The 244,486-nt window shown below is 35.6% G+C and overlaps 2 protein-coding genes across 9 annotated transcripts; one reads left to right on the top strand and one right to left on the bottom strand.

Moving 5' to 3' along the window:
* The first annotated feature begins 36,626 nt into the window (after nucleotides 1–36,626).
* LOC129243587 (putative fatty acyl-CoA reductase CG5065) lies at nucleotides 36,627–209,113 on the top strand. 8 transcript variants are annotated; one of them, XM_054880709.1, is made up of 12 exons: nucleotides 36,627–36,911; nucleotides 115,157–115,253; nucleotides 184,176–185,983; nucleotides 200,581–200,697; nucleotides 201,156–201,260; nucleotides 202,573–202,716; nucleotides 202,977–203,111; nucleotides 203,330–203,450; nucleotides 203,558–203,857; nucleotides 206,916–207,048; nucleotides 207,189–207,446; nucleotides 207,548–209,113. In XM_054880709.1, the coding sequence occupies exons 3-12, from the start codon at nucleotides 185,750–185,752 to the stop codon at nucleotides 207,693–207,695; spliced, it is 1,695 nt and encodes a 564-aa protein (XP_054736684.1). In that variant the 5' UTR covers nucleotides 36,627–36,911; nucleotides 115,157–115,253; nucleotides 184,176–185,749; the 3' UTR covers nucleotides 207,696–209,113. The 8 variants fall into 8 exon arrangements, with proteins under 8 accessions (XP_054736684.1, XP_054736685.1, XP_054736686.1 ...); XM_054880710.1 differs by lacking the exons at nucleotides 36,627–36,911; nucleotides 115,157–115,253 and adding exons at nucleotides 130,039–130,158; nucleotides 130,895–131,135; XM_054880711.1 differs by lacking the exons at nucleotides 36,627–36,911; nucleotides 115,157–115,253 and adding exons at nucleotides 130,048–130,158; nucleotides 130,246–131,135.
* An 8,700-nt stretch (nucleotides 209,114–217,813) lies between these two features.
* On the bottom strand, nucleotides 217,814–220,992 carry LOC129245375 (F-box/LRR-repeat protein 2-like). Its single transcript, XM_054883493.1, has 6 exons — nucleotides 220,839–220,992; nucleotides 220,661–220,752; nucleotides 220,454–220,596; nucleotides 219,714–220,354; nucleotides 218,946–219,655; nucleotides 217,814–218,891 (listed from the first exon to the last, which is right to left on the bottom strand). The coding sequence occupies exons 1-6, from the start codon at nucleotides 220,852–220,854 to the stop codon at nucleotides 218,829–218,831; spliced, it is 1,665 nt and encodes a 554-aa protein (XP_054739468.1). The 5' UTR covers nucleotides 220,855–220,992; the 3' UTR covers nucleotides 217,814–218,828.
* Between the last annotated feature and the right edge of the window lie 23,494 nt (nucleotides 220,993–244,486).

Here is a 244,486-nt window from a genome sequence, read left to right as displayed (position 1 = left end):
AAAAGTAACGCAATTTGCTGACTTACTTCTGCAATTTTCTGACCTGATCAGGTTACACCTTATCTAACGTTACCTAACCTTGCCGTAAACCTCAATCGAATCTAGCCTAGCACTTTTACTGGCCTGACCTAAGTTAACCTGATTTTACCCAAACCAAACTAATCTTACTTAACCTGTCATATTCTATGTGTATATTAGTTTAATTTAAATAAGATTCGGTTAGGTTAGGTTAGATGCACTTATGCTAAGTTTTAATAGGTCTTGATCATTCAAGAGTGATGATGCATGCAAGCTTCGGTTGGTCAGTTTGGATTAGGTAAGCTTGGGTTATAATGAGTTTTGATATGTTAGATGATTCATAGTTATAAAACTTGTTGCTGTCTTTCAAAATTAGCCACAATGAGCAGTAAAGCACTATCGGTCATGCGGTATTCTCTCGCAGTCTCGGTTCAGCTGGATTTTTAAAAATGTGGAAAAAAAATTTTTTTTTTTTAATTCGTAAGTTTTACAGTTTTCAATGTATGAAAATGAAAAATAGCTTATTTCGAGCACATTTTATTGGAGTTTAAAAATATGTATATATTTGTGGTGCCTGTTGGAGAATAGTGGCCAAAAAATTGCATCACATTGAAAAAAAACGTGGAAAAATTGCACAAATCAAAGCTTGTTATTGAAAATTTCTTTTGAACGTCAATCGTTCAATCTTAGAATTATTTACCATATTGAAATAAAAAATCGGCTGAAAAATGGGTTAGTTATGTATTTTTACTTCATCAAAACCACCATAAATCGGTTTTTTAACAATAAATAAAGAATTTGAGGTAGTTTTGAATTTTCTATACTCAGTTTTGTGTTGTACTGGTCTTGATTTTTTTTATTTTATAGCACCGTGTTATCTTTCTTTACATTAACCTTACCTAACTTTTTCTGTTTGTTTACAAATCTTCGTTGTTTTGACATTCTCTTCTCAAGTTCTCTCACACACCTCATCTAGAATTTCGTTACGGGAAAATTACGCTCTTTTTTCCACTTCAATCTGCGCAATATTTTATTTCATCAATCTTAGCCGTAACATGAATTCGAACCACTGTGCTCTGTTGGCATCAGCAGCAGTTAAGCTGTCACTTTTGTCTCTTTGGCTATACGAGAGTGCTTTTGTCTCTATCATTACACGCACTGTTTACCGCTTTGACAGTACTCAAGCGGCAGGTATTGTGCAGCTGTGGAGGTATATACGAGTATACATATGCCTATGTGCGAGTGTGTATTTGGGTGTACAAATGTAGGGGGATGATTGGTTGTCAAACGTCATCATTATCATCATTACTACAATTGCTCTTGCACTCCATTTCAATGATGCCATTAACGATTTTAAAAAATAGTCAATTGTTGCACCTTCGAAGTAAATGCATGCAATGTATGTATATATGAGTGCGTTTAGCAAATATTCATGTGCAAATATATATTTTATTACATATTAATTAATGAGAATCTTATCACTCACTACAAGTAAATTATAACTAAATAGATTCGAGTACAAACTAATGCCTATGGAAGTTAGATAAAAATTTATTTTGAAAACTTAATAAAAACCGCCTACTGGTTATTATTATTGTACACACTCATAAATATACTTAAGTAGCATACTTCAGAATCAATAGTTGAGAGTTCTTATGTTAAGTGGCAGATAATATTTCAACATTAACTTCCTATATATGTTAGTATTTACGAACAAATACTTGGGTTAAATATTCGCCGAGTCATATCGAAATTAGCCAATGTGTGATCAGAAGGCACAGAGACGTAGACCACTATTTAACCCAAATATTGAGCGGCCACGGATGTTCCTTGGAGTTACACCATCGTTTTCCCATGGAGGGCACTCCGTTCCGTCCAAACTGCAACAATGTAATAGAAAGCGCAGAACGAGTATTCTTCTCTGTGATCGCTTCAACGCAGAACACCGAACGCTTTAGTTAGTCTTGGGTGAACAGCTAAGCCCAGACAGCTTAATCAATAACATGTGTGCCTCAAACGACTGTTGGAACGCAGTTAAACGTTTGGAAAGAGGATTATGCTGCACCTGCCACGCGCGTAGTGGCAGCACAAAACGCAGAGAAAAAGAAATCAGCCCTCGATAGGAGGTGGACTGTCTACGAACTGACGGCAAATCACAGACACTCGAGTCATGTGCTGCAGATGCAAACGAAACTTTGATAGGTATTACATCCATACGCCCTTGTGAGCGGAACCTGGGTGTATGTCACACATAGCACTGACGTGACGGCACAGAGCCATAAGAAGACGAGCCTATAGCATGCAGCTGGCTACAAATATAGTGGACCCAGACGTGAGTGAATAGCATTGTTCCATTTAATATACACCCTTTTAGGTCGGCCCGAAGTAATGCAAAGTAGTTCCAGGAAGGGAGTTTCCCCAGAAGATGAGGAGGAATTTTTTTAGTGGCTGCATCATTCGACGCAGTTGACGACGTTCGCTGTAAGTGTGAAGCCGTTTTGAACCCTACCTCACCCACCACCAAAAAAAAAAACAAAAACAAAAAATCATATCGGTGAACGATGAAAGATATCAGTTTGAAGCATTTGCTCCCTCTCACTGTTCTAAAGCTCTCAAGTCGATTGATTTTACAGGCAGGTAGGTAGGTAGGTTAGATGGCAAGAGTACCCCAAGGCACTCTTCGAGTAGCACTTACGTGCCGTTTTGATGCCATACCTGTGAAAAAAAAAATTTTAGAAAGAGAAACCCGTCTACAGCCATCCAGTGCTATTGATGTAGCGGAGGAGAGAAAAGGGATCTAAGCTGGATAACTTCTTCAAGTCATCCCCAAAGCGCACGCTAAGGAATCTCAAACGCCTAGCCGCCAGAGCCGGACATTTGCAAAGAAAGTGTTCAACATTCTCTTTCTCTGCAGAATCCCTACAGCTTCTGCAATAGAGGTTGTGCGGAATCCCAAGTTTCTCCGCATGATTACCGATCACCTAGTGAGCAGTGAACAACGCAATGAGTTTGGAAATTGAATGGCGGGCAGGGCAAATAAAATATTGATCTTACACAATTGAAACTTGGTCATATTTCACTGAGACGGTAGCTAGGTGAAATGGTTCAAGTGCCAGTCTGGCACTCCTTAAGTAGCACTAAAGCGCCGTTTTGATGCCATTATGAGACCTCCAATAGGCAGATATCTACAACCAACCAGAGTTTTAGATATAATGGAGTAGACTGATGATTGGCGCACTGCCCCAGGCTGTCGAAGAAAGGAACACCCAGTGACCTAATTCGTCTAGCTACCAAACCCGGACATTTACAGAGAAAGTGCCCAGTCTCAGTCTTCAGTCTGCTTTTCTGAAAGGTCCTCACAGCTTCTGCAATGGGAGTTAAATGATAACCATAGCCTTTCCGGTCGTCCAGTGACTGATAAACACAGCTACGAGTTTGTAAATTGAATGGCGCGAATATTTAATACAAAACATATTCATAGACAAAATTTAGAAAATCACTATTCGAGGCCTTTTTGGTCCTTTTAGCGGTAGTCATTTTATGTAGCTCAGCAACCAAGCTCAGCGCCCATCCAAAGTACTACGAGTTTCCTGCTCCAAGACAAATCGACTCTGTGACTTGTTTGCACCTCGTAATGCAAAAATATTGTAGATCTTTGAGAGCTGGCTAGTATAGGAACTGATTTTATATCAACTCTGCCCAGTATATATCTTATCTTCATATCTCAGCATGTATCTTTATCTTCAAGCAAGCTCTGGATCAGTTTGGTCTACATCGCGCAGTCCAACAATAGAAGGATCACGAATGTTCGCTTGATAGATAACTATATAGGTCTAGTCTAGAATGAATGACAACAAAAATGGGTCCGTCATTAATTTCGACGGTCATTCCATTATTTATTTATTATTTACTTATTTATTTTATTTATTTCCCTCTAATGACTTCTATCGCAGCTAAAATGGTGGCGTGCTTTTAATTACGCAACGGGGTGTATATAAGCATAAGAAGAAATCGGTGGGGTATGGGGCTAAGGCAAGTATACTTACATGGACTCATTTATAAGTACATGCATAGGCGTGTGTATGTATTAGTATGTATGTTTGTTACACAAATTTCATTGCATTTTTAGCAAATAAATTGCGAGTCACCATAAGAACCAAATATGTTTCATAAGAAAAATGTGTCAAGGTCACTTTATTGTTTCCAACTCTGAATACAGCACTTTTATAGCTTATCTCAAAACCACAACAACAAACGACCAATTTGTTTTTTACTATATCGACACTTAATGACTTGGCTACTCCTATCAGTATCAGAACATAACTTCATTATTTCGAAGCGAACGACAAAGTGGCATAATGAGAAAAGTTAAGGAGAAATGAGAAAAACAAAACAGCAAAACAGCAGCAACAAAATCGATAACTAATTTTGTTTATTTATATGTTGCACTTGTTTGTTGTAAGCGGCAGCGACCTCGACCCACTACAACATGCATTGTATTCACAATACCCCCCGCCCCTACAGCATTCTATACGTTGCGCCACACACCTCCTTACAATACAATTTGTTCGTATTGGCTAATGCAACGGCAGCACAGCGACATTTTACCTGCAGCTGCTGTTCTAATTTTATACTTTGATTTTTTGTGTTTTGTCATTTTCTTGTTATCAACTTTTCGGAAATGCATATTTCACATTTCGTTTTGTCCCATACTGCGATAGGCTGAGTGTTGCTTGCAACACAACAACAACGCTGCCTTCTATGATCAGTGGATATCGTTGGCTGGCTGGCTGGCTGGCTGCCGGCAGTTGTCTGTCTATCAGCTGATGAAATTACTTAGTTGCCTTGCTGACTGAGTAACTACCTGACTGACTCACTAACTACCTGACTGACTGCCTAACTGAATCGGTATTTTTTAGTAAGTAGGTATAGCTTTGTCACGCGCCGCCTGTCGCTGTGCTATCTTTATCTGCTTGTGCGAGATTGCGTGCCGTTCGGGCGGGCACATCTTCAGCGAAACAACGCAAGCAGCCTGGAACTAATTGCGTTACACTTTTATCAAGACTTGACATTTCTTCAGTGTTTTGTTGTTTGTTTTTAGTTTGTCGCTCTGCGCTTTGCTGCTGGAAAATTCAATTTAAATGTCGATAAAGTGTTTTGATTTTATTGTATGCACTTAAAGATAATTTATTGCTCTTTGCACTCAATACCTTAGTACTAAATAAGTAAGTCAAGTATACATAGAGGCAGATACCAGTGCGCACATGCATACACACACATACATGCATATATTTGTTTTTCAGTACCAACTTTTATTGTGCTATAATTAGCAGTCATATTTTTTCTTTGTCAATCAATTAAGTTGCAAATGCATTCACTACACATAGAAATAAATTATATGTATGTAATAGAGAAGAATATCATTTTAAAAGTTACCGAGGGGCTCATACAGTACACGTAGATATTTAAGAAAAAAAAATTTTAAATTTTTAAATCAAATTTTATAATAAAATAATAATTAAAAAAAAATTTAATTTTTAAAATTAAATTTTAAAATAAAATAAAATAAAAACTAAAAAAAAATTTTAAATTTTGAATGAAATTTAAAAATAAAATAACAGTACATGTAGAAAAAATTTAATTTTTAAATTAAAATTTAAAATAAAATAAAATAAAAATTAAAAAAATTTAAAAATATTTAAAATTTAATTTAAATTAAATCAAATTAAATTTTAAAATAAAATCAAAATTAAAATTTTTTTTTTAATTTTTAAAATTTAATTTAAAACTAAATTTAAATTTTTTTAGAGATATCTATTGAAAAACGAGAGTGTCGCACAGTGGAGAGTTTTTAGCAAATTTTTTTCATGGCTGTAGGATCAAATTTTTGACCGGTTTCAATAATTCTTATCTCCAAATGCTCGTAAATCATTTTAGAAGAGTTCGTCTAGACCCGAGTTTCAAATTTTGTGTTTTATTATATGAAAGCACACCCCTAAATAGGGGGACACTTTACCTTTGTGAAAAATTCCGAAAAACTTAAAAAAAAAAATTATAGGTATTAAAATTCAGTTTCGCATTTTTATTGTGGTGGCCCATCGATGCAAACAAATGATAATCGGAGGGCGGCAAGTTTGGTGAGTAAGCCGCATGCATCAGCGGTTCCCAATCGTACGTCTTCACCAATTCCCGGGTCGGTCTTGTTCGATGTGGCGGTGCATTGTCACATTGTCAGCTCATGTGGCACCCATCTTCCGACCTTTAAAATCATGCCCATGTCTTTCAAACGTTTGGAAATGGTTTTTTGGGTCACTCCCAACTGCTCTGCCATCATTTCTTGCGTTTAACCATCATCTTCATCCAACAATGATTGCAATTCGGCATCCTCAAACTTTTTCGGTGGCCGGCCACGGTCCTCATTCTCCACGCTAAAATCACCATTTCGGAATTTTTCAAACCACCTTAAGCACTGTGCTCTACTTAGAGCATGTCCACTATAAGCTTCTATAAGCATTTAATGAGCTTGAGAAGCGTTTTTCTTCAATTGATAACAGAAAATCAACGATGTCCGCAAATCGTAGTTTGAAGGTACGAAATTCGACATTTTTAAGAGCGACAAAAATGCATTGTTGTATGAAATGTAACGACCAATGAACAAAATATTGTTGACAGATGACAGACGAAAAAAACAAGACATTTGGGAAGGTTTCAAAATACTCCTAGCGACATCTATGGACTAATAGCTGAAAGTCTCATTTCATAGGTATTTACCTGACAAGTACGCGAATTTCCAGCCCACTTAAGAGAAGAAATCATCTTCGAGGAGAAATCAACTTACTTATTTATTTAGCTGGCAACTACAGCCGATGGTCGTTCTTGACTGCTACCAAAATGTTGCGCCAATCGCTTCTGCCTTGCGCTCGTTGACGCCAGTTAGAAACGTCAAGGACGGTCAGGTCGTCGTCGACTTGGTCTTTCCAACGTGGATGAAGACGTCCTTTTTTGGGAGTTACCCCAGTGCATTTCGAAAAGAGCACCTTCTTTGCACGTGCCCTAGCCAGCGCAGCCGCTGAATTTCAATGCGCTTTAGTAAGTCGATGTCGGCGTACAGCTTGTTTTTTCATTCTATTCGATATGCACCATTTACTCCTAATAACCGTCCATCGGTGTTGATCAATGTCCATGACTTAGCGGCATATAGTAAGACCGGGAGGATAAGTGATTGGTAGAGCTTTTTTTCGTGTATTGAGAGAGCAAAGTAGCAACTGTTGGCCAGAGTTATTTTTCGCTGGATCTCTTGGCTGATGTTCTTGTTGGTGTTAATACTCGATCCTAGGTAGACGAAGTCCTTGATTCCGCCGAACTCGTAACTGTCAATCGCAACCTGTTGTCCAATACGCGTAGACTTTTGGTTATTGACACAAGGGATGTACCCCAACTACCAAAAAACTTAAAAACTAATTTTTTTATAAAAGACAAACGTAGAATACTCACCGGAAAAATTAAAAAGAAATTATGTATACGTTTTTGGTGTTAGGTTAGTTTAAATAACTGCCCTAGCTTGGAGTCCACTTGGACAAATCTTCAAAATTCGTCCGTTGTGATGCCATACAGGGGGAAGGAGAAAGGAGAAGGGAAGGAAGAAGGAGCCTTGGGATTAGAGGAAGATGACTATGCACTTGCGACGACGCCGACAATGCTGGTTTACGTTCGTAATTAGCCGGATGAACCATATCCAGGGTTGCCAATATTCGACGAACACATATGGCAACCCTGTATCTTTTGACAGAGACGTCAGATCGCTTAATGACATACCGCGTTGGAAGCGTCAGTTCAAGCAAATTTTTACCATGGAACAGTACATGCCACGCGAGCGCTCCCAAATTGTTGAAATTTACATTCAACAAAAGAGGTCAATTGTGAAAACTCAACGTGCGTATAAAAAATTAAATAATGTAAAAAGTGCGCCTTCTAAGAACACCCTTAAACGTTTGTACGAAAGGTTTTCGACTGGTGATGCTCTTTCTAATCCAAATCAAAACCAACCAAGGAGTCGCCATGGTCATCCCAAAATCGCCGTTCTCAGCAGTTGGGCATTGCTCGGACCACTTTACAACGAATTATCCGCATTGATTTGCATTTATTCCCGTATAAAATTCAATTGACGCAAAGATTGTCGCCTGCGGATAAGCCTCGTCGATTGGAATGGGCCCAAAGAGTCATCAAAATCCGTCGGGTCCGTCGAATATGGGCAACCCTGTATATCGCACCCCAACAGCCTAAACCTAATTCTAGAAAACGCCATCTACACCCTTCAATTCATTCGATCAGCGGACGGCGATTTCTTCTAAGACAGTGACATTTTCTAAAGAGTATTTGTTGGGGTGGGCAAGCCGTATTGACACGTAATATGTGACCTGCCCATCTCAGTCTGTTGATGATCATTATTGTGGTTATTACAGACGGGTTCACGTGCAGTTTTCCGTGGAGATTAATATTTTATCATAAATAGGTTTTTTTAATAAAACTCAATAGAATTAATTTTACTAAATGTAAATTTACTAAGGAAATGAACTCAGAGAAATACTCGGAATGCATGAAGGGGTATAATCGATATTTTAGGTTGTTGTTGTTGTTTTAACAGTAATAGAATCCCTGTTAGTGTAGGATATATTACCGGTCGTCTTCGTCTTTCTCATCTAAAGGTAGGCCCAGGAAACATGCTGTTTCGACGGTTTGGGTCCAGAGGGAGAGGGGTGTTAGATGAGTAGGTTTTAGAGGGCATGTGAAAAGGTGGTTAGTGTCGTGTGGGGTGCCTTCACATGCTGGGCAAATGTTTAGTATGTCGGGGTCGCTTCTGGAGAAGTAGGAGTTTAACCTGCTACAATATCCAGAACATAACTGCGCCAGTACTACGCGTGGCTCACGGGGAAGTTGGAGCTCTTCATCTGCAATAGGTGGGGGTTGGACTCCGATTACGGCATTCACAGGACGGGAGCTTAAGAAGGTGGTGGCGGTCTCCCGGTGAATCTCGCTTATTGACTGTCTAAACACTGTCTGGTCCAGTAGATTTCTGTCAGTTTTGTCCTGGATCTCGTCGGCATAGTTTAAAAGGTGTCTCCTGACGTGCCTAGGAGGCGACTCAGGCTCAAGCAGGTGTCTGCAAGGGTGAAACCTACGGTAGCACCCTAGCAGGAACTGCTTGCTGAGCAGTTTAGTGTGCTACATTACAGGGAGCATGTGTGTCTCATTGTGAGGGTGTATAGGGGGCATCAGGAGGCAACCGGTCGATGTCCGAATGGCAACACTTTGGCATGTATGTAGCTCTATCCACTGCGTGTCACTAGTTCCAGGCGACCAGACAGGCGTAGCATAGTTTAGAACCGGCCGACCAATTGCCTTAAATGTCGACATCAAGAGTTCTTTGTCTTTGCCCCAAGTGATGTCGGCAGGCGATTTGAGGACCTTGTTGCGATTTTGGACCTTAGTGGCAATTGCGGTTGTGTGCGCTGAGCAGGAGAGCAAACTGTCGAAGGTTACACCCAAAATTTTGGGATTGTTTACCGTCGGAATTGGTGTGTCATCGACTTTTACTTTGAGCGACAGTTTGACCTCCTTTGTCCAGGTGGTAAAAAAGGTCGCCGTGGATTTAGCAGGGGAAAGTTGAAGATTCCTCGCAGTGAAACAGCGAGAAAGGGCCTTGAGAAAAATCACTGACGAGTGACGAGCGCTCAGGTAGTTTGCGGACCACCTCTTCAGCCCTGGCGGGAGTGTCGACTGATAAATATCATCTAGTAGCGTGGAATGACTGACTGTGTCGAAAGCTTTCTTCAGGTCCAACGCTACTCGGACAGTCCTCTCGCAGGGGCGGTTTTGGCTAAGCCCACGGTTTATCTGGGCGTTTATGGCGGTGAGTGCAGTAGTGGTGCTATGCACTCGTCGGAAACCATGCTGATGAGGGGCTGGGGCCAGGTGTTTCGTTAAGAGTGGGAGTAGGAGGACTCCAAGGGTATTCACTACTGGGGAAAGGAGAGTTATCGGCCGTTAAGATTCCCCTTGGTTGGCGGGTTTCCCAGGTTTCAGTAGTGATTTTAGGTCGCAGTGCCAAGTTCCCTCATCCTGCATGATACATATTGGAAAGCCATCGAGGTAATTATGTTCAACAAGCCTGGCAAACCAGCAAACGACGTTTCACTATGTCGCCTAATATCTCTTCTTCCAACGATTTCAAAGCTGTGTTAATGGAACAGCTTCTAATAAATCGCCTTCTTCATATCATCGAAAAGAGAAAATTAATACGAACGCATGAGCTCGGTAAAGCAATGGCAAACCTCCGAGTGCCTTTCTGCCATGAAAAGTGCTTCTCATAAAAAATATCTGCCGTTCGGAGTCGAGGTAAAACCGTAAGTCCATTTATGGAACAACATCAAGACGCACGCCACAAATAAGAGAAGGAGCTCGGCCAAACACCCAAAAGGAGCGTACGCGCCAATAATATATACTTATGAACTCGACTTTGGAGTGAATTCGCAACAATAGACTAACTACATAGGATAACCCGAACTATTTAAAATGCACTCGGCGATCCACTAAATAAAGTTAAAGCACTGCTGCCCGAACAACCCAAGACCTTTACGTAAAATTTTCGCGTAGTCGAAGGGCACAGGCCAGTAAGTTGAGAACGACAACGAATCGATATTTCGACGTCTTCTTCAGCACTTCGCTTTATGAAGTTTACGAACAGATTTTCTTTTTTTTTTTTTATCAAAGTACTACTGTGGTAAGTAATGTGAATTTGGTTGTAAAATGAAAAATCTTTATTTATTGTTGTAAATCAATTTCATCGCCTTCAAAATAATCCTCCACTTACAGCTTTTAACTCCTCAATCGACTCGAAACGCGTTCCCCGGAGTGGTCTCTTGAGTTTTGGGAATAGCCAGAAGTCACACGGAGACAAATCAGACGAATACGGTGGTTGCGGAACGATATGCGTGGAATTTTTGGCGAAATGGTCACGAAGAACGAGTGCAGTGTGGGACGGTGCATTATCGTGATGCAAAAACCAAGAGTTGTTGGCCCATAATTCTGGTATTTTTAGACGAATTGCTTCACGTAAACGACGCATAACGCTCAAATAATATTCCTTATTAACAGTTTGGCCAGGTGGAAGGAATTCATAGTGCACCACACCACGAAAATCGAAAAAAACTGTCATCATGAGCTTTATTTTTGAACGACTTTGACGTGCTCTTTTCGGTCTGACCTCGCCTTTAGCACGATATTCGCTTGATTGGTCGGTTGTTTCAGGGTCGTAAGCATAAATCCAAGTCTCATCTCCCGTAATGATGCATTTGAGCTTGCCCTGATAGTTTGAAAGCATTGTTTCACACACATCAACGCGACGACTTTTTTCCAAGAAATTGAGAGTTTTCGGTACCAAACGAGATTTGACTTTCCGCAGGCCCAAATGGTCTTTCAAAATGGTTTTCACAGATCCTTCTGATATTCCGATCATATCAGTAAGGTCTTTAACAGTCAACCGACGATTTTTGAGCACTAACTCCTTCACTTTATTGACGTGTTGGTCATCTGTTGACGTCGATGGTTGTCCGGAGCGCTCCAAGTCATCAACACGTTCTCGACCTTCTTTGAAGTCTTTGTACCACTTATAAACATTTTTCTGCGACTTGGGCGAATCACCAAATGCCTTCTGCCACATGCTAAACGTTTCCGCAGCCGAAATTTCATTCCGCAAACAAAATTTGATGGCACTTCTCTGCTTAATCAAATCAGACATTGTAAAAATCGAAAAATGCATTCTTGGTCGTTTGGTAAACACAAGCGTAAATATATTACTGATAATGACATTCACATGAAAGTTGGCCCAGATGTTATTAACAGTGCTGCCAACTCATGAAAAAAATAACTAGAGCGAAATTTTAATCCCGCGAAGTTTGACAAATAAATTCACCTTACTTTTTCACCACAGTAGTAAATTTCCACAATTGGAAAGAGTTGTGCTGGCGTTTAACGATTCATGTTGACTCGCAAATGACTTACTGAACAGAAATGTCAACACAGTTGCCATTCTTAGCTATCAAATTACAGTTATCGATACCGAAAAAGCTCATGCAGCTAAAATAAACACCCTATATTTCGTTTATTTCAACTTTATCGAATGCGGTTGAAATTCTAAAAGCTTTTATAGAGTTAAAATGTTAAATGAGCCGCAAACTAATTTCAGTGCCTCTCAAAAAGTTATTTTATCTTCAGAAAAATTACTAAGTCGCAATTTGTTTTTAATAAAAATAATAATACTTACTTTGCGCATCATTTTTTAATTCAAAATTTCAAAACTTTATTTCGTTTGTTCGCGCAGTTTTCGCAACACTTTCCTTTAACTGAACAAGCAAAACTGATACAATAAAAAATTTGCCAGCACGTGCCGATAAACTGGCTTTGACTGAGCGCTCTCAAGCGGTATTTTATGTTTCACAAAAACAAATTGCATTTGTCGTTGTTTTGGAATATTTCTAACCTGATAATAGCAACAAAAAAAATGTAATGGCATTTTCGAAATTTGATTCTCGCAAAACTGTACAGGTAATTTAGACAAGTGCGTAGGTTTATAAATCTCGTTTTCGTTCGAATTTTTATAACACTTTAAGGGGGCAGCTCCTCCAGCACTTTTGAATTATTTATGTTGTTTTTTTTGCTTTAAAAATTTATTTTTAAGCTTAATAGAACGTCTAAAACGCCACCATAAGGGAGGAGCCTGCTTTAGAGGCTTCAAAAAATCGATTTTTTCGTGGATTTTTTTGGGAAGGAAAGAAATATTCGATTTAAACGAAACTTTCAGGTTTTATTCTCATTTATTTCAACAGTCTTCTCAAATCTTTTCATTAAAATATATGCCATATTATGCCTGGTACAAGCATTTTGCCGAGGCGCCTCGAGTGTGCATATGTCGTGAGGCGGGAAAGATGCAGGTCGCAATTTTCATCTGAAACCAAAAACCCCAAAAAAATTTTATTTTAGTATAAAATAGCTTCGAGTTAAACCAAGAAAATTAAACAAAAATAATTTTTCGCTAATTAAAAAAAAAATTCATTTTTTTGGAATAACAAATTCACTTTAGATTGTTTAAAAAGTTAGTTAATCATAACTTTCTTACGGTTTTTTAGGTTCAACTAGAAGATAATTTAATTCCGAATACAATCAATGTTACCTCGTTTCGATAGGACGTTTAACTTTTCCCCTATCTCTCCCGCCAATTAGGAAAAATCGTAAAAATAAAAAACCGAGAAATCGCGCGTCAAGGTTTTTGTGTAGAAAAAATCGTAATTTTCTTGAACTTACGGCAATAATATGCTAATCAACGATTCCTGGTCCATAGAGTTGCCCTTCAGACTCTTCAAAAAACTGGTTTTTGCCCTGATGTTCGAGTTTGCGGGCTGTTCTGGCCTCCTTACTTGACAATGATGTCAAGGTGACGCGCTCCTTGTCGACTTCCTTGGCGAAATTGTTGCATTGCTGTCCAATTTTTATATCGAGTAACTGCCTGGTTTTTAATACTACACTGTAGCCTTCATTGAATATTCCTCCAGTAAAGTGAGCAGCAATCTCGATGATTTTAAAGCCTGAGTTAAGGTGTTTCGGTGCGATACGCCACACAGTGGAATTGCACGACTCGTTCGCATTTTGTGTGTGTCCACCTAAACACCTCGTTAGCAGATCGTCCTTAGATAATTCCTCGTACACAGGATGAATGTGCTTCTCGACATGTTCGTCAATTAGACGTGATGGATGTTTAAAAGCACTCACACCAGCTTTCGACAGGAATATAGAGGGAAATGAAATTGCCGATGACCTTGCCAGGAAGGGGGCGGCAGAACCGAATCCAGCTGCCCTCTTCTCAGACATTGGTATCCCCTTGGCCGTCGTTAAAGGAAAACTACACAACTTCTTTCTAAGAAAAGCGCAAGACAGATGGAGGTCTGTCTCATCGTGTGCCATTTCAAAAGCACTATGGCCTCAATACGATATAAACAGAACGCTTGAGGTGATGGGAACCCCCCGCCATTCAATTTCCAAACTCATTGCGGTGATCACTGGCCACTGGGTGATCGGTACTCACGCGGAGAAGCTTGGAATTCCGTACAACCCCCATTGCAGAAGCTGTGGGGATCCTACAGAGAAAGAGACTGTGGAACACTTTCTCTGCAGATGTCCGGCTTTGGCGGCTAGGCGCTTGAGATTCCTCAGCGTCCCCTTTGGGGATGACTTGATGAAATTCTCCAGCCTAGATCCCTTTTCTCTCCTCCTCTACATCAATAGCACTGGATGGCTGTAGACGGTTTTATCTCCTCCCTTAATCCTTTCACAGGTAGTGGTCCACGTTATGGTATCAAAACGGCACGTAAATGCTACTTGTAGCGTACCTGGGGTACTCTTGCCATCTTACCTACCTACCTACACCAATAGCTCATTGCAGAGCTGTTCTCTCTATGTTCCACCTCTCGCATTTAAAGAAGGTGTGCTCCGCATCATCAGACTCAGTATCTCCACGCATGCAGTTTGGTAGGCTCACTTTCCCCATTCGCCACAAGTACTTGCGAAAGGACCTATGTCCGGACAAAAACTGTGTGAGGTAGTAGTTAAGCTCACCGTGCTTTCTTTCTACCCACTTTTTTAGATCGGGTATTAGTCTCGCTGTCCATCTACCGTACCGTTCAGAATTCATCTTGCCTGCCAAAGTGAGGGCGTTTGAATTCTAATATCGGAGAAGCGAGGTGCTGGGATTCCTGTGTTTTTTACCTCCTATCTTCTTTTGCGCTCTTGTGCTAGAATATCTATAGGGATGGTTCCGCTGATAACTAACACCGCTGCTTCAGATACTGTTCTATATGAAGAAGCCACTCTGAGAGCGCAGGTGCGTTGCACAGATTGCAGAGTTTTCGCCAGCATTGCACTTTTAGCGAATTTGCCCATATTTCGCATCCGTATAAGAGGATCGACCAGAGGTTCGGCCAAACACCTAACAGAAGTGTACGCGCCAATTATTTATTATTTTTTTTTATAAGAGGACCGAGTTCGTTGTGTCCATTAAAAGTTGTGGATTGTTCTGCGTTGGACCTCCAAGGTTTGCCATGAGTTTACTTAACATGCCACTTATTTTGGCAGCTCTTGTGGCAGCATGGTTCATATGCGCCCAGTAGGTTAGCCTTGGGTCTAATTGCAATCCTAGGTATTTGACCACTCTTTTTGTGGATTGTATTTTCATTCATTATTGCGCTCAAAATATCTATGAAAGGCAACTCTCTTGTAATGATACAGCAAAGAATAAGTTCCGAGTCTCCGTTCAGGCGAACAAGGCTTAGCCATCTAACGTAACGCCTTACCTATTAGAAAAATCGAATTTGGTTGATAACTGAATTTCGTTCGTAAGTTGCTTACTTTAGTATCTTCTCCACATATATTTTAAATTAGTCAACTTCAAATTTATTTACTGGCAAACGAACTCTGCTTCAGCCAAGGGCAACATTTTTTCGCAGATTCAGTTCATTGGACTTTCTTATCCAAACAGCAAAAGTTAACTTAGTTTGTGGCGTGTCAATTATTTATAGGCACTAATGATGTTTGGTAGCTTATTTACGACTTGGCGAAAAATTTCGCGCATTTCAATTAATTAATTTAAAGCACTTACACACACACATACATATATACATATGTATGTATGTATATAAATTCTTATATACACTCATTCTCACCAGCGAGGGGTGATCTTATGTCAATTTTGTTTTTTATAGATAAGTAAATACATGAATACTTATATCTATGCATACATGCACACATACACACATACATATTTGATGCACACAAGTATACATATACAAGTACAGCAGTTGCTTGCGTGAATAGTAGTGCGCACGCCGGTAGTCTTGCCTCCATTCAAATCAGTTTAAATACATAAATTTTGATACAGTTTTAACCAGCGCAAATAAAAGGCGGAGCAACGTTCGCCCTGGTATTAACCGACGTCTTCACATAATTGGCATCATAATTAAAATAGTTAATTACGTAGGCTGCATTCGGTTGGCAAGCGACTACATAGAAGATTGCATACACACACACGTATATGTATCTATATGTATGCAGCATATCAACACACACATATATACACATACATACCTACACAAACATACATATATACACATACATATCTACACATCCATATACACACATACATATCTACATACATATATTTCCCATTACTATTTGCAGCATCTAATCGCATCGGTTGTAGTTTATTATACCCAAGACAATTTCTATGCACTTCACTAACACACACATACACACTTATATATGTATATATATGCATAAGCCAAATTCATAGTTATTGACTTCACACTTGCCGCCGTAGCTATAAATAAATCTCAAATATCCAGCAGACCAACTCATAGCAATAAAACCGAAAAGTGTGAAGCACCGCTTAGAAATGCGAGTATCACTCCCGGGGACAAAATGTACAAACTAAATTTTAAATATGTATGCATGTATGTATGTATATTAGAGTGGGGCGAAATTTTTTATTTTTGTTTGGAAAATTAGCCACTAGTTTAGAACTTATGAGGAGAGTACTTTTGAACAAACAAAAAAGAAATACAAAAAAAATTAGTTTGGACCACCCTAAATACTGTCCGGAAGAATTTTTTCTCCTGTTGAAAAACTATCCACTATCTCAAAACTTATGTGGAGAGTATATTTCAACAAAAAAAAAACAAGAAACACAAATCAAAATTTTTTTGGACCACCCTAGAACTGCCAAGAAGAATTTTTTCTCATATACACCCCATTGCAAAATTTTGAAAAACTATCCACTATTTTAGAACTTGAGTGGAGTGTATGCTTAAAAAAAAATAAAGAAAAACACAGAGAAAAATTTTTTTAGACCACCCTAAAAACTGTCAGGAAGAATTTTTTCTCATATACTCCCCGTTGCAAACTTTTGAAAGCTATCCACTATTCCAGAACTTGAGTGGAGTGTATGCTTCAACAAAAACAAAGCAAAACACAAAACAAAATTTTTTTGGACCACCCTAAAAACTGCCAAGAAGAATTTTTTCTACCGATGAAAAATTTTGAAAAACTAACCACTATCTCAAAACTTATGTGGATAGTATAATAGGACTATGAATAAGTTCCTTGCGGTTTTACAACAGATGGCGTAACTTGATTATTATTCCATCGATCCACATTTCCAAACATTCATTGGAGAGCTACTGTCGTAAGGCACAAACGTCAGTATAAGTTTTTTATTTGAAGCGTAAACAACAATATTTTTACCACACTTGAAAATGTCGAATTTCGTGCCAAATAATGTGTTTTTGCGGGGAATTTTTTAATATGAAGAAAAAAGCAGCCGAAAGTCATCGTATCTTGGTGGAAGTTTATGGTGAGCATGCTCTAGCTGAGCGAACGTGCCAGAAGTGGTTTGCACGCTTTAAAAGTGGTGATTTTGGCTTGGAAGACGAAGAACGCGAGGGTGCGCCGCCAAAGTTCATGGATACCGAATTGGAGGAATTGCTCGATCAAGATCCGGCTCAAACGCAAGAAGAGGTTGCAAAAACTTTGGGAGTTGATCAATCAACCATTTCCAAACGTTTAAAAGCCATGGGAATGATCCGAAAGGTAGGCCATTGGGTGCCGTATGAATTGAAGCCAAGAGACGTTGAACGCCGTTTTATGGCATGCGAACAACTGCTTCAACGGCACAAAAGAAAGGGTTTTTTGCATCGAATTGTGACTGGCGATGAAAAGTGGGTCCATTACGACAATCCAAAACGTCGGGCAACGTATGGATACCCTGGGCATGCTTCAACATCGACGTCGGCGCAGAATATTCATGGCCTGAAGGTTATGCTGTGTATCTGGTGGGACCAGCTGGGTGTTGTGTATTATGAGCTACTGAAACCGAATGAAACGATTACGGGGGATGTCTTCCGACGACAATTGATGCGTTTGAGCCGAGCACTGCGAGAAAAACGGCCGCAATACGCCGATAGACACGACAAAGTTATTTTGCAACATGACAATGCTCGGCCACATGTTGCACAAGTCAAAACATACTTAGAAACGCTCAAATGGGATGTCCTACCCCACCCGCCGTATAGTCCAGACCTTGCGCCATCCGATTACTATCTCTTCCGATCGATGCAACATGGCCTGGCTGACCAGCACTTCCGTAATTACGATGAAGTCAAAAAATGGATCGATTCGGGGATTGCGGCAAAACCGACCGAATTTTTCACAAAGGGAATCCGTGAATTGCCAGAAAGATGGGAAAAAGTAGTAGTAAGCGATGGACAATACCTTGAATATTAAATTTGTAACCATTTTACGTCAATAAAGTTTCAAATTTCGAAAAAAAACCGCACGAACTTATTCATAGTCCTATTATTTGAACAAAAAAAAAAAGAAACACACAAAACAAAATTTTTTTGGATCACCCTAAAAACTGCCAAGAAGAATTTTTTCTCATATACACCCCATTGCAAAATTTTGAAAAACTATCCACTATTTCAAAACTTGAGTGGAGTGTATATTTCAACAAAAACAAAGGAAAACACAGAGCAAAATTTTTTTGGACCACCCTAAAAACTTTTAGGAAGATTTTTTTCTCTTATACTCCCCATTGCAAGATTTTGAAAAACTAACCACTATTTCAGAACTTGAGTGGAGTGTATATTTCAACAAAAACAAAACAAAAGACAAAACAAAATTTTTTTGGACCACCTCAAAAACTGCCAAGAAGAATTTTTTCTCATATACTCCCCGATGCAAAATTTTGAAAGCTATCCACTATTTCAAAACTTATGTGGAGAGTATATTTGACCAAAAAAAAAAGAAAAACACAAAACAAAAATTTTTTTGGACCACCCTAAAAACTGTCAGGAAAAATTTTTTCTCGCCTTGCAAAATATTGAAAAACTATCCACTATTTCAAAACTTGAGTGGAGACTATATTTGATTATACAAAAAGAAACACACTAAACAAAATTTTTTTTCGACCACCCTAAATAGAAAAATTGTTTTCTCTTCAACAATTTTTTTCTCATAATTTTTCTATTAATGCCGGACTGTTATAAACAATATATAATTGGAAAAGGCTCTCGAAATGTTACACTCAGAGTTGTGTATCCCTAATGCAGGTTTTTAATTAAAAGCTTTCAAAAATCCATGAAATTCTTGGCAAAGAAATCTTTAATCAAGTTTATAAACAATTAAAAGCCCTGCTCAAAGAATTTCTTCTCTTATATACCCCATTGCAAAGTTTTGAAAAATTAAAATTTGTGCGACGAGTATATTTGAATAAAAAAAAAATTTTTTTTGAACCAGCCTAAATAGAAAGATTTTTTTCTCAGCATTTTTTTATTTACTGCCGGATTGTTATATTCTTGGAAAGGGCTCGATATTTTTCATATTCATATTCATATTTTTCTAGAGAAATCTTACACCCAGAGTTATATCTCCTTAATAAGTCTTTTTGTTTTGATAGCAGCAGAGACACCACTCAGTGTGGTGTCTATAAAGTCGATGTTCTAAAATCCCTTACCACAAACCTTTCAAATTTCAATTGTACTAAAAATTCTTAACAGTAACATTTGCGCCTTTTCATTCCATTAACATTCTCTGATTCCATTAACATTCTCTGGAAATACGAGGAAAAAAGCTCATTTAACATTTCTCATCTCATTAACATTTTCTGCTGTTAGTACTCGAAAAAAGCTATTTAACATTTGCGCCTTGTCATTCCATTGAAATTCTCTGTTATTAGCGCAGACTTCACAGTGTGTTGGCAGAGAATGTTAATGGAATTAATGGAACACACTGTAAAGTGCTTATTTAAGCTGTGCGGAAGTATTTACGAAGTAGGCTAATTCTGGTTTTTTTAAGCAAATTACTGTAGGTTATGGTTATTTCTTTTTCGTGACTTTGGGCGAAGGGGGTTTTACTAAATAATTAAGCTGATTGTTTTAATATTAATAATAACACGGTGCTGCAGTGAATCAGAACTTTTGAAGTGGCATGATGATCACTGTAGATCTAGCCGAGAACGACGCGGAACCGTGTCCAAAACATTTTTAACACCCTCAAATTTTTTATTTATCGTTAAAAACCCGATTTTGGGTGTTTTCCGACACTTAAAAATTCGTAACTCGTCTGCATTTTATCCGATTTCCACTCTTGAAACAGTTTTGTTGAGGTAAATGTTAGTCCTTCTGACGTATGTCTTCAATTTTTCACGCTAAGCAAAAATAACTACTGATTTTTCAACACAAAACTTAAACTGTAGTAAATTTTTCCAATTTTTGCGAGTTTAACGAGATGTTGTCGATAATATTGAAATGAAAGGTTTATTTATTAATAGAAAGTCTTATAGCTGTGTCTATTCCGAATGTAAATAGCATTTAATTTCAAAAATCGATCAAAAAGTGTCGAAGTAACGGATTTTTTTGAAAAACAAAAAACAAAAAAAAAAAAACAGTAAACGGAAAGTTTTGTTCACTACTTTCATATTTGCAAATTTAATGCGGTTCTCCGTTATTATTCGCGAAATACGTATATAACTAAGTATATTTACGCATATCTGTGTCCATTCCGAATCTAGCAAGTATTATTTCATCAAAATTGATAAGAAATTTTCCAAGTGAAGGACGTTTTTGTAGAAATAAAATAAAAACAGAACATTCTCGAGTTGAACAGAGACCGTAGAAGAATATTATAACGTCAAAAAAAAAAATAATACAAAAAGTAACGCAATTTGCTGACTTACTTCTGCAATTTTCTGACTTACCTAACTAAACCTCACCTAACCTAATGTTATCGAAATCAATCCAACCGTACATAATGTGAGACAATCGAACCCATTGTGCTGCTTTTCTGCATTGCAAAATGAAGTCATTTTGATTAGTTTGCAATGCCAACCTATCCAAACTCGAAGTAACCTTGAATAACTTATCCTAATCTCCCTTCACTAAATATAACCCTACGTAACGCAATTGAACCGATTGCATTGTACTTATATGGTTACTCGATTCAAAACATCTACAAATAAACGTAACGTATCCTTTCCTAGTATAACACAAAATAACCTAACCAAACTTCATTAACCTGAACGAATCTAACGCAACCTGAGCTGAGTTTTTTCCATGTAATACAAGAGTGGCAAAGTTGAACATAAAATACTGTTAAAAAATTCTGATTTATGTTTACTTATTACACTTAGGTAGGGTTAGGCTAGGTTAGGTTAGATGCACTTAGATCTCCAGTTGATATTCACGCAAGAGAGCTTCGCCGCCTCTATAGCGAGCAAGGAGCTAAACCAACGGCAATAGAAAAAGCCATAGAACGAGAGCGATCTATGTATGAGTGGCAAAGAAGATGGGAAGAGTCACTTAAAGGGCGCTGGACGTACAAATTAGTATCACATCTCGAGCAGTGGGTAAAAAGAAAGCATGGTGAAACTGATTATTACCTTACGCAGATACTCACCGGTCAAGGCTGCTTTATGGAATATCGCCACCGCTTTCAGCTGGCAGAAAACCCATTCTGGCCAAGCTGTCCTAATGCAATCGAAAGCGCAGAACACGTGGCTTTTCATTGTGATCGCTTCACACGAGAACGTGCAATACTTGAAAGGGTTTTGGGACACTCAGCTAGTCCTAATGACATCGTAAAGGGCCTGTGCTCATCCAGTGCTAAATGGGTGGCGGTTCGAGCGTTTGCTGGAAAAATTATGCTACGACTCCAATTCATCGAATGGGAGCGCAAGACCCAGCAACAGCGGCTACAGTTGCAATTACGAAATGGAGATGAACGGTCTCCGGACAGAATGACGGCAAACACAGATACTTGAGTCAATCACTCACAATAATATCAGACAGAAGACAAGACGATAGTTCGTAAATACTGCGCTATCGCAAATTTTCCGATGTTCCATTTCCTCCAGAACCACGTATGAAAACAGTGAGGGGAGTGGACACCATCGCTGATGTAAGATCTCCATACGTCCACAAGAGAAGGACCTGGACGCAGGTACCTGGTTGTGTCAATAGACATAAACCCGGCTCCACCTTGATGAAATGTTTACAGCGGTCCCAGGGTGGAAATCAGCCGAGGAGGAGGAATGTTATAGTGTTAGTGGGAGCATGCCCCACATACCACTGGTGCGACGGCGCCTTTGATGATGTTAACATTCTCTGATAAAAGCGCGGTACGTTTGCTTGTGCGACTGCGTTGTGAACCAAGGTTTTGTGAAGTGGATAAATTTTAATAAGTTCTGAAAGAAATGCATAGCGTTTTTTCATTGCATACATAAATGAATGTACAAACTATGTATTTACTTAATGAACATACATATGTATATGGCATTATCAAATGGAATACATACATACGTATACCCTATGATCAAAAAGTACCGGGAATGTTTAAAACAAAACAGTGTTAAATTTCAGGCAAATTTATTTGAATTCCTTCAAAATATGACCCGTCTGTAGCAACACACATGCGCTAACGTTTAACCCAGTCCTCCATGTACCCCTGATAGGTCGACGAAGGGATGGCCTTCAGCTCCATCATCGCATTCGCTTTGATCTCCTCTATCCTTCCATATCAGGTGAAGACGGTACTTGCGCGATGGTATTTATAGGGTGAACGATATAAAGTGTTACCAACTTCACACTGTTTGTATCTGTAAAACAGCTTATGACATCAACGTCAAAATTATTCGAATGACAGTTCAATATATTGTTTATAAGCCATTAAAAGCATTTGCGTCTCAGTTTTGTTGAATTTTCTTTTCTGTGATGGAATTCAAACGTAATAGTGTGATTGCGTTATATTTGGCTGGAAAATCACAACAGCCATTGTTCGTGAGCTCAGTCACCTCAAAGCGAATAAAATGTTTGTGTATCGCACTATAAAATGTTACAATGATACTGGTGGCATTGCAAAACGCTATGGAGGTGGACCAAAAAAAACCGCAATAACGTCAGAAATGGTTCGGAAAGTGAAGGCTCGACTTGAACGAAATCCACGTCGAAGTGGAAGAAAAATGGCCAAAGAACTGAATATCTCGCAATACAGCATTCGACGCATATTAAGGTAGTAGTCTGGTAACTTACATGTTTTTTGAGGACATGTTTGGGACATTTTTTGGAAGGGAAAATAAAATTCAATCGGTTTGATTTTCTGATATGTTATTAAAGGTATCAGAAGGTGTACAAAAAAAATTTTATTTTTTGCTTATTAATCAGTCTGCTTGTCGTTCTGGCGGGTAGTAAGATCCAATGATTTTGACAAAAAATAACAAAATGGCGGACTTCGTAAGAAAATTGCCTTTTTTTAAAGAGGAAATCGGACTACAAAATGGAAACTTAGGGACGAAATAAATTAAATCTACTACCCGCCAGAACTATTGATGTGTAGAAAAACATATCTAAATTTCAGCTCAATCCGTTAGATAGAAAATTTGTTTTCACGACGGCCATCCGGAAAAACGTGGTTTTGAGAAAAACGCGCTTAAAGTTTTAGCAATGGAGCCGCGCAAGTACGAGCTGCTCTCATGTATATGCTATAATTTCGTCAATATTTCGAATTTCGGTCTAAAATTTGTACAGTATATTACCAATATATCGCACTTTCAAAATATGTAAAAACCCGAAATTCGAAATTTTCAAAATAAGTTACCAGACTACTACCTTAAAAAATGGGATCAAGGTCAAGGCTTATGGTACAAGTTCCAAAAAGTACACGATCTTTCACCCCAGCAAAAAAAAGTTCGGTGCGAAAGAGCAAAGGAGTTGTTGCGCTTGCACGAACGTGGCGAATTTCCTAGCATTGTGTTTTCTGATAAAAACAATTTCCCAATTGAGTAGTTCATAAACACTCAAAACGATCGAGTTTACTTGAGCGAACGCTCATACGAGAATTTGAGCCTACGTATGGCCACTCGCAGCAATTTCCCATCGCAAGTAATGGTTTGAGCCGCAGTGACCGCTGATGGACGCTCTCCAATCGTTTCTATCGAGACTGGTGTCCAAGTTGAATGCGACTTATTGTCGGGAAAATGCTTTAGAAGCTGCTTTAGAGCCGTGGACACGCAAAAATTTCGGTCGTAGATCATGGACATTCCAACAGCACTCGGCACCATCTCATAAAGCTCGTGTGAACCAAGAATGGTTAAAAAATCATGTTCCACACTTCATTTCTTCCACATAATGGCTTTCGAATTCGCCAGACGCAAATCCGATGGAATATTCCATCTGGTCCAATTTGGAGAGCAAGGTGAGGACTAAAAGATATGCCAGTATGGATGCGCTGAAAAAAGCGATTATACGAGAATGGGCCAAAATACCTCAAGATCACATTCGTGCAGCATGCAACTCATTTTTTGACCGTTGTATTCATTTTTGAACAATTTTGTCTTTGAAAACAATAAAAACTAATTTCACACAAAAAAGTTATTGTGTTTTGAACACTTCATATCGTTCACCCTGTACTTGGTGTTTGGTCAAATAATCCAGCACAATCTGGGATCGTTGCGATGACGCGTCATCATCATGCAAAATCCAAGCATTGTTTGCCCACATTTCCGGCCGTTTGCGACGTACAGCATCTCTCAAACACTGCAAAATGGATAAATAATATCCTTCATTGACTGTCTGCCCCGATGGAAGGTACTCACGGTGCACTACGCCTTGGCAATCGAAGAAAACAGTCAACACCACCTTCTCTGTACTTTTTGATCATAGGGAATACATATCGCATTTTTTCACTAACGGACAAGAAGACGGTCGCAGTTGTTGTTTTTTATACGCATACATTCTGCGTTCGATGAAAATTTGTATGCATATTTAATATACATATATATGTGTATGTGTGTATGCGCGTTTGGCTTTCTGGACGGATGTTAGAATGATATTTTCTCATCAATATATGTGGCTTAGACTTGATTAAAGAGATTAAATATATGCATGTTTATACGTACGTATTTCCTTTTGATTGATTTAAATAAAAATCAGGTCATATCCAGTATGAACTATTTTATACCAAAAAGCAATTTCTACTTATCAAATACAAAAAAACCCTAAAACACTATTTTAAAGCAATTATAATTTAAATAAACTCAAAAATTTTACCAAACTTTGCTAGTTTGAATTGTAAAAAAAATCGTGCAAGGAAAAACATATTATTTTTCAGGACTTAAATCCGAATTAAATACGTGCCATAAAAACCAAGCGAATAATTCCGCGGACTTAGCTTCTGCACCATAAATTAACTGCCTTCAAAGTTTTTTTAATGGCAAACTCATTGGCTTAGCTGTGAGCACGAAATACGACGAAAAAAGCTCATTTAACATTTCTCATCTCATTAACATTCTCTGCTGTTAGTACTCGAAAAAAGCTCATTTAACATTTGGGGCTTCTCATTCCATTAAAATTCTCTGTTATTGGCGCAGACTTCACAGTGTGTTGGCAGAGAATGTTAATTCCAAATCCAATTCCATTAACATTCTCTGGTGTTGGCTTTGTTGTATTTGATTTCTTATTTAAGCTGTGCGGAAGTATTCACGAAGTAGGCTAATTGTGGATTTTTTAGGCAAATTGCTGTAGGTTATGGATATTTCTTTTTCGTGACTTTTGGCGAAGGGGGTTTTACTAAATAATTAAGTTGATTGTAATAATATTCATAGTAATGATAAGTGATTATTATGCATTAAAATAAACAAAATTATAAAAAGGGTGGAACATTTAAATTGACCAGTTGAATCACTCCATCACAAGTCTTGTAAATGTTTTGAAGTGACTACAGTACCTGGCCATTGAATTATGACCGATGGCATTTTTTCTGAAAACTTCAAATATCAGGTAAAATTTTAAATCTAATTTGGGCTTTTTAAAATAAAAAAGGATTTTAAAGGGTTTTTAATCTGTTCTTAGATGTTTTTAAGAATTACCGGTCAATTGCCCTGCTCGAATAGAAAAGGATCAGTTTTTTTGCTTATAAGTGAAAAGTTAAGCATGCAAGTGCCAGTGCGAATTAATTCGATCTTGTGTGAAGAGCATAGAAAAACTAATTGAGATCGTCTGAAAAGTGAAAGAATTGAATAATGGATATGCATATATCTTTTATAACATATCTTTTGAATTTATCACGTAGATTATCCTTTTTTTCAATTGAACCTGTTTTTTTTTTAGAAAATGGGTCGAATGTTGGGACAAAAGCAACAAATTGCAGTTCTTTTGAAAGCCAAGAACCTGAGCTATGTAGACATAGCAAGAACCGTTGAAATATCCAAGCCGTCTGTGAGAAATGTTGCCAAAAAGTGGAAAAATACCAACAACGTTTTAGCGGTAACTTCAAACAAACGCGAAAATTGTCGCCGAGAACGCATCACCTCAACCAAGCAGGATAGCAAAATTCTCCAAACAGTTCTCTGGAACAGGAATGCTTCAAGTCGGATGATTTTAATAGAGGTTCAGGAATCTGGAGTAAATATTTCGGAAAGAACGTTACGATGACGCTTATACGAAAATGGACTTTTTTGCAGACGACCAGCAAGAAGCCAAAACTCACACCGTGTATGCGAAATCGGCGGAAACTTTGGGCACAACTTCACAGAGACTACTACGCGGAATATTGAAAAAAAAGTAAGTTTAAAAAACCATTTTTTTCTTTTGTCAAATAGGAGTATGAAGATGTGAATATTCACACTTTTTTGCGGTTTTGTTTTTCTTCATACGGATCATCTTCAGCGGCAGAGCCAGATAACGATATTTTGAAGATTGTGTGCTTCCAAGGGTCAAACACCCCCCAGTGTTATGGTTTGGGGCTGTATAACCTCAGAGGGACTAGGTCCGCTACATTTTGTTGAGGGAACAATGCGCTCTGTCCAGTACGTGGACGTGATGGTAAACGTTTTGCTGTCATATTTGAAACCCTGAAGTGTCCGAGAGACGAATACACCTTTATGCAAGATGGGGCTCCATGTCATACATCCAGAATGAGCATGAATCGTCTGAATTCCATGGAAATAATGGTTTTGCCATGGCCTGACAATTCACCGGACCTTAACCCTATCGAAAATTGTTGGGCATACCTCAAATCGGCAGTATAACAGCGGAATAATACCACAATACAACAGCTTGAGGAAAACATCGAAGATGTGTGCTATAGTAATGATCAAAATCTTAAGATGAAGATAACACAGTGCGTAGCCAGTATGCCTCAACGAATTGCGAATAGTTTAAAATAAATATCTTTAATGCAAAATGTCAAGAAGCATTTAATAAAACCAAATATGTAAACTTTTTTAAATGCTTTAAAACCGTTTGCTTTTTATTCGCTCTCAAAGCCATAAATATGTAATTTTTATCATCGGTCGTAATTCAATGGCCAGGTACTGTAGTTGAATCACGCGCAATCATTTTACAAATTATTTTTGTTTTTATTTTATTTAATACAGATTATTATCGAATGCTAATTTTTTTTATCTTTCAATACACATTTGTATGTACCTACATGAAGCAATAATTAAAGGTGATGTAAGTAGCCTAATTTTCACCCTGTGTTAGCCATCTTGAAGCTACTTAATAAATCCATGTTGTCCTCTTGGAAAAGCTACTTTTTATTTCAGAGCAAATTCTAAAGAAAAAGTACTCAAAAGCGTAGAAATTAAAATTTTTGCTGAAAAAGTTAGCAGGCAATATTGTTTTGCCTATTCCATTTTGCTTAGACTTTCGCATCTTTCAATTCTATTGAAAGTTCTGTGAAAATTACATTGGTAAATAGCTGCTACAATAGCTGCTACATTATCAATCTGATTTTTTGTTAATAACTGCTTAAAATTTATATACACAGGTGTGAAAAAATTTGTACACAACGCAAAATTAATACTTCGTTGCTCCACCTTTTTGCTTTTCAACAGCTTGTAGCCGGCTTGGCATCGATTCCACTAACTTTTTGCAAACATCAGGGCTTATTTTATTCCATTCTTCCAGAGCAATGTTCAAGAGTTGAATTGATGTACACTGCCTTTCCTGCATCCGGGGATCTAATTCATCCCACAAATGCTCAATGGCATTGAGGTCGGGACTTTGTGCAGGGGTTTTTATTACCTTTGGACAGTTATATAACAACCAGCTCTTGACGTCATATGAGGAATGTTTGGGATCGTTGTCCTGGTAGAATTGAAAACTACTTTCGATGCCTAGTTTTCTCACGCTTTCTTTCAAATTTTGTTTCAAAATTGTTAAATAAACGTGTTTATTCATTATTCCACCAATGAAATACAATTTTCCAACTCCTGACGCCGCCATGCATCCCCAAACCATTACAGATCCACCACCGTGTTTAACCGTTTTTCTTAAATTCTTGCCTTCCAGCTCCTTGTTCGGTTTGCGCCACACTTTACGCCTTCCATCACATCCAAATAAATTAAATTTACTTTCGTCAGTAAATAATACCTAAAGAATGAATATGAAAGTCATGAAATTGTTATTTTTTCCCCCACTTACAGTGCTCCAAAAATCGAAATCCTTAGCCATATATTGGCGAGCAAAAACAAGCCGGTCATTTTGGTTTTTCTTGCTTATTAGGGGGTTCTTCCGCGCAACTCGGCCGTGAAAAGCATTTTTTCGAAGAAGTCTTCTTATTGTTTCGGGATTTACCTCCACCCCAGATGCTTCTTTAACCATCGCAGTTAATTTTGGAGCAGAAATGAATGGATTTTTCTTCACTTCTCTTAGCACCATGCTCTCATCTTTGGAGGAAAGCTTCTTTGGACGGATTCCACGATGCTTATTTGCAATGAAACCATTTTCATTGTATCTAGCAATAATATCGTGCACTGTTGACTTGCTTTTTTTTATCAATTTCGATATTGCTCACTCAGATTTTCCGTCTAAGTGCTGTTGAATTACTATTTTGCGTTCCTCCAATGTAGACTGTTTACCATTACGCGGCATTTTGCAAAATACTTTTATAAACTCACCCAATGATTGACAAGGCAACAATGAACAATAACTTTTAATACAAGTATAGAAAATTTAGAAATAACGGTATGCATATTTGCAAAACATGGTTTGCCCGACTTTAAATGTGAGACAGAGAAGTGGCCTTTTTCAGTTTTTTATACATTATAAAGCAACTTGGAATATATTTTTTTTGTTGTTTTTAAATAAAACAATTTTTGTGCAAAAACAGAAAGAGGTAGAACGTGTTTTCTTTCATCAAAACATAGATATTATGTCTAGAAGTTTTCGTATGCACCTGCCCGACTTTGAATGTGAGTGACTGTATATAAATTTATATTTTTTAACACAGATTTTATACTTCTAACTTTGCAGGTAATCTCCTTAAAAAATCAAATGTATGATTAGCGGACGTGACGAAATAAAAGTGGTTTTTCCTCGTTAAGAGTTTCCACTATTCTCAAGTTATTTTATTTATTACTTCAGTGTAGGTTTGCAAATGGCACATATAGATTCCTATCCGATGCATGGTCTAAATACATACATATATGACACAAATCTATGGGAATAGTTAAGTTAAAAATATAAATAATTAAGTACCACTTATAAAATAACATAAAATTATTCTATGGCTTACAACGACCTTTTTCAATTTTTTACTAATATACTTTTTCAGAAAGGGGATAAACTTATGCCCTTTTTTCCCTTGCTTCCAAATTGCATCAATGGATTAAGTAGCATCCGAAATCAGTTGTCAAACTTTACTTAACCTTGTATAATTGAATCATGATGTACCTATATATTTTTGGCAGACTTCAATAACTTCAAAAATTTTTTAGCCATTTTTTATCAAGGCGTTCATCACAAATAAGTAAACAACTCTTCTCAGAATCATCTGTCATAGAAGATGCTTCTCGAGCTGTCCGTGGTACGATTCTTTTTTTTATTTTTCAATTTCTCGTCGCACTGGGAAGACAAGAAACTGATTGTTGGCGGGGAGAATTCGACTAAGTTGTTCTTGTCATGTTAATAATTATTAAAAGGCTCAGTTATCAATTGATTGATTTTCTGTTCAAGTGGGCAGCTATTTATCCTAACCTAATCTACCTGGAGAATTGTGTGATGAAGTGCTGTGCAAAATTTTAAAACCAGTAGAATACGAGTTATGACGTACAGGGTTTGATTGAAAAGTAATGAGCCTTATTTTTTTAAGGAGTTTTATTAAGCCTTTTGGCTTATGCAACTAATATTCTTCAAATTGAGCGTGAATACACCGCTGGTAGCGGTCCTTTCACTGCAGGAAACATTTTCTAAACTCATCCGCCGGAATCGCGTTCAATTTGGCTGTCACAGTTTTTTGGATCGCCTCGATGGAGTCGAAACGCCTCCTCTTCAGCTTTCTTTTCAGGCGCGGGAACAAGAAGAAGTCCGGAGGGGAGAGGTCAGGGCTGTAGGGAGGGTGGGGAAGCACCGGAACCCCCATCTTGGCCAATGCAGAGGTGCAGAGGAAGGCGGTGTGCGCCGGCGCATTGTCGTGATGAAGGGTCCAATTCTTGACGAGGTCGGGACGAGCCCGGGCGACGCCGTTTTTCAGCCGAAGGAGCACTTCTTTGTAAAATACCTCGTTTACAATGCTTCCTGGAGGTACAAACTGTTTAGCTGTATGCAAAATTTGATCGAGTAACGTTGCTCCAACGATCGTTGCATTTTCGCCACTGAAAACCCCTAACACACTTTTAAAACAGCTTGCACGCGATTTAAGTGTTTTGCCGTTATATTGCGATAAAAAAAACTAAAAACTGTTTTTTATTAAAATTTATTTATTTATTTTAATACAACAATCTACTCCAATGGAAGGGAGGAATCAGACTGGCTTTATGATTTTACTTCAGGTAAAATCAAAGCTTACAAATGTATATATATTTGCTTACTCGGTATATTACAATTTTATTTTCTTATTTGCTAATTACATTGGTTTATGAAAAATACTTATTAATATAATATTACATTTTCGTGTGAGAACGGAAATGCTGATTTGACAATAATTATTGTAGTGGACAGTAAAGTTAGTTAATTTTGGAACGGTTGCAATTCCTGGAATTGCGACCGAAAAATAATTTTGATTTGTGAATTTAATAACAATTTTTGCAAACAAAACGGAAGTTGGTTTAATATTACATTTTGTCTTTAGTTATACTTGCAATGAAATCATCTATGCTTGGTTTTATACATGTAATGCTTGGTTTTACATATGTAACTCGCGCGGAGCGAGGTTGACTGCACCGCTGTTGCCAGCGAACTGGGACCGGTTTCTAGTGAAAGGGGAAGGTCCAACGATCATTTTCCCCCACCAGCCGATTCGTGTGATCGCTTGGCAGACGCTCCGCGCAGGAAGGCTCATTACTTTTCAATGAAACCCTGTACACGGACTTCAAGGGTAACAAGTTGTAGAAAATCACTTTAAAGTAGTGCCGCTATAGAAACCCGCTCTGAAGAAACGGAATCTCGAATACCAGGTGGTGCAAAATTAATCATTCAATTTTGTTTTTGAATAACTTTTTTAGTAAATAAAAACCAATGATTTTCAGTGATGGAAATCTGTATTTTCACTTTTAGGCGCTTCATTGCTTGTCCGTTTAAAAAAAGTGTCAAATATGATTGCCGTACAACGCCATTGGCAAAAATTATGAAACTTTTGATAGGGTGATTAATTTTGCGCCATATTGTGCTCATACCCTCTTCTATTTTGCAACAGATTTTTTTATGAATTGCACTTTTTACATGAAAAAAAAAAAACAAAACGACGAGTCTTCTTGCAAAAGAAAACACCAAAAATTTAAAATCACCACAAGATCTTGGCACTTACAATTTACACTTGTTTTACTAAATCCCCAAGAGCCATGCCACTGCGTACCCATAAGTTTTCTGAAAATTCATTTTAAAAAGTTAAAAATTTAGCTGAAAGTTTGTTGAGTTTTTCAAATAATAATAATATTATTATATATATTATATAATATTATTATATAATTTATATTATATATATAATTTATATTATTATATACAATAATATTATTATTATTATTTAACTTTTAAACTATATGAAAAAATTTTGAAAAACTCAACAAACTTTCAGCTAAATTTTTATATAATATTATTATTATTATTTATAGGAAATACATATAATATAATATATAAAGGGTGGTTAAATTTTAAGGGCCGATGTTGAATGTGAACCACACCTAAACGTCAAGTTTTTCTGCATTTCATTTGACATTTTTCAACTTCAGATTAACTCAATTTGAACCATGGAAAGATACAGAATCAAGCAATGCGTTTAAGTTATTCAGGCTTATTATGAAAACGGGCGCTCAAATTAAAATGCATATCGCGCATATCGTGAAGAAAATCATCTTCAGTGATGAGGCACATTTTCACCTCAGTGGATTCGTCAATAAGCAGAATTGCCGCATTTAGGCGAATGATAATCCAAGAGTGATCGCCGAAAAACCAATGCACCCAAAAAGAGTGACTGTTTGGTGCGGTTTATGGGCCGGCGGCATCATTGGGCCGTATTTTTTCCAAAATGAGGCCGGTCAGGCAGTTACTGTGAATAGTGTTCGCTACCGTGAGATGATAACGAACTTTTTATAGCCCGAATTGGACGATATGGATGTGGACGATATGTGGTTTCAGGACGGTGCCACTTGTCACACAGCTAATGAAACAATGGCTCTTTTGCGCGCAAAATTTGATGGCCGAATAATCTCACGTCGCGGCGATGTCAATTGGCCGCCAAGATCATGTGATTTGACACCGTTTTACTTCTTTCTTTGAGGTTATTTGAAAGAAAAGGTATACGTCGATAAGCCAGCAACAATTCAAGAGCTAAGGGATGATAATTCGGCACATTAACGGCATAAAACCTCAATTATGCCTCATCGTCATCGAAAATTTGGACCATCGGATAGAGTTGATGGAGGCCGAGGCCATTTGACCGATATTTTGTTCCATACGTAATTGAGCCATACCAATATTATCACAATGAAGAGAAATGATAATAATTTCTTAAAAAAATTGTATTTTATTCAAAATCAACACCGGCTCTTGAAACTTAACCACCCATTAATTTCAACAAGACGGCGCTACGTGCCACACAAGCAACGAAACCATTGATCTGTTTCTGGAAAAGTTTCTGGACGGTGTTATCTCTCGAAGAGGTGATTACAATTGGCCAACGATATCTTGTGATTAAACGCCTTGTGGTTTTTTTCTTTGGGGCCATGTGAAAGAGAAGGTCTACACCAACAGCTCAGGGTCTATTCAAGACCTCAAAGATGGAATTCGTGACGCTATCGGGGACATAGGACAGCCACTTTGCAATTCGGTTATGGAAAATTTCATGAAAAGGATATTGTCATGTAAGCGTGGTCCTGGTGGTCATTTGCCTGATGTTATTTTCCACTATTAAAGGCATACCTTCCTCTTTATAATGAAAGTAACACCTCTTATTAAAAAAACATTTATTTCTCGTTTGCTTAAGATGGCAAGTGCTTACAACTCTAATTACAATATCCGTATGAACTTATCCTTCCTTACTTATTTACTGATGGTTGAAGAACGTTTGGCGCAGAAAATAGGCCACAAACCCCCCCAGATAGTTGCACCGGATGCTCCGAAACGTTCCAAATAAACTAACTTTTCTCCAGTAGTTAACGAAGTTTTCAGGTTCTTAATGAGGAAAATTGTTGGATGTATGAAATTCCATTTAGTAGAAGTACTTGGGTAGTTAGCAGAGTTTCGAATACGTTCATGCCCATACGCCCGCTCTTTTCAAAAACCCAGCTGTCTTAGACTCCGAGCATTCAGACAAACAAATTGTTCATATAACCAGGCTTATCGGTGTAATACGACAGATTACATCCACTGGATGTGATCTAATCGACTCAGTGATTGCAACGCCCTGCCTCGCTTTAACTGTTGTGGACTGTTCATTATTGTAGAGAAATTTAGAATTACGTCTAAACGCATTTGCAACAAAACAACGAACCGTACGAAATATCGGAGATATCAACGCCTTATTCATCCATGAAATGAGTTATGAGTATTTTTTTCTAAGTATTTTCTTAGAGGAGATGGACCATATTCAACCTTCAGTTTAACTCGGCATCATAATAGCACCAGACGATTGTGAAAGATACTGATAATTTAGAGAAGGTTGGTTGAGATTATGACTTTTTCCTCCCGTTCTAAGTGTAGCACGCAAAACTTTCCTCGATTGAATTTAGCTTGAAACGACTTCTCATAAAAATCAATCGTCCGCCTTTACTTTTATAGTAAACTTTTGAACGTTGAGCTTCCATTCGGAGATTCCTGTTTTTGCTAAGTCAATTGCTTGCGTATATTACGTAATTTTTACTACAATCTGGCAGCACATTTTAGGCGTGAAAGCGGCTAACAACGATGGCCGATGACAAACCGCATTGACATAAGTACATACATTCATACCTGTACATACAATATGTGGCAAACAAAGCATGCGTGAGACCAAGCAAATATTGGCGAATGAACGGACAAGTGAATGTGTGAGCGAATGAATACGAGGGTACTCTACCAGCAAGTCGCTCAAATTCTAACTCTACACACTAAACGATGAACCGCGTCCCTCCATAAACCAAAATTGGGGATAGCACACACTAGCGCTCACACACACGCACTCTCATGCATACCACACATCGCATGGCATGTAGCTGCCACGCCGGGTTGTGCCACCAGCAACGCTCTTCTCGCACAACGCATGCGCTTTATTGAGACGACCTTCCAACTCATTATCATTAATGCCTTCCATAGACACCGACGATTGCTGCTTTGACCTCGCCTACGGCTGGCTGGCTGACAGCGATGTCACCAAATCTGCACGCGACCGCTGCCTGTCTATCAACCAGCCGCAAATTTCTTACACGAAATCCAAAGCAATGACAATTGAATTGAGTAGTCGCACGCATAGGCGCTTGCTGCTGAGTCAGCGTTCTCGCCAGAGGAGCCCGGTCGGCGGCTATTCGTACCTACAATTATAAGTATTATGAAACCATTAGGGCGGGTGATGCATGCGGCAGCAACAACACGAATGCTATACGGGGCTACCAAGTTTGACATATGTAAATTCATGCGTGTGGACTGAAAGTGTGGCATGCAAGTGAAATGCTCAATGAGCACCAACAATGTGGACGCCCATTGGGTTAGGGGTGAAAAGAGACTTGTGCGTGTGTGTGTCATTACGGACAAGCCACAATTGTAAAGGGTGCAGAAGTGATAAAGGGCCGTGCCGATGGCAGCTTATTGACTAAATAGCGCTCAAGTAGTCTACAGTTGATGAGAGAGAGAGGCCGCACGCGAGAGCTAAAGTGTGAGTGACTTATGCTAAGTGAGCGAATTTCGGATATCTTCCTTGTGTGTACATATGCACACATATGCCTATGCTATCACATAAATGGGGGGAGGCGGCGGTGGTGGTGCTGGCGCTGGTGAAGATTGCCCAGCGCAGTGCGGTGGTGCTTTTGTAGTGACGTGTGTATGTTGTTCGTGTGAGTGTGCGTGCATTTGGTCGCAAGAATATTTGAAGAGTGAAAATTATAGGTTAGCAAGTGTCGGCTGTCACCCTTTACGATTCAGTATTGGCGTGTACTCGGCACATACGGAGCAGCAGCAGATTTTCACGGCGCAAGCGAACTGAAGAAAAAACTATATTGCATAGCGGACGGTCAGCGCTGTGTCTGTGAAAAATCAGCAGCAAAAAACACACAAAAAACCGTAAAATAACCTAAAATCAAGCAATGTAAATTTCGACTGCAGTGCGGTGGCCAAAAACTGCTGTTTGACAAAATCTGAGTTGATTGTGCGGAGTTGGTAGGAAGAAAAAGGTGTGAACAAAAATTTTTATTAACGGAATTTCAGTGGTGCTCGAGAAAGTGTGTTGCTGAGAAAAGTGTGTCTGTGTGCTGCTGAAAATTAGTTTTTTTATGATACAAAATTTTACAAAAAAGCTATAAGTATTGCCAGCTTCTGCGGTGAGAAAGCAGACTGAAAAAGTGTGAAAAGCGGCTGCAAAATCTTTAAGCAAAAGTGCGAAAGTGTGAGTGTAAAATGAGAAATAACTTTTCTTGCAAACCGAAGAATGTGTGAAAGTTAAAAAAAAGAGACTTCGCAGGAAGTAAGCGAAAATTGGTAGAGCGGAGCACGAATAGGAAACGACAAACTAGTGCAAGCAGGCATTGAGACGGTAAAACCGTAAAAGGCATATACTCGTAAAAGGCGAAAAAAGAGTTGGTAGCAAGTAGTAAAAAAAGGAGTAAAAGCCGTATAGGAAGAAGAAAAACAGGCAGAAGAATTGAAGGAATGAAAAGTGAACAGAAATTGAATGTGAAGTAAGAAAGCCAGCGCAGAAAGTAACCAAAAGAGGAAGCAGGCAATGAAGTTTACGGTACATAACACGAAAGTAATAAGAAGATAATACGAAAGTAGCAGACGCAGGAAAATAAGTTACTAAAAGAAAGAAGAAGAGCTAATAGGAAACCAGAAGAGAAATAAAGGAGTAGGCTTAAAAGAGTAGGTCAAAAGCAAAAAGAAAACCCCATATAGGACGCAAATATTTAGAGAAATAAGCTAACAATTTTATATACAGAAAATAGAACAGCAAAAACAAGAATAAAGAGGAATACCTCAATGCTGAAATTGCTGAAAAATTTACATGTTATTGACAGCCGCAATAGAAACAGCAGTAGAAACCGTAGTAGGAAATCGGAGTCAAATTGGAGTAGAACCTGAGTCGCAAGCAGCCACAACAGCATTGGCAAATAATGAGTAAGTACAACATGAGTGAATAACTGTGCTTCTGCTTCTTCTGTGAGTGTATAGGTGGGAGTGTTTGACAGCCGTTTGCCGCTTTGCCGTTACTACTCCTTATTTAATAGAAAGGAAAGACGATAAAAATTCGTATGAAAACCGTGACTTGACTGGCTTTATAGTAAATTTTCTGAGCCCCACGAAAAGTGGTGCAAGGCGTAAATGGAAATATAAAAATAAGAAAAATAAATAATGCCGAAATTTGTGAAAGTGATTTGTGAAAATTATGATTTTTAATTATCACAACTGACTTTTACGTTGCACTTACGTTTTTGTACGACAGCTAATATTTCCTCGATTGCAATGCCGCACGAAAGCGTATGACAGAGACCGTTTCACATTAGACCTCATCATGCGCTTTCGAATGAATATTAAATGTTGTTTTTGTGCGCTTTTAGACTAAGCTGATAGATATTAAAAAAAAAATTTTTTTTTGATACAATTTTCATAGCGCTATGACGATTTTTCGGTGCCAGTTTTGTTTTACAGGGTCATGCATGTGCATGTGGCATGTAAAAAGCAGTTATAAAATCCAAAATAAACCACAAAGGAAAACAGTGATCGCTCAGAAATCAATATATAAGTACATTACTTTCACTCTGCTTTCTAGCAGGAAAACCCCCTGCTTGGCTTTCGGTGAAGATTTTCGTCAAATCCGCCTGGCATTCAATGTGTCCGCAGTACATTTTTAATTGTTACGCTGCAATCTACTTTAGGCTCAACTTCTCCTAATATTTATATGCATACGTCGTGTTTTTACAACAAAAAGCAAGCAATAAGCAATTTTTAGCACCGTTTCCAACTTGCAACTCGTTTTAAGGAAGGCTGCACCAGAAATGCACTGGAAGGATTACAAACTACTTATGAGCGACGGGCAAAAATTGGGGTTTTCACTAAAAGTAAAGTTTTAATTTAGAGAGAGGCAACAAAAACAAAAAAAAAATACCATATCTAGATGAACATATTGCAAGAACAATTCATTTTTAGTACTAACTGCCCTATAGGTGTGATGAGTTAGGAAAAAAAGAGGAATATTTATCACTGGTAAAACTTTCCAGGCGGCTAATTCTTCCGCAGGAGCGTTAATTACTGGTGCACCAAGATGTCTCAGCCTCAGTCATGTGAAAAAATAACCATTGACAAGAAACAGCTGAGATGATTCCACTTCAAGAGCTTCTAGACAGCGACCATTAAGAAAAATTGGGAGCGGTACTACATTCTGCTTTAGAATATTCTTTTGTATAAAAATTCTGGAAAAATGCGAAATAAATTCTAAACAGCCCAAATACCTTTCCAAATACATATTCCCCTAATACGAGTATAACCTTCTGTAAAGTGTGCTGTTTTTCTCATTATACCTAACATACGGTTCTCAGCATTTGGCAATTTGGAGTGTTGCAACATATAGAATTTTGAAATACAGAATATGTCACAATACAAATTTTGTACCCAACCCAAAAAAATGTGCTGAAAAGAACATTTTTTAGGCGGCTTATAATTACTTTTGTTAGATTCATGGGATTTTGATAATGTGAGTACCCAATGTTTCAGTCTTAGCCTCACGAGATCAGAACCACTGATGAGACGATCCCACCTTCCTGTTAGGTAAGATTAGGTTAGCCTGGTAGGCAACAAGCCCCGCATAGACCTTTTGGTCCCTAGCGATACCAGATGGAGACCGACCTCTATGAATACCGAAAGTAGACATCATGTATGTAGGATGTTAGCGCTTTTGGCGAGTCTAAGTAGAGCTGGGAGCTCCGCTTTTGAGACATCCGCCAGACGCTCAAACAATGGGGCTCCCAGGCAGAAGGTGTTCTAAAGTTTCCTCAACATCCTCTCTGCATTTCCTGCATTTGTCCGCGTTAGCAATCCCTATCTTGCACGCCTTCCTGTTAACTGTGGCTCCATATTGATGTAATATGATATAATGTGCGTCGATTAGGTCGATGGTGCGGAGCTTTAGTTGGATTCTGGACGAATCACCACTTAAACCAACCAACCAATCAGGTCGATGTACACACATTTGAAATTTTACGGTTTTTAAAGTATAATTGGCTATTCTGAATTACAATTTACAGTTTATAAAGTACATTTTACAATTTCTGAAGCATATTTCACGATTTCTGAACTACAATTAACTATTCTGAAATACATTTTACTGTTTCCGAAGTACATTTGACAATTATGAAGTGCATTTTACGATTTCTGAATAATATTTTACAGTTTCTGAACTACTTTTTATGATTTCTGAAGTACAATTAATTATTATGAAATACATTTTACGCTTCCTGAAATACAATTAACTATTCTGAAATACAGTTTACCGTTTTTAAAATATAATTGGCAATTCTGAATTACATTTCACAGTTTTTAAAGTACATTTTACGATTTCTGAAGTATATTTCACGATTTCTGAATTACAATTAATTATTCTGAAATACATTTTACTGTTTCTGAAGTACATTTGACAATTATGAAGTGAATTTTACCATTTATGATTAACATTTTACAGTTTCTAAAGTACTTTTTATGATTTCGGAAGTGCAATTAACTATTATGAATTACATTTTACGATTCCTGAATTACAATTGGCTATTCTGAAGTACAATTTACAGTTTCGCAAATATATTTGATCCTATTAGAAATACTATTGGTAAAGGTGTAAGTGCTGAATTGTTACAGTTTTTTCGATATATGTGCATATGTATAAAAAAAAAACATATACGTATTTATAAACCAATTTCGAGTATTCTTTTATTTCATATTAATATTTTGCGTAACTTGTTTTGTTAAAATTTTTGGATCAAAAGCTTTTTTCTGTTTTTTTTTTTAAATTCTCTTTTATTAATTTAGTTCGAAATGAAAAAAAATAATAATAATATTCGCTGAGCGAATGAAATATGTTTTGAGGAATGAGCAAAAATTTAGAAAAAAATTGTCTATATAGCAGCTAATGACCGTGTACTGAAAACGAGTGTCACAGCTACCTGGCACGCTTCATATCATTAAACTAGGTCTTTGAAGCACACCATTTTTTTGTTTATTTTGTCGCGTGAGGAAAATAAAAATAAAAAATTCCAAAATTACATTTTACAATTACAAATGCTAAAATTACATTTTTTATCTTTATTTTTTCCCTCTCTTTTGCGTTTAAAACCTTAAATTACGCGACAAAATTAAAAGCGAAAACAATGGTGTACTTCCAAGACCTAGTTTAATGATATGAAATTTTCTTACTTAGTATAAAAAAGAATTTAATGGCTCTATAAGCGTTCTCTAAAAATATTTTAATGGTGTCAAATCTCAGCAATTGACATCCCCTTTTCTGCCGATTATTTAATTTTTGATATTCGAAACTCATTTTTAATATTTCCCAACTTCGTGCAAATGAAAAGCGATTCACTTAAATGTAAATGCATTACTTTAAATTTAATTTTAGACACACCGCTGATATTATTTTAGCTGGAAATCGATAAGTTTACACTCCAAAAAAATCGATAGTTTACACTCAAACGTCACATTGACCTGCATGTGTAAGCAACTCCGTTGAGGAAAGAAATTATTAGTAATTTGAGCCTCTAAATTTGGGGCCTGGCTCAGGCTGGGTTTCTGAATTTTAGATTCAGAATTTTGAACTCTGAATTTGAGCTCCAGAATTTAGGCTTCTGAACTTTGGTCTTTGAATACGAGTTTCAGAATTTGGAAATCCTAGTTTGAGCTTCTAAATTTTAGTATTTAAATTTGGGCCTCATAATCAAGAGCTTTCTTTTTCAGCTGCAGAATTCAGGTTTTATAATTTAGGCTTCTGAATTTTCGTTTTAAATTTGGGGTTCCTTAGTTGAGCTTCGGAATTTTCGCCTTTAAGTACGGGCATCAGAATTAAGGTGCTTGATTTTGAACTTCAGAACCCATTTTTCATAATTTAGGCTTCTGAATTTTGATTTATAAATTTGGGCCTCTGAATTAAGGTGCTTGATTTTGTGCTTCAGAATTTAGGGTTCATAATGTGGGTTGCTGAATTTTGGTCTTTAAATTCGGGCTTCAGAATTTGGGATTCCCAATTTGAGCATCAGAATTTAGGCTTCTGACTTTTGGTCTTTAAATTTCGGCTTCAGAATAAAAGCTTTTGAATTTCACCTTCCGAATTTAGGCTTGAGAATTTAGGCTTCTGAATTTTGGTCTTTAAATTCGGGCTTCAGAATTAGGGATCCCTAATATGAGCTTTAGAACTTAGACTTCAAAATTTATGCTTCTAAATTTTGGTTTTTAAATTCGGTCATCAGGACTCCTTATTTTAGCTTTAAAACTTAGGCTTCAGAATTTGGGGATACTCGGCTCGGAGACTAAAATCAAATGACAATAACTGATATAAAAACATTGGCGAAGCATACGAGGTGGTGCAAACCGAGGAAGTAAAACTGCATTCAGCTTCATAGTACAACAATGGACGGATTTTTTTTTCTAATTAAGCTGGCGGAGGTCCGTTATTGTCTGCTGAGCAGCGAGAATAACAAATAGGCCATTCATGTGAAAGAAGAACATATTCGTGTATGCATATATGGACATATACATACATATAAATAAGCACAATTGCATTTTCAGTATTATCGGCTAGGCAGTACTATTTTTATGCTAATGCTGCCAAACTTTTGCACGCTTGCAAAAGAAAAAATCAAAAAATTCGTAAAATCTAGAAAACATAATAAACTCAAAATATGTACATATGTATGTAGTTACCTCAGTACAAATACTCAACATACATACATACGCGAATATATGTATGTATACAAAATACGTGTACCACGCTAGAGATCTACAACAAAAAAGGTATTTTTAGCACAAGATTTCTATTCTACAGCTCGATTATAGCAGCAGCGTCACGTCACCTCATAAAGCATCGCACTTGAGGCGTTTAAATGCCTTTATGGTGATACAAAAAAGAATACGAAGGGGAGAAAAACGGCACGGCTGTTGGCGCATAAAAAAAAAACGAACACAAAAAACATAAGAAAACCAATCATTGCAGACGTAACATACAATACATACGTACATATGTGCGTATATTGAGGATTTAAGCAGATAGTTTTGTGTATACTAGGGATCCCAGGATTTCGGTCGCTTTTAAGTCCCAAAAATCCCGGAATTGTATACCAACAATTGCGAGATTTTCGGGATTTGCAATTTCATACGTCGCATAGGAAATGGATATAGAAACACCCGGTTTTATAGTAAAAAAGCAACATTGAAAAGCACTTTGGGCTTACAGCACTTTTGTGACAGCAATTAGCTGTTTTTTTGCATTCAAGGTTCAACTCCTCAAATGAGCGAAATATTAATCGTGTGGTATCAAATAATAGTAAAATAATATGAGTGCACGGCCATTCACTTTAGGCATGAACATATTTTTATATAAAGGGTGGTTAAATTTCAAGAGCCGATGTTGAATGTGAACCACACCTAAACGTCAACGACACCGTTGGATTTCTTTCTTACGGGTTATTATTACGGCAAATTTATTAGCAGAGAATCTTTGCAAAACCTTCTGTGCCAATGATGGATCTGAAGATATTGACATCTCGTCAAATTGGATTGAAAGCGATGTCAGCATTGAGCCAGTTAGTAACGAAGAAGGTATGAGCGAAATTTTCAAAATGAAAACGAAAAAAACGCCTGGTTTCGACCTCATAACGGCAGAAATTCTTCAGAGATTGCCCAATAATTGTGTTACTTGTCTGTCTCAATTGATTAATTTGTGTTTTTTGTTAAAATATGTTCCTATGTACTGGAACAGCAGAAGTAATTATGATTCTGAAAGCCGGAAAATCGCCAATTGATGTGTCTTCATACCGACCTATTTCTCTGCTACCAATCCTGTCCAAACTTTTTGAACGACTGTTACTGACTCGAATGTTGCCGATTATAGAAAACAAGAGAGTTATTCCAACGCACCAATTTGGCTTTCGAAGAAATCACTCCACTATCGACCAAGTTCACAGGGTTGTTAGAACCATAGAGTGTGCGATAGAGGAAAACCAAGTTTGCGTAGCGGTGTTCCTTGACGTCTCGCAGGCGTTTGACAAAGCTTGGCATACGGGCTTACTCCACAAACAAAAATGGATTTTGCCCAGGAATTATTGCGAAATCCTTTCTTCCTACCTTGATGGCAGATACTTTCGCGTCAGACTTGACAACGCCTATTCATCATTGCAAAAAGCACGCGCGGGGGTACCTCAAGGAAGCATCATAGGCCCTCTCTTGTACCTTTTGTATACGTATGACTTACCGGTTCACGAGCAACACGTTACCGCAACCTTTGCAGATGACACGGCTATCCTAGCAGTTGCAGAAGTGATAGAGACTACAACGACGAAATTGCAATCCACGGTGAGTTCTATTGCAACATGGGGCGTATGCAAAAAATGGCGTATCAAATTAAATATTTCCAAATCAGTTCACATTGTATCCCGCCTGAAAAAAACAATTTACAAGCCAGTCTACATAAGTAAAATATACCGTACGTCAACGAGCCAAAATATTATATCTTGGTATAACCCTTGATGCTAAACTGCGATGAAAGGCGCATGTCAAGAAAAAGCGTGAAGAGCTGGAATTAAAAACGAAAAACCTTTTTTATCTTATCGGCAGACACTCTATTTTGTCAACGAACAACAAGCTACTGCTATATAATCAAATACTCAAACCGGTCTGGACGTATGACATTCAGCTATGGGGATGCTCAAGCGAATCGTGCATGACTATTATCCAACGACTCCATACTATGTGAGAAATCTCAACCTCCATCGTGATCTTGGTATCTTACCCATCACTGACGTGGCGAAAAAGTACGCCATGGCTCACAGACAACGTTTAAGTACACATGTCAACGCTGAAGCATTGGCTTTGTTTCAGCCAAATACTTATCGTCGGCGGCTCAAGCGTAAAACAGTTTTAGACCAGATGGGCACCCAGTAGAAGCTGTACCTTATATATTTATACATTCATAATGAATTTATGAATATTGAGGCATCTTAGTTTTTTCCTTTTTTAATATATATGTTCAATAAAAATTGCTCGTTAGTATCTTTATTTCGTTGTACTAGTTGTAATTTCTAAACGTTATTCTGCTAGATGCGTTAATAAAAAATAAAAAAAAAAAAAAATTAACGGCAAAGAACCTCAATTATGCCTCAGCGTCATGGAAAATTTGGACCACCGGATGGAGGTGTGCCGTCGAGGCTATTTGGCTGATATTTTGTTACATACGTAATTGAGCCACACCAATATTATCATAATAAAGAGAAATGACAATAATTTCCTAAAAAAATTGTATTTGATTCAAAATCTACACCGGCCCTTGAAACTTAGCCACCCTTTAAATAGCAAAATGTAGCTCTGAAGTTCTAATTTCAAGTTTAAACTACCATATTACAAGTCCACTGCTTTCGTATAACACAAACTGGAGTCATAATACTGCGCTTCCGTTTCCTCCATTTTTGCAATGAGCTTTCTTGCACCTTTTTTAAGGGGGGGGTAGGGTCACAAAATCGAAATTTTTTTTCTTCACTCATCTTATAGTAAATCATTTCAAGAATGTTATGTCAAAATTTTAAGTGGATCGGAGCAGAACTCTCAAAGTTATAGCCTTTGTAGGCACTCTACCTAGAATGCGGAGCATCGATAATTTCTCAGAGTCATTTTTTCAAGCGCGTTTTTCCCGAAACGACTTCTTAAAAGTCGGTGCCAATCACAACTCCGAAACTATTCAACCGATTCTTTTCAAATTTGGCACACGTTTTCTAAATCAAAAATACCTCCCCACTACACTGTTTTTTTTTTATTTTTTGTTTTTTAAGGTTGTTTTTCACTTACAAATATGGCGAAATTTTTCGCCAAAAATACTCGTTTTACGTTTTTTTGCCACCAAAACTACAAAAATTAAAAAAAAAAATTTTTATTAATGTAGGGGGGAGCATTACGTCATACTTTAACTGAAAAATTCGACTTTTTTAGTTTCAGATGATTCTACGACGAATGCCGATTGGCACCGGAGAGCACCTCTCGAAAAACATATCTCCAAAAAAACTCTGTCATGGGCTTATTTGTCAATATTTTATTATTAATATTTTTTAAAAACTTATTGAAAAGATGTACAATAACATGTAACTGATTTTATTAAAGTATCTTAAGCCATATTTCTGTAAAAAATTCACAAAAGAAGTGTTTTTTTTTTAGCGCTAAACCCTACCTCCCCCTTAAGCTACTTTAGCAGAAAGGTACACGCAAAAGTATGATTAAATGCATATAAATGTACTTCTCGTCTTTTGTTTTGTTACTAATTTTAACTATACATAAAAGATTGCATACTTCTGTTTGTGCAATGTGGGGCCTGGCGTTGTCGTGAAGGAGTAGGGGTTGACCATGTCGATCAGGTATTTTCAGCCGAATAGTCTCATTCACGCAGTGTAGCTGGGCATTGTAGAGCTCCTCGTTGCCCGTGCCATTCTTTTCGAGTATTTTCCAGTGCACCATTCCCTCCCAGTCCCACCAAACACATGTCATGAACCTCTTTGAATGAAGATCCGGCTTGACTCTCTGTTTTGGCGCATCTCCTGGAGCCACCCACTCCTTTCTTTGATTGATGTATAGGCACATTTTCTCATCTCCCGTGACGATTCGGTACAAAAAGCGCTGTTTAAGACTGCGTGTTGTTGAACAACTACCTCACCGACCTTTTTCGCTTTTTCACTGTGAGGAATCTCCAACTTTCCCCCACTAAATCCACGGCGACCCTCTTCAGCACCTGGACAAAGGAGGTCAAACTGTCCCTCAAGGTAAAAGTCGATGACTGACCGACAGTAAACAACCTCAAAATTTTGGGTGTAACCTTTGGCAGTTTGCTCTCCTTCTCAGTGCACACAGCCGCAATGGCCACTAAAGTCCAAAACCGCAACAAGGTCCTCAAATTGCTACTGTAGCAGATTAAACTCCTACTTATCCAGAATCGACCCCGACATACCAAACACATGTCCAGCATGTGAAGGCACCCCGCACGACACTAACCACCTTTTCACATGCCCCCTAAAACCGACTTATCTAACACCCCTCTCCCTTTGGACCCATCCCATCGAAACAGTATGTTTCTTGGGCCTACCCCTAGATGAGCTATACGAAGATGACAGGTGATATACCCGACACTGGTGGGGCTACTATTACTGTTAACAAACAAACAAACTGCGTGTTACTCGGTGACGGGCGAGATGCTCAGAAGCAATTTGAGGACGATCTTCTTTGGTTTTCTGCGTTGAGCTTGTGAGGCACCCAGGCTCCCAATTTTTCGCAGTAAATTCCATTGAATGAAAGTGACTGAAAATCGTTTTATGATCGCAGTTCATTTTTCCCGTCAATTCATGACTTGTTTGGCGACCGTTCCTCCGCTCCTTCAAAAGAGATTTGAGACGTTTTTCGTCGAATTCAGAAAGCCTTCCGCTGCGGGACGTGTTACCGACGTCAAAGTCGCCGTTTTTGAACTTTGCAACCCATTTCCGCACTGTAGACACGCCTATGACACAAATGTCTCGGGCTGCTTCGGCAGTTTTTTGACCTCCATGAAATGCAAAGAAGCGCAGGTATCGAAAATGTTGATTTTTGCCTCCTTGGTATTCCATTTCTAAGCCTCAAAACTCATAAAAAGTTAACTAACTTAAAAATACATTTAAAATAGTTTTGTAAAGCAGCAAACATTTCTATCGAATGCATATTTACTCTTTGCCAAACAGCAAACAAATCGGTGTACAATAAAAGAAAATATAAAAACGCTATGAAGTTATTCCCCAACCCAATATTATATGGGAGAGCAATACATTCATATTCATTCTAAATCCCGCAACCAGTACGGAAATACCGGGATTCATTCCGGGATCCGGAGATTAATATAACTACATCCCGAGAATACCGGGACTCATTCCGGGATCCGGAGATTAATATAACTACATCCCGAGAATGCCGGGATCGGAAAATGAGAAAAAATGTCTTCCCCGAGTGCATACTTATGCACACACTCATGGGCATATATACATATGTATATATGTATGTATATGAGTGTACATATGTATGTAGAATAGCAATTGAAGCTATTGTCGCAATGCAATAAAAATTAGAGTACTAATTAAAAAAAACAGTACATCAAATCAAAACAAATAAATTTGCAAGCAGATTTTTTCTGCTGATTGCTCATTTTCCAGTTATAGGTATAATACGAGCTCGCACCAAACCTCGCAATTATTATGTCATTGCAATTGCCATTGAAAAGTGAAGAAAACAAGTAGCGACAAAACAAAATGCAAAATTATGAACACGAACAAGCACATTAATAATGTACAAAAGCAAAGAACCTCAACTGTTTTCCAACGGACAAACTCACCACTTCCGCTTTGAGTTCGCAACGAAAAATACATACCTACACACATCCACACATACTTTGCCAAACAAGCTGACAAGCTGCTAAGCTACATGAACGTATGGCTGCTATCGCCATTTCCATTGTGTGGTTTTCTGGGTTGCCGCAAATTCCTGCTTATGAAATTCTTGCACAATTCCTCGAATGCGGCGACATGTGCGATTGTACGAGCATCAATACAAATACGCACACTTTCAGAAATGATTGCATACATAAATACATATACATATTGTTTTTGTTTTATTCGCTCATTTCTTAAAATTTGTTCCTTTTTGTTTTGTGTTATTATTTATTTTACTAAGAATTTAATCAAAAATTAAATTTAAAAAAAATTTTGCGAATTGCTTTATTGTTGTTACTGTTATGCACTTGGAAGTGTACAGAGTACAAACATGTACTCATTTGTGCACCCCACTGTATATGTATAGGTGTATGTATGTACCTGCAAATCTTACGAGCATTCATAGAACCACATCATACTAGTCTATTCCATTTTCAACCACTTATGAGTACTTAATTCAGCACAGTTTCATTTTCAGTTTCGGTTACTAGCATTTTGTCGCCCCCACCAGTAACCAGGCACCTGACAATGTGGCATGCCACCATACATGGAGCAATTACATACACTTACATAACAGATGGGCTGAAAAGTCCCGGGCCTAACAAAGACATCACATTTTTTTTGTTCAAAATTTGCTTTATTCATCAACGTAATTTGCATCAGGAACAACGCAAACATTCCAGCGGCGCTCTAAACTTTCAATACAAATTTTGTAGAGAGATTTATCTTTTGTCTCAAAATAGGCCTCAGTTTCAGCGATAACCTCTTCATTCGAGCGAGATCTTTTACAGGCACTAGCATTTGTTTTAGGTCTGTGAAGGCGAATAGTCGCTGGGAGCCAAATCTGCCGTATAAGTTGAATGTGGGTGGTGACACGGTGCGTTGCCTTGATGAAACAAATTTGTTTTCATCTGCGGACGTTTCTTGGCAATTTCGGTCTACAAACGCTCCAATAACGCTATCCAGTGTTGATCGTATTTCCCTTCTCAAGATAGTCGACGCCTATTACACGATGCACATCCCAAAATACTGGGGCCATAACCTTTCCAGCCGATTGTTGTGCTTTATGGCGCTTTGGACGTTGAGGATGATTTTTATTCCAGAGTGAAGTGATGGACTTATATTTTATCATCATCAAAATCATCAACACTTGCTTGTCTTTAGTTAACAATGAGCAAACGCGGCACCCACTTCGAACAGAGCTTTCTCATAGGCAAATGCTCATGCAGTATAAAGCCAATATGTTCTCTTGATATCTTTACGATGTAAGCCAACACACGCAGCTTCACTTTTCGAACACTCAAAACGATTTTGTGGATTTGTTTTCTGGTGTTACCGCCTCATTTGGACGTCCACTACGTTGTGCATCAGCGGTGCCTCTACGACCACGTTTGAAGTCAGCAAACCATCGTTTTATTGTTGCTACTAATGGAGCGGAGTCCCCGTAACACTTTTCAAGCCATTGCTTTGCTTGAGCGATATTTTTCCCCATCAAGAAGCAGTGTAAAACTTAAACATGAAATTCTTTTTGATCCACTCTTTTGAAAATAACAAAAGTAGCGTCACTCTGAGCACAATAACGCACGAACTAATGGATAGAATATCATGAAATTTTAAGAACTGTTTAGTTCCATCTTAGTAAGTTAGGCCCGGCACTTTTCAGCCCATGTGTTACTTGTGTTTGTATGCATAAATACCAACCCCCTTAATCAGTGGTCGCCTTTGCTCTGCTGCACGCCTTGCCCCACATGTCGCTACCGCAACTTTATCGTTCATCCGCTCAACCATTTTTAGTTATATTTTTCAAAGCACACACATTGTCTTTCTGTGCTTTGCATTCTTTCGCAGGCTCGACTCGGTTCGTTTGTATTTTCCTCTATGCTGCTTTCTGTCCATCTGTAATGTGTGTGGCGATTTTTGTATGTATGTGCCAGTTCGTTGTTTGCTCGCCGCTCGCTCATTCATTCATTCTATGCCCTCAGTGCTGCAGCATCCAAGCTCACTGTTGTTGCCTCCAATTTTCAATCGGCTCTCTATAGTGTTTCAGTGTTGCTGATAGCTAACATTCTCACTCACAATTAGGTTGGTTAGTTCGGGTTGCTGTGTTACCTCGATGGTACTCGAATAGTTTTCAGAGTTGCATTTTTGGTAGAGATGAGTGATATTGTAGATTTACAAAACTCAGCTAAATTGTTGCATGGTTTACTTTGAAAAATGCAGCAATGAAATCTGCCTTGCCTTCTTCATTTCACTTCTTTCCCAGTCGCTCTGCTTTGCTTAAAAATTCCAATAAGTGTTCAGAATTTTTTTTAGCGAGACTTTACTTTGAAGCCGGTAGCAGAAAAATAATTCACTAGAGAGTCAAATAATACAAGAACCCTTTTTAAAAAAATTATTTCTGCCACTTTTGTCCATGAAAAAAACATACAAATTTTAAAAAATTAAATTTTGTTTGGAAGTAGCCCACCAAGTCTTCCATGGAGCTTAGGTCCCTGCTTATCGCTGTCCATTACAAAAGTGGTATCCTTTCGATTGGAAGAAACTCCTTTGTAGTGCACCAGTGAATTGATGCATTGCTCTGCTGGAAGTTTCAGAAACCTCCATGGAGGTTCCCAGCAAATTCCACTACTATATGGCTGCATTTGGCTTGGCTGTAATGAAGTGCAGCGTGCACTTTCTAGCAAAACCTGCCTAGTTAATTAGCGATCCGCCACCATGATTTCGTTTTTAGCAAGTTTTGCTGGTTTGCCGTACGTTATTAAAAATTTTCGTCAACAAATACCTAATGGGTGCTTATTTCTCTTTGTCGTGTCACGTGTCATACCAAGCTGATCCTCAAGGCTGTGGAGTTACTCAGTTAAGAGGAGAGGAATCTCAGCTCTCTCTCAATTAATTAATTAGCTTTAAATCTACCCAACCTCCGAAGAAATCTGAGTAGATCTTTTGGTGCCAAAGACCTCAAGCCTGAGCCGAGCGAAGGCCGGACAGACGCACAGAAAGTGGTCCGCCGTCTCACCTTCCTCTCCACATGCTGGGCACAGTGCACTGTCTGAGATGCCTACCTTTTCCATGTGTTTCGCCCATAGAAAGTGGCCCGCCATCAGTTTAGCCAGCTGTCTACAGTCCCTTCTGCTTAATAACAGGAGGATCTGCGACAGTCGGTCTTGCCCACTAAGCTTAGTAGCAGATTAGTTCGGACTAAATAAATATGGATTGGCAATACAAATTTGAAAGCCCTTTGCAACATGTAATCGGCTCAGGTCTACTAACATGGACCAGCTGTTTCATTCTTCAAGTTCCCAAATATGTATCGCAGAAGTTTTCAGCGAGATCACTCGGATGAACAGAACCGCGTGAGCGTTTTTCGAGTTTTGAGAGAAGAATTTGACTTAATATTTGCTTGGCTATCAGAGTAAACAAATATTGCGCCTGCTCTTCATTCGCTCTTTAGCATTTCCGCTGTTCTCATAGCTATGGTCAACAACTCCGCCTTGGAGACAGTGATTTTCACGCTAAGGTAGAATTAGAAAGAACTCTAAAAAAATCCAAATTCACCGAACAACATTGAAGGAAAAAACGAACCACTGCTGCTGGCAAGCCTTCCGAACCAACACTGCGTCGCTTTGATCGCTGAGGGATGGCCAATGAAACTGTTTTCTGAGTATTAACTCATAAGCTTTTGTGTAGATTGCTGTCTAGAGCTCTTCCACTATCCACCCTCACTTCGGCGCTGGGTGAACAACATGCTCTCCGAGTCTGATAAGATATTATTTTTAGTATTTAGTAGATTTATCAACGACGTAGAAAAATTTTGAATCACACTAATGACGTGGCCGACCAAGTCTCGACATATTTCAGCTGCATTCATTCAACGAATTTCTATATCGATTTCCTGTTAATCAGTGAATTCGAATCGAATAAAAATTTATTGCCTAAAAAATTATTTCGCAAATATTCCGTGCAATAAAAGTTTTAAGTAAACCAGAATATGCGAATGTAGATAACAGAAATCCTACTACTCGTACAAGGCAATATCTAATCTGCTCGAGGTGCTACCACTTGAGCGGTCATTTTATGGCTGTAGTTTATTTAAAAATTTTATTAATGTCAAAACTGTTCACATATTAATAATTACTCAATCTTACGTTCGTATATCTTTCATACCCATAATTTTATGTGGGGGTTTTCAATAAGGGTGTTGGTACAGAAATAAAAATGAACCAAAATGTTCAGATAGAGAGATGATTTTATATGATTTTTTCAATGAGATTACCGATCGTATTTATCCCTAGCGCTCACTAATTTTTGGTTCAATTTATATGTAAATAGAGAAGTATTTTGACAAGGTTTACTTCACCGCAGCCGAGTGGATTTGTGCGTGACTACTATTTGATAGATTCGAAACCATTTAAGGTTGTAATACATCAAATTATAGTATTTTATAGTAACTGCAGCATCTTTGGGCAAGCTAGGGCAAACTTTTGAATGTATCTGCCACCAAAAAGATTATCATAAAAAGCCATCTGTCATTCGCGGGCGACCTAAATTGTAAGCGCATCCATTTTAGGACAATATCAAGACGCACAATACAAATTTGAGGAGTAGGCCAAAAACCTAAGAGGGAATTTGCAGTTATAAAGATTAGAGGGGACTAACAAAATTTCGATAAATGAGTGATATTTTATGGGTTTTTGAAAAATCTAAAAGCGGTATTCGTTTTGTAAAAATCGTATGATGTTTCATTCTAAATATGAGGAAAATCGCTAAAAAAGGGGATGAGAATGCAGGGAATTACTGATGAAACGTTGGCAGAAACTTCGCTATCAACGAAGCGAGAAATTCATCATACGATCCCTTACTATGAAAAAGTCCTGTGGAAAATTTCAGTGGACCGCAAACTGCGCATAGAAATGTAGAACGAACACTGCATCTCTTAAGACCATTTGGAAGACGTTCCAACGACAGTCGGTTCTACGTTACCCCTCAATATTTCCTAGGTAGGTTCGAAAACGGAGAGTCTAACAACTTTCATATGAACGTAACATCCGAAAAAGCTTAGTTTTATAAATTTGAAGCGGAAACCAAACAGCAGTCAATGGCATGAAGCCCAGCTACTAAGGTCAGGCAATCAAAAAGTCAGCTATGAAAGTATTGATCTCGGCTTACTTCAACAGCGCAAAAACTATAGCTGTTAAGCCACTAGACAATTTCATCCGATAGCTGCCAAATAGTGTACGATATATACTGCTTACAAAAAGTGTGCGAAAATTTGGTAAGAAATAGAAAAAAAAGAGAAACTCGGCCGCTGCTTTTTACACCACCTTAGTGCGACTGCTCGCACTGCGAAATTAGAAATTTTATTTCACTTTTAGACATCGCAGAGATTTATACGTCGGCATCTCAATTGGATCTGGAACCATGCGATTTCGGGTTACTTCCAAATTAAGTTCCTCAAAAAAAAAGTTTAAGGGGAAAAATTTGAGGGCGAAAGTCTTCGGTGGTGATGCAGAGCTAATTACTGCGGTTAATGTAGAAGCTAATATAAGAAACTACAAAAATGTGATTTTGAGGACTATTTTTATGTTTCTGAGAACTGGATTAACAGATTAAAGCAATAAAGGGTGGTTAAATTTCGAGGGCCTATGTTGAATATGAACCACACCTAAACATCAACGACACCGTTGGACTTCTTTCTTATTTGAAAGAAAACATGTACGTTGATAAGCCAGCAACAATTCAAGAGCTAAAGGATGAGATAATTCGGTACATTAACGGCATAGAACCTCAATTATGCCTCAGCGTCATCGAAAATTTGGACCATCGGATGGAGGTGTGCCGCCGAGGCCGCGGCCGCCGTTTGGCCAATATTTTGTTTTATGCGGAATTGAGCCATACCAGTGTTATCATAATAAAGAGAAATCATAATAATTTCCTAAAAAAATTGTAGTTTATTCAAAATCAACACCGGCCCTTAAAACTTAACCACTCTTTATATTGAAATTAATGGGGATTATGTGGAAAACTGTTTTCATACTTTTGAGGACTGAATCTACAGATTAAAGAAATATATTCAAATTAATGCCGATTATGTAGGTAGGTAGGTATAGTGGCTGTCGGTTGACACACCTAGGCTTGCTGTAGGCCCATTGTGATATCACCAGGGCTGCTCCTCTCCTCACTCTACATTGTCCTCATTGAACCAAACTGTGGCCTTAATATATCTAACAAGTCTTGCTATTTTTATATTGGCTACTTCTGCCAAGTTATGCTGATTATGTGAGAACATATAAAATAATGAAGATTAAAAATAAAAAATAAAAACAATTTTTGTTTGTTTGTTTCCATACAACTAAGTGAACTTTGTTTAGGGCCCCAAAGGTGCCAAAATGTTAATACTTTGAGTCTGTACTCAATGAAATATTACTGAATGAGAGCCATAGTTTTGTAAAAATTACTCATGTTTGAATTATTAAAAAAAAAAAAAAATGTTTGCATATTTTTTTAAAAATCCTTCGGCTTTAAGTTATGAAAAAGAAAAAAAAAATTTTTTTTTATAAAAAGCTTGACAACCCCTATTGGAGAACCCGTTATCTTCTCCACTATCCGGCTTATTTGCGCACACGCATGACAAATACATTTATTTGCTAAGACTATCACTTTCGTTGATAAGCGCTTATCAGTCTGAATACTTACCAATGCTTATCGAAATTTACAACAGTAGGAGTCAAAGCCATAATTATTCATACAATTTCGGTCAAAGTAGAATAGAAGAAGTTCTTTTGTAAGCCACACATTCATACTCACCTACTCGAAGAATGTGTGAGTATGCATACATATATACACACACATGCGGCAGAAAAAGCCGGTTGCGTGCAAAACACACAACCGCTCAATTGCGGGCATGAGAAAATTACTAGTTGAGTGAAAATGTGCGAGCGAGCGAGCGAGCTACAGAGAGTGTTAGCACCTGAAAGTGTTATTGTTGTGGTGAGTGCTTGTTTCGAGTGATTGTAGTGCAGTGATTTGAGTGCATTCTTTCATACTCTCACCAAGAGCAACTTGCTGGCTAATGGAAGTGTGTGCACGGAGAGATTATACTCGTATGTATGCATAGGCATACTATGATAAATCAAAGAAAGGGTGGCAGCGTGTAGCGTTGTGCGCGGAAATAACCAAAAAAGTATAAAAATGAAAATGGCAGACAAGCTAAGAAATTTTAGCATTGATTTTCAAGGCAGTTGATGTCAAAAAGGCGGCCGCTACTGCAGCACGTCAGGCAGGTGCGCGCAAACGGGAGAGCAAAATATCGAAAAAATCCAAAAAAATAAAACAAAAAATATTTAACTGCTGAAGACAAACAGGCATATTTGAGAATAATTAAAATTTTACTTTGAAATCCATTTGAGTTGCTCGAAATGTGTTTGTAGAAAGACAGAAGAAAAAGGTGCAAATCTCGAATACCAACAACGAAAGGCAGCGCAGTAGACGCGGGTAATTGAGTGTAAGAGTTTTGGAAAAGTGAATGAATTTTTTTTTCGCCACAGCAAAATCAAGCCAACAAATGCCCAATGAAGTGATAAATAGATAAAGTAAAGCAGTGACATTGAGACAGTGCCGCTTACAGGCGCGTGTATGTAGTTGTCCATGGGCACATGCATGGGCATGCAAGTAAGTACATGTGTGTGTGTGTGTTAGTGTTACTTTCAGCATTAGAATACGCGACTTTGAAAAACGTGCTTTGAATAGTTAATGCTCAGTTTGGTATTGCTGCCAAATCGTATGAAAGCAGCAAACAATTGGAAAGAACAGCAACAACAAGAGAATTAACAACAAAATTGCACCGCATTCATATAGCGCCTCTTTGCATAAGTGTGCAATTGAAAGCAATTTTCGCCGAAATTTCTGTGCATTCTAAGCGCATCTTTATTGATTTATTTGCGCAGCGCGCTGACGAAAAGCAGTTTAACAAAATAACAAAAACCAAATCACGAAAAATGTGATAGTATTTAGAAATTTTATTATGAAAAAAAAAAAAAATTACGCAAAAAAACTACAAATACTTACCAGTATATAAGCATGCTTTTCCCCGAAAAAAAGTAATGCAAATCAAAGAAAATATTTGCCCCTACTCTACTCTCTTCTTCCCTCTTTCTCTCTCAAACATAGGTTTTACTGCGTTACGTATACGCCAGGTTGCACCTCAAAGTGTAATGAGCAAGTGCGGCACGCTGTGTCGTTGGCACACGCACAGCAGCCGAAATTTTCTGAACGCATTTACAATTTTTACATAAAAATTGCCAAAACAGCTGGCGGCTAATGATTTTGCACGCTGCCTCATTGCTTTAGTCAGCAGTTTGTAGCCATTTTTCGCTACGCGTTCTTTTTTCTTCTTCTAGATATTAGTAACTTATTCCCTATGAGGCGGCTGTTGTTGTTGTTGTTCGCGTTATCGATGCCGCCAACGCGTCGTCAAAAAGGCATTTTTGAACTCCTGCTGCTTGTGTATTGTGTGCTGTTGTCTGTTGATGTTTTGCCATAACTGTTGGCGGCTCATCGGTATGATTCATAACTGAATGTTAAAAGGCAGCAACAAAATACAATTGTTGTGTAAATGCAAAGGTGCGTCTGTGTGTGTACATATATTTATATAATAACTGTACATATGTGCTGGTGCATGGGGTGTTTGCAGGTGTATGCGCGCGAAATGGGCGAAGTATGAAGGCACCGAGAATGGATGACATGCGTTGAAGTTTTCCGAAAAAACAAAAAAATTTAAATACTAAAAAAAATATGATTAAGATAAAAAAACGTAACTCAACTATGTGAAGCGAAAATGAGGAGTGCAATTTCAGTAAACAGCAAATAAATGTTAAAGAAAATTATAAAGTGTCGGTCATTAATTCCTTTCCTCTATAAAAATGTAATAGCAACGAGTCTCATATTTTCAAAACAGTTTTGCTTTGCAAGAGAGACGCCATAATCGAGAGAGACGCCATAGTCAAGCATTCACTTGCCTCGTGGCCTAAGCTCACACTGCGCATGAAATATCGCACAATTGAAAAATATTTTCGAAAGTGGTCGTCTTTCAGCAGGCAATAAAAAACGACCTGAAGGCGGCATAAATAATGGAATTTTTGATATTATTTTTTACTTTTTTGGAATATAAAGGGTGGTTAAATTTCAAGGGTCGATGTGGAATGTGAATCACACCTAAATGTCAAGTTTTTTTCTGCATTTCGTTCGACATTTTTCAATTTCAGACTAATTCAATTTGAACCATGGAAAGATACATAATCGAGCAACGCGTTAAAGTTATTCAGGCTTATTATGAAAACGGGCGTTCAAATCAAAATGCATATCGCGCACTTCGTGAAGAAAATCATCCTCAGTGATGAGGCACATTTTCACCTCAGTGGATTCGTCAATAAGCAGAACTGCCGCATTTGGGCGAATGATAATCCAAGAGTGATTGCCGAAAAACCAATGCACCCACAAAGAGTAACTTTTTAGGGAGGTTTTTGGGCCGGCGGCATCATTGGGCCGTATTTTTTCCAAAATGAGGCCAGTCAGGCAGTTACTGTGAATAATGTTCGCTATCGTGAGATGATAACGAACTTTTTATGGCCCGAATACCGATTATTGGAAGATATGGATGTGGACGGTATGTGGTTTCAACAGGATGGTGCCACTTGTCACACAGCTAACGAAACAATGGCTATTTTGCGCGATAATTTTGATAGCCAAATAATCTCATGTCGCGGCGATGTCAATTGGCCGCCAAGATCATATTATTTGACACCGTTAGACTTCTTCAGAAGAACACCAACATTAACTGCAATCGCGGGCAATGCTAGCAGATGTTAAAAAAGTAAAGCTAAATCAAACTGAGTGAATTATTGAACTAATTTTTCAAAAATGTATATTTTACAAAATTGTAAAGTAACGGTACCACGATAGACGCTATCTTATTATTCTGGCCATCACTGCTATGACATTTTTGCACTAAAACTCATTAACGCATCCGCAGGAGAGAGCCGACTGGTCTCCACCTTTTCAGCGTGACATTTATTGGTTCCACTGACGGTTGAGCCGTTTTGTGCTAGTGGAGGGTAGATATCTACTCACCTGGGTGTCACAAAGCTCAATAAAATAATCCGTTCCACAACCTAAGTTACATTGCCGAGAAGTATCTACATACATATCTGTAGATAGCTACGAGTTTTATGAGTTCTATATTTCCCTCATTTTACAATAGGGATTTTGATGTCATTGACAGTAAAATTAAAAATAGACGCACCAGCTATAAAATTTTTTTAAATTAAAAACTCCAATTATTGCTGCATTGATTGAATGCTGATGGAATAAGGGAATCAATAAGGCTGTGGAAATTATTAAAAAAAGAGTTTTGCATTCCCGGGTAATGCTTTAATTGCGTGCAGGTGTCAAGCTCTATCATTTTTCATTATCATTTTGGACTTTGCAACTTTAGATAAAATTTCAGTCAGTATAATAAATAATGGTTCGATATAATAAATTAATATTAGTTCCTTCTTTCAAAAATCATTGCAAATTCTGATAACAGAAACCTATGACCGTAATTTGTATGCGATTTTAAGCACTTTCCCCCCCAAAAAAAATCAATCAATTTCAATTGCTTGCACCAAATAAACGATAATCAGTTAAGTTATCGGCTTAAGTGAATAACGGCAAAACGGGATTTTCAACGAACGCGAATTTCGCATAGTTTTTCTTCGAATTTCATAGCACTTTGACGGGCAGGGTAAGGTAAAAAACGGTTACTTAACTCAGCGCCATATCGCACATTGGCTTAATTTCAAGATAAAAATATGTACATTTTTTTCTTAAATATATTTACATACATATGTACGCATATACTTACAAATATATACATACATACATATATTGACATAAATTCTATCTATGCAGCACCTTAGAATTTTTTCGTATACGATTTCTCTTCAAACCAACTGATTACCGTAATCTTCCTCAACGTGGCACCACGCACTCACCGAAATGTGTGTGTTTACTGTGTTTGCTGTTTTTGTTGCTATGGTGTGTGGCATTTTATTTTCATCGCCGTCCACTCAACGCTGTCCTCTATCTGTCGCGGTTTATGTTATTGCTGTGCTTGTTCTTACATTTGCACATTTTATAGCAACCAACCCCCTTCCCTGAAGGAAGGAAGAACGAACAAACAAACAATGCGATTTGCTGCGCCTAACGCCCAATACCCAACGCCCAACTCAGCCGGCGTTAGCAGCAAAAATGCATTATGTCACTTTTTATTGACAACAATTATCATTGAGATTGTTGTTGTTGGCGTGCTGGTGCTGCTATTTTGTGTTTGTTTGCTTGCCTATTATCGTTCTGTTGACGTTGCTGGCCGTTGACGACGTCGGCTCTTTAGTCTAGTTGTCTGCTTTACATGTCACTGCCAGAAGGCCATACGATGCGGCACAGTGGAACGAATATGTAAGGAAAATGTTTAAAAATAATGTGACAAAAAGGAAGCGGTAGTTTATGCCTCCGACAAAGGCGGCAAATTCATTATTTGCAGCGATAGTAAATCTGTAATGGAGGCTCTATTGAACCGTTCTAGCGAAACACTACCGAAACAATCACTGAAATCCGAAATGATATCTTATCAAATAAAAATTGCATAAGCATCATGTAGGTTCCGGGCCATGTCGGAATACAAGGCAACGAGTGCGTTGATGCTAGAGCCAAAGAAGCGGCCCAAGAACCAAGTGAACATTTTACCATCAAAGATATTCGGAAAATTATACTAAAATCTTTTCTGGATATGTACAATGGTCAATGGATTAATTGCCAACACCACTACAAAAAGTACAATCTTGCTGGCATCTAGCCCATATATATCCTACACACAAGTCTTCTCAGAAACTCAAGATATTTACACGACTTCGAATCGGTCACACTAAAGCCACCCATGTTCACATCCTAAACGGCACAGCCAAATCAGACTGCCCTGTTTGCAACTCAGACGTCTACACAACACACCTCTTCGATACCTGCCCGGGATTGGAATACACTAGATATGCAAATAATCTTGAACTTTGGAATCTACGCAACAACACAGATGACAATAGCATTAACTTAATTTGTAAATTTACTAAACTAACTAAATTAAAACTTTAACTCTTTGCGAAAACTAGATATAAAATTATACTCCACTCAAACTCACACTACCCACTAATCTTCTAATACTTCCTCAACTACCCTCTCCCATTCTCTTGTATGGTTACTTATATCTATTATTACTCTGGTTTAAGATACCATAAGCCGAAGGCCCTGACAGCCAGTGCTTATTTCGTAAGTGGAATAGTTATTAATAACTGTTACTCTTTTAAATAAATAAATAAAAAAATAAAACTTTATAATAAATTAAATTAGACTATACATGCGCGGGGCTCAAGGCCATCAGCCCGCTACATTTAGAAGAGAAATGTTTAATCCTAAAATTGAGAGAGCGGCAGCGAAGCGTGGCCAGGTTTACTGGTAAAGTTATAAAAAAAGGATGAAAAGAAATCAGCCAAAAATTATAAGCAGCTGCATAAAAGTCTACCGGAGGGTCTGTCTTCCTTACATATTTATCATACATATAGGGTGTTTTTTAAGAGCTTAGCCACATAAAGTGATAATACAAAACAGAAATATTTTTTTTATTATAATTTGAAACTTTCGAAAAAGGCTAATTAGGAAAATGCTTTCAAGTATTTGCTGTATGTACTTCTAAGCGTCATTTAGTTCTTTGCTTTAATTTTCAGAAAGCTTTAGAAAAGACCTTGAAAATATTTGGAAAGAGTAATTTCTTACTTAAATAGCTTTCACTTTTTCCAAAAGCTCGAAAAATTTAGCATCTGAAAAAAATTGAGCTTAAATGAAAGCTTCAGAAAAAGCCTTGAAAAAGTTTGGAAAAAAAATTTCCTACTTAAATAGTTTTAATTTTAACCAACAGTTCGAAAAATTGATCATCCGAAAAAACTGAGCTTAAATAAAAGCTTAAAAAAAGTTTTGAAAAAGTTTTGAAAGAATAATTTCGCACTTAAATGGCTTTAATTTTTCCCAAAAGCTCGAAAAAATGATCATCCGAAGAAAAGTAGCTTACATCAAAGCTTGAGAAAAAATCTTGAACAAGTTTGAAAAAAAAATTTCCTACTTAAATAGTTTTAATTTTTCCCAAAAGCTCGAAAAATTGATCATCCGAAAAAATTGAACTTAAATGAAAGCTTCAGAAAAAGCCTTGAAAAAGTTTGGAACAAAAATTTCCTGCTTAAATAGTTTAAATTTTTTCTAAAAGCTCGAAAAAATTGAGCTTAAATGAAAGCTTCAGAAAAAGCCTCGAAAAAAGTGGGAAAGAAAAATTTCCAACTTATATAGCCTCAGTTTTTCCCAGAAGATAGAAAAAATGCTGATTCGAAAACAATTGAGCTTAAATGAAAGTTTCAAAAAAAAGCTTTGAAAAAATAATTTCCTACTTAAATTGCTTTAATTTGTCCCAACAGCGCAAAAAAATTGAGCTTAAATGAAACCTGCAGAAAAAGCCTTGAATAAGTTTGGAAACAAAAATTTTCCTATTTATCAGAAAATTGTACAGCTATTTGTGGTTAATTTTCTCCAAAAGTGGGCTCCAATAAGGGTAAGGAATTTGTTCGGTCTTAATAAAAGCTTTAGAAAGAGGCTGATTGGGGGAGTGTTTTCAAGTTAAATTATTCATGGGTTTTTTTCGTTTTTTTTTTTTAATCGGCAAAAAAGTTCCGCCTTATATGAATACTTCAGAAAAAATTTATTTGTTTTTACCCTAGCAAACGATGGAAAAAATTACAATCAGAAAAGGTTTAGTTTGGTTAAAGTAGCTTTTGAAGCTGTTTCTTACGAAAGCTCTCAAGTAAGCCCAATAAGCTTTTGACCATTAAACTCTATTCAAGGCGATTAAATTTAGATTAAATAACCAAATTAAGTTTCATTTCAGACAGCTGCAATTTCATTGACTCGAAATCTACAAACGAGCTTTTGTTATTTAATTACTACAAATTTTATTAAACATTTGGGAGATTAAATAATTTTAGAACACATTTTGTTTAACTCTTCAAAGCGGCTTCAAGTGTACGAGTATGTTTAGCTATTCATTGTCATTTTCTCTAATTTTAGTCATTCAAGTTTCACTGTCCACCGCAACTAACCAACGCTGAAATATATTTTCTGATTATGTTCGCTTTTATTGTGGCTTTTGATTTTCTGCTGTCCATTTCGTTATTTCGCTATTGTGCTATTGTTGCCATTTTTGTTGTTTTTATTAGTCCATTTTTTGTACATTTGTGAAATCCAAGAACGGAAATTTAATTTTGTGCACAAGTTGACAGCCAGAATTGTTGCTCAGCCGATCAGAAACCTATGAGTAGATGTGGTTATATAATTGCGCAAGGGGTTCGTGGAGATAAAATAAATTTGAAAACGTAAGCATATGGTACATTAGTCAAATTTTATCGACCGTTGAAAATTTATATAAAGCTTTTAAGCTCTTAATCGGGATTATTGTTTTCTGCTTCCACTGAGCTTAAGGCTTCTTTTCTTCTTCTTAAGGCTGAGGGGAGTGTAAGCTTAATAACGCAAACATTCTATGCGAATAGCTAAGAGTTGGAGCTAAATAAAATGTACAGATGTCAAATATTTATGTGTGCGTGTAGCAGTATTCTGAGGCAGTTAGAAACTAAGTTGTTGCCTTTCTGCTGGGCTCGACGTGCCTCAGTTCTTTTTTGCTCAATTGAGTCCATATTCTTAAGGGTTCCATGCCAATCGTCTTGAGATACCGACACTTATTGCACAACAAAAGCAGGCCTCTTCTTCTTTTAAAGTGATTCCTTAAACATTTTTATCTGGCGTCTTTTGATAGCAACTTTCATTGAGAGAACCTTGCAGATCTTCAGACTATTACTACTACTACACTACACAATTTTTTCAGTTGAGATTTAAGCAGGCGTCTTGCCGTCAAAGCTGGTAAGTATGAATGTCTCCTTTAGAGACAGTCAGGCTCCTTTACAGACACTAACGTTTCTCAAGTCCAGATCTCTTCAATCTTATTGAATGTACTTGAGATTTCAGGAGCCTTTCACGCCTTTGAAAGTATTGACAGTTTAGGCACAGTATGGCCGAGAAGTTTGATTGGAGTCGCCAAAAGATTTGGATGATCTGAGGACATGAAAGGACATGATTTATAAAAAAAGGTACTTATCGAACCTAAACAGACCAAACTTCATATATGAATAAACCTAAACAAGTCATTTATATGAAAATTAGGTTGTCTGATTTAAAAGTGGCGCATTACAGTTAGCACTAAAACAAAAAGAAAACAACAAAAAATATAGAATATATACTTTTTAGTATAAAATTTGTTAGCTTCTCCTCTGTTTCGATTGCTATAATTAGGGTAGTGATAAGAAATAAAATCGGAAAGCGAAATTAAATTCTATTTTGCCGTCTACCCGGCACATACCTTATGAAGACCCAGTTCTTCTAAGAAATCTAAGGTGACTCTCTTTTGGTCTGACCAGGCCGAGATGTTTATTCCTTGTTCTCGGCACATGCAAAGAATAAAATAAAATTTTTCTACTATTTCGCTTTATTTTGATTTAAAAATTTAAAGCACAATGCCTATTTAATTATTGCCCAATATATTTAGTTGTTTTCTATAAATATATAAAAATATTGCTTCAATTTAAATTTTTGATGTTGTGTCAATCTTTTGATATCTTTTCCGCGCTAAGCAAAGCAATTTTTCGAAATTCCTACTGTGGCTCAACTCTTTAACGATATGTTTCAATTCTTTTCATATAAAAAATCATTTAAGTCATTGATAAATCTGCAAAATTACATGACTCGTTATGTCCTCTAACCGAGTTTTTAAATTCAACTACAGGAAACTTTTTAAGGAAAATTATAAATAGAAAGAAAAAAAATAAGGTGGAAGGATTTTGAAATCGAGGTTGAGTAAAGTAACAAAATAAAATAAAAAAAAAAAATGTACTGCCTAGCGGGCATTTTGAATTCTCACCAAAAAAGTTTTCTTTTTTTTAACTTTAGTCCGCTTTTTATAGTCTAAAATAAATTTTAAAGTCTTACAACTAATTTAAACTTGAGTCAACTTAATTCCTACGGCTGAGCACTGTATTCCCGCTTCGTCGCTCTTCATCAGGCTGGCAAACGATTTTGCAATTTTATCAAGTAAAATAATTTTTTTATTTTATTTTTTTAAATGAATACACCTGCGAAACCGTATTTTCTGGTCTAAAATGACACAACGCGACCTTTAAATAATTAATAAAAACCTTTAAAAATAGTAAGCAGGTAGGTAGGTGAAATGGTTGAAGTGCCGGTCTCGCATTCGTCTAGTAGCACTAAAGCGCCGTTTTGATACCATTATGAGACCTCCAACAGGCAGATATCTACAGCCAACCAGAGCTGTTGATATAATGGAGAAGATTGATTGGATATAGGTTGGCGCACTGCCCCAGGCAGTCGAAGAAAGGAGCTCCCAGTGACCTTAGTCATCTAGCTGCCAAACCTGGATATTTAGAGAGAAAATGCTCTACAGTCTCCTTCTCTGAAAGGTCCCCACAGCTTCCGCAATGGCGGTTAAATGGTAACCCTAGCTTTTCCGCGTGAGTGCCGATCGTCTAGTGACCGGTAAACACAGCTACGAGCTTGGAAATTGAATGCCGAGGAGTCCAAAGAACTTTCTGAGTCCTTCGTATATCGTATTGGGGCCAAAGGGTTTTCGAAATAGCACATGAAGAAATGGAGCTGCATCTTGTGAGCGCTTTCCTGAGAAATAATTTGTGCAGTTCCCCTTTAACAACTGTCAAGTAAGTCCATAGTAAGTACTATAAGAAAAAAGAGTAAACGGTGGAAAATAGAAGAGTACGTGTTTTTTGCGAAAAATATGCTTTTTGAGTAAAAAATTAAAATCCAAAAATATATATAAAAAAAATATAAAAATTAAATAATTTTATTCTAATTACTGTTCGGTCATTGTATGCAGATACATATATTTTAATTGATTTCTTAAAAATAGCACTTAAACATAATTAAAAAAAAAATTATAAAAAGAGAAAGTAATATAAGAAAAAAAAATGTAAAAGAGGAAAAATAGAGAAGCTCAGGGTTTTTGTGAATAAAAATATGCCTTTTAAGTTAAATAAAAATAAAAATTATAAAAAGAATATTTTTTTGCTTTTAGTCTTTTTTGGGCCACTCCAGATATATTTTGATTGTTTTCTCACAAAAACTAAATTCTTTTATTCACAAAATTAATAAACCTGCAAAACCGTACTTTCTAAACCAAAGGGACTTATCGCGACTTTTAAGTAATTTTAGAAAAGTCTACAAAAATAGGAAACATTATAATAAAAATATTTAAAAGAGAGCAAATAGAGCAGTAAATTTTTTTATTGTGGATAAAAATATTTCTTTTTTTAGTTAAAAACTTTAATGGTTAATGGTTAATGGTTAATGGTTAATGGTAGTAAAGGGTTAAGGTATGGGTCTTTAGCACTGCGACCATATTGATCTATTGTGCACCCTATGCTGTCTATTGACTGTTAAGAATGCTTATGAATTGTACCAGCTCCTTCTGAGGGAGTGATTGTAGGTCTTCATCTATAAACATGAACTTGTTTAAAAACTTTTTCCTTCTATGCGTCAACCCCGGACATTCGATGATGAGATGTTCTATAGACTCCTCATCTTCGCAGCAAAATCTGCAGGTGCTGGCGTTAGTTATGCCTAATTTATGTAGGTGTTTGTTGGGGCCGAAGTGACCCATGAGGGCGCCTGTGAGAGTGCGAATGCTCTTTTTTTTTAACGTGAGAGCCATCTTAGTTCTTTTAGCATTCAAACTTAAGCACTTTTTGGAGTGTCTAAGACCCTCTACGTTGTTCCAATGCTGATTTATTAGAGTTTTGGCCCAGTATTTTACTTTTTGTTTTAGGCTGTTTTTTTTAAATTCAAACATGGGACTAAAGCTTTTAGAACTGATTGGCTGTCCGAGAGCATTCTAATCTTCACTCTCTTGTGGTTTCTACGTTGCATGATGTTTGCTGCTTCCATTATTGCGTATAATTCCACTTGGAAGATGGTGGTGACCCTGGTGAGAGTGAATGATTTGCGAATTCTGGGCCCCACTATTCCTGCTTCTACACCATAAGGTGCTTTTGATCCACCAGTGTACCTTTTTTGTGAATCATCATTCATCCATTTTGGTTTTTTTTTCCACTCGTTCCTCTCAGGAAAGGTAAATGTGTATCCTTTTGTGAAACAGAGGGTTGGGTCAATGTGGTCTGAGACTTGAGCCATGCTTATGGTGTTTTTGATTTTATTTAGGATACTTAGGTGACCGGTGAGGTTGCCTAATTTGAAATTTTCTTTCATGTGTAGCATGAGTGCTTGCGTTGCTTCCTCCTGGATTGCTATATGAAGTGGTGGGAGGTTAAGGAGTGCTTCCATGCCAGCTGTTGGGGTAGTTCTCATAGCCCCTGTGATGCATAGGCAAGCAAGCCTTTGTACTTTCCCCAGTTTGGTTACCGCTGTTTTTTTGTATAGATTTGTTCCACCATTTTTTTTTTGTTTGTCGGGACAACTAGCAAGTGCAGCAGACATTAATTGAGTCCATTGTACTACACTAGGATTCCCCCTTTTAATTGTCTTTAAATCTACCCGATCTCCGAAGTAATCTGAGTAGATCTTGTGGTGCCAAGGAGCCAAGATGGTCGCTTCTTAACACATCAGTGCCAAAGACCTCAAACCTGATTCGAGCGAAGGCGGGGCAGACACACAGGAAGTGGTCCGCCGTCTCATCCTCCTCTTCACAGGCTGGGCAGAGTACACTGTCTGAGATGCCCAACCTTTCCATGTGCTTTGCCCACAGAAAGTGGCCCGTCATCAGTCCAACCAGCCGTCTACACTCCCCTCTGCCTAATGACAGAAGGGTTTGCGACAGTCGATCGGACATGACAAGTACATCAAGTGACATCAGTTTTGCCCATCTGCAGCCTCTCTCAGCCTGCCAAGCTCGCTTGTGGGTGGTAGTTACCCATTTGCTAACCGTGGCCGTGATGGCCGCAGAGGGGAGTGGCAAAACGGGCTCTGGGCCACCATACTAGTATGATTGGTCTAAATATTTGGGTGTAAATCCAGAGGGCCATACTAGGGCTGAGGCCCCAGGATCTCCCTAGTAATTGTCTGGTTGTCCACAAAGATTTCGTGGCTTTTTTTGTTATATTATTTATATGTGACTCCCAAGTGAGTTTTTTATCTAAGGTTAAACTTAGATACTTGATCTCTTACTTTAGTTCTATCACTGTTTCATTTATTTTCAATATAGGTTAGGTTAGGTTAGCCTGGTTGGCAGTAAGCAACGCATAGACCTTTTGGTCCCTAGCGATACCAGATGGAGACCGACCTCAATATAGGAAACTCCAACTTTCTTTTTCTTGTGAAGGGGATAATTTTGGTTTTGTTAGGGTTGATCGACAGCTACTCCTTTTTACCATTCCCATGTTGCGTTCAAGGCATTTTGCATTAAGTCTGTTAGTGTCCTTTCATGATTGCCTTTTATTATAACAGATATGTCATCTGCATAACCAATGGTTATAAATCCCTTATTGTTTAGATGCTGCACCAAGTCATCAACTAGTAGGGACCATAGCAGTGGAGAAAGAACCCCACTCTACTGCTGTTACATTAAGTTCAGCTTGCCCTAACGAGACTTTAATAATCCTCTGATTAAGCATTTGGCTTATCCAATGTGTTAGTATATGTTTTGCACCTCTTTTCTCGAGTGTTGTTTCCATGGATTTATAATTTGCGTTGTCGAAGGCTCCCTCTATGTCCATAAAGGAACAGAGGGCTATTTCTTTTTGATTTAGAGCCTTTTCTGTATTCACAACGAGTGTGTGCAGTGCTGTGACTGTGGATTTACCTTTTTGGTAAGCAAATTGCAGCTTATGGAGAGGTTTTTGGAAAATTACTTCTTCTCTTAGATGGTATTCAAGTAGTTTTTCCATTGCCTTTAACATTAACGACGATAGACTGATTGGTCTGTAAGATTTTGGAGAATCAGTGGGTTTGTTACCTCCCTTAGGAATAAATATTACCTTCACTTTCCTCCATATCTTTGGAATATATTCCAATATTAGACTAGCTCTGAAGATTTTCACCATGACTCGGATCAGTTCCACAGTGCCTTTGGATAGAAGTGCTGGGAATATTCCATCCGGGCCTGGTGATTTAAAGGGTTTAAAGGAGTTAATTGCCCACTTCAGGTCACTTAGGCCACAGATATATGTATTTTAATTGATTTCCCAAAAAATCGAATATATTTTATTTAAAAAAAATTAATAAACCAGCAAAAGCATAGTTTCTGACTCATGACGACTTCTTAATAATAAAAAAAAATCTCTAAAAATATTAAGTATTATAAAACAAAAAATTAAAACAAAGGAAAAATAAAAATAGAAATCGAAAAAAGTAGTACTTTCTGTAAATCTCAAAAATATTAAAAATTAGTATCCTTTATCATTGGCTGCTTGTTTAAGTTTGCTTTACTCCCATTACATATCTCTAGTAAACCATCTGAAGAGCCAGCAAACAAATGCTAAATAAATAATAAAATTAATATGTAGGTAAATATGTTAATAACTGTCATTTAATATACCTACAAAGCTGCTTATGTAAATTCGTTATTATTTACCATGAATCAACGCCCGTTATGTACATAGTACATACCTATGCGTGTATGTGTTGGCCTCAGCACCATTCGTTTGCCATTGTTTTTGGTTATTATTATAATTTGTTTTTTTTTTTTTTGTTTTTATTAATTCATTACATTCAACACATTCCGTTGCATTCCCATACGCTCGCATGCTAGCCCACTTTTATTCACATTCAGTGGCATTCTTCTATTTTCATTTGTGTAGTTTATAATATTCATTCATTTAGTCTGCTCATTCATTAGGCTAATTATCCACTGTAGCAATGAGCACACGAACACTTAGGCAAAGAGACAAATGTGCGAGAGGAACAAAAAAAAATAACAGCGCACACCAATTCACTTACAAACAAGTATACAATGCTGGGGTAGATAGGTACACATCTACACCTACATACATACATATATGCATGAGGGGATGCATATTAATGCTTCAAGTGTTATCCGCTCCACAATCTCTACAAACACCATACACACTGACATTCATACTGGTATGAGGCTAGGAAGGAGAGAAGGTCTATATTTGCATATGCATATCCGGGTATGTGTAATTGCGATGAATTAATAAACTGGTGAGACCTTTTTTCTGCTCGAAACTAGCGGTATTTCAGTAAATCCCAACTAATCTGGAACTTACTAAATACCCATTAGTTGAATTGCTACCAAAATGAAGGTTTACGAGTATTAAAGGAAAATTAATATATTATCTTAAAATTAATGGGCATTTTCGTACTCTTTGCTCAATATCTTCCACGGCCAACGAGTGAGTTATTGAAAACTGCGTTCAGTTGACTAATTTGGCTCCTCGATTACACTTAAAAATTAAAGAATGCAAAAATAAAATGTAGTAAAAAAAAACTTCTAAAGAAATGTTTAGTTTATAATAAAAAACTTTTAGATTTAAAAATTTTAGATTTAAAATCTTTTTTATTCAAATGAATTAGACTAAAAATATTTAAGTGTAAAAAACAAACAAATTGTAATAAAAAATGAGATTTTAATTTAATATAAAAAAACTTGAACAAAATTCAAGAATTTAATATTTTATTAAAATGAAACAAATTTTAAGTTTTTATTATAAATAAAAAATTTGAGCTTGAAATATGTAAAAAAAGATTATTAAAAAACTCGTAATAAAAAAATCTCAGTTACAAAAAAATAGTTTGAAATAAAAAAAGTTTAATTTTAACTTTAAAAAAGGAAATTAAAAGTTTTAAAAATAATTTTTCATAAAAAAAATCAGTTTATCAATCAAAAAATTTCAGTTTTTAAATACAGAATTTTAATAAAAAAGCTTTAGGCCCAAATAAAAACGTTCTAAACGAAAAGAATTTTTATAAAAATATTTAAATTTATGTGAAATTAAAAAAAATTTAATAAAATTCAAGATTTTAGCTTACTAAAAAAATCGAAGCGCAAAAAACAAACAAATTTTAATAAAAAATAAAATTTGAATTTCATAAAAAAACTTAAACTAAATTCGAGAGTTTAATTTTTTTTTTTAATGAAATGTAGTTTTTCAATAACAAATTTTAATTTGAAATATGAAAAAACTTTTAGCTTGAAATATGTAAAAAATGATTATTAAAAAACTCCTACAAAAAAAATTTAAGCTACAAAAAAATTGTTTGAAATGAAAAAAAAGTTTAATTTTAAGTTTAAAAAAATGAATGCAAAATTTAAAGTTTTTATTTGATTTTTTTATTTTTTTATTCAGTTCATCAATAATATACAATTTTGTTTTTAAACACAGAAATTTATTGTAAAAAATTATTTTTAAGTAGAAATAAAAAAGTTCAAAATTAAAAGAATTTTTATAAAAAATTTTAATTTTTTGTGAAATTTAAATTAAAAAAAAAAAAACTTGAATAAAATTCAAGATTTTAGTTTACTAAAAAATCGAAGTGTAAAAAACAAAAAAAAATTTTAATAACAAATAAAATTTTAATTTCAAAAAAAAAAACTTGAACAAAATTCAAGTGTTTAATTTTTTTAAAATGAAATGTAGTTTTTAATAACAAATTTTAAGTTTTTATTGTAAATAATAAAGTTTAGGTTGAAATATGTAAAAAATGATTATTAAAAACTTCGTAGTAAAAAAATATAAGTTACAAAAAATAGTTTGAGATAAAAAAAATTTAATTTTAAGTTTAAAAAAATAAATGAAAAATTTTAACTTTTTATTTGAAAGAATTTTTCACAAAAAAATTTATATTATAAATAAAAAAAAAAGTTAGTTTTAAAACACAGAATTTTATTAATATAAAACATTTTTAGGTGCAAATAAAAAAGTACTAAATAAAAAGAATTTTTATAAAAAAAAATAGTTTTTATAAAAAAGCTTAATTTTATGTGAAATTTAATTTAAATTGCGAAATTTAAATTTCTTATAAAAAACTTGAATAAAATTCAAGCTTATTAAAATTAATTTTGAATAAAAAAATGCAGTTTTTCATTTAAAAATTTTTAAGTTTTTAAATAAATCTTTTAGCTTCAAATAAATAAAAAACAGATTATAAAAATTTTAGTAAAAAATTTAAGGTGCAAAAGCATAGCTTGAAATAAGGAAAATGGTTATTAAAAAATTGCATTAAAAATTTTAAGTTTAAAAAAAAAAATTGAAAAATATTATTTTTTTATTTGAAGGAACTGCTGATAGGAAATTTCAGTTTATAAATAAAAAAATTTTAGTTCTGAAACACAAAATTTTAATAAAAAATTTAATAAATATTACATTTAAATTTCTTATTTAATTTAAATTTCTTATTAAAAATAACTTTTTTATTAAAAATACAAAAAAATTGTTTCCAATAAAATTTATGTTCAAATAAAAAAGTTTTAAAAGAAAAGAATTTTGATAACAAAATTTTATTTAAAAAATTAAATAAATATTGCATTTAAATTTCTTATATAATTTAAATTTTTTATTAAAAATTACTTTTTCATTAAAAATACAAAAAAATTAGTTTTCACATATAATTTGATGTTCAAATAAAAACGTTTTAAATAAAAAGAATTTTAATAAAATAATTTTATTTAAAAAATTAAATAAATATTATATTTAAATATCTTATTTAATTTCAATTTCTTATTAAAAATAACTTTTTTATTAAAAAATAATAAATTTTAATTTTCAAATAAAATTCATGTTCAAATAAAAAAGTTTTAAATAAAAAGAATTTTAATAAAATAATTTTATTTAAAAAATTAATTAAATATTACATTTAAATATCTAATATAATTTAAATTTCTTATTAAAAATTACTTTTTTATTAAAAAATTAAAAATTTTAATTTTCAAATAAAATTGATGTTCAAATAAAAAAGTTTTAAATAATGTAAGGTTATTTTACCTTTATATAACACATCCGGGAACAAAAGAAACGCACGTTTAAACTGCTCGGTTGCTTTATTTCAACTAACTGTACATATTAAAACTAAGAATAACGGCTGAACCAAAATGTTCATGGCCAACTATGATTCTTACAAATCATGGCCTGCTATGATTCTTACAATCATTGTTTGCTGTAATTCTTATAATCATGGGTTGCTATGATTATTACAATTCTCCCTCTCAACCCAGTTATTTTATAAATTACATTTTTCAAAATTTTCCGTATTTTAATATTTTCATTACGACAAAACTGTAATAATAATATTGCTACTTTTGAGTACATTTTAATTACATTGTAAGCTTTAGCAATTTACATCCATTTTTATGTTTCAATTTCTTTAAAAATTTAGTCATTATATCTGCTGAATTTGCATCAGAATTTACAAAATGTACCTCGATTTCGCCCTTTTCAAACAACTCACGGACGTAATGAAATCTTAAATCTATGTGTTTACTGCGCTTGTGCACCATCGGGTTCTTCAGCAAAAATTGTGCAATTTGATTATCGCAATGCATGTTCGTAGGTTCATTTACGTATCCGTCATACCCCATTTCACGCAACAACCCTCGAAGAAAAACAACATCTTTTGCGCCTTGACATAGAGCTATATATTCTGCTTCCATTGTACTGAGGGCAACGATAGACTGCTTTTTTGACTCCCAAGAAACCAGACCATCAGACATGAATACTACGTAACCGCTGTATGACTTGCGATCAGATACGTCACCAGCCCAGTCGGAATCTGTGTAGCACACCAAATTTTCGCCTGTAGATGAATAAGTAATTTTCGCTGCTGAACTCTGCTTCAAATATCGTAACACGTGCTTCGCGGCTTTAAAATGTTCTTCATGTGGATGATTATTAAATTGTGATAATTTAGATACAACATGGGCGATATCTGGCCTAGATATTACCGCCAGGTACATCAACCCTCCGATTAAACTTTGGTACCGCATCGCGTCAATATCGTTACACTGCTTCTCACACTTCTTGAGCACCGTGCCATCAACCCAAGGTGTAGTTGCCGACTTGCATGAGTCCATTCCCCATGTTTTAAGAAGTTGATTCACATAATGTTCTTGATGTATTGATATTGTGCCAGTAGATGCATCTCTCTCTATTTCCATACCTAAATAAAACGATACCGGCCCTTTATCTACAGCTTCAACAAACTCATTTAGCTGCTTTAAAATAATTTTCGTCTGCCCCGCATTAGAGCAAGCTAACAGCATATCATCCACGTACAAACCAATAAGACACATGGAACCATACTCCCTCTTAAAATATACACAACTATCCGCTTGACATCTTTTGAAGCCCATAGTCGTGAGGATTTCGGAGATCTTTTTGTTCCACTCGCGGCCTGCCAGTTTAAGACCGTAGATGGGTTTAATTAATTTGCACACCTTGTTGGGGTATCTTGAACTTTCAAACGCTAATGGTTGTACCATGAAGATGTCTTCATTTAAATCACCATTTAAATAAGCTGATACTACATCGACATGATTAACCACCAGTTGGTACTTCGCTGCTAAAGCCAACAACAATCGAATGGTCGAATGTCGTACAACAGGTGCGTAAGTCTCGGTGTAATCAATGTTGCGCCTTTGGGAGCACCCCTGAGCTACCAATCTCGCTTTGTACTTTTCGATACGACCACATGGTTTTCGCTTCTTGGTGAACACCCACCTACAACCAATGACGTTTTTATGTTTTGGTCGGTCCACCAACACCCACGTATTATTTTTAATAAGCGAATCGAACTCTATTTGCATAGCTTCCTCCCAATATTCACGTTCTGGCGAAGACAAAGCTTCTTCTACAGTTTCAGGACTCTCAGCAATGTAATTTAAAACCTCTACCTCATTATACCGTCTTTTTGGTCTACCAACAGTACCTGTTCGTAATAATTTTGGTCTTCCTCGACCTCTTTTTCGCGTAACTACCGGGTCGTTTTCTTCATCTAAAGAATACCCCTCATCATCATCATCGCCATTGTCTTCGAGTTGCTCTTCAACAACACTTTCATTCTGAATTCCACCGCACTTGCCATCATCCGATGGAGATAACTTTTTTATTTCATGGTAGAAAGGTACTTCTTCACTAACGTCTTCTTGTATTAAAATTGGTTCAAAAGACGTTTCAAAAAATATACAATCACGAGCTATAACAATACTTCGCTTGTTTTGATTATAAAGTCTATAGCCTTTAGCACTTCCGGCATAGCCAACAAATTTTAGTTTAGCGCCTTTTGTATCGAATTTGCCACCCTTATATGGCCCTTTCTTTAAAGCCACCACGTCACAGCCAAACATTTTAAAATGTGACACCGAAGGTTTCCTGTTATGCCACACTTGATAAGGAGTTAAGTTTTTCAACACTTTAGTTATTTATTTATTATTTATTATTATTGAAAAAGGATAATATAATTATGCCTTAACAATCTAGAGAAAGCGTTAGCAACTAAGGCCATCAGCTTCTTAAAATTAATTTATTTCTACTATGTGTACAAATAAGACTTATGTATATATATATATCACACTTCAAAATAAATGTTTAGTTTAGTTATAAATCTTATAAATTCTTTTATGTTGGTGTGTGTTACATTTGAGAGCAATTCCCTTATATTGGGGTTGGCCATAGATTGGCGTATTGTTTCAAGCGCTAGGCATCCTTCGATTATATGTGGTATTGTTAAGTTCGCATCGTAGCAAAAATAGCAGAGTGGTGGTTGGACGTTTTGGAAGAGATGTTGTTGGGTTAGCCTGGTGTGTCCTAGACGGAAGCGGGTGTAAATAATCTGTTGCCTTCTTGTTATATTTGTTGGTAGTGTTGTTGGCTGACGAGTTGGGTTTATCTGCTTGTAGTAATGAGTATATTCAGACCATTGGGTAATTTCATTTCTTAGGCAGTTTTTGTAAGCCAGTTTTTTAATGTCCTTTTTGTTGATGGTATTGATGAGTTTAACTGGGGATTTCGTAGCTAATTTGGCAGCAGAGTCGGCAAGTGTATTGCCTTGTATTCCGATGTGGCCTGGAACCCATAATAGCTTGATTTTTTCGGTGTATTTAATAAGAATGTCTCTTATCTGTGATATTGTTGGGTCGGCAAAATTAGCATTTAAGATTGCTTCGATTGCTCCTAAGGAGTCGCTGCATATAAGGTATCGGTGTTTATGTTTTGCGGCATATCGGCAGGCAAAGAGAATTGCTGTTGCTTCTGCTGAAAAGACTGATGAGTACCATGGTAGTACTGCAGATAGAATTGTTGAGGTATCGTCCACTACGCTACACCCAATGATATTACTGTTTTTGGATCCGTCTGTATATAGGGCTCTCCAGTTTACATGTGAGTTGCGTATATTTAGAAAGGATTGTAAATATACTGATATAGGTGTAGTTTCTTTTTTGTATTTCGTTAGGTCGAGCATGATAGAGTTTTTTTCCAGGGTCCAAGGAGGTGCACGAAGTGGGAGTGTTGGTAATGGAGTAATTGATATATCTTCCTCTTTTACCAATTCTATAAGTTTCTGCAGAGTAGAAGTTCTCTTCGTATTACGTTTTCTTTTTAATCTTTTTTTCAAAATAGCTTGAACTGGGGATCCTTCGTTATATGCCAACTTAAAGATCATCCCTGTATTTTCCCTAACATCAAAAAGAAATTTATCAAAATTATCATCAATCTACCATACAGCAGCAAGACTGGCCATTGGAGCATTTCGTACCACCCCCATCATAAATATATTAACAGAAGCTGGACTCCCAACACTAAAGGGTCGGATAGTTTACCCGACCCTTTAGTGTTGGGAGTCCAGCTTCTGTTAATATATTTATGATGGGGGTGGTACGAAATGCTCCAATGGCCAGTCTTGCTGCTGTATGGTAGATTGATGATAATTTTGATAAATTTCTTTTTGATGTTAGGGAAAATATTGGAAGGCCGTAATCTATTTTAGCTAATATTGTCGCTTTTATAATTCGCACAAGTGTGTTGGAATTGCTCTCCAATTTTATATTGCTTAAAGATTTTATTACATTCAATCTGCTTTGAAGTGAGTTGTGCAGATATGTGATGTGACCATTCCAGGTGTACTTATTATTAAACACTAAGCCTAGTATTTTAAGACTATTTACATTAGTAATATTGTTATTATTTATACATATGTTTATTTCTTGACAATTTTGTTTGTAGCAAATGTGTAGATGTTTAGATTTATTAGCAGATATAATTGTTCCGCTGGCATTACACCAATTAGAAATTTTTTGGAGTAAAGTGTTTGTTTGGAATAAGAAATTATCGATATTCCGAACAGTAGCAAATACGTAAAGGTCATCCGCGTAAATAACGTGGTTGAAAAACTTGTGTTCTTTTATAAGACAGCTTAGTCGGTCGAATGCTATGAGAAATAGGACTACAGAAAGGGGTGACCCCTGGGGGATGCCATTTTCGATTGGCCACTGCTCAGATATCTTATTGCCGACTTTGACACAAATTTTTCGATTTTGTAAGTAGTGGCGTATATAGTTAATAATTTTTGGGCCGACTTTCCAGTTTATTAGCTGTTCTATTATTGTATGTAAGCCAACACGATCGAAGGCCTTTTCCATATCTAACGAAAGTATTGAAAAATGATTCTTGCAGGAGATGGAGTTAGATATCTGTTCGTCGAGTGCTAGTAAAGCATCTTTTGTGCCACATCCTGGTTTGAAGGCGGTTTGATGGTTTGAAAATAATTTTTTTGTTGTTGCAAACCACATTAGTCTTCGTGCTATCATTTTCTCCATGACTTTTGATAAACAAGGTATAAGTGATATGGGGCGGTATCCCTCAATGGTATTTTTTGGCTTGTTAGGCTTAGAGATTGGAATAATTAAACTGGTTTTCCATTGTTGAGGGATTATGCTCGTTATGAAAATTATATTGTAAAGGCTGCATAGTTTAGATTTTCCTATAAGCGGTAAGTTTTTGATGAGAGGGTAAGAGATGTTATCTAAGCCTGGGGTTTTGCCTTTAAGTGTCGAAATGCAAGCATTGAGTTCCAGTGGAGAAAAAGGGGCTTCTAATTGCATTGCTATCTTATCAGCTATATAGCCAGTGTTGACGGGGTTGGTATAAAGATTTTTTTTGTGGACAAATTCGTTGGAGAAAGTTCGGTTTTTAGAAAGTTCTGACCACGTTTTGACGAAGAAACGTCCGATTTCTTCATTAGAGGATGCGGAGGAGTTTTCGGATGTTTGTATGACATGTATTCTGTTCGAAGGGAAGTTACCGTGTAGGATATTAACCTTCTTCCAAAGAGTACTTGATGGGGTTTGGTGATTTATATCTCTGGTAAATTCTACGAAGCGTTCCCTTTTCGAAATTTTGGCTTCTCTTTTGAATTTGGCATTTGCCTTTTTGTATTCTAAAATATTTTCTTTTGTGGGGTTGCGCTTTGCAGTTTTCCAGAGATAAACTTTTTCGCGTCTGAGAGAGGATAAATTTTCATTCCACCAGTAAGTAACCCGACTGTGATGGTTTGGTGTACGAGTGGGAATTGATGCGTTCGCGGAAAGTTTAATTTTCCTTGTTAGGATTGCTGTTGATTGGTTGCTGTTGTTTCTGTTTAGTGTAAGATTGTCAAAGTGATAATCTATGAGGGTCTGGTAGGTGGTCCAATCTGCTAGCTCTAAGTTGTAGCGTTTGGTATTATCTGTGTGTGGCAGAGTGTTGTGATTAAATAAGTTCAGTGAAATTGGGTAGTGGTCGCTGCCGTAAGGCTCATCAAAGATTTTCCATGTAGCAGCGATGTTGAGGGGAGGATTGCAGATGCTAAGGTCTATGTGGGTGTGTGTGGATCTTGTTGAAAAATGTGTTGGAGATTTGTCGTTAAGTAAAATCAAATTACTGTTTTGAATGAAGTTAGTTATTATTCTGCCTTTTTTGTTAAAGTTCGGGGAGCCCCAAAGCGGACTCCAGGCGTTTAAATCGCCCAAAAGCAAGGATGGGGTATTTGAGTTTGGAAAAAGATGCTGTAAATCAATTTCTGTGAGGCTATCTGTAGGCGATATGTAAGTACTAATTACTGTGAAATGGATATTAGATTTAATTTTAACTGAGATCGATAAAATATTGGTGTTCGTGTTTATTACAGTGTGTTCTAATGTGTTATTTATAAGCAGAGCAACTCCTCTTTTTGCTACAGAGTTTGGTTCTATATCGTTGTTTGTGTAGATAGAGAACTTTTTCGGTATTCTGTTTGATGGTGGGTTTGAGTGAAGGTGGGTTTCTTGCAGAGCGATTATATCGTATTTATTTTCTTTTATGAGTAAAGTGAGCTCATTATAATTATTCAGATAACCATTAAGATTCCATTGCAGAATCTTAAGTACCATGATAAGCAAACTGAGTGAGGTTTAGAATCTCTACTAGCGAAAAACTGGTTTTCGGTAGTAAGAGTTCTTTTTATTGTTCCATGTCGGCAGGTGAATTAGAGCCATAGTGATTGGGAGTTAGAGAGGAATATGAGTAATTATTGGGAAGCGTTATGTTATCAGTATTGTGTAGTTGTGGCGTGCTATTAATTATTTGAGACAAAAATGTTTGTACATTGGGAATAGTGAGATTGTTGCTGTCTGATAAAGAGAGGTTCATAGAGTTGCTATTTATTGTTGAGTTTATTGTTTGTTGGCTTGTGGGTGAACTAAGCATGTGGTTTTGAGTAGTTAAATGGTTTTCTATAGTATTTGTGTAGTTTGAGTTGTTAGAGAGAGGAATAGTATTGTTGGGTAAAGGACAATGATTTGGTGAGTTATCTTGGTTAACTGTATTCTGTGTTTCTATTATAGAGTTTTCTTGTTGAGTAGTGGATGGATTAAAAGTGGCTCTTTGAGTGGTTTCTGTGCTTTCAGTAGTATGGGAGGGATTTGGTATGTTGGGTATAGTCGGCAGGTTATTGTTGTTGTTGTTTTGAGTATATGTTTTCTGTTCTTTTGGTTTTGTTACCTTTTTTTGAATTGCTTCTTCTAGATTTTCCCGTGGGGAAATATATTCTTTTTGATTATGATTAACTGCTTCAGTGGCTTCGCGAAAAGAGCACTTGTTTAATGTTTTGTAGGTAAGTATATCTTTCCTCTTTTGTAATGTTGGACATTTGATGTTGTTGGATCTATGCTGTTGCTTACAATTAATGCACTCAACTTTTGTACATGGTGAGGGGTCGTGAAATGTAGAGGAACACACGTTGCATTTATTTTCAGATTTACAATATTTTAATGTATGACCTAAAGTATAGCAATTTTTGCATTGCATTGGGGATGGGATATAGGGCTCCACCTTTACTTTCAGCCAAGCTACATTGACTTCGACAGGAAGTTCGTATGCGTTAAAAGTAATAATATGCAAGGGAGTGTTTATGACTTTACCGTCTTTAAATTTAGTAATTTTTTTGCATTCTGTGGCTCCTTGGTTTTGTAGACCTTCAACGATTTCATTTTCTGTTAAGGTGGATAGAAAAGTAGAGTAAATCACACCTTTTATAGTATTGAGTGTGGGGTGAAGGCTCACTGAAATATCACATAAATTTGATAATTTGGTAGCTTTAAGAAATTTTGTGGTTTGTTGATTATTTTTTGTTAATATGAGGAGATCTCCATCTCTAGTAAATGAAATTGAGTTTGGCTGCTCTGTAGTGATTGACTCTAGGGCCTTTTGTAGTAAAAATATATTAAATGTTTTTAGTGGTTTCGTGTTGTCTTTGTTTTTCACAATAATAAATTTTGGGCAAATTGTTGGGTTGACGTTTAATGGTTTGTTGTTTTTCTTGAGGTAAGGAAAGTCACGTGTATTGTTAAGGTTAAGGTTTTTACGTTTAGGGGGGGGGCTCTTCCCCGAGAATTGCAAAGTAATTATGATCCCTCCCTCCTCGCTCTGAGGACATGGTGGATACTTTTTTTATTCACACTGCGTTTACTTATATAGTTAAGTTTCACGTGTTGGGTGTAAAATTAAACGAATGAAAATTAGAATAGCACTATACAACAACACAAAATTTGATCGCTTTGCTAGTATAGAGACACAGTAAGAAGATGTGAACTGGTAGACAGTCAATTACTCACTGAACACTTTAGTTATTGTTCTATTTCTCAAGTACACCGATGTATTAATGGCTTCTCCCCACAAATATTGAGGCAATGTCGAACTTTCGAGTAAACAACGCGCCATTTCCACTAATGTTCTGTTCGCTCTCTCAGCCACGCCATTTTGTTGAGGCGAATAGCTAACTGAAGTTTGGTGAACAATACCCCTTTCACTAAAATACCGCTTAAAAATCATATTGGCAAACTCTTTACCATTATCACTTCTCACAGTTTTTATTTTTCGGCCTATTTGTGTTTCCGCAGTCACAGCAAAATGTTTAAATGCATCAAAAGCATCAGATTTATTTTTCAAAGAATACACTGTCATATAACGGGAGAAATCATCAATAAATGTAATGAAATATGACGCTCCCCCCAACGATTTAACCCGCATGGGACCACAAAGATCTGTATGAATCAAGTCCAGCACGTTTTCCGATAATACCCTACCATATGCATTGTAAGGCAAGCTACGAATTTTGCAAACAGCACAAGTTACACACTGATAATTATGAACGCCACTTATATTAAAACCTCGTACCAGATTTTTGTTTGACATAATTCGCAAATCGTTTATATTTACATGTCCGAATCTTTTATGCCACTTTTCTAACATTTTATTTTCAATTAAGGCACTTAACTTTTCAACCGGTTTTCTAATTGTCATTTTAACAACAAATACACCACCGACTAACTTTGCTTTTAACATGCTTTCTCCTTCTTTTGTTTCCATTAATGCGTAATTTTCCGAAAATTTTATTGAATGACCGTATTCTATGGCTTTGCCAATTGAGAAAAAATTTGACTTTAGTTCTGGAACATACCACACATTATGTAAAATTATGTTCATAAATTCCGTTTTTAAGCTCACCGTACCTATACCTTTCGCATAAATTGTTTTTCCCGTTGCAAGCACTATTTCTTGCCTTCTGGGCTCAATTGAGTTGAAAAAACTTTGTTTCATACACATGTGCGAACTAGCACCACTGTCTAAAATCCACGTGTCACTATCATTTTTTCGCTCTTCAAACAAACAACATGCCTTTTCATTTCTTTTTTCTTTAGGCATTGACACTTTACAATGGGCACGTATATGTCCCTTTTTGCCACATTTAAAACACACAATTTTTTGTCGACTTTTGGACTTGGCCAAAAACACCTTTTCATCAGGAGTTGAACACTTTCCATTTTGGCGTATTTCGCTTTCCAAAATTTTTGACACCAGCGCATCGAATTTCGGCAAGGTATCCCGGCTTTCAATAGCCACTACAAAACTTTCCATCTCATCAGGGAGACTACAGATAAGCAAAATTGAGATGAAATCGTCTGGCACCACAATTCCTATTTCTCTAAGATCCTCAACAATTGAACGAAACTCATTTACACGCGCTGCGAACTTGTCTTGCATGGAAATTTTGAAGTGTATTAACTTTTTAAATAGAGCAACCTTACGCGCGGCACTATCTGTGCAATAAATTGAATTTAGGACCCGCCACGCTTCCTTTGAAGTTGCACAACTTTTTACGTGTATTAATTCGCTAGATTTTACGCACAATGTAATTGTTGCCAATGCTTTCTGGTCACTTTTTACCCAGAGAGCCCTTGCAATCTCTTCGTCCGGCTTTTCGCCAACCACATATTCCCACAAATCTAATGTTACTAACAGGCTTTTTACCTGTACCGACCACGTCGCGTAATTGTCCTGGGAAAGTTTTTCAATATTTGCGATTGCACTCATTTTTCCGTATCAACGCGATACCCAAAAACGAAACAAAATCAATTGCCCACGTGATCTGGGCCCATAACCAATGTAAGGTTATTTTACCTTTATATAACACATCCGGGAACAAAAGAAACGCACGTTTAAACTGCTCGGTTGCTTTATTTCAACTAACTGTACATATTAAAACTAAGAATAACGGCTGAACCAAAATGTTCATGGCCAACTATGATTCTTACAAATCATGGCCTGCTATGATTCTTAAAATCATTGTTTGCTGTAATTCTTATAATCATGGGTTGCTATGATTATTACAAATAAAAAGAATTTTAATAAAATAATTTGATTTAAAAAAATATTAATAAAAAAATTAAAATAAAATAATTATAAAATTTAAGTCCTTTATTAAATATAATATTTTTATTAAGAAATAAAAAATTTTAGTTGTTTATGAAAAAATGTAAATTAATAACGAAAATGTTTAATGCAGGAAATTTCAGTTGTAATCTAAAATTTTTAATTTCATTTAAGTTTTATAAAAGACTTATTTATCAAATATTAGTTTTTAGTATATGGGCTTTTATACATTTTTACTAACTCACTATTACTTTTTATAGCTTGATTTTAAGTCAAAAAATATTCAAAAAATGCTCCCACAGCTGCCAACAGTCACCATAAGCAGTCTTAGTGGCTTCCTCTACTCTACTAGCGCATAAATTAACTCTAACGCTTTATGCGAAAAATTTTCGGCAGAACTACTTCAACTTACCGCAACTCTTTAATTTCTTATCGCCTTCAATTGCATAGCACATAACTTTCATTTTCCTTTGCCAAATTTATTTAATCAATTTGCTTACCCAAGTACTCCTCACCGGGTTTATTATTACGCAATACATTAAACGCTTATCAGGTTTCCCTGCGTTGCCCCGACGACAATTAATCATTATTGAGCACTTTTGCTCTATCATTACACCTTTCATGGCATCTCCACTGGTTAACAGTTTGCCATTATCTCCAGTAGCCTCGTTATAGCCATTGTTGGCAAAATAGCCGAGTAAGCTGGTATGTGTATGATATACATATGTATGTATGTGCGCACACATGAATTTAACTACATACAGACATAGGTGCATACGCCGTAAGTTATTCTTTTGCATATCACATTACAGCATTTTAATTAATTTACTCTGCTCCATCCTTCACTTTTTCTCTCTTCCATTTGTTGTGTGTATCAGCGCCTCGGTACAGCGTGAAGGGGTAGTGGGGAGTGACTCTTGGGCAGATGTCTCAATTCCCTACTTAATGTTTCATATTGCCTCCTCCATGCGCCCGTTGGGGCATAGCAGATGAGGATAAGTATGCATACATACATATATACACACATCCACACATACATATTTATGTATTATAATAAATGTATTGCTACATACATGCGCACGTAATTATTTATTTATTTAGTCAAACCTTCATGTGCCCTTTATGCTTGGTACTCGTATATCTCTTTTTCTCTCTCTCTCTCTCTCTTACTCTGCTGCACTACTGGGTGTGCTTGCTTGCCACTTTATGAGTACCCGCTGCCTCTTGGGCTTTTTCACTCCAAGGATTAATCCTTTTGCAAGTTCTTCGTTGTGCAGGGTAGGTCAACAGACTTTGTATGACAAGCAACAAAAACAAGTTGAAACGTTGCCTAAGTACAGCTAATGTTTATTGTTTAATGTTGTAATTATTGATTCGATCACTAACTCTTGAAGTGTTGCTGAGGTGATGGAAGGTTATGCCGCAGTAAATAATCTTACACACATATCTACACATACATATACAAGTACTGCCATTCTGCTTACATTCGTGGTGGCGACAAGCCCCTTTAAGATCAGCCGATATTCGTGTTACACAGAAATGTGTGCAGGGTAAGAAAAAGTTTTGCTTTTGGCTATTGCATTCATATCACTGAACTTTTTGATGGCATTAGGACGTCCTTATAGCTTAACGTGACCTCATTTAAGACGCTCGTCATTCTGTACCGCCAAAGGTCTGTTAATAAAAATAAACTTTACTTCTTCTTCAACCTAAGTAAGCACAACTCGAAATCAAGCATCTAGCAAGAGAATTTTTCGTATAAGTACTTAGGTATAATTACAACCAAGCTTTGGAGTCGGTCATTCATATAAAATTCTAAGCTTGCTCTGGCTTGTCGCTAATTTCTACAGAAGTTGCCTTAACAGAATTGACACCACATAGAGGCGATGAATGGCACAACAAAAAAGCAGATGAGCTGGCAAAACAAGCATAATCTGTTTGGAAAATCATACTCAGAAATGCCGCGCTCTTGCTGCAGAGAGAATTTATATGCACTTGTATGTACAGGCAATGAAATGCAGGTAGCTCTAAATAAGATTAAGCATTGGTTCGAATTGCATGGTCTTTCGGCGAATCCTATAAAAAGTACCTCCTAGGAAACGCAATATGGAAGGCCTGTTACTACCCACATTGAAAAGGGTAACATGCGAACTGTCTTCTGAGGTTAAATACTTAGGAGTCATCCCAGATAGTAGGTTTACCTGGAAGAAGACGTCGAGCAGAAGGTCTCTTAAACACTAAAAGTCTTCTGGCAGTGTAAGAGAACCTTTGGCAAGCCATGGGGTCTAGGACGGGCGATAGTACACTGATTGGTTGCACAGTACACTGGTTGGTTACATACGCCTCTGTAGTATGGTGGAAGGCTACATTGATTAATTCCAGAGTAAAGTCCCTAAACAGACTACAGAGAAGTGTGTGCTTGGGCATCACAGGTGGTATCAGTACGACATCTGGTGATGCCCTTAATGCCATTCTAAACTTGCAACCTCTAGATCTTAAATTTCGAAAGGAAGCGATGAAGACGGCGCACAGGCTCAAGTTAAACAGAGTCTGCGGAAATGAAGAAAACTCTGGCCACTGTCAGATATACCACCAGGAGCGGTGCACACTGTTCTCGATGCCAGTGGACAATCGGGTGCCTTTTGTTGGCTTCAGTAGGAAGTACGATGTTTCGATCCCAGGTAGAGATCAATGGTTAAGTCCAGAGAACCTATTAACGGGATATCAGCACACTTTCTACATCGACGGATCCAAAACCACTGATGGTAGCGGATCTCGATGGTACTTAGACGAAGACACTAAGTACTCCTATGCCACAGGATAGATGGCCACGGTATTCCTTACGGAAGTCTATGCCATCTTGAATGTGGCGTACTGGATAATTGAGAAAAAGTGGCGGGGTAGCAGTATTGAAATTTGTACTGACAGTCAAGCTGCACTGAAAGCCCGTGCTAACCCACGCTGCTCTTCGAAGTTATTCGGTGAATGTAAGACAAAACTAAACAGTGTTGTAAAATACAACAAAGTTAGTCTTATTTTCGGTGCCTGGACATTGTGGTATTACAGGGAACGAGTTAGCTGATAAACTGGCTAATGAAGGCTCTGCAAGTATGCCACTAGGCCCTGAACCCTTTCTAGGTGTCAATTCTGCATCGATTCAACTATGGATTGACGACTTCGTGGACTGAGTTGAGCTCCTGCAGAGTAGCTTACTTGCTTTGTGAAAGAACCAAACAGGAAAATAGCGACCTTTTCCTAAAACTCAGCAGAAAGGAACTGAGAGTACTAGTGGGTGCAATCGCTAGGCACAACGCCTGTGTGGTCAGCATATATTTATTTATTTTTTATTTTTTATTTATTTATTTATTGTCTTTGAATGGATACATTCTTACAGACTATATTAAGCTAATGTACAATAGTTTATTAATTACTAAGAAAAGAACGATTTAAGATGATTGACTAAGATGCCATACGGCCATGTAAAATCAGCACCAGAAGAATTGAAAAACATATTTAAATCTGCACATGCCCTAGGAATCGGAGCATTCATCCCATAGTTGGTTCTCGAGAAGCCAATTTTAAAGGTTTCGTACTGTTGGAGCCTCATATTGGGTATATTAAATTGAATTTTACTTAAAAGGGAAGGACAATCAATAGATCCAGAAATAATACGAATAATAAATGAGCACGATAGAATAGAGCGTCTGCTATCAAGTGGTTTTAAGTCAATTAATAAACATCGAGAGCGGTACGATGGTATAGGTTCAGAAAAGTTTAAAGATCGGAGCGCAAAACGAAGAAAGACTTTCTGAACTCTCTCAATCCGATTAGACAGACCTATTTGGTACGGTCTCCAAATAATAGCGGCATACTCTAATCTTGATCTAACAAAAGCACAATACAATGTTTTGAGAGTGTGTGGGTTGGTAAATGCAGAAGAATTTCGGCGAACGAATGCTAGCATCGCATATGATCGTCTTATGACGTGGTTAACATGGCTAGTGAAATTCAGCTTAGAGTCGAAAATAACGCCTAAGTCTTTAATTTCCTCAACGGATTGCAAAGGTAAGCCAGCAATATTATACGAAGTATGCAAAGTATTGTTTGATTTAGCATATTTTACGTGAAAGCATTTACTAATATTTAGTGACAGATGGTTTAAATAGCACCAGTTCCGGACATTGTGCAAGTCGGTTTGCAACTTTTCAGAGTCCCTAACACTGTTAATCACCGCAAATATTTTAAGATCATCAGCATACAACAAGTGTTCTGCAAACGAAAAGCAAGCACCAATATCGTTAATAAAGAGTATAAAGAGGAGGGGTCCTAGAATACTTCCCTGTGGGACACCGGAGGATGCAATAAATGCACGGGATGTCGTATTATCGACGGCTACAACGCAGTGTCTGTTGGACAAATATGATTTGATCCAAGACAAAAACGTGGAGTGTATACCCAATGATGCAAGCTTCGACAAGAGTATTCGGTGCGAAACTTTGTCAAACGCTTTAGAGAAGTCTGTATAAATTGCATCAACTTGAGATCTGTTCTGGAAGGCTGAGGGTCGTCGACAACCCAATATGCCTATCCTGTCTTGAGGATGACGACACTGTAGAGCATTTTCTCTGTAGCTGTCCGGCGTTTTCCAGAATTAGATTTAGGATATTGGGTTACGATGTACTGAGTATGCATAAGATTTATACTCTTCCTCTTCCGGATCTCTTAAGATTCATCAAACTATTTTTTCTGTCTAACCACCCACGTTTTATCTTTCCTATCTCTATTCTTTCTACTGAATTCTATCCAGGTGTAGCACAATGGTCTCCTGACTGAGCGCTTGGACTTGTCCAACCCCCCACAAATCGAATCTAATCTAGTCTAATGTATAGGCAAGTTAGTGTGAGATGTAATCAAAGTGGGACTTTTCGTGGCCGAAATTCGGTCGAAATCAATCCCCCTTCTTGATTGTCTGTGAAGTGAAGATATATCAACAGTCTTTTATGTATGTATGTATATGGGATCTGGTCGACCAAAATCAGTTGGCAAGTATTGACTTGAGTGGCCTGTAGAGACTTATCACAGTCACTGAATGGTGTAACAAGGAGGGCTATACATTTATTTTCGGCGTGCATTTGATGTTATTCACACTGCCAGCCACCGTAGCTTAATTACCTTCATCATCATCATCATCAGAATCATCGTTTCCGTTTTCTCGGTAGCGATCCCACATGGCTCACGTTGAGCCCGATCGTAGCGTGGCTCTATAGGCAGCATCTTTTCTTTCGGCGGCAAACATGACATTCCGCGTCGTACCAACTGTTTTTTCGGGCTCGCCAGGATCCGATTTCTTCTTCGGCGGCGGTACGTAGAGAACGAGAAATGTTGCTCCATTGCTCGTGCATGCTGGTTGGTTGGGCAGTGCTCTCTGAGAGCAGGAGTGAGAGTCGAGTGGCGAATCTTGTGGCTGTCTGTTCTGCTTGCAGCTTTTCGATGTCGAACATTCTTTGTGTAGTTAGCTGTACGCTTTTTACTGCACAGAGGCGTGTGCGTAGTTTGGCTGCAACAAGGTAATGATCCGAGTCGATGTTAGGTCCTCGGATCATACGTACATCTAAAACACTAGAAGCGTGTCTTCCATCTATCACAACATGATCGATTTGGTTTCGCGTGTTCCGATCAGGAGAACGCCACGTTGCTTGGTGTATTTTCTTATGCTGGAATCTGGTTCTGCAGACTAACATGTTTCGAGCCCCGGTGAAGTCGATCAGCCTCTGTCTGTTACCGGCTGTTTCATTGTGCAGGCTGAATTTTCCGACTGTGGGACCAAAAACTCCCTCCTTGCCCACCCTGTCGTTGAAGTCGCTAAGCACGATTTTTATGTCTTGGCGGAGGCAGCGCTCATAGAAGCGTTCCAAGCGCTCATAGAAGGAATCTTTGGTCCCATCGTCCTTCTCTTCCATCGGGGCGTGGACGCAAATGAGCGAGATGTTAAAAACGACATGACGAGTGAACGACAGTACTTGACAAAGTAGTCTCTCTCCCACAAGAAATCCGACACCGAGTAGAGGGTCTCAAACCCAGCGCGCAATCAGCTATCCTGTAATGTTTCGCCTTCTCACGTTACCTCACTCCCGAACGGGTGTTCGGAAGCTACCCAGAGGATACTTGGGCTAATCCCGGGAGTTGTGAGCTGCTTGAACCATATGCAGAAGAATGGTCCTGGCCACTCCCAAGTGAATGGCGATCAGTAACTTTCCCCACTTGCGTGGACTTCTACATATGGAACCATCCTCAATCATCTAAAAACTATTGCCCCGATTTTACACATTTGACACATTTCATTTCAACAGGGTGTTGCCAGATGTTTGTTTATGAGAAAGGAATTTTATACCAAATATACATAAGTAATGCAGCAGTCGGGTAGCGGAACGACAATTCCGTCGTCAACGATTGGGGTATCGGGATCTTCACTTTCTCGGTGACATGCGCAGCTGTCACTGTTCAATAGGTTCGAGAAGTGTTCCCTCCATAATTTAAGATTGCTCTGTACGTCAGTCACCAGTTCGCCGTCTTTGTTCTTACAGGAAAACGCCCCGGTCTTGAAACCTTCTGTAAGCCGCCGAACTTTCTGGTAGAATTTTCGGGCGTTGTTCCTGTTGGCCAGCATCTCAAGCTCTTCGCACTCACGTATTTCGGCCTCTCGTTTCTTCTTTCGGATAATACGTCTCTCTTCCTTTTTCAGCTCTCTGTAGCGATCCCACATGGCTCGCGTTGCGCCCGATCGCAGCGTGGCTCTATAGGCGGCATCCTTTCTTTCTGCGGCAGCATGACATTCCTCGTCGTACCAATTGTTTTTTCGGGCTCGCCGGAATCCAATTTCTTCTTCGGCGGCGGTACGTAGAGAACGAGAAATGTTGCTCCATTGTTCGTGGATGCCGGTTTGTTGGGCAGTGCTCTCCGAGAGCAGGAGTGAGAGTCGAGTGGCGAATCTTCGGGCTGTCTGTTGTGATTGCAGCTTTTCGATGTCGAACATTCTTTGCGTTGGTAGATGCACGTTTTTTGCTGCACAGAGGCGTGTGCGCAGTTTGGCTGCAACAAGGTAGTGATCCGAGTCAATGTTGGGTCCTCGGATCGTACGTACATCTAATACACTAGAAGCGTGTCTTCCATCTATCACAACATGATCGATCTGGTTGCGTGTTTTTCGATCAGGAGACAGCCAGGTGGCTTGGTGAATCTTCTTATGCTGGAATCTGGTGCTGCAGACTACCATGTTTCGGGCCCCGGCGAAGTCGATCAGCCTCTGTCCGTTACCGGATGTTTCGTTGTGCAGGCTGAATTTTCCGACTGTGGGACCAAAAATTCCCTCCTTGCCCACCCTGGCGTTGAAGTCGCCAAGCACGATAACCGGCGCCAGTTGGACACACCAAGTGAAGCCAAGTCCTTCTCCACCTGATCTTTCCAACGCAGTGGAGGCCGCCCTCTTCCTCTGCTACCACCAGCTGGTACCGCATCGAATACTTTCAAAGCCGGAGCGTTTGTATCCATTCCGATGACATGACCCAGCCAACGTAGCCGCTGGATCTTTATTCGCTGTGCTATGTCTATGTCGTCTTAAAGCTTATACAGCTCATCGTTCCATCGCCTGCGATATTCGCCATTGCCAACGTGCAAAGGTCCAAAAATCTTACGCAGAATCTTTCTCTCAAACACTCCAAGCGTCGCTTCATCGGATGTTGTCATTGTCCAAGCTTTTGCGCCATACCTTAGAACGGGCATGATGAGAGCCTTGTAGAGTGTTAGTTTTGATCGTCGAGAGAGGGGGCTTTACTGCTCTGTTGGCTACTTAGTCCAAAGTAGCATTTGTTGGCAAGATAGATTCTGCGTTGAATTTCAAGGCTGACATTGTTATCGGTGTTAATGCTGGTTCCTGAACACACAAAGTCTTTTACAACCTCGAAATTATAACTGTCAACAGTGACGTGGGTGCCGATACGCGAGTGCGCCGACTGTTTGTTTGAAGACAGGAGGTACTTCATTTTGTCCTCGTTCACCACCAGACCCATTCGCTTTGTCTCTTTATCAGGTTTGGAGAAGGTAGAACTAACAGCGCGGTTGTTAAGGCCGATGATGCCAATATAATTTTTTTATTTTAATCATTTAAAATGGCGGATGTACACTCAATTCTTCCAGGAAGGTCGCAGCGGGGCTTCTCAATCGGCGTCAGTGATCTGAATACAAAAAACCAAAATTAATGTCATAATTTCTATATGAATTAAACAAAAGTGGAAAAAAATTCGCGGAATAAAATGCTTAAAAAAAAATGAATTTTGATGCGAATTTTCCTAATATTTTTCCTTCGAAAAACTTATTTTTTTCGAAAAAATTTCGAGCAATTGTAAATTCAAATAGAAAGTAATATCAGAAAAAAGATGTGTGCAAAATTTCAGGGAGATCGGTCAATAACTTTTCGGGTTATCGTGTACGCCAATTCGAAAAATATAGTTTTAAGAAAAATGCGTCTTAAGTTTGAATACAACGCAACTATACCACTTCCAGCGCTCAAACACAAAGAATAGAGTCGTCACGTTTGACGATCTATAATATAAGAAATACTTAAATTTACGTTCTAAAATTGTTTGACATATTCTTAAAGGATTATATTATAATAATATTTTATGAAAAAAAAAATTTTTTTTTCGAAATTTTACAGGTATTTGTACCCTTAGTTATGAGTTGAATTTTAATTGGAGAGGAATGTGAAGCTCCTATTTGTGACGTGCGTCTTGGTGCTGTTCCACATATGGAAAGAGCTGCAGTTTTAAGCCGAGTGGTGTTTCATGCACGGAGACTCGAACGTACGCACGTCCGAATGGTAGTTCGGCTACGGCGGCCATATGTATGCTTAAGTGCTTTATTGATCGTCGTAATTTATGTAGTGAAATAAATTAATGGAGCGTATCTAAGAAAATTATCTGTATTATCTTCTTTAGTCCCATTCCAAGTTAAGCATAATTTAACTATTCCATTATTTTGTGTGCACTGCTGTATCAGTTATTAACTCATCTCATTTAAATATACTCACATACATAGATGTGTGTATGTGTTATTTTATTATTTCTGCTTTACTATTAAAATACGAATTTAAATTTGCTTGCGTCACAAATTTTATATCCCTCACAGTAATAAAATGCTACACATGACCATTTTTTGTTTTCGTATGTAAAGCAGCCGCTGTGAAGACTCTCTTCATGCGCATATGCATGAGTACATACAGTGGTCACACAATTTATTCGTACGCCCTGCGTAGTACAGAAAAAACTTTAGCTGTGCGCAAAATATTTGCTGTGACAATATTTTTTTTTTTTTTTTGGCTCAGTGTAATGTTACATTCCTGATGAATTGCCGCAAACAAAACTGCCATTATTTCAACTCACACTGAGAGATTCCAAGGAAAGCAGGCAGACGTTGCTAGTTAAATGCTGCAAAACATTTATTCGTACACTTTCAGTTCAATTTGTTGCTACAAAAGTAATAGTAAAAATCGTTTGTGATTTTACTAATAAAGGGTGATTTTTTAAGAGCTTTAGGAAATTTTTTCAAAAAAACACTAGTAAAATTCAGAAAAATGCATGCAATTTTTATTTAAATCGATAGCACAGTCCACATAATTTAATGTTTGAAGATTATTTCATGCAAATGTTGACCGCAACTGCATTTCAAATGGTCCATCCGCCATTGGTCCATCCAATTTTGGCATACTCTTTCCAATGTTTCGGCCGGTATCTCACATATAAATGCTTTAATGTTGTCTTCCAATGCGTTAATTGAAACAGGCTTGTCTGAATAGACATGAGCTTTAACATAGCCCCACAAAAAATAATCTAAAGGCGTTATATCGCACGATCTGGGTGGTCAATTGACAGGTCCCGAAAGTGAAATAAAATGTTCACCGAACTCGCCTCTCAACAAGTCCATTGTTACGTGTGCTGTGTGGCATGTGGCACCGTCTTGCTGAAACCACATGTCATGCAAGTCAGGCTCTTGCATTTTGGGCAAAAAAAGTTGAATATCATTTCACGGTAGCGCTCACCATTCACAGTTACGTTACGATTCGCAGCATCTTTGAAGAAGTACGGCCCAATGATACCTTCAACCCATAAACCGCACCAAACTGTGACCTTTTCTGGATACATTGGTAGCTCTTGCAATTCTTCTGGCTGATCTTCACTCCAAAATCGACAATTCTGATTATTTACGTACCCATTGATCCAAAAATGAAAAAATGAGCTTCGCCGCTGAACACAATTTTTCGATAAAAAAGTGGATCGATCTTAAACTTTCTTAACAGAACACGTATTTTGTAATAAAATTGAATGATTTGCAAGCGTTGTTCGTTTGTAAGACGATTCATGGTTAAATTATAGACCAAACTGAAGATGTTTGACAGTGAAACAAAACACGAAACGTGCGTCAGCTGTTTAAACCAACTGTTTAAAAAGTCAATAGCTAAAAAATCACCCGCTATTACTGCAATCAAAATAGTATAGTTTTTTTTTTAGTTTTTCTCGCTGATTCAGTTTCAGTTGGTGACAAAATCTGACGAAATGCATAAAATTGTTATGAAATTGTACTTGGAAAACAAGTCTCTGCGCGAAATCGACAAAAAAATTGGCAAATCGCATCATACAGTGCAAAATGTATTGCTAATTACGTTATATGTACCTGTATATATGTATATATATATTATATATATAGGGTTTTTCAGTAAGAGCGCTTCAACTTTTGAACTTTTTTGAATAAAACACAAACGGTTTGACTTTTTTAACTAATTTTTTTTTATTATCGAGTTTGAACATATACATTTAAGTATGAAATTCGATTTCTTTTGCATGAACCCAATTTTCGACCACTCTTTTGCATAAATCGGCCGAAATTCCAGCAATTTCGCGTTCAATATTGGTTCTGAGCTTACAAATCGCCGCCGGCTTGTTACTGTAGACCAATGACTTCACATAACCCCAAAACGGGACGGCTTGTTAAATGGACCGTAAAATGGCCGTAATGCTCTTAAAGTAGCAGCAACAGAACGATTATTTTCATAAAAAATTTGCACGATTTGCAATCGTTGCTCAATTGTGTAGCGTTCCATGATGAAATGTATACTAATGAAGTTTACAAATGACAAGCGAAAAATAAAAAATAATGCGTTGTTCGCCCTCTCTATCGGAAAAAAGTTGAAGCGCACCTATTGAAAAACCCTATACTTTACCTTATTTGGGTTTATGGCCGAGCTCCTCCTCCTATTTGTGGTGTGCGTCTTGATGTTGTTCCACAAATGGAGGGACCTACAGTTTTAAACCGACTCCGAACGGCAAATATTTTTATGAGGAGCTTTTTCGTGGCAGAAATACACTCGGAGGTTTGCCATTGCCGGCGACATTGGTGCGACCGCTATTAGAAAAATGGTTTCTTAATTTTGGTGTTTCACCCATATTCGAACCTACGTTCTCTCTGTGAATTCCGAATGATAGTCACGCACCAACCCATTCGGCTACGACGGCTGCTAATTACGTGAATACTGGTGAATTGGAAGCTAATCACCACCAAGCCGAAAGGCGAGAAATATTGACTTCACGTGCGGAACGCAACATAGTAGCATCAGTCGCGCAAAATCCCAAAATAACCTCCACGATATTATGCCGAAATATTCTAGAGTCTTTGCATAAAAAAGTCAGCCCATAAACAGTCCGTAATTATCGGCAAAGCGCTGGTTATCATAGCAGAGTGGCACGCCGCAAGCCCGACATTTCAGATATTAACACAAAGAAGAGATTGGAGTTCGCCAAATGCTATATAAATTATAAATATTCAGTGATAAGTCGAAATTTAATGTTTTCGGATCAGATGGGCCTCTAAAAGTTTGGCGAAAAGAAAATACAGAACGTAATGAAAAAAATCGTATTCCTATCATTAAAGGGTTATATACCTTGGAGCCCGAAAAAATGGACGTTTGTCATAATATTTTTGAAATATGTTTTAGAACTTTTATTCAAATGAGGCATATATCATACTGAAGGGTAACTCTCGAAGAATACATTTTGGTGTTTTTAGTTTAAAAAATGTTATTATTTATTGTTGATATCGCCCCTCCCCCGAAACGCCGTTTTTTAGAAGAGGCTTGCGGTGATCGCGGTAGAGAATGAGCGAGCAGCTCAACTGAAATCAAAAAAATTAAATGATTATTGTAGAAAAATGTTTTTTAGTGAATCTGAACGGTTTTTTTTACCCAAACAAAAATTTTTTTCGATATGAAAACCGCTTTGCACCAAACACACAATTTTTGAGGGGTTGAAAAATTAAAAAAAAATTAATTCCAGCGTACTATGCAAATATTTATAAAAAATGAACCGTTCGGAATAACGAGGTTGTAACTTTGAATAATTAAAAAAAAGAGTTTATGCAAATCGGTCAAATAATTTTTGATAAATAATGATCACCGCGACGGTAGTTTTCAAAAAACAAGACTTCGAGAAAATCGCGTCTAAAGTTTTGCGTGCACTTCATTTATGTATAAGGTCGTGCGCTTCCACGGTCTGTAACTTTCGTTCTAGTGCTCTGATCTTTATGATTTTTTGAATTAATATTTTTGAGATTATGTACTTTTAGAATATGCCATAAAAAGATGTTCGATTTTGTAGTCGAACACAAGGTATGTAACCCCTTAAGTATGACGGGGGAAATGCAATGGTTTGTGGTTGCATAGCTGCATCTGGAGTGTGAAAAAAGGTTTTTATTGGTGATAAAATGAACAAACATCTGTATTTAAACATTTTGAAGAATAATTTGCATGATAGTGCCGTTAAACTTGAACTGAATGCTAGAGGGTCTTCTTACAACAAGACAATGACCCACAACACTCATCGTATCTCATGTAAGAATGGCTTACTTACCACTGTAAGCAGCTTAAATATTCACCTCAATCCACGGATCTGAACCCAATTGAGCATGTCTAGGAGCTCTTAGAAAGGAGAATCACAAGGAGAGGAGAAAGGAGAAAGCACAAAATAACGTCATTATAGACGGCTTTAAGTGTTGAGTGGAAGAAAATTGCAGCTAATAAAACCAAGATATTGGTAAAAAATATGCAACGACGTTTAGAAGCAGTTATTAAAACTAAAAGCGGCACAACAAAGTACTAAATACTCGTTTTTTCATTATTTTTTTTAATAAAATATTCCTTATATGGCTATGTACGAATAATATTTTTGCATATAATCGTACCTTATTTCGTTATTGCCTTAAGTTATCTAATTCCAGAAATGAAATTGAAAGTTTTTGTTCCTTAAATATTGAACAAAAATGTTTTATTCTTAACGAATATATCAAAATTTTGTACGTTTGTATACATACATCGTGCTAAGTATCAGGTGTATCTGTTTATAAACGAGTGTACGAATAAATTGTGTGACCACTGTATACATACTTATATGTGCGTGTTTATATGAATGTGCGTGCGTATGGTGCCAGATTTGCTGTTGTTTCACGCTTCCACGCTTGCCATATTTGCCTATGCACCTTTTTTGCTCGCCTGAAATTGTGGGAATAAGTTGACGTAATTTGCTGAAGTTTATGCTGCTCTTATGTGAATAAGGCATATTTTTAGGCGCTAGGTTGAGCATACACTGAAAATTTAAAAATTGAAAATTTAAATGGAGGTACATTAAAGCGCATAAATGAGATTTTAATTATATAAATGAAGAAGCGCGCAGTTTGGCTTGCTGAGATATTTGCGTTTCTGTTTTCTATCAACTGTGATTCCTGTCGTACACATCCTCTGTCTTACAAACAGAAGGAGTTCTCGTATAGGTTTGGACAAACGTTTTTTATTCAACAATTCGCCAAATATTCGCCTTTTGTTTCTATACGCAATTTACTTTTCTTTCTTTTTGCAAGTGATCGAACAAGTTCTTCAGGGGGGAGCCCAGAGCTGTTTTGGAATTAGATAAAAAAGGTTGACAAAAAAGCTGTTTTTTTTCTAGTTTTCTGTTTTAATGTACAAATTCTGATGTTAATCCTCAAAAACCACTAGGCTATCTATTTTTAGCTCATGAAGCTTAGTTTCGTCTGTTTTACGTCGAAAAGGGGTTTAAAACGAGAACGGCAGTACAGCCCTAAGAAAATCACTAAAAATATTCAGTTGTGATCTCGTGATTGTGATTTTTTATTATTTTACAATTAGTAATAGAAGTAAGTATACACCGGACACATTTTCAATTTCAGATTTCAATTTGGGGGCACTTATTTTGGGGTTTGCCCTGATTTCCCGTGCGACTAAGCTTTTTTCTCTGGGACTTAAGAGCGGCGGTTGTGGGCGTGCGCTTCTTATTAGTGGTGCTTTCCGCACTTTTATATTTATTCACAATCTTTTGAACTGTATCAAAACTCCTATCTATCAAACGACCGATTTCTCGCAATGATTTATGCTCCTTGTGATATTTTATAATCAGTTTTTTTAACATCATCATTACTAAAAATGTCGCAAAAATTAATACAAAACGTACTTCCCTAAATTTTTATACTCACTTTAATTATTTCCTTTTAATAGCTTTAACTTTTTTAATCAATATGTAAAAATAAATGATATGCTAACTGATCAACCGTTTGCTGTATACTAACTTTTCTGACATAAATTTCGCTGGCATCAAAGACAAAGCAAAGCGTGGATAACGGTATCTAAAATTTACAACTAAATAAAGGCGCATATGAAAGCTTATCCCAGTACACAATTACCATGTGTAAACTATTTTGGTTACATATTAAGGAAAGCGTTAGCGTCAAACAATTCCATAAATCAGGCTCCTGTATACTTATTTATGTTACTAACTGTATGTTGTTCTGCTAATAATAATCATCACTGAAAAGAACCGCAATTTTTCGTAAGAATTCTAACAATTTCGAATTTCTAGGAAAAAATTGTTCTGGTTTCTGCAGAGGCTAACTTTGAACAAAACATCTATTCTTTTCTCTATTAGTAAAGTAAAAGAAACCAAAATTTGAAATTTAGAAGCCAGACTCAAAACTCGACCGGCTTAATCGTAATAAAGGGTGGTTAAATTTCAAGAGCCGGTGTTGATTTTGAATAAAATACAATTTTTTTTAAGAAATTATTGTCATTTCTCTTTATTATGATAATATTGGTATGGCTCAATTACGCATGGAACAAAATATCGGCCAAATAGCTGCCGCGGCCTCGGCGGCACACCTCCATCCGATGGTCCAAATTTTCGATGACGCTGAGGCATAATTGAGGTTCTATGCCGTTAATGTGCTGAATTATCTCATCCTTTAGCTCTTGAATTGTTGCTGGCTTATCGACGTACACCTTTTCTTTCAAATAACCCCACAGAAAGAAGTCCAACGGTGTCAAATCACATGATCTTGGCGGCCAATTGACATCGCCGCGACGTGAGATTATTCGGCCATCAAATTTTTCGCTCAAAAGAGCCATTCTTTCGTTAGCTGTGTGACAAGTGGCACCGTCCTGTGAAAACCACATATCGTCCACATCCATATCTTCCAATTCGAGCCATAAAAAATTCGTTATCATCTCACGTTAGCGAACACTATTCACAGTAACTGCCCGACCGGCCTCATTTAGGAAAAAATACGGCCCAATGATGCCGTCGGCCCATAAACCGAAAACAGTCACTCTTTGTGGGTGCATTGGTTTTTCGGCACTCACTCTTGGATTATCATTCGCCCAAATGCGGCGCGGCAATTTTGCTTATTGACGAATCCACTGAGGTGAAAATGTGCCTCATCACTGAAGATGAAGTGCGCGATATGCATTTTGGTTTGAACGCCCGTTTTCATAACTTTAACGCGTTGCTCGATTGGTTCAAATTCAGGAATTGAAAAATGTCAAATGAAATGTAGAAAAAAACTTGACGTTTAGGTGTGGTTCACATTCAACATCGGCCCTTGAAATTTAACCACCCTTTATAATGCCAAAGTCCTCACTGTCTTGATGACTTGATTGAGTGTCGTACTCATGAACCCAGTTTTCGTCTGCATTTGATGAATGTTGGGTCGAAAATCGGATACAGTCTTGGAAATTTTCAGCTTTTTTGCATGAAATTCTGGTGGTCATGTGGGACCAACTTTGCAGAAATATGTCTCAAACCCAAATCATTAATTTACCCATAATAATATGCATAACGGATTTATTCATCCTTTACAAGCTCTCTGATGTTTTATTTTCGGTTATTGATACCAGTGTTCTTTCGTTTTGTTGATGTTTCTATCAGTTTTCGATATTGGCGATCTGCCACAACGTTCTCATTCTCGAAGGACTTTGAAGCGTTCATGCCTCTCGTAAATGGCTGTTTACTTTAGAGTATCATTACCGTAACTGTTTTCCAACTTTTGTAAGGTTTCTGCATCATTAAATCCATTTTTAACGCAAAATTTAATATAAACTCGTTGTTGAAAAAAATTCGAGTCCAATTTTAAAACTGTAAAAACTGGAGTACTCATGCAAAGGTACTGTTAATCAGAGATGTGTCAACCTAAGGAACAAAAAAACAGAACTTAAATCAGTTGACTTAGAGCGTCACCTAGTGGTTGTTTCAGAAACTTTTTGATCAAGGTGGTACCCCACAAACAATTTTTTTTTTATTTTTTCGCTTTTGTTTTTTTTCGCCTCGCAGATTCACTCGCTGAATTTTCCATAGTTTTCAATGAAAATTTAGCAAAATGCTACTCAAATGTTGCATTATTATATCAAATTGTATCGCAACAAAAAAAAACTGTACTTAAAAACACGTTTTTTCCTATTAAATTTAGCTGCGATTAATACAAAAGCTCAGCAAGGATGATAGTTTTACCAGGTTTGCTCTTTAACTATGATAAAAAAGAAAATTGTAAAGGGAACTTCGGCTGCCACGTCATTTGAGAGTTTTAACCGAATCCTGCACGATCATTTTACATGTATTTACATTTACATTTTACAGTGTCATTGGTTGATTTTTTTCGTACGAGGCGTGTTTTTAAAGTAAGTACCGTTCTCAAATTACGCCGCCGCAGCGCTGCGGTCGCCGTTTAGCGCATGAGAGTCGTGTAGCTACATCTGTTGGGAAGCCACACGCGCCATTACGGAACCATCCGATCGAGTCTACATATGTTGGCGTGATTTGAAAATGCCTCCTCCTATTGAGAATCCCGCCGACTGTGAAGTGCGTGCTGTAAAACGGTTTCTCTGTGCTCAAGGCTTCAAATCAGTTGACATTCATCATCAAATCAGTGAAGTGTATGATGAAAACATTATGAGTGATGGAATGGTGCGGAAATGGGTTAGGGCCTTTAAAGATGGCCGCACAAACATTCATGATGAGAAACGAAGTGGGAGACCTTTAGTCATTACCGATGAACTGATCCAAAAAGTGGACTGCAAAGTGAAAGAGAACAGATCATATACGATTTCGTCCTTAGCTGAAAAGTTTCCTGTTGTCTCAAGAAGTGTTATTTAAGAAATTGTGTCCGAACGTTTAAATTATCCGGAATTGTGTTTACGCTGGGTGCCAAAAGTGTAAAGCAGTGGTTGTCTAAGCAGGCGGCAATCTTCTTTGACGATGGCATACAAAAGCTGATCCCACGATACGATAAATGCCTTAATAGTAATGGGAATTATGTAGAAAAGTAGAGTAAAGTGTGGCCTTTCAAGTGAATAAATTGTTTTTGCAAAAAATTTACTTTACTTTTTTTAATGTCAAAACGGTATTTACTTTAAAAACAAGCCTCGTATATCACCCACACAATCTCAGTGTTTTTGTAAACACATCCCAAGTAGCGTCTCTCTATCACCTGATTTCGTCAAATTCGCTCAGAGCCGAATAACTACTAAAGATCATACTTCTCAAAATCTTTTAACCATGAAAGCTCAGCTCTCTCTTTGAAACTCATTCCGCGGCCGCGGTACGAAACATACATACCAACAAAGATGACTCAATTCAGGTAGTAGTCTGGTCAAATACTCATTTTTTAGGAATATTTTTTGATTTTATAGTATGTTATTACTGACATCAAATAGTATACAAAAACTTTTTTTTTTACTTATTTTTTTGTAGTAGTGTGGCACCAAAATAAGCGTCAAAAAAAAGGATAGGTGGCTTGTCAACATGATTTTGCCTCTTCAGGACATCTGATTGTTTTGAAATTTTCATCAGTTATTCCACACATCAGTAGTTCTGGCAGGTGCGGCTTTCGTTTCTTTTCAGCCCTAACTTTCCATACTACAACCTAAAAAATATAACTTTTTTCAAAAGTCCGCCATTTTTGTTTTTTAATGTTCCCGCTGTCACACCTGCCAGAACGACAAGCCTTCTTCTTCTTAACTGGCGCGATAACCGCTTACACGATTTTGGCCGAGTTTAACAAAGCGCGCCAGTCCTTCTCCACCTGATCTTTCCAACGCAAAGCAGGCCTTCCTCTTCCTCTGCTACCACCAGCTGGTACCGCATCGAATACTTTCAGAGCCGGAACGTTTGTATGCATTCCGACAATATGACCCAGCCAACGTAGCCGCTGGAACTTTATTCGCTGTGCTATGTGTATGTCGTCGTAAAGCTCATACAGTTCATCGTTCCATCGTCTACGATATTTGCCGTTGCCAACGTGCAAAGGTCCAAAAATCTTACGCAGAATCTTCCTCTCAAACACTCCAAGCGTCGCTTCATCGGATGTTGTCATCGTCCACGCTTCTGCGCTATAGGTGAGGACGAACATGATGAGAGCCTTGTAGAGTTTTACTTTTCGTTCGTCGAGAGAGGACTTTACTACTCAATTGCCTACTTAGTCCAAAGTAGCACTTGTTGGCAAGAGAGATTCTACGCTGGATTTCCAGGCTGACACTGTTATCGGTGTTAATTCTGGTTACTAAATAAACGAAGTCTTTCACAACCTCGAGATCATAACTGTCAACAGTAACGCGGGTGCCGATACGCGAGTGCGCCGACTGCTTGTTTGATGACAGGAGATACTTCGTTTTGTCCTCGTTCACCACCAGACCCATTCGCTTTGCCTCTTTATCCAGTTTGGAGGGTTAGTTCTACCTAACAGCGCGGTTGTTAAAGCCGATGATGTCAATATCATCGGCATACGCCAACAATTGTACGCTCTTATAAAATATTGTGCCTGAGCGATTAAGTTCTGCGGCTCGTACGATGCTCTCCAACATCAGGTTAAAGAAATCACACGACAGCGAGTCACTCTGTCTGAAATCTCGTTTGGTATCGAAGAGGTCCTTTCCATTTCTGACGGCGCTGCTGGTGTTGGGCAAAGCCATCTTGCTTAGCCGTATTAGTTTTGTGGGGATACCAAATTCAGACATAGCGGCATACAGGTAACTCCTTTCCGTACTGTCGAATGCAGCTTTGAAATCAACGAAAAGATGGCGTGTGTGGATTCTCCTTTCATGGGGATTTCCCGTATTGTGAATATTTGGTCGATGCTAGACTTTCCAGGTCTAAAGCCACACTGATAAGGTCCAATCAGTTGGTTGACGGTGGGTTTCAGCCTTTCACACAATACGCTCGCGAGAACCTTATAGGCGATATTTAGAAGTCTAATCCCGCGGTAATTGGCACAGATTGCAGGATCGCCCTTCTTATGGATTGGGCAGAGCACACTTAAATTCCAATCGGCAGGCATGCTTTCATCCGACCATATTTTGCATAGGAGCTGATGCATGCACCTTACCAACTCCTCACCGCCATGTTTGTATAGCTCAGCCGGTAGTCCGTCGGCGCCCGCGGCTTTGTTGTTCTTTAGCCGCGTTATCACTATTTTCACTTCGTCATGGTCGGGTAGTGGAACGACAAGAATGGCTAGCCTACAGAATAATAATCAGTTTAAATTTTTCGTTCCAGATGTCCTAAAGAGCCAAAATCCTATTGACAAACGATCGCATTTTATTTTCTTAAAAAAAAACAAAGTTAAAGAATATCTATAAAAATGAGTATTTGACCAGACTAATTAATGAAATATGCACATTTAAGTATTATGCACGCATATATTAAAATATGGCAAGGCTGGACTACTAACATCGAATTCAAAAAATGTCGCGACTAGTTTTTTTTTTATAAAAAGTTTAGTTTTCTTTTTGGGGTAGGGGCTAGGCAACACTTTGAAAAGCCATGCACAAGTAACAAAGATGCGCTGTGTGAACTCAGCCTAAGCCTGCCAAGGTTGCAAATGGATTTTTATTATTAATGTTTTTCATTTTTATGTTTTTCATAGCTACAAAAAATAAAGAAGATATTCTTAATATTTTTCCTTGAATCGCAAAAAAAGGCTGTAACATTTTGCTGTGCCATTTTTGTACACTTCGCATATCCGCTTTAAAGTAAGCAATAATATTCATGTACGAGTACAGAAACAACAAACTACAATTTGTCAACAATTTGCACATATTTCTTTCTTCTTCATTGATATTTATGCATTTTGCAATGCTGTCAGCGTTCCAAAATATAATTTACTATTGTTTTCAGAGCAAATGTTGACAATAGCAAAAAATTGAGTGTTAAAACATGAGTGAAAATAATACAAAAACAAAAAAAAAAAACCAAAGAAACACTTGCTAAGGGCAACGATTAATAACAGAACCGGTGTCATTAGCATAAAAGGAAACAAAAAACGATTAACGTCAATGGTTTTTCTGAACGTCAGTCTGTAGTAAATAAAAATTGCATTAGCACACAAATATGGATACTCATAAAGTAAATAAATAAAATCACTAGACTGTATATATAGTAAAAAAGTACCTGTAGAATTTCCCATTTTAATAACGCAAAGCGAGATCTTCTTCATTCATTTGTTGTGGTGACAAAGCAACTAGTTTTTATACTGACACATAACGAAGTAGTTGCCCTTGGGTAGCTGACCACCAACTTTTGAAGTGTTCGAGTGAAAAATACCCTCGCAAAGGCAAAGGAATGCAGGATTCGGTCACATAGCTTTAGGGATACATATAGCAGAAAAATTCAATGCCAAGTGAACCAAGTTTTCTGTAAATTAGTTTTATGTATGCTTGAGTATAATATGAATTAAACTGAAGATATTAAAACAAAAAATAAAAATTATTTGGAGATTTATTCCATGTTGAAAATTTTGGTATGCACCTTTTGAAGTGAAATATTTTCACATTTTTATAAATTTTTATTTTGTTTTATTTCACAGGATAAAATAGCTTAGGTTAGGCTAGAATGGTTGCCCAAAGACTAGGACCACTTCGGACGAAGAAATGAAATTCATGCTTTATGATACCATTGTAAGGCAAATAGAGGGAGAGAGAGCAGCAAGTGGGGGGAGGAGGGTTGAATATTTGTGTATTAAGAACCATAACTGAGCTGTGAACGTGTTAACTGCTTTATGCTGCTGATGAAGTTCATCAGATTTTTGCTATCAAGGCCTGCTATATCAGCAGGCGTAGGTAAAAAGTGAGCGCCAAGTTGCTCAAATCTTAATCCTGCGTGAGCAGGGCCACTAAGGAGATGATTTCACCGCATCCTACATACAGCTGATGCAAACAGGTCTCGACGTAATTCCAACTCTTATGGCACATCTGCGAAAACAGCCACGAAATTTGAGAGCTGAGATTTTGTCATCCTCAACAGATCCCTCGAACGTCTCCGATCCACAAGTGGCCAGAAGCATTTCGCGATTTTACAAATTTAGGATAGAACGCAATAAGTTTTGAAACAAGTTTTTTAAAAAATTTTATTTGAGAAAGTGAGAAGTTTGTATATTTTTTATATACTAGTAAATTTAGCAATTTCGAGTTTTATTCTATTATTTTTTTGAAATCAAAAACTACATCTTCGGTCTTGTAACATTTTTATACATCACCTTTAAAAACAAATTTTTCTTGGGAAAAAATTTTGTTTTTTTTGTTTGATTTTTTTTTTGTAATTTGTGAAAAAACAGTCCTCCTCAGATTTTTTTCTTATTTATTTTTATTGATTTTTTTTTCATTTTCATTTGAGAATAAAAGTTTGTATATTTTTTATGTACTAAAAAAATTAGCAATTTTGAGATTTATTCTATTAAATTTTTTTTAAAATCAAATATTACATCTTTAGTATCCCTTAGATTTTTTTCATATTTATTTTTATTAATTTTTTTTTTTAATTTCATTTGAGAAAGATGGAGAGAGATGTAGCCATGGATAGAATAAAGTGGAGAAAAATTGTTGATGAAGCTATGGTCCACCACGGACTGTGAGGCTAAGAAGAAGAAGAAGAATTTGAGAAAGTGAGAAATTTGTATATTTTTTATGTACTAAAAAATTTAGCAATTTTGAAATTTATTTTATTACTTTTTCGAAATCAAAAACTACATCTTCAGTCTTGAAACATTTTTTTACATCACATTAAAAAAAAAATGTTTTCTTCGAAAAAAAATTTAATTTTTTTGTTTTTGTTTTTTGTGAAAAAACAGTCCCCCTCAGATTTTTTTCTTATTTGTTTTTATTAATGGCTGAGACTATGGTCAGTAATCTCAGAAATTTTCACAATGGCAATCCATTTACTTTTCGAGTTATATTCAAATACGTACAGAACAATTGGCGGTTTTCCATTGCTTGCCGAGTGGCAGCTGCTCTGAGAAACATTTTTTTTCTATCATTTTAAGTTTTAGGTGCCCACAGCGGGTTTCGAACCTTGGCGAATTGTGCGAACTTATACGGCTATAGTGGCTCAATTATTTACTTCATACTTACAAATATTGGTATAGGAAGCTTCTGGGAGGAACTCTCCATTTCCCAAACGAAGGTAGGTGCAATTAAAACATTCGATGGGCTGCTTACTAGCATAACAACCTTTAGGGAGATAAATTAGTATTTTTATATTCCGGAAGTGGGGCTACGCCCGGCGAAATCCTTACTGGGAGGGTACAACCAAAAGATGTTTAAACAACTCATAACCCTTCCCAAGGATAATCTGAGAATGCTCACGGGCATTCTCACAGGCCACCGCAGGCTGCAAAGTCATCTGCACATGATTGGGATTTGGTCTACGGACTCTTGTCGTTTAAGCGACCAATCCCAGGAGACTAGAATGCACCTTCTCCTGGAATGCAGCGCTATAGCGCGGAGAAGGTTGAGACATCTTGGCCAACTGCAGCCAGAGGAAAGGCACATAGGCTCAATACAACCCAGCTCTATATATATATATATATATATATATATATATAATTGGCGCGTACACCCTTTTTGGGTGTTTGGCCGAGCTCTTTCTCCTATTTGTGGTGTGTGTCTTGATGTTGTTCCACAAATGGAGGGACCTACAGTTTCAAGTCTACTCCGAACGGCAGATATTTTTTATGAGGAACTTTTTCATGGCAGAAATACACTCGGAGGTTTGCCATTGACTGCCGAGGCGTGAACGCTATTAGAAAAATGTTTTTCTTAATTTTGAAGTTTCACCGAGATTCGAACCAACGTTCCCTCTGTGAATTCCGAATGGTAGTCGCGCACCAACCCATTCGGCTACGGCGGCCCCAGCTCTATACTGAGTTTAATAAGGGAACTCGGCTTGGATGAGGTACAGTGATGAGTAGAGGGCACAAAAGACCATTAGGTGGAAGAGCAAACCTCATCCATTCCTTCATTATTCTGGAAGCCAAGCTGCACTCAAAGACTTAGTGCGCATTGATAGTGCGGTTAAAACAGTTCGAACTCATCTCATTCGGTCGCAGACAAATTCTTCGCTGTAAAGCTAATATAATGAATAATATATGGTGACAGGTAACGGTAATGCATCGCAGGAAACTATAACTATGTAGGCGATGAGCTGATAGGGCATGGCACCGCGATTTCTCCGTGCACAACGACAATGGATGTTCCTTTGGCTACTTTTGAACAGGCGGAGCTCAACTCAACTCGCCCAGCACTGAATGAAACATTAACTTGCAGAATTGAAGAGACTGCGGATTGAACTAAGTCCGCCGAGTGATCTTTTGGTGTTAACAAAGCCATATCTCTCGTCAATGGTGGAAATCCTAGCCGGATATGTGCTGTGCTAGGAGTTCATGCGATTAAACTCAACATAATTTCAAGCTCTTTGTGTGGGAGCTGTGCGGAATATTAGGCTGATATCAACTCAACAAGTACTTGTAAGCTGTACTGGTTCTAACTTTTTAAGCAAAGCTGAGGATGGTTCCATATGTAGAAGTCCACGCAAGTGGGGAAAGTTACTGATCGCCATTCACTTGGAAGTGGCCAGGACGATTCTTCTGCATATGGTTCAAGCAGCTCACAACGGCCGGGATTAGCCCACGTATCCTCTGGGTAGCTTCCGAACACCCGTTCGAGAGTGAGCTAACGTGAGAAAACGAAATATTCCAGGATAGCTGGTTGTGCGCTGGGTTTGGTTCCCGCCACTTAAAAATCCCCCCCAATGAAAAGATTAAAAAAGCCCCGGATGAGACCTCTCTATACTGATGACCGGCCAAAATCTCGTAAGCGGTAATAGCGCCAATTAAGAAGAAGAGGGGAGCTTGCAGTTTCAAATATCAGTTGCTATTCCCAACTAGTCACCGCTCCTCCACATGACTTTTCTATCATCTTTTCTAAACTTTAATTACTTAATGGCATCGCAATGCATGGTTCCTCTTGAACTGCCTAAGTGTGGCGCTCTGCCTTTCCCTTTGGGTCAGTTCTACAAGCTAACCTAATATATCCTATGGTTCAATGTGCAGTTTAGAGTCATCTTATAAACTTCTTGTACCACAAATTAGTGTCCCAGTCTATAGGGAACGCACAAATAAAACTAAGATTTATGTTAAAAAATTATTGTGCTGATACTTCCTAGAACATTGCCTTGTAGAGTTCACCGCGCATTTACCACAAAAATAGTGATTAGCTGAATAAAACAGAATTACTACTTTGCTTTTCAGTGAATTCAGTTATTGCGAATTCCCCACTTAAACGCATACAGGCTCGTTTAGATACTCAAAAAGACGTCTGAAGGACTTTTCACGCCAAACTAAGTGCAGCTGACATCATCGAAACGCATTTTATTGGCATTTTTTAATAATACAAAAATTGGCAAAACACTCGAGTAAAGTGGCAAATGACGCTAATGTGACAGCAGCGGTGAAAAAAAGTAGTCACTACTCACCGACATACATACACACATAGTTGCAGCAATTCATTTGAAAATTCCCATGTATGCACATCTACTGCCGGGGAGTAGTCACACGTACAAATGCAGTCGTAGAATCGACAGAAAATTTGTTCATTAAAAAAATATTTGCCATTGAACTCGCTGCATTAGCAGTGTACCACGAAGGCGAGTAAATAAGATGAGCTTCAATGAAACTAAGTAGCAAAAAAATGTTAAAGAAAATGCGCCAGCAATACAAATTCAAATAAAAAATTAAAACTATGAAGAAGTGCTGTGCAAAAAAAAAAAACAAAAACAAAACAAAAATAAAAAAAATTCCAAAGTATCGTTCCACTGCAATAAAATCTAAGCTCGTAAATATTGCATCATTTCTACATTATTTTTTCCTGCTTGATTATTTCACTAAGGCATTGTCGGTTGAGCAGGCTGCTTTTGCTTTTTCTTGCAGTTCATTCGCGAAGATGCTGCACTTTTCTCTGAGTCAGCGCACGTTCAACGCCCATTGATGGTAACCATGAATTGTTTTCGACGATTTTATGACAGTATCAAGGTTGCTGGGTTAAGAAAAAATGGAGACAAATAAAAAGAAATTCAGCGAAAAAATTGAAAAGACAAAAAAAACCACAAAAGTTGTAATTTTTTAAAGTAAGGTTACGTACTGTATTAATGTACAAGGGCTTCACATATTACAAAAAATTATTGAACAAATAAATACTGATATAAAGGGTGATCCTTAAAGAGCTATAGGAAAGTCTTTCAAAAAAACATACGTAAAATTCAGATAAATGCATGAAATTTTTATTTAAATCGATAGTACAGTCCATATATTGTAATTTCATGTTTGAAGACTATTTCATGCAAATGTTGACCGCGACTGCGTTTCAAATGGTCCATCTGCTTAGTCCAATTTTGACATACTCTTTCCAATGTTTCGGCCGGTATCTCACATATAAATGCTTTAATGTTGTCTTCCAATGCGCTAATTGAAGGAGGCTTGTCTGAATAGACATGAGCTTTAACATAGCCCCACAAAAAATAATCTAAAGGCGTTATATCGCACGATCTGGGTGGCCAATTGACAGGTCCCGAACGTGAAATAAAATGTTCACCGAATTCGCCTCTCAACAAATCCATTGTTACGCGTGCGGTGTGGCATGTGGCGCCGTCTTGCTGCAACCACATGTCATGCAAGTCAAGCTCTTGCATTTTGGGCAAAAAACAGTTGGATATCAGTTCACGGTAGCGCTCACCATTCACAGTTACTTTACGATTCGCAGCATCTTTGAAGAAGTACGGTTCAATGATTCCTTAAGCCCATAAACCGCACCAAACTGTGACCTTTTCTGCATACATTGGTAGCTCTTGCAATTCTTCTGGCTGATCTTCACTCCAAAATCGACAATTCTGCTCATTTACGTACCCATTGATCCAAAATGAGCTTCGTCGCTGAACACAATTTTTCGACTTTAAACTTTCTTAATAGAACACGCACTTTATAATAAAACTCAATGATTTGCAAGCGTTGTTCATTTTTAACACGATTCATGGTTAAATTATAGACCAAACTGAAGATGTTTGACAGTGAGACAAAACACGAAACGTGCGTCAGCTGTTTAAACCAACTGTTTAAAAAGATAATAGCTAAAAAATCACCCGTTACATATTTACGGTCGTACGTATGCATGTTTGTATGTATGAAGGTATGCGTGTATGTATGCATGTGTCTTCTTTAGACGACCATATTAACTGATTGAGAAATTGTTGGTACCGAGATTTCGGGATTTGGGGATCCCGGATAATTGGGACCGTCCCAAGATATGCATTTTTTAAATTAAAAAAATAATATTTTGCTTTTTGCTTAATAGTTTTATTTTCCACCATTAGCAGCGCCCATCACTTTCTTATCTGCGATTATCTTCATCATTACAATTTTAAAAGGTTAAGGGGTTAGGGGTAGTCAGAATTCTCAAAGAATTTGATTTTTTTTTACATTTTCTTAAAGTATAATATCTTAAAAATATTGTGTAAAAATTTGAAGTAAATCCGACAAATACTTTTCGAGTTATTCAACAATTAACAAAGGGAGCTCGGGCGGTCCGGAGCGTTCGAGAGCAAGTAGCAAAACTTTACATGCGTTTTTCTCATAACTTAAAAACCGCTTTATGGTTGGTTGGTTGGTTAGAGTGGTGATTCAGCCAGAATCCAACTAGCGCTACCGCACCATTTTGTTGCCACATCCTCGTTACCAACTTGTTTAACGGTTATTTACAGCGAGACTATATCCAGTCTGTGCGGTTTAGGAACCTTATTCGTTTTTTGACTAAGCCAGACGGTTGCTCGAGATTCTCGAACAGCCGTTTGCCCAGGGTTAACATTCTGTCCTTCCATAGGGTATTCACAGAGGAAATGGAAGATTTTTTTCCGGTTGTTTACAACTATGACAGTATGTGTTGTGAGGGATGCCCATTTTGGTTGCTTGTTCTCCCACAGACCAAAAGCCAGTTATGACTGCCGTTAGTCTCCAGGCATCCCGTCATTTCATGTTTATCAATGTCGAAGATTGTTTGAAATTGTAGGTGGGCCATAACGTTCTGCTGATTTTGCATTTCGTCTGGTCTCTCCATCTACAATCCGCGATTCGAAGGTATTTTAGGGAAATTTCAGTCTTGACCGCACCTAGTGCTGTGAATACCGGTACTGCAAGAACGCTATTCATGGCAGATCCCCCTCTTGCCACTTCATCGGCTTTTTCGTTACCTTCTATGTTCCGGTGTCCCGGGACCCGCTTTAAAGATTTCAATAAAATTTAAACTGCTTTTGAAAAACTTAAAAATCCCTTGCCTGATAGAAGGATTTTTTTCAAAAATTTCGATTTTTTTTAACTATTAATTTTCGGTTTTTTGCTCGAAAATCTGAAAAATATTTCCTAAGGCCGTCATATTGTTAATTTTCAAAAGCAAAAGAAGCTTCTATCAGGCACAAGATTATCTATTAAGGGGTTACATGGTTTTCGGTAAAAAAAGACCTATTTTCAATATTTTTTTTCTATGTAAAAAATTATTTATTTAATTCAAACTTTCTTCTGTCTTATAGATACATATTTAAAGAATAATTTCTGAAATTTTCAAAAAAAAAAATTAAAACTCCTCCATTGTGACGTCATTTCCGGTGAGCCCTCGAAAAAAAGGTGCGTCCGCGTTGTCAGCATAGCTCCGGACAGAATCATCAAAAATGAAAAAAAAATAAGTGTTTTAGTTAAGACCATAAACTCGTGCTTGAACGAAGGAAAGAAATAAAGTAAAATTTGGAGTTTTGGCAGACATTTTTCCAAAAAAATGAAAATTTCGGTCAAATTTGCTAGACATTTTTTTTTTAAATATATTAGTTGCAATTGAAAAAAAAAATCATTCGTTCAAGCACGAGTAAATTTTATCTCAAGCACCTGTGTAAAATTTCATCGAGATCAGTTGAGTAGTTTTCGAGAACATTTCACAACCGACTTTGAAAACTGGGTTCCGAGAAAAACGCGTTTTAAGTTTTGAGTAACAATAAAAGTGGCTTGGAGCACACACCTTCCAAAGGCTGTATGTCCGAAACTATTATTCGGATCGACTTTGAAAACTGGGTTCCGAGAAAAACGCGTTTTAAGTTTTGAGTAACAATAAAAGTAGCTTGGAGCGCACACCTTCCAAAGGCTGTATGTCCGAAACTATTATTCGGATCGACTTGAAAAATTAGGATAATATTCTTGAGATGTTGTAGAAATTAATAAGCCAAAAAAATCAATTTTTTGAACCCACGAAACCCATTTAACCCCTTAGTAAAACTAATTTCTCTTGTACGATTGATTTTAGTTGCATTTCTAAGGACTTATGAGGATCACCGCACAAACAGCGATAACTTTTACAATTATTCATTTTTTTTTTTTTGAAATTTCGCTAAAGTCAAGTCGAAACATTATGTATTAATGCTATGTTTTTATTTTTGTAAAATAAAGCAACTGACTAGCAACAAAAAAACAAATTGTTGAAAATCATAATTATTTCGGGCCTCTGCCTACCCCTAACCCTTTAAACAACTACACGCACTCTGCTTTCACAATTTTTAACAGAACCTAAAGAACGACCGCTGTTTACAGGGTGACATGAGAGTAAATAAAATTTCAAATTTCAAAGGATATGCGGGTGGTGTTTGCTTAGCAATATTTCTCAACCTACCCGAATTTCACAGGCGCTCAACCCATCGAAAGTGTAAGCACATTTGTCTATCATACTTAGGTAGCCAAATCATACCTGACGGCGACGCTAATACAGACTTTGAGCACAGAATAACGAAAGCCAGATAATCATTCGCAAGGCTTAAAAGCATAAGGTACTCGCAGCAGCTAACCACCAGAAAAAGCTAAGGATTTTCCATTCGAATGTGAAGCCTGTACCGCTGTACGACTGCGAAAAGTAGTCCGTAGCTGTTTTAACAACAAAAAAGTTTCAAACTTTTATAAATCGTTGTTTAACAGCTATACTGCGCATATGGAGGCCAGTTAACTGCATTTCTAATGACGAGCGCACAAAGTCCGGATGAGATTGAAATACATACGCAAACGAAAGTGGAAATGGATAAGCCATACAATCCGTAAACCTGCTACTGACATTAGCAGAATGTCACTAGACTGGAATACATAAGGCTATCGCCGAAGTGCACGGCCGAAAGGAACATGGAGACGAAGCCTGTATGAAGAATTCATGACATCTGAGGACTCGCTCGCTCGGCCGCATATAAAGTCAAACCTACAAATCGATCCCAATGGAATTTATTTCTATCGGCACTTTGGGCCCCCAGCAGCCACGATAGCAAATAATAATAATGCCCGAATTTTGTTGAATAACTTTTTACTAAAACAATAATTATTTTGAATGATGGAAATTTTTATTTTGACATTTACGCGCCCCAAAGGCGTGCCTGTTTGTATACTGCAGCTGTCTAGTTATAGCAGAAATACACTCGGTGGTTTGTCATTGCCTGCCGAGGGGCGTTCGCTGTTAGAAAAAGTTTTCCCGATAAAAAATGTTTGATGTTTCGTATGCAACGCCTCGAACCTGCGCACTTCCAGATGGTAGTCATGCACAAACTCATTCGGCTTCTGATAGGGTGAATAATTTTGCACCTCCTTGTATAAGGGTTATCAAATCAAATACCACAAATGAGGCCAGCCATTTACGCAGTCAGATTAAAGAATACTTAAATTAAATTTTGACAGTTAGTTGCTAAATTTGCTTACGTTTTGTGTTTTGCTTTTGTGGGTGAATAAAACTGCATATATCCATATATAATAAAGTGTATTATTTTATATTAAAGCAGTAACAAGAGGCTTCGGAATAATGGATGAATACACAGGAATACATGGTTTTGTAACTGAGCAACCAAAATGCATCCCAACGGTCATTTTTGTTATTCCGAATCCATAGTCCACTTTTCTCTAACTCTTCAGTTTTTCTGGAATTGAATAGCGATTTTTGGCAATTTTTGAATGTACAAAAATTTTAAAATTAAATCTAAAACTTCCGCGAAAATTTGTCTGTAGTTGCCATCTTTCAAGTTGCCAAGGAAGTTATAGAAGATGCTTCTGAAATAATCATTCATCTGAAGGGCTCATGCCGCCTTTTCTGTGGGTGTCGCATAAAGCTGTCATAAACCTCAAATTTCCTTATGTCTATGGGTTGGTGCGTGACTACCATTCGGAATTCACAGAGAAAACGTAGGTTCGAATCTCGGTGAAAGACCAAAATGAAGAAAAAGTTTTTTCTAATAGCGGTCGCCCCTCAGCAGGCAATGACAAACCTTCGAGTGTATGTCTGCCATGAAAAAGCTCCTCATAAAAAATATCTGCCGTTCGTAGTCAGTTTAATAAACTGTAGGTCCCTCCATTTTGTTGAACAACATAAAGACGCACGTCACAAATAGGAAGAGGAGTTCGGCCAAACACCCAAACAGGGTGTACGCACCAATGGCCCAACGAAAATATTGTCTTTTATTTTGGCGTAAGAAATCTTCGAAAACAAACTCGTTTAGTTCTGGTCGAACGCTTTTACGAAATTCTCTATGAGACCCAGTTTAATATTTAGTGGATGAAGTAACACGTTTTTCGAATCAGTCGGTGGCTTGTTAGAGACGCTTTGGCTACGTGGTGAATAATGGTCGCCAGCAGGCCATTTCTTTTTTGCGTAATGATCCGCTGTTGCGCCATTATCCGGCAGACGAAGAAAGCAACAGCATTTCGAGCAGCCGCTCAGCATGCCAATCAAAATGTCAATATGCAAAATCTGAAAAGTCTGGCTACGTGTTTGAATTCCGTGCGCAAAAATATGTACGTTAAGGAACCCAGTGGTCTAGAAATTTCAAAAAATCGATTTTTGTTTTTTCAATATTTCGAAAGTATAGGCTTTTAAGAATATACTGTGAAATTTTCATGCGGTAATTCCCAATATTATAGCTTCTGCAGCCCATTAACTAGGTAGAGAGTGGTCCGGGGGCTCCTGTAACTCAAACTTTAAACTCATTCATCTCGAAACGACTTTTTTCGGCCTGGTGTTTTGAAAAAAAAAAAAAAAATTCCAAAAACCATTCAATCGAATCGTCTGAAATTTTAATATGTTTTTCACAACATCAATAGCTATCGCCCGTACTAGAATCATATTATTATTTCAATTATTTCGTATTTTTTTATTAAAAAACTGAAAAAACCCCGATTCTTAGAGTGTGAAATTCAAAACAGCGCCATTTTGTCAAATTGAATTTTGTGTTTTATTCCAGTACGGGCCATAGCTACAGTTGTACCGATTAACATTTTTTTTTTAGTTTTTTGGTTTCAGATAAATACAAGAGCCAAAATGGATGGTATCGTCCGGGTCCAATTTTTCGGGAGGGCCAACTTTAGCGCCATTTTTTAAATTTTTTAAATAAAAAAAATATATATAATATAATATAATATATTTTTTTTAAATTATTAAGATTAAAAAATGTTTTTTTTAATATTTTTTTTTTAATTATTAAGATTAAAAAATGTTTTTTTTTGATAAAAAATTTTTTTTTTTTTAATTAAATGTTTGTAAAAGAAGTTAAACAAAAAGCCTAAAAAATTTAAATATCATTTTTAAATTATTTTATTGTAAAAACAAAATCCTTAAAATACCCTAAATTTTCGAGCTTTAGACTTAAGAAGTGCTCTCCTCTCCTACGTCACGAATTTGTAATGCTCTGATATTAATGACGTGACGAAAGAGAGGCAAGGAAACGAAGTAATTAATTTTATGGCAGAAAAAATGCGAAAAGTACTTAAGAAAAATGCTTACAAATTATTATACTGACTTATATTTTATTAAAATTATTTTTACTTACCTTGCTTTTCGGCGCTTTCGCATTAATATTTGCTTCCTTTCGACGATTATCCGCTTATGCTATTTACAACCGTGTGTCACTTTTGGCCGAATCCATTATAGTGCGTTAGCTGTTTCTCGCCTTCGCTTGCTTGTGCTATTTAGAAATCGCGAACGCCGACAAGTCCTACAGCACTTGGGACTTCCAATGAAGATGTGGACTTGGTGCCCCAAAATGGAAGACGGGAACCTTCACCTTTCTCGTCTTCCTTTCTGCGGCAACATGTCGCAGATGCGCCTTGCTGAAGCGTCTTCGTTCATTCACCGTGATATGGCCAAGCCGGCGTAGTCGCTTCATTATGTGTATAGAGATGTTCGAGCGAGTTGGCATCCACTTTTTCTCCCTTCCACAAGACTTGTTTGTTTAATTCATATCTGCGTTCAGCCACCAATTTGCCCATTCGGATGTTCATTAATAGATTTTAAAACATCAAATAAGCTAAGTAAAAAGTAACAACAGCATTTTTCACTCGGTTTTATAAAAAAATTCGAGCTCTCAATGCAGAAATTTATTTCACTGTAATTTTGCTCACTGCATACTCAATATCATTAAAATGGCATGTCCTTGTGACCCAGTTCGCGGCTATAAAAAAATAAAACAATTGCTTTTCATCACACTGTTCGGTGTAAATACTCGTATGCATGTAATTTATGTTTATTTATTTGTTTCAGGTTTATTTCTGCACTGACGAAATGCAAACGAAAGCTTTACGGAACCAAGTTTGTTTGGCTTTTTTAAGGGATTGACGGTTGGAAGTAGCCAAAAATGGTAAGTAATATCGCTTTTTTTAATATTAATTTACAGATTTACTTATTTGATTCCATTTGCTGATTTTTGCGTATTTCAGTTTTAGAAATTCTTCGCAAGTGACTTCAAATTATTTAAAGAACTCAGAAAAGAGTTTGTTAGTTATTTGGCCGAGCTCCTCGTCCAATTTGAAGTGTGGGTTGATGTTTAGTCATAGCAACGCACTAAAGATCGACCATGCAACAGTTTTAAGTCATTTGCGCAACAATTTTACGCAAAAATAATGGATTCCTTTTCGCCAAACTAGTATTTCTTCCATACTGAGGGAGGCGAATTAATTGTGAACGAATTTCAGGGATGCTCTTCCTTTGATCAAACTTTTCATTCTTCCTCTGTAATACATTTTCACTGACAGCTAGACGCCCCGAAAATTCCTCCAACGTTGTCTCTTACGAGATGGCTGAGTCATTTCTTCCAAATGTAACAAAGGTTTCTGACTTGACAACAAACCAAGGGAGTCTCCCTGAGCTCGTACGCCGACGACTGCACGATAATGACGTCGGGCAATGACATTGATGGCCTATGCTCCAAACGACTACCTCGCCTTCCTTTCTCGCTTCTTCACTGCGAGGAGTTTACAACTCTCCCCCACTAAATCCACGGTGACCCTTCTCACCACCTGGACAAAGGAGGTCAAGCTTCAACTCAAGGTGAAAGTTGATGATACACAAATTCCGACGGTTAACAACCCCAAAATATTGGGAGTCACCTTTGACAGCTTGCTCTCCTTCTCAGCGCATACAACCGCTATTGCAACTAAAGTACAGAATCGTGACAAGGTTCTCAAGTCGCTCGCCGGCAGCACTTGGGGCAAAAACAAGAAAATGTTGCTGTAGACTTTTAAAGCAATAGGCCGACCGGTTCTAAACTATGCTGTGCCTGTCTGGTCGCCTGGAATCAGTGATTCGCAGTGGACGAAGCTTCAGACCTGTCAAAACACTGCATTAAGGACAGCGACAGGATGTCTTCTGATGTCACCTATACAACACCTTCACAATGAGACCCTAATGCCGCCTATTAAGGAGCACAACAAAATGCTCGGCAAGCAGTTTCTGCTAGGGTGTTACCGCAGGCCTCACCCATGCAGACACCTGCTCGAGCTTCTGCCCCTCCCAGGCACATCAGGAACGCATCTCCTCAACTACGTGGACGAGATCTCAGACAAAACCAACAGACAGCTACTGGATCGGACAGTGTACAGACAGGCCATAAAAGATATTCATCGGAAGACTTTCATCACCTTCTTAAGCTCCTGACACCCCTCTCCCTCTGGACCCAGCCCGTCGAAGCTAGTTTCCTAGACCAAGACGGCCGGTGGTTACGCTACACTGACAGGGCAAAGGTACTGCTACAACAACAACAACCAAACTTTTTAACGAGGATATAGACACTGGTAAAGGTATATTCTTGCAAATATCCAAGTTACTTACTTTCAAGAAACTTTCTCTAAACCTTCCCAAATGTCTTGTTTTTTCGTCTGTCAACAATATTCAGTTCATTGTTTGTTACGTTTCATACAATAATGCATTTTTGTCGCTCTTAAAAATGTTGAATTTCGTGCCTTCAAACTACGATTTGCGGACATCGAAAAACCACTTGTGAAATGCTGCTCGCCCGGTTCAAAAGGAAATTTTTTTGCATCGAATCGTTACGGGTGATGAAAAATGGGTGTATTTCTCCAACCCCAAGCGTAAACGATCGTATGGTCCGTCCGGCCACAAGCCAAAAACAACGGCCAAACCAATTCGCTTCGGCCGCAAGGCAATGCTGTGTGTTTTCTGGGATCAGCGTAGTATAATTTGGTACGAGCTATTAAAACCAGGTGAAACAGTTGACGGTGCACGCTACCAACGACAATTGGCCGATTTGAACAGCGCTATACTCCGAAAATGCCCAGAATACCCCGATCGGCGTCACAAAGTAATTTTTCTTGATGACAATGCGCTGCCACATCGAACAAGAGCGAGCCGGGAATTGGTGGAGACGTACGATTGGGAGCCGCTGGTGCATGCGACTTACTCACCGGACGAGGCGCCTTCCGATTATCATTTGTTTGCATCGATGGGCCACGCACTTTCCGAGCAGCGCTTCAATTCTCACGAAGAAGCCAAAAAATGGCTCGATGGTTGGTTTGCGGCCAAAGACGGCCAATTTTTTTGGCGCGACATCCACAAATTGCCCAAGAGATGTAAAAATGTGTCGCTAGCGACGGCTTTTATTTTGAAGATTAAATTTGTAACCATTTTTTGTTAATAAACGTTTGAAATTGATAAAAGTCTCATTTCATAGGTATACACCGTAGCTTCACCACTTTCGGTAGGCAATTCTTTAATGAGTTGAAATATCTCAGCACTTGAAAACTATTATATTAGGTATTTTCTAAAGTGTTTGGTGTTTAGGTAGAGATCAGAACAGCCTCGCCATGCGAAATTGCAATGGAATATGAGACTCTGACAGCTGCTAAACAGTAACCTAAAATAATATTCTTCTTCTTGATTGATTTTTCAGCCAATTAAGCGATGTTAATGGAGTTAACTAAAGCATCGCATACGTTTCTCCCCTCACGAGCTAACAGGCTTCAATTATTTATAAGAGTAAATTCTATACATTTTTTTTTTGATCTTTCCAAGAAGAAAGCGTAAGATTTTCGGTCATGCTTCTGCACAAACGAAGAATATTGAGTTGTTGCCATACAATATTTTGCTCTCAAAATAATACGATCTGGAAGGCATTTAATTTTGTTATTATTCGGTGATATAGATTTCTTCAAATATCTATCTCTACTGGCTGCAAGAGTATCTGCAGTGATGTCACATTGACCATGAGCTATTTTTTGTACACTTATTTGAATCCATTGGCCAAAGCAAGCAGGCTAAAAAATTTTGCAAATCAGTTAACCAAATCGACAGATAATTGTAACTTTGGAGCTGAGCAGACTCAGTAGGCTACCAAAGTATTCTTTCGACGAAAGAAAATTACATTTAAGTCTCTCAGACTCTCTTCTTGTCCAATCGCATGAACTTCTTCTTCTTCTTGAGTGTACCCTTCATGCATTTGTTTTCATATGAGCGGAAAAGTTATCGAAAAATTGTGCTTCACATAGAAGGAACCTCGTGCGATTTCATGGTAGTCATATGCTCGCAGGGCATCGCATGGGCTCGCATCTAACGATTCAAACTCCAAAAATTTGTGCATTAAAATTTCCATTTTTTTTAATTATTAAAAATTAAATTTCTTTAGTATTTACATTTCTGTTGATTCAATTTATAATTTCTATTTTTTATTTATATTTATTTAAATACGACACATTTGTTCTTTCTGTTGGATATGGACATGCGCTAGTGCAGTGCCAATGAACTTCTAGTTCTAAGCCCACAAAGCCTTTAGCTATACTCGAATGCATATTCATAAAACACTTAGCAACCGTTGAACCAGCTGAGTTGCAAGCTGCCCGTCTGCCTGTCTCACAGCCGCGCACGAAGAACATAATGGAATAATGCAGCCGAATGCTAACTCAGAGGCATGAAAATGTGCTAAAGCATGCATTTTGTGTACCCTGCAGAGAAACGATTAAATATTGAAAAATATATCTGGTACAAAACTAATAAGATTTCGCCAAATTTGAAGCACTACCTGAGTAGCGAGTAACAAATAAATACATTCAATGGCGTTGCTGGGTTAGGTTGAAGCGGTTGTCCTGTGGGACACACTCAGGCTCCTACCCCATTGTGATGCCGCGTGGGGAGCTTTCCCTATTTCTCCTAAAACTAGTGTGAGATTTTCAAAAATTTTAGAATATCTCCTATTTCTGCGGAACTGAGATCTTCCAATTCGTTAAAAAATTGTCTGTCGAGAGTAGCAAATCTCCGTCTGTATAGATCAGGACAATGGCACAGAAGGTGTAAGATTGTCTCTTCCTCTTCTTCATCAAGACAACTTCTACAGAAGTCATGTGCTTGCACACCCATCTTTTAGGCGTGCCTACCTATTAGACAATGCCCCGTTATGCCTCAAATCAGTGTGCTAAGACTGTGTTTATTTTGGCTTAGCAAAGATTCTGTGCGTTTAGCACTAAGAGTCGGCCACAGTTGATAGGCGATTTTGCAGGTGGCTTCATTACGCCATCTTTCATTTGCTTTCCTTACGATTTCTTCAAGGATGAGTAGCATACATGTTTGTAAGGCTATCCCAATGTCATTATCTATGTACTCATCGGTCAACTTGGTGCCAAGTCTCGCTAGTTCATCGGCTCTACAGTTACCCTCAATGTCGCCATGGCCAAGAACCCATATTATCCTTAAACGAATTGACTCAGCCTCAATCTCGTTAAGAGATGTGCGACATTTCATGGCTACCTTGCAGGTTGTGGACTGTTTTGTGAGGGATTTTATCGCCGCCTGGCTGTCAGTGAAAATGTAGATGTCATTTCCGGATATCGCATCACACTGTACCAGTGTCGCCGCTTTCGTTATTGCCATCAGTTCGGCCTGAAAGACGCTACAGTAGTCGGGGAGCCGAAAACTGAAGGAGATCCCCAGATGCTCGGAGTATACCTACACCTCCGTCCACCCTGCCCTCGAGCTTTGAGCCATCTGTGTATACATCTGTGGTTTAAGTCGGGCCGGAGGACGATGACAACTTTTCGACTTTAATAAACGTAATGACCCATTTTCACCAAGAACTTACCTTCAATTAAGAGCTCTGTTCAGCTTCAGTAGTATTAAGCGTTTCCATTACCATAGAGGTAAACGAAGCAGCTGTCTTTTATTTGGATTGAAATTTGTGGACGACAATGTCTACCAGAGCTGGTTGTATTTTTATGTAAAGGTGTGTGGATGTTTCGGTTAGCCTTTTGAGCATTTAGTATTTCCAAATAATGGGAGTAGAACTCACTTCGCTTATTATAGTAACCACTGAGTTATGCTAAAAATTGGGAGCAAGGCTAAGTACTTTTATATTTGAAAATTCTTCCTGACACACGGCCAGAGAGACTATGGCTATACTGCGAGATTTCTTTCCCAACAAGCCCTTTCGGTGGCATAAGCTGGCCACACAGATCACCCGATGTTAGCCCTATGGACCTTCCTCGGTGAGGGCACGTCAAAGCAAAATCTGTGAAACAAACCCAGTGGCCACTAATTGAGAATATTATTCGCTAGGTTAATGACATCCCGACATTACCTCTCCAGCGAGTGGCACGGAGTAAGGAGGCCAACTGTGTATCTATAAGAAACGTAACGGTCAATATTTAGAGAAAATAATTTTTAACTAATAAACTTTACACTGGCGTTCTTTGTATTTCTGTTATCATTAGTAATTCTTTTTTTAATTTAGCTTTTAATTTCAAATTCTGTCACCGGACATCCTGTATTTATTTATAGGTAAGCGAATATTTCTTTCACTTACGCTGTAACCGTTTATATTGATGGATTTTGGGTTGGGCCTTCGGAAACCCGCACTGAAATTTTCTGACAAATATTTTGGTTTTCAACCTTCTCTGTTGCATCAAAAGCTTTCGTTGGGAGTCTCATAATGATATCGAAATGGCGCTTTAGCGCTTTAGTGCTTTAGACGCTGGGTAGTGCCAGACTGACACATCACTCATTTCACCTACTTACCTGCCTTTAGTTCTTAAATATGAGCTTTAATATGACTTCTATCACAAATCGACTTATAGCACTTTTTTTCAAATAAACAAAATCTGGAGACGTCGACTCAACGTATAACAACTGAGACGTGGTAGACTAGATATTGACGTTAACCCGTTGGGTTTTGGCAGTACACCACCTTCAATTTGACGATTGCTTCTTGATATTTCTTCACAAATGGAGGGATCTACATGTTTATAGCGGCTCTGAACGACAGATCTTTTCATTTTAGGAGAAGATTTTTCATGACAGAAATATTCGCGGAGGTTTGCCAGGAGTGACCGCTATTAGAAAAAAACGTTTCTCTTATTTTGGAGTATCATGCCGACAGAAGGATACGAAATGTAGTCACGCACCAATCCATTCGGTTATGGTGGTGGCAATTTTTCCTATTACTTTGTCCTACAAAAATCGTATATCGACATAGCATATTTTTCGCTCAAATGACCACCAAGACCACGCTTACAGGAAAATATTCTTTTCATGAAATTTTCCATAACCGAATTCCAAAGTGGCTGCCCCCTCGATAGCCTTACGAATTCCATCTTTGAGGTCTTGAATCGACCCTGGGCTGTTGGCGTAGACCTTCTCTTTCACGTGGCCCCAAAGAAAAAAGTCACAAGGTGTTAAATCACAAGATCTCGGTGACCAATTGTGTTCACCTCTTCGAGAGATAACACGGCCCGAAAACTTTTCCCGTAAAAGATCAATGGTTTCCTTGCTTGTATGGCACGTAGCGCCGTCTTGTTGAAACTAAACTTTGTGCAGATCAATACCATTCATTTCCGGCCATAAAAAATGGTTGATCATCTCTCTTTTCAAAATAACACCTGTTATTCGAAAACCCTTTTTATTGACCATAACGGTATTAATTGCAGCCTTCAGAGAGAAAATGGTGTTATGAGAATGCTTATTGGTTTCACGCTCAACTACGCCCTATACGTAGTAGCCCAGGGGATTAAGGTCGGAGAAGCTAGGCGGCCATAAGTTTGGTGCTATGTGACGATGGAAATTTTCAGCCACCCAATCTTGTGTCGCCATCGCTTTGCGTGAAGGAGCAGAGTCTTGCTGAAAGATGCATGGGCTGTCACCGCGGACATTATCAACGCAGGATTTCACTATTGTCTCGAAAACCAGGATATATGCAGCAGAATTTGCTAGAAATCTTTAACTAAATAATTGTAGTGGCATGACTTGTCCTTACTGACTTAGAATCGTAGAAGTGACTGGAGTCTTCGTGTGCAGGAGACTCTGTGGGATTGGAACATAGCAATTTGTCATTTGTGCGGTTGGTCAATTGGTCTTGGTCGACATTTTTTTCAACAGCATTTACCACAACATCTCAAGCGCTTTTGGGTGCTTAATTTTGTCGAGAAGGCATTTTGAACGGATTACTCGCACTTTTCATGTTTGCTCCAACAAAAATTGTTTTCTGTGCACAACTTGAGATTCATAGCAAAGATTTTCATGGACTACTCGACCGATAAAATGCTGAGAAACTTTAAGCTCCTTCGTGAGGGCCTTCATTGATTTTGAGCGGTCCCCGTCAATGATCGTTTGAACTGATTGAATAAATTTCGGTGCCAGAACTTTCCTCATGTTTTTTTACGTTTCGCAGGTTCTGCATCGCCGGCTGTTGCTTCCAATTCACGGCGAACGCTATGAACGAATGAGCGGGCGCTTTTGAAAAGATCAGAGATTTCTAAATCGGTGTGATTTGCGCATTAAGCGACAATAACTGCGAGGCTCTTCATTTCTTGAGTGAAGTTGTAGTACTCCATGTCTTATCTGAAAAAGAGTAAAAAGACAAGTAATGGTTTCGGGAAGTTATAGCCACATACATACATACATATATGCATGTCTTCAAATACAGTATGCACCCTGTAGCTGGTTGTATGGAGAATGAAAGAGAGTTCGCATCGCTTGATTTTTCTCCATTTCGGTACCAGTGATCTCCGTTCCCTGCCGGGTATGCAGGCGTTTATTATTCGCATAGAGTTTGTATGGCTGTGTGAAAGTAATTAAATTAAATAATTATGTAAAGCTAAAGATATGTATGTGCATAAGTTTGCGTATATGTTAACTGCAAATCGGCATGCAATGTAGGCCTAAGCAAATGGATTTATAAGCAAACATTTACATTTCTATGCAAACACTTGTTTATAAGCATTTTGCTGGATATACGAGTAGGCAACGTTAAATCAAATCGCACATACATTCAAACATACATACATACATACATATGCATGTAATTGCATAGCTACATAGATTGCATTGGTGTGTGTGTGCGGCTAATCTCGCCTGAACCGGGTACTGTGTGCAAAAAATTAAATCAAGCTGCACTTTTGTATGTATGTATGTATGTACATATGTATGTATGTATGTATGTATGTATGTATGTATGTATGTATGTATGCATGTGTGTACATATGTATGTATGTATGTATGTATGTATGTACGCATGTATATGTAATGTGTTTGCATACTTGTGCAATTTTTTATTGCATTGAATTGCATGAAAGAAAGAAACATGGAGAGATTGGCCACGGAAAAACATGTACATGGACATGGACATGGGCATAGAGATGGGGCATAAACATGCACCTAGCAACATATGGATTTGTAATAGTTTTTTGCATTCAATGTAATATTTGCAACGCATCACATCACTGATGTTCACACATCCATACGTACCAATATTATATATGTATGTATGTATGCATATAAAGGGTGGTTAAATTTCAAGGGCCGAAGGGCCACACCTAAACGTCAAGTTTTTTTCTGCATTTCATTAGACATATTTCAATTTCAGACTAACTCAATTTGAACCAAGGAAAGATACATAATCGAACAGCGCGTTAAAGTTATTCAGGCTAATTATGAAAACGGGCCTTCAACTCAAAATGCACATCGCGCAGTGAATGACCAATTTTCGAAGAAAATCATCTTCAGTGATAACACCACACATATTTTCACCTCAGTGGATTCGTCAAGAAGCAGAATTTCCGCACTTGGGCGAATGATAATCCAAGAGTGATTGCCGAAAAACCAATGCACCCACAAAGAGTGACTGTTTGGTGGGTGCGGTTTATGGGTCGGCGGCATCATTGGGCCGTATTTTTTCCAAAATGAGGCCGGTCAGGCAGTTACTGTGAATAGTGTTCGCTATCGTGAGGTGATAACGAACTTTTAAAGACCCGAATTGGAAGATATGAATGTGGACGATGTGTGGTTTCAACAGGACGGTGCCACTTGTTACACAGCTAACGAAACAACGGCTCTTTTGTGCGAAAAATTTGATGGCCGAATAATCTCACGTCGCGGAGATGTCAATTTACCGCCAAGATCATGTGATTTGACAACGTTGGACTTGTTTCTTTGGGGTTATTTGAAAGAAAACGTGTACGTCGATAAGCCAGCAGCAATTCAAGAGCTAAAGGATCAGATAATTCGGCACATTAACAGCATAGAACTTCAATTATGCCTCAGCGTTATTGAAAATTTGGACCATCGGATGGAGGTGTGCCGCCGAGACCGCGGAGGCTGTTTGGCCGATATTTTGTTCCATACGTAATTGAGCCGTACCGGTATTATCGTAATTAAGAGAAATGACTATAGCTTCCTAAAAAACTTGTATTACATTGAAAATCAACACCGGCCCTTTAAACTTAACCACCCTTTACATGAGCATATTTACTACTTTCATAGGCATGCTCGCATCACTCATGCGTCACGTTTCGGTGTCATTGCCAGTGTGTTAGCTAATATCGAATTTTCACATTCTAAGTTATATTTGCCATGCATTGAAGGCCTTAACAAGTGGTCTAAATATACTTTCTCACATGGTACATACACACTTATGAACGAATACATACATACACACATACCTTGCAGAGAAAATTTCTACTGGTCAATCAAATTTCTGGTTCAGCTTTAGTACTTCATGCGAGTATAACGCGAGGGAGCCAGTTCGCTGGTGTTTAGAATCTCAGCAGTTCAAAATCCGCCGAAATGTAATGCCATTAAAAACAAGTTTTTTGGTGTATTTTTTTAAGAAATTAGTACACTTTATTAACACGCATTACACACCAAGCAAAAACTCACGCATTATTGACTCAGCAATTGAAGGTAATCAGCCATCTGCCTCGCTATTCTTTCACAGTGTGCGTTGTAGCGCAACTTAATTTGGGCGCCAACTAACAATTGGATAAACGGTGAGCAACTCAATGTCAGACCTACCTAACGATTTAATATCCCTGCTTTCGAATGGGCACCCAAAAACTTCGCCTTTTTGAGCTTATCCACTCAGTGCTTGTGAGTTTAGAAGATTATTAGCCAAGGCAGCAACTGTTTGCGGTACCTAAAATAGATTTGCAATTCTGCTCTGGACAGCTAGCCTGCGATCGCGCAGAGGTTAGTTACCCAGCACAACATTACTGTGTTTCTAGATTACAGCAGTTGAATAGCTATACAATATTCAACATCCTTTGTTATCCCTTATAAATTTAAGGCACTAAAATTTGCCGAACTGTTTTAAAGAATCTTCTCGCTGAAATCCGAGTCACGTATTTTCGCTGGATAACAGAAAAGTGAAGATTCCTGATAAACAAAAAATCGACGTAGTGAAACTGATTTATTCAGTACGGAGAAACCTGTTACTGCTTTCATGTAGTTTAGACGCAAAACTAAATATCGTTTAATTGCGCTGATGCGTCACTAGTGAAATCGTAATACTTTTTAACCGAATGGGGTAGGTTTTCATTCAATTCTAAATGGTTAGTTGAAGTGCTACTCCATGATTGTACAACCTTTCGAGGCACAACACTGTGAGAAACGTTGGAGTATACAAGGTGGCGCAAAATTTATCATAGAATTTTGTTTCATTTTCATAAAACATACTTAAAAAAAACTTTTTTTTGGAAAAAATATCTATTATTTTGTTGAAAATTTTTGTGGAAAATTTTATTCTCAATTTTCAATATTGTGTGAATGAATGAAATTGCATGTTTTTGGAAAAAAATATATTTTTTTGCTAAACTTTACTTTTTTTTTGCCGTTTCTTTAAATTTTTTGAATGAATGAAATTGCATGTTTTTGGAAAAAAAATTAAATTTTTTTTGCCGTTCCTTTAAATTTTTTGATTGAGTGAAATTGCTAGCTTTTGGAAAAAATTATATGTTTTTCCTAAAACTTTTAGGTTAAATTCTTCTTTTGTAATTTTTGAATGCAAGATAAAAAACGTATACTTTTTTATTAAAAATTTTGGGAATTTTTGTTTTGTAATTTTTTAATATTTTTTTAACGAATTAAATTCAAATTTTGTTTTTCGTTATATAACACTTTTGGATAAATGAAATTGCAAGCTTTTGGAAAAAACTCATATACTCGGTATATACCTTTGAAACGATACTTTCAGCTATTAGTCCTAGATGTCGCTAGGAGTACTTTTGAACCTTCCCAAATGTCTTTTTTTTTTCGTCTGTCATCTGTCAACAATATTCAGTTCATTGTTTGTTACGTTTCATACAACAATGCATTTTTGTCGCTCTTAAATATGTGGAATTTCGTGCCTTGATTTTCTGTTATCAATTTAAGAAAAACGCTTCTCAAGCTCATCAAATGCTTATGGTGGACATGCTCTAAGTTGAACGCAGTGCTTCAGGTGATTTGAAAAATTCAGAAGTGGTGATTTTAGCGTGGAGAACGAGGACCGTGGCCGGCCACCGAAAAAGTTTGAGGTCGCCGAATTGCAAGCATTGTTGGATGAAGATGTTGGTCAAACGCAAGAAATGATGGCAGAGCAGTTGGAAGTGACCCAAAAAACAATTTCCAAACGTTTGAAAGACATGGGCATGATTTTAAAGGTCGGAAGATGGGTGCCGCATGAACTGACAATGTGACAATGCACCGCCACATCGTACAAGAGCGACTCGGGAATTGGTGTAGGTGCACGATTGGGAACCGCTGGTGCATGCGGCTTACTTACCAGACTTGGCGCCTTCCGATTATCATTTGTTTGCATCGATGGGTCACGCACTTTCCGAGCAGAGCTTCAATTCTGACGAAGGAGCCAAAAAATGGCTCGATGATTGATTAGCGGCCAAAGACGGCTAATTTTTGTGGCGCGGTATCCACAAATTGCCTGAGAGATGGGAAAAATGTGTCGCTAGCGATGGCTATTATTTTGAAGATTAAATTTGTAACCATTTTTTGTTAATAAACGTTTGAAATTGAATTGGTGATCTGTTTTCTATTTATTTTGAAAATTTTTTGAATGAATGCATTACAAGTTTTTTGAATATTTTTTAAATGAATCAAATATATTTTTTCGTTAAAAATTTTTGCAAATTTTAATTTTCGTCATTTTTTAATATTTTGTAAATGAAAAGTGCGTTTGGAAAAAGTTATATTTTTTTGTTAAAATTTTTGCGAATAATTTTTTTTTTTTTTTAATTTTTTTAATGAATGAAATTGAATTTTTTTGAAAAAAAAATTGATATTTTTTATTAAAAATGTTGCTTTTTGGTTAAAAATTTTGTTTTGTCATTTTTGAGTATTTTTTGAAGTTATATTTTTTTGTTAAAATTTTTGGGAATCATGTTTTTGTCTTTTTTTTTAATATTTTTAATGAATGAAATTGGAAGTTTTTGAAAAAAATATGTATTTTTTATTCAAAATGTTGGTTTTTTGCTAAAAATTTTGTTTTGTCATTTTTTGGTATTTGTTTTACGAATGATTATCCAGGGTTTTGGATAAAATTTTTATTTTTTGGTTTATTAAACATTTTCTTAAGTTTTCTTTTTTGTAATTTTTAATTATTTTTCTAATAAAGCTCGAATAATTAGAAAACCCTTTTATTTTGGAGAACTTTTTTTGTCATTTTTCAATATTTTGTGAATGAATGAAATTGCAAGTTTTAGGAAAAAAATTATTACATATGTTTTTGTTAAAATTTTGGGTAATTTTTTTTATAATCTGGGAATATTTTTTTAATTAATGAAATTTCTAGTTTATGGGAAAAAATTATAATTTTCTTGTTTTTGTTTTGAGTTTTGAGAAATACTTCTTTGTTGTAATTTTTGGGAAACAAATTTTTTTTGGTAACATTTTGAGACATATGCTATACATATCTTTTTCGTAATTTTTTAATATGTTTTGATTGAATGGCATTGCGGGTTTCAGAAAAAAATTATATGCTTTGTTTTTTAAATTTCGGGTACATTTTTTTTTTAGTTTATGAATATTTTTTGAATGAATGAAATTTCCAGTTTTTGAGATAGAATTATATTGTTTTGTTAAAATTATTAAAATATTTCTTTTTTGTTATTTTCGAATACTTTTTGATTGAATAGAATTGCAGGTTTTCGGAAAAAATTATATATATTTTTTTTGATATGGGTACATTTTTTCTATACATTTTTGAATATCTTTTGAATGCATGAAATTGCAAGATTTAAAAAAAAAGTTTTGGGAAAAAGTTTTTTTGGTCCTTTTGAAATTTTTTTGAATGCATGTACTTGCATACATATGTACATATATATGTAGGAGAATGCGAAGAAATTATGCATTATTAAATCTTCTTCTTCTTCTTTGGCATGAAAACTGCTGGAGAAATCATATTTGGGCGCGTTGACACTTTTTACTATTTTGCCACTAAGCAATGACCTTGCCAAAAACTGTGATGCCAAAGTCTCGTTGGCGCCAGATGACGCCATTTGCAAAAATAAGAGCATTTCCATGGAATTTTGTATCTTAACACATTCATATGTATGCACATATGTAAAAGTATGTGTGCATACACTTCGCTTAAATGTTTGTAAATTTTGTTGTGCAAGAGGCATATGAAGTTTCTGTGCTTGCAGTCGCGCTCAGGCGCTCAGTCCATTGCACCAAATGTTTATTTTTACTTTTATATAATTTGAAGACTATTTTTCATACTTGAAAATACGGAAATAATTTTCTACTTATGCGCCGCTTATTTTGTTTTTTATACAAATTGTAATATAGATAAGTAAAAAAGTTGACAATAGACATAAAATTTCAGATTATTTTATCAGGGCTGCCTATTTGCTGCTCTCCTATAACGCTGAACCATATGCCTCCTCCCCCCTCTCTTCCCCTGCTGGATGGCAAACTAACTAGTAAATCTTTAAAAACGTTGCGTTATATGCATACACACACACGCGCCCATACATATGTATGTAGTTACACATAAACCACTCTTTAATTAACGCTTTCTTACTTTCTGCTCTCGCTTATGTGCGACTTGAGTTATATGAATGGCTCTCATTTCGTTTCGCCATGCCAGGCGCATGAACTGCGAGCTATGTTTCTGCGCTCTACTCACCATAATCTTCAATTTCATCTCTGCCTTCATCTACTTGTATGCTTTACTGCTTTCTTTTTACGGCATTTATGCTTTCGCACAGATCGCAATTGTTGTTAGTTGGTTAGGCTGGTTGGGCTCGCTCTTCATCTCAATCGCAATCTTCATCTACTGACTCCAACTATTGCCACTGTTCCAACTCCTCCAGTACAGCGTTGCCATTGCATTTCAAGTTTCTTTCACCTCAAATTATCCACAGCTTTCTGCAGCCATACACACACGAATACGTACATTTGTATGTGCATCTTTTCTTAGCGAGACGCTTCGCTTGAGCAGGTGCTCGTGCTGAAGCTTAAGTGATCGACTCTTTTACTATGTACTTTTATGTAGTTTCTTTCTTGGGCGTACAGCGGACAGCGCATAGCGGCCAGCGGTCGCAGTGGCGTTGGGAGGTGGTGAAATAGCAAGGCGAGTGTTTGTGTGTCTGTGCTTTTGGGCTATTGGCCTGCTTGTCGTTTGTGCGGTCACACTATTGGGCAGTCGATTTGTCGTCCGCCTCATCTCTCATTCACTCGCTCGTTTGTCCGTTGGCCACCCGCGCGCGCCTTTTTGCATGTACGTGTTTTCTCTTTGCTATGGATCGAATGTCTGTCGCTTTGCTATAGTTGTTGAGGAGTCAGTGGGACGTTAATTGTACGCCATATGCTCGCGCACTATCTTTCGTACCTTGACATAAAAATCTTTCACTTCTTCGTCAGCGCTTTAGTTCAATTTCGAACGGCTTCACGTCTGGCCACATTTATTGTCACAAACGCCATCTCGTCATCCGGCAGTGTAGACTAACGCGAAAAAATCGGCGAACGCAGTCAAATTATAGTGTTCAAGTGTGCAAGTACGAAGAAAAAAAAAAATAAAAAATTCGCAAAAGTGATTATCGAATGCGAAAACGTTTTTTTTCTGTTTTCTATTTTATTTTCAGCCTAACGCGGCCTGTTGCACAGTCTGGAACCTGCGGTTTCCACGCCTGCGCAGTGGCTGGCGCTTAACATTCAGCAGCGAGCAGACTTATCGAACGCTTCACTCACTCACCGATCGTTCGATCGTTTGTCCGCCGTGGGTTTCAATTATTCGTTTCATAAGAAAGCCAAAAAACAAAAAAGACACCAAACACCAGCAATACTTTTCATACTGATACCGTCGATACGCGGCTTTTGGTTTATTTTTTTGATTGCTGCTACCAACATTTTTGCCGCAGCCGATGTTGATGTGCTTTTTGTGCGTTGGCTGAACGCGTAGCGTCTGGGTTTGTGTGCGTGAGGCGGTTGCGTTGTTCGCTTTGTGCGAGAAAGTGAAATTAACGGAGAAATTTTAAGTGACCAATGAAAAGAATTGTAGCTTCTTCGATATTCGTGAAAGAATCTGAGAAGTAAGGCGTAAACCAAGTAAAGAAGAGTTTGAGCTTTTGAATTGCGCGAAACGTGAACTCGAAAACGGACGTGTTTTTAACTACTCAAAGAAAGCATGCAGGTATACATATATGTATGTATTTATTAAAAGATATATACATATTTATAAATCGTCAATAAAATGGTGAAATGGTGTTATTTCTTAACGATTTTTTTCAACAGAAAACGAAAAGTTATACAAGGCCGCTGACCCAATTACAAAGTTACCTGATTATTAAAGAATTTGTATTGACTCCAAAGTGTGTGGCAAAATAGTACAAAAAAAAAAAACAAACAAAAAAAACGAAAGGAAGCAGAAGCAACGGAGAAAGAAAAATTTCGTAAAATAAATTTTAATAACACGGGGAATATTCATGTATCCACACACGAATCTGCATACTGGAATAACTGCTGTTGATAGAAAGTGAGTTTGCAAGAGATTTTATAGACGTTTGTTTTGTTTTTCAGTTTGTTATAAAATATGTTCGGATTTTCCATTTAACATTTAAAATGGTATTGATAAAAGTAAAGTAAAGTAAACAAGTAGAGAGACGTACAAACGTATACCCTGTTTAGAAAACCCTGAGTAGTCTGATTTTAAAAAATTTTAATCAAAATACTTTATTAGGTATTTGGTCGCTTACACACTTTATTGTGCGTTTGGCCGATCTCCTCCTTCCATTTTTACTGCGCTTCTTGCAGTTGTTTTCCAAACGTAGGGACGTACAGTTTTAAGCCGCCGTGGTTTTCACTGAGGAGCTTCGTCATAACAGAATTTCATTCGGACATTTGCCATTGTCTGTTGAGCGGCGAGCGCTATTAGAAAAAAAACTGTTTCTATCATTTGGTCTTTCATGCCTGGATATTCGAACCTGCGCACTTACGAATGTTAGCACCAACTCATTCGGCTACGGCGGGCATCGTAGAATGATAGTACGAAAAAAAACATAATTTTATATTCTATAAAAAACTTAAATCAGTCAATTCGGCTCCAGTGGGCATCCCTTTATTCTCAAGCAAGTTCTGGTTGAGATCGGTATACAACGCGCAAGCCAACAGTAGATAGGGTGTGGAGCCCATGTCGTTGTGAGGTAACCAGGCAGGTATCCATAGTGGGAATAAGCACAGAACTAGATCCCTCATCAAATTAGCCCGTCCTCCAGTTAGCACAGCGGTGCACATAGGACACATAGGACGCGTATGGGGCTTACCTGACTTCTGTCGCAGCTGCAGGAACGAGGAGGAGGTGGAGAGCGTTGTACGTTTCCTCTGCTTCTATCTCGCTATGGCCAGAACGCGACAAATCGCTTGTAAACTCTTAGCTCTTTGAACCTCTGCCAGACTTAGAATCTGCAGCCTCTAACAGCTTTTCATAGTTTATTAGAGAGACGAAGTGATTTTGGCACATTGGGAATTAGAGTGGGAACTCGAGCTCGAACTAGTGCTATCACAATGGGCCCCCGAGCCTAAGTGGGCCCCTTTACGCCGTTACACCGTAACCTAACCTAACCTAAACTAAGGTGCCACAGAAACCATATTATGAATTTTCACACAGCTAAAAAAATTGATTGTGGTTTCAAGTCCTCTAACTATGTAACGGCTAAAAAACTTTAAAACTTCTTTAAAAGACAATGATGCACTTACGGCATCTCGTGAGTCACCTAAGTTTTTTGATTGAAATTGTTACCGTTTTTGGAATTTCATTAAGTTTTCGAATTATATTCAAATATGTACGGCGAACCGTGAAAAAATCATTGCTCCAGCGAACGTCCATTTGCAAACCGATTTAGACGTCGCTACGTATTTTAGTAAGCAGATACTCGGCACCTCCCGCTGGCTCGCTGTATTTGCATATAATTTGAAAAGTCAATGGAGTCTTACTATGAAACTCTCAGCGATTACTGAGCATAGTACCCGCTTTTAATGGAAAAAAATAAAAATGTCTGACGAGCTCGGCTTGATGAGCTCCGCAAGCATCACATGCCCACACTGGCGACATGAGTTTCGATGTGGTGCAGCTGCTAATGTTTCTTCACCTCGCTAGTCCTGAGCCTGCAAGAAATCAGCAAAATATCAAACCTCTTCTAGCTCACTGCGAGCAATCACTTTGAAATAAAACTCATATCTTTTGGGGAGTGTAACCGATTTCTGCATTTCAACTGCACTTAGAGAAGTGGTTCCCCACATTCCACACAAATAAATGAAATTGGAAAAATTCGTATTTGTAAAAGACAGACGGCCAACGAGTCACCCACCAAGCGGCAAAAATATAGCGCCTGCATATTTTTACCAGTTCATGCTAATGTTGTTTTGTTTTTTAAGTGTTCATTATTTTTTATAATATATTAATAGAGCTCAGTGTCTAACGAAAGCCATATTAAACCAAAATTCGAAGATAAAAAAATAAGAAAAATTCCATAAGCTTTTCATCCGAATTCCATGGTTTTTAAATCGAATTTCTAGAAAACTGTTCGTTATGCAGTTTCATAGCCTAATACATTTTAGTTTAATAAAGTGCAAGTTTTAAGTTCCTAAAAATTCCGTTGATTTTTATAATTTCTTTTCTGGAAGATGTTGCGCATTTTCTCGCCAGTGAACGACATTTTTCTTTTATATGGATGCAAATGCGCAATACCTCAGTGAGAATTTTTTTTTAAATCAAAGCGAATTTTGAACTACTTAAAACTTGGGTTTGTAAAACTAAAATTTAATGAACTATAAAATTGCATGCCAAAAATTTCTTTGAAAATTCGAATAAAAAATAATAATAACGTGGAATTAAGAAGAAAAGTTTGTGGAATTTTTGTGATTTTTATACAAAGTTAGAACTTAGGATTTATATGGTACTTTTACAAAAAAAAAACAAACAAAAATTGAAGACGTAAAAAGCAAGAAAAATATTCAAAATTTATTAAAATATTCACATGAACACTTAGACATTGCAAGACTAAAATTTATTGCACTATAAAACTGCATGCCAAAAATGTCTCTATAAACTCTAATAAAAAACGTGGAATTAAGAAGAAAATTTGGGGAAATCTATAATTTATATGTTTTTTTAATAACAATCACAACTTTTCAAAATATTCAGATACTATCGTTTATGGCGGAACTGGCTGAGACCGGCTTGGCTTATTCAATCGAAACCACCTTTTCGATGCTGCGGTACGCATTTATTTTTTTCCTTTTGGTTGCTACAAACGTTGTTTTAAATTAATAAATTAGTAAAAATTGAATGGGAATTATGAAATTCACACATGCATAGTACCATACATAACATGCACATTTTGATCATCTACATTTTGCGTCTATCTCCACAAATATTAATTTTTGATGCAACACAACGCAAGTCGGGTGACTCTCAGCTTACCATAAGTCTTTAAAAAATTCAAGAAAATGCAAGAGAAGAAAAAATAGCTATAAATATAATTGAAAAAACGTGGAAAGAAAAAATATCCATTATTAGAAGATTACATTGGTATCTGGGTATGCACTCACACATGCACGCGCATCTGCTAAAAGCGAACTATGCAAATCAAATATGCGCGAAAAATATATAAATTACAAGATATATCGAGTTCAAGGCTCGGAATAAATTAGTTTGATATCAATTTATGAAAACAGATGAACAATTAAGCAACGCATTGCTATCATATTTACAAATTCCCACACAGCCTTGAGCTCGAAATATAGATTGAAAAATTAATTAGTGATACCAAATATTTTGAAATACATAAAAAGCGAAAAATTAGGTTTCTGTGAAGTTGCTCGCATAGTTTTGAGCTGGATTAATTGATTAATTCAAAAATTTAGGAATTGAAAAACAAGTAAATAATTTAAGAAATCTAAAAGTAAAAAAAAAAAACAGTTCAAAAAAATAAGAGTTAAAAAAGATTATAAATCAAAAAAGCTGAAAATTGAAAAAAGTTAATAATTAAAAAAGTTGAAACTTAAGAAAAAGGTCAAAAAGTTTAAAATTAAAAAAAAAAAAACAAATTAAAAAAGTTTCAAATTAAAATAAAGTTATGAATTAAAGAATGTTAAAATTTAAAAAAATTTAAAAAAAGGTAAAAATAAAAAAAATTTAAAATGTAAAGAGTTTTAAATTTAAAAAAATTTCGAAAACGGTATAACTTAAAAGAAGTTTAAAATTAAGAAAGATAAAAATTAAAGAATAAAAATTAAAAGTAAACTAAAATTCAAAAGTAAAATCTAAAAAAAGTTAAAAATTGGAAAAAAAATTACTTAAAGAAAGTTTAAAATTAAACAAAGTTTTAAATTTAAAAAAATTAGAAAATTGTAATATATAAATGGTATAAAAAAATGAAAAAAGTAATGAATTTAAAAAATTTAAGAATTAAGTAAAGGTAAAAATTAAAAATAAGTTATTATAAAATTAAAAAATGTTAAAATTTAAAAAAATTACAAAAAGGTAAAAATAAAAAAAAGTTTGAAATTCAAAAAGTTTTAAATTTAAAAAAGTTTAGAAAATGGTATAAATGAAAAGAAGTTTAAAATCAAGAAAGATAAAAATTAAAAAAAGTAAAAATTAAAAAAAATTTAAAATTAAAAAAAAATTAATTAAAGAAGGTTTAAAATTAAACAAAGTTGTAAATTAAAAAAAAATTAGAAAATGGTGTAAATTAAAGGAAGTAATGAATTTAAAAAAATTTAAGAATTAAAAAAGGTAAAAATTAAAAAGAAGTTAAAATTAAAAAAAAGTTAAAAATTAAAAAATTTGAAAATTAAAAAAATGTATGAAGTATATTAGAAAGAGTTAAAAAAAAAAACATTTAATAAAAAAACTTTAGACTTAAAAAAGGTGTCAATTAAAGAAATTAATGAATTTAAAAAAATTTAAGGATTAAAAAAGTTAAAAATTAAAAATAAGTTAAAATTAAAAAAAAGTTAAAAATTAAAAACTTTTAAAATTAAAAAAATTTATGAATTAAAAAAGTTAAAAATAAAAAAAAAACATTTTAATAAAAAAAGTATAGAATTAAAAAGATAAAAATTAAAAAAGTAATGAATTTAAAAAAATTAAGAATTAATCGTGTTCCACCGAGAGCCGAATGGAGCAAAGGGAAGGTGATTGGAAAATATGATATTGAAATCTATACTGACGGTTTTAAGATGAACTGTGATGATGTTCGGAGCCACTCAATCAATCTCAGTCAATCCGACTTCCTGACTATGCCAGCGTGTTCCAGACAGAACTCGTAGCGATCAAAGAAGCATGCAAATCCTTAAAACTCTACAAGGAAGTTGGTGCAAGAGTAGCTATATTCTCAGACAGTCAAGCAGCTATCAAGGCCTTAGACTCCAACTCCATTTCATCCAAAGTACTCTTACAGTGTAGAGAGGAACTGGAATTACTTAGTCATTAGCTTAAAATTACTCTGATATGGGTTCCCGGTCATAGGAACATACAGGGTAATGAGATAGCAGATGAGCTAGCAAGAAAATATTCGACACTAGACATAGCAGAGGCGGTGGCAGTCTCCACCGCTCTGCACACTATCATGCTGTAGCCGAAAAAAGATGGAAGCAATTAACTATATGCACTACAACAAGAAAAACATGGTCGTCGTACAAAATCCAAAGGACAAATTACCTGTTAGGATGCTCTCGCTCAAGCTTCTTACGTTTCACTACAACCTTTACAGGTAACTGGAAGGTAGACGATCATGCAGCCAGACTCAACCTCCCCTTCAATCCCATCTGCAGAAGCTGTCAAGCGGAGGTGGTGAAGGAAAGTCTTTTCCACTGCTTATGTGCATGTCCAGGGCTAGCTAGGGCACGACTCCGCTCCTTTGGTAAGCCTTTCCTGCAGCAAATTAATGAGACCTCAGACATCGGGATAAAGAATTTGCTGCTATACTTGGACCTCATTAAATGGATCTGACTTTAAACAAAAAAAAAAAGACATCATCACACGAGGACGGTGGTAGTAAAACGGTGCTGGTCACTATTTAGGATTATTTCAGTCGAAATACTCAACCACTTCAACAACAACAACAGCAACAATAACAAAAAACTCAAAATTAAAAAATTTAAAATTAAGAAAACGTTAAATTTAAACGAACTTTAAAATTAAAAAGGGAGAAATTAAGAAAAAATTATTAACTAAAAAAATTAAAAATTAGAAAAAGGTTTAAAATAAAAAAAAAATTAAAAAAATTAAAATCAAAGAATATATTTAAAAAGTTAAAAATTAAAAAAGTTGAAAATGAAGAAAAAGTTAAAAATTAAAAAAAGTTTAAAATTAAAAAAGGTAAAAATTGAAAAAATATGAAAATTACAAAAAATTTTAAAATTAAAAAAATGTTTAATATAAAAAATGTTAAAAATTAGAAAGAAGGTAAACATTAAAGAGAAGATGATAAAATTTAGCAATTATTTATTATTTCAGTCAAAAAGGAAAGAATATATTATCAAAAAAATTATTATCTGGAAAATAAATTTTTGCAAAATAATTTTTGAAAGAAATTTTTTATGACATGAAACAAAAAGTGGCTCAAAATTAATCACCCTGTCGAAAGATTTATAGTTTTGGAGTCTATTACCTATTAGGAATCGATTATCAGAAAAATTATTCTCGAGAAAACTAATTTTTCCAAAATAATTTTTGGAAGAATTTTTATGACACGAAATAAAAAGTGGCGCAAAATTAATCTCCCTATCGAAAGATTTATAGTTTTGGAGTCTATCACCTATTAAGAATCGATTATCAGAAAAATTATTCTCGAGAAAACTAATTTTTCCAAAATAATGTTAGGAAGATTTTTTATGACACGAAATAAAAAGTGGCTCAAAATTAATCACCCTATCGAAAGATTTATTTTTTTGGAAATGACGTTGTATGTCAAGCATATTTGACACTTGTGAACTAAACAGTTGGAGTATTTAAACAGACAAACAATGGAACGCGCAAAGGTAAAAATAAAGATTTCCATTACACAAAATTATTATTCCTTTGCTTTTATTCATTTAGTGAAAAAATTATTCAAAAACCAAATGGGATGATTAACTTTGCGCCACCTTGTATAATGCCGTATTGAATATTGTCTTCCATTACACTAAAAAATGTTGTTCAAACAGCCGAAATGGCATCCTCTGATAAGCCAAAAACTTACCAACTTGTTAATGAATCACAATCAATGGTCCACCGACACATGCATACATAAACACACACACACACACATTTCGACGTGCTAACTATAAAATGAGGCCCAGAGGTAAGCGAAATCGTTCAAGGTTACAAGCGCACATAATCTATGTATATATGCAAAGTGTATGTATGTATGTGCAAAACTTCCATATATTTGTATTTGTAAATATTCAACCAACAATTTCACTTAAATTCCACTACGATTTCAATGAAACTTTCCCGCCCAGTCTGAGATTCAAGTGTAAGAGTGATTCGTGAATTAAAAATCCTACAAATGATTGGAGACTAAATAAATAGTATTCTTAGCACATCTTTGTTGCATTTGTTATTGGAATTTACACATCGAACGGAACGGAACTCTCGCACAAATAAAACATATTTTTTTGCACAAAAAAAAAAAAAAACACAAAAAAACAACAAAAGCATCACTCGACATTAACTCAACATGTGTATACACTTGTGTACATATGTACATATGTGTGTGTGTGCATGTTTGCATACATAAAAACTACAGATTGCGCATGCGCATGGGATTTTGTTAAAATAAAATCAGCTACAGTGAAAAGCGCGTGTGACTTTTTTCTTTTGCTATATCGGTAAACAAAGGAGTGCTCGCAGAGTTCATAACACACACACACACATTCATACATACCTACATGCATATAAACTTGTTCATGGTTATGCAATCTTGGAGTCGCGTAATGATTGAGCAGTAAAGTGCCTTTTGAGGGAGTCGGGGAGATAGCGTGTCCAATGAAATTTAAGATATTTTGATGCCACTTTTTTAAAATGATTTATATGTAGATGATATGAGCAGTTATTCAAAATATGTATGCACGTATGTATGCTATAATAAAAATTATTAAAATTAATGAAAAACTTTTCTTCTCAAAAATAGATAAAAAAACTTAAAATTTGAAAATTCATAAAAATTATAATAATTATGGAAAACTTTAAAATTTTGAGATATAATAAAAAATTAAAATTTTAAAATTAATAAAAACTCTAAAAATTAAAGAAAACATTAAAATTTTGAAAATTAGTTAGAAACAACTTAAAATTTCAAAATTAGTAAAAATACTAAGACTTAAAGAAAAACTCTAAAATTTTGAAAATTAGTCAAAAAAATTTAAAATTTCAAAATTGATAAAAATTAATGAAAAACTTTAAAATTTTCAGAACTAATAAAAAAAATTAAAATTTGAAAATTGATAAAAGTTATAAAAATTAATGGAAAACTTTAAAATTTTGAGCATAAGAAAAAAAATTTGAAAATTAATAAAACTTATAAAAATTAATCAAAAACTTTAAATTTTTGAGAATTAGTCAACACAAAATTTTTTTTAAATAAATACAAATTTTTAAAATAATGAAAAACTTTAAAATTTTTAAAATTAGATAAAAAAAACTTAAATTTTGAAAATTCTTAAAAATTATAATAATTATAAATTTTGAGAATTAGTAAAAAATTGAATTTGAAAATTAATCAAAATTATAAAAATTATAAAAACTAATAAAAAAAAATTTTGAAACTTCATAAAAATTAATGAAAAAATTAAAATTTTGAGAACTACAATAATAAAAAACTTAAAATTTGAAAATTGATAAAAGTTATAAAAGTTCAGTTAAACTTTGAAATTTTGAGAATTAGCAAAAAAAACTTAAAATTTTAAAATTAATCAAATTATAAAACTTAATGAAAAACTTTAAAATTTTGAGTACTAAAAAAAACCTTAAAATTTGAAGATTCATAAAATTTTTAATAATTATGAAATACTTTAAAATTTTGATCATTAGTAAAAAAAATTTGAAAATTAATAAAAATTATAAAAATTCATCAAAAACTTTAAATTTTTGAGAATTAGTCAACACAAAATTTTTTTTAAATAAATACAAATTTTTAAAATAATGAAAAACTTTAAAGAAAATTAGATAAAAAAACTTAAATTTTGAAAATTCTTAAAAATCATAATAATTATAAATTTTGAGAATTAGTAAAAAAAATACAATTTAAATTAAATTCAAATTTTGAAAATTAAAAAAAAAAATTAAAGTTCATGAAGAACTTAAAATTTTGAGAATTAGTGAAAAAACTTCGATTTGATAAAAATCAATGAAAAACTTTAAAATTATGAGAATTCTAAAGTAGTTTACTAACAGTTTAGTAAGTTTTTAGTTAGATTAGTAAAAAAAAATAAACTTAAAATTTGAGAATTAGTAAAAGTTCTAAAACTTAATTTAAAACTTTAAAAGTTTGAAAATTAGTCAAAAATAAAAAAAAAATTGAAAGTTCACCAAAAGTAAAAATCTAATGAAAAACTTAAGGATTTTGAAAATTAGTCAAGAAAAACTTAAAATTTGAAAAAAATAGAATTTGAAAATTAAAAAAAAAATTATAAAAACTTATAAATTATAAAACTTAAAATTTGAAGAACTTAAAATTTTGAGAATTAGTGAAAAAACTTCGATTTGATAAAAATTAATGAAAAACTTTAAAATTATGAGAATTCTAAAGTAGTTTACTAACGGTTTAGTAAGTTTTTAGTTAGATTAGTAAAAAAAAAATAAACTTAAAATTTGAGAATTAGTAAAAGTTCTAAAACTTAATTTAAAACTTTAAAAGTTTGAAAATTAGTCAAAAAAAAAAAAAAATTGAAAGTTCACCAAAAGTAAAAAACTAATGAAAAACTTAAGGATTTTGAAAATTAGTCAAGAAAAACTTAAAATTTGAAAAAAATAGAATTTGAAAATTAAAAAAAAATTATAAAAACTTATAAATTATAAAACTTAAAATTTGAAAAAAAATAGAGTTTGAAAATTAAAAAAAAATTATAGAAACATAAAAACTAAGGAAAAACTAAAACTTTTAATAATTAGTCAAAAAAAAACACACAACGAAACACCATAAAAGTTAATGAAAAACTATAAAATTTTGAAAATTATACAAAAAAACTTAAATTTTGAAAAAAAAAGAATTTGAAAATTAAAAAAATTCCAAAATTTTATAAAGAACTTAAAATTTGGAGAATTGATCAAAAAACTTTAAATTGATAAAAATTAATGAAAAGAAGAATTTTACTAATTAATTTACTAACCAACAGTTTAAAACTTTAAAATTGGTAAAAAAGTGAAAATTATAAAAATTAATGAAAAACTTTCAAAAGTTTTGAAAATTGGCGAGAATTTTAAAAATTGATAAAGTAAACACTCAAACACGTTTTATTACAAAGTTTGCTTAATTTTTGTATAACATCAAAAATTGTAAGTTTTGTTTTAATATATTCCAGAAGATTGAAGTAAACAAAAAAAAAATTAAAAAAAAAAAATTAAAGCATGCAACTTTTGATTTCAATAAAAATCAGTGGTTTATTAGAAAAAAAATTAGATAAATCTATGTGAATATCTTTCAAAAGGTACAAAATCTTATTTTGTGAAAAATTGCAAAAATAATATTTATGATAAACATTAAAACATAAACGTTTTTGAATTAAAAAAAAACATCATTGACAATTTTTTCATTTTTTATTAAAAAAAATATGTGTGCGTAAGTGTAAATTTTCCAAAAAGTTAGAAATATCTTTTATTTTCGAAAATATTGAAGAAAAATACAAAACCTTAAAACATAAAAACTTTTTAGTTACAAAAAAAATGCATTTTAAATTTTTTATAAAAAAAATTTATATATTTGGGTATAGCTTCAGATACATAATTTTGTTTATTTAGGGAAATATTAATTCTTGCACAAATTTCTGAAAAATCTATACTCTTTTAATATAAATGTGACAGAAAATATTTCCCAGTTACTATTTTGGATATTATGAATTAAATTTTTCTTCAGAAATTCCCGCGTTACTTTATAATGCAATAGTATTTTCATCAAAAAACTCAATATTGCCTTATCTCTAAAGCTTCACATCTCATATTTGTACTCGTACTTTTAACTGTTACCTGTCGACTGTTACTGAAATGAATTATCTGTGTGTGGCGCTTAGCAGAAGCAGACTCAGTTAATCGCACAGAAACGTACAAAACAGCAACACGTAATAATCATTCATCAACAGTCCACAATGGACGAGCTATCAAATGATGCACCGATCGCTCAACTAAACGAGAGCCAATCAACCGACAACCTCAACAGCTCAACTTTGACAGCAACAAATCAGGCAATGATGCGCGAAGACACAAGTAAACACATACAAACACACGAAAATTTTAAAAATGAAAAATGAAAAATTTAAAAATTTTAATGCTTTTGAAAACTTGTAAGCCATAAAAATATGGGTGTAAGTATGGAAGTGTTACTACATGTGTACATGTATGTGTATGTGTTTGTGTACATGTATGACCCACTTCCACCTGTTGGCTATAGCGGCTTTTGTTAATGGGCCAAGACGTTAAGGCATAAATGTGTCGTCGTCGGCGTCGTCTTCGTCATCGGCGTCGTCATTTAAGCCTTTGAAATCAGCGTTTGCGCATGCGTGTGTGTAGCCCCATTTATGTACTGGTGTGGCTCGTTTGCCAGGCGTGGAGTTATGCGAATGCGTGCGTGCTTTCAAATTTTTAAACATACATACACATGTAAATATGTATACTTCTTACTTCGCTAACCGCGGAGACTTTCTTCTGTACGCAAGCGCCCACTTTTCGTTTCCCCCATTTCCCAACACGTTTGTTCTCTTTCGTCATACGTTCTAGTGCCGCCAGGCGGTTAAGCAAGCAACCGCAGCACACTAACCAGTTTGTCGCTCCAGTCGACCACTCAACTAAGCATTCATTCAGTTCGACACACTGACGTCTTGAGCCGCGTAAGCGATAATTTGAAACATTTATAATTTTTTTTTTCCTTACTTGTTTTTTTTTCGGAAAAAAGAAAGACGAAAAATGAGTCGACCTACTTCCGCTTTACGGTTTATTTAGCCTAAAAATTAAACCAGTTAACTTGTCGGTCGACAACAACCCGGTTTGAATATTTCAAAGTTAGTTGGCGGACCATTTGAGACTCGATAAATTACGGGAGGCACAGTCATAGTATTTGAAGCCTGCAATTAATAGTAAACACAATTTTTGTAATAATATCTCGACTAGTCCACATCTCTGCTTGACAGTTAAAAAACAAGCATATGATTCCCCATGGGACTACTAATGGTAGGTTTGGTTATGAACCACATCGCTGGGAGGTATGAGAGGTATAGTAAATGCTTCCTGGGCAAATGATGTGCGCTTTAAATTTTTTGGGGTCTCACATATAGGAAGGCTGAGCAGTTTAGTGCAGACTGCAAGGGCTGATTGGATTTGTCAACAAATTAAGAGCATGAAAGGAAAGAATGCAGATTGTCTGAGCGAAAAAATAGGTATTTGTGGTCAACATAGAAACTATGTTGCTTAAGATCAAGTCCGTCTAATATTCCCTTCTTGTATCATCACAATTTGTATGAGCTGCTGAAAATAATTGACAAATATGCACATTAGACCGTGCCAACTTACTGGAAAAAAGTCTGCACACATCCCTCAGTCTAAAGTATTTTTTGCAAGGCAATTTCGAAAACAAATGCAGTCGAAAAATTTATTTTTTTTTAGATTTTTCGTCATATCTTCAGCATGTAGAATCGGACCGTGATATCGATGTTTTTTTTTTTGGTTCAAAGTTTCTGGAACTCAAGAACCTTCTACTTACTTACTCACCATCATTTAGTTCGTTGCGCGCCTCTCAGCGCATTTGAAAGCATCAGCTGATGGCTGTCGCAATGACACACTTAGAACTTTCATAGGCCCATTGTGATACCACTGGAACTTATCCTTACCCTGTGGGTTTCTTTTCAAACCACCCGACAGCCTTAACAAACGAGCTACATCAATTAAAAATGCCATGTCAAGAGTGCGGAGCCTCCTCGTCGCTAAACTTTCACACTCACTTAAAAGGTGTCTGACTGTTTCTTCTTCTTCTGTATTTAGACAGCTTCTACAGAAATCGAAGTGCGGGGTCCTAACCTTTTAGTGTGGCTGCCTATCAAAAAATGACCAATTAATACCCTTATAATTTTTCTTATAGCTTCTCTGTTAAATCTTAATAAGCTTTTTGATCGACCGCTGTTCGATTTCGGTCATGTCTGTCTGCTTAGTTCGCCTGTTGAGAGGTTTTACCAACTTGTATGCACCTTTTTGCTGGTTTTTATATGCAACTGGTTGCCGGTATATTTTTGCGTGTTTAATACTATTTTGGCTTCCAAAGAATCCGTACTATTGAATACGTCATTTTTAATTTTTAAAAAAACCGACAGCAAATTTTTAATCAGCAAACCGAAAACCGCTGACTAGCCATTTTGAAGAACTTAACTCAATGTAAGTTAATAATTTGCAACTCGAATATACCACTAGACCTCAAAAGATTAACACCATTTCATTCAAAGCGGTTTACTTTTTTCTTGGCACTGGTACGGAGGCTTTTTATAACGTAAGTCCGAAGCTTTATTTCTTAGTATTTTAGAGTACATGGATTGAAGTCTCAAACATGTCACGTTTTCGAGAAAAGGAGTGATAAAACAACAACAAAAACTTCAGACATACATTTTCATGGGCTTTTACCCCCAACTTTCTTAAAACCATGACTTGCTGGACACTTATGGAGCACAAAATTATCCTATGATCAGAGAGATCAGATGTTTAAATAAAACAAAACAGAGATAAATTTCAGGCAAATTTATTTTAACACCTTCAAAATATAACCCAGTCCATGCATCCCTGATAGGCCGACGAAGGGATGGCCTTCAGCTCCATCGTCGCATTCGCTTTGATGTTGTTGTTGTTGTTGTAGCAGTACTTTTGCCCTGCCAGTGTAGTGTAATCATCGGTCGTCTTCGTCTAGCTCATCTAATGGTAGACCCAGAAAACTAGCTGCTTCGACGGGTTGGGTACAGAGGGAGAGAGGTGTTAGATGAGTGAATTTGAAGGGGCTTGTGAAAAAGTGGTTAGTGTCGTGCGGGGTGCCTTCACATGCCGGGCATATGTTTAGTGTATCGGGGCCAATTCTGGATAAGTACGAGTTTAACCTGCTACAGTATCCAGAACGTAATTGTGCCAAGGTTGAGCGGGACTCTCGGGGAAGTTGGAGCTCTTCGTCTGCAATTGGTGGTACTTAGACTCCGATAACAGCATCTCCCGATGAATGTCGTTTATGGCCTGTCTATGTACTGTCCGATCCTGGAGTGGTCTGTCTGTTTTGTCTAGGATATCGTCCACGTAATTTAGGTAGTGCTTCCTGATGTGCCTGGGAGGTGGCTCAGGCTCAAGCAGGTGTCCGCATGGGTGAGGCCTACGGTGATACATAAGAAACTGCTTGCTGAGCAGATTGTTATGCTCCTTCACAGGTAGCATATGAGCCTCGTCATGCAGGTGTTGTATAGGGGACACCAGAAGACATCCTGTCACGGTCCTGGTTGCAGTATTTTGGCAGGTCTGGAGCTTCGTCCACTGCGTATAGTTAAGAACCGGTCGGCCTATTGCCTTGAAAATCGACAGCAACATTTCTTTGTCTTTGCCCCAAGTGCTGCCGGCGAGCGACTTGAGGACCTTGTTGCGATTCTGTTCTTTCGTTGCAATAGCGGTTGTATGCGCTGAGAAGGAGATCAAGCTGTCAAAGGTGACTCTCAATATTCTGGGGTTGTTAACCGTCGGAATTGGGGTATCATCGACGTGTCCCTGAAGTTGCAGCTTGACCTCCTTTGTCCAGATGGTGAAAAGGGTCGCCGTGGATTTAGTGGGGGAAAGTTTTAGGTTTCTCGCAGTGAGGAAGCGAAAAAGGCGGGTGAGGTAGTCGTTTACTTTGGAGCATAGGCCATCAATGTCATTGCCCGACGCCATTATCGTACAGTCGTCGGTGTATGAGACCAGGGAGACTCCCTCTGGTGGCTGGGGGAGTTTCGAAATATAGAAATTACAAAGCAAAGGTGAAAGGACACCACCCTGCGGTACTCCTTGCTTTATTTTTCTCTGTTTAGACGTTTGATCTCGAAATATCACCGACGAGTGACGACCACTCAGGTAGTTCGCGGTCCACCTCTTCAGCCCTGGCAGGAGTGTTGACTGTAAAATGTCATCTAGTAGCGTGGCGTGGCTGACTGTGTCGGAAGCCTTTTCTAAATCCAACGCTACTAAGACAGTCCTCTCGCTGGGGCGGTTTTGGTTGAGTCCGCGGTTTACCTGGGTGTTAATGGCGGTGAGTGCCATGGCGGTGCTGTGCACTCTTCGGAAACCATGCTGGTGTGAGGCTGGGGTCAGGTGTTCTGTAAAGAGTGGGAGTAGAAGGGCCTCAAGAGGCTTCACTACTGGGGAAAGGAGAGTCATCGGACGATAAGACTCCCCTTGGTTGGGGGGTTTCCCTGGCTACAGTAGTGGGACCACTCTCCCTAATTTCCACGTATTAGGAATGATGAGAGTGGCCATAGACAGATTGAAGACCTTGGTGAGAAATTCTACTCCCAGTGGACCCAGCTTTTTCAGCATCAGCATGTTTAATCCACCATTGCCAATGGCTTTGGATGGTTTCATGTGTTTGATGGCTCCCTGAACCTCGTCGCTGGAGAAACCAAGCGGTGCACTATTGTGTGTCAGTTCGTGCAGCCGTCTGCTAGCACAACGTTTGGATCTGTCGGCCGGAGGATGCAGAATAAATTGCCGGCTAAAGTAGCTCGCGCATCTCTTCGGATCCGACGAAGGACGACCGTTGAAGGTGATATCCGCCTTGTCGTAATGCTTCGTCGGGTTCGACAGGGACCTTACGGTTGACCAGAGCTTGCTCACACCAGAGGTGAAATTGCAGGACTTCAGATGCTTTTCCCATTTAGTCTATTCGCTTTGATCTCCTTTATCGACTGAAATCTCCTTTCACGAAGTGGTAACTTCAGCTTGTGAAACACGGGGCCATATCAGGTGAATACGGGGCTTGCACTTTGGTATTTACTAGGTGTTTGGTCAAATAATCCAGCACAATTTGGGCACATTGCGATGGCGCGTCATCATCATGTAAAATTCAAGAATTGTTTGCCCACATTTCCGGCCGTTTGCGACGTACAGCGGCCACCGTAGCCGAATGGGTTGGTGCGTGACTACCATTCGGAATTCACAGAGAGAACGACGGTTCGAATCTCGGTGAAACACCAAAATTAAAAAAAAAAGATTTTTCTAATAGCGGTCGCCCCTTGGCAGGCACTGGCAAACCTCCGAGTGTAGTTCTGCCATGAAAAAGCTCCTCATAAAAATATCTACCGTTCGGAGTCGGCTTAAAACTGTAGGTCCCTCCATTTGTGGAACAACATCAAGACGCACACCACAAATAGGAGGAGGAGCTCGGCCAAACACCTAACAGAAGTGTACGCGCCAATTATATATATATATCTAAAGCCATGTCAAATCAAACAAAAAAAACCTGAATTATCTAGACCTGTGTAACTGGGCTATTATTGTATGTGAAAAAATAATCATGCAATTCCTTCTCACTAAAATTCCCAAATTTCATAATTTGCTGTAATAGCCATTTTCGGGCACCATTTATTTACATGAAATTCACGCTAAAGCAGAGAAACGGTTTCAATTGATAATCCTCCAATTTTTGCTAAAAACTATGCATTAAAGTGATGTGCTGATCGTATCTTGATATGAAAAATTCACGATGCCTCAATATCAGCTCAACCTGACGCTTTGAATTGCATGTGTACATATTGACGCACACATGCATACGTACAAGAGGTCATAAAATACATTGTCATAATATTTGTGGTGCAATTGTGTAAGTATGTATGTGTATTTCTCAATTTTTGTTTTTTATTTGCTCGTTTCTTTTGCGCGATTTCAGTTGCCGTCTTAAAATATGTATTTAACCCATTTAATGGACGATTACTTTGACTTGGTCATAACACACGCTCACACCGGGTCATGGCCACACAGAGCGGTCACTCTGTAGGCAGTCTACACATTCTCTCTTTCTCTTTCACTTATACATCAACTTATACAGCCCCTTTCGCTTTTCTGGTTTTATTTATATTTTTAGCTGCTTCTCTTTTTCTTGTTTTTTTTTTGTTTTTTTTTTTTTTGTTGTTTACTTCCCCATCAACAACAACGCAGCTTAATGGAAAATTAACATTAAAATACATTCATTATTTCTTAAACATTTTCACGCCTCAACTAATAAAGCTGGCCATTCTCAATGCGCTTTTCTTTAGTTGACTTACGAGTATGGCTGCTCTGCGCTCATTGTTTGGCAGTTAAAGCAGGCTTTCAAAGTGTCATAGTTTATGCCTACTAAGTAGATGGCTATTGAGTGCCTGTCTAGTTGGCTGCATATATGTATGAAAAAATGTACACGTACATATACATACACACACACATAAGCATGCATATGCACATGTATCCATTAATGCCACTGTCCATCTATGCGCTGAGACACTTTCATGCATAATAAAAATAATAATAATAATCACAATCAATGACACACAGCAGACGAATGTGAAGAAAGCCAAGAGAATGGCAACAACAAATAATAATAAAAAAAATCAAAATGTTTATCAAACATATCACGTTCAAGTAACACTTTTTTGGTCATTGACACGTCCATGTGGATGCATACAGACATACATATATATGTATGCATATGCTTGCATTAGCATGAACATAAGCATATGGATATAATCGTATATGAATACATAGACACATACATATACTTAACCACAATGTCGAAACCTGCCATATGTCCGTCATATCCACAGCCGTAGTCCACTACTTAAGTAGAGGCTCATCAGCCGAGCCGCAGCCGCAGCCCAGTCAAGCAGCCCACACGCCACATTACATCCGTACATAAAAGTCTGCTCATCAAGCGAAAAATTGTAGACGTATATACCTATATGCATGTACGTATATTTGTTTACTTAGACAATCTGTCAGCCAAGCTGTCTTTGGAGTACAAAAATATCTATTTTCCTGTTGTCATAGACTTAACAGCATAAGTGATAAGTTTTTAGTGCATGGATTCAATGAAAAAAAATGTGTAGACACTGCCTCAAAACGTCCCGGAATTTGATATGTACTTGAGACTAAATCTACTTAGGTAGGTAGGCGAAATTTTTAAAGTACCGCTCTTGCACTCCCTAAGTTGCCGTTTTGATATCAGTATGAGACCTGCAACAGGCAGCTATCTACAACCAGCCAGAGTCGTTGATATATTGGAGAAGATTGATGCGATTTAGGTTGGCACACTGCCCCATGCTGTCGAAGAAACGGGCAGCCAGTGACCTTAATCGTTTAACTGCCTTTAATCGATGGCCGTTTAGGGGATCTCTTAGATCAACTAGTTCCCTTCCTGGCAAGCTCATCAGCAATTTCATTTCCCTCCATACTTCTATTTCCTGGAACCCAGATCAGAGAAACGTTACCTTCACACCCAAGATATTTGATCTCCTCCTTACAGCAGTTTACTAGTTGGGTTCTGCACCAGGGAGTCGTCAGAGCCTTGACTATCGGAAAAAATGATAATATCTCCCTTGCTCCCAAGATCCCTAAGCATTTTGCAGCCTGCAGGATCGCAAAGACTTCTGCCTGAAATACACTAGCAGTGTTCCGCAATTTTAAGGAGATATGTAGATAAAGAGAAAACTCCTGCTACGATTCCCGATTCCATCTTGGAATCAAACAAAATATTTTTAGCCGCGTTCCTGCTACCCTGATTAGTGATCAGTAAGCGGCCGATTTCAACACGTTTCCTTAGGTAAGATTAGATATGGTTAGCCGACAGTTCTATTACGAGGTCTTTAAGAAAAGTCTAGTTGCATGTCATGAAACGCCAGAAAAAACATTTTTCTACATCTATCCACCTCCCTATTCCGTTCTTGCCGCGAGTCGATTACAGCGTCGAATGAAGCTGTAGAACCTAAACTATTTGGATGATCGAAAAAGTGGTATCCAAGAAATCAGAGCGCATTCTTCTCAGTTTTGGGCAATTGCATGGGAAATATTGCGGGAGTGACAAACCTCGGCCTATATGTGCAAGTAGCGGTTCCGAAAACGAGCCACTAGTTGACTCGCCAGTAAAGCACCTACCTCTCCCGAATAGACTTCAACACCGTCGATATATAAGTACTTAGGTAGGCCGTATGCTCCAGCCACGATTAAAAAGCATGGGGTAGCCGTTAGAAGATCTCGATGACATACACAACAGTTCTATCATTTATAGTAGGATTTAGTACTTTTAATTCATGAGAACAACATCATAGACTGTTCTTATCTGTACTTCTACCGACAGATATGGCACCGCGTACATTCGGGGCTGGTACGTTAGTATGCATTCAGTCGACTTGAGCAGCCAGCTGACACCACTTATGGAGTTGGTGTCATATAGTGCATAATTTTGCTGCAGTTTGAAACGTTTCGTAACTCTGCAAAGAAACTTCTTTTGAACACCTCAAGCTCTGTCTCATCTATTGTATTTGTTCGAGCTTCTGCACCATACTACTGAATGGGCATAGGTGTGGCCAATATCAGACCATCTCTCAGCGATTTTAAAGAAATCAGCTAATTTTCTGACGTAACCGGGCTTATGACGGAAAAATTACATTGTGTTGGTGATTGGTGATATACGAAACAAATTAACATAGTCCATAACCAAACGACTTCGTTGCTGTCTGAACAACGACTGATTGGGCGAATGTATGAAATGAGCGGCCTTCGAATTGCCGATGACGTGACAGCCGAAGTTATTCTCACAATTTTGCTTCGGATAGCCAAACCTTGTAATTTATGCTTGGACTTATGTATATGGCAAATTGTTTTCCTTAAATGATAACTCTTTTCTCATTTCCTTCTCTTCATTTCTATGATTAATTCATAATTATTTTCAAAGTATCACTTTTAATTATATAATGATTAAGCAGGCTGACATTATATTCCTTGCTAACGTTTTTTCTTAGACGGTGGGAGCCCTCTTTTCCCTTGAAATGATAGTTCTTAACAGGAGCATAGGAGACGAATGCATTCAAATTTTCTTTTCCTTTTTTTTGAAACATGTGACACCTTGTTTTGTACTCGTTCGACTCTATGAGTCGATAGTTGTGCATATTTGGCATGAGAGTCGGATTGAACAAATTCTAAATTTTCCCCTCAACATCGGGTGTATCAAAGGTTTGGAAATTCTACCAGCTATCGAAACCAGTCAACTTCCATAGCAAATAGCTCAGCTACATAGTATACATATGAACAGTAAACAAATTAAGGCATTCCCTATATTATTTAATGCATGAACCCACAAATGAGAAGTCCTTTACGATAAGCCTTCGCAAGTTGCTCAAATAGTTAAGAAGTTCTGGAAAGCCTAGACTTAGACTACTCTCAATAATTTACGACAATGTGAGCATCAAAGTCATTCTCAATTTACACTTCAGCCTAGACCACTTCTCTCCCATCTGACAAGCTACTCAATGCTGTTTGATGTCATTGCATTTTTTTTTTTGCTTTTTTTATTTATTAATAATTTTTCTATTATTACACAGTTTATTATTAACTGCTGCTTTTATTGTGATCCAATTATGTTGTTGTTACTTTTTATTACAATTGTTACACTTGGTAGGAATTTATTCTGTATCTGATTGCCATTTGCTTATCTCCGTATATCAACACCTACACATTCACATGCGCATATTGTGCATACTTGTGCTTGCAAGGCAGTCAGTCGTCTTGTGGAATTCGAAAAGTGAAATTTTCTGTTACGTTTTTTGTTGTCGTACACATACGGCACACACTCACACACATATATTCGTACTCAAATATAACAAAGTTGGACTTTGTTCGCTCATAAAAATTGTGTTACTTTGTATTTGTTGTTTTTTTTTACTTTTTTTATATAAAGTTACCTGCATATTCGTTAAGTTTGTCATAATTTACGCATTTGAATGGATTTGATGTTATTTCAGGTTTGAGTGTCTTTTTTCAAGTTATACTTAGTTCAATGAAAGTGTAAGAGTTACGATATTTTTTTCTTATTGATTGGAGTTAACCATTTTGGTGTTTTGTTATACAGCAACTGAATTTCATCTATGTAGTTTGGGTTCGTGCTTCATTAGCGCTGCATGAGGACATGTGGGATAATTCTTTTGAGATTTATTATTATTATTTATTGCGTTTACACCGTATGGAGGGCGTACAGTGTTACATAAAATATTTCCATTGTTGCCGATTTCTCGCTTAAGGGGTTATATACAGTTAGAAGGCTGAAACCAAGCGAATTTTCCAGATTTTTTTCTGAAAAAACTTTTAAATTTAATGATCTAAAAATTTGTACACATATTATGCTCTCTTTCAACAGTATTTTAAGACTTGATATTAGTAAAAATATTTATGTGGAAAGGAGCTACAGATGATCTCCGTGAGCTCCTCTCAAAACAGACGTTTTGCGATGACCACTATATCTCTGAACTGGGTCCTCTGAAATAAAAAAACCAAACAGATTTCGTTAAAGTAATGTTAAATCTAGTAATTAATCCAAGGAATAAGTAAAATATTTTTTTTTACAAAATGGCGGTTTCTCAAAAAAAAAAAAACAACGAATTTTGACCAAATTTCGGCCTTAAATTGTTTATAAAAAAAATATTTATCGTTGAGAAAAAATCTTCGATTAATTACTAAAATATATATTTAAAAAGCTCGTGTTGAAATTTTAGACTAATCGGCTTAGCCGTTTTCGAGTAATGTTGGTCACCGACTTTGGAAACAACATTTTGAGAAAAACTCCTTTAAAGTTTGTCTTGTACTTTCAAGCACTCTGAAACACCTTTTCAAATTTGCGTATCACTTCGAAAATATTCATTTATATATAAATTTTCGGTGTAAGAAAAAAAAAACAAAAAATCGATTTTTTTGAAAATTCTAACTGTATATAATCCTTTAAGTTTTCAGTTGGTTTCATGTTAGAGCTCTATCAACTACTTGGAATTCAGATTGAATAGATATGCTCGAAGAACCTTTGATTTTTCCTCGTTCGCATGAAGCTTCCACTCTAGTGCCATCTAACCAAGTGAATATTCGGGTTTCCGTAGGGTATACCCCAGCCATCTCCATTTTCATTCTCTAACTTCAATACTGATGGTTTTTTTTACTCAGCTTCATAAGTTAGTTCCTCGTTGGATATCCAATTTTCCGGCCACCAGATTGGCAAGATTATACGGAGGCATCTATCACACAGACACAGATCTGCTGTTTGTCCGATATTTCCTTGGACGCCCTCCATGTTTCACGGTCGTAGAGCAGCACAGATTTGACATGGGATTTGAACAACCGTAATTTGGTTTTTTTTGCTCAATTCTATTGAATACAAAATACATTTTAGGCCAGCAAATGCACACTTTGTTTTTCGAATTCTTGTGTCGCTGTCGTTCTTTGCTCCTCCCTCAGGTGCAATCAGGCTACCCAAATAGGTTAAATCCTCCACCTCTTCAGTTGGTTTGTCGCAAACCTTGAAAGGTGCAGAGGAAGTGGTAGTTAGTTAGTTAGTTTAGAGGAAGCTAAAAGGTCCAGTTTTGATTGCATATGGTTTTTTTCGGCTAAAGAGAAACTATGTCGTCCACAAAGCCTAAATCTTCCAAGTGTCGTATACGTATTGGGTGCCATAAAATAGCTCTTCTAGACTTCTCGTATATTGGTGCGCAAGTAACTTGTCAATAACGATGAGAAATAGGAGTGGCGAAAGAATGTACCCTTGCCGAACTCCTGCCGTAAGCTCAATTGAGTTAGATAAGGCATCGTCGTGCAAAACACTCCACTGAAATTCTGCATAATGTGCTTTAATAAGTCGACATATTTTGTCTGGCATACCTTTCTGACGAAATGCGTTCCCGATATTGTTGTTGACCGCTTGCGTCACATTGCCATTTCCAAGTCAATAAATATCATATCATCAGCTCTATCATGCAGTTCATCGTAGACTGTTTTCCGAGAAACTAAGAAATTGTAATCATACAATTCGAATAGCTTCGTAGAGTGGCATTTCCCGAATACACTCGTAACGTCAAATCTTAGAGTTTCGTACAATTTTTCTACGACGACGTTAAACTAACGGACAAAAATTAGAACGAGTAATAAAAAGGAAACAAATAAAAAAGCGGTCCTATATTAACTAAACTATAAATAAAGACAAATTTTGGAAGTATATATAGTTTTATGTGACTTCCACAGGGGTAAAGTTGTAACAACACGGCAGCAGTATGCTCCGTTGTTGGAGCTAATAAAGAAGAAATCAATCGTGGCATTGATACTGTAGTAGCCCTACCGGTTGTATTAGAGGAATTGTTCTCTTGTGAGAGAAATAATTTGTATCTATGTCCTATCCACACACACAAAATGATGCAAGGAAATCTATAGTTTTGAGATAATTCCATCCTGCTTGCCCATTTTTCATTGGCACTCATGTCGAGATTTACCCATTGAGCATATAATCGTGTTTGTAGTGACGCCAATACGTCTTTTAGTATATAGCTAAATGTCTACTGCCCCATTCGCATGTCGAAATCTTTACCAACTTCGTGCTGATAGCATCCCTCCGCAAAAAACCGTAAATCAGAGGATAGTCGGAGAACTGGAGTTATGGTTGACGCTCTCACTGAGCTTGCGTCGTCTTCAATAAAACTCAAAACTTGTGTAAATGCAGCTTTATGTAACCGGTAATTTTTGATAAACCTGTTTTAAACCGCATTTAAGTAAACTTTTTCTTTAACAAAAATGCAATTCGTTCATATCGCGAGAGTTGCTTGCATCTCTCAATATTTTTCGCTCAATTCTGAGACTTCGTTTGCTTCTCTCTCTTTCCTTCTCCATTAACACAACCGCACTTGTCAACGAATACATTTTAATTTGAAAATTCAGCTAACTTGACCAAAAACTTAAAGATTATTTGCTAAATTGTCTTGTTTACATTGAAGTGAGCTGTTGTCGAAATATCAAAATTTGACATTTGAGTTTGGCAGCATTTTTTCGAGTTCACATGGAATCTATGACTACAATATTTTCGTATTCGTAGTAGACTTTCGTATTCGAAGGTTTTCTACGACGGATTCTATGATAGGGCTGAACATCCTTGGCGAATTAAGAAGTAGAAAAACTTTGACTCGCGCTTCGGCCCGGAAAGTTCATCAAAGAAAATAGCAAATCTATATCATTGATGATATGTTCAGACACGCTTATATTATATTTCTTAATTGCGCAATTAGGGCCTTAATTTACAGTACGAAAACTTTACTAATAAATTGTGGAATTAGAATAACACCCTGATTGCCCAATGTTAGTCGTTTTGCCTACTAACGGATAACCTGTAAATAAATAAGTAAATAAATAAATAGTCGGCGCGTACACTTCTGCTAGGTGTTTAGCCGAGTTCCTCGTCCCATTTGTGATGTGCGTTTTGTTGTTGTTCTACATATGGACGTATAACTGAAGTATAAAAACTATCATTGGCTAATCAGGGTTAAGGCACAAAATTTCGTTAATTTCCGCATGCAACCTTGTAAAATATGTTTAACAAGAAGGGAGAAGTCTATTCAGAGAGAAATCGAAGTGTCATGAAAACGAAAACCAAAAAAAAAAACTAGTAAAAACAAACGGGATACAAAATTGTTGGTGTATAAATTAAAAATTTCTTTTGAAATTGTGTTTTTAAAAAGCTTCATCTATTAAAAATTGTTTCAAAAGTAGCACCAAAGCAAAAGTGGAAAAGACTGAGGTGGGAAGTGAATAGAGAAGTAAGTGGCGCTCCATGTTTTGTGGAGGACTAAATGTGCCCATCTACGCAGAAATTTCGTGTGAACCTCTCAGCTAGGAAAGTGCAAGTAAAATTGAAATTTTACAAAAACAAAAAAAAATACAAAAAAAAATACAACGAAAATCAAACATATTCAAAGCAAAACATCTTCAAGCTGTTAAATGCTAATTGAGTAAGCTCAATTAACTGTGTGTGTGTTTGACACCAAAGTCGATAAACCGATTCAAAACGTAATTGCCTCCATTAAGGGGAATATCTAGACATATATGTATGTAAGTATTACAAGCTGCTTCAGGGTAGTGGCGTACCTCCGCAATTGTTAAAAAGTGGGGCCTAAACGTATGCATGAAATGTTTGTGTGAAATTTTTTTGAAAATGCAAGGCATCGTCAGATAAAAAAATTAATAAAAATCAACAAAAAATAAACAAAATTTTGAGCGACATCAAACTTGCACTTTGTTCTACAAAAATTTTATGGACTATGGAGGTGCGTAACCAACTTTTGTTTTTAAGTTGCGATTAAAAAATGTGCAGTTTTGAATTTAGAGCTACGCTTTTATGTATAAAAAAATAATAAACATTATCTAAAAAAAATTGTCAGAACTGATCAAAACATATGTCATACTTTCTTTTTTTACGTGCTTTATTACATATAATTTTTACTTTTTATTTATTTACTAACAAACAGAGCAAAAAGCGTTTTCGAAATTATTTCATAGTTCATTCAAAACTAAATTGAAGTTATATTTGCTGCAAAAGAAATCAATCGTAGAAGAGTTTGAGAGCAATTTAAACTCTTTTAACTATTTTCTATAAATAAAAGCTTTAACAGCTTAATTAGTTTTGACTATTTCCAGTGAAAAAAATTCCTAATTGCTTAAGCGGCTCTGCGGATCGAAACTCACTATACGGGAATTTAGCACTGAAAGATCTATTGTGCCCACTTGCGGAAGGATAATTCTTATAAAATTATTACACTGAGTAGACCCTGAAAACTACTGTAAACTCAAACAGCTCTAAGCTTTTTTTTGATAGCCTAGAGCCCTGTTTTACAAGCATTCATCCACTCAAATTTTCTTATTTCCCTCCTCAAAGCTTTAATGAAGAGAACCGGGAACATTTATATTGTGACAAAGGCGAATTACGAATGTTCTGTGTCTCATTTCAGCATTAAAGAAACTTAAGAAAGACATAGTACTCACTCCTCACCACACCTTTGCGCTCAGCTCCTTTAACCGATTGAATGGAGAAGTTTAAAATAGCTGTGCTTGCGAATGTTAATCCATCATTACCTAATCGGCGCTCTTAATTGAGTATTACTTGCAAAAACAAATACAAATTACACAACGCGATTGATTTCCTTATCATATTTCTTCTCGTTATTTTCTTCGTTATTTGCTGCGAAACAGCAGCAAAAATACAATAATAATAATTGCAAGCAGTTCTTGTAACTGTTTAAGCTATCAATGAGCAGCCGCTACAAAAAGAAAACACAAGCCACTAGCAACACACAATAGCACAAGCACATGCACACATTACACATGTAAGCATGTAACTTCAAGTTGTAGTCTTACAACTTCCATGGCTAGGCTTTAGTAAATTTGTCCCTTAAGCTTCACTTGCTTTGGGTATACCGCACTTTTCTCTTCAATCGTTATTACTTGCATTCTCCGCCGTACTCTTCGCCTACTACACCTGCTGTGCTCATGGTCGCTTCATCGCCTTTTCTTGCTTGCGCTTGGCTCAGTTACAAGTGAAATTGCTTGAATTTCCACTTCATAACTGCTTATTTTCGTCTTTCCCATTCGTCACTCTACACGCTCAGTGTTACGTTCCTTTTTTTGCCTCCCCATTTACCTGCACTGCAATCTTTCTCTCCCTTTATGCACTCACTCACCTGCTGAGATTTTCTATCCACAATCCGCTTAACTCGCATATTGCATACTTACTTTTATAGTTTAGCGTGACTTTTTATGCTGATTACAGGTTCTCATTTTTTTCTTCTCTCCGCCGCTCTATTCCTGTTGCACATCGCTAAGTTGCGCGGTAGAAAAAAGAAACGAAAACAAAAAAAAAAAACATAACATTAACATACAAACGGTCGTTGCGCATGGTAATCGTCCTCTACAAATCATCAATGTTTAGGTGTTGTTCCCCTTCGTACTGCCTTCTCTTCCGCACCTATTTGTTGGTGCATTCTCGTTCTTCTGTGTTCTTCAGCGCTACCTACATTGCGTTTTGCGAATGTCGTCGCCATTGAGACCATCAACAGCTATTTATGTAGTAGTTCCCCTCCCTCATCTTGGCCGCCAACGATGTCATGCTGTGCTTGGTGACCCAATTATTCGGCGGCATGCAAGCAACAATTATATGTAGCAACCACTGTTTAGCTTGATTTCGGTTGCAGTTGTATTTGTTTCTTATGTGTTGTTCTGCGCTTTGTTAATCATAGTTGCATATGTACTTGGTCGATTTTCTATATATTATTAGTTTTGTTTTCCCCTCGTTTTTTCGTTGTGTGCTTTATCATGATTCATCTTTCAATAGAACCCAAAATTGTGCTTGCATTTTGACTTGTCGAATTGTTTCTGATGCACCGCAGACGTACTTGACAGTTTTTAGGGCTTTTTAGTGTAAATTTATTCCCCCCAAGCGGTTTGTTCATCAGCCTTTTCGTTCTTTAATTTTCAGTTTTTTAATATTACTCACCTAAGCACAAGGGTGATATCATTTGTTTTAATTTCAAGAAAATTTTTGTATATGTTTTATTGACTTCTTCTGTCCAGTTATCGTGCCAGACATGCACGGAGAATGCTGCTGGAGTGACAGTTCTTGGTCGGATATAAAGCCGGGTGGTTCGGATAACGAGAACTGCCATGTTGAGCGACTTTCTTCTCTTTTACTTTCTTTTTTAGCCGACGGCCTTCAGCCGCTAGTGCTAGAAATTAAAATTTAAATTTGTGATTTATTTACTTTTTTAAGTATGGTAAATAATAATAATAATACTTTCTCTTAGGTTGTCAGAGGAGTATTTTACTAATAAACCAACAACTTTGTCTAAAATAGCTACAAAATTGGAACTATCGACAATGACGACAGTTGTCAAAACGTGAATGCGCTGACTACCCGTTGATTGACATTATTTTGTCTGTATTTCTTATTGTTGTGAGAGCCTGAAATATTCTCACTCTGGGAGGTTCTGCAACGATCCTCTTTAGCTTCGTTTAGTTGGATTTTAAAGTATTATTTATTTCACTTAATTAATTTGGATATAAGACTTTGCGCGGTTGAAGATTAGGGTCACTAACGCATGCAAAACAAATCAATATTTCATTGATAACCTCGAACAAAGTAGGAGAAGTACAGAGAGCAATCAGAAAGTATTCAAAAAACTCAAATTATAACCTTTCGTAAATTTCATTGTAACTTCAAACCGAGTTTGATCGCAATTCGAAAAAAATGCAAACCAAACACACAAAAAACAAAAAAAAAAAAAAAACAAAACAAAAAAAAACAGATGCATTAAAACGGTCAAGTAAAAATAGCAAACAAATGCATGTAAGTCTCCACAAGCGATGGCATCGTCACGCCTCATTTTACGCTTGTGTAAAAAAAGGCAAATTGATCGCGCAATCCTCGAAAACAAAATTTTTTGTGCCACGACAAATTGATTGCAAATTTTTAAAACTGAAACCTGTTCGCATGAACTAAAATGTCACAAGAATCAGTAGTTGTTTTTGTTTATTTAACATAACTTTATTTATGAAAGCGACTATTAACATTTTTTCGACATGTCATAACCTTGTGCCCGAAAGCAAAATTGATTGAACAAAAGAAAAAAGCGGGAAGAAAAGAAATAGGAAGAGGCATGAATAGAAAACATAGAAAATAAATAAACAGGCGCGCGCATAGGAACGTTTACAGAAAAAAACGGTTAGATAAATTTTTAATTGGCGAAAGAACTGTAGCAATTTCAAACTTAATTAACTTAACTTAACTTAACTTAACTTAACTTGACTTAACTTAACTTAACTTAACTTAACTTAACTTAACTTAACTTAACTTAACTTAACTTAACTTAACTTAACTTAACTTAACTTAACTTAACTTAACTTAACTTAACTTAACTTAACTTAACTTAACTTAACTTAACTTAACTTAACTTAACTTAACTTAACTTAACTTAACTTAACTTAACTTAACTTAACTTAACTTAACTTAACTTAACTTAACTTAACTTAACTTAACTTAACTTAACTTAACTTAACTTAACTTAACTTAACTTAACTTAACTTAACTTAACTTAACTTAACTTAACTTAACTTAACTTAACTTAACTTAACTTAACTTAACTTAACTTAACTTAACTTAACTTAACTTAACTTAACTTAACTTAACTTAATTTAACTTCACTTCGCTTCACTTAATTTAACCTAAGAAATTTCGAACTCATCAAAATTTTGTTTTCGCATCTTGCTTACGACCTGTACTACAAAACAAGTTATATTTGTTTTAAAAAATTTTTATTTTCAAAAAATTTACTTATTATTTTAGGGAATATTAAAATAGACGATATAGCAAGCTTAATTCAGCGCGCAGTTTACGTAAGGCCAAAACTTAGGAGTGGAAAGTATACTCAGGCTACCGGACTACTGCAGTGTGTTCCAGGCAAAGGTAGCCGCACTCAAGGAGGCAGCTGATCAGCTGCTCAAATGCGTACTAACAGTCAAGAAAGTAAATATTTACTCCGACAGCCTCGGATCTATGACGATGCATTCGGAATTGGTCAAGGAATGCTTGACCTCCCTTTCGACTGCGTCCGAATTCTTTGACATCAGCCTCATCTGGGTTCCTGGTCACAGCGACATTGTGGGAAACTGTGAGGCGGATGAGCTGGCTAGACATGAGACATGTGAGGTGATTTCCTCGCGAAGGGAGAGAATTGGGATCTCCCTGACTACCTGCGGTCTGCTCCTGGACAGATGGCCATCGCGCCAACTCAGCGTGCGCTGGGCAAGTACACAAACGTGTAAGGTCACGAAATCCTTCTGGCCACGTGTGAACAGGAGGCGCTCGGGCGAGTTTCTGAGGCTGACAAAATATCAGCACTCTAATCTAGTGGGTTCTCTCACAGGACACAATGGGCGAGGAATGCAGGCTGTGAGACTTGGAATCGCCTCGAGTCTTTTTTGCGCTGGATGTATGGAGGATGAGGTGGAATCATCTCAGCACCTTCTTCTTAGCTGCCCTGCTCTGGCGGGGCTAAGATCCAGGCATCTTGGCTCTTACTTTTGGCCACGCCCGCCGATATAGCTGGCGCTGACATTAAGAATCTGATGGATTTCATCAGCAGCACAAAGCGGTTGACGCAAACATAGTCATCGTTCGTAATCCGCACGCTCCTAACCATCCCTTCACCACCTCTCCCCGCCCTCTCCCTGCCCCCCATCGGTCTTTCCCTTTCACCTCACCTCCTTCATAATGGTATCACAAAGGACGAACCTTTCTTCGTCCAAGTGTGCTCATTCCCTGGGCAACCATACCAACCTAATCTAACCTAATTATACTGACCCTTAAGTTTTTAAGTTAAGTTAAGTTTTAACTAACCGCCAACACAGATTTCCATATTCCAAAATATTAAGTTGAATTAAGTTACGTGAATTAAGTCTAGTCCAACATATTTTCTTAGTCTGCGAAAAGTATATTTTTCTCTCCGTTAGACAAAAATCTACTCTTGTTACTTTTCCTAACCTTTATGGAATTTGTCATTTGTTGATTTACGTCCCACAGTTGGCACCGAACTCGTTACCAAACAAATTGTAGTTATCACAATAGTATTTGTGCTACATAAAAATTCGATGTTTGCGAGTCGAGTATCAAACTTTGTTCGCTATTTCTCCTACTCTGCCCCTACTATAGCTGTTTGAGATGACGACTTTTGCTTTGAGAAAAGCTATGCGGCCGAGCTTTTTATCTGGCTGTGACTTAAACTATTTTGTTATCTTTGAAATTTGTTGCTATTTTGTAAACAATTGTTGCATAAAAAAACCAAGCAAGCACATACACACACTCCAATTTATTTACATGTGTGTTTACACCATTTTCAGCTGTTAGGCTTAATTTACGCATGCGCTCGCTCATGCATACATACAGCGCCATCCAACTCAAAAGTGAAGCGTTTATTTGTCCAACGACCTGTCCAATTGGCACACATACACACATACCCAAGTGTCAACACCTCTAATCGCCATGCGTCCATTCCCAACTCTTGCTGCCACCTGCGTCACCAGACTTGGTTGGTACATCTTCGTTTTGTCCCTCAAATTTCAATTTCGCTTTCAAAATCGGTCACTTGGTTTTGTTAGTAATTTATGTTAATTTTTTCATCTCGCTGAGGCCTCACACTGTGTCGCACTACGAAATGCTTTGCAGATGTTGCAAAGTTTCAAAAAAGAAGAAAAAAAACAGAAATGATGCAAAATAACTAAAGCATAAAAAAAATTTGGCACACGAACTATTGTGACATTTCTTCTTTGCAGCTTCGTTTTAACACTATTTTACCCTACTTTGGTTTTTTTTTGTGTTATTTCGTGTTGACCATCATCCACATCAGACGCTCGTTAAAAGTTGTCCAAATTAGCGCGCATTTAAATCGTAAGATGCGAATGACTTATGAATATTTTTATTTGATCTAAATGTAGTGTGTCAATTGTGCAGTCAATGGGGTTATGCGCGTTGTCATTTGTTTGGTTATTTAAATGAGTATGCGAGCACGCGTCCAATGTGAACGCGGTATTATGGTATTATTTTTATACAATTTGTGGTGTGTCTCCGGTATTCCACAAATGGCCTAGAGTTTTATGCCGACTCTGAACGACGGATGGCTTTTATGGGATGGTTTTTTATGGCAGAATTGTGCTTAGAGGTTGCCATTTCGTGCTTAGAAAGGGCCATTTTTAGAAAAAAGTTTACGATGAAATGTTTCATGCTCATAGTGGACTTTGAACCCTTACACCCCTTATTTTGAGCAATGCCAATTATGCCATAAGACGCAAAAGTGTGACCGATATCAACTCTCGATAAGGCACATCTCCATAACCATAGTTCAGTTCATTTAGATCAGATGCCATGATATTGTCAGGGAAGCCTCAACTTCTAAGACCTTAAGGTATTCTACTTAATAGCCGCTGATGGTAGGCTAGGAAAAATAAACAAAAATATTTTTCTTTTTTTTGGACCCAAAGAATTTAAAAATTAAAAAAACAAAAATATCTATTTTTTATTTTTGGGCTAAATAATTTTTACCCACAAAAAAAAACTTTTTTCTTAATTTTGACCTAAAATGTTTAAAAACTAAACGAAAATAATTTTCTAAAACATTGTTACTAACAAAATTAATTTTGGTATAAAATCTTTAAAAACTAAAACAAATATTTTTCTTTTTTCTTATTTTGGACCCAAAGAATTTAAAAATTTAAAAACAAAAATATTTATTTTCTATTCGTGGCCTAAAAAATTTGTAATAACAAGTAACTTTTGTTTCAATTTAGTCCTCAAAATATTTAAAAATAAAAATAAATATTTACCTTCTTAAAAGAATTTTAAATTTACTTTTTTTAAAGAATTTAAAAATTAAAAAAAAAAAATATTTACGTTTTATTTTTGGGCTAAATAATTTTTCCAAACAAAAACAACTTTTTTCTTAATTTTAAAATTAAAATTTAAAAACTTAACAAAAATATTTTTACTAACAAAAACAACATTTTTCTTAATTTTGGCCTAAAAAATTTAAAAACTAAACAAAAATATTTTTCTAAAAAATGTTTACTAACAAAAACAACTTTTTTCTTAATTTTGGCCTAAAAAATTTAAAAACTACACAAAAATATTTTTCTTATTTTGGACCCAAAGAATTTAAAAACAAAAATATTTATTTTCTATTGTGGCCTAAAAAATTTTTGACAACAGAAAAAATTTGCTCTCAATTTTGTCCTCAAAATATTATATTTAAAAATATAAACAAATATTTACTTTTTTCTTAATTTTGGGTCTAAAAATTTAAAAATTAATAAACACAAAAAAAATATTTTTTTGGCCAAAAAAATTTTTAATAACAAAAACAAATTTCTTCTTAATTATGGCCTAAAAAATCTAAAAACTAAACAAAAATATTTTTCTTTTTTCTTACTTTGAGCCCAAAGAATTAAAAAAACAAAAATATTTATTTCTTATTTGTGGCCTAAAAAATTTGTAATAACAAAACACTTTTGTCTCAATTTAGTCCTCAACATATTTAAAAATAAAAATAAACATTAACTTTTGCAAAGAATTTAAAAATTAATAAAACAAAAACATTAATTTTTTATTTTTGGGCTAAATAATTTTTACCAACAAAAACAACTTTTTTCTTAATTTTGGTCTAAAAAATTTAAAAACTTGAAAAAATTATTTTCCTTTTTTCTTATTTTGGATCCAAAGAATTTAAAAATTTAAAAACAAAAATATTTATTTTCTATTTGTGGCCTAAAAAATTTTTGACAACGGAAAAAATTTGGTCTCCTTTTTGTCCTCAAAATATTATATTTAAAGATATAAACAAATATTTACGTTTTTCTTAATTTTGGGCATAAAGAATTTAAAAATTAAAAATCAAAAAAACACAAATCGGTTTTAAAAGCCGCACAGTTCAAATAAACCTAAAACAAAATTTGAAAGATTAAAAAAATTTTTTTTTTTATTTAAAAACAGAAGTACTAACTTTTTTCTTAATTTTTCCCTAAAAAATTTAAAATCAAAAAAATATTTATTAGTTTCTTAATTTTCGCCTACTTAAAAAAACAAAAAAAAATATTTAAATGTTTTATTAATTTTGCGCCTAAATAATTTAAAAATTAGAAAATAAAAATATTTAAATTTTTTTGTCTTTCGGACTAAACAATTTTTAATAACAAAAACTGTATTATTATATATTTTTTAAAATGTTTGAAATAACTTTTTTGTTTCACCTAAAGAGTTGTAGTTTTTTTCAGCGTCCCTATACATTTTTTTTAATGATACATGAATTTTTTTATTAAAGCAAATTTAAGTTTTTGAAAAAAAAACAAAAATTAAAGAAACTGATTAAATAATATCGATCTGTAAGCATTTTACAGAGACTTTATGAAGAAGTGCATTCTCTCCGAGAAATAAACCAAAAAGGGTTTAAAAAAAACCAAAAAAAAAACAATTGACACCAATTTTTTTTATAGAATAAATTCGAGTTTATACATTAATTTTTTTAAAGAATAAATTAGAGTGTATCGATTATTTTTTTTAAAGAATAAATTAGAGTGTATCGATTATTTTTTTTATTGAATAAGTTACAGTTATATATCTATTTTTTGTTTTGTGTAACATCACGAAAAAATGTTTTTTCTTGGCCAACCTACTGTATATACATAGTATATATTTTATAGCAATGCCGGAAATTTTATTCAGTAAGTTTTTTGAATCATACGATTTTTTAAAGTACATAACTTTCTAATTTCATGCATAAAAGATTTCCTAATAAAAGCATTTTCGAGGTGCGGCCCCTTGTGCGCCCAAAAGCGAGTATTAATTTGTCAATCACAGCGCAAGACCTAAGCACCCGAAGATGTTGAATTAAGTTGAGCGAGTCACGCCTCAAGTTTTTTTTTCACAAGCAACAGCATCCAAGCTTTATAAGCCAATTTCAATATTCGCTGAAAATATCACAAAAAAACTTTACCCTAGTTCTTCATAGCTAACACAATTAACCCATTTCATCACGAACCTTCTAATGTCAAAAAGTGACTATCAAAATATTTACTCTACACAAACAACAACTAGAATATGTAAATGAAACTTCTTGACTTAGCCTATGACCTTTTTGCCTTTTTTAGAGAACCTGCCAAAGTAAAAACAGTAATTCTTAATATATTCTGCAGCATGACATACTCGTACAAGAGGAGGAATAAAAACCCAGTGACATCCTCTCCGCGCTCTGTATGTGTAATGCAGATAATAGTGTAGCACTCGTACCTCATTATTTACACACATACACACATACGCTTTTTATGGCTAGGCATGTGCGCTCGCTACGGATGCTCACGAGTAGTTGGTTCATATCAATATTTTATGATAATGTCGGCTTGTCGGCTTTCATTGTGGTTGGTGCCCAAGGTGGGCCTACGAAGGCGAGTAGGTAGAATTCGCTGAAGAATGCTGAATGCTAGATACGTACAGCTATGCAAGTGGTACACACACACACACACACACACACACACACACAAACTTATGCTGCTGTTGGTGAAATATGCAAATGTGAAACCACATAAAACATTAAATAGACTACATAATTTATAGTGTTGGTGCAGGCGGGTGTGAGTGCTTGAGTTGGGTGGGTGGGTCTCTGGTTAGTTGGTTGTGTCTGATAGGCGCGTGGCAGTCCCAATGACGCTTACTTATCTCTTCTGCGCATAAAACTCAGTGGCGATTTGAAAATTGGGCATGAAAAGTGCAAATGCTGCGTTGAAATATTAATACGCATGTGTGTATGTGTGCAGAAGTTTTAAGACTATTTGCTGGGCATACATACCAATAGATCTTATGCAAAAGGGTGATCGATAATTTTGATTTTTTTTTTTTTCAAGTCGGATATTTTGAGTTAAGTACCTGCAGAGATCTTTGGTTATGCCACTAAATCAGCTTAATTTCAAAAATCAAATCAAATTTCAAATTTTTGTTAAAACACTCAATGGCATAGCGAAAGAATCGCTGTCATCGTGTTGTGACACCAAAGACTTTTTTGAGAATTTAATAAAGTGTTCACTTTTTTGATTTTTTCTTAGTGTTTTATTTTATTTTTTTTAAATTTTGTTTTATATATTTTTTTTAATTCTTTATTTATTTATTTATTTATCTATATATTTTTATTTTATATTTTATATTTCTTTATTTATTTATTGAATTATTTATTTATTTATTTCTTAATATTTTTATTTTATAGTTTATTTATTCATTGCAGTAAATTTATAATAAATTATAAAATGTAATATATTAGCTTGGTTCCACCGCTAACTACCAAGGCTTATTTATTTATATTTTATTATTTATAATGGTTCAGAATCTTAAAATAAATAAAAATTTAAATTAATTTGCAAATTTTCATATCTGACACTTGTGAAGTGGAGAGCTGCGCCACCTTGTACCACTTAAACATATTTTTGCGCCACTTTGTATCACTCAAAATCATTTTATTTTACATGTTTATTTCTCAAACCCATTTTTTTTTTATTTAGTAAAAAATTTATTAAAAAATGACTGAATGATTTATTTTGCGTCACTTTACATCACTCAAAATTATTTTTTTAAATGTTTATAACTCAAAATCATGTTTTGTATATAATATAGTAAAAAAGTTATTTCAAAACAAGACTGGATGATTAATTTTGTGCAGCCTTGTATCACTCAAAAACATTTTTTTTTTATTTAGTTAAAAAAATTATTCAAAAAACAAAGATAAGCTGATTAATTTTGTGCCACCTTGCACCACTCAAAAACATTTTTATTTGAGATGCCTATCACTCAAAATATTTTTTTTTTTGTAGTAAAAAAGTTATTAAAAAAAGACTTGATGATTAATTTTGCACCACCTTGCATCACTCAAAACCATATTTTTCAAGATTATGATGTGTATGATTAATTTTGCACCACCTTGTACCACTCAAAAACATTTCCTTTAAGATCTCCATTACTCAAAATAATTTTTTGTTTTAGTAAAAAAGTTATTCAAAAACAAAACTGGATGATTAATTTTGCACCACCTTGTACCACTCAAAAACATTTTCTTTAAGATCTCCATTACTCAAAATAATTTTTTGTTTTAGTAAAAAAGTTATTCAAAAACAAAACTGGATGATTAATTTTGCCCCACCTTGTTCTACTCAAAAACATTTTTTTAAGATTTCTATCACTGAAATTTTTAACCACTGTGTCTCGTAATAATATGTTTGTAAAGCAACTACACAATTTTTATTTTTTATTGTAGATTTTCTCTGCAAAAAACAAAAAAAATAAAGAAAACTTTCGTCAACTGAAATAAATTTTTCTATACGTGTACGGTCTATTTGATTTTCGCAATAATAAAATTAAAAAAAAATAGCTTAAAAAAATATAGAAATACCAATTTACAACTCAAGCCGGTGCACGAAATAGTACCGACCACCCTCGTACCAAGTAATCCTGTGTGTTGGCAAATGTATGTGCACACGCAAAAAGATGCTGCTCTGTGTGGCTCGCTGGCAAATAAAATTTATGACATTTAATGTTCGTACTTAAAAGCAAACAGCAAAAAAAAAAACAACACAAATTTATGCGCTCCCATTACTGTCATAATAATGGATGGATGATGGCTATTTTCACAAATAATTTTTTTTAAATTTGCATATACGAATATTAATTTAATTGGCGGCTTTTTATCATACACAGAAAATTAATTTAATTTGAAAAATGGGGGAATAAAGAAGTATCTGCAGTATCCTAACTGAATGGGAAAAAAACACTGTAATATATAAATAGCAATAAGAGTAGTAATTAAGAGTCTCATAGAAATTTCACTGGAATTCGCAAAGCTTACAAATATTAGCTAAAAACTTTTCATATTTACTTTTATACATTTGATTTCTCGAGTGCATTTTAGAGTAAATATTTCCATATGCAAGCCTTTTCTAAAATGCAATTCACACTTGTTAGCAAAACATTTTTATACTGAGCAAATTTTACAGCCATAGGAAAGAAGCTTAAATCTACATATTTTTGCATATTTGCATGAGAGTAGAAGAAAATTTAAAAAATAAATATCATAAATTCGAAAAGTGCTATTGCTATTATGGCACTTTGTAACTAAAAATTTATACAATGAAAATATTCTTTACAAACAAAGTATAGGCCATAAATTACACATTCTGTGAACAAAGTACCGGTAAAGTATTCGGATGCGGCCGAATGAGAGGTCCGACATTCAACGCTCAAAAGCGCGCTGAGGGCTGCTTGGCTGTCAGAATAAATATTTGTTTCCTTGAGAAGTTGTCACACAAGAAAGCAGCCAATCAATTGCTTATTTTTACAGCAGCTGTCTCTGATTAGGAAACATTGCACTGGTGCGATAGCTTAAACTCGAGGTTGATGGGGAGCTCCTCGCAGAGTAACCTTATGAAAAAAATCCTACCACATAATTTCAAACTAAAATAAAATTAGTTAAGTATTTTCATGAATGATCTTGAAAGCAACAGTTACGTCCAGTGGCGCCTTCTGTACAGTGCAAAGCTGAATCCATTTTTGGAATAGTTGACTTCGACCATACTTTTGTTCAGTAAAACTTCTAAAAATAAGCGTTTTCCTCATTAGAGTAGTACAAATTTTTTTAATAAAAATTCTTTAACAGGTGCGCATGACAAGACTTATATTTGCCAAATTCTCCATACTTTTCATCCTTCGCAACCTTTAACGTTGAATAGCTTTTAGTTTAACAGACTTTGTTCTGCTGATTTGAAAGATTTTGCCAGCACTCAAAATGCATTTAAGAGACCTCAAAAGTCTTTTAAGAGTATTTGGATGCTACATTTGTCTGTTTGAAGTGCTGTATATATATTGGAAAGCCTACATGAATGGCAAAAAAAGGTTTCAAAATATTTTGACAGCACTCGAAACGTATTTAAAATGCTTCTGGTTGTTATGAGTCTGTGTGCAAAAAATAAATTTATGTATCCAGGTACACCCAAAAAGGGTAGCATTGAGAATATTTCACTAAAACTATTCGATTATCCGAAAAACTAAAGGAGTGAGCACTTAATGTTGTAAATGTAAATGTGAGTTTGAAATTGTGACCCAACCGAATTGCCAAACACCGAAGAAAAAGACATGCAGAGTTACCGGGTAATTCGTCCTAGATACTTAAAAGATTATTATTTAGGTAATTTTTAGTCAATTTAGTTATATTTTTTTCAGTTTTTCGATAAAGGGTTTGCCAATTAATAAAAATCATCAAAGAAATTTGAACAAAGACATGTAAAAATGGCCGCTTGATAAAGTTATGAATTTACGATTCTTCACAGTGCTTCCTACTTCATATCAATACAAAAACACACAAGTTGTTTGCAAATTATTTAAAAAACTAGTATGCCGTTTTAGCTGCCTGGAATAGGATTAATTTCTACGAATAATTTAATGGAGTAGATTCAAGAGATAGTCCATAATAACGAAATATTAATACCAAATACTACCTGTTTAGTACCAGCCGAATTTAAGAAAAATAATGAGAATTTTCTTAGGAATTGAGGCGGTCATGGAGAGAACGAATCACGATGTGTAAAAAAGTTGAAGTTCTTAAGTTTTTTGATTTATTTAATTATATTGGCAATTTTTACCTTCTTATGAAATTTTACACTTCTCTACTTGAGCCCGCAATCTGTCTACAGATTATCTCTTTATTTAAGTGAGTTACAAATAGCTCAAGAAAAAATATGTGCATACTTTTCAGCTCGTTGTTGTTCTTGTAGCAGTAACTTTGTCCTGTCAGTGTAGTGTAAATCACCGGTCGTCTTCGTCTAGCTCATCTAACGGTAGGCCCAGGAAACTTGCTGTTTCGAAAGGTTGGGTCCTGAGGGAGAGGATTGTTAGATGAGTGGGTTTGAAAGAGCCATGTGAAAAGGTGGTTAGTGTCGTGCGGGGTGCCTTCACATGCCTTCCCATGGCAGCCGGCTCTACGTTACCGGAATGACACGAGTTTTTGCCGACCAAGGGCTACCGCCACAGTAAACTAGACCTGCCTAGTGTACCGTACCCCACCTTTCAGCTTGTTCTTCTTTCTGCTTTAAAAAAAAAGGAAAAATTAATTGATTCTATGAAATAAAGTATACGCAATGGACACCTCTTAAATTCTAAAGTCCTTTAAGAAATTAAATAAATAATATTAAATTAAATTAAGTCCTTTGAAATTTTAAAGTACTTTAAAAAATTCAAAAAATTGAATTGACTAAATTAAATTGAATTAAATTAAATTAAATTGAATTAAATTAAATTAAATTAAATTAAATTAAATTAAATTAAATTAAATTAAATTAAATTAAATTAAATTAAATTAAATTAAATTAAATTAAATTAAATTAAATTAAATTAAATTAAATTAAATTAAATTAAATTAAATTAAATTAAATTAAATTAAATTAAATTAAATTAAATTAAATTAAATTAAATTAAATTAAATTAAATTAAATTAAATTAAATTAAATTAAATTAAATTAAATTAAATTAAATTAAATTAAATTAAATTAAATTAAATTAAATTAAATTAAATTAAATTAAATTAAATTAAATTAAATTAAATTAAATTAAATTAAATTAAATTAAGTTAAATTAAATTAAATTAAATTAAATTAATTCAATTCAATTCAATTCAATTCAATTCAATTCAATTCAATTCAATTCAATTCAATTCAATTCAATTCAATTCAATTCAATTCAATTCAATTCAATTCAATTCAATTCAATTCAATTCAATTCAATTCAATTCAATTCAATTCAATTCAATTCAATTCAATTCAATTCAATTCAATTCAATTCAATTCAATTCAATTCAATTCAATTCAATTCAATTCAATTCAATTCAATTCAATTCAATTCAATTCAATTCAATTCAATTCAATTCAATTCAATTCAATTCAATTCAATTCAATTCAATTCAATTCAATTCAATTCAATTCAATTCAATTCAATTCAATTCAATTCAATTCAATTCAATTCAATTCAATTCAATTCAATTCAATTCAATTCAATTCAATTCAATTCAATTCAATTCAATTCAATTCAATTCAATTCAATTCAATTCAATTCAATTCAATTCAACTCAATTAAACTAAATTAAATTAAATTATTATAAATTAAATGAAGTCCTTTGAAGCTCTAAGGTCCTTTAAAAATTAAATAAAATGAAGTCCTTTGAAATTTTAAAGTGTCTAAAAAATAAAATAAAATAATGTCCTTTGAACACCTAAAGCCCTAAACTAAATAATTAAAATTAAATAAAATAGAGTCTTTTGAAATTCTAAAGCCCTTTAAAATTAAATTAAATAAAGTCCTTTGAAATTCCAAATTACTTTAAAAAATTAAATAAATAAATTTAAATAAAATGAAGTCCTTTGAAATTCTCAAATTCCTTTAAAAAATTAAATAAATAAAATTAAAATAAATGAAGTCCTTTGAAATTCTAGAGTCCTTTAGAAAGTTCAAAACAATTAAATTAAATAAAGTCCTTTGGACTTCCAAATTCCTTTAAAAAAATTAAATAAATAAAGTTAAATAAAATAAAGGTCTTTGAAATTTAAATTCCTTAAAAAATTTAAATAAAATAAAGTCCTTTGAAATTCCAAATTACTTGAAAAAATTAAATAAATAAATTTAAATAAAATGAAGTCCTTTGAAACTCTCAAATTCCTTTAAAAAATTTAATAAATAAAATTAAAATAACTGAACTCCTTTGAAATTCTAGAGTCCTTTAAAAAGTTCAAAAAAATTAAATTAAATAAAGTCCTTTGAACTTCCAAATTCCTTTTAAAAAAATTAAATAAATAAATTTAAATAAAATAAAGGTCTTTGAAATTTAAATTCCTTAAAAAATTTAAATAAAAAAAGTCCTTTGAAATTCCAAATTACTTGAAAAAATTAAATAAATAAAATTAAATAAAATAGAGTCCTTTGAAATTCTAAAGCCCTTTAAAAATTAAATAAATAAAATGGAACAAAATGAAATCCTTTGAAATTCCAAATTACTTTAAAAAATTAAATAAATTAAATTAAAAAAAACAAAGCCCTTTGAAATTCTTAAGTCCTTTAAAAATTAAATTGATGAGAACATGAAAAACAGAGTTGTATTAGTACTATATAAAATCGATTGTTTCACGTGCATATGATAATTTTTCTGGATAACAAAAACAAGTTGATTTTTGAAGCACGGCTGAACAAAGGCACTACATTTTTTTATATAGAGAAAATGCGCAACATCATCAGCGAAAAAAATTATCAAAAATCAACGAGGCATCTGAATTACTTCAAATATGCATTTTATTATACTAAAATTTAATGGGCTATAAACCGGCATACCCATTTATTTTCTTAATTCTGTTGAAGAAGTTTGAAATTTTGATGAAAATGTGGCGAATTTTTAAAAGTCTCGTACAAGGTTTTCAGCTTGGATTAATATGATCGTTTTTATAGGATAAGCTATATTTTTATAAGAAAATTAAAAAAAAATTAATTTGAAAAATTAAAATAAAATAAAAAAATTGTCGAAGCTTATCGACTTATATATCACTTTTTGACAGTAAATTAAACTTATAGCACTATAATGTAAAAAGAAGGCTATTGGTTTGAGAAAATTGTCTGTAAGAAAATCAATATTCTCTTCTGATGTTTTAGAGCTACATTAGTAGTAAATGGGTTAATATAGTAGGTGTAGTACTAGTTTAGAGTCTAAATTTAAAATTAGCGCTGCACCTTTATTGCAATTCCTCTTGAGCCTTGTGCAAATTATTCCATGCTCACTTGCACTGTGATCGATCAAATAGTGCTCAACTGAGTATGCGACAAGTTTTTGCCTTTTAAAACATACACAAACACAAGCATATAATAACTGCGAAAAAAAAATCTATTCAAATAAAAAGTAAATCTATACTTGCCGAACGCACCCAAATACCTTAAGTAGATCTTAGTTTTGCTCAAGTGTTGACAACAGACAGCCATTGTATGGTGGGTGGAGGGGGGATGTTATAAAAAATAATAATGCAGAAAGCGCAGAACAGAGAAAAGTAAACATCTGCTAAAAAGTAATGAAAACTCATAAAGAATGAGATGGCAAAAGGCAGAGTGACGCGCATGTGACTGTGTGAGAACTGGTAATATTGACATGTCATATTCATGAGTTCGTTTGAGACTGTGTCGAGCCTGGAAGGGCGCGCAACCAGCAAAATCAACCAGCTTGCGGGGCAAGGCGCAACAATGAAGCCTTGTGCTTTCCCCAGTATTTGTGCATTTGTGTGCGCCAGCGTATTTACTCAGTCAATACGGCACTCGCTCACGCACACACACGAACACATTGAGCCAAGAACAGGCAAGCGCGTAAGCCGGTTTCCGTTTTTGTCAACAAATTTTGCTTGTATGTGTAGTACATTTCCGTAAGAAGTATTCAAGCAAACGGTACTCATAGAACTAACTGCTTTAACAGCGACTTAATGTTGTAAGCGAAAAATAAATAAATAAATAAAAAACAGGAAAACATAAAATAAATACATTGACTGGGCTGTAAAGTACCCCCAACCCTAAGAACACAAACTATGCACACTGAGGCTGAGTAGCATCCGCTTGCCTGCGCGCACATACATATTTACCCACTTGCACATACAGTGGAGGGCATAACTGAGTATATGAGAAATTTTATTGTATATTTACAATGTTTTTTGAGTTCAATTTTTTTTTAATATTTTGCATTCTTTAACCCAAAGTTTCAAACTTTTTAAGCAGAAACTTTAGAAAATTTTCGTGTACGCAGTTCAAGGTTCATGAAAATTTAGTATATGGGTACACAGTTTTAGTATGTAGTACACATAACAGAAGTGGAACTTTCAAGGCAGGCAAAGAATGAGGGAAAGACCGAAGAGAGAATGAGGGAGAAAGAGAGAGAGAGAAAGAATATATATCTAAATAAATTCACAACATTTGCAGGGAATACAAATAGACAAAATTTGCAAAAAACGGAGAAGGGTCGACCGGTGTAGGTAAGCGCCGGACACAAACCGTGGCAACAAAACGCACTACTCCGAGCATTTATCACCCGCACAAACGCAGTGATTCCAGAACCGCAGCAAAGTCACAAGTTACTGCAAGGCAATACCAATAAATCCGACACCGGAATGGATAGCACTTTATAGTACGCACAAGCACTGCCAGGAAATAAGTGCCAAAAAGTAGGCACCAAAAAAAACAACACCCAAAAAAATTGGGACCAAAAAACGCCCCAAACAGTAGGCACCAAGGAAATATAACGCCAAAAAGTAGACACCAAAAATATATTTCCTATAAGTTTGCACCAACAAATAAGCGCCAAAAAGTAGGCAGTGTTATTTCTCACTAGAAATTAGTAACCACAAGAAAAAACTCAGAAAAAAAAGCCTAAAGCGTATCTGAGATATATATAAGGTATAGCTCTCTCTCTCTTTCTCTCCTTTTCCTCTACGTTATAACTTTTTCTCTCTCGCGAAACGAAAATGCCCAAAACGTTACATGAACTTGAAATTTTACTCTCCATTCTCACTCGTCCATCGACGCCTAAGAAGTTTCACATCAAAAAAAAAAATTCCAAAAATTTTCATCTAAATGTTGAATTTTTTAATCAGAATCTTAAGAAAATTTTCGGGCTAAAGAGGCGCTTGAATTAAAGAAAAAAAAATCCGACGTTTTGTAATATATTCAGTATCAAAATTAATCTCTTGTGGAAGAAACCCGTTAAAAAAACTAAAAATAATCAACCCCAGTTTTTATAAATTGCACTATTTGTATGAAAACATAAGAGCTGTTAATACATTTTTTTTTTATCAACGCCAATCTTTAGTCACATAAAACATGCATTTTATTATACCAAATTTTAATCGGCTATAAGATTGCGAACCCAATTTTTTTTCTAAAAACTCAGATTGAAAACTTCAGAATTTAGATGGAAATTCGTTGAATTCTTTTAAATTCATTGAATTCTCTAAATTCATTGAATTTTTCTAAATTTTATATAAAGCTTCAAATTTAGATTTACAAGGTTTTGTTTACAAAATTATCAATATTTAAAGAGCAGAATAAAAAAAAGTTTCAAATCGAAAAACAGTGCAAATATAAGAAACAAATTATCATGTACTCATTTATGCCCGCCACTGTACCTAGGCTCCATTGCAGCGCGCACTCTGTACCTGCTCATCTGCCCTCCGCACTTATCCAAAGTCCATTACTTTGCAGGGCGTCTTGTCTCCCTCAACCACCCACTTTACTCCGTCCTTTTGCACACATTTTTAGGCTTAATTTTTATTTTTGTTCGTCAGTTTGTGTTTGATGCGGAAGCTACAAATAACTGCGACGTTGTAGCGGCTCAGCGCATTCGCAACGTTGGCTTTGTAACGCGCGGTTTATGGCGGTCTGCCGGTGTACTCCCTTAAGTGCCTATCTACTACTCGCATACTAACTTACCTACCTACTTACTTGCCTACTTACTTATGTGCATGCTAATTTGCATATGTAGATTTATGCTGCTGTGTGATGCTTGTTGATTTTTTTTTTTGGTGAATTCGAATGAAATTAACTCACGTACACGTTTTGTGCACCCACCGGAGTCCTTCGACAGGCTTTCTCGTTCATTCATAAATAATTTGTGAAACAGCAACGCCGCGAGCAGTGTGTTGAAGTGAGTGAAAAAAGGATACAAATTTATGAAATCAAAAGTGTAAGGTACTTTCAGAAATTTATTAAATTTATTATAAACTTATTTCTGTGAGGTATTTCACTTTAAAAACTCTATACTAAAATATGCAACATCGAATAAATCTCAAAATTATAAATGTTTGCAAAATTGTTTCAGTTTACTTCTAATTGCGTTCAAGTCCATAAATAAATCAAATTTCAGAAAAATGTACGGCAACGTCCAAAATACTTGGATTACCTGACCGGGTTCCACTATAAAACCTTCAAGGATTCTTAAGCATTTATTATTAAAAAATTAATTTAAAAATCTGCCTAGGTATTTTTCTCAAAATTAATAGGACTATGAATAAGTTCCTTGCGGTTTTACAACAGATGGCGTAACTTGATTATTATTCCATCGATCCACATTTCCAAACATTCATTGGAGAGCTACTGTCGTAAGGCACAAACGTCAGTATAAGTTTTTTATTTGAAGCGTAAACAACAATATTTTTACCACACTTGAAAATGTCGAATTTCGTGCCAAATAATGTGTTTTTGCGGGGAATTCTTCTTCATTATTTTAATATGAAGAAAAAAGCAGCCGAAAGTCATCGTATCTTGGTGGAAGTTTATGGTGAGCATGCTCTAGCTGAGCGAACGTGCCAGAAGTGGTTTGCACGCTTTAAAAGTGGTGATTTTGGCTTGGAAGACGAAGAACGCGAGGGTGCGCCGCCAAAGTTCATGGATACCGAATTGGAGGAATTGCTCGATCAAGATCCGGCTCAAACGCAAGAAGAGGTTGCAAAAACTTTGGGAGTTGATCAATCAACCATTTCCAAACGTTTAAAAGCCATGGGAATGATCCGAAAGGTAGGCCATTGGGTGCCGTATGAATTGAAGCCAAGAGACGTTGAACGCCGTTTTATGGCATGCGAACAACTGCTTCAACGGCACAAAAGAAAGGGTTTTTTGCATCGAATTGTGACTGGCGATGAAAAGTGGGTCCATTACGACAATCCAAAACGTCGGGCAACGTATGGATACCCTGGCCATGCTTCAACATCGACGTCGGCGCAGAATATTCATGGCCTGAAGGTTATGCTGTGTATCTGGTGGGACCAGCTGGGTGTTGTGTATTATGAGCTACTGAAACCGAATGAAACGATTACGGGGGATGTCTACCGACGACAATTGATGCGTTTGAGCCGAGCACTGCGAGAAAAACGGCCGCAATACGCCGATAGACACGACAAAGTTATTTTGCAACATGACAATGCTCGGCCACATGTTGCACAAGTGGTCAAAACATACTTAGAAACGCTCAAATGGGATGTCCTACCCCACCCGCCGTATAGTCCAGACCTTGCGCCATCCGATTACTATCTCTTCCGATCGATGCAACATGGCCTGGCTGACCAGCACTTCCGTAATTACGATGAAGTCAAAAAATGGATCGATTCGTGGATTGCGGCAAAACCGACCGAATTTTTCACAAAGGGAATCCGTGAATTGGCAGAAAGATGGGAAAAAGTAGTAGCAAGCGATGGACAATACTTTGAATATTAAATTTGTAACCATTTTACGTCAATAAAGTTTCAAATTTCGAAAAAAAACCGCACGAACTTATTCATAGTCCTATTACAACAAAGAAAAGTCCCAAAAAAGTTGAACAAAAAATAACTTTTTTCTAAAAGAAATATTTTTGAAGCGCATAATTTAATAAAAACATTTTAAACAATCAGAAATAAATGAAGTTCTTTCACTTAAAAAGAATCGATCACTTAAAAAGAAGAATACGTGAATAAATCTCAAAATTATAAAATTCTTTGCAAAACTTTTTCATTGTGTTTCTGATTATACTCAAGTCTACAAATAAATTAATTTTCAGAAAATTTTCCGACATTGTCCTAAATCCTTGGATCACTTCATATAGAGTCGGTCAACTAGGATATAATATCTACAATTTAAGGGGGCAGATACCTGTAAACGGCCATAGTTTCGCTGATTTTCATTAAAATTATTTAAAATGAAGAAGTGAAAATATTTTTTTTCAACATTTTTTATTTTAATAATTTAAAATGGCGGATGTACAGTCAATGCTTCCAGGAAGGTCGCAGCGGGGCTTCTCAATCGGCGGGCATTGTAACATCGGCAAAATTATTTTTTCGAAAACTTGAAACCATAGGTGGGCACTTTGCAGTAACAGTAAAAATGCAGTAAATATAATATTTTACTGATATTTTTATTTAATTTGCATTATGTACCAGTAAACTTTTACTGATTACTGAAAAAAATTTGCAGTAAAAATATTTTTTTACGGATTAATTAAAAAAAATTTCAATAAAAATATGTTTTTACTGATTACTGAAAAAAATAGCAGTAAAAATATTTTTTTACTGATTACTGAAAAAAATATTTTTTTACGGATTAATTAAAAAAAATTTCAGTAAAAATATTTTTTTACTGATTACTGAAAAAAATAGCAGTAAAAATATTTTTTTACTGATTACTGAAAAAAATTGCAGTAAAAATATTTTTTTACTGATTACTTAAAAAAAATTTCAGTAAAAATATTTTTTTACTGATTACTGAAAAAAATTGCCGTAAGAATACTGTTAATTTAATTTGATTTGCTTTTAGCTATTAGCCTTTCTTAACACAAGCATTTCAAAATTTGCATCGCTGAGTTTTTGCCTTCTGGACCGATTTACAATTCCAGCGAATGAAAACAACCGTTCTACAAGTGCAGATGGCGGTAATTGTACGACAGTTACAGTTATGGGGTTATTATTTTGTTATTTAGGAAAATAAGAGAAACCAAAAAAAGAAAGAATTATTGAGTACATAAATGATTGAATTTCGTGATGAGAGTGTATTACATTTTGACTTCCCATAAACAGTAAATATTATACTGATATTGCAAATCAAATGATATTATCAGTAATTTTACTGCAATTTTTTTCAGTAATCAGTAAAAAAATATTTTTACTGCAATTTTTTTTAGTAATCAGTAAAAAAATTTTTTTTAAGTAATCAGTAAAAAAATATTTTTACTGCAATTTTTTTCAGTAATCAGTAAAAAAATATTTTTACTGCTATGTTTTTCAGTAATCAGTAAAAGTTTACTGGTAATGCAAATTAAACTTCATTATCAGTAAAATTTTACTGATTACTGCTATTTGTAATGCAGTAAATTTATAATTCAGTGTGCACACCTATGCTTGAAACACATAGAAAGCAATGTTATACAAATTATGTGTGCAAAATTTCAGGCAGATCGGTCAATAACTTTTCGAGTTATCGTGTACGCCAATTCGAAAAATATGGTTTAGAGAAAAACGCGTTTAAAGTTTGAATACATGAAAATTCACCCTCTCCCAGCGCTCGAACGCAAAGAATAGAGTCGTCACGATTGACGATCGATAATATAAGCAATACTTAAATTTACGTTCTAAAATTTTTTTCACATATTCTTAAAGGATTATATTAACATTTTATGAAAAAAACATTTTTCTTTCGAAATTTTACAGGTATCTGTCCCGTTAATTCAAAAAGGCTTAATCAGATTGATCTGCCAAACCAATCGTCAATCCTTTCCCAAATTGGAGTTGTGATTAAGAAATAACATTTTTTCACTTTATCCGCCCTGAGGCATTTATTATTATATGTACAAATCTGTTGCAAGATATTCCTTTTTCGGGCTAACAAAACTAATACTTATTTGCAACTGAAGACAATCGCCCAACTTGAAGGTCGGATTTATTTTAAGCATAAAACTTCCAAAATCATGAAACGTGTATTGATAAAATTTGATTGAGTTGCGATTTCTCTGTAAGCGTTTAAGGGTAAATTAAAAACTAAAACCTTACACCTAAATATAAAAAAGGCTCAATGCAGCTAAAGAAAGAATGATGTACTAAATTTTCTCTTACCTTTTTCTATCCATACATATATTACATTTTTATCTTCGCACTTTTTCACTTCACCCTTTCTGATTCATCCATGACATTTGTTATTTCTTATTGAAATCTCAACTCAGTCTCGATTGTAATAAAAACTAAAAATAGCACTTTTTTGACACTTTGTCATATATTCGTGCCAATTGCGCGTGCATTTAGACTTCCGTTTGTATTTTTGTCACACATCAATAACAATTCGACTCAAACTCAACATCAACTATGCACGCTCTTATTCACTGCCTTATAACCAGCCGAAGAATGGTGTGAAAGGCGGTTGAAGGCATTTGGATGACGCAAAATAGCTTACGCACTTCGGGGAAAGCGAGACTAGACACTCATACAATTGCCTGCACTAACTACAAGACTGTCAATCCTTGCTCAAAGTCAAATCAAATACATACATACAAACATATACATGTGCATGTGCGTGTATATGGACTTTTATATGGAATTGCATTTCAATTGCTAAATTTGGCAGGAAGAGCAAGCGACGTTCGGCATGGAATTTTTATTAGCTAAACACCGAAGTTAGTTTGACGATTTTTTGTTCCGCAAGACCATATGAGGATTTGTTACAATTTCGTTGTCGGCACGCCAAATAAACTGACGGAAATATTCTGTGAAGCGCACCTCAATGAAACAAAGCATTAAATTCGTTTGAACTTTTTCATGTGACTGCGTCCAAATTAGGACGAAATGCCCTCGGCTGCACTCATTTAAATGCTGGCGACCACTAATAATAGCCTTCAAATAGTTATTATACATAAAATATGAAATAGCAAATATTTCGAGTAAAGCGCAGGAAAACACACTTTATTTTAACGCCTCGAGGGGGCAAAATCGGGTAGTTGAGTAAAGGCACCATTCATTGTGACGCCATTGGTTATAGAAGGAGAAAAGGGCTGGGGGAAAATTAGATACTCGAAAGATAACGATTCGAAAGTGTAGATGCAAAGCTGTTGCTTGCTAATCAGCTAATCAAAATTCTACTCAGATGGCTTATAACGGAGCCTGATAGCCTCTCAAGCGTGCGTAGAAAGTGAACGTCAAGATGTGCATATTTTAAACGCGCGGAAGCACTACTAAATGCTGCGAAGATACCACATCATAATAAAGGGTATTCCAATAGGAGGTGTTATTTTGAAAAAGATCAATGGTTTCGTTGCTTGTGTGGCACGTAGCGCCGTCTTGTTGAAAATAAACGTGGTCCAGATCAATACCTTCCAATTCCGGCCATAAAAAATCGTTAATCATCTCTCGATAGCGCAATCCATCACCGTAACTGTTGCTCCAGCTTCATTTTCGAAAAAGTAAGGTCCAATGACTCCGCCGGACCATAAACCGCACCAAACAGTCACACACTGAGAATACAGAGGCTTTTCAACAATAACTCTTGGATTTTCTGAGCCCCAGATCCGACAAATTTGCTTGTTGACGAAGCCACCGAGGTCCCATTTTCGCCCATCACTGAAGATGATTTTTCGATGGAATTCCATATAATTTTCATGCATTTCAACGACCCAAGCAGCAAAGACACGACGGTTTTGATGATCCGCCGGCTTGAATTCTTGTGTTAATTGGACTTTATAGGCCTTAAGACCCAAATCTTTATGAAAAGAACGGTGTAAGGACGTGGAGTGCCTAATACCAAAGAAGGACGAGGAATGGACAAACCTGGGTTTTCTTCAACACTTTCGGCTACAACAGCAATTGTTTCGGCTGTTCTTGAGCGACGTGCACGGGTTTTATTCTTCACATCACTAACTTGTCCCAACAGCTCGAATTTTTCACCTATTTCTGTAGGGTGCTTCACGATGACCCAAAAATGTTCGAGTTTTACGCACCTCTCTGCCAAATTTTCACCATTTTTATAATGAATTTTAATAATTTCCATTTTTATTAATGGCGTAGTTTTTCTAATTGTCAAATATCAAAAAATGACAGCTTCAAAAGTGACATCTACCGAAATAGTGGGCTATTCAAAATAACACCTACTATTGGAAAACCCTTTATCTTAGGTACTCGAAGTTTGATTTCGGTAAAGACTATCCCAGAAGCTTCCTCTACGGTCTCAGATCGGCCGGAAAGATTTCGCAACTTATCATGCCAATATTTTGGTTCGGCACTCACCGAGTTCAAGCAGTCCAAATATTCTCCCTATGTCTCTTTGCACTACTAAGCCAACTCAAGTGTGGCGATGCCTAGCCAGCTTATCAACCATGTGACTTCCTGCAGTGCGCTTGTGTACCTGAATAGAAAGGGAAGTCACGCATTCTCTGATTAATTACCAACGTACCTACCGTCAGCGAGCCTTGATTTTCGCTAGGATATTAGAAAAAATCTTTTTTATCTCTTTAAATGATGTCACACTACTCAGTAGCCAGCAGTTTCTTCGATGGCGGCTATCTCCGCTTCGAAAATACTACAGAGATTCGCTAAGCCATGTTTTGAATTTACATCCCGACAAGTCGATCGTTAGACAAAAGGTTGTACGACTTAAAAACTACTCCGTTTCCATACAAAGTTTTGCTGTCCAAGCACATTCAATACAAACCAGTTACCATTTAGAGGCTTCATAGAACTAGATAGGTACTAATAGAAGGACAAAAGGTGCTTAGGTAAATGATCTTTCTGTTTAATCTGTTTTCAAAGTAATGGATTCTTACAAAGCCACAACACTATTCGAATTTTTGGACAACTGCAGAACTGTTATGAACCAACTGAGTTGCCATAGTGAGTTGCCATAGTGAGTTCTATGCAGAGTTTCTAGCGAATCGTTTGGTAACAGTGGAGGGACTGACTGCCTTGAGTAACATAAAATTTACTTTGTCCATAAGAAGAACTGCTATAGCAATAAATGTACCTTTGTGACTGAAAGGAGAAACTCGACCGCATGACGTACGGGGCAAGATAGACAGAATCTGCTTATGCGTCGATATCTAAAATTGTTCAGTTACAGAAAAAATCCATCAGTTGAAAGCTAAAAGTATACCATCGGTTTGCCCACAGGGAGCAGAGCCAATAATCGGAATCAGTTCTGCAGGAATCATCAAGGAATGGATCAGCGATTATGTATGCAATTTATATAAAGAGCGATGATCCGGTCTAGAACGCTGCAGAACTGTAAAGTGTTTTGTGACGAGCCCGAATAGAAAACCCTCGAATTTCTTTCTAAAACTTGAAAGAAAAGACGTTCGGTTGATGGTCGGTATTATTACTGGACACAATCTATGGGGCCAACATATGACCGTCATTGGAATTATTGAGGAAACGATTTGCTTGTCTAACTTAGAGGAGGCGGATAGCACTGAGCATTTTTTCTGTGAGTGTCCTGCATTTGCTAGAGCGAATTTTGATTTCCGATGTCATGAGAACGAGTAAAATTCGTTCTCTCAAACTGAAGGATATTTTCAGATTTACCTAAGAATCTGGGAAATTCTCATAGGTCTAACTAGCTCTATTTCTCTATTCTATGCTATATTTTTGCTGCTGTTACCTCTCTCCTTTCCTCCTTAACGCTATCTACCCTTTCACTCTCTAGAGCTTCAAATATAATGGGCTTTTTAGCCTAAGTGTTTTAGGAGTTACCAAATCTCTCGCTGCTTCTTGGCACGACTTTTCAAATTTCAATTTCAAAAATTTCAAATACCATCGTGAATCATTTAACGAGAGAGAAGAGCATCTTTCGGCACATAAAAAGTGCTGGATTGAGAGTTGCAGACTTGGCATGAATGAATGTCAATGGTTCATTGAAGTCGTAATTCGTTTTAGGTACGCGAGGGCAAGTTTCAAGGTAACCACTGCTGGAGGAAATCGTGTGCAGTTTTTTGAACCTATTCTGCGTGAGTGTGAGGGATGATGGGCCATAGATGCTTACAACGCTTGTTAATTTTTTACGAAGTTTTAAAGTTAAGACCCGCTGAAGTTATTACTGAAAATTGTTTTAGAATTTTAGATTTTTAGAGTTATAGATTTTTTAAATTATATTTTAAGGCGGTTTGCCTAATAAGAAAGCTTATTCTAATGCAGTTGTTCTTTCTTTCTCTTTCTTTACAGTTAATTACGCCCATTTTGTACACACCATGCTCCTCCACACATTTGGAACGAAAAGATTGAATTTTTGAAATTCAGACAACATGGATAAACGCTCAAACGTAGAAAGAACATACTTAAGCAGTTGATAAAGACACAAACGACACAAAAGAAATCTACATTTATTTATACAAGTAAATATTAAAGCTAAATTAAAACGCGAAAACAATTTTACGAAAGAAAAAAGCGCGGTTGATAATTATGCATGAAAGGAAATACATAAACGGATGATAGCAAAGAGGAAACTACAATTATTACAACAAAACAAAAGAAAATTAATAATTAGACATATTTCTGTAAGCCTCTTACAAACATATATACATACATATATACTATAACCAATTCTAGCCGTTCTACGCTTGTCTCCACTATACACGACTAAGCGCAAATATCTCTACAACTAAAACACTCCACAAAATTGCAAAGCTAGAAAACAAAATCAGGGAGCCCCACTAATTGCTGAGCAAATAAAAACCGCTATTAATTTGGCAACACTGGCACAGGTATCTTCCGTACGCTTCCGACGTCGCCGAAGGAGAAGTAAATAAACGAAAATCTAAAGAATTTGTCAAGAGCAGACTATTGAAAAAGAAAAGCGAAAAAACAATAAGAAAGCAACAACGATTATCGTGGGAAGAAGCGATTTTTTGTAGAATGCAAAGCAGTTGACAAACTCCCCTCCAGCAAAAGCGGAAATCCTTAAATTAAAATAAAAATATATGTAAAGGAGAATATTTACAATTAGCAGCTGAGCAATAATTTAGTTATTTAAACCAACTTTTTCGCAAGCGTGCTGAACAAAGCAATTAAATAATTGAGCAAACAATTAAAGCATTAACCAAGCAACTGAAAAAAATAAATCCAAATCCAAATTTAAATTTAAATTAAAAAAAAAAAGATTTAAATATAAAAGGAGAGTATAAATCGCGCACATTCGAAAATATTACTGCTTCCTAATTTAGACAAGAAAAAAAAAAAACTAAGACAAAATTATTTATAAACTAGAAAAAGTAGTTCATGCAGCAACTAGGCGAGCCATCAAGCATTCTAAACTATATAAAAAGAAGTATTCAAATTTAATTGTTTACTAATATAAACAAGAGACAAAAATTTAACTAAATATTTCAATTTCAATTGCGATTAAAGTCGCCACGTTACATACATACTTACTATCCACGTCTAACCCAAGCTACAAAACGCGCAAACCACCTTCAACTTGAAAGAGAACTCATCGAAACCCACAAGCAACCAACACAACAAATACAATTGCAATTATCTACAAAGCGGAAAGCGACGGAAATTATTAGAAATCTACAATTAAACAAATATAGTGAATTAGCAGAAAATCCAAAATCATTCCATTGTAAACTACGAAAATCTAGTTCTAACCTAACTATTACAAACAAAAACAAAAACAACATAGAAAACAATAATTTGATATAAACCCAAATCCCCGTATCCAACCACTACTAACTAACTACTTATACTCTACATATACATATATTCTCTATATACTAAACGAGTCAAAGTCAAGTATAATGGAGGGTTCCAACGAAATGTTGCTGTTCAACGGGCATGCCGAGGCCGCCGCACACCTACTGGGTCTTACAAATGGCAGTGCCGGTGGCAGTGGTGGCAGCAGTTTGCCTGCAAGCAACGTCAAATCCGATCACTTTAACGGTGATGATATATTATCTAGTTATATGTCCATTCCACAATTCTATGCGGGTCGTAGTGTATTCATAACAGGCGGTACCGGCTTCATGGGAAAGGTGAGTTACTTTAGACAAACAAAAATTATAATATTAGTAATGTTAATTTAGGAAGTGAGTGACATGCTGATACGAGGGGTGACTTTTATATGTAGGGATTAGAGAACAAAAACAAATTTTAATCATCGAAAATCACTTTATTGTTTTTCAAAATATTCTCCATGAAGATCTATACACTTTTGCATGCGTTTGAACCAATTGTCGAAGCACTTTTGCCACTCTGAATGAGGTACCTCCAAAACATGCATTCTGAATGCCGCAACCGCTTCTTCAGGTGTCGAAAAACGTTGACCTCTCAGTTTGTTTTTCACGTACGGGAATAAAAAGAAGTCACTCGGTACCAAGTCAGGACTATACGGCGGATGACCGATTAATTCGATGTTTTGAGTGCTCAAAAATGCAGTTGTTTGAGCCGATGTGTGAGAGCTCGCATTGTCCTGGTGAAGAGTGATCCGTCTTTGGCGATTGGTTTTCCTAATTTTTTGGAAGACAACTGGCAAACAAATGGTTGTGTACCACTCAGAATTTACTGTTCTGCGTTGTTCTAGTGGTACGGTTGCGACATGTCCAGTTTTTTCGAAAAAACAGGCGACCATTTGCTTGGAAGTGCTTCGTGCGCGAACAACTTTTGTTGGATTGGGCTCATCTTGAAACACCCATACAGTCGACTGCTGTTTACTTTCGGGCTCATACGCGTAAATCCATGATTCATCACCTGTCACGATGTCATAGACGTGTTTCGAAGCCCCGCGATCGTATTTTTTGAGCATTTCCTTCGACCAATCGACACGAGCCTCTTTTTGAGCGATTGGCAAATTGTGTGGAATCCAACGCGAACAAATTTTTTTGACAGTCAAATGTTTATGCAATATTGAATGTATGCTGGTCCCACTAATGCCTAAGATTGTCTCAATCTCACGATAGGTCACATGACGATCTTGCAGTATCAGTGCGCGCACAGCATCAATGGTTTTCGGAACAACAACTGATTTTGGACGACCTTCACGAAATTCGTCTTGTAGTGAACTACGACCACAATTGAATTCACCATACCATCGATAAACACTGGTCCTTGATGGAGCTTCATCGCCAAAAAATGAATTAAGTTCATCCATGCAATGTTGCTGAGTTAATCCACGTCGAAAGTTGTAAAAAATAATCGCACGAAAATGTTCACGATTTAATTCCATTTTTCGACCGAGATGAATCTTTTAAGTTACTGTAAGCAACACAAATAGCGCTGGTATTTCAAAACGTTCTGAGACCGTAAAAGCCGAAAAGAGTCAAACTTTGCGATACAGCTGTCAGTTGCCAGATTGCAACACCAAATCCCGAAATATAAAAGGCACCCCTCGTAAGGTCACCAGCTATTATTTTTTTTTTATAAATCATATTGTAGTTTTTAACACATATTACATAAATCCAGGTTTCAAATCATCTAAATTTCAATCCATCAAACTTTCATCAATTTGCATCGAAATTTCACACTTTTTCAGAATTTTTAGAAAATTTTTGTGTACGTAGTTGTGTAGCCTATTTCATTCTATATTTTTAGATAAGGTAGGTATTTAATCTTGAAAAACTTTAAGGGGTTGTATACAGTTAGGCCGAAAAAAACGAGTTTTCTAGAATTTTTTCTGAAAAAACTCATAAATTTATTGGTCTAAAAATTTGTACACATATTATGCTGTCTTTTAACTCTATTTTAAGACTTGAAATTGCAATTTGAAAAGGTCGAGGCAAGGAGCGCCAGGAGACCTAAAACACTCAGGCTAAAAAGCCCATTGCATTTAAAGCTCTGGAAAGGGGGGTAGATAGTCAGGGAGGGAAGCAGAAAAGTATCAGAGAAAGAGATAGGAAAGAATAGAGACAGAGATACAGATAGTTAGTCCTGTGCGAATTTTCCAGATTCTTTGGCAAATCTGTAAATATCCTTCAGTTTTAGAGAACGAATATTACTCATTCTCATGACATCGGAACCCAAAACTCGTTGCCTTGCTGTAGCAAAGGCAGGACATCCACAGAGAAAGTGATCAGTGCTATCCGCCTCCTCCAAGCATGACAGGCACACTAGGTCCTCAATGATTCCAATGGTGGTCATATGCTGACCACATGGGTTGTATCCTGTAATGATACCGACCATCAACCGAACTTCTTTTCTTCCAAGTTTTAGTAGAAAGTTTGACAGTTTCCTGTTCAGACTTGCCACAAAACACTTTGCAGTTCTGCAGCGTTCTAGACCGGACCATCGCTCTTTATGCAGATTGCCTACATAATCGCTGATCCAATTCATGATTCCTGCGGAACTGATTCCGATTATTGGCTCTGGCCCCTGGGGAGGCACCGCTGATTCACGGTTGGCTAATTCGTCGGCGATCTCGTTTCCTTGAACACCGGAATTTTAAGACTTAGTATTAGTAAACATAATTATTTATTTGCAAAGGAACTACACTGATGTCCGGGAGCTCCTCCTACAAAAGACGTTTTGCGGTAACCACTATATCTCTGAACTGGATCCTCTGAAATTAAAAAACCAAACAGATTTCGTTAAAATAATGTTAAATTTAGTAATTAATCCAAGGAAAACGCAAAATATTTTTTATTACAAAATGGCGGTTTCTCAAAACAAAAAATCGATTTTTGACCAAAATTTCGGCCTTAAATTGTTTATAAAAAAATATTTATAGGTGAGAAAAAATCTTCGATTAATTACTAAAAAATATATTTAAGAAGCTCGTGTTAAAATTTCGACTTAGAAAACACCATTTTGAGAAAAACGCCTTTAAAGTTTGCCTTGTACTTTCAAGCACTCTGAAACGCCTCTTCAAACTTGCGTGTAACTTCAAAAATATTCACTGAACGATATTAAGTTTTCTGTGTGTATTCTTAAATATATGTACATTAAGAAAAAACAACAATAAAAAAATTGATTTTTTGAAAATGCTAACTGTATATAACCCCTTAAGTTTAGTCAAGGCGCATTCATTGCAGATGATGGCACTAGGCCAGCAACAATGTTTTCAACGTTTGGCTGTCAAAGCAAAGTATTGGCATAGTAGAAAACAAAGAATGAATTCGCCTTAACTCGGCTGACAGCCACATAGACACGGCGAAAGAAAAAAAAAACAAATCAGCTGATTTACCGATACCACACAAGGCGAATTGAATACTATAGGTGGCGCCTTCCCAAAGCAGTTACTTTATTTTTCGTGATTTTGACAAGTCAGTTCCCTTGCCAATACAAAACAAACGAACAAAACAAACAAACGGAGGAGAAATTATATGTTTGTAAAAACTCAGTGTATGGTCTTGTATTATGATTTGTGATATTTAAACTAAACAAACTAATGCAAACGAAGTGCGGCATATTAAATTAATATAAAGCCTACAAATGCAGTTTGTTTGCGTTTTTATGCGAAAGACCCCGTGGCAAAAAAGTGTGGGGATTTGTGCGCTGAATTTCTTTTTTTTGTTGTTTCCATTGCTTTCGCTTACTTTTTCTCTTCAGAAACAAGTAATTTGCCTTCCTTTTGTTTGCTTATTCATGGGCTCTTACGACACAGCGAATTCAGAAGACGCAACAATGTGTTCTACCATTCGCGGATATCACTTGTAAGGGGGGCAGCTCCTCCAGCACTTTCAAATTGTCCATTTTGTTTTTTGCTTTAAAATTTTATTTAAAGGGTGTTTTTTTAGAGGTTAGGTTTTCAAGTTGGCACTACTTTTTTCGTAGATGGTCTTTTTGACAGCTGTCACTTGATTTATGCTCAGTTTGGTTTGCCATTTCATAATGAATAGAGTTACACCTGAACAACGTTTGCAAATCGTGCAAATTTATTACGAAAATAATGGTTCGGTTCGCGCGACGCATCACAAGAAAATTTTGTTCAGCGATGAAGCTCACTTTTGGTTGAATGGGTATGTCAATAAGCAAAATTGTCGCATTTGGAGTGAACATAATCCACAAGCCATTGCTGAGACGCCGTTACATCCTCAAAAAGTCACTGTTTGGTGTGCTCTATGGGCAGAGGGAATCATTGGTCCATATTTCTTTAAAAATAAAGCCGGCCATAATGTTACAGTCAATGGAGAGCGCTATAGAGCCATGATTAATGACTTTTTCGTGCCTGAATTGGACGATGTTGATGTGGACGACCTTTGGTTCCAACAAGACGGCGCTACATGCCATACAGCCAACGCAACAATCGATTTATTGAAGGAAACTTTTGGTGAGCGCATTATCTCGCGCCGTGGGCCTGTGACGTGGCCTCCAAGATCGTGCGATATAACACCGCTGGACTATTTCTTGTGGGGCTATGTGAAGTCGCTTGTCTACGCAGATAAGCCCGAGACGATTGACGTCTTGGAAGAGAATATTCGGCGCGTTATTGCTGACATACGGCCCCAATTGCTGCAAAAAGTGGTCGAAAATTGGGCCTCTCGGCTGGAATTTATTCGAGCCAGCCGCGGCGGCCACTCGCCCGAAATCATTTTTAAAACATAATGGCAAACCTTTATCTTTATAATAAAGCTAAATTCTTGGCCATAACATTAAATTATATACGTTTTATTTCATCTTGAAAACCTAACCTCTAAAAAAAAACACCCTTTACAATCTAAATAATTTCTTTTTTTGAATGTTTTAAGCTTAATAGAAAGTCTAAAAAGTCCCTATAACTCAGTGAAGGGATAAACGTCGAACGAAAGATGAGTAAGAACGAAAACTTTAAACGCGTTTTTCTCGAAATACGTTTTTTTTCGCTCTCAAAAAGTAACTAAGTTATCCACTTCAAATTTTACAGGGATATTTTTTAACATATTGGCCTTTGCGAGTACCTCAAATTTTATATTAACTATCACTAAAAATATTGTTTTGATCAGTTTGTTTATAAAAAAAAAGAGGTTGTCTGTAAAGTCAGTTTACTGAAGATAGTTTCACGTGACAACGTCATAAGAAAATATTGATGGAATGGTTGCAATTTTCAAAACAAAATTTTAATTTTATTTGTTTGATAGATATTTTGTATGGATATAGAGGTAATAGAGAGTAAATGGAATTGCAATGAAATAGGTCAAGTTACATTTACACAAACGTGAAAAATGACGAAACATTTATCAAATTCATGAAAGATATGTTCAATTTCGATTGCATATCAAACGTTAATAAGTCAACAACACTAAGAGGCAACATCATCGGTTTGACTTTTTCAAGACACATTACACTCGAAACACTCCTTTTCTTTTCCTACTTTTCCTATCATCGTCCTATTCTCAACAGAGAAGTGGTTCATTACCATGCACACAGGAAGAAGGCATATGCAAATACAAATATGTGAATTTATATACATATGCGCATATACATACATATACATACATATATATGCTCACTCAAGTAGGAGAGAGCCAGATGTCGAACGTTGCTGAACGCGGGGGCCGATTGTGCCTCTTTGTCGTTCGTTCCGCACTCTCGCTTGCAGTTCAAGCAAGGTAACGCCGCATTTTTTGGTGCGTACAACCGGCTACATCGAATTATAAGACATTATCACGCGAAAAACGTGTAATTTTTTTCTTTATCACTTCAAATTTTCATTTCTTTTTTTCGTTAAAAATAGGTTACTGCAAAGCCGTATAACTTATTTTAATGAAAAATTTTTGTCTAGTTGATTTCAGTTGATTACAAGAGGCTGTACATTCCACAGCGCCACGTTTGAGCAGCTGTAACACTGCCATTTCTGTTTTTTTTTATTAAAAAAAATCTGTATATTCATTTAAGTCTTAATATATAACTTATTTTAAGGTAATAAATATTCTCAGTTTTTCGTAAAAAATGATTGAATAACTCGTTGTCTGGAGGCGCTGGCCCTCTTAATAGATTCAGCTTGGTATTTTCGCTTGCGCTTATTGTTCAGTGACGTTTTTCTTCACCGAACGAGACTTACTCGCCACCATTGTACAGAAGACACTCTTCTTCTTCCTATTTTTTGACAGACACCTTAGTTATGCGTTTGACAGGCACCTAAGTGTGTAATAGTGTAGTGTATGGTCGCTTTGCTTGAGGGTATTGGCGTCATTGCTAAATTAAAATTTTTGTGGTAACATTAAAAACAATAGAATATAGACTAAAAATACAAAATAATATCTTTTACTTACAGACTTTATAATAACAAATATTTTTAATAGATTTTTTTTAGCTATAATAATGCTTTTTTATTGAGAAATATATAACGAAATTTTTTTTTACAATTGACACGATTTTCCATGAAACTCAATCATTTCTTATGCAACCATATTACATAAAAGATGGTTTTGAAATCAGGTGATCTCAGCTGTGCGCATTTTTTGACAACCCACTCAGCTGGTTTTTACTTATTTACTGCCTTAACTTATGAATCCGCCAAGTTGTTCTTATTGTCTAATAGGCCACATATGCGTTGTTGTTGTTGTAGCAGCACATACATTCCCCATCTATCTACGGGGAATGCTGCTGGGGTGACAGTCCTTGGCCAAATACAAATCCGGGTCGTTCCGGTAACGAAGAACGAGTCGTAGGCGTCTTAAGGTCATTAAAAATTTAAAAACGAATTCTTATGGTCTAGTTATATCAGCCTAGATTAGCCTAACTCCTAGGATATGTCATAAATTGTGCTATAACCACACCCGCTTTAATGTTCAATAATTACGAAATTTTCGCCACAAAATGTACTTTTAAATAGTTAATGTAGAATGCGCGTGCAATTGTTAAGCTTAGTATGTTGCAACATTTTCTTTTTTCTACGCTTTATTCTATCGTTGATTCATCATTCAACCTCCCCATTGTTATCTGTTTGTTTACATTAATTTGAAGATTACTTTGCTGCCTGAAACGTTGGCGTAAGCCACGCGGGACAATGAAAAACTATCTGCTACAAACTAAAAGCAGTAAATGCGAAGTTATAATAATGAATACTGGTTAAAAAAGCAACAAAAAAATAAAAGTTCAAGCAATGATAAATGACACTGAGACATTTGTTGCGCATTTCTTGCTGGTATCTCATTTTGTGTGCAGCGGAGTGTGTGGGCTTTCTTTTTTTGTTGGGTGAATATTACATACAATTTGCTATTAATTTTTTAGTATACTGGAATTCGTAGTCTTCTGTTAATTTAGTGGACAATGGGCCGTTGACGGTATTGTGTTGCTTTTTTTTCAAGTGCCTTCTTTTTTTTTGCATCAACAACTTGAAATATGGGAAATTAGGGCAAAATAGGTAAACAAACATCAAATTTAGAATCCTTCGCTTTCCACGATCTAAGAGAGATCTTAATTTTTGGAAATATTCTAAAGAGTGGTTAAGTTTCAAGGGCCGGTGTTGATTTTGAATAAAATAGATTTGTTTTTAGGAAATTATTGTCATTTGTCTTTATTATGATTATATTGGTATGGCTCAATTACGTATGGAACAAAATATCGGCCAAATGGCCGCCGCAGCCTCGGCGGCACACCTCCATCCGATGGACCAAATTTTCCATGACGCTGAAGCATAATTGAGATTCTATGCCGTTAATGTGCTGAATTATACACCTTTTCTTTCAAATAACTCCAAAGAAAGAAGTCCAACTGTGTCGTTGACGTTTAGGTGTGGTTCACATTCAACATCGGCCCTTGAAATTTAACCAGCCTTTAGAATAAGTAACCCTACTAACTCGCAATATGAAATAACACATGGGCTGTAAAGTGCCGGGCCTAACAAAGAAAACACATTTTTTTTGTTCAAAATTAGCTTTATTTATCAACGTAATTTCCATCAAGCACAGCGCAATCATTCCAGCGCCGCTGTAATATTTCAGTACAATTTTTGTAGAACGATTTAACTTCATTCGTCTCAAAATAGACCTGAGTTTCAGCGATAACCTCTTCATTCGAGCGTAATTTCTTACCGGTGAGAGCCAATTAACGATCTAATATTGGCCACACCTGTAAACAACTCGACCTGGCATCAAGCGTTTATCAACTTTTCAAACATTTTTAGGATTTTATCGATGGTTTAAAACTGACTGAAAAGTGATAAGTGAAAATAAGCCAGCCAATTTTATCGTTAAAAACGAGGATCTCCTTCGACAGTTGATTCTACGTTACCGGAATGAGTTCGATTTAAATCTGGCCGGAAACAGTGGCTTCAGTAGCATTCCTCCAACAATTTATGGGAAATGTTTTATGTTGCTCCAACAGCAACAAAAGGATTTCTTTTAATTTTTCACCGCGGAATTATGAATTTTCCTTCGAAATGGACAAAACGATTTTTCAATCAAAACAGCGCATATTTTATATGAATCAGAAAATCCTAACTATTTTAGATATATATATATATAATTGGCGCGTACACCCTTTTTTGGGTGTTTGGCCGAGCTGCTCTTCCTATTTGTGGTGTGCGTCTTGATGTTGTTCCACAAATGGGGGACCTACAGTTTCAAGCCAACTCCGAACGGCATTTAGTTTTTTATGAGGAGCGTTTGCATGGCAGACATACACTCGAAGGTTTGCCATTGCCTGCCGAAGGGCGACCGCTATTAGAAAAATGTTTTTCTTAATTTTGGTGTTTCACCGAGATTCGAACCGTCGTTCTCTCTGTGAATTCCGAATAGTAGTCACGCACCAACCCATTCAGCTACGGCGGCCGGATGCATCATCGAAATAAAGCAAAAAAAAATGCTCAAAACTTTCTATTGGGTTGGCAACTAAGTAATTGCGAATTTTTTTAGGAAATCAAAGAAAAATTTTTCATGGAATTTTGATCAATGACCTTTTGCCATCTTTCAGGCAGCATCATAATCCCACGTGCATAAAACTTCTGGTTTTTATTAGCAAAAAACTGAATCACGTACGATTTGACATCATCAACATTATTGAAAATTTTAACATTCAAGTAGTTTTGTAAAGATCGAAACAAAAAGTAATCAGATGGTGCAAGGTCAGGACTATATGGTGGAAGTCGAAATACATCCCCACCAAGCTCCAATAATTTTTGCCGAGTGACCAAAGATGTGTGTGTGTGGCCTTGCATTGTCATAATGAAATACAATACTTTTTCGATTTGTCAATTCGTTCCGCTTTTCATCCACTGCATTGTTTTATTTCGTTAGTTGTTCAATGTAGACATCAGAAATGATCGTTCGGTTGGGTGGTAAGAGTTCAAAGTAGACAATTTCTTTGTAATCCCACCAAACTGATAGCAAAACCTTCCTTTGATGAATATCAGCTTTTGATGTTGTCTGAGTTGGTCCACCTGGCCTGCTTCACGATCTTTTCCGCTTGATATTGTTGTAAACAACCCATTTTTCATCGCCAGTTATCAGTCGTTTTAAAAATGTATCATTTTCATTACGTTTCTTTCGCAAATCGCAGCTGTTAAAGCGTTGCGTTAAATGCGTTTCTCTCAATTCGTGAGGAACCCATGAATCGAGTTTTTGAACATAGCCAATTTGCTTTAAATGATTTTCAATGCATGTATGTATATGTATGTGATACATGAAGTTTCTCTGCAATCTCACATGTTGTACTGTGCGATCCGAATCGATTATTGCTTTGATTAGGGCGTCATCAACTTCAACTGGACGACCAGAGCGTTTTTTTATCTTTGTATGAAAAATCATCAGAACGAAATTTGGCAAACCAATTTTGACACTGCCGTTTTTTAAGGCTTCGTCACAATAAACCGCACATAACTTTTTATGAGCTTGCGATGCGGTTTTCCCTTTGCGGAAATAAAAAAGTAAAATATGACGAAAATGTTCCTTTTGATTTTCCATTTTTCAACAAACTGATTGACAGCTGAATTGCCAACTATCAAATAACAAAATGTGTTTTACATTTGTACTACGCCTGCAAACCTTAAAATTCAGCTGAAGCCATCTATGAGTGAAATCCGCAATTACCTAGTGGCCAACCCAATACTTGACTTATTACTCAAAATTCGTTTCAGTTGCAAATATTTTGTTCATCACTGTGAATAGACGTTACGTATCGTAACGTTAATCTCTAATTCCTTGATATGCGATTCCAGCGATTCAAAGTATTTGCGATATATCTACACCTTTGCCTGTAAGGGCCTTCCGCACTAACTACACTAACACGGCGACGGATGCGAATACGGACGTAGTGCGCACACGTACAGGATATCTTTATTTACTTATCACTCAAACACTTGAGTGCAACGGCATGCATGCCCCATTGTGTGTGTTGTACTTTGATACCTGAGTAGGCACAGCGTGATGCAGTTTGTACCAGGTTAGTACGATTTGACGAAAGTGCGACCATAAAAATAATGAGACCTATAAAAAATATGCATTGAGGGCAACATGCGGGCAAGTAAACTATCAAATTAAACAAGGTTTGTGTTGGCAAAGATGTGCTACGAATTCATGATGGCGACAACGACGATTGTGGGTTTGCGTGTCTAAGCGGTTAGATATATATATATAATTGACGCGTACACCCTTTTTGGGTGTTTGGCCGAGCTCCTCCTCCTATTTGTGGTGTGCGTCTTGATGTTGTTCCACAAATGGAGGGACCTACAGTTTCAAGCCGACTCCGAACGGCAATTAGTTTTTTATGAGGAGCTTTTTCATGGCAGACATACACTCGAAGGTTTGGCATTGCCTGCCTAGAGGCGACCGCTATTGGAAAAATGTTTTTCTTAATTTTGGTGTTTCACCGAGATTCGAACCTGCATTCTCTCTGTGAATTCCGAATGGTAGTCGCGCACCAACCCATTCGGCTACGGCGACCGCTCTAAGCTGTTACTCGTGCATTTATTCACTCAAAATGTGCGTACCTTTGCCCATTCACACACGTGCGTCCAACCACGCCAATCACACTGCAGTACAGAGTATGTGAAACTATGCAGGAGTTCATAAATGTGGGAGAGTAAAAGATTCCGCCGTTGATGGGTAATGGAAGAGTAGGGCATCGACGATGGATACCCCCAGCAGGATGGGGTATTGGAGCTAAATAAGCGTCGTTTGCTAGAAAAGCTTGCCCTATGTGATTTAGGCGGCGAAAAAGAGTTATTAAATATGGACACTTGTGGTTAATGGGATCAAAGTGCCCGTTGACTGTGGCCAAGTACGCTGTTCCCCGCAGAAAGCGATAGATGTTTAGGTCTTTCAAAACCGATTAGTGCATTGTTAATGCTGCTTAAAAACGACTTAGGGTTTATCCTCTAAATTACAGTTAATTAGTACTCATTGTCATTTGCCATGCCATTAGCTTCTTGTGTCCGAGCTGATAATCATTAACCGGCTATAATAAAGTGAGTAAAACTACAAAAAACAAAAGGAACTAATAAAAAATTAAAGTGGCTCACTTAAAAGGGTGAGTAGAAGAGTTCTAGAAAGTGCGGAGAGCATGTAAATTGCGAAGCAGCGTGAGTGTATAGTATATTTTTAGACGTTAGCTCATTGATTCGTGCCCATATGAGGCATATACTCATTTTTTCTGCCATTGTTGTTGTCGACACGGGTGTATTACTTGTATATGTGGTAATTGCATTTAATTACTTATGTTTTTGTTGCTACAGTCGCTGTGCTGGATTTGCTTTATTCGCCATTTGTGCGTGTGTGTGTGTGTGTGTTTCTTCATTTTTCTGACATTTTAATGACCGCCCCTACCAGCTGGTCGTGGCTACTGTCGCCACCGTTTAGTAAAATTATTGTTTTAATTTTTCCTAGCAGTGGCGACATATGAGGATTTAGAATGCCTTTTTCCTGCACACACACACACATAGTTACATGCATGTATACTAAATGTAATATAAGGCAAATATATGCGTGTGTATGTGTATATGCACGACAGCACGTTGCTCCTGATGATCTCAACACCTGCTGTCGCAAAGTGGTTTGAAGCTTTAACACTGGGGGAGTAAAGGTTTGGGGTGCATATTTCCATAACAGGTTTTCATTTTCGTGGGTTCATAGAATTTTTTTATAACTCTCTTTTTTTTCTTTTAATAAGTGAAAGTTCTATAGTCATTTCAGGCTAAAAATTGGACATATTTTTTATTATCTGAGTATATAAGCGAGATAATAAATAAAAAAAACATCGAGCATCGTGAATTAAATACAGAATACTTCAAAAAGTTTTCAAGCGAAGCAAATAAATGAACAAAAATTAGTTCCATAAACAGCGAATATTTTTTATTTTGCTAACAAAGCCTTAATATACCAAACAAAATATAATTTTTTGTTAAATTTTATTAATAACCACCTTTTAACAGTCGAACATTTTTCCATTCCTTTTCGCTCGCTTCCGCGAAAGGTCATTGGCTCGTATATGTATATGCAAGTCATGATTACTGATGGACATCCATATTGTGGTACAAAGGAATAAATTATTTTTAGCCTACTTTATGGCGTGGAAGCAATAGAAAGTACTGTTGGAAGCTACACAAGTATGTGGAAGCATGTAGGCAGGATGAAATGAATGGTTGTCCGTTAACGTTATTTAAGCAACAAATTAAGTGCACGAATATGCATAAAATATTTTTCTTAACAAAAAAATAAATAAATATGAAATGGTTATTCAAAAAAGAAAAAAAGAATTAAACATAATTCAGATAGTACATTTTTTAAGCTGAGGTTTTATATTTTGTAAGGCCCTTAACCGCAAGTTAAGAATAAAGTCTTTAAGAATTGTTTAAAATTTTTTTTACTATTTTTCAAGTTTAGACAAATTATTAAATTTAAAAAAATATTTTCTTACAAAAAACTCTTTCAAAAACGATTCACTTCACTTTTTTCTTAAGACAAAAATCTGTAAAAACTTTTAAACATTTTTTTTTAATTTTTAAGTTTGAAAAAAATTCTCAGTTTGTAAAAATAATTAAAAATACTTTAAAATTGGTTTATATTTTCTAACTTTTAGAAAAGTTTTTAAATATTATAATTATAATTATTATTATAACTTTTCTTAGAAAAAAAAATTTAAATTTCACTTAACATTAATTATATTAAAATTTTTTTTCTGTTTTATAATTAAAAAAAAAATAGATATTATATAAATAAATATTTTCTTAAAAGAAACACGATTTATTTTACTTTACTTTTTTCTTAAAAAAAATATTTAAAATATTTAAATTTTTTCTGTTTTATAATTAAAAAAATAGATATTATTGTATATAAATAAATATTTTCCTAAAAGAAACACGATTTATTTCACTTTACTTTTTTCTTAAAAAAAAAAATATTTAAAATACTAAAATTGTTTTTCTGTTTTAGAATAAAAAAAATAGATATTATACAAATAAATATTTTCTTAAAAGAAACTCGATTTTTTGCACTTTACCTCTTTCTTAAAAGAAAATATTTAAAATATTAACATTTTTTTCTGTTTTATAATAAAGAAATAGATATTATATAAATAAATATTTTCTTAAAAGAAACACGATTTATTTCACTTTACTTTTTTCTTAAAAACAAAAAATATTTAAAATATTAAAATAATAAAAAATAATTAAATAAATATTTTCTTAAAAGAAACTCGATTTTTGCACTTTACCTTTTTCTTAAAAGCAAATATTTAAAATATTAACCTTTTTTCTGCTTTATAATTGGAAAAAATAGATATTATATACATAAATAAATGTTTTGTTAAAGGAAAAACAATTTATTTCACTTTACTTTTTTCTTAAAAAAGGTTTAAATTTCTTAAGAAAAAATATTTTTTATAAATATTCATAAATGCTCAGAAAAATGTTTAGATTAAGAAAATATTTAGTTCCCTTATGTGTTAAAAACAAAATATATTTTCTTAAAAACAATCTTTAATTTGCCTTACTTTTTCCTTATAAAAATATAAAATATAAAAATGTTTATATCATAACATTTAAAAAATTATATTTTTTTCAATAAATTCTTTAAAAATCGGTATACTATAAGTTTTTTTTTTAATTTTAAACATTGCTTACAAATTTTGTGCTATATGCTTTCTAATTTTTAGAAAAAATTCTTATATGGAAAATTATTTTCTTAAAAATATGTTTAAAACTCCTTTCACTATACTCTATTTTTTTCTTCAACAAAATTTTCAAAAAGTGTTTACAATTTTTTTACTTACGGTATTCTAATTTTGAGCTCAAAATTGAAATCAAAAGTTCTAATTTGAATTCAAAAAATATTTTTTCTAAAATATACTTTATTTTTTCTTTTTTTTAAATCTTCTATTTATTTTGCTATTTGGTGTTCAAATTTTTAGAAAAACTTGAATTAAAAAAATATTTTACTACAAACAATTTTTTTACAAAAAATAGTTTCTTTATTTTGCTTTACTTTTTTCTTCAAACAGGAATCTTTAAAAACTGTTTACAAATTTGTTTCAAATTTCTTTGGCGAAAATTAGAGAGTCTACACGATTCAGTATTCCCTCTGAAAAGCTTAGATATTCATTATTTTAAAACCATAATCACATCAGATTTTATCGTTAAGAGTTACTCTCTGCTTTATTCCAAGCACTTTTGATACCCTTTTACCAGATATGGTAACTCGAGAATACTTAAGAATTTTTTTTATTTAATATACTTTTTTATTTTCATTTTTTTTTTAACAACAATACTTTTTTCGCTTTTCAGGTTCTTGTTGAAAAATTATTACGTTCATGTCCAGACATAAAAAATATTTATCTATTGATACGACCAAAACGGGGACAAGAAGTCTCAGCGCGTCTGAATGAGCTGCTTAATGCACCGGTAAGTAATAAAATAATTTTAGCGAAAATTATAACTCATTAATGATCACCCGGCTTACACAAGTTATTTTAACAATTCTTCTGGCTAATGCCAACATCACTCAAAAGTAAAATTTAAAACATAAATTATGAAATAATTTCACTTAAGGTGCAGAAATATTTTCCACATATCTCGATTTTTAAATTCTGCGTATTCCCCTCCATTTTAATTTGTAGAAGGGAGTAATTTAATTTTTTAGAGGGCTATGTACACCATTTTTTTTCGCAAGCCTTGAGGCGATTTAAAAAAATAGCAGAACACTTTTCAATTTTATGCTCTTACTGCCTCGTAAGATTTTTTATCAAGTGGCTTATATAAGAATATTTTTATATGAATTTTTTTTTTTTTTTTGTATTTATAAACTTATTTTATTTCAAAGTATATTTAATGAGTACTCATTATTTCTTACATACCAATAGCTTTTCGAGACATTGCGACGGGAGAAACCAAAGGAATTGAGTAAAGTGATTCCTATATCTGGTGATATAACTTCCGAGGAATTGGGCATCTGCGAAAATGATCAGGTAATTGTCTGATTATTTGTCTACTAATTTGTCTACTTATTTTCGCTTTTAATTAAACATTTTTTTAAATTTTTTCAAAATTGTGATTTGGTTTTCTTTGAAGATTATCAAATTTTTTTGTAGTTTTTTAATTTTATCTTTTTTTAATTTTTTCCCCTATTTTTCATTTTAGTTTCTCAATTTTTTATTTTTAAATTTTTTTAAACTTTGGTTTTTCATTTCTTTGAATATTTTGAATTTGTTTTTAGTTTTCTAATTTTTTGCCTATTTTTATTTTAGTTGAAATTATTATTAATATTTATAGTTTTTCTTTTATTTTTTAATTTATATTAATTATAATCATTATTATTGTTATATTTATATTTTTTAATTTTTTAATATTTTTTGTTTTTAATATTTTTTGTTTTTAATATTTTATTTTTTTTTACACTTTAAGTTCATTTAATAAATTTTTTAATTGTTTTTGTTTAGGTGTTTTTAATTTTTAGTTTATTTAATTTTTTTTAAATTTTTGATTTCCTTTTAATTTTTTGCCCTTTTTAATTTAAAATTTTTTTTTAATATTTTAATTTTTTATTTTTTATTATATTTTTGTAATTTTTCCCCCTTTTTAATTTAAATTTCTTAATTATTTAAATTTTTTGAATTTTTTATTATATTTTTGTAATTTCTCCCCCTTTTTAATTTAAATTTCTTAAATATTTAAAATTTTTTTTTCATTTTTGTAATTTTTCCCATTTTTTAATTTAAATTTTTTGATATATTTAAAAAAATGTTTATGCATTTTTTATTATATTTTTAGTTTTCATTTTTTTATTATAAGTTTTAATTTTTGCATTTTTTTTAATTTCTTTAATATTTTTAATTTTTTTTTTCAAGTTTTTAAATTGTTTTCCTATTTTTATTTTATTTTTAATTTTCAATATTTAAATATTTAAATTTTTTAAATATTATTTTTTTTTTAATATTTTAAATTCTTTAAATTTTATATTTATAATTTTTTTATTATTTTCTTTTAATTTAAAATAATTTCCATGTTTTTAATTTTATTTTTGTATTCAAATCTGCATTCGTTTAATTTTTTTAATTGTGTTTTAGATTTTTTTAATATTTTATTTGAATTTTTATTTTTGTTTTTATATTTTCCCCTATTTAATTTAAATTTTCAATTTTTATTTCAATTTTTTATTATTTTTTTAATCTTTTTTTTTTATATTTTTGTATTCAAATCTGCATTTGTTTATTCTCACATCTGCCATTGGGCTCGAGATCTCAAAACAATACAAATCTCTTTTATTCTATTTCCTTGCAGGCGCTACTCTGTCGCACAGTATCCATTGTATTCCATTCAGCTGCCACCGTCAAATTCGACGAAAAGCTCAAATTATCTGTCACAATCAATATGCTTGGGACAAAGCGTTTGGTTGAGTTGTGCCATCGCATGATGTCCTTAGATGTAAGTATCGGTGGTTTAAGTAACAAATATGAATTGATAATTTCTTGAAATTTTTTTTGTTTTTTTTTTTAATTTTTTAATTAATTAAATTTAATTCAAAAATTTTTATTTTAGTTTTAATTTTAATTAAATTCATTTCATTTAAAAAATTAAAAAAAAAAATTTTTTTCGTTTTTACTAGAACCTACTAAATTATTTAATAAAAAATGTTATTTAAAAACATAATTTTTATTTTATGATTCCTCTTATCCGTTTCGCAGGCACTAATACACGTCTCCACTGCCTATTGCAATTGCGATAGAACCGAGGTATCAGAGGTGATATATGCACCACCCTATAATCCCGACGATATTATTTCACTGATCAATTGGCTTCCTGAGGATATGCTCGATCAGGTAAATATCTGTAGTGAACTAACTAAGAAAACTAGAACGAAATGTGAAATATTTTTAGTTCCAAAAAAGCACCAGAAAGTAAGAAACATAAATTCGCGAAAAATTATCTTATGGGATATTTCAGAAAAATTGGTTATATTTCTCTCATAAATCATATTTTTTTGGCAGCCCCAAGTATCGAAGTTATTTCTATATTTTTTTTATTTCTTCATTTTCAGCTGACACCATCGCTGATTGGTAAACGCCCCAATACGTATACATTTACGAAAGCCTTAGCGGAGCATATGCTACTCAAAGAAGCTGGTAATCTGCCTGTTGCCATTGTGCGGCCATCAATAGGTGAGTAAAAATTCATAGCCGCCCAATATGGATGGCAATTTTAGTAATAGTAATAACTGACATCAATAATAATATTATATAAACTATAATCGTTTCTTCCCTTCCAGTGATTGCCAGCTTGAATGAACCATTCGCTGGTTGGGTAGATAATTTTAATGGTCCAACCGGTTTGGTGGCTGCCGTCGGCAAAGGTTTATTCCGTACAATAATGTGTGAAAAGAATTATGTTGCCGATATGGTACCTGTCGATATTGTGATTAATTTAATGATTGCCGCAGCATGGCGCACAGCGACGCGAAAATCCGATAATTTGGCGATATATAATTGTTGTACTGGACAACGACATCCCATACAGTGGGGTGAATTTGTGAAATATGCCATGAAACACGTGCGAAAGCATCCATTGGGTGAGTCTACCTGTATATGAAATGTCAATTCTACACTATAAAGCCCTGCTAAAACTGCAAAGCATACTACCTGTAATTCAGCGCGCTCGGCTAGCAATAAGTACACGAAAATTTCTTTGAATATCGACGGTTCAAATGAAATAGAAACAGACGTAGAAGGTGTAGTTAAGAACATACGGAGTTTCCCCATATGCAGAACAAATACTTAGGTATATACAGGGTCCGGCACTCGAAGTGTAACCATAAATTTAGTTTGGCAAATTACTTTTATTCAATTCAAAGTAAAAAATGTGCGAAAATAAAACAAAATTAAGAATCATTCGCCTTGAGACGGTCCAGAAACGAATCGCAAGCTGCCCGTATGTGACTTACAGGTATTTTGGCCCACTCACGGACAATGGTTTTTTTCACCGCCTCGTGACTGGTGAATCTTTTAGTTCGGACTTTGCTCTCCAAAATGACCCAAAGAGAATAATCCCTGGTGAATTTGAGAGCCATTGTGTGGACGTTATGATGTTCGGAACATTGTTTCTTAGCCATTCTTGGTTCATTCGAGCTTTGTGACATGGTGCCGAGTCCTGTTGAAACGTCCGTTTGTCTGCCCACGGCTTCAAAGCAAACTTCCGAATACTTTCCCGATTTCGCATTTATCTTGACTCCAGGCTCATTAAAAGCGATTGGAGAGTGCCCATCTGCGATTACAGCGGCCCACACCATTGGTACTGCCTCCTGGTTACACTTCGAGTGCCGGACCCTGTAAGTATGTGTGCCACTTTCTCTTTTTAGTAAGGGCTACACTCTTACCCAGAATACCGCGTGATTCGCCAGCGGTAATTCAAGTTCTACAACAGTGTTTTGCGCTGATTGGTCTCCAATTACAGCATTAATGTAGCGAGAGTTGTCAAATGACTTTCAGAGGATGTTATTTAAAATATGTCTATCGCTGGACCGTCGTTATCGAGCCTAGTTTTATGTACTTCTCCTGCTCGTCCGTAAAGTCCAGAAGTGCTACTAATAAGTTGTGACATTTGGAAATAAAAATAGAAAAAAAAAAATCATTCGGAGAAGTATGCATACAGCCATGGTCATATAAATAGCACATTTAGACTTTGAAAGTAAAGAGTTGAATATGTTTTTAAATAAGTATTTTTTATTGGGGAAAAAGCAGCATAAAAAATAAAAAACTTATTTACTTCCACTTTAAAACAAAAAAAAATGGTCAACAAGAATTTCAGTTCTGATTTAATTTACGCGAACGTTGATAACTCACGAAATCTCCTGGACACATATGGTAAATAGCACATCCTAAGAAATTCCAAATAAAAGCAAAGCTTGTGACATCTTTTCTTTGGAATCGAGTACCAAGCCTCCTCAACTGCGGTCCACAAATCATCAAAATTTTTAAAATTTTTGTTAGCGATTTTGACCTTAACGTCATTCCACAAATTTTCTATTGGATTGAGATGAGGGCTCTGCGCCGGCCAATCCAGTACATTTTTTCTCTTCTGAGCCATTCTTCACTGTCTTTGCAGTGTGCTTTGGATCATTGTCCTGCATAAATGTCCAATTTAATGGCATAAACTCTAACACAAATGGCTCCTTTTTTTCTGGAGTATATCCAGATACTGAAATCTATCCATTTTACCAACCACGCGAACAATCGGCCCAACACCATGCCAGGAAAAAGCTCCCCAAACCATGATGCTTCCGCCGCCGTGCTTAATCGTGTTTTTTGTGAACCTAGGATTTAGCGCTTTATGTTTTTAACGACGTACAATAGATTTCCCATCTGGTCCCATCCTATTTATTTTGGTTTCGTCGGTCCAAAGCACGTCTTTCCAAAACTGAATAGATTTGTCTTTGTGGGCTTTTGCAAAGGCAAGTCGGTGTTTGATATGTCTTTTTGAGAGGAGTGGTTTTTTTCTGCTTATGCGGCCAAACAGCTGGGTTTCATTAAGTCGCCTTTCTTCAAGCTTTCTGGACACCTGTAGATCAGATTCTTGGTTTATTTGAAGCCTTATTTGCCGCACGGACTTAAAAGAATCTGCTTTGCTCTTGCGTATTATAGCTCTATCCACATTAACATCAGTTTTTCGCGGCTTTGTTTTTTTTCGTTTTTTTGCTTAGACAGGATGAATCTTCCTTAACTAAATTACGAGCATTATAAACCATTTTCCGATTTCATTTCAGCTATTTCTGCATAGCTTTTTCCGTTTTGACTCATACGGTATATAAGAGTTCTTTTCTCCAGCGTGCAAAGTTTTCCACGACCCATTTTTAATAATTGCTTTAAAATTTTATTTAAGAAACAAAAAATTATACTAAAAATCGCTGAAACAATATTAAAGTTTTACTCTCCGCTGCAAAAGTTAAAATTTGCTATTTTTGTGTCCACTTCAAAACAGGAATTTATTTATAATTGGCGCGTACACCCTTTTTGGGTGTTTGGCCGAGCTCCTCCTCCTATTTGTGGTGTGCGTCTTGATGTTGTTCCACAAATGGAGGGACCTACTGTTTCAAGCCGACTCCGAACGGCAGATATTTTTATGAGGAGCTTTTTCATGGCAGAAATACACTCGGGGGTTTGCCATTGCCAGCCGAGGGGTGACCGCTATTAGAAAAATGTTTTTCTTAATTTGGTGTTTCACCGAGATTCGAACCTACGTACTCTCTGTGAATTCCGAATGGTAGTCACGCACCAACAAACTCAAAACAGGAATAAGCAAAAATAAAATAGAACGCAAAAAGGTCCATCGAAAAAGAACGGTAAATTCCTCGCATAAATGTAAGCTTACTAACGGTAATAAATGTAAACAAACAAATTTATTTGATCAAAGCAGAGCTTGTACTAAAAACGTAACTTAATATATAAGGTCCACATTTCTGCTATTTATCTGTCCATGGCGGTAGTTCTTGAGTATTAGAAAATTTAGCCAAATTTACGAATTGCTTAGTCATAAATTCCTCTATCACCGAAATCATCAAATCATGGTTTTTAAGCACTACTCTGTCCTGAATTGTTGTTTCTTTCACACTCAATTTCTTTTCTTCCCCACAGAGGGCTGCCTGTGGTACCCGACGGGTGTGTTGCGTATGAATCGTCCATTGAATGCAGCACATGGCTTCCTCGTACACTACTTACCGGCCTATATATTGGACATTGTTGCGCGACTAATGGGCAAAAAGCCATTGTGAGTATTTCAATCTAATTTAAGTAAATCGCAACAGTTCCCCGCAGTTCTTTATTCAAACTTACCCACTTTAAATGCTCGTTGTTTGTGTTTCTCTTTTTTCTTTTTACTTCTTTTATTTTGCTTTACGCATACCTTAGCATGGCAAATATCCAAAATAAAATTGCCAAAGCTGTTGGTTGTTTAGAATACTTTGCCACGCACCAGTGGCGATTCAAAGATGACAATGTGCACGCACTCCTCAACGCGCTGAGTCAGAAGGATCGCGAAACGTTTGTGTTCGATGTACACACCATTGACTGGGAGAACTATGTGGAACGTTATGTGTTGGGCTTTAGGGAATTCTTATTTAAGCAACGTCCAGAATCACTACCTGCGTGTCGAAAGCGAATGATGCGGTAAGTGAAGTCGCCGAAATTGTGTGAAGTAATAATTTTATGCCACTGAGTATGTAACGAACACTTTCTCTCTCTTCCTTTTCGTTTGCCATTCACAATAGATTGTACTATTTGCATCAGCTGACCAAAGTGGTGGCGGTGATGTGCACTTGGCGCTTCCTAATGGCGCACTCGAAGCGTCTGAATGCATTGTGGACAGCATTTTTGCAGAATGTTTTCAAGCTAATACGACTAATACCGTTTTTGTAATATTCAAAGGTGAACAAAGAAGAAGCTAATGCAAAAACAAGCAGCAAAGAGCACACTTACGCTGGTAGAGTTGCATAAATGATTGAATTGATTGTATTAAATATTGAATTAATACAATTTATATATATACTATAAATATATATAAATACATAAATATATTTTTTGTTATTGTTTTTCTATATTTTATGGCAGTTAAGTTTAAATTAACTTAATTACTTTCTTTTATAATTTTTGTATTGTAATAAAATTGTAATCGAACGAAGCTGAAGAGAAAGAAATAAATACAAATAAAAATGTCGAAGGGTTAATAGTAGTAAAAAACAAAATATTAAAAAATATACATATATAATAAAAATTATAATAAAAAAATTGCGTAGAAATATTAGTGCGTGAGGTTAAGAGATAAAGTTTAATATAAACAAAAAAAGAAAATATAATAATAATTAACGATTGCAATTACGCTAAAGCAAATATAGAATAACGAAAAATTAAAAATGTGGTACCAAATAAAGGAAAAATAAAATATACATACATTTAAATAAAAGAATAAAAAAATTTTCAACAAACGATTTTTGTATGAAGTTTATGCCAAGCATTGCAGCAAATTTTTATGCTATTTGTCTCTCATTTCATTCCCGTTTCTTAGGCTACTCTTTTATTAAATTCTTGCTGTTAAAAATAAAAATTAGTAGACAACTGTATTTATAGTAATGTACGAATTGTTTTTGTTTTGTTTGCAATTTAATAAATTTGCAAAATTTGAAAAATGTGAAAAATTTGCTAAATTGTTTTTTATTTTCTTTTTATTTTTATTTTTTTTGCCATGCAAAGCAACAAAAGCAATTTTATTGGTATATGTATATGTAATTAGGCAAGGGGAGAAACCAACTATTAAATATACATACATACACATACATATATAATTATATATAATATGTGAAATATTTGCAATAAAGGCACTAGCAAGTGGAAAAATAGTTTAAACAATAAAACTGCAAATTTAGTTTATTTTAAATTTAAAAGTGAAATAAAATAAAAATCTGCGTGAAATAAAAGTATAAATGAAATACTAAAAAATTGCATGCTACATAAAATAAATAATAAAAACAAAAACATTATAAGTCTAATAGCGTTAGTAGATTTACGATTAAATTGTATGGAGCATTTTGGTTAGAGCATAATTCATGGAATAAAAATTAAAAGGCAAAGATAAAGTAAAAAAGAAATCCTACAAATAAATAATACACAAAATTAAAAGCATGCAAATAAAATCTGAAACGCATAGGAAGCATATAAAGAGAAAATAGAAGCATGATTTAATTTGATAGAAAAAAAGAAAAATTATACAAAATTTAAATCCAGAAATTTTAAGAAACCATTAAATTTACATAAAGCAAAAATAAAAAACAAAAACAAAACAAATACAGTCAGCGGCAGTTTACAAGTATAAGTAGACAAAGAAATGATATAAGCAAAATATAAAAATACAAAACAAATAAATTGCTTGTTATAAATTACTTTACATTTAAAAAGTAAAACAATTAAATAAAGACAAACAAAAACAAAAAAAAAACACAAGAAATGTAATAGCGAACTAAATTTATGCATTAAAATTATGAAAATAAAATTAAAAGGTATAAAATAAAATAAAAAGTGAAAAAACAGGAATGTTTCTCTTCTATTGATTATAAAGAGTTTTCCAATAACAGGTGTTATTTAAATATATAAAAGGCTATCGAGAGAAAATTAACGATTTTTTATGGCCTGAATTGGATGGTATTGATCTGGACAACGTTTATTTTCAACAAGACGGCGCTACGTGCCACACAAGCAACGAAACCATTGAGCTTTTACGAGAAAAGTGTGTCATCTCTCGAAGAGGTGAACACAATTGACCACCGAGATCTTGTGATTTAACACCTTGTGATTTTTTCTTTGAGGCCACGTGAAAGAAAAGGTCTACGCCAACAGCCCAGCGTCGATTTAATACCTCAAAGATGAAATTCGTGAGGCTTTCGGGGACATAGGGCAGCCACTTTGCAATTCGGTTATGGACTATTTCATGAAAAGCATATTGTCCTATACCTAAGCGTGGTCGTCGTGGTCAATTGCCTGATGTTATTATCAAAATAACACCTCTTATTGGAAAACCCTTTATTGCGCATAGCAAACATTTTAGGAACGGACATTGAACAATCTTTTCCGCTTCTTAACTGCGCGATAACCGCTTACGCGATGTTGGCCGAGTTAACCGGCCCTTCTCCACCTGATCTTTCCAACACAGAGCAGGCCTTCCTCTTCCTCTGCTACCACCAGCTGGTACCGCATCGAATACTTTCAGAGCCCCAGCGACGACATGACCCAGCCAGTGTAGCCGCTGGATCTTTATTTGCTGTGCTATGTCTATGTCGTCGTAACGCTCATACAGCTCATCGTTCCATCGTCTGCGATATTCGCCATTACCAACGTGCAAAGGCCCAAAAATCTTACGCAGAATCTTTCTCTCAAACACTCCAATCGTCGCTTCAGAGTATGTCCAAGTTTCTGCGCCATACGTCAGGACGGGCATGATGAGAATCTTGTAGAGTGTTAGTTTTGTTCGTCGAGAGAGGACCTTACTGCTCAGTTGCCTATTTAGTCCAAAGTAGCACTTGTTGGCAAGAGAGATTCTACGTTGGATTTCAAGGCTGACATTGTTATCGGTGTTAATGCTGGTTCCTAAATAAACGAAGTCTTTTACAACCTCAAAATTATAACTGTCAACAGTGACGTGGGTGCCAATACGCGAGTGCGCCAACTGTTTGTTTGAAGACAGGAGGTACTTCGTTTTGTCCTCGTTCACCACCAAACCCATTCGCGTTGTCTCTTTATCCAGTTTGGCGAAGGCAGAACTAACAGCGCGGTTGTTAAGGCCGATGATGTCAATATCATCGGCATATGCCAGCAATTGTACGCTCTTATAAAAAATTGTGCCTGAGCGACAACATCAGGTTAAAGAAGTCACACGACAGCGAGTCACCTTGTCTGAAACCTCGTTTGGTATCAAACGGCTCGGAGAGGTCCTTCCCAATTCTGACGGCGCTACTGGTGTTGAACAACGTCATCTTTCAAAGACGTATTAGTTTTGTGGGGATACCAAATTCAGACCTCGCGGCACACAGTGCGGCCGATTTCCAAAAAGCTGGCCAAAAAAAAAGTTTCTAGATAGAGTTTTTTTGTCTTTGGGTTGGCTGCAGTAATGCCTTGAGTAGTGAAAACCGTTCATAGCAACGTCCTGTACCCTAAGTATCCTCTGTATTTTCAGTCGCAAGGTGGCCTTCGTTTGAGCATCGTTTGATTCATCGTCGATGAATAGTGAAAGTTGTACACATTTGAAAGATTTTGTAATGGAGTAAATTGAACAAAACCAAATGGAATCATCTTCGGAAGGTTAGTAAAATACGAGAAATCTTTACTTAATTTTTTGGATTTTGGCCAGCTTTTCGGGAATCGGCCGCACTGTGCGGCATACAGATAACTGCTTTTCGTACTGTCGAATGCAGCTTTGAAATCGACGAAAATATGATGTGTGTCGATTCTCCTTTCATGGGCATTTTCCAAGATTTGGCGTATTGTGAATATTTGGTCGATGGTGGACTTTCCAGGTCTAAAGCCGCACTGATAAGGTCCAATCAGTTGGTAGACGGTGGGCTTCAGCCTTTCACACAATACGCTCGCTAGAACCTTTAAGGCGATATTTAGAAGACTAATCCCGCGGTAATTGGCACTGATAGCAGGATCGCCCTTCTTATGGATTGGGCAGAGCACACTTAAGTTCCAATCGGCAGGCATCCTTTCATCCGACCATATTTTGCATAGAAGCTGATGCATGCACCTCACCAGCTCCTCGCCGCCATGTTTGAATAGCTCAGCCGGCAGTCCGTTGGCGCCCGCGGCTTTGTTGTTCTTTAGCCACGTTATCGCTATTCTCACCTCGTCATGATCGGGTAGCGGAACGACAATTCCGTCGTCAACGATTGGGGTGTCGGGATCTTCACATTCTCTATGACATGCGCAGCTGTCACCGTTTAACAGGTTCGAGAAGTGTTCCCTCCATAATTTAAGATTGCTCTGGGTGTCAGTCACCAGATCTTAACAAGAATTAGTATATAAAATATCACGTGACCCAAAGTACAATTAAAGAAAAAATTCTCTATGGTGTGCATCATTTCTTCTTGAAATGTTGATGGAACTGTAAAAAGTAAAAAAATTATTGTAAAATGAAATTGTAGTCACAGTCTGTCGAACCGGATTTTTGTATTTCGAAAAATTGTGCAATTTACTGCATTTAAAAAAAGAGTAAACGTTTTACGTGTTAAATGTCACACTTTAATTATGTTTATAAAACTTTTTAATAGAAATATCAGCAATCCCGATTCACAGAATATAGAGAAAACACTTTCTAGTATTAAAAAAAACGCATCAAAAAATATTAAAAACTGTATGAGTTATCATGCAGGACAGGCCGAAAAAAGTAGTTTCGAGAAAAATATGTTTAAACTTTCAAGTGCATTTCGCTCGAGGTCGCACGCATTTAAATCAAGAACTTAAAATGAATTTTTTAATTTATTTTGTTAACTTGCGTCTAATCTCTCACAATGGACCTGCGAAAGGTCTAAGTGTGTCTTTATGACAACCACCCTACCTACCTACGTCTAATCTCCTTTTCCAGCCTCATATTGTATGCCTTCCTGATCGGTAAGCAATTCTTGCTGTTTATTATTTTTCAAACGACGAGATGTTCTGGCGTCTTTTGTTGCTTTCATAGCCTTGATTCGTGCGTGTTTTAGCCGGTTCGAATTTTCGCCGAAACAATAGTGGTACCCCTCATATCTAATTATTATTCCAAGTAATCTTTCCATTCTTAATTAAACTCTGCTCCGTCATTAAAAGTCGATATATAAACATTGCCAGCTATTTGAACTACTCTCCGGCCACCTGGACTACATTTGAGTGCAATCTTGCAAATCTTTTCATTAACATTTTGTGTGAATCCATCTAAGCACTTTTCAAGTATGATAATTGTGCGTCACTTAATGATTCATAGATGGGTTTTATTGCCTGTAGTACAATTTCAGGTAAAGCGGCTTTGTGCCTGTAATCATTAATCGTAACTTAAGCTTTTGCTCTCTGCCAATCACAACAAATTTCTTCTCCAGGTGGACAATGAAAATACAGAGGCTTTTCGTCCGTTGATGACTTACTTATGGTAGAAAGTCGCCCATACGGCATTTTTCATTTGCATTGTGTCATTTTGCAGTGAGTCAATATTATTTCTAATTGCCAAACCGTAATAAATAGTTAGTCTTCTATTAGTTTGGCAGTTAATTTTCCTTTTCCTCTCAAACTAACGCGTTTGATTTGATGCGATGTATTTGAATTTTCCTTCGTTGTTGTTGTTGTAGCAGCATAAACATTCCCCGTGCATATACGAGGCATGCTGCTGAAGTGACAGTGCTTGGCCGGATATAAATCCGGGTCGTTATAGTCCGTAAGCCACCGACAGATTTTCACGACCAAGTTCCTCTCAGTCGATAATTCGTAAACTACCTCAGATAGTTGCATTATGAAGCGTTGTAAACGTCAGCTGCGGCTCCGAGGGTGGGTTGAGCAGTTATAGCCACCCTCGCACGTAAAAAAAAATTATTTTTAGTCATTTCCTCCCGATTAAAACATTGATCAAATTGAAGTTAGACTAATATTTTGAAGAAATAAAATTGTCAGCTGATTATAAAGTGGTGGATTATACGTTACCTGGTCACACAAATATGAAAAAAAAAAAAATTTTCAGTGATTTCCTCCCAAACGAAAATATATCAGATGATAGTTTATGTATTGTTTTTAATAAATAAATAAGTCAGCTGGCTATATGTAGGTGGAATGTGCATCAGCTGATGCCCCGAAGGTGTAACGTAGGAGCTAGTCGGAAACATTTATAGCCTAAGTAAATGTATCAGCTGACGAGTTTTCCCCCAACATACTGCCAGCTGATTTGTTTTATTACTTACAGGATCATTTCAACAATCCGCACAAACATTTTTTTTTCGGGAGGAAATGACGTACTTGAAGTTATTCAACATTACATTTGATGAGTATGTCAAAAAGTGGGATAAAAATATCCCGATCTGGCCACATTTCTCTCATGTCTTTAAGATTCATTGCTTCTCCCCAAATATTCCTCCATCGCCCCTTGCGGTGGTAACTCGTATTATGTTAGTTGTAACGATTTGGGCATATCTATTCTCACACAAGGCTAGGCATAGTTCTGGGTTTTGAAGTATTATACGTGTTAGTGAATAGAAATGTTCGCGCCCCTCTTTATAATTCATCATTCAATTGTCGTTACAGCTATCAAATTTATATTCAAACCCTCTTATCACTGCAGTTGTTGTTGTCGTCGCTAACGTCGCTATTCTCATCGCTGGAACTCCCGTTTACTTACTTCCACTATCTTCGCACCTTCCTTTATGCATTGTTTTTGCCTAATAACTAACAGCATTAGCATAAGTTTGTCGAACTATTTTCGCTCATTGTATTTTTTCCTGCTATTTCATTTCATATTTTCCTGCATTATTAGAAAAATATAATCAATCTGAACCTGCTCAAGATACAGACGTTATTATATACGATGAATATTTCATGTTACATCAGATGAAAGATGTACCACTTAGCTTTGGAAACATTTCAAAAAAAGTATTGCAAATGATTTGTGCAAACAGAGCAAAAGTCATTATCATTGCCTTGATTGACCATCGATTAAAGACACTGAGCATAAACTCCGAGGTATGGAACAAGTAAACTTTCGTATCGATGGTCCAGATCAAGTGCGAAAAAAAAATTTTTCAATTGAGTTAAAAAATACCAACTTTAAAGAAGCACTTGTACAGTTTTTTATTGAAAATTGGGAAGAAAATTATATGGCACCATATATTAATAATAAAATAATTTATGTCAATGCTGACGATTGTTTTAAGTACGTAGTTACAGATTCTAAAGTGGTAAAAACGGTAGAAAAAACACTTTCGTGTCCAGTTCACGAAGAAGCCGACACAAAAATAATTTTCCACGTTTGCCAGTTAGATTTAAATGCAAATGTAACGATTCGTTGCTCGGATACTGACGTATTAATAATTATGTTAGCCAATATGGGTAATATTGCAGAAGATATCCAAATTTGTATGGAAGTCGGCGTCGGAAAAAATCAAAGATTTATCAACATAACAGAATTACATAAAGCATTAGGAGTAAATTTAAGTGCAGCGCTTCCTGCATTTCACGCATTCACAGGATGCGATTACAACCCGGCCTTTTTTAAGAAGGGAAAAAACCGCTCATATTCAATAATGTCAAAATCTGAAGAATTCACTGAATGTTTCATCCAATTGTCACAACCATCTGAGAAGAGACTTGACTTTTTTGACAAAATACAAGAGTTTGTATGTAATGTTTATGGTTTGAAACGATTAAAATTTATAAATGAGGCGAGAGTAGCATTGTTTCAAAAGACATACAAATTTCTTGATAATGACAATTCGTTTCAATTACCTAAGAAAGGTATTGATGGCTCATCTCTTCCGCCGTGCAAAACGGAATTATATAATCATTTTCTAAGGACGTGTTATATTTCGGAAATTTGGTCTCAAGCACACCTGAAAGTACCAACTGTGGTGGAAAACAACTCTGACAGCGACTCTGACAGTCAGTCAGAAAGAGAAGAAAGTGAGATGAGCAGAAGCGAAAATAATTAAATTACCAAACATAATTAAATAACTTTTTGTATTAAATCTTAAACATTATTAATTTAAGAACTGAAAAATTATAAATTAGTTGATTTGCTTAACAAAATATTTACTTATTTCTATTCTTAAGAATCGGAAAGTTCCCATAAAAAATTTGATTTAATCGAAACATTGCCATAAAATTATACATTTCAGTTTGCACATTAAATGTAATGTTGAATAACTTCAAGTACGTCATTTCCTCCCGAAAAAAAAAAATGTTTGTGCGGATTGTTGAAATGATCCTGTAAGTAATAAAACAAATCAGCTGGCAGTATGTTGGGGGAAAACTCGTCAGCTGATACATTTACTTAGGCTATAAATGTTTCCGACTAGCTCCTACGTTACACCTTCGGGGCATCAGCTGACGCACATTCCACCTACATATAGCCAGCTGACTTATTTATTTATTAAAAACAATACATAAACTATCATCTGATAAATTTTCGTTTGGGAGGAAATCACTGAAAATTTTTTTTTTTCATATTTGTGTGACCAGGTAACGTATAATCCACCACTTTATAATCAGCTGACAATTTTATTTCTTCAAAATATTAGTCTAACTTCAATTTGATCAATGTTTTAATCGGGAGGAAATGACTAAAAATAATTTTTTTTTACGTGCGAGGGTGGCTATAACTACTCAACCCACCCTCGGAGCCGCAGCTGACGTTTACAACGCTTCATAATGCAACTATCTGAGGCATTTTACGAATTATCGACTGAGAGGAAATAACTGACAAAAATTAGCACCTGGCTCACGGACTATTACGGTTACGTAGAACCGACTGTTGTGGGAACGTTGTGTTCGTAGTCGTTGGTTTCTCTCCTTTCATGATTGACGTCGATTTTTTATTGTCATTGACGACTTGGCGAAGACGCTTACCCATACGTTTTGGGACTTGTGTCACGCATTCTTTCTTCTTTACTTCCAGGTCTTGATACGGCTGAGCATTCGTGAAGTTTTTGTATCACCGTCACCTATGCTATATGCATACAGGGTTTGATTGAAAAGTAATGAGCCTCCCCGCGCGGAGCGTCTGCCAAACGATCAACTGAATCGGCTGGTGGGGGAAAATGATCGTTGGACTTTCCGCTTCCACTAGAAACCGGTCCCAGTTCGCTAGCAACAGCGGTGCGGTCAACATCGCTCCGCGTGTGAAAGCTGTTTTAAAAGTGTGTTAGGATTTTGCAGTGGCGAAAATGCATTGGATGGTTGGAGCAACGTTACTCGATCAAATTTTGCGTAAAGCCAAACAAAACGAGTACCGAAACCATTGGGCTACTCAAGGAGGCTTACGGGGACCGATCTCTGTGCAGTGCCCAGGTAAAACGGTGGCACAAGTCGTTCAAGGAAGGTCGGGAGGACGTCGAAGACGAACAGCGATGTGGAAGGCCTTCGACGACGCAAACAGATGAAGATGTGAACCGGGTTCGTGAATTTTTGAACATTGACCGTCGTGCTAGTCTACGTGAGATCAGTGACTCTTCACAATTTAACTTATTACAATGTGCGGCAAATCGTGAGCAGAAAACTTGAAATGCGCAAACTGTGTGCCAAATTGGTTCCAAAGGTTTTGACTTCCTCTGCACCTCTGCATTGGCCAAGATGGGGTTCCGGTGCTTCCCCACCCTCCCTACAGCCCAGACCTGTCCCCTCCGTACTTTTTCTTGTTCCCGCGCCTGAAAAGAAAGCTGAAGGGGAGGCGTTTCGACTCCATCGAGGTGATCCAAAAAACTGTGGCAGCCGAATTGAACGCGATTCCGGCGGATGAGTTTAAAAAATGTTTCCTGCAGTGAAAGGACCGCTACCAGCGGTGTATTGACGATCAAGGGTCCTATTTTGAAGAATATTAGTTGCATATGCCAAAAGGTTTAATAAAACTGCTTTAAAAAAATAAGGCTCATTACTTTTCAATCAAACCCTGTATTTGACGCCATAGTTTTCTAATGATCTCCGAAACATTTCCACCGCACTATCTGGCTTAATTTTCCCAGAGCTCCCTTTGAGATTTGCTGCACAATTTTCGTAATGATTTTCTAACCGCTATTCATACTCAGCCGTACTTTTGTGCTTTTCGTGAATTTCGCACACTTTGCAATGTCTGCTTTTTACCAAACAGTCGACCACTTTTCCCGAGAAATAACCAACTAAATTTTTTTATAAATTTGAATTTTGCCGCCCACTTTTTTATTACACATGCAGGCAGTGTGACACGCATCTCACAAGGCAACTTGAGCTCTTCGTCTAAGCCTTTTCGTCCACTGCCCTTTTTTCACCATTGATTCTTGGTGTTTGGATGTTATTTTTATATGGCATTTATTCATATTCAGAAAAAGTATACAATATCAGTTAAATTCAATGTAAATATTGTAAAAGACAGTAACACTTATTGACTAATAAAATACAATTGATAATAATATCTAGTACGCATGCAGAAATTTATTTATATCTAAACCGCATTTGATGCCTACTCGAATAGACTAAAAAAATGTATCGATATACTACATTTAAAATATTAAATGTTTCAGTTGATTGAAAAATTGCAATTCTAATCATTTTGTAGAGTATTAGTAGCTTTATTGCATGCTGCTGTCGCACCTAGGTTATATAATTTCATATGAGAATTACTACGCGCCGATGTATGTATGTATGTACTGTATATAATTGTACAAAAATGTTGCGATTTTTAAAGAAACCTTACAGGCTACTTTTGCATATTGGTGAATACTTTTATAACCAGCACAAGGAAAAAAGAGCTGGATCACAATGAAATGTATAATTATTATTAGAAATATAATTTAAGGATTTAACATACTTTCGTAATATTATTTAAATTTCGACAATAAATAGCTAAAATAGCATAAATAGTATTGATATCATTTAGTTGAATTAAAATTTTGCTTAACAAATTTCAGCCACCACTTGCCATAATTTTGTGTAAATTTTGCAGTGTTTTTTTTTAACAAACAAAATAATGCTGCAATATCCGCAAACCGGCTACACGTTTCCGCATTTCAGTACTAAATCACACCTATTGCACAGCAAAAAAAAGTTTTACAATTCAAATTGTGCGCCAGTGTTAACATAATCGTGAATATGAATGCATGATTCGCTGTTCGTATGTGCGTTGTGCTTCTTTTTTTAATTACATAGTTTGTATTATTAATTAAAATATTTTTTAAAATGTCTTTTAAATGCTTCTCCATGAATATCGCGATATTTGTATTTGTCTTTTTATGCTATTTCTCACACATTTTGCTTTGCTAATCTTTGGTCAAAATCTACGATTCATGCCAATCTGCCACTTGTCAACTAGGAACTCACTTCGGCGAAGGAAAAACTTAGTAAACAGCCCACCTCAAGATTTGATACTTCCTGAAATTATGCAGCATATTAATGAGCGTTCCTTAATCAATTACACTCACTCACTTTCGCTACGAATTCATGCACACTAGTGCCCGCCAAATGAAAGAACACCGGTTGCTCACATTCACGTCTGCGCTGTCTCAACACATCGCAGGCATCGTATAAGAAATCATCTGTCACACCCTCACATTGCTCGACATTGACACGTTTGAGGTGCGGGCAACGGCGCAACAACACTAAAAGTCCGATATTTGTAATTGCACGACAATTTTTTATGTCCAACTCTTCCAGCAGCGTGAAACGTTCGGCGAATTCGAAGAGACATTCATCTGTTAGATTGTCATTATTTGGGCAGCTTAGGTTGCGTAACTGTTGCAGCCTTGATAGGTAGATGGCACGTTCGTGTGTTATGCAATTTCTTGCCGATATCTCGAGTTGCTCCAGCTGCTGCGCTTTATGTGCCGACAGCGCAATGAATAGTGTTTCACGTACTGCGCCGAACGAATGCACGGCGAGTCGGCGCAGCGAATGCAGTTGCGCTACACAATCGTAGTTCACCTCCTTTTCGCAGGAGATTTTCAACTGCTCCAATTGACGGCAGTGTCGTACCATTTCGTTGTAGGCGCGCGAGGTAAGCATTTTACAATGGCGTATATCCAAGCTACGTAAATTGAATAGACATTTGCATATGTCGCTGAAGTGACTCGTCTGCACATTTTCGCATCCATACAGGCTTAACTCGTGCAATTGGTATAACTTATTTAGATTTTTTCCTGCAAATGCGAGTTGAAAAAGGGTGAATTGCAGATATAAGGAATTAAAAATACGCACCCGTTAACTCGAAACTTTGGTCCAGCACCAATGCACGCAAATTGGGCAGTTTTCTTAAGGCAAGCACAGCGTTGTCGTTCAGCGAGAAGTTGTGCAATTCAACATAAGTGACGGCATGAAAACGCTCCAACAACCGCAACAAACTGGCGGACTCTACATTGTTGCAATTGAGGTTAACGCGCCGCACTTTTGGACTCATTTCGCTAATGAAATCAATGCGTTCTTGATAGTTATAAGGCACCGAACCAATCAGCTCTTCTATATTAGCGCCAGCCATTTCAAAGAATTCCCGTATATCCCACAAAGTCATGCCAATCAATTGATTCATGTTGAAAACTTTAGGTGCACACTTGCAGGTATGCTTGAAAATATCACGAAAGCGTCGACATACACGCGAAAAACGTATTTGGTCTCGCAATGGTAAATACAGGCAAATCACTTCCAAGCATTCGTCATTCAATTGCAAGATATTGGTGCGTATGGGAGTGTAGAAATCAATCAGATCACCATTTAGATTGAGCGCAGCAATGCGAGTGTTAAAATCGACACCACCTTTATATGCCTCAGGTTGCTCCCAACTCTCGCAGGCATTGACAAAGAAGCGCTTCTTTTGCAATTCATGACAGGACCGCTGGAGTGCCCTTAAACATGGTGAGGGGGAAATAAAGGAATTAGCATGTTTAAGCTTTTTTATGCAAGCAAATGTGTGTTTGTTTAGAATAATGCAATTGTACACCTACTTCGCGGCCGCTATTGGATGTGCGAAGTGCACTACGCCAATAGGCGGTTCTGTAGTTCCGGTTGCATGTTTATCGCGCATCAAAAATACCTTGAGTACGTCACCGAATTGTGTAAAGTATTTCAAAAGTTCCACCTCGGTGACCTGCAAAGATTCGCATAATTACTTTATTAACTATAACTGGGGCAAAGGTCACAGAAGTATGTACTTTGCCATGCAGTTGGTACGCCGTGACATTGTAGACGAGTAGATCATCTTCCGTGTACGCTTTATCATCGAGGAAGTAGTAATTGGATTTAACTGCGAAGTAAACAGGTACGTACATACATATCCATTATATTTAAAATCTCTTCTGAAGCTGTTCTTTGTCACCGCTTTACACTTACGCTTTGTGAAATCCATCTGCCGTTCCAAAATGACAATCTCGCTTTTCCGACACCTTTTCGCTCTGAAATTAGCATTAATTTTTAATTGTTTTAAACCATTACTCACTTAATTGGCCACAACAAACTAAACCCATCAGCACCAAATAAATATTACCTAAAAATAAATTCTAATTGGATGTTTCTTGTTCTTACTACAGTGCGTATTCACAATGGTTATGTGTAAAGTAAGCACTGTGTGCAAACAGACGAGTAGTCGGTTCGTTCATTCATTTTGAGAGAGAGCGCGCCCATGAGGGCGTTTCAAAACTTGGCAGCACTCACACATTGTGGGATTTTGAACAGCTGATAGGCGAAATGGCAGGCTGCCAGAAGAAATGCGCCAAAAATAACTGACGAATACAGTTCGTTTTTGCTTAATGGAGCAATGACGTGTTGAGATGTTTAAAATTATTTGTGTTAAAATTAAAAAGTTTGTTGAATCCAAAGCTCGTTATATCCTTTTCGACTTCTACTTTTAATTAGTCTTATGTGAATAATGTAATTTTATTGAAAACTGTGTGTTGGTTTATGTAAATTTCAGTAATTTCATTACTTTATTATTATTAGATAAATTACTTTTGTATATCAGTTTTAAATAATTTCATTTACATATAAATTTTTAAATTTTTTGGTTATTTGTGCACATATTTCATACGGATTGTGCTTACTTTTAGTAGATGTAGGTGTTTACGAGTGATATAAGGCAATTGGGCAACCGCACACTAAATACTAGCCTCAATGGTGGTGTGGAAACTAAAATTTCCCAATTTTTGTTTAAAAAATACCCAAATCATTTTTCTACCGGTGTGGCAATATTGGCAAATGTTATAAAAATGCATGATTCAATTATAGAAGGTTAGGTAAGTAAGCAGCTTTCTCGCTCCCTCTTGACACATCGGCTCCCTTATTTGAAAATGTGTTGCTTCTTTACAAAAAAAAGTACCTATTTCACAAAAAACAATTTGAATTGTAGTAAAAACTAAACTTTTGGTGCAAATTATTTGGTCGGCAACACTGTTTCCATTTTTGACACGTTGCTTAATTCATATTCGTTAAAAACCGTTTATTTAATTGGAAACATTCAAGTAAGTAAATTCGTAAATCGTAAATAAATTGTTTTTAAAAGCTTTTATTTGCAGGTGTTCAAATACGCGCAAGTGCAGTATTTCGAAATAACAATCATAGAATTCCAGCATCGTTTTCCTGTAAATATACGTAAGTTATAATATTCTATTTGCAAATTATCTATTTCTAATACTTTTGATTTGCAGATTTTTGATTTCTGAGCAAATTCAGCATTCCTGCACCTGCATCGCCGTGCCTAATATTCGCGCGCATTTTGTGTCGTTAAATATTCGTAAGTTATAATATTGTATTTGTAAATTATCTATTTCTAATATTTTTTGGAGAGCAATTACAAAGGGTTTTCCAATAGGAGGTGTTATTTTGATATTCAAAGAAAAATGCTATTTTTAATGTAAATGATCGGATGTTTATTTCAGTTTAAAGAGGAAAACCCTTTATTATATGTATTTGGTATTGAATGGCGACCAAATTTCAAAAATTCCAAATTATTTGGAGCAACTTTTAAAATTGTCTTCACACATAAGTGCCAGCATGGACATAAAAACACTTTTTTTTTCAAAATGCGTATGTACCAAAGAATAAAAAAACTTAACAAATCATTAGGAAAATAGAAGCCCAGGTGAATAGCAGTGCATAATATAACATATAAAAAATGCTAAAAGTCAGTATTTATTTCAGGAATAGAAGTGTGTGAAAACAGTTATGAAACGTACATTTACGTTCGTATAGATAACTTCTGTGCGTCGTTTTCTTTTTTATAAAGCTACACAAAAGATTATTTTGTTTACTAGCATTGTCACATGTATGCGGTTCTTCGGACAATTTCATGGATGATATTGAGCGTGCTGTGGTGATGGTGACGGTCGTTATGCGTCTGGTGCTGGTGCCTCTGAAATCGACTTGGCTTCCGAACAGGCTGTCTCCGCCGATGCCATACCGGGTCTAGTACAGTACGCTGTACGTAGATCTACGATCAAATCTTCGCACTTTCCGTCTACAAGGGACATAAGTCGTAGTTATATATGTATTTGAAGTTGACAATTTTTAAGACTTCTGGTTTACAGGTTTTCGGTTTCTGCGCAAGTTCAACGTTCCTATATCTGCTCGAATCAGAGCAGCGTTCCAACACCCCTACGAGCCACTTTCCGCAATTTTTCTTATTGCATTTGATTAACGTAAATTTATGAATTATATTATATTATTATATGAAATATTTGTTTCAGACCATATAGGCCAAGTATATTAAGGTAAACAAACTTTAAACTATAAACTGCTAAACTTGTAATAAAAAATATACTAATGTTTGTTTTAAAACTACGAACTAACTTAAAACAAATACTTAAGTAACAAAACATTGTTCTGCGTGCTTTTGTGTTGTTAGATAAACATCGAAAATATTCTAAATAAATATTACATTTGTTTAAAGAAAAAACTATAATTTTTCTGTAGTTTTGTTTTAATGTAGGTTAAATAACCAATATATCTACTTATTTTTCTCTTATTACAGGACTAATTAGTTACTTTACGTACTTTTTTACTACCTTTCGGCAAGAAGGGGAAAACATTTTTCCCTCTTTCCCATCCTTCGTAAATGCAGCCCTAAAATAAGGGAGTGTCAAAGCGCCCTTGTCACTACTTACCTAACCTTCTATAATTGAATCATGATAAAAATGCACATTTTTCAGCGCTCTCACGAGAAAAAGAGTTTCCCATCTAGTCATCTATGATTTGTGTTTTCTGCGTGTAATAAGATTTTAACACGTTCCCTGTCCGCTGAGCCACATATGGTTCAGTAAACGTGCGCCTGATAAGCACTGATACGTTCCTGAGCCATATGTGCGTCAGGGGGTATATGAATCACATGTGTTTCATGAACGTGCAGAAGCAAAAATGTCCCTCTACGCTCATGGACCATATGTGTTTCAGGTAGAAATACCCTACATCCGTTTTTTTGTTTTTTAATTATTATTATTACTAAAGCTATCCTATGACTATAAAAAAACAAATTATTCAAAAAACCCTGTTGGACTTGTCGGTCAATTTTGCATTTTTGTATTGGGACAGGGAACGTGTTAATGAGCACTCATGATCGCAAATCAATTTTTCAGTTCGTTCTAAGTACAAGGTGAAGTCTAAAATATACGAGACTGAGCTAAAATGGCAACGACAGGAGCTTTGTTGTGATAACTTCGAGTTTATTTATTCCAAATAATGCCCTCCGGCCTCGATACACTGTTTTGCGCGTTCTAAAAGCTCTTCGAAAGAGTGTTTCAACTCATTGACCGGAATGTCCTTCAAGATGTCGGTACACACCTTTTCTACGCACACAAAACATTTACCTTTCATGGCCAAATGCAATTTTGCGAATAGGTAGAAGGCACAGGGAGCCAAATCAGGCGAATACGGTGAGTGATTGATGGTTAAAATGCAATTTCTAGTCAAAAAATCAATCACAAGGGTGAATCGATGAGATGGTGCATTGTCATGCAATAAGCGCCAGCTTCCTCCTTCGCGGTATTCAGGACGAATTCAAGGAATGCGATGCAACAAATGCTTCAAAACGCCAATATAGCAAATTGCATTGACGGTTTGGACCGTTGGCGCGAGCTCCTTGTGGACAATTCGTTAGGAATGGTAGAAAAAATGAGCATCGACTAGATTTTTGACTTCTCCAAACGCGATTTTTTGGGTGGTGGCTCGTTGTTGTTGTTATAGCATCATAAACATTCCCCCTACTTACATACAGGGAATGCTGCTGGAGCGACAGTCCGTGGCCGGATAAAAATCCGGGTCGCTTAGGTAACGTAGAACCGACTGTTGTGGAAACATGGCTCGTCTGGGGCCTTCCATTCGGCACTTTGACGCTTAGTTTCAGATTCATGCTGGAAACACCACGTTTTATCACCAGTTACAATATTGTAAAGGAAGTTCTCGTCTTTTCTCGCCTCTTTAACACGTTCCCGCCGGCGCTGTTATTCATGGTCTTCGCCCACAGACGGCAACGTTTACATCTTTTCGCTCTATTGGAAGCGATTGCAGGTTATATAAAACGAAATTTTTTCATAAGGGTAGTCGTTTATGGCTTCTCATCTCATAGGTAGCGTCTAATAAAGTACCATTGGTGGTACACGCCGCCTCATGAAGCAGACTTATGCGAGCCACCGGTGGTACGCGCCGGCGTGAACGTGTTAATGAGGTCTTTGGAATGTTGAGTTCTGAACAATTTTGGTCCTCAGTTAACTTAACGTGCGCAGACATTTCGTAAGCCCAAATGATCAGTTAAAATGCAATAAATCAATGTTTTGGAGATATTCTACTCCGATTCCACGAATTTCAACGATGATTTCGATTCATTTTTGATAAGTTAACGAACAATTTGTACGGAGTTTTCGGTGATTACTGATTTTGGGCGGCTCGTATGTGCATTGACAATCATTGCCATAAACTTTTTTCAACAATTCAAATGTTACGGTAAACGTTTTACCGATTTTAAAACTAAATTTGAAAGTAGCTCTTTATTCGAAACTCATTTTTGTACCAATGACGCAAACATACTGACACTTTAGACGTAAGAACTTCGCTTCCACTGAACCGAATGTCACCAAGCTTTCACCGGAAGTCAGCTAGGGATGTAACTTCTAACGCACTAACTCATTAAAAAGATGGCGCCATAAAAGCATTTTTATGACACCAGTCTTCTTTAGTTTGGACTTCACCTTGTAAATGAGGACCCCTTAGAATTATTATGGGTTCGATGTTTAATGTGGAAATTAAACCATAACTAGTGACGTCGAAATATTGAAGAAATTCAGCCGCGGTGATTCAAAGTACTTCTATGACATCACATACAGCAATCGACAGTATGGGTACTCCAAGACGAACTAAATCCATTAAAAATTGTTCGCTGAAAAAGCATGTCAAAATAAATGGTTGCCTGCTTTTCGGACGATCGGTCACGTGTCAAGTGCACCACTAGAGAAACTTAAATTAGCAATTTCTAAGTAGTACACAATAATTTTTCGGAGAAGTTTAAGAAGAATTAAGGAAACCAACCGCCGAAGAGGAATTATTTTTCACCAAAGCAATGCGAGCTCTCACGTATCAGCTCACCCAATAGAGTTTCTGACCACTTAAAATATTGAATTAATAATGAATAACTTTTTTTTGTTATCGAACATCTAAAATAAAGTGCCGGGACAATGATTTTCAATGCCTGAATAAACTGTTGAAGCCTTTAATACAGCTCGTTTTGGAGGTATTCTCTTTTTTTTTTTGTCGGGACAGACTAGCAAGTGCAGCACTCAGACACATTCTACTGCACTCGGATTCCCTTTTTAATTTTCTTTAAATCTACTCGACCTCCCAAGAAATCTGAGTAGATCTTGTGGTGCCAAGAAGTCAAGGTGCTTGCTTCTTTAGGCAGACATGCTTCCAAAGACCTTAAACCTGATTCGAGCAAAGGCGGGGCAGACGAACAGAAAGTGGTCCGCCGTCTCATCAAAAAGTTGGCCTCAGAGCCCAATCTGGCTAAAGAGAGATCTCGTTACTCGCGATACCCACGTGTCCCGGGACCCATGTTAGCATTAGGCTATTATGTCCACCGACATAGTTCAGCCTGGATTTACAGGACTCGACTAGCCTTAAAGTGGTTGGGGGGCTTTCTAAGGCCTAGACACATATAGATCTACCTCTAAATCTGTTTTCCACAACAAAGTTCATCGCTTCTTGAACAGCATACACCTCCACAGATGCATTCATTCCAAGAGCAAAGTGCAGTTTTGTCGCGCTGGATTCCACGTAGACCCCAGAACCGGAGCCGTGCTCGGTCCTGGAGGCATCCGTGAAAATGCGAAAACAGGGTTTGCGGGGCTCATTTTCTAAGTTTGACCACAGTTGAGTCTCTGGCAGCACCACACTGTATCTCTGGCATGGAGCCAGGGGGCGTAGCAAGGACCGTTAGATCGAAGTCTATGCCTACTCTGTTCTCCAGTGCCGTACAGGGGCCGTTTCAGCCTGCAGATGGCCTTCACGGCCTCTCCTTGGATGAAAATATAAGTGGTGGTAGACTAATCAGAGCACTGGAGGTATTCATTTCTCAATGGTAAAAGTGCTTTGAAAATTGCTTCAAGCGAATGTAGAAGTGTTCTGACTTCCTAGTAAAATATTAAAAAAGAGCCATTTTCTTTATTACTTTACAGTGTTTCCATTATTAGGCACAAAATATAAAATGCAACCCTCATATAACATTATGAGGGATTAACTGTTTCGCTTGGAAATAAATATCTTGAGTAAGCAAGCAAAAATGATATATTTTTATTTTTTTTAAATGAATAATAATTTAAGATTTATCACAAATTTGCCTAGAAGCGTAGTATAAAAATAAGTAAATATAATCCCAGCGACACAAAACACCTTCGATGAACCTTCTTAAGCTGCCTCCAAAATTTATCAAACCATTTCTGCCAAAGAGGTGTGAAATATTTGCGAAAACCCCTAAATCAAATAAAAAACCAACAATGTTACATTATGATTACTTCCTGTTTATTCATATTTTCCATTTTCACATTTAGATGTAATTCTTGATACAATTTTTATTTTGTATTCATTGTTTTTGTTACATTGTTTTTTCACATCGTCGTTTTTTGAATGTATGCATGTATGTTCATATGCTATGCGCTTAAAATACTCCTTTGCCATATTTTTGTGTTTTCTGTTTAAACTAAAATTTTGTAAATTCTTCTTATTTCTCATTAATAGTACAAATAAATACCTGTAAATATATATATAATACAGTTACTGGCTTTAATATTCATGTTCCTCATATTTCATATTTGATTTCATTATTTAAGCAAACTTGCATTATGTTATGAGCATGTTTTCACTCGTATATGTTTGTGTTATTGAGCAAATGTTGGTGTGTGTGTGTGTTTGAGCGTGTTTTTAAAGTATGCATTTATGCTTTTATTGTTTAATTGTATATTTATTATTTCTTATGCAGTGTTGTATTTTAAAAATTTTCAATATACTTTTTTTCACTCTTTGTGTGTTTTGTGAAATTGGTTTTCCAGTATGTATGTATGTATGTATGCATATATACAGTGGGTTTATTTCAAAGAAATATTTTCGTATGTGCTAAATATTAAGTAAGTTTTTGTTTTTTTTTCGTTTAAAAACTAGTTTCGTAACTCTGTAAACTACTGCAGTTACAATCAGCATATTTTGGCATTTCACTCCAATATCAAATAAATTAATTTAATTTTGTTGTGTGTAATTTCATTTTACTTTTTTTATTTAATTTCATCTAATTTTATTTTTTTCATTTCTTTTTGTTGTAATTCATTTTATTTTATTTTCTTTCATTTTATTTTATTTAAATCTAATTTAATTATATCTTATTTTATTAAAATTTTGTTTATTTTATTTTAATTTATTTGAATTAATTTTATTTTATTTTACTTTATTTCAACTCATTTTATTTTAATGTATTTTATCTCATTTCATTCATTTTATTTGATTGCATCTTATTTTTGATTTAATTTTATTTTATTTCATTTCATTTTACTTTATTTCATTTTATTTTATTTAATTTTTTTATTTTATTTTATTTTATTTCATCTCATTTTATTTTATTTTATCTCATTTCACTTACTAAATTGTATGCCATTTTATTTCATTTCATCTGATTTTACTTTTTGTGCTTCGCTTCATTTTATTTTGCTTTACTTCATTTCATTTTATTTTTTTATTTATTTAATTTAATTTTATTTTATTTTATATTATTTTATTTTATTTCATTTTATTTTATATTATTTTATTTCATTTCATTTCATTTTATTTTATTTTATTTTATTTTATTTTATTTTATTTTATTTTATTTTATTTTATTTTATTTTATTTTATTTTATTTTATTTTATTTTATTTTATTTTATTTTATTTTATTTTATTTTATTTTATTTTATTTTATTTTATTTTATTTTTTTTTTATTGCATCCCAAAAAAGGAGTGTTTTACATTAATTGGCGACAGCTTAGCTGCAAGCCAATATTATTTTGTTTTATTTTATTTTATTTTATTTTATTTTATTTTATTTTATTTTATTTTATTTTATTTTATTTCATTTCATTTTATTTTATTTTATTTTATTTTATTTTATTTTATTTTATTTTATTTTATTTTATTTTATTTTATTTTATTTTATTTTATTTTATTTTATTTTATTTTATTTTATTTTATTTTATTTTATTTTATTTTATTTTATTTTATTTTATTTTATTTTATTTTATTTTATTTTATTTTATTTTATTTTATTTTATTTTATTTTATTTTATTTTATTTTATTTTATTTTATTGTATTTTATTTTATTGTATTTTATTTTATTTTATTTTATTTTATTTTATTGTATTTTATTTTATTTTATTTTATCTCATTTTATTTAGTTTAATTTAATTTAATTTTTTTTTTAATTTAATTTAATTTTATTTTATTCTATTTTATTTCATTTTAATTGAATTTATTTTAGTTTATTTCATTTCAATTCATTCTATTTAATTTAATTTAATTGTAATTAATTTTATTTCAGTTTATTTATTTTTTGATTCATTTTATTTTACTTTTCTTATTTCACTTTATTTCATTTTATTTGAATTTATTTATTTTTATTTAATTTACTTTATTTTTGTTCTCTTTATAAGTTAAAATTTTTTAAGTCTACGCGTAAATAGTATATGCCTTAATGTTTAAAAATATAAAATTATTTACTCAAAACCTATTGCCCTTTTTATATGCCTCTGTCTCTCTCTCTCGCACATTACTTACTAAATGGACTTGTTTTCTTCGTTTTTCATGTATTTTTTCTGCATATAATTTCTATGTTTATTATTTAAATTTTATTTATATGAAATCTTTTAAATTTATTGTATTCAGTTGTTTTTACGTGGCGCCACTGCTCACCATACATAGATACAGTTATTTATAGAGTGACCAGTTTATGCTTTTGTTTATGGTCAGTCAGAAGCGTCCAAATAAAAGTTATATTTAATATTAAACTTTGCATGAGTTTCAATTATTTTGCCACATAATGTTTACACATTTTATTGGTTGCTTTAACTGACTTTTATTTTTCTCCATTGTAAGTTTACTTCTCTTTAGACTTGCATACATTTATACTTAAGTTTATATGTTTCGCTTTCAAGTAATGAAACAAAACTTGTTTTTAATTACTTTTTAGTTTACATAAATTATAATTATTTTTAGTTACATTCTCACCCTATTATTGTTTTTTTTTTTCATGCCCGTCATTTCATGCCATGTATTTTCTCATTCTCTCCCATTTTCCTTTCTTCACTTCCTTAAGCATTCTACCTTTTGCTTAATTAAAATATAAATATCTAGTCTTTGCGTTGCTTGTATGCGTTTCTTTTGCTCCTTATGGGCTTCCTTGCCAGCCAAACATACTTCCATCAGTTTTTGTAATATTCATTATTTCACTCTCTTAAATCTGTTACATTTCTACTTTATTCCTAATGTAGCCTTTAAATATTGTAGTATTTACCTAAAATTTGTATTAGCGCCGCATCGGCTTTTGTTTTCATACATCCAAAAATATGTTTTTGGTTCAAATTACACTCGCTCAAAAAAAAATCCATAAACTAAGCAATTAACTCTTTTTTCACTTCACTATTTCAGCACTTAAATGTACAAGTTTAATTATTTTCTATTTTTTATAAAAAAAAAAAAAATATTACTTGTTAAAAATTTCGTTGCTAATTTTTTTATTTGTATGTAATGTGTTTTTTGATCTCGTCTTTACTCCGTTTGAAGAGTAGCCGGATAGTTTTGCCACGGCTCAAATATTTGTTTGTAGTATTTTACAAAGAGAAGTTTCTAAAGTTGAAATATTTTTCATTTGAAGAAGGAAAGAAAAGCGGGTCGCTGGAAAGAAAAAACTTATGGCCATGCCAGTCTACTATTGCGACAAACTCAGTTAACCTCGGTGAGGACTGACTACATCGTCCCGACGGTAACATTCAATAGGAATTTTGTCACTCTCTTTCCATCTAAGGAGGAATGGAATAAGGGAATCTCACTAAACAACTTCGACACTACAGTCTATACAGATGGTTCTAAAATGGATTGTGATGTTGGAGCTGGTATATACCTACATACTCTCATATAATTACTTAAAATTGAAAAATCTGTGCGTCTCCCCAATGCCTGGAGTGTCTTCCAGGCGGAAGTACTTGCAATTGGGGAAGCTTGTAAGCTACTAATCGCAGATCTTTTTTTTTATGGGTAATATCGCTATTCTTTCGGATAGCCAAGCTGCAATCCAGGCACTGGGATCAGCTACAACCACCTCTAAAGTGGTGGAGCAAATCAGGACTAGCCTTACCACCTTGAGTGTAAACCATAAAGTTACCTTAATCTGGTTGCCGGGACACCGGAATATGGAAGGTAACGATAAAGCAGATGGGCTGGCAAGAAGGGGATCTGCCATAAATAACGCTCTTGCAGAATCGGTATTCACACCATTAGGTGCAGTCAAGAGCACAATTTCTTAGATGCCAATAACCTAATAAGGTTCTTAAACCGCACAGGCTGGATATAGTCATGTCGTAAATAACTGGGAAACAAGTTGGTAACGAGGATGTGGCAACAAAATGTTGCGGAAGCGCTAGTTGGATTCTAGAAGAATCACTACAAAAACCAACCAACCAACCAAGGAAAGAAAAGTGATTTGGAAAATTTATGCATATTTTTTAGAAAGCCTAAGATTTATTTCGAAGGCGTTTTAGAATTACTTAACTATTTTCTTGATTCGCAAATGTTTGAATTATTTAAAGCTTAAAAGTATCTAGTTCTTGAGAATTAGCCTTTGTTGTAGCAAATTTTGAGTTGCTGGGCGCTGATTTACAACTACAGGTGTCTCATAATTTTATACGCCTTCTAACTCTCGCCTTTTCTTTTTAAAAACTTCAGTACATTTTTTCTGAGTGTTTTGTCCATGTTCATGTATGTGTGTGCATCTGTGCGTGTATTTGTGCATATATTTTTAAAGAATATTTTTAACAAAATTTTTTTAACTAACTCACAGTGTATAAATAAATAACTTATATTATTTGTGAAATATTTAAAAAAATTCTTAATTTAAGCAAAATGCATTTTCATTATTTTAAATATAAGAAAAGTTAGTGAAATATAACAATGATTTCAACAATTTCGTTTTTGTTTGTCAAAGATTAAAAGTAGAACCAAAATTTTAGCTCGAAAAAAAAAATCTTACAAACAATTCGGTTTATAATTTTTAGCTAGAGTCCAAAATTTTATAGTAAATGTTATTTAAAGTATATACTTTTTCTGAAACAAACTAAATATCGTATAAAAAATTTAATAATAATTGCAAGGAATGAATAATTTTTAATTGAAAATACAAAAAGATTTAAGTTTTTTATAAAAATAATTTGTTGTTCCTCATTATTTTTTCTTCATACAATTTTTTAACAGCAAACCTTAAAGTCACCAAATTTGCATATAAAACTAATAATTTTGGGGTGTGCTGTAAATATTAAGGCGGAACAGGAACAAGAGGGTGTTCAGGTGCTGCGTATTAGCATAGAGCATTTCACTGCAAAATGCAGATTTTTCAAAAGTTATAATTTTTTTTTAATTTTGTTAATAGAACATTTAGAGTTAAAAATTATTAATAGGTGAAGAAGCTCTCCTACTAATTTTCAAAAATTATAATTTAAAAAGAAAATTTTATTGAAAGAACATTTAGAATTAAAAAAATATTAATAATTACGGGAAGTCTTCCCCCTTTTCAAAAATAATACTTTTTTTTAATTTTAGTAAAGGAACTTTTGGAATTAAAAAAATATTAATAAATAGACAAAACTTTTTTTTCCTGAAAAACGGTAAAATTACAAAAACTTTTCGTTAAGCGTAAAATAAAACATTTTTTTAATATTTCGCAGAACTTTTTTTCATAAAACATTTCTTTCCACCTCAGCCAATTTGATGATAAATCTCAGCTGATGGCCTTGAACTAGTGCTGCTCTCTTTTTTGCTCGTTTTTCTATATTTAAATAAAACATAATTCTGATTCTGCTGATGAAAATATTTCTTAATTCACTTATAAAAAAATTAATTACTCTGAGTTAATCTTACACTCCCATTGGTTATTTTTTTATTTATAGTTTTATAAATTAAATTAAATGTGTCTCTTTTGCGGTTATAAATTTTATTGTAAAGAAACTGTCACAAAATCGATATAATTTTTAGCAGCCAAATTAAAAAAAAAAAAAAACAAAATAAGCAATAAAAAATTTTTTTTATATAAAAATTGTGAAATGCTTTGAAAAACTTGTATGAAAATAGGATTTTATAAATTACTTGCAAGAAATACATTGATTTTATAAATATGTAAGTAAGTCACAAATAGGAATTCAAATTATTTTGAGTATTTGAATGTAGCAAAAATTTCGACAATAGTTTTCTTAATAAACTAGCCATTTCAGCTTGGCCAGACGACATCATGAGCCAATTGACCGTGCACCAAAGAAACATCGTACGCAGTTTCACCAGACATCTTGGGAACGTGGACTTCAGCGATGACATCTGCCTCCTCTCTTACAACCTCTCAGACACGCAAGCAAAGGCGGATAGATTAGTCAAGTTGGCACACACTGTCGGAGTCAACCACAATAAAGCAGGACATACATAGGTACATACGACAACCGTTATGACGGGTGCCGGGGGGCTCTAAACGGCGAATATACAGCTCATGTGTGGTATCAGTATTGTTTTACGGAAGTGAACCATGTCTGGTCTCCAACACCATCACACAGAGACTACAATCTATCGTCAACAAATGGCTCCGCATCATCTGCAGAATATTCTGGCCAAATACCATCAGCTAAGCGCTGTGGAGATCAATGAATGAGGAACCTATCCTATAGCAAGTCAAACGCAGATAGTGGTCGTCTAGGCTACACGCTTAGAAAACCACCAGCTAGCATCACGGGAATGTCGCTGAACTGGAAGCCACAAGGGAGCAGAGGTCGTGGTCGGTCAAAGAATACTTGACAAATATGCTCGATTTTGGCGAGCTAGTAGATGCCGGCATCACTCGGACAGCGCAAAAACAACAACCCAGAACCGTCGACCGTAGAAGAGACTTGTTGGAAAAAAATTTATATTTTATTTAATTATTTAAAATAACTACTTTTTAATATGAATTGCAAAGTATGCAGAAAATACATAACACAGAAAATCGACGGCCAAATTGGACCCCCAATTTAGCGAGTCGAGTTCGGATCGATTCATAACGGACATGGCTATTATTCGTATTTAGTTAAATTTTGTTGTTTCGTGCATTTTTTAACCACGACAAAAGTACGTTGCCCATGGCTGGCTTGTGAGTTGGATCTATTTGACTCGCCTTCGCGACGATTTTTGTTTTAACCTCTCATCATTCCGACGAGCGGATGTCGAAAAGTTTGCATTTGGGACGTAACCTAAATTTTGCTGTTTCGCCAGTCTTATAACTTCAACTTTCGCGCGTACTTTGCAGGTTTTGGGTTGATCGGTTTGAAAGTTCAATTGTGTGGTTGTTTATTGTTGTTGTCGTTTAATTTCAACTTTGAACCTTCTTTGTGGGTTAAGCCTAAGCTGTTTTCAAATTTATGCCTCCGACTCTCGTTTGTGGTGCTTCAGTAAAATCTTGTGGGCCTGCGAGTTTTACTCTTTCGCGTGGTTTACTTTTGTGACTCTTTCCATATGACTCGGAACAAAATTTTACATACTTTCTGCACTTTTCCATGTAAAGGGTGGTTAAATTTCAAGGGTCGATGTTGAATGTGAACCACACCTAAACGTCAACGACACCGTTGGACTTCTTTCTTTGGAGTTATTTGAAAAAAAAGGTGTACGTCGATAAGCCAGCAACAATTCAAGAGTTAAAAGATGAGATAATTTGGCACATTAACGGCATAGAACCTCAATTATGCCTCAGGGTCATCGAAAACAGCGGCCATTTGGCCAATACTTTGTCCTATACGTAATTGAGCCATACCAATATTATCATAATAAAGAGAAATGATAATAATTTCCTAAAAAAATTGTATTTTATTCAAAATCAGCACCGGCCCTTGAAACTTAACCACTACTCTCAATATTTTTTGAAAATAATACACTTTGCTTCAAGCATGGATTACTGTTGTTAGAAAATAGCGCAAGAAATACTAAACATTTTGGGTTTTATATTTTTAAATTATAATGAAAAAAGGAATTTATTAAAAGTATATGAAAGTATATAGTATACATACTTGTTTTCCAAAAATGAAAATTTAATTTTAAATATTTTAATACGCAAATTACTTTAAAATCATATTTTTCGTCTTTACTACTGATAACTTTGAAATATATGAGTTAATTTTTTTTTGTAACAAAATGAGCTATCATGGAAAAAATTAATTTTCTCTTTTATAATCTCAAGGTTTCAAATTTCTTAAATTTAAATTTAAAAATATTCTCAACGTACACGCATTTAATTACCCTGTAACCAGCACAATGCAAGCTTCTTAGCCTAAGTAATAGTAACAATGGGGTAACGAAAAAAGTATAATAACAATTGCAAGTCTAAAAAATATTTCGCTATTGTACTTTTTTGTATACATTTCAAACATGTGTGTTTTTATTGTTGTTTTTTGTTTTTAGCTTATAAGTAATACATAGTTTTTTGCCATAATGTCATACTTAATATTCATACTACGACGGAATCTATTTATGATCAATCTTAAATTTACTACAGTTACATACAAAATGTACATATGTATGTATGTATTTGTGAACAATTATTTGAATTGTACAATTGTTACGAATATAATTTATTTTTAATAATATAATTTATTTTAAAATTTTTTATTTAGTTGTCTTTTATTACAAAATGTCGCATTAAACGAACTCCAAGTTTAATAAATTAATACTAAAATGGGAGAGAAAAAAATGAAATAGTTAAATGGGAGCAAAAAAGGAGGGCTGATAATATTACGTCCCTTATTTGTATAAAATAAAAAACATATGGAATTTTGTCTATTTTACTTGAAACGGCTTAATTCAGTAACTAAATGTAAATAAAAAAGGAATAATTTTTGGTTTTAACTTACACATTGAAAAGCGCAAGACAGATGGAGGTCTGCCTCATCGTGTGCTATTTAAAAAACACTATGGCCTCAATACGATAGAAACAGAACGCTTAAGGTGATGGGAATCCCCCGCCATTCAATTTCCAAACTTATTGCGGTGTTCACTGCTCACTGGGTGGTCGGTACTCATGCGGAGAAGCTTGGGATTCCGTATAACCCCTATTGCAGAAGCTGTGGGGATCCTGCAGAGAAAGAGACTGTTCAACACTTTCTTTGCAAATGTCCGGCTCTGGCGGCTAGGCGCTTGAGATTCCTTAGCATGCCCTTTGGGGAGGTTAGAAGAAATTCTCCAGTCTAGATCCCTTTTCTCTCTTCCGCTACATCAACAGCACTGGATGGCTGTAGAGGGTTTTTCTCTTCCCTAAATCCTTTCACAGGGGGTGGTCCACATTATGGTACCAAAACGGCACGTAAGTGCTACTTGTAGTGTACCTGGGGTACTCTTGCCATCTTACTTATCTACCTACCTACCTACACATTGAACACAATTTTTGAAAAAATTCAACTATTCGAGGTCTTGCAATACTTTTGCTAGCGCAAGGATTGCTTTTTCATATGCATTTGCTGGAACCGACTAAGGCAGATTGCCAACTTTGTGTTGAGAATGATGAGATGTCTAAGCTTATTTAGCGTACATGTCCGGTTTTGCTTAGATAACCATTGAAACATTACAATTCAGCGGTGTCTAAGTGGCAGGAATTCGCCCACCAAGGATCCCAGTAAGACTAAACGCATTCACTGAAAGCCAAGCATAGTTAGGGACAAATGTATTATGCTGATACAAAAGAAGTTTTAGATCGCAGTGTTCCTTCGTTCTGCTAGCTTCGCTCTGCCACCTCAAATTTTCTTTCCATCAATCTATTTAAAGTAGCGAAAAGAAAAATTGGGCATAGTTAGCAACGAGAGCAGATCAAAATTTACACTGACAGTTTTGTTGCATAAAGGGTACCCGGACATAAGGGCATTGCAGGAAACGAAATTGTAGATGAGATTGCCAAAAGCGCTGTTTGCAGACAATTCGAACAAGAAAACGGCATACTGAAACCTTTAAATACGGTATGCAAAGACATCGCTGCGGACATGAAAATACGAATAGACAGGAGGTGGAACAATCTAGCCAATTGCAAAACCGCGAAAATCATGTGTACACAGAGTGCAGATAAATACGTCCGATTCGTACCTGCTAGCTCTGTCTAGAAAAGAAAGCAGAACTATCGTAGGTATGCTGACAGGCCACAGTTTGTTAGCGGCCCACGCATATAAGATAGGAATTACAAATAACGATAGCTGCAAATTTTGTAATGAACTAGAAGAGAGGGAAACGCTAGAACACCTTCTATGTTCCTGTCCTGCATTAGCTAGTAACAGATTAAAATGCTTAGCAGCTTTACAGTATAAGAAGTTAGAAAACCTCTCGGGGATAGAGCGCCAAAGTTTACTTAGATTCGCAAAAGACGCAGACGTGTAACAAGAGCTCTACTACAAAGAAACGTAAGGGTCTAGCTCCATCTGGTAACACCAAGGATCAATAGGTCTATGTGATGGCTTTCAGCCAGCCAACCAGCCAGTCAGCCAGCCAGCCAGCCAGCCTAACCTAATCTTCGTTTCTGGAATTTTCCAAAAACAACAAAACAAAAGTGATTATGTTTGAATATAAATATAAGGGTGGCCCAAAAAAGTTTTTTCTTTGTTTTATGGCTCCTTTTATTTTTTATGTAAAGCACCTTTCTGGTCTAGAATTTCGAAAAAATCAATTTTTTTTTCATGTTATGATAGTTTATACTTTCAAAAATATATTTGCAAAATTTTATATTGAAATTCGTTGTAGTTTAGACGTTACACTCCTTTAAAACGAGACCGGTTTGGAGTACGACGCACAGATATAAGCGCGTTAATCGTGTTTTTTCGAAACTATTTTTTCCGAGTTGGCGTTGGTAATTTCTTAAAAAGTACTGAAACGATTGATTTGAATTTTTAATATGTTATTAAGTAGACTTGTGGCTCTCGCGGATAGCAGAATTATAATTTTATAATCAACTTTTCTATTTTCTTTAAGATCGAGAACGTGAAAAAATCCTTTCAGATAAAAAATCTAAAAAAATTTTTTTTTCTGTATATCTGCTACCCACCATAGCGACATAACTCCTGATGAATAATCGACCGATTTTTTTTTCCGACGTACCTGAGCAGCCCAATCAGTTACGCCAGTGGCATGTGTTACGTCAGCGAAAGCAATTTTTTTAATATTGTCATTGAAAAACATATTTTTTGTTTTTTTGTAAATTGTAAATGTAAGAATTGTTCTAATGAATAAAAACGATTTTCAATTGATACCGATTGTTTTTCTTCAAATTTCAACGCCTTCAATTTTCACGTCTCTAGACTAGAAAAGAGCCTTAATATTATCCATGCCGTCAACGTTTTGAAAATTACAATTGAATAATTATCGGAGGAAATTAACATTTCCATTGCATAAGTTCAATATTTTTTATTTTCCTTTTTTAATTTCCCTTCACAAATCTCCACAAAATAGTTAATAAAAAAAAGTCGAGTTGAATATTATTTTTTTTAATTTTTAATAATTATTTTAATTTGGAGGACTTTCAGGGTATTTATAAAAAGTAGTTAGTTTTTTGTTTTACATAAAGCATAGGTTTTTAGGTAATTTTAAACATTTGTGCAGGTAAATTTAAAGAGCAGATTAAATAATATGAATCTGAAAGCATTTTATAGCAAATTCCCCGCTTTTTTAGAGAAATCCCACTTGAAGCTGCTGACATTTAGACATTTGAAAAATAGTACAGGCTTTCTACAAAGTAATGAAAGGCGAATACATACTGACTAAACATGAGCCATAATCCCTTTGGATAGTTACCATAAGTATCATCGGCAGTTCTATATGCTTACTTGTCTCCCTAGTGCACGTACCGGCCATCTGGTAGTGGTACTTGTCCACTTTAAGGTTTTCGTATACCAACCATCCTTTTTCTAAAAATATTTACGAAAAACTTCAAGTATTGCAAATCTAGCGCATAGTTCGAAAATTCCGAACAATTTTTAAACTGTTTTCCAGTTTACTTTTATTGTTTCAATGGATAAGCGTACAACTGTTCGAAATATTCAAATTGTTTGTAATTATTGGCGGGTGATATAATTTGAAAATTATTGTGAGAGAAGATTGCTTTGATAAAAGTTGCTAAAAAGAACTTTAATCAAAACTGGTTGAAATGGTTGAACTTTTGCTTTTCTACGAATGCGTACAATTTTTTGCTATTGACCTAAATTTTGATATCTCGTTCGGATTATATGGAGGATAAATTTAAATATAATTTCCCATAAGATAAGTACGCCCCTAATGTACTTATATATATGTGGAAATTCTCGTATGCACAAATTCTCGTATAACAAAAACGTATTTGCTATGTCTTTGATGCGGTATACTTAAATATTTTTGAAAGTTTTGTTTCTTACACTGCGAAGAAATTAAAAAGAAAATTATTTTGTCCTCTAAACTGCGCTCTCTAGTTGTTTTTGTACGTCATTCAAGCATTTATTTGTGTGATATTTTTCAAATTATTATTCCCTTAGAGCAGAAGTGCACTCAAACGATAAAAAAAGTAATAAAATAATAATTAATTTTCTTTGCTTAGATCTGCATGTTTTTAATGAAGTTTTATGCTTTTCATTCATGTGATTGATATTTTTGAAAGCTGTTGACATAGTTCGGTTTTATTTTTGCTTATACCAGGAGTTTCTTTTTATATTGATATTTTTTTTGCAAGCTGATGACATACATATATATTCATGTTTTTTTTTTTATTTTTAGTTTGGCCTGTTTTTTATTTGCAATTTCAATAAAAAAAATTTAGTTTGGCTCATTTATTTCTTCATTTATTAATTGTTTTAAATCTAGATTCCTCCAACTTCTTACTTCTTATTGTAGTTTTACCTTTTATCCCATTTTTATTATTTAAATTTTTTTATTTATTGTTGTAAAAATATATCCAAAGCATGTATTTTTTGCTATTCATAATATGCCACACAAATTGTTCCCAAATCCAAACGGGAGTGCATGAAACCTTACTGTACTATTTTCTGCACAATTAAAGCGGAAAGTTTTCAAAGTTGGGATCCTCTGAACAAAACTTGTTTGGTCTCAATTTGGCTAATTTAATTACTCTAAGCCTTTCTCAGTGTCTGCGCAATAACCTAAGAATAGTAAGAGATTTCTAAAGAAATTACCCACCACGGGTACACCTTGGGAAGTTCACGCCAAAGCTCAAACTCACAGCTGAAAGTAAAACTTGGAAGAACAGACGTTCGGTTGATGGTCGATATTATTACAGGACACAATCCATGGGGTCAACATGTGATCACCATTGGAATCATTGAGAACCCGATTTTCCTGTCTTGCGGGCGAAGGAGGCGGATAGCACTAAGCAATTCCTCTGTGAGTGTCCTGCATTTGCTGACTGCGAATTTTAGGTTCGGATGTCATGAGAACGCGTAAAATTTGTTTTCTCAAACTAGAGGATGTTTTCAGATTTACCAAAGCATCTGCAGGATTCTCACAGGTTTAACTACCTCTATTTCTTTATTCTATCCTATCTTTTCCCTTCTGTTACTTCTCTCCTTTCCTCCTTGACTATCTACCCTTTCACATTCCAGAGCCTTAAATACAATGGGCTTTTTAGCCTGACTGTTTTAGGAGTTATCAAATCTCTCGTTGCTTCTTGGCTCGACTTTTCAAATTTCAAATTTCAATTTCAACAGATTTGATACAACGAAAGTGCTTAAAGGGCCATCAACTCTACAAAGACTGCGAATGAACCTATTAGAGTAAGATATTTAAGGCTTTTTAAAAATGCGTTTATTGTATTTTACAAAAAAAAAAAAAAAAAATGAAAATGTTCGTATTGCATTATTTCATATGGATTATCTTAAATGACGACTGAAGTTTAGAAATTACATATGGAAGAGTAAAGGGAACAGCTTACTTCTGCGGTTATTCTTCCAAAAGTAGTTCAGAGTACATCCAAAGTTCAAGAACATTTCGTTGAAGGAATAATTTATTAAAATCTATACATTGGCAGAAGGGCACTTGCGCCTTTCATGACTACGTAAATAATTCTTCTGCTTGGACGTTTTCTGAAGTTCTCTTAAATTCAAATGGACTCTAAAAGGAGTTGGAAAGTTTTTTTTCTCCATGTAACGTCAAAGGGTCAAAGGGAGAAACAAAAGTTCACGCAAAAGCTCAACATCGATCGCTTTGGAGGTGCATTGTGAAGGAAGCTTTGAAGTACTCCGCTTTTTTATCAAAGAAGAAGAAGACATCACAGCGGGTAAAGAGCCAGGGTGAGTTACACAATAAAATAAGCGCATGCAGCTAACATAAATTATTGCAAAGTGCAGCGGTTGTTGGAAAAAAATGTTTAAACCAAATTTTTCGCTAATTTTAATGCTAAGAAAAACTTTAAAACTCCTTGAATTATTTTTTGTTTATTTATTTTTAACTGAACTTTTTATTATTTTGTCATCAGCTGTATTAATGAGTCTTTGTTTTTGGGTTTTACTATTTCGTACTTTATTTCTATTTGCAGATTTATTGTACTGAATTTTCTTAGCATTCGCTACTTGGTTTTTGTTTTTTGCTTCTTTATATTTTCCTTTCATATACATATGTACATATATGTTGGTATATATTTTACGGTATATTTTATCTCTATTTTACATACATACACAACTTTATTCAATATTGTTGCTACCGTGGCGACTAAAATTGATAATCAACACTTAGAGGAGTTAGCAAGACAATAAAAAGAATTTTGCTATAATGATTTTTTTTTCGAATATCGCAAAGCTTTCGAGTTATGGGTATTAAAGAAAAAAGTAGTAATAATATAATAAAATTTAATAAAAAAAATAATAACGAAGTAGTTAGTTTCATTATTTATAGTATTTTTGTAGTAAATTTTGTCCTGAGACACCTGTCAGTGCTGGCCATTAGTTGGACACATTTTTTGTCGCATAAGATTGAACTAGAGAGGATTTGTTTGCCTCTGCCATCGCCGAATTACCTAATTTTCTTAGGTATCTACCAAAGGATGGGCGTGCAAGCACATGACTTCTGTAGAAGTTGTCTTGATGAGAAATAAGAAGAGACAATCTTACACCTTCTGTGCCATTGTCCTGCTCTATCCAGACGGAGATTTGCTATTCTCGGCAGACAATTTTTTAACGAATTGGAAGATCTCAGTTCCGCAGAAATAGGAGATATTCTAAAATTTTTGAAAAGCACACACTGGTTTTAGGAGAAATAGGGAAAGCTCCCCACGCGGCATCTCAATGGGCTATGAGCCTCAGTGTGTCCCACAGGGCAACCGCTTCAACCTAACCTAATCTAACATAACCTAGCACTTGGCGTAACGAAGATGCTTTATATCGAAATGAAAAGCTTACTTTTAGGTTCAATTAGAGATGCCGCAACTATAATCACATAAATCTGCTGATAGAATCAACCTATAGGTAACACCGTAATAGATTAGATGCGGCATGCGGCAAAGCCGTAGTCATAACCGTAACCGTACGGACCAATTGAATTACGGTTTTTCGCCGCCATAACCATAAACTGCCGGTTGTTTATTTGCTGCATTTTGGTATTTAAAGTCATTATATTAATGAATAAATGTTTAAATTTTAATAAAATAAATAATAATAATGAAATAAAATAAATAATATCTAAATTTTTTTATAAGATAATTCAAAACTTTTATTCAAAATCCTCGGCACTGCTGATGTTATCTTTTCTTTAGTTTTTCTATGTCACCAACAATAGTTCATAGCAAATATCGTTAGATTAAGATACGGCTAAGTTTGTGGCGTTAAGGCGTTATGTTACGTCAGCTCTAATTTAACCTTTTCGCTTTAAGCGTAGGTAGGCATTATCAAATTAAGTCGCCACGTGCACAAAATAGTCCGGGAGCCAGAGGTCGATTTTGGACTGCGTTTTTATACCGTTACATTCTTGACTTTACTTGTGATTTAACTTTCATGAATAACGAAAGTGAACGTCAGCTGGCTCACCCGCGGTGGGTGTGATTGTGGGAGGGTACGAAACGTGTCGAAAAAAAATTTCTACCAACTCATTTAATACCAGCTGAAATTTTTTTTGTGTACTGTTGACATTTAGTAGAATAAAAAAAATAGTCAGCTGAACAGGGGAACTTGTAAAATAAATTAAAACGTAAAATTACTTTATGCCGATTGAAATTTTTTTACATAATTTTGGACACATATGAAAATATAATAATGATAGTCAGCTGCGTTTATAGCGGTGGAAAGACCGTCAGCCGAAGCATTGAAAATTCCACGCGCCGCCGAGATCTATGAACGCAATGATGCATTCTTGCTTTGGCTGACGGTCTTCCCACTGCTATAAACGCAGCTGACTATCATTATTATATTTTCATATGTGTCCAAAATTATGTAAAAAAATTTCAATCGGCATTAAGTAGTATTATATTACTTTTCATTTTTTTTTACAAATTCGCCTGCTCAGCTGACGTATTTTGCCCCCTCTATGGCGCAGCTGACTATTTTTTTCTTATTCTACTAAGTGTCAACAATACACAAAAAAAAATTTCAGCCGGTATTAAATGAGTTGTTAAACATTTTTTTTCGACACGTTTCGCAGCATCCCACGCACGTACCCACCGCTACTGGACCAGCTGACGGTGCGTTCGTCATCCATTGGATGGCGTTTGCCTTCAGTATTAAAATCAGTCGGCATGAAATGATGAGGTCAAAATGATCCCTGGCTCCCGGACTAAAACTATCAACTATTTTTCAACAATCCAGTTTTATTTTCCGTCTTATTTACTTATTTGCATATTTCCGTCGTTCCTTTTATGTTTTTGCTTGCGTTTTTGTTTTAACATCCTCTCACTCGTAGTTTTTTTAACTTCTCATTTAATGTGTTGCACATTTAGTGTTTTTTTATTATTTTAGTTGATATTTTTTGAATAACAATTAACTGCGCTCTTATTTGGTTTTTGCAATTTCACTTCATTTTATTTATTTATTTACTAGTTTTTTTGTTTTTATTTTTATTTACTAACATTTTAGTTATGTGTTTTCTTTTATAAATTATAATACATTTACTTTCTTACTTTCGTATAATTTAATTATACATTAAATAGTTTTCGTGTTTTATTGTTGTATTCTTTAGCTCTATTATTTATTATTAACATTTAATGCATCAACATAAATACATATGTCACTCAAGCACATTTACTTTTTCAAGCTATTAATTTTTATT

The sequence above is a fragment of the Anastrepha obliqua genome, chromosome 4 (assembly GCF_027943255.1).
Source record: "Anastrepha obliqua isolate idAnaObli1 chromosome 4, idAnaObli1_1.0, whole genome shotgun sequence".
Classification (NCBI taxonomy): domain Eukaryota; kingdom Metazoa; phylum Arthropoda; class Insecta; order Diptera; family Tephritidae; genus Anastrepha; species Anastrepha obliqua.
This window is presented reverse-complemented; position numbering and strand designations above follow the sequence as displayed.

What these genes read in the sequence shown, in the direction of transcription:
- LOC129243587 (XM_054880709.1), top strand. Translation starts at nt 185,750, where the DNA reads ATGGAGGGTTCCAACGAAATGTTGCTGTTCAACGGGCATGCCGAGGCC. An exon ending in GTACCGGCTTCATGGGAAAG is followed by an intron (nt 185,984 to 200,580) that starts GTGAGTTACTTT and finishes TTCGCTTTTCAG; the next exon opens with GTTCTTGTTGAAAAATTATT. An exon ending in CATTGTGCGGCCATCAATAG is followed by an intron (nt 203,451 to 203,557) that starts GTGAGTAAAAAT and finishes CTTCCCTTCCAG; the next exon opens with TGATTGCCAGCTTGAATGAA.
- LOC129245375 (XM_054883493.1), bottom strand. An exon ending in CGTACCAACTGCATGGCAAA is followed by an intron (nt 220,597 to 220,660) that starts GTACATACTTCT and finishes GAATCTTTGCAG; the next exon opens with GTCACCGAGGTGGAACTTTT. An exon ending in TGCATGAATTCGTAGCGAAA is followed by an intron (nt 218,892 to 218,945) that starts GTGAGTGAGTGT and finishes GCATAATTTCAG; the next exon opens with GAAGTATCAAATCTTGAGGT.